The sequence below is a fragment of the Phascolarctos cinereus genome, unplaced genomic scaffold, assembly GCF_003287225.1.
Source record: "Phascolarctos cinereus isolate Bilbo 61053 unplaced genomic scaffold, phaCin_HiC Scaffold_726;HRSCAF=1367, whole genome shotgun sequence".
In the NCBI taxonomy this organism is placed as follows: Eukaryota; Metazoa; Chordata; class Mammalia; order Diprotodontia; family Phascolarctidae; genus Phascolarctos; species Phascolarctos cinereus.
In genome coordinates this window covers 380,289,606-380,577,963 of record NW_027556098.1, presented here as the reverse complement: position 1 = coordinate 380,577,963, position 288,358 = coordinate 380,289,606, and the positions used below count along the sequence as shown (strand labels likewise).

Sequence of the window (288,358 nt, the reverse complement as noted above, 5' to 3'; positions counted from 1 at the left end):
CTTTCTCCCAGTTTATCCCTCTTTCTCACCCCTTCATTTTTTTTGGAGGTTATCCCTACATAATCAACTCACATTCATGCCCTCTAACAATGTAGACTCCTTCTAACTGCCTTAATAATGATAAAGTTCTTGGGAGTTACATGTATCTTCTCCCAGTATAAAAATACGAATAGTTTGACTTTTTTGACTCTCTTATGAGTACTCTTTCATGTTTACCTTTTTATGCTTCTCTGGAGTCTCATGCTTGAATGTCAGATTTTCTATTCAGCTCTGGTATTTTCATCAGGAATTATTAAAAGTCCTCTATTTTATTAAATACCCATCTTTTTCTCTTGAAGAATTATACTCAGTTTTGCCAGTTAGGTTATTCTTGGTTGAAATCCTAGCTCCTTTGCCTTCTGGAATATCATATCCCAAGCCCTCTGCTCCTTTAACTTGAAAGCTGCTAAATCTTGTGTGTTTCTGACTGTGGCTTCACAATATCTGAATTATTTCTAGCTGCCTGGGAGTTTTCATTTTGGAATTTCTTTCAGGTTAGTGGTGGATTCTTTCAAGTTCTATTTTACCATCTGGATCTAAGATAGCAGGGCAGTTTTCCTTGATAAAGTCTTGAAAGATGATGTCTAGGCTCTTTTTTTTTAATCATGGTAGTTCAATAAGTCTTAAATTATCTCTTCTTGAGCTATTTTCCAGGTCAGTTGTTTTTCCAATGAAATATTTCACATTTTCTTCTATTTTTCATTTTTCTTTGTTTTATTGTTTCTTATTATTATGGTTTCTCTCATAGAGTCATTAGCTTCCATTTGATCAATTCTAATTTTTAAGGAATTTTTTATTCAGTGAGCTTTTGTACCTCTTTTTTTTTTTAAATTTGGCCAATTCTTCTTTTAAAGGAGTTATTTTCTTAAGTAAATTTTTGTGCCTCTTTTATCATTAGGCCAATTCTGTTTTTTTTTTTAAGGTGTTATATTCTTCAGTATTTTTTGTGCCTCTTTTACTAAGCTGTTAATTCTCTTTTCACAATTTTCTTGTATCACTCCTAATCCTTTCCCCAATTTTTCCTCTACACCACTCCTATTTCTTTCTTTAACACTTCTAGGAATTCTTGTTAGGCCTATGTTCAATTAACATTTTTATTTGAGGTTTTGTTTGTAGCTGTTTTCACACTGTTGTCTTCTTCTGAGTTTGTCTTGGTCTTCTCTGTTACTATAGTAGCTTTTTATGGTCAAGTTCTTTTTTTATTGTTGTTTGCTAATTTTTCAAATCTATTTCTTGACTTTGAACTTAATGTTAAAATTGGTCTCTGCTTACCTGGGGTGGGAAGGCACTAAGTCAGGTTTTTTCATGCTGTTCTTTTCAGAGCTAGTTCTGGGGTCTGCAAGTTTTCAGTCCTTCCAGGGTGTGGTGATCCAGGGAGAAGTGTGGTCACTGTTCTCCTAGTCTACTCTCTGCTCTTTACCCAGGAAGGGTCCCTGGTCTCCTGCAGCCATGAGTACTAGCACTCCTCTTGGCCCTGGAACTGTAACCAGCTTTTCTGTTTCCCTGCAGCTACAAGTGCTACTGAAAGTATGATCAGGGCCCCTGCTTCTTGTGACCGACCAGAAGTACTCTCTCCCCTGGAACTGCAACCCAGAACTGTGTATGAGCAATAGAATTGCCAATTAGTGCCAGCTGCACCTAGTGCCAGCAAAAGGTCCCCTATAATTTATTTCTGACCCATTGCCTGACCCCTTGCTATCTCTGGGCTGAGAGCTCCTGAAAGCCGCTGCTGCTGTATTCACTTTCACAGCCACTTCCAAGGCCCACTGCTACTACTGCTCCCTAGTGCCCTCTGCACGAGTTAGTACCTTGGTGTCAAAGACCTCTCTTGCTGACTTCCAGAATTGTCTTGGGCTGGACGATGTTTTTCTCTGATTTTTTTTATCAGCTCTACCACTCCAAAATTTAATTTGAGGAATTATTTTAAATTTGTTTGGAGGGGAGTCATTGGGAGAGTTCAGCTGGGTTGCTGCCTGTACTCAGTCATCTAAATTTTTTTTCCTAATCAGAATCATTTGTATTTATCTCATCAGGATTTAGTTCTTAAGAATATCCAATCTTTCTTATGCTAACTTCTCTGTAGAATCTTAGGCTATGAGATCTTATTTATTTCTTTCAGTTTCCTTTACTTTTTTTAAAAAAATATTGTATTTTTATTATTTGTTACATTCTTTCCCTCCCAACACCATGATAGAGAAGACCAAAATTTGACACATATGTAGAATACATAGTTCCATATATCTTTGCAGTTCTTTCTCTGGAGGTGGATAGTATCTTCCTTCATGGATCCTTTGTAATTGATTTAAATGTTCATATGACTCAGAATAGCTTAGACATTCACATTTAGTTGTCAAACAATATTGCATACAATATTTTCTTGATCCTACTCATTTCAGTTTTCACCATTTTATGCAAATCTTTCCATGTTTTCCTAAAATCAACCAGCTCATCATTTCTTACAGCATAGTAGTATTCCATCACAATCATATACCACAACTTATTCAGCCATTCTCCAATTGATGGGCATCCCCTCAATTTCAGTTCTCTGCCACCACAAACAGAGCTGATATCAATAATTGAGAAGATATAGGCTCTTTTAATTTTTCCCTGTAGTGGTACTGCTGTGTTGAAGGGTATTCACAACTTTATAACTCTTGAAGCATAATTCCAGATTGGTCTCCAAAATGGTTGGATCAGTTCACAGTTCCACTGACAATGTATTAGTGTCCCAATTTTTCCAAATCTCCCCTAACATTTGTCATTTTCTCCTTCTGTTTTTTTAGCCAATCTGAAGGTGAGAAATTGCATTTCTCTAATCAATCATAATTTAAATAAATATTCTTGCATGACTATATGGAGTCTGATTTCTTCTTCCAAAAACTGTCTTTGCATTTTTGACCATTCATCAATTGGGGAATGACTCATATTCTTAAAAATTTGATGAAGTTCATATCTAGGGCAGGCACTACCATCTTCACTATCACCTACCTTCACAATCTTGATGTCTTCCTCACCCCACATATCCAATCTGTTGCCAAATTAGTCATTTCTACATTCACAGCATCTCCCACCTTCTCTGCTCTTATATTACCCCCACACAAGTTCAGTCCCTAATCAGCTCAGGCCTGGACTATTGCAAGAGCCTGCTGGTTGGTGTCTCTCTGTCAGGTCTCCCCTGACTGCAATCCTTCTTCCACTCAGCTACCAAAGTGATTTTCTTAAAGTGCAGCTATAATCATGTCAAACTTCCCCCCACCCCTGCCCAGATACACACACACACACACACACACACACACACACACACACACACACACACACACAAACTCAATAAACTCCAGTGGCTCCCTAGTACCTCTAAGATCAAATATAAAATCCTTTTTTTTAGCATTTAAGCTCTTTACAATCTGGCTTCTTCCAACCTTCTAGTTTTCTTTTACTTTATCACCCTCCACACTTTCTAAAATACAGCTATACTGACCTATACTCCATCTCTCCACTCTGTACTCTCCCTCTTCACCTCTACACTGGCTCCCTGGCTTCCTTCAAGACTAAGTTCAAATCCCATCTTCTGAAGGAGACCTTTCCTGGTCCTCCTCTCCCCACTCTTCCACTCCCACCCACACCCCAACCACCTCCCCCTAAGACTACATTCCTTGACACTGTACGTATTTTGTATCAACCTAGTTATATAGATATTGCTTCCATCGTTGGAATGAGAGCTCCTTGAAAGCAGGGATCATGTTTTCTGACTTTATTTACACTCTGCACGATAATACCTGACAAATAGTAAGCTCTTACTAAATGTTTGCTAAATACTAAGTGACTTTAGTACATAGCCACTCAGGCTATGAGCTCCCACACCCAACCAGTCAGTCATCAAAAGTCAGTAGTATGCCCCTCAACTATGACTGTCTACTTTCTCCTCCATGTTATCTGGTGCACATTGAAATATCTGACTTCAGGGACAGCTAGATGGTATAGTGGCTAGAGCTCTGGACTTGGACTCAGGAGGACCTGAGTTCGAATCCAGCCTCAGACACAGAATACTAGCTTTGTGACCCTGGACAAGTCACCTAAACAAAAACAGAAACAAAACAAAACAAAAGAAATATATGCCCTCAGATCACTGTCTGACTTAGGGTTAGATTAAATTCCTTGTAACTCAGGTTTCATCTTTGATTGTTAACCTACATCTCCAAAACATGATCACCCAGTAGCTGTATGAAGACTAGAATAAGGAAACATCCTCATCATGATCCTCTTTTATTGGAATACAGATGAATTTAGAGTGAGAACAAGAGGGTCAGGTGAAGTACCTGGACTCTGCATGTTTACCAGAAACAAAGATGCAACAAGGATATAAAGATATACAAAAGTATATAAATGATCCTATAGATTTGGAGCTAAAAGGCTTTAGAGGTCATTGAATCTGTTCTCATGTTACAGATGAAGAAAGGCTCAAAGAAATTAAATAATTTGCCCAGGCTCATGCAGCAAGTAAGTTTCTGAAGCAGTTTTTGAACTCAGGTCTTCCAGCCTTCATGTCAAACACTTCATCTGCTGTGCCATTTAGTATAGCAAGTGGCATATTCTATGTCATATACTGCAGTCATATGTAGCTACCCCTCTCTCCCCCAATTTACACTTACAGACTGAGTCCCTAAGGAGCGACTATCCTCAGATTCAAGGTATTCTCTCTGTGGGTCCTCACTCCTCAGACTGTAGTTTGCAAGCCTCCACTAGTACGCCTACCTTTAGTAGTCAGCTGACCTGGAAAGCCAGCCTGTTCTCTTCATCCCCGACATCCACTTCTCCAACTTGCAATGGAATGGCGTGGTGAGGGTCAGACAGGGGGTCCAAGCAGCCCAGGGCCTGAGGCTTGGAACCAGAAAGACACATCTTCCTGAGTTCAAATCCGGCCTCAGACACTTCCTAGCTGTGTAACACTGGGCAAGTCACTTTGCCTCAGTTTCCTAATCTGTCAAGTGAGCTGGAGAAGGAAATGGTAAACCACCCCAGTATCTTTGCCAAGAAAACCCCAAATGGGGTCATGAAGAATTGGACATGGCTGAAAAACAACTGAACAACAATAGAAAGTAGGTTGTGGGGTGGGTGTGGAGGGCACAGATACATGCGTAGTGTCATGGTTTAGAAATGGTAGGAAGCAAGGTGAAGGCCTGGCTCTGGCCAAGATAAAGTGAAAGCTCATCCATCAGAGCCCAGGGTACCAAGTGATGTGGGTATATGATAACGAGGAGCCCAGGATGATACCAAGGGCTGTGAACCTAGGAGACTGGAAAGGTCTTGATGCTCTCAACAGGGCAATTCTGAAAGGAGGTAAGTTTGGGGGTAAAAAAAGCATGAATTCTGTTTTTTATTAATTCAGTTTGTGTTATATACAAAGTGAAAACAAGTCGCTTTTTCCCCGTGGGGATGGGAGAAGAGGCTTTTGATAACAAGAGCTGGGCATCAGAAAAGTCTTCGACAACATAGGAGATAGCACTTTAATTGAGCCTTGTAAAGAAGAAGGAATTCTAAGAAGAGATGAGTAGGGAGCTTATTTTAGGCATGGGGGATAGTCTTTTTGAGGACCCAGAGTCATATGTAGAGGACAAGTACAAGGTCATTCTAAACGTAGGGTACATGAAGGGCAGTAACGTGAACTTAGTCTGGAAAGATTGGTCAGAGCCAGACTGGGCATTAAATGCCAAACAGAGGAGTCTGTATTTTACACTGAAAGCAATTGGGAGCCAATGGAGCTTCTAGAGCAGGGGAGTGACATGGTTAGTCTTTGACTGAAATTAAATTAAGTAAAAATATGCAAAATAGTCACAATATGGGTAAAAGGGCTAGAAGGAGAAACTGATATTCCAAGCAACTGGATGCAGGGTCTTGGCTACTAGACTTTTCAGTAGGTCTTCCCCTTGCAGAGCCTCTAAATAAAATTGTGAACCTGGAGACCGAAAGGACTGTGATGTCCTCAGTGGTAGTAGGCAAATTCTGAAGAGGGGTGGGCTCAGGGGAAAGACCTGGGTTGTGGCAAAACAGGAACACTAAAGTCTATTTAAGGAGACAAGTCTGGAGGGTGGCGTGACCCTCTATGGACCATTTAGCATTTATAGTGAAGTCTCTTTTCTCTTGATATTTCTAGGAGCAAACACATGTCCTGGATAGATCACTATTGTTATCTTCACAATAATTCCGCCACGAATGCCCTTCATATCACACCACACTGTCTTTACAAGAAGTCTAGATTTGGAATGAGGAGACATGGTTTTAATCTCAGTTCTGCTACTTTCTTTCTACATGTGTGACCTTGAGCAAGTCCCTTCCATTCTCTGGGCCTCAGTGTCCTCCTCTGCAGAATGAAGGTGTGGGATCAGATGTTATCTAATTGTGCTTCTATGGCCCGACACTCACTGATGCTGCATCTTTGGCTGGTATCCAAACCAGTGTTGCTGACTTATGTTGGAAGTGCAGACTTCTAGGAGAAAAATCAATAAGCTACTTCCATCAGGCGTTGCTTCTAGCCTCTCTTTAAGAGGACTTGGCTCCTAGGGTTCAATGGCATATAGGGCAAGAAGGTTTCTTGCTTTACTTTCAGCACCTAAACCTTCCCTTCTATCCTTCTCAAGTATTGAAAGCACCATTCTTGGTGTTCTGCTTGTCGCTCAACATTGCCATCTGGTGGTTATTTTTTTATCTATTCTACAGCCAATATAACAGTGAGACAGTTGATGAGCATTATTTATTGTTTACTATGTGCCAGGCACTGTACTAAGTCCTGGGGATACAAAGAAAGGTTAAATATATATAATGTGTATATACATATACACATATACATATATACATACACATATACACATATATACATACATACACATATAAATATATGTTATCTGTGCCTTTAAGGAGCTCACATTCTAATGGAAGAGACAATAGGTATATATTGATAATATATGGTCACATATAGGTAATATACAACATATATAAAGTAGATGGGATTAATATATGGTCGTATTTAGGTAATATGTGACATATACAGAATAGAGGGGGAGATAGTATGTGGCCATAAGTGGGTAACATATTATATACATACAGAGCATATGGGAAGTAATATATGATTATATATGAGTAACACACATGCATATGTATACACACATATACATATATGTGTTTGTATCTAGAGAGAGTATATAGGGGGTAGTATATGTCCTTTTTAGGTAATATATGACATACAGAATACCTATATATGGTCATATACCAATAACATGTTATATATACAGAGTATACGGATGGTGATATATGGTCATATTTAGTTAATTTATGACTTACAGAGTAGATGAGAGTTAATATATGATCATATATAGGTAACATTAGGTATACAGAGTAGATGGGAGGTAATATATCTTTATATTTAAGTAATATATGACATATACAAAGTAGATGGGAGGTAACATATGGTCCAAAGGAAAAGAAGAGCAAGGAAACAAAATGGCTGTCTGATGAGACTTTACAAATAGCTGAGGAAAGAAGGAAAATTAAAAATTAAAGGAGAAAGAGAAAGATATACTCAAATGAATGCAGAACTCTAGAGAATAGCAAGGATGAGAAAGGTTTCTTAAAAGAGCAATGCCAAAAAAAAAAGAAGAAGAAAACAAGAGAATGGAAAAGATAAGAGATATCTTCAAGAAAATTCAAGGGAAAGTTTCATGCAAAAATGATAAAAGACATGATACAAAAAATATGGTAGGGATTTAACCAAAACAGAAGAGATTAAGAAGAGGTGGCAAGAATACATAAAATAACTATACAAGAAAGACCTTAACATCACCGATAACCACAATGGTGTGGTTACTGATCTAGAGCCAGACTTCCTGAGGAGTGAAGTCAAGTGGACCTTAGGAAATATTGCTAACAATAAGGCTGAAAGATGATGCTGTTAAAGTGCTGCACTCAATGTGCCAGCAAATTTGGAAAATCCAACATGACTACTGGATTCGAAAAGATCAGTTTACATCCCAATCCTAAAGAAGGACAATGCCAAGGAATGTTCAAATTACCAAACAATTGCACTTATTTCACATGCCAGCAAGGTTATGCTTAAGATTCTGCAAGCTAGGCTTCAGCAATATGTGAACTGAGAAATCACCAGAAGAGCAGGCTGATTTTTGAAGAGGCAGAGGAACTAGAGACCAAATTGCCAACATTTGCTGGATTCTGGAGAAAGCAAGGAAGTGCCAGAAAAACATCTACTTCTGCTTTACTGACTACACTAAAACCTCTGATTGTGTGGATCACAACAAACTGTGGCAAGTCTTCAAAGAAATGGAAGTGCCAGATCATCTTACTTGTCTTCTGAGGAACCTGTATGTGGGCCAAGAAACAACAGTTAGAATTGAACATGGAATAACTGATTGGCTTAGGATTGGAAGAGGAGTACAATAAATCTGTATATAGTCACTTTATTTAACTTATTATATACAGAGTATATCATGTGAAATGCCAGGCTGCATGAATCAAAAACCAGAATTAAGGTTGCTGGGAAAAATACCAACAATCTCAAATTTGCAGATGATATCATTCTGATGGCAGAAAGTGAAGAAGAATTAAGAGGCCTCTTGATGAGGGTAAAAGAAGGGAATATAAAAGCTGGCTTGAAGCTTAATGTTAAAAAAAACCCCTAAGATCTTGGCAACTCTTCTCATTACTTCCTGGCAAATAGAGGGAGAAGGAATGGAAGCAGTGTCAGAGTTTATATTGTTGGGCTCAAAGATCACTGTAAGTGGTGACTGCAGCCATGAAATTAAAAGACATTTGCACCTTGGAAGGACAGCTATGGCAAATCTGGACATCATACTAAAAAGCAGACACATTACCTTGCCAACAAAGATCTGTATCGTCAGAGCTTTGTTTATTCCAGTAGCAATGTATAGGTGGGAGAGTTGGATTGTAAGGAAAGCTGAGCAGCACAGAATCAACACTTTTGAATTGTGGTGCTGGAGAAGACTTTCGAAAGTCCCTTGGATAATAAATAGATCAAATAAGTCAATGCTTAAATAAATTAATTCAGACTGTTCACTGGAAGGTCAAATACTGAAGCTGAAGTTTAAATACTTTTGTCACATAATGAGAAGATGGTACTCAGTGGAAAAGATTCTGACATTAGGAAAGATTGAAAGCAAAAAGGAAAAGGGGATGACAGAGGATGAGATGGATAAATAGTATTATAGAAACGATAAACATAAACTTGGACAGACTTCAAGACATAGTGGAGAATGGAAGTGTCTGGTGTGCTGCAGTCCATGGGGTCACAAAGAGTCAGACATGACTGAGCAACTGAACAACAAAAGTCAATACATACTATATACAGAGGAGATGGGAGGTCATATACAGGCAATATACTATACATAGAGAGAGTAGATAGGAGGTAATATATGGTCACAGTTGGATAATAGATGACATATACAAAGTTGGTTGTTGTCTTTCCCAAAGAGGACCAATATGACATCACCATGTTGGAGTCAAGGTACATCGTGTCCAACTGTGGCTAATCAGACCAATATGAGCTTTGCAGGCTCTACCACAGGTTGGGCACAAATAGTCTAAGTGAACATTTGGAGTGGAGATGTCCCTAATTTTTCACATCTCATGTTTCTTTTTAGCTACTGCAAGTCTCTCTGCTCATAGAGCACAAAAACCTTCTTTTGATAAAGGCACACCATGCTGGGCTGTCCTGTGCCAGTGTCTCCCATGTCACACAATCAATTCCAAAGTTCTTAAACCTTGAGAGTGTCCTTGTATTGCTTTATCTGACTACCAGGTGAGTACTTGCCTTGTGAGTTCTCTGTAAAATAGTCTTTTAGGCAAATGTATGTTTGGTATTTGAACAACGTGGCCAGTGCATCAGAGATGTGCTCCCTGCAGTAGACTTTGAAATCTTGACAGTTCAGCTCAAGAAAGGACTTAATTGTCTGGTACCTTATCTTGCCAGGTGATCTTCACAATCTTCCTAAGGCACTTCAAATGGAAGCGATTCAGTTTCCTGGCATGGCTCTGGTAGACTGTCCAGGTTTCACAGGCATACAACAATGAGGTCAGCACAATGGCTCTGTAGACCTTCAGTTTGGGAAGCAACCTAATACCTCTTTTCTCCCACATTTTCCTTTGGAGCACACCAAATATTGAGCTACCTCTAGCAATTCATGGGTCAACCTCATCATCTATGTGTACATCCTTAGAAAGTATACTGCTAAAGTAAGTGAACTTATCTACAGTATTCAAACTTTCTCCATTGGCTATAACTGAAAGCTCTATATGGATGGTGTGGTGCTGGCTGGTAGAGAACCTCTGTTTTCTTAGCGTTAATTATCAGGCCAAAATTAGCACAAGCAGCAGAGAATTGATCCATACATTGTTGTATCTCAGCCTCAGAAGCTGCATTGAGTGCACAATCAATTGTGAACAGAAGATCACACACCACTCTCCCTTCACTTTAGTCTTGGCTTGTGTGATCTTTTAAGTAAAATAATTTATCATCTATGCAGTAGCTGCCCTTGAGGTCGGTTGTTGTCCTCATTGAAAGCATCTGAAAACATCATGTTAAAAAGCACTGGAGCAAGCAGCACAGCCCTCCACTGCACTGGTGATTGGGAAAGCCCAGGAGCATCATTCATTGTCCAGAACCTGGGCAAATGTGCCATCGTGGAACTGACATACAATACCAATGAACTTCTCTGGGCAACCAAGTTTTGCCATGGCCTTCCACAAGCTCTCACAACGTACAATAGCCAAGGCCTGGGTCAGATCGATGAACCTTGTATAAAGCCCTTTGTTCTGCCCTGGCATTTCTCCTGGAGTTGCTGAGCAGCAAACCCCATGTCAGCTCTACTTTAGCCCTTTCTGAAATACACTCCTGTGTACCTGACCATCTTCCAGGCGAAGGATCAATCTCGCCAGCAATGACTAAGAGAGAGGACCCTCCCCTCCTCCCTGTGATTGTCACAGGACAACTTATTTCTTTTTCCTTTATAGAGGTGGACAATGACTGACTGATTCTAACTCTTTATGGTTTACAAAGTGCTTTTCTTACAACAGTAGGCAGTACAAATACAATTATTTTCATTTTACAGTTGAAGAAACTGAGGCTCAGAGAAGCATTGTATTGCTCAAGGTCACACAGCTAGTAAGTATCAGAACTGAGACTAGGTCTATGCCATTCTCCCTTTCTAAGATTTATCAAATCACAGCACAGTGAGGAGAGTGCTGGACTTGGAATCAGGAGAGCCAAGTTTATATCTCAGCTCTGTTGCTTATTTGCAGAGTGAATGTGAGTCATAGCCTGTTTTTCATCTCTAAAATGGGGCAAGTAATACTTATACTACCTACCCACCTCACAGGTCTCTTTAGGGAAAGTGCAGTGTAATCAGGAATTGGCTACCCTTATTAGGACCTCTTCAGGGCCTCTTGAAGCTCACAGAGATATCAGGGGACCTGCTGTTCTTTGGAGAAAGCTCCAGGATATTTGACTCTTGAAGGGTTTTGCACCCGGATGTGGGGTTTGGGCTCAGGAGGCTCAAACTTCAAAAAGAGGAGAGAAGAAAACAAAAAGATGAGATGGGGAGCACCAGGGAGGGGCAGAATCCCAGAATGTCCCTGAGCGGCCAGGTGACAGAGAGACAAGTTATAGGCTGTGGTCCCGGTGGAGACATTGAAGAGGAAGTATGTACAGTGGGGCTGACATGCTGGTTCTAAACCTAGGAGTACTGGTGGAAGCCTGATGACCTGAGAGCCGAGTCAAAAGGTTTCAGCAGATTCCATTCTGCCTTGAGAGGGCACTTCCTTACTGGCCACTGAGAGGATTTGTAGAGGAGAGAGAAAACCAGTTGGCAGTTTCTTCATACCATCTGCCAATGCACTATGGGACAGTTTCTATACCTTTTTGTGAGTTTACAGTGGAAAGCTGCTAACACATGAAATGTTGGAGCTCATATCCCATTGGGTCTGGGGTGAGGGAACAAAGAAAAATAAGTCTACTAATTAATTTCCTGTAGTTTACATTTCTTTGTCTTAATTAAATGCTTTTGCTATTGGATTTAGAAGTCTTGCATGGTCAATTTTTCAAGAGAATGGTGCTGAATGGGGGCGCAGGCCATGTTATTTGAATAATTGGCTATCCCAATCACACTAATCCTGGGAAAAGCATCCAGGGACATAAGAATCAGGAGTTCTCAGAGAACTCATATCCATTTGTTACATGAGGAAAGTATCTCGTGCTTTTGTATTGAGACAGATTTCAGCTTGTTAAGAAAAAAAAAACTTCCAAAAGGATTGGAACTTTTCAAAAATGAAATTACTTGCTTCAGGAAGTGGTGGGTTACCCTTCACTGGATGGGATATTGGACAAAACAGTCTTGCTCAGCTACAAGTTAGCCTAGATGGCTTCTGAGTTCCCTCTGGGTTGGAGATTCTGAGGTTCTGTGATTGGGTAAATTTTTTTTTCTTTTTTTCCTCTTTTTCTAATTAATTTATTTTGATTCATCGACAATCACTTCCATAAGCTTTTGAGTTTTAAATTTTTCTCCCCCTCCCTCCCAACCTTCCTCCTTCCTCAAGATGGTGTGGAATCTGATGTAGGCTATGCATATACATTCCTATTAAACATGTTTTCACATTAGTCATGTTTTAAGGAAAGAGGACATAAAACACAACAGAAGGGAAAAAAAAGAGCAAATAGTATACTTCAATCTGCATTCAAACTCCATAATTCTTTCTTTGGATAAGGATAGTTTTGCTGTGATTTCACTTTGCTCATTTGCTTTTTCATTAATTTTATTTTCAGCCCTCTTTTTTTTTTAACGTGTAAACTTTAAAGCACTATGGAAATGTGAACTGTTATTACTGTCCTTAACATTTCCTTCTTTTCCTTTTACAATAATTATTTCTCTTGCAGTATCTAAAGTGAACACCAGCTTAAAGAAACAGAAGGCATAAGTGATAACAATTGGGAGAATATCAATTCCACCTTCCTCATGAAGCTCCCATATAGATTTTTTTTTTTACCTTTCTAATGCACTGATGTGTTTTTGTGGATTATAGTTAAGTGACTCTCTACCATGAGAAATGATCTGGTGAGGTGACTAGAGAGCTATTCTTGGAGTCAGGAAGACCTGGGTTCAATTCCTGCCCTTTTCAAATACTGGTTATGTGACTCTGTGTAAGTGACTTAAGCCTCTAAGTACCCCCAAGCAACTAAGTCTATAAATTGCTGAGAAAGTGCTACCCTACATGGGTATTACTCCTACATGAATGAAATCCCAAGTGTAGTTTGAAAAAACCCAAAACAAATAAACAGGGGCTTGGTTATCATTAGTCCCCTCCCAATTCATGGCTCCAGAAAACCTAGCTAATAACAATAAAGACTGATCAATCAGAGCCCAGTCTTTACAAGCCTGTACAGCCATCCCAGCCTGATAAATGCTTCTTGTGGACCTTGGAGCATGAGCATGTGTTCCATAGCTGCTTCTAGTCCACTTCGTAGCAAGGAAAGGCTTTTTCCATTGGCTTTGGAGCCAGAAATGAGTATGCATGCCAAAGGCACCAACAACTTGCCCTTGTTTGTTTTTTTTTTTCTAGCTGAACTTCTATAAGGTACCATAAGCCTCTCAGTGGGGAAGGTGCTAGTGGCCTACTTTCCTCACTTGGGTCAACATCAAGCCTTGGAGTTTTTTCACTCAATCACTGTATAAAATATCACACTGCTTAACTGGTATCTAATGTCTCTGACTCTTACTTCAGCTGATGATCTTTGCATCCAGGATAACTTCTTTCCTCACCACGTCTTCACAGGTCATGGAAAAGGAAAGCATCAGGCAATGTCAGTGGAGACTTCTGCAAAGCAAGATAAATCAACTTGCAAACGAGTCTTGAAGCAAGATGGAGGAGTGGGGAATTAGGGTGGCACCATAGTGTACAGAGCTCCAGGCCTGGAGTCTGAAAGACTCATCTTCCCAAGTTCAAATCTGACCTCAGGCACTTACTAGCTGTGTGGCCCTGGGCAAGTCACTTCACCCTGTTTACTTGAGTTTCCTCATCTGTCAAATTAGCCGGAGAAGGAAATAGCAAACCACTCTAGTATCTTTGCCAAGAAAACCCTAAATGGTGTCACAAAGAGTCAGATATGACTGAAAATGATGAGACAACGACAACAGCAAGAGAAGGTGGCAGAAAACACAGGCTTTCAGAGACCAACAAATCCCCTCTGTTCTTCTACCTGTAGGATCCACAGAAGGCAGGCAAATAGGGTGATTCCCCAGAGTGCTTTCCTTTTCCTAGGACTGAGGCCTTGAATGGAGGAGAAAGGGCAGTAGGGTTGGACTAGAGCTTGAATACAGAAGGACCCTAACATTTGTTGAATTGAACTGAGGCAGGTTGTCTTTTGTGCCCCTGGGACTTTATTCTCAGGCTGCATGTCATAGAGAAAATCCTCTCTTCCACTCTGTCCCTCTCTCCCCTTTCAAAACCTCATGTTTTGTCCATCAAACCACTCAGACTTTCCAAAATTATGGGGTAAATTGGTATCATATACATGAGTCATAGCTCTGTTTGAAGCTACACAGGAACAAACGAGGCTGTTTTTGTAAAGACTTCCTCCCGATTTCAGAAGGCTTCTCAGTCACTGCTCGAAGGTCATTGTTAGTGTCTTGACTTTGCAGATGATGAGCTGAATCCCAGACAGCCAAAGTGATATGGTAAATCCTCTGAACAAGGATTGTGACCAGTCTATTTTGCCACCCACCAACAGGCTATCTATAGGATTACCCCTTTTAGACACAGATGTTTCAGGTCTCCCCAAATCATTCTGTCTGTCAATGATGGCCAAGTGTCAGTAGCCTCACATCACAGTACTGTCCATTTCATCTGTCCATAAATGGAAACACACTCTCCTGCCTCAAGGAAGTGAGTTAATTAATACTTCAAGGACAGTCATTTGCTCTCGTGGGTCTTCTCTCCACTACTCTGTCAATTTCAACTCCTGGACACCTTCTCAGGCAACCTCCCGTTGTTGCTGTGGCCAAAAAATTCATCATCTTGGGGTCATTTTGGTGATGGGGGTATAAAGACAAAATGAAACACCCCTGTCATCAGGGAATTTATAATCTAGCCCCAAATAGCTGAGCTGGGCCAAGAACAATTGGTCACTGGGTCCATACCAAACATCTTCCAGTTGGCACTCTGCTGGTGTGGCCTTTGGGCACCATGGGTTACCTCTATGGCATGACAGGGCATCAAGGGAAGGCATTATGAAACCGACTGGAGGTGCTCTTGAGCAGTAAATGAGAAGCCTTAAATGAACTCATGAAGAGTAAAGGAAGTGGAGGCAGGAAAACAATATACATAGAGTGACAACAATGTGTCCTGGGGACCATACCCTGGAGGAACTTCTATTCTAGGGCCGTTGGTTCTGACTGATTATTGCTTCTGGAACATTATTTCAGGAAGGTCTCAGTTGTGCTTCCTGTTGCTTCCTACTCTCTGGCCACATCTCTACACCTTCCTTCTCCTAGATAACAGAGAACATATCCTTCCTTCCCATTCTTTCAGGTCTGGAACCATAAATCATGATCATATCAACTCTGCCATTGTTCCTGGATGGGGTGAGTCAACCTACTCCTCTAATACCCTACTCTCCAACCCTCTAAATTTCTGGAGCAGAGTGCTCCTCTCCAGTCACCAGTCCCTATATATGCTATTTCCTCCATTAGAATGAAAGCTGCTTGAAGGCAGAGACCATCTTTGTTTTTGTCCATATATTCTCTGTGCTTGGCACATAACAAGCACTGAATACATGCTTTTTCATTAATTCATTGTGCAGTGACCACAACAGTGTGAATGGTAAAAAAAAAAAACCCAAAAACAACAGAAACTTAATGTGGTGAAATTGTAATGACCAAGGCTGCCTCAAAGAAAAGCTATTAAGAAGGCACTCTCCCCCCTTCTTTGCACAGGTGGGGGACAGTGAGTGTGGAACACTGCATATAACATCAGACTTGTTCATTATGTTGGTCAGTATTGCTTAACTGTTTTTGTTTGTTTCTTCATTCAAAAAAAAATCTAAGGGATGACTCTCTGGGAAGGAGAAGCAATGAGAAATGTAGGTGACACCTACCATGCTTCATTGAAGTAGCCCCTCTCATACTGCTCTTGTGGGTCCCTTCTGTCCCTGGAGACAGAACTTCCCAGTATCTCTGTTTTGGGAAAGGGCCCCAGACCAGCCATCCCTGATTCTCCAGACTTGGCCGCCATACTCCTATTCAAGTATCTCTTCTCCTCTCTCCCTTACCCTCCACTTTTCAGCTCCCTTTTAATCTATTGTCTTCTCCCCTTAGAATATAAGCTCCTTGTGGGCAGAAACTTTCTCTCTGCTTTCATTTGCATTCCCAGTGCTTACTACAGTGTTTGGCGTATAGCAGGAGCTTAATAAATGCTTGTTGACTGACTATGACATAAAAACAAACAATAGTAACACAAGTTTCTCCACCTCTATTTTTAAACAAGGAAAAAAATACTAGGAGCTCAATAAATGTAGTGATGAGAAACATCTGTTTTTACCCACGCATTTCTTGGAAATGAGGAACAAGGAATAAGAGATAAAGATAGGTTAGTTTAGTAGGTTAGTACAATGGACTCAGAGTCCAGAAGACCTGGGTTCAAATGCTGCCTTAGACATTTACTAGCTATGTGACTGAGGGCAAGTCACTGCACCTCTGGGGGCTTCAGGTCTTCATACAATGACCTCTTGTTGGGACTCCTTTCATGTATGGATGGGTTGGCTCAGATGGTCTTGGAAGTCTCTGACAGCACCACAGCTATGATCCTTTCATTTAAGGAGATGTTTCTAAGATGGCAGGGACTGTTCTAATGCCAGGTGCACACAGCCCTGGTGGATTAGTCTTCTCATGACGCTCTGGGACTGTGACTCATGGTTGTGATTACTGTCCACAAAGAACTGAAATGGAGGCTGTCCCAGAGGGCAATGGAGAGGTCTTTAGGGTGGGTGTGAGCAGGCTCCAGGATGTTACGAGCAGAGAATTATGAAGAAGTAGCTGGAAGAATTGCATCAAGGAAATATAGTAGAGGGGGTGGGATGGGGGAAGAAGACAGATGTCCTGTGTAACAAGGTATAAAAAGGATAGCCTCTGTGCTTCACTGGTAGTAAGAGAACCCAAGGAAGGCCCCCCCAACGCAGCATGTGGGGTAGGCCCCCTGTAGTGGATTTGTGGGAGGATGGATAAGAGTGGGGCAGCTAGGTGGTGCAGTGGATAGAGTATTGGGCCTGAAGTCAGGAAGACCTGAACTCAAATCTGACCTCAGACACTCACTAGGTGTGTGATTCTGGGCAAGTCATTTAACTGTTTGCCTCATTTTCTTCATCTGTAAAAATGAGCTGGAGAAGGAAATGTCAAACCACTCCAGTATCTCTGCCAAGAAAACCGCAAATGGGTCATGAAGAATCAGACATGACTGAAAAACAAATGAACAACAGTATATAAGAGTCTCATAGCAGAGATGAGCACGAGTGGATTTGGGAGGAGTACCAGCAACAATGAGGTCCCAGATGCGTTGTTATACTGGAGTATTAGAGTTCTAGAGTCCAAATTAACTCCTAGAAGGGGGTAGCTATAAAGGATGCCACAATTAAAAGAGTGATGGACTTGGAGACTGGAAGACCTGAGTTCAAATCCTGCCTCAGATGCTTATTAGCCATGTGGTCTTGGGCAAGTCACTTAACCTGTCTCAGCCTCAGTTTCTTCATCTGTAAAATGAGAGGGGTTAGAATCAAAGGTCAGCTTCTAGCTCTAAATCCATGATCTGAGAAATCATTTGCTTCTCTAGTCTCCTTTTAAGGGTGAGGGAATTAGGACTTGGAGAAGGTAGCATTCAGTCAATTGCCATGTCTGGCTGATTCTATGGTGCTTCTACAATTTACCCTGAGTCCCTCCACTTCTCTCCTTCCTTAGGTCAGGCCCTCCCCATCTTTCAACTGGACTATTGCATCAGCTGCCAAATTGGCCTCCCTGCCTCAATCCCTCCCTGCTCCAATCCTTCTTCCATAAAGTAGCACAAGTCTGACGGCATCACTCCGTTGCTCAAGAAGCCACAATAGCTCCCTCTTGCCTCTAGGATCGAACGCAAACTTCTGTTTGACATGTAAAGCCCTTCATAGTCTGACTCCAACCTGCCTTTCTAGGACCATTACCCTTTGTTCCCGTGACATTTCATCTCTCCCATTTCTGTGTCTTCACAGAGGCTGATCTCCCCATGCCTCTCTCCTCATCCTCAACCTTGTAGAATTGCTAGCTTCCTTCAACACTCCAGCATCACCTCCTACAGCAAAGTGGGGTCTTTATCCTGATCCCCTTTCCGAACCCTTCCCTCCCTCACCCCAGTTATTAGGGTCCTTCTCTCAAAAACTACTCTGCATCTACGTTGTTTATAGTTTTGTCTCTCTGATTGTCCCCCATGCCTGGAATGTGCTCCCTTTTCTGCTCCAACTACTTACCTCCCTGGTATTGAGTCCCACCTAAAATCCTACCTTCTATAGTAAGCCTTTCTCAAGCTCTTTTAATTCCAGTGCCTTCCCTCTGTTAATTCTTTCCCATTTTTCCTGTCTCTAACTTATTCCTATACATCTGAAAGCAGAGAGAAAGTTCCTGCCCATGAGGAGCTTATATTCTAAAGGGAGAAGAAAACACATGAAAAGGAAGCTGAAAAGTGGGGGGCAGGGTAGGGGAAAGGGGAGAAGAGGTACTTGAATAGGAATATGGTGGCCGCTTCTGGAGGATCAGGGATGGCTTGTTGTCTCCCCTATTGGATTGTAAGTTTCTTGAGGGCAAGGATTGTCTTTTGCTTCTTTTTATGTATCCTCCGAGCTTAGCACAGTGCCTAACAGGTAGATGCTGAATAAGTACTTATTGATTGATTGATTGGTAATTCAGCCTATACTCCGTGAGTGATCTGAAGACCTCCGCTGAGTAGGAACTCTTGGCCTCCTGAGCTGACCCACTTTGGGACAGCTCTTATTGTGAGGAAGTTGTCCTTGAAATCCAGCCTCACTTTGCTTCTTCCCACTCCTACCTTTGCTCTTGGTTCTAGTCTCTGGGCCTAACAGAACAAGGCCATCCCTCTCTGGTGCTGGAAGACAACCGCTGTTTCTCCCCAGATCTTCTCTTTTCCAGGCTGAGCGTTTCTCGTCCCTTCATCAGATCTCTGCAAGCCATTAGCTCAAGGCCACCATCATCCCGCTCGTCCTCCTCTGTCTTTTCTCCAGCTCATCCATGCCCTTCTTAAACGGTGGTGCCCACAGCTGAACTTGCTAACTCCGTGACCCTCGGGCACATACATGATTTGGCCTTGCCCAGCCTCAGTTTCCACATCCATAAAATGAGCCTAATAATGGCACCTACACATAGTGTTGTTGTGAGGATCAAATGAAATCACACATGAAAAGTGTTTTCCAAGCCTTCAAGGGTTATAGAAGTGAAAGCTATTATTACTGGATGAGCAACACAATTTAGATTAAATACAGTTTGCCCTTGGAGAACTTATGAGCGAATAATAGGTGAATAAGACAAAAACAAGGATAACTACAGTACACAATATTATGTGACCAGAGCATTGGGGTGCTACAAAACAAAGTTATGAGTGAGGCCTGAGGGGCATGGTTATTAGACACAGTGGGAATCTGGGAAGGCTGCCTGGAAGAGGAGAGGTTTGTGTTAAGTTTTAAAGGATAGTTATGAATTTGTAGAAGGAAGGAGGACACTTCAGGCCTAGGGAAACAAATCAACAAAGGGGTATAGGACTTAGCATCAGGAAGTCTGCATTCAAATTCTGCCTCTGACACTTATTAGCTATGTGACCTTGGGCAAGTTACTTTTCTTTGTCACAGGGTTTCTCATCTGCAAAATGAAGGTGATAACTCATAACCCAACATCCCAGGACTTCTGTGAGATTGCAATAATGTGATATATGGAAAGCATCCAGTGTTCTAAGGTCCCACCCACCTCTGACATTCCATGTTCTAAGGACCCTCCCAGCTCTGACATTCTGTGTTCTAAGGGCCCTCTCAGCCCTGACATTCTGTGTTCTAAGGGCCCTCCCAGCTCTGACACTCTGTGTTCTAAGGTCCCTCTCAGTCCTGACATTCTGTGTTCTAAGGGCCTTTCCAGCTCTGACACTCTGTGTTCTAAGGTTCCCCCCAGCTTGGACATTCCATGTTCTGAGAACCCTTCCAACTCTGACATCCTGTGTTCTAAGGGGCCTCCTAGTTCTGACATTCTGTGCTCGAAGGCCTTTCCCTGCTCTGATATCTCGTGTACTAAGGGCCCTCCCAGCTCTGACATTCTGGGTTCTAAGGATCCTCCCAGCTCTGACATTCTAGGTTCTAAGGGCCCTCCCAGCTGTGACATCCTGTGCTCTTATCCTTTATGGGGTCCTCACTCCTTAGGGCTCTCACTTGAAGTCTTAGGTGTGTCACAACAGCACTTACCCACCTCTTGTATTCAAGCTGAAAACTCTGAAGAGCTAGTCTAAAGCACAAGGCATTAGGTTCCATAGGCCCCTTGTGGCTATAACAAGTCTTTGCTCCTAATTATAACCCACACTCAGAAGTGAGCCATTCCAGCTTCCAAGTACTGCTGCTAGAAACCATGGTCCTTGACCTCAGAGCTCTTGCGGCATGGATCCATTTTTGGCAATAGTTTCATAAAATAGTATGATACAGCAGAAAGTCTTGTGTCCACAATCAAAAGACATGGGTTCAAATCCTGGCTGGACACTAATGACTGGGGGAGGAGGGGCAGGCTTGGGCAAGTCTTTCTAAGCCTCAGTTTCTTCATCTGTAAATGGGTTGGTTAAATGACCTTTTGCGTTCCCTTCCAGCCCTAAATGTAGGATTCTATGACCCTGTGGTCTAAGAAGGGCACCACGGATGATGGAGGGCGTTATTCTAGAATGAGTCATTGAAAATGGAGACTTCCACCACCAATGGTGAGAATCACACCATGGCAAGGCCCCCTTACATCCACTGAGTTGGCAAAGAGGGAAAGTCAATAAAGGTCATTACTGACTGGGCTATTGGTGAGTCCCGGGCACTTAAAGATCAATCCAAAGAGACTGTAACTGCCCAAAGAGTTACAGAACACTGGGCCCACTCTTTAAGCCCCTCATGCCTTTGTGGGGACTATAGCCAGGGGAAGGGAAGGAACCCTGCATTTAGAGTCAGAGCACCACGCCTGCCATTCACTAGCTGGGTCATCTCTGAGCTTCGGCATCCTCGTCTTTAGAAGGAGGAGGTTGGACTAGATGACCTCTGTGACCCTTTCAAACTCTAAATCTATGACAGGCAGCTAAGCGGCGTAGTATATAGAGAGCTGGGCCTGGAGTCAGGAAGACCTGAGTTCAAATCTCAGATATTTATAAGCTGTGTGACTCTAAGAAGTCACTTAACCTCTGTCTGTCTCAGAACTGTAAAATGGGGATAATAATAGCACAACCTTCCCAGGGTTGTTGTGAGGATGAAATGTTATCATGTTTATAAGGTGCTTGGCACATAGTAGGAGCAGTTAAGTGGTATAGTTGATGGAGCGCCAGTGCTGGAGTGAGGAGGACCCGAGTTCAAATCTGGCCTCAGATACTTATGAGCTGTATGACTCTGGGCAAGTCACTTAACCTTGTTCACTTCAGTTTCCTCATGGGTAAAATGAGCTGGAGAAGGAAATGGCAAATCATTCCAGTATCTCTGCCAAGAAAACCCCAAATGGAGTCACAGAGGGTCAACACAATTGAACAACAGTAACAGAATCATACTGTAAGCTTTGCAGAATGCTTTATCCAAATTACGTAATTTGAATCTTACAACCCTGTGAGTTAAGTGCTAGGGGAATAATTATTCCCATCTTATAGATGAGGAAATTAAGGCTCAGAAAGACTAACATGCCTATCGGATGCAAACATGGGATTCAAACTCGAATCTCTTCTAAATCTAAATCTAAAAATTGAGCCCTCTTTCCAGCATACTGCCTCTAAATATTGGCCGGGACCTGGGATTTCCCTGGCATAAATTACACCTGACAAGAAAACTCCTGATGCAGATAAGCATTTGCTCTGAGAATTTGCACTCTGAGTAATGACAGGTGACTTGTCTAGGGTCCTACAGCCAGGATGGTGTGTCAGAGAAAGGCCGTAACCCCATACATCCCTGACTCTGAGGCTGACCTCTACCCATGATTCCACACTGCCTCTCCGTATTAGTGTTATATTACTAAAATGAGTACCATTCATTCATAATTAATGTTATTATTTTCCATTAACATTTAAATAGTTCAGATTTTAAGGTTTTGTTGGAAGATTTACTCCATTTTTTCATTGATTCGTGTTTGCTGAGTGGGCCATTGTGTTCCCAATAAACATTTTAGTAAAAAAAATTTAAAGTCATGTCCTCCGAAGGGAACCCAACTCTTACAAATCACCAGTGACCTGGTCCTAGTCCTCTGAATGAGGACTAGAAGACAGGGTTATTATATTCATAATATACATCTAACTTTAAAAAAAAAGTCATGTGTGCTAGGGAGCCCAACTCTTACAAATCACCAGGGATCTGCTCCCACTCCTCTGAATGGGGACCAGAAGGAGCCTCTCTCACGACTTCAACGGGAAGGTCAGGCCCATAAGAGAGCTTTTCTTGGGTGGAAGGTAGGCAAAGAAACCCAGGCCAAATAGCTCAGCGGCCTTTTGGACAAGGAGAGTTCCAGGACAAGCAGGTGGCCCTCAGTTCAAATATAAAAGAAAAACCTTTGCTGCAATTCTGCCTCCAGAAGGATACATTTGGCTCCTGTGTGGCCTGTCCCCTAGCTGAGAACTGACCTATATCTCTATCCCTGGTCCACACTGGTAATTGTCTACAGCAGGGGGCCCATTCTCTAGCCACTGTCCTATCCTTGGTTAATGGACTGTTAATTGGTTTCCAGGGACTCAGTTGATCCAACTGTGATTTCCTCCAGTGAATGAAGCTATCCACTGACTTCCTTAAGGGAAGAGATGCCCGTCATGATCCACCCTGACCCCAAAGGTACATTCCGTCTACAAGATCCTCTCTGAATAAAGGATTATTTAATTTAAAATTTTAAAGCACTATATAAATGTGAAATACTTCTATTAATACTTAGCTCTCTTTAATGCTATTTACTGGGACACCTATAAAAATAATTTGTAATGTGGTAGAAAGAATACTGAACTTGGGGGGTCACAGGACCTGAGATCAAATTCTGGTCCTGCCACTTACTACCTGTGGGGCACTGGGCATGTCATTTAACATCTCTAAGCCTCAGTTTCCTCATTTGTAAAATAAGGGAATTGGACTAGATGACCTCTAAGGGTCATTTGGGCAGGCAACAAGATGGCAAAGTGGATAGAGCTCTGGGACTAGAATCAGGAAGACCTAAATTCAAATCCAGCATTAGACACTTACTAGCTCTGTGACTCTGGACAAGTCACTTCACCTCTGCCTCAGTTTCCTTGTCTGTAAATTTGGATAATAATAGCACCTACTTCCAGGTTGTAAGTATTAAATACTATGTGTAAAATACTTAGTAAACCTTAAGCATTACATAAATGCTAACTATTTTTATCATATTTATGACCTTGAAATCATAGGAGCATAGATTCAGAGGTTTAGCAGGGAGTTTGGAGTTGATCTAATGAAAATAATAATAGCATCTCCCTCCCACGGCTGTAATAAAAATAAAATGAGATAATAATTGTAAAGTGCTTAGTACAGTACCTGGCACATAATAAGTGCTATATTATTATTATTACTATTATTATTATCACTTAGGTGGCATGGTGGATAGAGCACCAGGCTCAGAGTCAGGAAGACCTGAGTTCAAATCTGTCCTCAGACATTTAGTAGCTGTGTGATCTTAGCTAGGTGTCCCAGTGCTATAAAACATACCATCTGGGCTGGGAGGGGAGGGGACTTGGACAAGACATTATGGCCTTTACTGAATGAATATATTGTGCTGAAACCTGTACTCTAGTAAAAAAAAATAATCAAGAAAAAATTTAAGGAAAAAAAATGATGCCCAGAAATAAACACAATATACCTATACTAGTCTACCCCTGGTAGGACTAACAGTGGAAAGAATGCTGGCTCTGGAGGGGCAGGACTTGGGTTCAAATCCCATCCGTGATGCTTATTGCTTGTGTGACCCTGGATGAGTCACTTCACCTCTCTGGGCCTTCTGTAAAATGAGGGGTTTGGATATGATTTTCTCTAAGATTCTCTCCAGCTCTAGCTCTTTGGTTCTACAATCCCATCACCTTGTTCTAGGCATTAAGATGAAACTTCAGATCACATGAACTTTGGGCCTTTCGTTAATGAGGGACTGTTGAGGGTGATAGGGGATGTACATTTCCTGTGGCATCTTCCAACAGGGGACTAGAATTAAACACTCATAGAACTTCAGTCTTACAATCTCCCTCTCCTCCAGCTTGGGACGTTCAAGACAGCTTTTCTGCCTCTTGAATCTTCTCCATCTGCTTTGCTTGGGTTTGAGGAGAGTTAACTGTTCTACCACCCTCTTCCTCCTGAAGCAGCAACTGCTGGAGGGTTAAGACCAGTAGAACGGAAAGGATGCTGAAACTGGAGTCAGGGGGATCCCACCACTGACGTTTGTATGACTGTGGTCAAGTGTCTTCCCCTCTCTGGGCCTCAGAGTTTCCTCTTCTGTAAAATGAGGACAATATATTTACAACCTGCCCCAACAAGGAGTTGGGAAGAGAGTGCTTTGTAAAGCTATGTGGCCTACTAAAAAATACTGTATTTGAAGTCAGAAGACCTGAGTTCAAATACTGGCTCTCAGTCAAATTGCTTCATTTCACTCAGCTTTAGTTTCCTCATCTGTAAAATGAGGGAGATGACTCGGTGGCTTCTGCGGTGCCTTTCAGATCTAGAGCTTCTGAACCCACGTATCAGGATAGGGACTTAGGTCTTCCTGATTCCAAGTTTTACACTCTAGCAGCAAGGGGTGTGTGTGTGTGTGTGTGTGTGTGTGTGTGTGTGTGTGTGTATGTATCTATTTTCCAAGCCTGGAATGTACTTTTTCCATTACCTCCACCTTACAATCCTTATTGTCCTTCAAAACCAGCTCATGTCACCTCTGCATTAAGCCTTCCCTAATTTCCATAGCTTCTAATGTTTCCCGCCCCCATCGCTACCTTCTGCTTATTCTGCATATGCCTTACCTGTTCATGTTTCTTTTCCTGACAAACTGTAAGCTCCTTGAGGGCAAGGAAAATTTCTTTGTTGTCTGTGTATCCCTAGCACGCAGCAGAGGCCTCTAAACTTCTCAGTGGACAGTGTTGGGCTTGGAGTCAGGAAGGCCTGAGTTCAAATCTAGCCTCAGGTGCTTATTGTGTGACCCTGTGGCAAGTCACTTCACCTCTCACTGCCTCAGTTTCCTCAGTTGTGAAATGGCGATGATGACAGCATCTATCTTGAAAGATTGTTGTGAGTATCAAATGACATATTTGGAAAGCACTTAGTGCAGCCCTGGTGCATAGTAGGCATTTAATATATGCTTCTTTCCTTCCTTCCACATAGAGATAAGGGCAGGAAGTAGGTCTATAGTTTTAATGACTCCCTTTACTAGAGATACCAGCATTTCTTTACAACTAAGTCTTAGAAAGTTGCTTAGTGTGCTGAGAGGTGACTTGCCTAGGGTCACACAGTCAACGTGAAGGATGTTCTAATAAACCTTGTCTTTGGCTGGAAAAAAAAAAGACTTTCCTCCCATAAGAAAACATAAACAGCTTTCAATGCAGTTTCCAAGAATGCATGATGAGAGGGGCAGCTAGGTGGCACAGTAGATAGAGCACTGGCCCTGGAGTCAGGAGGGCCTGAGTTCAAATCCGGCCTCAGACAAGACACTTGACACTTACAAGCTGTGTGACCCTGGGCAAGTCACTTAACCCAATCGCCTAAAAAAAAATGCATTTTGAGAGATGAGTGATGACCATATCCACTTGTGACTTGTCTCAACTACCAATAGGAGAGTTTGGTTCAGGGTGAGGGACTGCATCTGTGATTTCACTCTGGGGAACTCCCAGAGAATGAAATTCCTTCTACCAGTGCAGGTAGACAGCTTCCAGTCTTAGGGAGTTGTTTGGAGTACTGAGAGGCTAAAGAGTTTGTACAGGGTCATATAGGTGATGATGATGAAGATGATGATGATGATGGTAACTGGCATTTAGATAGCACCTTCCAAGGTTCCAAAGTCAGGAAGACCTAAATCCAGCTCCTACCCCAGGTGCCCTCTAGCTATGTGACTCTGGACTTCTTGACCTTTCTCAGCCTCACTTTGCTCATCTGTGAAATGTGGCTAATAATTGTACCCACTTTGCAAACCTTAAAGTACCATCTAAATGTTAGTTGATTATTTTCTCACTCCATCCTCACAACAATCCTGAGAGACAAATATATCATCTCCATTTTACAGATGGGGAAACTGAGGCTGAGAAAGGTCAAGTGATTTGCCCAAAATCACGAAGCTAGTAAATATCTGGGGTAGGATTTGAACTCAGGTCTTGGCTCCGAGGCCGGGTCTTCCTCCACTACATTATGCTGCCTCCCATAGAGTTTACATGCTAAAATGTCTTTGCTCCTCTGATGGAGCCATGATCTCATTGGTGCAGTCCTTGTTATTCATCAGTGCACAGCCTCTTGCTCTGGGTGATTCTTGTCCTTTCCTTTCTCATAGTTCTCTGCAGAGGATCTGCTCTAAGTGTTGGAGGCCTCCTCTACTCACTGCAGCTTGGAGGTGAGCCTGTGTTCTCCAAGGCTATGCAAATAGAGAGCAAATACAGGAAGACCCCACCCAGCTACAAAGCTTTGGCCTTGTCGACTGTCCAAGCACTAGGTCACTTCAGTGCAGAGTCCATCCCCAGAAGGTCAGTCAACAGAAGTTAAGTTTTTGGACATACAGACCCAGGAAAACCTCTTCATACATTAATGAAGATTAATCACTCAATCAACCAATCTTTATGCAGGGCCTACTATGGGAGGCAAGGTTGGCAGAGAGACACCTTTCCTCATCAGGGAATTCTAAACCTGTATATGTGAAATCCCAGGTTCCATCCTTCTCCCTGGCTCTACAACAGGGCAATCGGTATGGCATACATATCACTAGGCCTAGGTTCGAGCTTTGCCTCTGACACATGCTGGCTGTGTGACCTCAGGCATGTTTAGCACTCCGGGCTCTTGGCAGCTCTGTAAGATTCTAAGTTCAAGCACAGACCTAGGTATGCATTGGTAGTGGGAGTTCCCAGATGGAAAGAGGAATAAAGAAAAGGAAGTGGGGAAAGGCCCTGACACCAGGGGTGACATCTTTGGAGCGGCTCTCTCTGGCCCAGGTGAAGGGGCAATGTAGAAAGCCATCAAAAGTTTTCTATTTGGTTTTTGTTTTTTTCCGATGTCCATGAGGATTTATTTTTAAGGAAGAATTACAACAGTGCTGCTTGAATTACAACAGATAACTCCAAAAACAAAAGGCCAGTAGAAAAGAAAAAATGAAAAACTTAACCCTTTCCATTGGCTATTTTTGTGCACTGGTTCTGCTAACTGCCAAATATTTAGTTCAGTCTCCATTATTGTCCTTTGGACTCTTCCCATACGTCCATTCCTAAATAAAATCTAAATAAAGAAGGGAAGGAAAGAAGGAAGAGATGTGGTAATAAATGGAAATAATGTACAAAATATGGTAAATTTTAAGAGAAGGGAGTTCACACTGGAATCTCATTGTTTGTTAATAAAATTCATGTCCATCCTTCCCATAATCCCCTAGAAAATGTGGTCTTCAGTATCATGCTGACAGTTTAATTTACTTTAGGGACTGGAGCCAGCTGGGAGAGAAGGAAGGTGGGGGCTGCCCTGTTCTTCACCCCCTCACACGGGCTGGTTTTGAAATCTCAAGAACACAGAGACAATTTAGATTCCTGGCACCTTTTACATAAAGCCTTTCCTGATTCCCTCATCCCTGTTTCTTCATGTTTCTCTCTGCACCCACCCCCCTCCATCACCTTGTGTCTATTTGTATCTATTTCTATATGTGCTGTCCTCCCCGCCCCCCAGCTCGACCCCATAAGCTCCTTGAGGGAAGGACTGTTTCATTGTTGTCTTTGAATCTTTGGTACTTAGCACAATGCCTGGCACACAGTGGAAGTTTAGAAAAAGGTGATTGATTGGTTGATTGATTGATTGATAGGGACAAGTCAAAGCTAGAAGACAATCCTGTTTTACTTAAGATCAAGTTCGAGGCTTTGTCAAGGGCATTTTGGATCATAAAGTCCCAGCATCAGCCTCCACACACTAGAGCTGCAAAGCTTTAAACCTCCCTTAGAGCCTGAGCACCATCAAGGAAAAAATAGAAATGGCTCGTGGTCCTCGGATCTCCTCCCACGAGCACTTAGAGCCACAGAGGATGCAAGGAGGCTTCAGTCCATGATAAAAGGGGCTCATCTGCTCCCAGGCAGTCGCTGAGAGGCACGAAGAACAGTGGGAAAGGCTGCTTTGAGGTTTCTGGATATCCATGGAGCCAGGAGCCTCTACCTTTCACTCCTCAGCCCTGCCACACGTACCTTTCAAGAACACTCTTTTTCTTGTACCCTGTTGTGGGCTTTGTATTGTTTTCTTGGGAATGTGGGGGTGGGAGGGGGCCTTAGTCAAGGGCTATTACCTTCTCCCATTACTTCTGAAACTAACGCTGAATAATAGGGAGTGTCAATTTCTTTCACACTCAGGTGGATTTAAGTGCCTGTCTTTGTATGTCCTGTCTTTTAGTAGCAGTAAATTATACCGAGGAAGTTTAAGTTCTGCAGGTTTGGGGGCCCTGGCTTGGGAAATGTGCCTGCATGGGCAAATAGTGGAAGGGAAAATATGATAGGACTGTTGGGTGATAGTAATAGTCTGCTTTAGGGAAACTGGCTCTGAATTTGGGTCAAAAATCTGGATTTGAATCCTGACATTGTTACCTGATAGCTGTGCTACTGCGGGAAACACACTTCTCTGATTGGGCCTCATTCTCCCCCACCCCATGTAAAATGGACTGAAGGCTATATCAGACTTAAAGCCCCTTCTATATGTAAACCCCATGACCTAGAGACAGCAATATAAAGAGTGTGGAACTTGGAGTAAGGATTTGAATCCTGACTCTGACACTTATTATCTGCATGACCCTGGGTGAGTCATTTCAATTCTCTGAACCTCAGTTTCCCCATCTGTAAAATAGGGCTAATAATAGCACCTACCTCACAAGTTTTTTGTGAGGATCAAATGAAGTAACATTTGCAAACCTTAAACATTTTACAAATGTCAGTTATGCCCCCTTAAAGTTGTCTGGTGAGGCTCAAATGAGGTAATGTGTGTCTAGCGCTTTGCAAACTTCCAAACAACCTATATCGGGTTTGTTTCTCTGATGCTTGCATCTGTGCGACCTTCAGGCTTGGGCTCAATGACCTCTGAGGCTCCCTTCAGTTCTTAATCTATGATCCTAGGATTGGTGAAATCACAGTCTTTGTGAGCCTCAGTTTCCTCATCTATAGAATGGGATTGACTAGATGACCTCCAAGAACCCTTCCAGCTGGAAAACGAGAATCCTACAATCCTAAATGCTTCTTTTCACATTTCAGCCCAGAGATATGCTCCAAACTCTGCCTGAGCAGGTGATGGAAATAACTACCAATGGAGAGGAGAGGTTTCCCAAGCTCCATCCCTCTCCATGGTCAGGATAGCAACAGAGACAGTGGCTCAGTGACCGCTAGGTGGCATTGCATCTCCAGCTGCAGCCTGGCTGTGGACCGAGTGTTGGGTATTTGGGGGCGTCTGGTTGTTTCTACTTGATTGGGCACAGTCCAGGTGAAAGGAACTGTCCTGGCCCTCCCAGGTGCGATCAGGCTCTGTGGGCTCGACTAAAACAGTGGGGGACCTGATGGGGCTTAAGTCTTTCTTTTTTAAAATCGATCTGCTTTTCAAATAGCAGAGCTTAAGTTAAAGGATGGCCATGAAAAGTTGTCTGACATTGGCAAATCTGGGGCCCTATGGACCCCATGGCTCAGCCACATTTCACTAGCTCATTCTGCTACCACAGGAGGTCCCAGAAATGGGAATTTTGCTGCAGAGTCTATGCAGGCAGCTACTTTGGGAGGATTTCTCTCCTCCATTTGTGACCCTTTTCCAGAAATGAAGTCTCCATCTTTGTTCTCCTTGCCCATTTTTATTTTGAACCAGCCCCATAGGCTTGGACAGACAGCTGTTTCCACTTGGGTAGTATTAATCTATTGTTTAGCTCACAGGGGCACAGCTCTGGGGCTGTGACCTTAAAGGCCATTGAGTCAAACCCCTCATTTTACAGATGAGCAAACTGAAGCTGAGTAACTTGCCCAGGGTCAAGTAACTAGTTAAATGTCTGGGGCTGGATTTGAACACCTGACTCCAAGGCCATCAATCCAGCCACTAAATAATGGCAGTAGTGAGGAGCTCAGGAGTTTAAATCTGGAAGGGACCTTAGAGATCATCTAGTCTCACCTTCTCATTCCTCATTGGGCCCCAGAGAAGGCCCAAGGTCTGAAGGAAGAAGAACCAAGGAGATTTGTGTTGGGACACTTGAAGGTAATGTGATCCTTGCAGCAAGTTGATTGACCTCTCCAAGTCTCAGTTTCCTCATTGAAAAATTATCAGCTGTTACTAAATAGCAGGCAGTTGGGTGGCACAGTGGATAGAGCACCAGGCCTAGACTCTGGAACTCTCATTTTCCTGAGTTCAAATCTGGCCTCAGACACTAGCTGTGTGACCCTGGGCAAGTCACTTCACCCTAGTTACTTCAGTTTCCTCATCTGCAAAATGAGCTGAAGGAGGAAATGGCAAACCACTCCAGTATCTCTACCAAGAAAACCCCAAATGGGGTCATGAAGAATTGAACACAACTGAAAAACGACTGAACAAAAACAACAGTGACAACAACATGAAATCGCACCTGTTAAATTGCTCCTATTATCTCAAATTGTCTTGAGACTTTAAGGACCTAGAAAATGCTTTGCAAAATTTAAGACACTATAGCTGTATTAGCTGTTATTAAATGCCAGCCAAGGCTGAAACACAAGTCCTCGGACTTTAGCTCCTGTGTTCTTTCCAGCAAACTAGAACAATTGTTTATAGCTTCATGACATTTTAAAGTTTATAAAATGCTTTCCTCATAATAAACTTGTGAGGTGGGTAGTACAAGGATCATTCATTTTACAGATGGGGAAATCGAGGCTCAGTTCAATTCCACAAACATTCATTGAGTGTCCACTATGTGCCAGGCACTGGAGAGACAAAGATGAGAATGAAAATTGTTCCTTCTCTCAAGGAGTTTCTGTCCCACTGGTGAGAAACAGCATGTGTGCACATGAGTAAATGCAAAATATATATATGAAGTAAATACTGAATACTTTAACAGTTAAAGAAGAACACTAACAGCTTCAAGAAACCAGGAAGGGCTTCTTGTAGGAGGAGGCATTGGAGCTGGGCCTTGAAGTAAGTTAGGTAGTTTTCCAACGGGGGAATGGAGGTGGGCAGCTAGGTGGTACAGTGGATAGGATGGAGGAATCTGGAGGACCTGAGTTCAAATCTGACCTCAGATACTTACTAGCTGTGTGACCCTGGACAAGTCACTTAATCCTGTTTGCCTCAGTTTCCTCATCAATAAAATGAGCTGGAGAAGGAAATGACAAACTGCTCCAGTATCTCTGCTAAGAAAACCCCAAATGGGGTCACAGAGAGTAAGACTAAAACAACTCAATACTAAATTCCAAGAGGCAGAGGGAAGGAAAGAAGGCATTCCAGGCATGAAATGCAGTTTGTCAAAAAGTGAGGAGGTAAGAGATGCAATGTTGCATGTGGGAAATAGCAAGTAACCTAGTTTGGCTAGATACCAAAGGCATAGGCAAAAATCTCCAGCCTTATTAATACCTGAAAAGGTAATAGAGAATGTCAAAAGCTGCTGACCCATCTGCCTATTTCTTTGTCTGTGCATGGTTTTTATGATTATATTTTATATACATGTCAAGGGCATCCCTGGTGAGTGCGTTAACAGGGAGAGGCAGGCTTTGGAAGGCAAGATGCAAGAATAGACCACATCTTTCAATGATATAATTGTAGCAAATAAGAGAATCCACTGTGTTTATTCTTTGTGGATGGCTTTAAAAAAAAAAGTTGATTCAGGAGAATGAAACGCCTGCTCCAAAATCATCCTCCAACAGGATGTTGCTTGTGCACATGCCAAAATTATACAAGATTCTTTGAAAAACCTAATATCGAAAACCTTGGCTGACAACCTTCTGATCATGACTATGAGGAAAGGCACAAAACAGGGACGTGTCTATTCTCAAAAGGGTATTTACCACAGTGCAAGGGGCAGAGATCCTCCAGGGGTGGGCCTGTTTGCAGATGGTTTTGTGGTCATGGTGCTGAGCCCCAGAATGCTGCAGATCAATGAAATCCAGAGGTCCAGCCTGACCAGAGTTGTGCTGGTAAATGTTTAACAATTAACTCTCCAAGGAAAAAATGTATGCAGGGCACGCTTTTAAATTTAATCTGCAGGATTAAAATTTCCCCCCATCACTTTCTTAAGTCTAGACCATCAACAAAGTAATAAAAAAAAAACCCCACCTTATAGCTAGTTTCTGAAAAGTAAATGCTTACGCTGATAATGCAACAATCAATTCATCAATAAACATCTATTAAGCACCTACTGTGTGCCAGGAAGTGTACTAAGCTCTGGGGATACTGAAAGAGGCAAAAGACAGTCCTTGCCCTCAAGAAGCTCATAATCTAATGACAGGCACACCATGTAAACAAACATATGCAAAGCAAACAAATGCAGAATAAAAAGGAAATAATGAACAGAAGGACAGCACTGGGATTAGGATGGGTTGGGGAAGGCTTCCTGTACAAGGTGAGATTTTAGTTGGGACTTAAAGGAAGCCATCAAGGTCAGTAGTCAGAGCAAAGAGAGGGGAGGTGTCCTCCTGAGACATGGGGGACAGCCAGAGAGAATGCCCAGAGCCAGAGATAGAGTATCTTGGTGGAGAGCAGCCAGGAAGCCAGGCTCACTGGATCAAAGAGAACGTTAGTCCTAAGCAAGCTGATTCAGCTGATTTCAGCCCACCCCTGCTCCTAACTAACTATCCGCATGGGACACAACAAATGGATTAAGAATGTCTGTAATCACTCTGTCAACAAACTTGTATCGAGTGTCTACTATGTGTCAAGCGCTATGCAAAGTCCTGGAGATAAATAAATAATAAAATGAAAAACAAGTTCCCTACACCACCTCCTCTTCTCATCCTCTTAGAATACTTACTTTGTTTCAAAGCTTGACTCAGATACCACCTCTTCCTAAATGAGGCCTTTGGTGATTCCCCCAGCAGCCTGCCCCAATTACCCTGTGTTTATTTTGTATCTGCTTTATAAGTACACACAAGGGAGCCCGCATGGTATAGGGCAGGAATGGGGAACCTGTAGCCTCGAGGCCACGTATGGTCCTCTAGGTCCTCAAGTGTGGCCCTTTGATTGAATCCTTGCATTGAGACCACAGATTCCCCAACCCTCGCATGCAGAATATAGAACTACCTTTGGAGTCAGGACAACCCCGTCTTAAGTCCTAGATCTGACCCATACGACTCCAGGCAAGTCACTTAACTTCCCAATGTTGCAGGCAATGTTCTAAGACCGGAAGTCAGAGAAACCAGCATTTATCAATTATGTGCTAGTCATAGTGCTAAGTGCTGAAGATATAAGGAAAAACAAACAAACATAAAAGGCAATCCCTGCCATTGTAAGCTGCAGAGAAGCTGCTAAGCAGCATTGTGAGAAGTCTCTTCATCCTGTTTATAATGCCAAGTCCAGTTGCCATCCCTATATTTTTTGTATCCTCATTCTGCATGTATGTGTACACATTATCTCCCTGGATAGAAGGTAAGCTTCTTGAGGGCAAAAGCTATTTTATTCTATCTTTAGATTCCCCCAGTGCCTAGCACAGTTCCTGGTATGGGAAACTTACTGATGATTAGCTGTTTACCTTCCAGGGTTATTATTAGGATTAAATGAGGCAATGGGTATAAAGAATTTTGTAAATCATAACATGTCCTATCAGTGTTGGAAATTCACATTTGTATATAACATATCTATAAACAGGAAGAAACACAGGACAGGTGTAAATAACTACAACAAATTACTAACCACAAGGTGGGTACACAAAGCAGTATGAAAGACTTCTTCAAAGAGAGTAGTAGTAAAAGTAAGTAAGTGTTCTGCATGGAAAGCAAAAGAAAACTGATGGAAAGCTTTGCTGATGGGAAATATGCATACTATGCAGGTACCACAAGGGAGCTAGAGGAAGGCTCCTGGCTGACAGAGTGGACTTTTGGCAGAAGATTCATAGAATCAGGCAGAGTTAGTTCATATAGAGTAGTAGACCCGGAGTCATGAAGATTTGGACTTGAACACTGTCTGTGAAATTAAATAACTGTGTGACCTTAGGCAAGTCATTTAACTAACCTCTCTGAACCTCTGCTTCCTCATTTATAAAATGAGAATGCTAATCACACCCATCTCACAGGGTGGTTTGAGACTCAAATGAAATAATGTATGCAAAATACTTTGCAAACCTGAAAGGGCATACAAATGGTTTTGTGACCCTGGGCAATCTGTCTGAGCCTCAGTTTCCTTCACCTGAAAAATGGGGATAATAATAGTGCCCAACTCCCGGGGTTGCTGTGAGGATCAAATGAAATAATTATGTAAATGCATTGAAACCTTAAGAGTTTCTTACCATAAATGGCAATTAGGGGTAGGGACTGGACCTGAGATTTCACTGGCATAGGAAAACTCCCAGGTGAGGAAACTTCCTCTACCAGTGCAGAGCAGTACCTTCTCTCAACAGAGCCTCAAGCACAGAGAGGGTAAGTCACCCAGTTAGTATGTTCAGAGGCAAGACTTGAGCTTGGGCCTTCCTGGCTTCAAAACAAGCTCTACTTTTGGCGCCAAGATGGTTGGAGTGAGGAAGTAACTCTCTGAAGCCCTCCCAAATTTCCCTCCAAACAGCTAGAAAACCACCTCAGAATTGGTCTAGGAGCAGGAAAGCAGCCTACCAACATGGTAGGAAAGGTTTCACTGAGGAGGGAGGCCCCAAGCTTAGGGAATTCCACCATCAAGGCCCCACCCTCCTGCAAACCAGCAGACCCGTAGGTAAGTGAGCAGTCTGTGCAGCAGAGGAAGGTCCCGCTCCAGCATCCCCTTCTCCCCCCCCCCGTTTTAAGCCACCAGGGAGGCCTTGATCCCATTGAAGCCCTGCCCTAGGGCTGGCTAACAATGAGACCCCACCCCTGGGACCTACCAGCAGAGAGACCCTGTTTCCATAGCAATCCAACAGCAAGCTCCCACCTCTGGAGTAGGCCATCACTAAACCCCACACCCAGGGGAGGCCAACAGAGAGGCTCCATCCCCCAGTACAAGCCAGAAGGGAGGCCTACTCTCCAGAAAAAGCAAGCAGCTACGCCTTGAAGCCCAGTGAAAGCCAGCAATAAGACCCAGAATCCCAGCACAAAAAGCTTGGGACAATGCAGGACCAGAGCCCAACTCTCACATAAAAACACCAGCACGCGCACACACACACACACACACACACACACACACACACACACACACAGAAAAAAAAAAAGCAAAAAACTATAAAAGAGCTTGACTATAGAACGTTACTATGGTGCTATGAAGGATCAAGGCATAGACTTAGAAGAGGACAATAGTGTCACAATGGCTACATGTGAAACCTCGAAGAAAACTGTAATTTGGTCTCAAGCCCAAAAAGAATTCCTGGAAGAGCTTAGAAAGGATTTTTAAAGTAAATTAGAGAAGTAGAAGAAAAATTGGGAAAAGAAATGAGAGTAATGCAAGAGAATCATGTAAAAAGAGTCAATAGCATAGGAGAAGATATACAAACATTTACCAAGGAAAATATCTCCCAAAAAATAGAATTGGCCAAATGGAAAAGAAAGTACAAAAGTTCACTGAAGAAAATAATTCCTTAAAAATTAGAATTGAACAAGTGGAAACTAATGACTCTATAAGACATAAAGATAAGATAAAATGAAACAAAAAAAAATAGAAGAAAATGGGAAATTTCTCACTGGAAAAACAATTGACATAGAAAATAGATCCAGGAGAGATAATATAAGAATTATTGGACTACCTGGAAGCCATGATCAAAAAAACAAAAACAAACTCCTGGACAACATATTTCAAGAAATTATCAAAGAAAACTGCCCTGATATATTAGAACCAGAGGGCAAAATAGAAATAGAAAGAATCCACCTATCACCACCTGAAAGAAATCCCAAAATGAAAACTCTCAGGAAAATCATAGCCAAATTCCATAGCTCACAGATCAAGGAGAAAGTATTGCAAGCAGCCAAAAAAAAAAATTCAAATATCATGGAACTACAGTCAGGATTACACAGAGTTTGACAGCTTCCACATTAAAGAAATAGAGGACTTGGAATATGATATACCAGAAGGCAAAGGAGTTAGGATTGCAAATAAGAATCACCTACCCAGTAAAATTGAATATAATCTCTCAGGGGGAAAAAATGTCATTTAGCAAAATAGATGGCTTTCAAGCATTTCTAATTAAAGACTAGAGCTAAGTAAAAAGTTTTACCTCTAAATACAAGACTCAAGGGAAACCTAAAAAGGTAAAAAAGAAACAAGAAAGAGAAAACATAAGAACTTCAATAAGGTCAAACTGTTTATACTTCTATATGGCAAGATAATATGTGTGACTCTTAACTTTATTACTTACTATAAGACCAATTAGGAGTATATGTAGACAGAAGGTGTGGATATAAGGTAACTTTGGTGGGATAATACCACCAAAAAAACCCCAAAACAAAACAAAATAAAAGGGTGAGAAAGAAGATTTCACTGGAAGAAGGAGGGGAGAGATTGAATGGGGTAAATTATCCCCCATAAAAGAGGCATGAAAAAGCTATTATGATGGAAGGGAAGATGGTGGAGGGGGTGGTGGGCAAAGCTTAAACCTTAATCTCATCAAAATTGTCTCAAAGAGGGAATAACATAAATACTCAGTTAGATATAGAAACCTATCTTACCCTATAAGGAAATAAAAAGGGACTGGGATAATAGAAGGGGGAGATGGGACTGGTAAAAGGGAGGTATATCGGGGAAGGTGGTGATCAGAAGTAAAACACTTGTGAGGAGGAAAAAGTTGGGGGGTAAGTTGGAGGATAAACAAGCAAAAAATCGCTTGGAGGGAAATACACAGTCATCATAACTATAAACATGAATGGCTTGAACTCACCTATAAAACAGAAGCAGATAGCAGAATGGATTAAAAAACCAGAATCCTACAATATGTTGTTTACAAGAAACATAGTTGAAACAAAGAGACACACACAGGGTAAGGGGCTGGAGCAGAATCTATCATGCTTTAGCTGAGGCAAAGAAAACAAAGGTAATAATCTTGATCTCAGACAAAAGAAAAGTGAAAATAGATCTAATTAAAAGATATAAAGAAGGAAACTATATTTTCCTGAAAGTTACCATGGACAATGAAGTCATATCAATACTAAATACATATGCACAAAGTGGTATAGCATCTAAATTTTTGAAGAAAAGTTGAATGAGTTACAGGAGAAATAAATAATGAAACTATACTAGTGGAGGCCTTCAACTTTTCCCTCTCAGAACCAGATAAATCTAACCAAAAAATAAACAAGAAAGAAATTAAAGAGGTGAATAAAATTCTGGAAAAATTAAATATGATAGCTCTCTGGAGAAAATTGAATGGGAATAGAAAGGAATATACTTTTTTCTCGTCAGTCCATGGCACTTACACAAGACTTGACCATGTATTAGGACATAAAATCTCACAACTAAATGCAGAAAAGCAGAAATAGTAAATGCATCCTTTTATGATCACAACAAAATAAAAATTATATTCAATAATGGACAATGGAAAGAGAGATTAAAATTATTTGAAAATTTAATAATTTATTTTTTTTAAAAAGTGGGTCAAGGACAAATCATAGAAACAATCGAAAATTTCATTAAAGAAAATTACAACAATGAGACAACATACCAAAATTTATGGGATGCAACCCAGCAGTACTTAGGGGAAATTTTATATCTTTAATTGCTTACATCAATAAAATAGAGAAAAAAACAGATCAATGAAATTGGGTATGCAACAAAAAAACTAGAAAAAAACAAATTAAAAATCCCCACTCAACACCACATTGGAAATCCTGAAAATCAAAGGAGAGATTAATAAAATTGAAAGTAAGAAAACCATTGAACTAATAAATTAAACTACAAGCTGGTTTTATGGGGAAACCCAATAAAATAAATAAACCATTGGTTAGTTTGAAAAAACCAAAGTATTAGTACCAAAAATGAAAGTGGTGAACTCACCACCAATGAAAAGGAAATCAAGACAATTGTTAGGAGCTATTTTGACTAATTGCCAATAAATTTGACAATCTAAATGAAACGGATGAATATCTACAAAAATATAAACTACCCAGATTAACAGAAGAAGAAATAAAATACTTAAATAACCCAATCTTAGAAAAAGAAATTGAACAAGCCATCAATGAACTTCCTAAGAAAAAATCCCCAGGGCCAGATGGATTCACAAGCAAATTCTACCAAACATTTAAAGAACAATTAATCCCAATACTATATAAACTATTTGGAAAAATAAGTGTAGTCCTACCAAATTCCTTTTATGACACAAATATGGTGCTGATACCCAAACCAGGAAGAGCCAAAAAGAGAAAGAAAAATGTAGACCAATTTCCCTAATGACTATTAATGCAAAAATTTTAAATAAAATACTAGCAAAGAGATTACAGCAATATATCACAACGATTATACACTACAACCAAGTGGGATTTATGCCAGGAATGCAGGGCTGGTTCAATATTAGGAAAACTATTAGCATAATTGACCATATCAATAACAAAACCAACAGAAATCATATGATTATCTCATAGATGCAGAAAAAGCCCTGATAAAATACAAGAGCACAGGAATAAATGGAGTTTACCTTAAAATGACAAGTAATATTTATCTAAAACCATCAGCAAGTATCATCTATAATGGGGAGAAGCTAAAGTGAAGCAAGGATGCCCATTATCGCCTCTGTTATTTAATATTGTACTAGAAATATTAGCTATAGCAATAAGAAAAGAAAAAGAAAGGAATAGGCAATGAGGAAACAAAACTATCACTCTTTGAAGATGATATGATGGTATACTTAGAAAATCCAATCCTAGAGAATCAACTAAAAACTACTTGAAATTATTAACAACTTTAGCAAAGTTGCAGGATACAAAATAGACACACATAAATCATCAGCATTTCTATATATCACCAACAAAGTCCAACAGCAAGAGATAGAAAGAGAAATTCCATTTAAAATAATTGTAGACAATATAAAACACTTGGGAGTCTACCTGCTAAGACAAACCCAAGAACTATATGAAAACAATTACAAAACACTTTTCACACAAATAAAGTTAGATCTAACAACTGGAAAATATTAATTGCTCAGGAGTAGGCCACACCAATATAATAAAAATGTCAATTTTATCTAAATTAATCTATTTATTCAGTGTCATACCAAACTATAAAAAAATATTTTATAGAGCTAGAAAAAATAACAAAATTCACCTGGAAGAACAAAAGCTTAAGGATATAAAGGAAATCAATGGGAAAAAATGTGAAAGAAGGTGGTCTAGTCATGCCAGATCTCAAATTGTATTGTAAAGTGGTAATTATCAAAACAATCTTGTACTACCTAAGAAATAGAGTGGTGGATATGTGGAATAGATTAGCTACAGGTTACATTATAGTGAAAAAAATATATATAGTAATCTAGTATATGATAAACTCAAAGATCCAAGCTTTTAGAACAAAAACTCATTATTTGACAAAAACTGCTGGGTAAACTGGAAACTAGGTATACATCTCACACTGTATACCAAGATAAGGTCAAAATAGGTACGTGATTTACACATAAAGGGTGATACCATAAGCAAATTAAGAAATCATGGAATAGTTCATCTGTCAGATTTATGGAAAAAAGAAGAATTTCGGCCTAAAGAAGATATAGAGAGCATTATAAAATGTAAAACAGATAATTCTGATAACATAAAATTAAAGTTTTTGTACAAACAAAACCAATGGAACCAAATTTATAAGGAAAGCAGAAAATGGGGAAAATTTTTATTGCGACAAGTATCTCTGATAAATGTCTCATTTCTCAAATGTATAGAGAACTGAGCCAAATTTATAAAAATACAGATCATTTCCCACCTGATAGATGGCCAAAGGATATGAACAGGCAGTTTTCAGATGAAAAAATCAAAGCTATCTATAGTCACATAAAAAAGTTCTAAATCACCATTGATCACAGAAATACAAATTAAAACAACTCTGAGGTACTATCTCATGCTTATCAGAGTGTCTACTATGACAAAAATAGTAGATGTTGGAGAGGTTATGGGAAAACTGAGACACTCATGCACTGTTGGTGGAATTGAGAACTGATCCAGCCATTCTGAAGAGCAATTTGGGACTATGCCCAAAGGGCTATAAAACTGTGCATATCCTTTGATCCAGCAATACCACTGCTAGATCTATATCCTAAAGACATCCAAAAAAAGAGAAAAAGACCTACTTGTACAAAAAGTATTTATAGCAGCTCTTTTTGTGGTGTCTAAGAACTGGAAATCAAAGGGATGTCCATCAATTGGGAAATGGCTAAATAAGCTATGGTATATGATTGTAGTGGAATATTATTGTGCTATAAGAAATGACAAACAGGATGATGCCAGAAAAAACTGGGAAGATTAACATGAACTGATGTATAGTGAAATGAACAGAACCAGGAGAGCGTTGTACATAGTAAGAGCAACACATTGTTCGATGAAGATTTGTGAATGACTTAGCTATTCTCAGCAATACAATGATCCAAGATAATCCCAAAAAACTAATGATGAAGCATACTATCTATTTCCAGAAAAAGAACTGATATTGATTGAATACAGATGGAATCATGCTATGTTTCACTTTCTTTATTTCATTGTTGTCTTTCAATCGAGTCTTCTTGTACAAAATGACTAATATGGAAATGTTTTACATAATTGCACATGTATAACCTATATCTGATTACTTACCCATCTCAGGGAAGGAGGAGGGTAAGAAGGGAGGGAGGGATATAATTTGGAACTGCAAACTTTAAATAAAAATGTTTAAAAATTTTAAAAAAAAGTTTTCTTTCCTCTAGGTCTCAGCTGCTGCCTCTCAGTGTTGTTATTCTAGGACATTGAACAGCCAAACAGCGTGGGAAAACACAGATATGTTGGGATCTATATTGTTGGAGCACGTTTAATCTCCATGGAAGTGATTATACATCCCCTTAAGTAAAGTACAAGTAAATGCTAAATACAGTCTATAGTCCTAATATCTATTCAGAGAGACACAGAGAGAGAAAGAAAGGGAGGAAGGGAGGGGGAGAGAAAGAAAGGGAGAGAGAGAGAGAGAGAGAGAGAGAGAGAGAGAGAGAGAGAGAGAGAGAGAGAGAGAGAGAAACACCCTAGTTCACACTGAGTAGGGGTAATTAGAAAGTCTTCTACAGTACTGTCATTCAACCCACTGTCATTTATCCAGTGAGGAGTGATGCCAAGGCCAGGGTCAAACATTTCTCTCCAAGTCATTGATTGCAGCATCTCCTCCCACACCCAATCATGCCCTTCACCAGCCTGTTCGAACAGAGAAGAAAATCAGCTTTTCCCTTTCTCCAAGCAATGCAACCTTTTCACCCTCCCATAAATCAGGTTGGCTCTGGATGTCGCATCTTCTCAGGAAAGCAGCAGGAGCAGATCAATTAACTCATAGCATAAAAGGGATCAGAGAGTCGCTTTGAGATCAACTATATTTCTAGCTACAGAGACATGATTTAGAAATTACTTTCTGGCAGGGTATTTTAGCTTTAGCTATTTCCAGAACTAGTGATAACTGGTATGATGCTTAATTAAGTCCAATAAGACAAAATAAATTCCTTTTGTAACCCTATATTCTTCTTAAAGCAGCCCTCCAGAGACCGGTAATAAGATAGATGAGTGGCAAAACATGCTAATTTTATTTCATCCTCTTCAACGAATGCACTTTTTTCATTATTTCAGTATATACAAGGTTCATAGGATTTAGTGCTGGAAGGGTTAGGGAGGGCCCTTTGGACACACAAGGTCAGAGCTGGGAGGGCCCTTAGAATACATCATGTCAGAACTAAAAAGGACCTTAGACCATATAAAGACAGAAAACACATAATAACAGAACACAGAACATAAGTTGGAAGGTCCCTTAGAACAAAGAATGTCAGAGCTGAGAGAATTCTTAGGATGTTAAAAGTCTGAGTTGTAAAGGCCTTGGAAAACCATCAAGTCCAACTCCCCTGCTTTACAGAGGAGAACTCTGAGCTTCAAAGAGGCTGGTGACTCTTCCAGGTAATATGGAGTCAGCACAGCAAGCTCAGTCTAGCAAGGCAAGGATGTTTAAGCACTTAATTACTAGATACTGCATTTCCAGGTCATGCCAAGTGTTTCAAGCAATAGCAGACACTTAGAATATGAGGAACCAACCATGTCATTTTATCTCTGTAAATTGCACCAGAAGTCAGAAGAATAAAGACAGTCCTATCCAAGAGCTCCAGGGATTTATTCTGCTTAGCCCTGAAGATACAGAAACCAAATGGAAAACAACTCCTTCCCCGAAGGGGCTTATATTCCACTAGGGGGATATAAGATCAATCAATCAACAATTATTTATTAAAGGCCTGCTATGTGCCAGGCCCTGTACTAGGCACTGCGTTTATTCATTTTCAGTTGTGTCTGACTCTCTGTGGCCCCATTTGGAGTTTTCTTGGCAAAGACACTGGAGTGGTTTACCATTTCTTTCTCTAGGAAACTGAGGCAAACAGGGTGAAGTGACTTGCCCAGGGTCATATAGCTAGTAAGTATCTGAGGCCAGATTTGAATTAAGGTATTCCTGACTCAAAGCCCAGCACTCTATTCACTGTGCCACCTAGCTGCCTTAAGTACTAGGCATTAGGGATGTATGTGCATGAGCTCGAGTGCACACACACACACACACACACACACACACACACACACACACACTCACTTCTTTCCTCAAGGAGTTCGCATTATTTTGGAGGGAAATAATGCATGTACAAGTAAATATACAAAAACATAGATATAAAAACATACAGGAGTCCTCAGAAAAGCTGAAGAAGAAATTGGGACACACCTTAGGGCCCATCTGTAAATTTTAAAGGTTGTTAGAGGTGGAATTATTCTGGGGAGTGGAGCAAGGACTTTCCAGTAAAACTCCTGAGGATGAACTGCCAGGAGTGGGGAGGAAAAGGCCTCAGCCTGGCCTTGGCCAAGGCTGGGACTCCTCTGCCCCTAGCCCTGCCTTGGCTGTGTTAGGATGCTGCAAGCTTTTAGAGGCCTGGAGGATATCGCCTTTCTCATCTTCCCATCAGTGTCCTAACCTCGTTCTCCAATCAGCTGATGGCAGTGTCTGCATTGGAAGCCAAGGACAGTCTGGACACAGATTTATAACTCCTTAAGAAGCTCAGTAAAGAACCTACATTATGCCTAAGGGGACTTCTTGAGTATTCCATGAATGGCAGGAAAGGGCTTTCAGCAGCTGGGAGCCATGACACGGCCCCTGGCCAGGAGAGTCCTCTGTAATTGAGACTGCTTTCCCTTGGCCTCTCTGCATGACTGATGGAAGAATGTGACATGGACTTTTGAGGAGATGTTTTGTACCAACTGTCCCTGGTGTACAGCCTTAGCAAATGCTCCTTTCTAAAAGCTACTTAAACCTGTCTGGCAAAGATCATCTTGGGAGAAGTGTACCCGTGGGAACTAGAGCCTCACTCCTAACTCCTTAGGGACATCCTTAGAATTCTTAACTAGAGATGTAGCCTTATTCTGGGACCACAGACTCCTCTTTAAAAGTAGAGTTGGGATAAGGATCATAAGAACTTACATATACAAGGTTATCTTAGGAGATGGAGGATTAGGAGGCATTAGCAGTTGGGGTGATTAGGGAAGGCCTTGTGTAGAGATGGCTCTTCAGCTGGGCTTTAAATGAAACTGGGGATTTTAGGATGAAGATGTGCATTCTAGGAATGGTGGACAGTCAAAGGCTCAGGATTGGGAGATAGGATATTTTGTGTGGAAAAAAAGCAAAAAGCCGATTGGATGTTACAGCACAAGAAGGGAGGGAAGGAAGAAAGGATTTAATAAGTGCCTACCATGTGCTAAGCCCTTTTTACAAACGTTATACCATTTTATCCTCACAACAGGAGGTAGGTGCTATTATTAGCCCTGTTTTACAGTTGAGGAAACTGAGGCAGACAGAGGAAAAGTGACTTGCCCAGGGTCACACAGCTAACACGTGTCTGTCTGAGGCTGGATTTGAACTCAGGTCTTCCTGACTCCAAGCCCAGGGCTCTATCCACTGTGTCACCAAGGTGAAGTAATAAATAATAATCTTAGAAAGGTAGGTTGCAATCAGGTCATGAAGGGCTAGTAAAATGTCAAGCAGAGGAGTTCGCAACTGACCTTAGAAGCAGTAGGAGCCACTGAAGTCTATTAAGCGAGGGAGTGACACAGTCTGATCTGTACTTTAGGAAAATCTATTTGGCAGCTAAGTGGAGGACAGGCTAGAGAAGCCAAGGATAGGCTTGGGTCTGAACACTACGATCAAGTCCCTCGCCTAGGTTCTAGTAGTGCTCAGAGGCTCTCCTGGTCTCACTGCATGGCCTGCAGACCTTGATCGTGGCCCAGTTTTGAGCCAGGGACTCATGCTTTCTCCTGACTCACTATGGCAGGTATCCCACAGGTGTAAATGTCACCATAAAATTCAATGAGCAGGAGGCAGGGGGTGGGCAGAGAAAAAAGGATGGAGAGGAAAGACAATGCTTTAGGGAACACCTCGCACTGAGAAACATGGAGCCAAAGAGCTACACGTGGCAGGTACTGTGAAGGTCAACTTGTACCCCGCCTTGGAGCTTGAAAACAAATAGCCCCTCAAAAGCCTCAGGTGCAGTTGATGACCATAGTCATTCTGAGCCTAATTTTTTTTTTAATCCAGAAAAATACTGCAATCCTCACAGCCTGCCCCACAGGGGTGTTATGAAAATGAACTCAATATTTATAAAACACCTGAAGAGCCTCAGATGAGAAGTTATAAAGTAATATAACATTAATGCTAAACACTCGCCAGTTGCTATGATGGAGAATTTGTAGATTGTAGCAAACGCTGCTCACCCGTCCCTCCACTTTTTGTCAGGAATGTCTCTACCTCTATTTCATTTGTCTAGGGAACTCCTAGTAAGGAAACTGCCTCTATCAGTGCAGATCCTGAGGGATTTGCCCTCCTACTCTTAACATCTTAGAGAATTACCCAGAGGCACTGAAAGGTTAAGGATCCCACATCCACTGGAAGCTGCTTCCAGTCTGAGGCAGTACACTCCCTACTATTCTTTCTCTCTCTCTTCCTCTCCTCACCTCTCCTCCCCCCTCCCCCTCTCCCCTCTCTCCTTCTCCTCTCTTTGACTCTCTCCTTCTCTATCTTCCCTTCTTTTTCTCTTCTCTCTTTCTTGATTTCTCTCTTCCTCTCTCCCTCTCTTCCTCTTCTCTCTCTTCCTCTCTCTTTTTATCCTTCTCTTTCCCTCCCCCCTCTCTCTTTCTCCGTCTCTATCTGCCCCCCCCAGTCTCCTTCTCTCTTGAACTGTCTGTCTTTTTGCTTTTTATCTATTTGTATTTACTTCTCTAAGTACGTAAGGTTTCCACACTATAGGACATACGCTCCTTAGGGTGGAGAACTGTTTTCCTTTTTGTCTCTCCATCATCAGCTTCTGGCATGGGGCCTGGTACATAACAAGTGTTCATAAAATAGTTGTTCAAGCTTGGCTCCAAATAATACCTGTGCAATGTGCCTCCCTCCCTCTTCTGCAAAGGTGGACGACTACGGGTGCAGAGCAGTGCGCTGTTGAATGCTGTTGATATGTTGGTTTGTTTTATTGAACTCCTCTCCCCACCCCTTTCTTGTTTATTTTTGTCAGAAGAGATAACTGCCTGAGCAGGGAAGGGGGAGGGATATATTGGGGAAATGAAGGTAATGCAAAAGCAAAGATAGCAAATTTTTTTTTTTTACAAATCAAAAGTAAATGTTGTAGAATCACCAAGTAGAATCACAGGGTCGCAGAGAAGAGACACCTGTCCTCCCCCTGTTTTACAGAAGTAGGGCTCCCATGGGTGTGGAACATTGCACATGTTTCCATTTTTTTCCAATGTACTGATTGGCTTTGCTCGTTGTAGTCTCTCTTTTCCCTCTTTTCATTACAAAAATATTCTTTGTTATAAGGCAGGGCTCTTTAGGAAAGGGCAGGAGAAGGGATAGTGGAGAGGAATTTAGGCAAATTAAAATGAAAGCCATCAATCAAAATTGTTTTTTTTTTTAAATTCAAATGTTTGTTGGATTGAACTGAGTTAAATTCGTTAAAGGAGGCAGTTTCCAGCCGGAGCTCAATAGTGGGAAAAGACAAGTGGATTTCAGGAATCTGCATATTATTCTTGACTTTGCTGGTGTCAAAGGGGCGAGTGGCTGAAGCCAGGTTGGGAAAGCCCCAGAATAGAAAGGCAACGCCTTGGAGGGTGAAACACCTAACGAGGAGCTGCCCCAGAGGCTGCTTTCTAGCAGGTTAAGATATTGCCCTCCGGCCTCTCTTTACCAGCAAGCTCTTTAACAAAGAAGGCACAAGCTGGTTAGAAAGTGTGATATTGCTATTCAAAGGGATTAATTCTGCCACCCACACCTTCCTCCACATTCAACAGGCTTCGATCCAAAGCACATACTGCCTGCAGACAGTTAGATCACAGACACAATGAGCTTTGAAAGGATAACCTTTCCATGTCCTCCGTTTGAGAGCCTGGTGTTACCAGGCTCTGCTCTCCCTGAACAGTTGCCAAGGATACCCAGCGCAGCTACAGATTCAAGACTCAATTAGTCCAAATGCCCCTATTGGTTAAAACACTTTCCCTTTCCTATTTTGACAGGCTAATTCATATCTTTCAAACACAAAACAGACAAACTGCATTAAACGACCTAGGTTTTCTTTCCTGCCTCCATTTGGTGGCAAAGAAGGATCCTTCTGAAAGGACCAGTCTATTCCTCCTGAATATGTCACTAAAGTTCACTTATGAGGGAGGAATGATCAGTACCAATCTTCCCAATGGGCAGAAAAGCAGCAAAGCAATTTAAAATCACATGACAGATGACAAATTCCTTGCAGGGGTGACTTAAGGGTCTTGGACTGAGGTCTAAGACAATACTGAAAAGGAAACTTCTCACTGCATCCAGGGCCATCTTCAGTCATTTTTGTCTTGCCACTGGACCCATGTGGTTCAGGAGGAGGAAAAGAGGCTGGTGACTTTGCACGGCCCTCCCTCACTTAAATCCAATTCACTTGCGTGTCATGACATCACCTTCCTGATGTCATGGTCCTCTTTGAGAACGAAGAACAAACAACAACAGAAAAAGAAGCTTAGAATAGGAAGAGGGCTGGTCCCAGGGTCAAGAAGACTCTGGGTTCAAATCCTACCTTGGCACTTGCTAAACTATGTAACTATTGGCACATTAATTATTTGTTTAATTTATCATTTATTTATTTTTAATGTTCTTAATTTTTCCTTTTTACTTTTGAATTCTCTCCTTCCTTTCCATCCCTCTCCCACCCATTGAGAAGGCAAGCAAAGTGATATTAATCATACATGATATCACTTAACTTTTGTGAGCTACAGTTTCCTCATCTGTAAACTGGGTGTAACAATACTTGTAGTGCCTACCTACCTCACAGTAGGTACAGCTCAAACATGGTAATGTCTATAAAAAGATTTGCAAACTTTAAAACCTATATAAAACTCAGTTATTAAGAACATTTGAATTCTAGTCCTAACTCACTGTAAATCCCTGAACAAGTAATTTTGCCTTTTGGGGTTCCAATTTATTAATCTGCCAAATGAGGGGGTTGGTTGTTAGTCAGGAGCCAAAAACCACTTCTACTGGCTAAAATGCTGGGCTGAATTTAACGAAATGACATTTAATTGGGGGGTAAATCTCATCCTTGGGGCCAAAAATCTACTTGTCAAGTAGAGGATAGGAGAAGTAGCTAGATAACAATTCATCTGAGAAAAAAAAAAAAAAAGAAAGATCTGGGGTTTTCAGAAGCCCAGCATCTCAGAGTTGGAAAGGATCCCAAGCTAACTAGTCTAAGGAAAAAGAATGATCTCTACATCACACTTGATGAATGATCATCCAGTTTTGGCTTTAAGATCTCCATGAAGGGAGAGCGTATCACTTCCTGTCTACTTTTGGATAGCTCTAATTATTAGTAACGTTTCCCCCTGCATTTGGCTGTCTGCAATTCCTACCTGTTGTTCCATATTCTTCCCCCTAAGCCAAGCAAAACCTAAATCTATTTCTACCTGAAAGCCCTTCACATAATTAATACTTGAAGATGGCTATCATACTGCCACTGAGTCATCTCTGCTGCACGCCACACATCCCCAGCACCTTCAGCTAATTCTCATACAATGTAATGTGATCTGGAGGCCCCTTCACTGTTCTGGTTACTCCCTCCAAGATACTTTCCAGCTTTTCAAAGGCCTCCCCACGATATGATGCCTGGAACTGAAGACAATCCTCCAAAAGGGGCTGATGGAAGAATAGTGTAGTGGGACTTCATCTCCCTAGTTTTGGATGCCAGACCAGTCTAAGATTATGTTAGCCTTCTTGGTTGCCATATCACCCTGCTAACATTTATTTAACTAGAGGTCCACTAACCTCCCCCTCCATTGCTGTCGAGTCATGTCTTCTTAATATTTTACTTAATGAGATTCTTTTGGACTCAAATGCAAGACTTAACATTCATCCCTACTCAATTTAATCATCTTTGATTCAACCCAATGCTCTGGCTGGTCACAACCCTTTGGAATGCAGACTTTGTCCTCCCTTCAGTGTGTTACCTTTCCCTCTTGGCTTTATGTCACCTGCAAATCGGATAAGCATATCTTCAGTGCCCTTATCCAATGGAATTTTTATCCATCTAATCAATACTTTAAAAACATGAAACAGCACAAGGTCAAACATAGATCCTTGGAGATGTCCTGGGTGTGTGCTGTGCTATGCCCATTCCTCTCCCCTATCACAAATTCTACAAGGAGTGGTCGCTTTCCTGCTATTTCCACCAGTTCTACTTTGTTCATGAGAATCAGACCCAAAATACAGTTTTCCATTATTGGGACCTTTATTTCTGGAAGGATGAGATGATTGTGAAGGTCAATCAAGATTGTGTCAGAGAGGGCTCCAGTAGAGATGTCTGGATAACTGGTTTACCATTACTATTATATTATACCTTCATGCAGTATTATGATCTTTCCCAAAAAATGAATCTATTTCTTCTTTCTGTTCTGGTGGTCTAATTTCAATGATGACATCGTCTGTTTCTGCTTCTGTTAAGTCTTCACTCCAGAATTCTCCACTATTCTTCTCTCCTCTTTTTCCTGAATTTCTTTACATGAATATGTCATACTATCTAATGCAACTCTTTGCCTTCCTCCCTTTTCACCTATCTTGTTACTTTTGAACAATGTATAGTTTTCTTGAGCCCTATGCCAACCTTGGGCCTCATCTCAGCTTTAGTGGACAAGAGATGTATGGATCAACAGTTTTAATATGGTAGCTTTCAAAAGCTATGCAACCCTGTTGTTTATCTTCCAGAGTAGGACTTCATAGATATTTTCTTCACACCTCCCAGTAGGTTCTAGAGGTCAAGGCAGACTCCAAATTTAGTCCTTGAGAGGTGATAGGGCTATATAGCCTCACTGTCCCATGGGATGGAAAAGGGGGAATGAGACATGGAGGTAGGTACCTTGCTGTGTCAGTTCTGTGGTAATGGACAGATCGTGGAGAAGGGAAAGGGGTTATGTTCAATTTTGGATGCCATATTTTAAGAGGGACATTGATAAGTTTTTGAAAGTCTTTCACATAATCACAAATTTGAGCCACCAGTTTTGAAGTTATCCAGTAGAATGCCCCTTGTGGTCAGGGAATATTTTGTGTTTGCCTCTGTATCCCCAGAACCCTAGTATAGCGCTTGGAACATAGTAGGTGTAATTGATTGATTAGCTGGAAACATCCAAAGTATCAGGCTGATGAATGGCCTCAAGGCCATGCCATAAGAAGAACAGTAGAAGAAATAGGGAATTTTAGCCTGAAAAAGAGAAGATTGGAGAGAAGGAGAGAGGGGAGGCAGGGCATGATATATCATGTGGTGGTCGTGGTGAAGATCAGACTTATGTTTGGATCCAGAGGGCAGAACGAGAACTAAATTACAGAGAGACCGGTTTGGGTTTGATGTTAGGGAAAACTTCCCACTTTTAGGCTATTCAAAGTTTGCTATGGGAGATGCTGTGGATGCTATGAGAGATGGAAGCTTCCTCTTTATTGGAGGTCTTTAAGCAGAGGCTGGATAACCACTTGTTGGAGAGATTGTCTAGAAGAGTCTTTTTCAGGAGGCTTTGAAATAGATGGCCTCTGGGATCAATTCAATTCAACTTGACAAGCATTTATTAAATCCTTGCTCAGTACTAGACAGCATAGCATCATGACTAGAAAGCCAGACTCAGACCCAACACATATATACATGTATAACCATGGGCAAGTCAATTAACCTCTCTGTGTCTCAGCTTCCTCATCTGCAAAATGAGTTTCCTAGCAGGCAACAACAGACAATGAGTATTTATCATTATTATTTTTAAATAATACTTTATTTTTCCCCAATTACATGTAAAGACAATTTTTAACATCGATTTTTTAAAAAATTTGAATTCCAGATTCTCACCCTCTCTTTTCCCCCTCCCCCTCTCTAACATGGTAAGCAAAACATGTGCAATCACGTAGAACATATTTCTTTTTTTTTTTTTAAGATTCTTTTTTTTTTTTTTGGCTAGGCAATGGGGTTAAGTGACTTGCCCAGGGTCACACAGCTAGTAAGTGTTATGTATCTGAGGCCGGATTTGAACTCAAGTCGTCCTGAATGCAGGGCCGGTGCTCTATCCACTGTGCCATCTAGCTGCCCCAAGAACATATTTCCATATTAGTCAGATTGTGAGAGACACAGACCAAAAAAAACCCCACAAAAAAATGAAGAAAGTGAAAATAGTATGCTTTGATCTGCATTCAGACTACATCTTTCTTTGGATGTGGGTAGCATTTTTCATCATGAGTCCTTTGGAATAGTCTTGGATCATTGTATTGCTAAGAATAGCTAAGTCATTCACAGCTGAGCATCATTACAGCAAGGCTGTTACTGTGCACAGTGATGTGGTTCTGCTCACTTCATTTTGCATCAGTTCCAAGTTTTTCTGAAATTATCTTGCTAGTCATTTCTTAGAGGACAATAGTATTCCAGTACAATCATATAGCACAACTTGCTTAGTTATTCCCCAATTAATGGTCATTCCCTTAATTTCTAATTCTTAGCCATCGCAAAAAGAGATGCTATAAATATTTCTGTACAAATAGGTTCTTTCCCCCCTTTTTTGGATGTCTTTGGGATACAGACCTAGTAGCGGTACTGCTTGATCAAAGGGTATGTACAGTTTGCTTACCCTTTGGGCAGGGCTCCAAATGGCTCTCTTGAATGGTTAGATTAGATTACAAGCTCCACCAACATTGCATTAGTGTTCCAATTTTCCCCACAATCCCTCCAACATCTAACGTTGTTCTTTTTTGTCATATCAGTCACTCTGATAGGTGTGAGGTGGTACCTCAGAGTTATTTTAATTTGCATTTCTCTAATAAGTAGTGATTTAAAGTATTTTTTTTCATATGACTATAGGCAGCTTTGATTTCTTCACCTGAAAACTTCCTGTTCATATCCTTTGACCGTTTGTCATTGGGAAATGACTTATATTCTTATAAATTTGACTCAGTTCTCTATATATTTGAGAAATTAGGCCTTCATTGGAGATACTTGCTAGAAAAATTGTTTCCTAGCTTTCTGTTTTCCTTCTAATCTCGCTTGCATTGGCTTTGTTTGTGTAAAAGCTTTTTAGTCTAATATAATCAGTTATTCATTTTACATCTTGTAATGCTCTCTGTCTCTTGTTTGGTCATAAATTCTTCCCTTTCTTCATAGTGCTGACAGGTAAACTATTCCTTGCTCTCCTAATTCGTTTATGGTATCACCCTTTCTGTTTAAATGATATACTCATTTTGACCTTATCTTGGTGTACAGTGTAAGATGTTGGTCTATGCCTAGTTTCTGCCATGCTATTTTACAGTTTTCCCAGCAGTTTTTGTCAAATAGTGAGATCTTGTCCCAAAAGCTTGGGTCTTTGGGTTTATCAAACACTAAGTGACTCTGGACATTTACTACTGTGTCTTGTGTACCTAATCCATTCCATTGATCCACCATTCTATTTCTTAGCCAGTACCAGATTGTTTTGATGATTACTGCTTTATAATACTGTTTGACAACTGGTACAGATAGGCCACCTCTTTTCACATTTTCTTCATTAATTCCCTTGACATTCTTGATCTTTTCTTCTTCCAGATGAATTATTATTTTTTTCTAGCTTCATAATTTTTAGTAGATTGATTGATATGAGTTAATAAGTAAATTAATTTAGATAGAATTGTCATTTTATAGTTTTTTCTTTTTAATTCTTATTTATTTATTTATTTATTTATTTTTAGGCAATTGGGGTTAAGTGACTTGCCCAGGGTCACACAGCTAGTAAGTGTCAAGTGTTTGGTCTGAGGCCAGATTTGAACTCAGGTACTCCTGACTTCAGGGCCGGTGCTTTTCCACTGCGCCACCTAGCTGCCCCATATACTTATTTTAAATGGAAGTTCTCTTTCTATCTCTTGCTTCTGGGTTTTATTTGTCATATAAAGAAATGCTGATGATTTATGTGGGTTTATTTTGTATCCTGCAACTTTGCTAAAGTTGTTATTATTTCAAGTAATTTTTCAGTTGATGCTCTAGGGTTCTCTATGTATACCATCATATCATCTGCAAAGTATGATAGTTTTGTTTCTTCATTGCCTATTTTAATTCCTTCAATTTCTTTTTCTTCTCTTATTGCTTATAACTGACATTTCTAGTACAATATTGAATAATAGTGGTAATAAAGAGCATCTTTGCTTCACCCCAATCTAATTGGGAAGGCTTCTAGCTTATCCCCATTACAGATAATGCTTGCAGATGGTTTTAAACACACACTACTTACTATTTTGGGGGGCACGTGGAGTATTCAGGAGTCCTAGAAACTTTGATGTGAGGGCTAATGAGGACATTTTCAGGGCTGCTTTCCACCTTTGGTGTCCACCTGTCTCACCCAACTCTCACTTGTGGCTCCCGGAAGTTGTAGTATGCTCAACAGTCACACCCTAGTAAACTGTCTTGGCAGATGGGCTAAACCAGGATGAGGGTAACCAACAGGTCTCAAATCCATTGTGATTTAGGGTGATGTCTACTCCAAGCATGTGAAGACTTCCCCTAGAAGAATGGGCAGATGAGAACAACTTTATTCCAATAGCCTTGAAGGCAGCTGAAGCAGGCACTGTGGAGTGCTTATGGCTTGGTCAGACATTGAAGACACTAAGGTCATCCACTTTTGGCTGAAATCTTAGCTGCTTTGCCTTCCAGCATTTCATATTCTAAGCCCTCCAATCCTGTCATGTAGCAGCTGCTAAATCCTGTGTAATCCTGACTGTGGCTCTATGATATTTCAATAATTTCTTTCTGACTGCTTAACAGTAGTTTTTCCTTGACCCGGGAGTCCCAGAATTTGGCTGTAATATCCGTGGGAGTTTTCATTTTGGGATCTCTTTCAGGAGGTGATCGGTGGGTTCTTTCCATTTCTATTTTACTTTCTGGTATCTTGGCAGTCTTCCTTGATAATTTATTGAATATGATGTCTAGGCTCTTTTTAAAAGTTATGGTTTCTCAGGTAGTTCAATAGTTCTTAAATTGTTTTTCTTGGGTCTATTTTCCAGGTCAGATGTTTGTCCAATGAGATATTTTACATTTTCTTCTATTTTTTCATTCTTTTGATTTTGCCTGATTTATTTTTAATTTCTCATGGAGTCATTAGCTTCCACTTGCCCAATTCTAATTTTTAAGGAATTATTTTCTTCAGTGAGCTTTTGCACCTCTTTTTTTTCCGTTTGCCCAATTTTACTTTATAAGAAGTCGTTTTCTTCAGTGAATTTTTGTACCTCCTTTTCCATTGTTCGGCTTCCTTTACCAAGCTGTTGACTTTTTTTTCATGACTCTCTTGCATCACTGTCATTTCTTTTCCACTGTTTCTTCTACCTCTCTTATTTGACTTTAAAAATACTTTTTGGGTTCTTCCAGGAGCTTTTTTGGGAACCTGAGATCAATTCACATTTTTCTTTGAGGCTTCACATGTGAGCGTTTTGACATTGTTTTCCTCTTCTGAGTTTATGTTTTGATCTTCCCTGTCACCAGAGCAGCTTTTTATGGTCACTTTCTTTTTTAATTTGTTTTTGCTCGTTTTTCCAGTCTATTTTGTGACTTTTGAAGTTGGACTCTGGTCCTGGGGTGGAGGGGGCACTGTCCCAAGCTTCTTGAACCAGGGGCCTAGGCCTGGCTGCTAGCCTGCTGCTCTTGGGTCTCGAGGCTTCACTGCTCTGCTGTTCTGCTGACCTGCACTGGGGCTCAGGACCTCCTACTGGCTTGCTGGGGCTAGGCCTGCTGCTGGTTTGCCCAGATGCCACCTGCACTGGATTGCCCTCCCCTTTTACCCGAGTGAGATAAACCTTTCCTGCTGTTGTCTTAGGCTGGAAAATGGTTTCACCCACCTTTTTCTTGGCTCTGCCACTCCAGAATTTATTTAAGGTGTTATTTTATAGTCATTTGGAAATGAATTTGGGAGAGTTCAGGGAGTTCCTGCCTTATTCTGACATCTTGGTTACAACAAGTATTTATTAAATGCCCACTCTGTGCCAGGCACTGTGCTAAGTGCTGGGAATACAAATACAAGCAAAAAGACAGTCCCTGCCCTCAGGAAGCTTACATTCTAATGGAGGAGCTTAAAGGGGCTGAGTGAGGGAGAAAGAGATCTGTAGAGTCAGAAGCAGGTCCAGGAAGGAGAAAAAAGGTGGCTGGCCAGTGCCCCTCCCCAAAATGGAGGTCCGAAGAAGAACTCTCACCTGAGAGAAAGAGGAGGCCATGGCAGAAGAGTTCTTCGAGGGTAAGGAGGCCACAGGTTCTGAGGGACAATCCAGAGTAAGATACAGCAGAGAGATGGCGGCAACATCCAGAAAGTCAACAGCAGCTCTAAATTCACAACCCTATGAAATGCTTAGTGCGTAGGCACTGAGAGAACTCTCTAAGACTGTGATTTGCAGAGAAGGCGCTGACTTGTACTGATAGAAGGCGTTCCCTAAAAAAAAAAATAAAATAATTTTTAAAAAAGTTCTGGGTGTTGTGCTTGGTGCTAGGGACTCAACCCACTCTTGACTAAAGACCCTTTCTATAATCACTCTAGTAAGTGGTAATCCAGACTTTGCTTGAAGACTTCCAGTAAGGGAGAACCCACTACTTTCCAAGGCAACCCATTGCACTTTGGGATAGGACTCCAAGTATTTCTTCTTATAGCAAGTCTAAATCCATCTCTATGCAACTCCCACCTTCTGCTCCTTGTCCTGCTCTTTAGGGCCAAGCAGAAAAAGCCTAATCCCTCAGAAAAATCCAACAGTCCTTATCTTCAAAAATCATACATTTTTCTGGTCCTTTCCAACTCTGAAATTCTATGATTCTGTGAGTATAAGTCCCTTCGACCTTTACTCCCTACAAATTTCAGCACAAGTGTGATTTCTCAGTAATAAATAATACCAGACATCTTTGGAAAGAACTGTTACTCTGAAATAAATGTCACAAACACAGGACAGGATGAGTGGACTAAATGAACAGTCATTTTCTGAGATCCTCCAGCCCATTCCTTAGGAGATGGAGAGTTCCTCTCTTGCTTTCTGTGTATTTGCTGCTTTTAAGCTCAAGGATAGCTTTTTACCTCCTCTCAAGCAATCTCTCAAGTAAGAACCTATTACTTGGTTTACAAAAAGAGGGCAATTGTGCCTTTCTGTCCTGAGTCACTTACTGAAAAAGCCTGCTTGGATTTACTCTATGATTGAAAGGAGACAGGGCAGGGAGCTCATAGGGAGTGAAAAGGAAATAAATAAATAAGTAAGCAAGTAAATAAATAAATGAATGAATGAATAAACAAACAAACAAACAAACAAATAAATAAATAAATAAATAAACAGATAGATAGATAGATGGATAGATAGATAGATAGATAGATAGATAGATAGATAGACAGATAGATAGATAGATAAAAGAGGCCCAAATAATAAGCCTCTGGATTGGACCTGCTCCTATAAGAGGGGATTAAGAGGCTACAAGCAAAACATTTTTTACCAGAAAATGCAAAAACTGGCCTTCATGGGGGGAAGGCAAGATTAACAGGAAGGAGTGAGTTGGGAAGGAGATAAAAATCTGACAAGTGGTGTGCAAGAGGCATTTACACTTCCAAGGCAGCTAAGATGAAGCTTTTGAAAGGCCCCAAAGAGCCCATAAGCAGCGGGTCTAATGTGGGCACAGTGGGGGACTGTGCGTCATCACCATTGAAATGGGCCCTGTCTGCCATCTATAAATCAGATGAATTCATCCTTCAGAATTTAGAAAAGATCAAAGGATGTCAGAGCAGGAAAGGACCATAGAGATCACCTAGTCATAGGATCATCTATTCAGAACTGGAAGGAGCCTTAGAGACAAATAATAATCACACACTGTATACAGCACTTTAAAGTCTGCAAAGAGAGAAAGGCTGTGTGACAATTTGTGATCTCAGAGTGAGGAAGACCTGGGCTTAGGTCCTGCCTCTCTCACACACTAGTTGTGTGACCCTACATGAGTCATTTAAGCACTTAAGGTCCCAGGTAACTCTCCCAGTTGAAGAGAAGGTGCTGATCTTCATTGGTAAATGGAGTTTTCCTCACTGGGTATTCCCTACACAAATTCTGGTCCATTCACTCTAAAGTTTGCAAAGAATTGTAGATAAATGATTTCATTTGTACTTCACAACAACCCTGTGGGGGTAAGTCTTAGGGGGTGTTATTGCGTTCATTTTATAGATAGGAGGATCAGAGAGGTAAAAAGCCACCTGCCTGTAGTCACATAGCTAGGAAATGTCAGAGAAGAGGTTGAACTCAGGTCTTCCTGGTCTGTCATGCTAGACTAGTTAATTTAGTCCTGGGGGGTCTTAACCCTTTCTTGGGTCCTAGCAATCTGGATGCCTATACACCTCTTTCCCAAAGAATGTTTTTAAAAACATGAAATCCATAGAATGATAAAGGAAACCAGTTTATTTAAATAAGGTATCGTTTTCCCCCTTATCCAAGTTTGTAGACCCCCTGAAACCTATCCACAGACACCAATTGTTCAAATCCTTTTTTTACAGATGAGGAGGGGAAATGACTTTCCCAAGGTCACCCAGTTGGCCAATGGCAGAATTAGGAGTCAAACTTAGATTCTTTTACTCCCAAGTCTTGCACCCATGTATTCTAAATGGCCTTTTCCAACTCCTAATTTTCAGAGTGACTGTTAAGTGAGAGATTTAAGAGACGACTTCATTTCTCCTGACTTCCAGTCATTCTACCTCACTGGGTTGTCTTCCTATGTAATCGAATGCTTGTGAGAGCTTTGAAGACTGCAAAGGTAAAAAAGGATTTTTTTTTTTTAGTATTACTCTACAACTTGGAGATAGGGGTGGATGAAAGTACCCATGGATAGAAGACATAGGCATAGAGAGACAAATGTGAAAGTGGAAGGGATAAGACATGGCAACAGATTGGATATGGTGGGGGTGAGAGTGAGGTGTTAAGGATGATACCTAGGTTTTAAGACTGGGTGAATGGGAAGATGGTGGTATCTTCAACTGTAATAGGGAGATTCAGAAGAGGCGAGGGCTTAGAAGGCAAAATAATGAGTTTGGTTTGGGACCTGTTGAGTTCAAGATCTGCACTAGATGTAGTCCTGTTCAAGAGCTTGGTTTAGAACAATGCAAAGCTTAGAAAGGCTTAGTGCCTATCACACATACATGATAGAGACAGGAACTTGGAGTAAAGGATTGAGGTGAATGAGCTGGAGGATATTGTCTTGAAGCAGCTCTATCTGAAGAGACTTTCATTTCTGTGCTTGTCCCTTTCTGTTTCTATTCTATGCTTTCATTTATGTAGGAGACCAAAAGAATCTTAGTTTTGAGAAAACTGGGGACAGAGGATGGAAAAAGAGAAGGGCCATAGATAGCCTTTGGAAGTTAGTTGGTAAGACAGTTCCTAAAATGTTGCTGAATGAAAACCTTTTGCTTAAGACACTGATGGGACAGCTAGGTGGTGCAGTGGATAGAGCACCAGCCCTGAAGTCTGGAGGACCTGAGTTCAAATCCAGCCTCAAACCAAACACTTGACACTTACTAGCTGTGTTGACCCTGGGCAAGTCATTTAACCCCAGCTGCCCAAAAAACAAAAACAAAAACAAAAAACACTGAGCAGTGATTTAACAATGACTTCCTAACCCTAAGTCAGATGAAAGCTTGGGACAGAGAATGCCCTTGATGAGTAGGAACTTGATAAAACTTCCACACACGCACATCTAAATTGTCCATCTGTCTGATGTTCCAATGAGGTAGGATTCTGAGATTAGGACTCTCTTTTGGGAGAGGATATAGAATAGAAAAGAATAGCAAGGTTTCTGAGGATTGGTGCTCTTCTTATGGAGGAGAAAAAAATAGCCAACAGTTTCTCCTTACTCTGATGACTGGGTATGAAAAGACCTGGCCTTCCTAAAAGAGCTGTGAATTAAGCCTCTAACCCATAAGGTAAGAGAAAGGTAGCAGAACCCATCTTTTTTTTATGGGTAAGAAGTAGCACCACGGCTAGAGACTCCAGTTAAAGGCAAAAGCTGGAAGCAGAGGAGCTCCACAACCTGGTACCTAGGAGAGCCACAAGTGGAAGCAACCAGAGGGATCAATTGGTCCGGTTGTGCAGGGGTGGACCACCTGTGGCCCTCTAGGTCCTCAGGTGCGGCCCTTTGACGGAATCCAAGCTTCACAGAACAAATCCCCTTCATAAAAGGATCTCCAATGGATTGCCATCCAGGAGGGAACTCAGAAAGCCACCAGGAATCCAGGTCTGATACAGACTACGTGTCATGCCTACACACTCAACAGATTTTTTTTTTTAAACCACATTAGGCCACTAAAGGGCAGACCTTGAGGCAATGGTGTCATGACATCACAAAAGATATCAGTGGCTGCAGTATCACAGGTGTGAGTTGCTTCTTCATCCACGTGCCCTGACTAGGCATGTTCCCCTTCTGTACGCTCATCCATGCATACTATACGTATTAAATGACTGGATACATATACTACATGATAGATTCATCTAGAAAACATGTACAGGAAGATACATGCCTGTATGTTTGTGTGTATGTATGTATTCATGCATGCATGTATAGTGTGAGTGAGAGAAATAGATACACATATACATACATGGGTATATCTTTGTTGCCGTTCAGTGTTCAGTCATGTGTGACTGTATATGATCTCATGGACTTTGTCCATGGAGTTTTCTTGGCAAAGATACTGGAGTGGTTTGCCATTTCTTTCGTGTGTGTCTCTGTGTGTGTACACACCTATATATTCACATGTATATGTATATATATATATATATATATCTATATATATGTACATATACACACATATAAATCTATGATCTTTAAACCTGAGATAGTTTATCTGAAATGAGACCATATAGGAAGTTGGGGGAGCCCCAAGACACTGCAACAATCCTCAGTCTCTGTAGAGTGACTGCAAAACAGGCTATAACAATCTTGTCCATAGCTAGTAATTACCATGTCCGGGACACACCCACTGTTGTTTTTGCAAAAAAAAAAAAAGTGGTAGTAGAAAATCCAGACATATAAGCACTTACCCAGGTGAGCAGAAAATTGTGGTATTTTAAAGATGCTGACATGCTGTAAGAGAAAACTCCCTGCTACTTTCTTTTGAAGTGAGATGTCCAAATGTATAACGTGGCAGGTGGCCAGGTGCTGATGAGCTCAGATTAGTCACCTGGCATTGCAGGCTATCTCAGAGAGTGTGTTGAGTGGGGCCGGGTGGGGGAAAGGAGAGACATTCCCTCTGAGGGGTGAAATTCTCTAGTCGTCCCCAGGAAAGAGAAAAAGGCCTATATCAGGAGGCCAAAACCTCCCCTCTCTGCTGCAGTGCAGGCTCTGAAAACGGCTGCCTGACCTGGGTAGAAGCCTTTGATTTGTTCCAGCAAAGCATGCTGGAGGAGCCATTAAGACCAGGAGAATGCTATCTCCATCATCAAAAACAAAAGACATCTTGGCATGCTGATGCTCTTGTTTATTTTTGCATAGATCTCGTCCGTCAACCACCCTGTTAGCAACCTGATTAGGGCATAGCTAGCTCCCTAATTACATGATTTTCAGGGGAAGTGGGGACCACGGCACGTTGGCTAGCCAAGGGATGAAAGTTGGGGGCCAGATGGACGCCATCCCAGGCAATAGTGCTGGCTCTGTAATTTCAAATGGTTTCCAATGGGGTGTCGGGGATAAAGCATTGGAACTACAGATGAGACTTGAATTCAAATTCCACCTGAGACCCTGTGTGATCCTGAGCAAGCTAATCAAGCTTCTCTGTGCCTCAGTTTCCTCATCTGTAAAATGAAGGAATTAGATTTGACGGACTCTAAGATCCTTTTCGGCTCTAAATTTATGATCTTATGGTTCTTTGGAGGAAAAGGATGACTGAATGAACCCACATTTATTAAGCACCTTTTGCGTGCCAGGCATTGTACTAAGTATAAGGGTCATAGATACAAAAAGCAAGGCCGTGCCCATCCTCGGGAAGCTTGCATTCTAACGAGGGTGACGACTCCTATAGAGGAGTACTGGCAAATCATTTTTTTTTTCATTAATAACAGTTATCTACATTGAGGGAAGGGATTATTGCTTTTTTGATTTTGTGTCCCCAGCGCCTAGCAGGCAGACATGCCAGCTCTGTCACCATAGATTTTCGGCTAAAAGACCTCAGAGGGCATCTAGCCTGACCCCATTTTACAGATGAGGAAACTGAGACCCAAAGCTAGACAAGGTAACACAAGTAGTAAGTGGCAGAGCCATGAGTCAAACTCAGGTCCTTTGACTCCAAGTGTGACACCCTTTCTAACGCACCATGACCCCTGCCTTCCTTGTCAGCCACTCTAATCTGCCCCTGACAACTCACTCCATTTACAGTTGGGGAAAGTGAGGTCCAGCAAAATGAATAAGTGTTAGCATTTATATAGCACTCTGAGGTTTGCAAAGCTCTTTACATGTGTTTTCTCGTTGGATTCTCTCAACAGCCCTGTGAGGTAGGTGCTATTGTCATTTCCATTTTACAGGTGAGGAAACTGAGGCTGGATGAGATTAAGTGACTTGTCAGGGGTCAGACAGCTAGTAAGTGATGCCAGATGTGAATGCAGCGTTTTCTCTACTTAGCCCCAGACTCAGCTTCCCTGCCGTCCCCTTCCTCTCTTCCTTCGACCTCATAAAACCCTTCAGCTCTCGCCAACCGAGTAACATCCTTGCAAACCCATCATATCCGACGACTGCGAACATCCTTCTTCGCCTCTTCCACAGTGATGTGTCAGTGTGGATTCTTAGAAACAATCTGGGACAGTACCTGCACACAGGTCTCTCCTTCAGTCTTCAAAGGAATTTGAGATTCGAGGTCACGATTTCCAGTCTCCTTGTCTCCCCTATTCTAGTCACCCACCAATGGGAGTGCTGAGCTCTGTGCCATGCTGGGGCACACAAGAGGCTGAGGCAGCTGCTGACACAAAAGGCTTCCCTGAGGTCTCGCCAGCAAACCTTAGGCAGTCTAAGGGGAAAGGGAAATAGCATTTATTACGTACCTTCTATGTGCCAGGCACTAGGCTAAGCACTTTACAAATATCAATTCATTTGATCCTCACCTAACTCTGGGAGGTAGTGCTATTATCACCCCCATTTTACAGTTGAGGAAACTGAGGCTGAGGTAGCTTTAAGGGACCTGTCTAGGGTCTGAGGCCAGATCTGAACTCAGGTCTTCCTGACACCAGGCCCAGGGCTCTATCCACTGAGCTACCTAGCTGCCTCTCTCAAACGAGGGACCCTGAATGTTCAGCATTTTCTTTGGGTGTCCAAGAATGAAAAACTAAGCAAAGAGAAAAAAGCCCTATTGTTTCTTCCCTGTGTTACCTCTCGGTAACATCTCAGAGTGGTGCAGTGGAAAGATCGCTGGCCTGGAGCAGGAGGACCTGATCACCATATAAAATGAGGGCTTTGGATTAGATCACCTCTGAGGCCTCTTCAGGATCCAGGATTTTGATCCTCTCACCTCCCCCCTCAGACCTCCCATAGATATGTTTCCAAAAGTCTCTAACAAACCCATCACTTCTAGGGAAAGAGACCAGACCTCCACCAAGGCAAGTAAGTACCATCTCTGCAACTTACAGCCTTAGGAGGCTGTCTTCTACAGTACTGCGATATAGTTATCTGCGTAGGATCACAAAGCCTGGATGTGTCAAAAGAGGGACTTGTACTCAGATCTCCCTGGTTTTGAGGCCTCCTCTCTATTCACTAGGGGGAAGCTCAGTGGAGCCATGGTACATAGAGCATTGGGCCTAGAGTCAAGAAGACTCATCTTCCTGAGTTCAAATCTAGCCTCAGACACTTACTAGCTGTGTGACCCTGGGCAAGTCACTTAGCCCTGTTTGCCTCAGTTTCCTCATCTGTCAAATGAGCTGGAGAAGGAAATGGCAAATCACTCTAGTATTTCTGCCAAGAAAACCCCAAATGGGGTCTCGAACAGTCAGACATGACTGAGACAACTGAACAACTTTGCTCACTATGCCAAGATGCCTCTCAGCCACATGAGGCGATATATTACAAATTTTTGCACTGTGGTCCTACTATTAAACTATAAGTCTTGTGAAGGCAGGGACTGTGTCTTCTCTAAACTCTGTAGGGTTTTGTTTTGTTTTGTATGTGAAGCTGTAAATCTCTGTTAAGTACAGAGTATTTTTTTAAAAATATGTACTATGTTTAATATGGTAGTAACAACATTGCCCTGCTTGTCTATATCCCTGTCTAGACTTCCTTCTTCCCTCTTCTGGTTTTTTTTTTAATGGTTCACTGATACTCTTTCTTATTTTTTTTTTTGAGGGGGAGGGGGCAGGTGGGACAGGTACTCTGACTATCACCCTCTGTCCTCTCAAATACCACCCCTTCCAGCAAATAAAAGCCTTCCCTCTGTAAGCTCTGAAAGAATGTCTATGGTACTGTGCCAGCCTTCTGCCCCAAATCTTTCCTCCTCACATGTCTTTGTGAAAACTTCAAAGCATCTACTGCCTGGAAATCAGGAAGATATTCAGTACTTGGGGCTCAGCAGAACTCTCTGGCTCAGCTACGGTGGACAGATTTCACTGGCTGGAAGGGGAAAGGGCCTCCGAGGGCTTCCACGCATTGCAACAATCCCCCACTAGATTCTGGAATTCTAAGTTCTGAAGGAAGGGGTCTGGCCACTGGCTTATTATGGCTTGGCTGAGGAAGGGGCTTGATGCTGTGTCTGAAACCCCACTTAGCAGAATAAAGTGATTTTAAAAACAAGCAAACCTGGACCTGTGTTTTTATTAATATGGAAACTCCTTCCAGTGACGCACGAACATTTAGGCAGCCGGGTGTTACAGTTCATAAAGCTCTACACCTGGAGTCAGAGCTCAAATCTAGCCTTAGGCACTTAATGTATGACCCTGGGCAAGTCATTTTAACCTCTTATTGCCTCAGTTTCCTCAAATATAAAATGGAGATAACAATAGTACCCATGTCCCCAGGTTATTGTGAGGATCGAATGAGATACTGTTTGAAACATGCTTGGCACAGTGCCTAGCACATAGCAGGGACAACATAAATGCTTAAAACCTTCCCTTCCCCTGATTTGTAATAGCCTTAGAATTGCCTGGAGGCACCGAAAAGTTAAACAACTTGCCCAAGGTGACAAAGCCAGGTCATTTGGCTCCTGTTACAGTGCTTTCCTCCCTATACAATAAGACCGACAAGTTAATTACATCATTATAACTTTCCTCCCTCCATCAATGCAGATGGGTAGCCTATACGGTCTTTGAGAGGTGTCCAGGGATGAGATGTTAAGTAATTTGCTCCTCCCTGGTTACCCGGCTGACATGTATCAGAAGTAGGCCTCAAGTCCTGGTCTTCCTGATCATAAGGTTGTCCCTCTGTCTACAAGGCCATACTGCCTTGTACGTGGATGCATAGTAAGGGGAATTTGGACTGCACAGTGCATGAAGTCTGCATTAGATGAGAGCTGTCTCAAAGTAGGGGAAGAGGCTGCTTTCAGATGTTATAGATTCCTCTGTATTTGGGGTGTTAGGCCATGTGCTACAATGCAGGGAGCTTCACTAACTCTGAAATGAGAGAATCTGGATTCAGATCCTCTCTGATGCTTACTACCTCTATGTATGACCTTGGGAAAGTCACTCGACTTCATCCACAAAATGAGGGGCCTGGACTCGAGGACAGCAAAGGTCCCTTCTAGCCCTAGGCCTACGACGCTATGGTGTCTTCCAGTGCAGGCTGCCTGGCCACTTTCTACGGATAGTGCAGAGGACATCCTCCATCTGGGATGGGTTGGACTAGACGGCAGTCGATGTCCCTTCTGAGTCTGAGGTTCTGTGTGACTGTCCATGTTATTTAGGATCTGGCTGATTTAACAAAGGCTGGGCAGTGGCATCCCCTGCAGGAAGGAAGCCAACGTGTAGATATGATGAATAGCTCCTTCAATCCATTATTAGGATCAGGATTAGGATTAGGGCTTATGGAGCACTTACTAGGGGCCAGCCACAAATAGAAAGGCGAGGCAGTTTCTGCCCTCAAAGAGTTAACATTCTAATGGGGGAGACCTAGAAGAGGGTTTAGGATCCATGGTCCCTTGGATGCAGCAGCAGAGCAAATGGGAATGCTCCTTCTCTAGCTTCACTTCCATTGATCAAATCACGTCCCTTTCTGCTAATGAATCGCTTGCCAGTGCCCAAGGCTTTTGTGGCAAGAGCAGCCTTTTCATGGTCTTCAGTGCCTGGCATTGCTGAGGAGTTGGAAGCTGTAGCGCCTGCAGAGGCAGTTCACAGGTCCCATCATCACGAGGAGAGTTTACCTGGAGGATGGCGGTGGGGACCTGGCTGGCAACGGGGTTTGGGGTCTCATTGCATTCTGAGGTGCTCTTCTGCCCCTTGGGAGCCATCGTTCAATGTTTGATGGTGGGTGGTGGTGGTGGTGGTGGTGGCAAAAATGGCAGCCCCCTTCTCCATGAGGGTTGCTTCACTTATCAGTGAGCTGGGCTGATGGTCTGGGGGACACTGTGATTTCTGTGCTCTTGGATTCTGGGTCCAGGACTGTCTCCATCAGGGTGGAGGGCAGATAGTCATTAAGGTAGAGGCAGTGGTTTGACACACCTGGAACAGGCTGCCTCCTGTCTCTTCCTTGGGGAGTCTCGCTGCTTCAACTACACCGGCTTACTTACCCTCTTAGTGACAGTTAATCAGCGACTGGTGGGGGTGGTGATGGGGATGGTAGGCCTCTTTTCCATGAGATTTACTCTTCTGCATCATGGTATTGAGGGACCAGGGTAAAAGCAGGTCCCAAAGAGACAAGCCAATGACCATCTATTTAATTATAAGATAGCCATTCAGTCAATAAACATTTATTAGGCACTTTACTATGCACCAGGCACTGTACTGAGCACTGGAGATACAAAAAGAGGCAAAAGCCCCAAGGAGCTCACAATCTAATGGGGGAAATCACAAGTAAACAAATATGTTCAAACAAGCTATATACGGGGGAGATAGTGAATAGTTAACAGAGAGAAGGCATTGACATTAAGAGGGGTTAGAGAAGACTTCCTGAGAAGGCTGGTTGTTGGAGCAGAAGAGAAAGAGTGTTCCAGGCATGAAGGTCCTAGCTGAAGTTGTAGCAACATAAATTGGGAGAAGACCTAGTCAGAATGGTGATGAATTACAATGGAAAGATGCCTGGTACCTTGACTAGCCTTGCGATTTTGGATTTTTTTTTCTTTTTTCTTGGTGAGGCAATTGGGGTTAAGTGAGTTGCCCAAGGTTATACAGCTAACAAGTATCATGTGTCTGAGGCTAGATTTGAACTCAGGTCCTCCTGACTCCAGGGCTGGTGCTCTATCCACTGCACCACCTAGCTGCCCCGCCATGTGGTTTTGGAGAAGTCACTTCTAGTCCTTCATTTCATCATCTGTAAAATGATGCAGTTGGACCATCTGATGATCTCCCAGGCACCTTCTACTTCTGTTCTTTGTTGATTCTATAAATCAATGTCATCCACACTACCATGGATTCTCTTTTCACTCATAATCTCTCATCTTCATCTTCCTGTTCCAAATCATCTCCCCACTGTCAACATCTCTTTGTCTATACCTCTTCTTCCACCATTCAGATTCAGGTCTTCACTTCCCCAAGCTCTTCACACACCCAAATCAGACTGATAACAGATTCTTTTTTGGATGGAAAAACCTGATCCCCTCCACGTTACTGGAGTCAAACCCTTTCGGCTTAGTGAAAGCTTGACCATTTTGAATAGATTAAGATGCAAACCATTACTGTCATTCAACAGATTTAGTCAACATTTATTAAGTGCTTAGTGTATGCAAGGCAAGAGGCAGTGTGCAGTAATAGATGAAGAGGTAGCTTTGAGACCAGGCATACTGAAGTGCCAATCTTGCCTCTAATACATCCTAGCTGGGTGACTAGGGCAGTCTTAACATCTTAGTGCCCCAGCAACTGAGAAGATGCTAAGATCATAAATTACAGATGAGTTGCTGATAAGCATCAGAGGAAGGGCAGTCCACACTGGGAATCTCATACATTGAAGAAATCGGAAGTCGGGACCTCCTCTCCATTCCTGACTTCTGATCACCCCTAATCACACACACCAATGTACAAGACTCTAGGTTATTAGGAATACCATCATTTTAAAGGATCTGCCTTCCCAGTGCTTTCATTCTTTCATTCAACAGCTTTTTATTACTGAATCTCTAATTATTACAGGTTTGGTGATAATAATGACAGCCTTCATTCATGCAGTGTTTTACAGATTTTTACAACTAATAGCTCTCTTCATCTATTTCTCAGGACTTCTTTTCGGAGACTTTGTTTTGCTAAGTAAATTAAATGTACATTGTTCCTGTGAGTTATAGGAAGAAAGAACACTGGTCTTGGGAGTCTTTATTTACCTGTGAAGTCAATAGTCTAAGTATTATTATTCCAATTTTATAGATGAGGAAACTGAGGCTCTGAGACATGGGATGATGTGCCCACAATCACTGAGAGAATCAAGACTCCAAGACCAGTACTCTTTCTGCAAGACTGAGCTTCCATTCCTTGAACACACATAAGAAAAATGCAGTCAGTAAATAAGTATTTTTAAGCACCTCCCATGTACTCTGCTAAGTGCTAAGGATACAAAGAAAGGTTCTCAATATAATGGAGACAAAATGCAAACAATTATTATGTACTAACAAGATACAGACAGGATGAATCAGAAGTAACTTCAGAGGGAAGGTACTAACATTAGTGGGGATTATGAAAGGCTTCCTGTAGAGGATGGAATTTTATCTGGACTTGAAAGAAGCCAAGGAAGCTGGGAAGCAGAGATGAGAGGGAGAGAATTCCAGGCATGGGGATAGCCAGAGAAAACATCCAGAATTGGAAGATGACATGTCCTGAAAGACGAACAGCAAAGAATTCAGTGCCACTGAATCTCAGAGTACATGGTAGTGAACAGCATATAAGAAGACTGGAGAGGGGTCCAGGCTATAAAGGGGAAGGACTTTGAACAACAAACAGAGGATGGATACATTGCATATATATGATGTATCCTCTGTTGTTCAAAGCCCTTATACACACACATACACATATAAACACATATACACATACGTATGTACATATATGCATATAAACACACACATATCTATATGATGTAATTTACTTATCAAAACAAATTTTTTTTAATATGGCGCTATGAGATGTGCTGATGCAAAGTGAGATGAGCAGAACCAGCAGAACATTGTACACAGTAAGAGCAACATTGTGCGATGATCAGCTATGACTTAGCTTTTCTCAACCCTACAATGATCCAAGATAATTCCTGAAGGACTTATGATGAAAAATGCTATCTACCTCCAAAGAAAGAACTGATGCAGTCTGAAAGCAGATTGAAACATACCCTTTTTTTTTTTACTTTCTTTATCTTTCTTGAAGGTTTTTTTGGCCTGTTTTCTTTTACAACATGACTAATATGGAAATGTTTTGCATGACTGCACATGTATAATCTATATCAAATTGCTTTCCTTCTCAATGAGAGGAGAGGGGAGGAAGGAATAAAATTTAAAATTCAAAAATTTAAAAAACAAATGTCAAAAATTGTCTTACATGTAATTGGGGAAAATAAAATAATAAATATTTAAATTTTTTTAAAGAAATATTGCATGTGTTCTTTCACACTGTGACTTTCATAGAATCCCTTCACTATGACTCTTGTCCTAGTGCATCTGTTAAAATTGGCATACTTTCCTCCTTTCCTTTCTCTTCCTCCTCCTCCTTTTTCTCTGTATGCTAGCATATCAGTTTTCATGACACCCCTGTTAATAAGCAATCTCCATCAACCAAATGCACATTCTATCAAAAATCATCCAAGACTGCTCAAATGTTGTGACTAGCTTGATTTTCAGAGACCAGAACAGATAGCTTCTCTGGTCAGTTTCATCTCCATGACCTCTCTCCTCATCTTTAAAATGAGGATTTGGGACAAGATGGCTTCTAAGGATCTTTCCAATTCTAGGACCATGATCCTAGCCCAGAATTACCTAGCCATCTGATGATACAGGTCAACGAGACCAGGCCCCTTTTGTCTAGAGGAAGAGGCACACACAGAGAGATAGTAAGAGTGATTGGGAGACAGCCATGAGTACTAGTCCCTGACTTCAAACAAATTCTTCAGCCCTGGTACTTAGTTTTACCTATTTGCTCCAAGACTGAACTATATGTAAAAACTTCAGCTCCCTTTTATTTATTTCAGTATAAAGCCCTACAAACCCTAACAGTAGGGATCCAGCCATTACTTGTTGGCTTCTGGGACAGAGACAGATTACTGGGTTTCAGTAACCTAGATGGGACTTCACTTATCCACATTAGGCCAAAAAGGCATGTAGGAGTGGCAGTGAGGTAGAGAGTATATAAATGTTTGGTACTTTTTGAATAAGTAACTGAATAAACTGACAAGCTGTGTCACCAGAGCTAGGCTGCTACATTTCCCTTCGGAGTCCAGAGGTAATTCTGAGGGGTTAGGGGATTGTCTTTCTAATGCTATAGCTGAAGAGCCCCCATTGGTGTGCTCCCTTCATTTATTATCAGTCAATATCAATTGGTCAGCCAGACAGTTGGCTTTTAGTAGGGGGATATTTACTCAGGTGGTATAAGAAGCAGTTGGTACAAAACATCCTCCCAAAAGTCTGCGACATACTCACCTATCAGCACATACAAAGTCCTAGAGAAAGTGACCTCAAGCTTAGAAATCACATATGGCAAAGGGTAATCTGTAGCTTCTATAAATCTTTTTTGTTGGTAAAACCCTCTGGATGTTCCCCTTAGGAACAGTATAACTTTTCTGCTGGGTTCTTTTCTCCTGAGTTTTTACTCTATTTTCTTCAGTTCATCTCATATGTCCGTGGCTCTTGATGCAGACACTGATATCAGCCCCATTCATTGCTGTTCCAGGATGCTGATGAAAAACTCTCCAAAGTCATGATATTCTCCTCTGGCCAAAGGGTGAGAAGAAGAGACTGAAACCTAGACTGATACCCTATCACTCTCTTCCCCAGCTGTCCGAAGTGATTCTTTCTTAAAGACTTGCATAGAAAGCTTCTACTCTAAGCTGCCTGTTACTTAAATCTCTCAGTCCCTGAACTGGATTGGTATTTTATAAAAGACCCATAAGGCATGACCAAGTGTTTTCAATCAATTGGAACAGACTTTCTCTTGGACCTAATTGAAACATCTGATTGGATTCAATAAAGATGCATTCTTCAGGGGGCAGAACCAAGATGGCTGAGTGAAAGCAGTGACTTGCTTGAGCTCTCTCCCAAACCCCTCCAAATACCTATAAAAATGGCTCTAAACAAATTCTGAAGCAGCAGAACCCACAAAAAGACAAAGTGAAACAAATTTCCAGCCCAAGACAACCTGGATGGTTGATTGGAAAGGTATATCACACCAGGCTGGGAGAGGGACGCAGTTTGGTGTGAATGCCCAGGCTGCAGCGAACCTGGAGCAGGCCTCAGAGGACTGAATCGCAGGCAGCTGTGGTGGTTTCCAGACTTCTCAACCCATAAAGGCCAAAGACAACTTAGAAGGTCAGTGGGAAAAATCTGTTTCTGTGGTGGTGAGAGGGAATAGCAGGGTCCCAGCCCCATTCCCCAAGCTCAGCCCACAGCAACTGCCTCCTGAGCTTCTGGTCCACAAACTGAGGGGGAATTGAGTGGCTGATCAGAGTGGGATTGCAAGGGTCTCTCTGCTGGTGCAGGATCCTCTTGCTTTGCCCATGCTTGGATCTGGGTCACAGTTCTGGGTGGTGGTCCTGAGGTGAGGAGGAGTGCTGGAGTGGTAGAGCTTGTAGTGGCTGTAGAGAAAATCCTCCTCACAGTTCCAAGACAGCAAAGAGTGCTCGTGGTCACTCACAGAGCAGAGCACAGGACAGGACAGGAGTAAACACCTCGCCCTCGATCATAGCACCTTGGAAGAACTGAAAATTTACAGATCCCTAGAAGTATCTCTGAAAACAGGTGCACAAAACCCCTGAAGCTTGGGACAATACATTCTCCACACTGGAAACAGACCCCTACCTTAACAAAGAGTTTATAACTCAAGTAATTGGCCAGGATCATGAGCAAGCAGTGCAAAAAGAGTCAGACTATATTATCTTACTTTGGTGACAAAGAAGATCAAAACATGCAACCAGAAGAAGCCCAACAAAGTCAAAGCTCCTATATCCAAAGCCTCCAAGAAAAATGTGAATTGGTCCCAGGCCATGGAAGAGCTCAAAAAGGATTTTGAGAAGCAAGTAAGAGAAGTAGAGGAAAAACTGAACATGATACTAAAGGAGACCCAAAAAATTACTGAAGAAAATAACACCTTAAAAAATAGCCTAACCCAAACGGCAAAAGATATCCAAAAAGCCAATGAGGAGAAGAATGCCCCAAAAAGCAAAATTGGCCAAATGGAAAAGGAAATCCAAAAGCTTACTGAAGAAAATGCTTACTTAAAAATTAGAATGGAGCAATTGGAAGCTAGGGACTATATGAGAAATCAAGGCACTGTAAAACTAATCCAAAAGAATGAAAAAATAGAAGAGAATGTGAAATATCTCATTGGAAAAACAACTGACCTAGAAAATAGATCCAGGAGAGAGAACTTAAAAATTATTGGACTATCTGAAAGCCATGATCAAAAAAAGAGTCTAGACATCATCTCTCAAGAAATTATCAAGGAAAACTCTCAAAAAATTATCAAGGAACCAGAGGGCAAAATAGAAATTGAAAGAATCTGCCAATTACCTCCTGAAAGAGATCCCCAAAGGAAAACTCCTAGGAATATTGGAGCCAAATTCCAGAGTTCCCAGGTCAAGGAGAAAATATTGCAGGCAGGATAACACAAGATTTACCAGCTTCTACATTAAGGGACTGGAGGGCATGGAGTATGATATTCTGGAAGGCAAAGGAGATAGGATTATAACCAAGAATCACCTACCTAGAAAAACTGAGTATAATGCTTCAGGGTAAAAAAATGGTCATTCAGTGAAATAGAGAACTTTCAAGCATTCCTGAGGAAAAGACCAGAGCTGAATATAAAATTTGATTTTCAAATACAAGACTCAAGTGGAACATGGAAGAGGTAAACAGGAAAGAGAAATCATAAGAGACTTATTAAGGTTGAACTGTTTACATTCCTGCAGAGAAAGATGATATTTGTAACTCATGAGACCTTTGTCAGTATTAGGGTAGTGGGAGGGGAAAAATTATATGTAGATAGATAGATAGATAGATAGATAGATAGATAGATAGATTGGTTGATTGATAGAGGGCACATGGTGAGTTGAAGATGAAGGGGTGATATCTGGAAAATAAAATTAAGGGGTGAGAAAGGATTATACTGGGAGAAGGAGACAGGGAGAAGTAGAATGAGGTAAATTATCTCACATGAAACAGACAAGAAAAGGCTTTTACAGTGGAGGGGAAATGGGGGAAGGTGAGAGGGAATGAGTGAATCTTATTCTCATAGGATTTGGCTTAAGGAGGGAATAACATACACAATGGAGTATGGAAATCTATCGTACCCTACAGGAAAATAAGGGGGGAAGAGGACAGGAGAGCAGGGGGTTGATAGAGGGGAGGACAGATTGGGGGAGGGGGTAATCAGAAGCAAACACTTCTGAGGAGGGACAGAGTCAAAAGAGAGAATAGAATAAATGGGGGTTAGGATAGGATGAAGGGAAATATACTTAGTTTTTCACAACATAACTACTATGGAAGTGTTTTGCATGACTACACATCTATAACCTGTATCTAGATGCTTGCCTTTTCAATTAGGGTGGGTGGGGAGGTAGGAAGGGAGAAAATTCATCATCCAAAGTTTTAAAAACACATGTTAAAAATTTTTTTAAAAATTAAAAATTTTTAAAAAGGTGCGCTCTTCATTGGTTATGGTATCATGGCTTAGCATCTTTCACTTCTCTAAGTGGGTTGAGATAATTTATCAATTTACTCGGTAAGCCCTTCTCTTACAATTATGTGCTTTTTTCCTAATGAGCCTTACAGTAGGATTAAGGTAAATGTAGCTACGTCTCTGTTCTTGAATCTCCAGATCTCAACTAGCTTGATACCCAAAGAGCAGCACTTATCCAATGACTCCTGAAGTACCCTCCAGCATTTTGGTTTTTTTTGGTTTTGTTGGGTCTGAACCTCTTTAGCTAAAGAGAACTCTCAGTTCTCTGGAAGTGGAAAAACTCTTCACTAAGGATGATGGTTCATTGATCAGTAACTTATAGTCTTAGAAAGTTGCTTAGGATCACTTAGAGGTTAAGTGATGCCCATGGCCACACATGTTGTCTATGTCAGGGGCAGAACTTGTACCTCTTTCTGATTCAGGCTGACCTCAGTTTCTTTATTTGTAAAATGAGGGAGTCAGTTGCATTAAATGATCTCTAAGATCTCTTCTAGCTCTAAATCTAAGACCTTCTTCAATGCACCATGGGGCTCTCCAATTTACCTGATTTAAGACAACAAACTCTTGGTTGATTGCCATACACATAATAATAACAAAAATAAGAATACTGGACATTTATACAGTACTTTGTAGTTTGCCAAACACTTTAGATTCATTACCTTAGTCAAACTTCCCAACAACCCTGTGAGGGAGGTACTATTGGTATTGTTATATACAATTTATAGATGAAGAAACTGAGTTTCACAGACATTAGGTGAATAGCAGTGGTCATGGATCCTGGAAGTCATCATGTCATAAGCTTAGAGATTTAGAACTGGATGGTATCTTAGAACTCCTATAAACAAACTAAACTGTCTCAGAGGGGTTAGGTGACTTGCCCAGGATCACAATGTTAGTAAACACAATGGTAGTAAACATCAAAAGAAGGATTCAAATTCAGTCCTTCCAAGCCTATGGTTCTATTTCTCATAAAATTGAGTTTGCTGCTCCCCAACCCTATTTCTGACATTTGCCAAATGTTCTACTAAATTAAAGTTTCACCCCCAGATGGCAGCTAAAAATTCTAAGCCAAACCATTCAGAATCCTTTTTTAAGCTGGTGTGTGGCTGCTAGCTACTCACCCTCAGCATCTGGTTTGGGGTTCTCTTCCTTTTTATTCAAGTTGCTTAGCTAAATGGGGAACAAGAGGAAGGAGGATTAGGCAAATCTCAAAGCCAAACTAAACCTTTTAACCAAAAGCATCCTCAGCAGAGCTGAAGCCAAGAGCAAGCCAATATCATGGTTTACCTAAATACTTTGGCATGGAGTAACCTCCTAATACAATGCTCTGTATGTAGTAGGTGCTTAATAGATGTTTACTGAAGGAATGTTTTATTAAATTAAATATACCTTAAATTAGAATATGATGAATGCATAAGAGTACAACACGAGATGAGAGACCAAATGAGTAGGGGAACCACAGAGGAGGCCATGGAAAAGATGGCATTTGAGATGGGCCCAGGCCTCCATGCCATTTCCCAGCCCTGAACTCGGACTATCACCACCACCTTCACCTCCTCTATACTAGGATGCTGGATTCTAACCCTGGGTCCCTCAGCCCAGTTGGTAAACTTTTGCTTTATCTTGCTAGGACTCAGGCCCACATGACAGTTCCCAGCCCTGTTCCGCATCACATTCCTAAGTGTATATCCTAATCACTTGCTTTCTTGCTCCCTTCAATGTGTTACCATCCTACATTAGAATGTAAGCTTCTCAAGGATAGGAACTGCCTTGATTTTTTTGTGTTTGCATTCCCTGCCCTTCTGGCTATTTATCTAGACATATTCCCCAAACCCAGGTGGTCCAGGAAAGACACAGTTTGGATATTTTGCATCATCCTCCCCCCCTACACACACACACACACACACACACACACACACTCCCCCCGAGTCATTCTTTCCCTAACTAGGAAAAAGAATAGAGGGAACACAGACCATCCCAAAGTGGTGTATACAGTACGTTCAACATGAAAACCTTGAGAACTCTGGATTTGTCTTGGTTCTTCCTCCCAATGTAGGACAAGGATTCAGGAAAACCATCAGGGTAGAGAAGAGTACTTCCAAACACCACTTTTCTACTCAGAGTCCCTGTTGCTGGAAGGGATTGCCTTGTACTTGTCACCACAGCTTACTCATTGCTGGTGGAACAGAGAGAGCAGACTCAAGGGTTGGCCCTAGCAAGGCAAGCCCACAGCAGAAACCTCTCTCTCTTGTCTCCAACCTTGAGAACTTGGGTTCCTCTTTCTGGTGGTGAAACTATCTGTTCCATGCCTTCTGTCCTTTTGGCTTTCCTCACCTTTATGGGCAGGGCCAATGTGAGGCTCAGAATATTGGTTGTCACATAGATAGTGGTTATTTAACCCTGATTCCATAAGTATCCAGAGCCCAGGATTTCAAAGACTAGAACTCAGGCCTTCTCATTATCATAACTTTATTTATAACATTATCATAACTCAAGGATCTTTTTAATAGGTCACTTTGGGCCAGCTAGGTGGTGCAGTGGATAGAGCTCCGGCCTTGAAGTCAGGAGGATCTGAGTTCAAATCCGAACTCAGACACACAACTCACAACATGTACTAGCTGTGTGACCCTGGGCAAGTCATTTAACCCCAATTGCCCAGCAAAAAGCAAAAAAAAAAATAGGTCACTTTGTTCTGAGATATTAGAGCCAGAAGATCTAGGCCAGGGGTGGGGAACCTGTGGCCTCAAGGCTGAATTCTAGGCTCTTGACTTCTGGCCCTGTCTGGCTATTTAGATAGTTACATAACCCTGACTAATATGGAAACATATTTTACATGATTGCACTTATATAAGCTTTATCAAATTGCTTACTGTCTTAGGGAGGAGGAAGGAGATGGGAGGAAGGAGGGAGAAAAATTTGGAACTCAGTCTTATAAAAAATGAATGTTAAAAATTGTTCTTACATGTAATTGGAAAAAAATAAAATGCTATTCAGACAGTCATGTAGTCTCAGGTAAATCATCCTTTTTTTGGGCCTTAGTTTTCTTGTTTGTAAAATGAGGGGGTTGGATTACATAATCTCAAAAGGACTTTAAAATATATGATTTGTATTTATGTAATTTACCTACTGCTTTTCTTTCCGATGTGTCATTGATGTCTAAATGTTGTGTAAATATAAATCCTCAGCAACTCCTGGTAAAGCACTTTAAGAGCCATAAGCAATGGGAAGTTTCGAAGCAATGTCCTGAGGAATAATAGGAGGGACAATTTCCTGACCATTAGAGTGAGTCTGATGGATTGGAACGGGCTCCCCCAGGAGTTAGTGAGTTCCCCGTTACTGGACATATTTAGATGACAGTTGTCCTCTCGGACCTCTCCTTCCTTGTTTCTGTTGAAGGGACCACCACCCTTCCTATTAACCCAGGTTCATAACCTTGGTGTCCTCCTCAACTCTTCCCTCTCCATCAACTCTTATATCCAATAAACTCTTGTTCATCCTAATTCCACATCTTTCATATCCATCCCCCTTCTTTCCCTGACTTGGCTGCCATCTTCAGGTCCCCATTACTTTTCACTTGAACTATTGCTGCAGCCTTCTAATTGCCCTCTTCATCTCTAGTGTCTCCTCTTGTTCAAATACTGCCTTTGATGCTTACTACCTGTATGATCTTGGACCTGTCAGCTTCCTGGACCTCAGTTTCCTCATTTCTAGAATGAAGGGCTGGACCAAATGGCCTTTGAGTTCTGTTTCAGCTATGACATTATGATCCCAGAATCCCACTCCAATACGTCCTCTACACAGCTGTCAAACTGATCTTCATAAAGCATAGATTTGATGATGCCATTTCCCTACTCAAAAATCTTTGATGGCTCTAGAATAAAAGACAAAATCTCCAAGCTGGTACTGAAAAGTCTTCACAATCTGGTTTTTATCTCCCTTTCTAATCATTTCCTATTGTTCCCTTTTACTTACTCTCCATTCCAACCAAATAGCTGGGATACATGAAACTCCATTTACCACCTCCACGAACTTGCACAAGTGGTCCCTCCTATCTGGAATAGACTTCCTCCTTATCTCCACCATGTAGACCCCTCTGTTCCTTAAAAGCATAGCTCAAATGCCATCTCCTACACAAGGCCGTTCATGATTCCCTTGCTTTTTTCATGCCCTCTCTTTATTGAAATTACATTATATTTATATACATACATATTCTACCCCTGGTAGAATGTAATCTCCTTGAAGGCAGGGACTATTTAATTTTTACCTTTTTTTAAAATCTCCAGAACCCAGCCCAGTGCCCAGCACAAAATAAGCTTGTTGAATTTAATTTAGTTGAATTGAGATTGTGGAGGGCATTCTTGTTCAGGTATCGGTGGGAATGTATGGCTCCTGAAGTTCAATGATTCTAAGAGTCTCTGATCTAGTAGAACTTTTTTCTGGGAAGATCTTAAAAAGGCTATCTGTGTACTATTTTATTTGAAATGCATTGGCATGCCATAAATTATTAAAATAGCCCTGCAGAAAATGTTGTTCCAAAGTAGGTCAGCCCATCTGATGACATTTTCCCTTTAAGATCATTCCATCTTGGAGAAGACCCAGTCCTCTTCTCACTCTCTTAGCCTAGCCTGTCATACCTGTCCACAAATATGCATTAAGTACCCATGAGGCTTTGTACAGGTTTCTGAGTTGGTAGAGCACACAGAATCCATTCTTGGGGAAGCAATAGACAGTAGGAAATAACAGTGAAAGGAACTGAGGAATTCCACTCCCCTGAATGAGCTGCTCACAAGGTGTCTTTGGCATAGTGGGTAGGGTGTTGGACTGCAGCCAGGAAGTCCTGAGTTCAAATCCTGCCTATGGCACTAGCTGTGTGGCCTTGGAAAAGTTCTAAGATCACAGCTTTTGAAATGGAAAGGTCCTAGAGGCCATCATCAATATATCCAACCCCTTCTTTTTTCAGCTAAGAAAACTTAGACATGAGAGAGGATAAATGACTTGCCCAAGGTTGTATTAAGTAAGTAGGTTGGTTGGTTAGTTGGTTAGTTGGTTGGTTGGTTAGTTAGTTGGTTAGTTGGTTGGTTGGTTAGTTGTTGGTTGGTTAGTTGGTTGGTTGGTTGGTTAGTTGATTGGTTAGTTGGTTGGTTGATTGGTTAGTTGATTGGTTGGTTAGTTGGTTGGTTAGTTGGTTGGTTGGTTGGTTGGTTAGTTGATTGGTTAGTTGGTTGGTTGATTGGTTAGTTGATTGGTTGATTAGTTGGTTGGTTGGTTAGTTGGTTAGTTGGTTGGTTGGTTGGTTGGTTGGCTGGTTGGTTAGTTGTTTGGTTAGTTAGTTGGTTGGTTGGTTAGTTGGTTGGTTGTTGTTCATGACTGGAGAGGAACAAAATGCCATCACTATGTTGGGGTCAAGGTACAGTATGTCCAACAATGGCTGCTAAAATCAATCCAAGCTCAGAAGGCTCTACCAGAGGTTGGACACAAGTAGTCCACATGAACATTTGGAGTGGAGATGTTTCTAAATTTGCACATCTCACATTTCAGATAAGTATATGTGTATGTAAGGAAGTATATGAGAAGGGATTAGCATGAGAATTTTCTTTCTTCTGAGTCTAATGGCTTAATTACATTCTACAACTTAGCTTCTCTTTAAGCCCCTGGTTTCCATGTCCATCAAACAGAGATAATATTATTTTACCTTACAAGGCTGTTGTGAGTTAATGTATACAGATCATTTCACAAATGGATGATGGGAATGAATGAAAAACATTTATTAAGGACTTTCTACATGTCAAATATTCCCTGGAGATTCCAATACAAAAGCACTGTCCCTGGCCTAAAGCCATTTGCATTATAAAAGGGAGGGGCAGTAACTAAAGGGTATGGTACCCTGGAAAGGGGGACCACTGGGGTCTGGCAAATTAAGAAGAGGTGAGTGGCACAATAGAGGTTTGGATTTCTCTCCATGGCATCCTTTAATCAGGCATTACTGGGGTTAATTTGAATGCAGTTCTAGGAACAAGAGTTAGAAAGGAGGGTAGGACAGCCAGGCAGATATCTGGAGCAAAAATGTGTGAAAAACCAATGTCCCTGGAAGGTCAGAGCCCAGTGGCTGTGGGCTTGTTTCAAGCAGTCGGGTTTGGAGATTGGAGCAGCAAGGCATAGGCAAACTTTAAAAAGCCAGGTAAATGTGAGTCATTATTATTACTGGACAGCCAGGAGGTGCAGTGGATAGAGCTCTGGGCCTGGAGTCAGGAAGACTCATCTTCCCTGAGTTCAAATCTGGTCTCAGACTTGGAGAACTAGATTCAGTCAAAGGGCTGCACTTGAGAACCTAGAAGGCCACATGTGGCCTCAAGGCTGCAAGTTCCCCACCCCTGCCCTGGACAAACCACTTCACCCAGTTTACCTCAGTTTCCTCATCTGTAAAATGAACTGGAGAAGGAAATGGCAAACTACTCCAGTATCTTTGCCAAGAGAACCACAAATGAGGTCAGAGAGTCAGACACAACTGAACATTATCATTATCATCACCATCATCGAAGCAGCAGTTCGTTCTTGTAATTCTTTGTTCTAGTGCCTACTTTCCCCACCTCTCCTTTCTGTGTCTGCCAGGACCAAATGGCACAGTAGACAGAGTGCTAGGCATGGAGTCAGGAATATCTGAGTTCAAATCCTGCCTCAGACACTTACCAGTTCTGTGATCCTGTACAAGTCACTCAAATACTCAGTTTCTTCATCAGTAAAATGGGGACAATAAATAGCACCTACCTCACAGGGTTTTTGTGAGGGTCAAACAAGATATCTGTAAAGCACTTTGTCCTGGAAAGACGTCAGCCCCAGAGCTCTACCCTACTGATGAATGGCTGCTTCTCTCACAACACTATTTCAGAAAAGTTTCAGCCATGCTTCACATCATCCCCTCCTCTCAGGCCTCCATTTACTGAGAAGAGTGACATAGTTATGCGCATTTTTGTAAATCTCTTTAATGTGTGGTTCAATAGAAGACAGCTGGATTCTCAGATCTGCTTCTACACTCAGTCTGTTGAGATACGTTGTTTTGGTTGAAGTGTATGAAGACAATCTGGCTTCACACAGATATATAGGTGGAAAAGGGAGTATAATAACAGTAGTAGCTAGCATTTATGTAATACCTACTATGTGCCAGGCACTATACTAAGCATTTTACAAATATTATCTCATTCAATCCTCCTAATAACCCTGGGAAGTATTATTATCCTTATTTTATAGTGGAAGAAACTGAGGCAAACAGAGATTAAATGACTTGTCCAGGGTCACACAGCTAGTAAGTGCCTAAGGCTGGATTTGAATGCAGGTCTTCCTGACTCCAAGTCTAGCCCTATTTCACCTAGCTGCCTCTAATGGGCAAGTATTATTTTCCATCTTAGTATTATTAGAAAACATCTTAGTATTGTTATAAAAGTGGTTTTTAACCTAGTGGACTCCTGAAAGCATCTTGGGAACCCCCAGGGGTCCACAGAACACACTTTGTGAACCGCATGCTACTTCAGTAGACTGAGAAGGGATAGACAGACAAGAAGAACTAAGAGAGATTAGTGTCTCAGCAGAAGAGAGAATCCAGGAAGGACTGGCCATGGTTTCAAAAAAGAGCAAGAGGACAGGGATTTATTAAAGGCCATCAAATTAAGTAATTAAGAGATCATGAGATTAGAGATTTAGAACTGGAAGAGCACTCAGAAACCACCTAATCCAACCTCTTCATTTTACAGATGAGGAAACTGAGGCACAGATCGATTGAGTGACTTGCCTGGGATAATATAGCTATTAAGTGTCTGAGGGAGGATTTGAACACAGATTTTCCTGACTCCTAGTCCTTCACTCCTTCTACTCCAACAGGCTGACCAGGAGAACAGATTTAGTCTGGTGGCAAGGTTGGAAGCCATATCATATAGGGGGAGATGGAGAAGTGTAGGCAGTGAGTTGAAGATAATTTTCTAGTTTTTTCCAGTGAAATAGAAGAAGGAGAAAGAAAGAGAGGACAACTGCTTGAGGATGTGATAGAGTCAAGGGAAGGATTTTTAGTGACGGGAAGATGAACTGTGGGTCAGGAAGCAATAGAGAGGGAGAAATGGCAGATGGGAGAGAGATAAAGATCAATGTGGAAAACTCCCAGAAGACATGGAGGGGGGAGGATTGGAGGTGCACATCTCAAGAGGTGCTAGTCTTGGCAAGGAGAAAAGCTATTTCATCTTGTGAGATTGGGACCAAGAAGTGGGCTCATGTGCTTCATTCATTCATTCATTCATTCATTCATTCATTCATTCCTGAGATGGAGTCAGGCAGCTTAGGTTTAAATGCAGACTCAAACTCTTCCTAACTGTTGTGTGACCAGGGATAAATCTTTTAACTCCTCTGTCTACCACTGTGTTAGCCATCCCTCCCCACTTGGTGTCCTCTGCCAGTCTAATGAACACGCCATCTATGCCTTGATCCAAATCATCATTCAAAATTTCAAATGCCATGAGGCCCAGCAGTGATTCCTGAGACATTCCACTGGAGACTTCTTGTATGTTGACATTGAGTCATGTATGACTGCTTTTTCAGTCTGGCCATTCAGCAAATTCCAAATCCCTTTAACTGCATTTTCTTTGAATCCACATCTCCTCATCTTTTTCTATTTACTCTTCTTTCTCTCTCCATCTGTGACTCAGAGTATTAGAGAGGTGCCTGAGGGCACTGAGACATTAAATGACTTATCCAGAGTAACACAGACAGCTTATGTCAGAGATTGGACTTGAAACCAGGTCTCCCTGACTCTAAGGCTAGTCATCTCTCTGCTACACCACGCTACCTCTGCTAGCATCCCCTACACCTCTACAATCTTATGATTCTACCTTTTAAAATTTACTCCCAATACTATTCCTTTATGTACTCTATATTCCTGCCAATCTAGACTAATCCAGAATTACTCAATCCCAAAACATCAGGATTGGAGGGGCCCTCAGCAGTCTAGTCATCTGGTCCAGACCATACCTGAGCAAGAGTCACCTCTACAAATACACCTGACAAATGGTCCTCTGGCCTGTGCTTCAAGATCCACCATGGTGAAGGGAACCCACCACCCTCTCCACAAGGCATCCCATTACAGCCTTATATCATCTCTTATACTCTTCCAACTTCTGGTGGTTTTTCTTGTCATCCTCTCAATGTCTGAAATACACCTTCCCTCTTGTGCTGAAATACTTCCCCTTTTCTAGAGTTTTATCCAGTGTGTTAGCTCCTAGTTTGGTGACATCTGCCAATCTGATGAGCATACCATTTACACCTTTCTCCAAGACATTGAAAAAAGTGTTAAACTACACAGGTCCAAGAATGTTCTGGGGCATTCAGCGGGAGACCTGCCAAATGGACACTGAACCTTTAACAACTATCCTCTGGGTCTAAATATTAAGCATTTCTTAATCCAAGTAGTTCATATTTTCTACTTTTACCACAAGAATAGTATCTCATACTATCCAAGACCATAGAATCATTTGCCAGATTAGTAACCCTATCCAAAAAGAAAATAAGGTTAGTCTGGCATGAGGCCCAGCAGGTTCTATGTGATCACTGCTTTCTTTTCTAGATATTCATTAATCACTTCTTTAAAAATCCACTCTGTAATTTTCTTGGGAATCAAAGTTGAGCTCCTTATTTTCAGATCCCATTCTATTTCTTTTTTTGAAAAGGGTGCATGATGTAGGGAGGTTTCTTGGTCAGGTAGAGATGGATTTTATTTCCTCCAAGCTCTGTTCCAACTCTGAGAATCTTTGATTCTTTCTGACCCTCAATGTCCTCATCTGCAAAGTGGAGATCACAATGAACTGCCTGCCTCAAAAGTTGTTGTGAGGAAAATACTTTGCTAACCTTAAGGGGCTGTAGAAATGCGAGTTACTGTTTTCACTGTAGGGATTGTGCATTTCTCTTCCTGGATCACAGCTTAGTGGTGGCAGAGGGGCTTAGGCGGCTCAATGAAACTATGTGCTGTGCCCACGCAGGATCACCCAAGATGGACAGGTCATAGTGAAGAGATGTTATATTCATCACAGGGGATTGGAATACTAAAACAGGAAATCAAAAGGTAATTGGAATAACAGCAAGTTTGGCCTTGAAGTGCAAAATGAAGCAGGGCAGAGACTCATAGAGTTTTGTCAAGGTGATTTCCTGGTCATAACAAATATTCTTTTTCAACAACCTAAAAAGTGGTTCTACACATGGACATCACCAGATAGTTAATATGAAAATCAGATTGATTTTATACTGTGCAACCAAAGATGGAGAAGCTCTATATAGTCAGTAAAAACAAGAACTGGAGCTGACTGTGGCTCAGATCATGGGCTTCTTATTGCAAAATTCAGACTTAAACTGAAGAAAGTAGGGAAAACCTCCAGACTGTATAGGTATGACCTAAATAGCATCCCTTATGAATATAAAGTGGAAGTAAAATTAGATTTAAGGAATTCGAACTAAGAGATGGAGTGCCTGAAGAACTATGGAACAGAGGTTTGCAATATTGTACAGGAGAAAGCAACAAAAATTATCCCACAGAAAAAAAAGAGCAAGAAAGTAAAATTGCTATCTGATGAGGCTTTACAAATAGCTGAGGAAAGAAGGAAAGTGAAAGGTAAATGAGAAACAGAAAGGTATACCTAACTGAATGCAGAATTCCAGAGAATAGCAAAGAGAGATAAAAAAGGGTTTCTTAGATGAGCAATGCAAAGAAATAGAAGAAAGCAGCAGAATGGGAAAGACAAGAGATCTCTTTAAGAAAATTAGAGATATCAAGGGAATGTTTCATGCAAAAAAATGGACATGATAAAATACAAAAATGGCAGAGATTTAACAGAAGTAGAAGAGATTAAGAAGAGGTAATGAGAATATACAGAAAGATATTTAAGACTATAAGAAATATCTGAACATCACCAATAACCACAATGGTATGGTTACTAATCTAGAGCCAGACATCCTGGAGAATGAAATCAAGTGGGCCTTAGGAATTACTGCTAACAATAAGGCTAGTGGAGGTGATGGAATTCCAGTTGAGCTATTTAAAATCCTAAAAGATGATGCTGTTGAAGTGCTGGACTCAGTATGCCAGCAAATTTGGAAAACTCAACAGTGACCACTGGATTGGAAAAGATCAGTTTACATCCCAATCCCTAAACAAGGGCGATGCTAAAGAATGTGCAAATTACTGAACAATTGTACTCATATCACATGCCAGCAAGGTCACCCTTAAGATTCTGCAAACTAGGCTTCAGCAGTATGTGAACTGAGAATTACCAGAAGAGCAGGCTGGTTTTAGAGGAGGCAGAAGAACTAGAGACCAACTTGCCAACATTTGCTGGATGATGAAGAAAGAAAAGGAGCCCCAGAAAAACATCTACTTCTGCTTCATTGACTACAGTAAAGCCTTTGACTGTGTGGATCACAACAAATGTGGTAAGTCCTCAAACAGATGGGAGTACCAGATCATCTTATGTGTCTTCTAAGGAACCTGTATGCAAGTCAAGAAGCAACAGTTAAACCAAATATGGAACAACTGATTGGTTTAAGATTGGAAAAGGGTTATGACAAGGCTGGATATTGTCACCTTATTTATTTAATTTATACACATAGTATATCCTGTGAAATACCAGGCTGGATGAATCAAAAGCCAGAATTAATGTTGTCAGGAGAAATACTAACAATCTCAGATATGCAGATGATGCAACTCTGATGGCAGAAAGTGAAGAGGAATTAAGAAGCCTCTTGATGAGGGTGAAAGGGGAGAGTGTAGAAGCTGTCTTGAAGCTTAACATTTAAAAAAAAAACAAGATCGTGGCAATTGGTCCCATTGCTTCCTGGAAAATAGAGGGAGAAGAAATGGAAGCAGTGTTAGATTTTATATTCTTGGACTCAAAAATCAGTGCAGATGGTGACTGCAGCCATGAAATTAAGACACTTGCTCCTTGGAAGGAAAGCTATGGTAAGTCTGGACAGCATGCTAAAATCAGAGACAACACCTTGCTGACAAAGATCTGTGTAGTCAAAGCTATGATTTTTCCAGGAGCAATGTGTGGCTATGAGAGTTGGACTCTAAGGAAATCTACAGAATCAATGCTACAGAATCAATGCTTTTGAATTGTGGCACTGGAGAAGACTTTGGAGAGTCCCTTGGACAGCAAGGAGATCAAATCAGTCAACACTTAAAGAAATTAATTCACACTGTTCATTGGAAGGTCAAATACTAAAGCTGAAGCTTAAATACTTTGGCCACATAATGAGAAGATGGGACTCATTGGAAAAAACCCTGATTTTGGGAAAGATTGAAGGCAAAAGGAGGAAAGGATGGCAGAGGATGAGAGGAATAAACAATGTCGTGAAAACAATGAACATGAGCTTGGACAGACCTTTGGCAGGTAGTGGTAGATAGAAGGGCTGGAATGCCCTGGACTGGTCCATGCGGTCACGAAGAGTTGGACATGACTGAATGACTGAACAACAACAGTTGTGTACATACTCGCATATATATTTCCATGTACATCTCTCTCTCTATCTATCTGTCTGTCTGTCTGTCTATCTACCTATCTACTTACAGAAGGCATGAGGATCACAGAGTGCGACAGAAAGACATATGGTGGGTGTGAGCAGGCTCTGACATACAACAAATGATGAACTTTGAACAGAAAGACATACAGCGGGTGTGAGCAGGCTCTGACATACAACAAATGATGAACTTTGAAAAAGAATCATAGGGAAGGACGTCATGAGAGAAACGTGTGAGCGGGAAAAAGGTGCTTTCATTTTGTCACACGCTTGTTTACTTGTTGACTCGAGTTGATTTGACATGGAGGGATCAGAGGATAACAGGTGAACACCCTGAGTGCTTGGTTGGTGTCTTCACAATGGCAGAAAAGGCTGGGAGCACTTTGGATAGACCCTCCAGGATGAATTTGTTGTAAGGCATGGACAAAGATCACATAGGATTGCAATCTGTATTGTTGGAGGGGCTCACAGTTCCTTTTGAGTATCTGAGTATAAAAGGCAACTCCGTATTTATAAAGACAGTATGGCATGGTGGTTAGAGTATGGAGCTTAGTGAGGAAGACTTGGATTCAAATCCTACGTCTGATATTAATTAGCTTTGAGATCCTGTGCCTTTGAGCCTCAAGCAATGGACCCCTCTGAGATCGGGGATATTCACACTAGTGGAGGGAGTTCCCATTCCAGATGTCCTTCACTCTGAGAAGTCACAGATCTGCCCTGCATGTAAGGATGGAAGAAAAAAAAAAGGCTAATAGAGCATTTTGGTCACAATACTGTTGTTTGTCACTCATAGCCTCATAGAGCTAAAGCTGGAAGGCATCTCAGAACCATCTGGGCCAATACCTTCATTTTACAGATAAGGAAACTGAGGGCCATGAACTGAGTTGCCCAAGGTCACATACATCCTAATCATCACAGGTGGGGTATGACCTCGGGCCCTCCAAACCAGTGCTTTTCCTACTGTTCTTCTCCCCACACCTTTTGGTTTTATAAGAAAACAGCCCAAACAAGCCGTGTTCTAGCACAGAGCTAGAAATGTGCAGGAGAGAGCTCTCCATAGACTCCAAGATATCATTTTAAATGTAGATGAGTATTTCAATATTATCTGAGCTCTCTAATCCTCTGTGCTATGGAGCAAACCTTAGGGGAATACTTTGATTTGCTCTGCTTTGTTTTACAGTCTTCTCTGTCGACAAAGTCGACAAAGTCAGCACATAGCTCTCATGGAGTATAGGATGGGGGGGGCTCTTGTCCCGAATTCCAGTCCTAAATGGATCTTCTGCCCATGAGGCAAATATACCTGTGTGCTAGGTTGGCAGGGAAATTAATGAACAAAAATAAAATCTCACATCTCCTAGAATGTTCAAGCTGGGCTGATGAGGGTGGGGCTACCAGAGAGCAGTCAAGCTCATTCAATTCAATTCCATACGATAAACATTTATCATGCACCTACTATGTGTTAGAGGATGGTAATACAAGGACAAAAGTTGCTATATGCCAGATGCTGTGTTAAGCACTGAGATACAAGGGCAAAAGGAACTCACAGTCTAAAGGGGGGGAAAACATGCAAACAACTATGTACATATACAATATATAGGGATATATTAGGCATATGTACAATAATTAAGAAATTATCAGCAGAGGGAATGCACTAGAATTAAGAGAGGTTGGGAAATGCTTCCTGTAGGAGGCAGAAGTCCAGAGAGCCAGTAGCCCAGCTGGGAGGGGAATGAAGCATGGTCAGTCTGGACCCAACACCAAAATGGAGACTTGAAAGCATTCATCTAGTGGGAGAAGGATCCTGACATGGCAGAGGGATGTTCCAAGGCCAGATAATGAGAGAAATTTCAGGGGGATGGGGAAGACAGCTGGATCATGGTGGCAAAGTCCAGAGGGTGAAAAGGATGGCTGGGAGGAAAGGTAGGGCAAAGCCACTTTGTGTGGACCCTTAAACAGAGATGTGCTGCCTTTGAGAGCCAATTGTTAAATTTTCATTGACAACTTGGAAATCAGCAAACAAATCTGGGTTTGATTGATTGTTTAGACTTAAGAAACTGTTAATAATGCAGATGAGACTTAAAAGTGAGTGGGAATTTATTTTATTTTCTTGACAGCCCAGTTGTTAAACATTTACCAGCACACCCTCGAATTGCTCCATAAACATTGCTGGAGCTCAGCTGGGGTATAGTGGGAGAATCAGGGAATGAAGTCATCACCAAACTAGGGGCCTGGTAACTGAAAGGTAATGATGCTGCTGCTGCTGCTGCTGCTGCTGCTGATGTGATGATGATGATGATGATGATGGTGATGGTGATGGTGATGGTGATGGTGATGGTGATGGTGGTGGTGTTGATATGAGGAGGAGGAGGAGGAGGAGGAGGAGGAGGATGATAACTGGCATTTGTAAGCGATGTAAGGTTTGCACAGTACTTCACTTCCATTATCTCATTTGAGCCCCACAACACCCCTGGCCTTAAATGTCAGCCTGAAGATCTGATACTTAATTTTACAATTAACAGAGAGCCACTGAAGATTTTTGAGTAAGGAAGTGACATGATTAGACCTGGGCTTTAGGAAGACTGTGGCAAATGTATTAACAATGACTCAGAAAGGGTAGAAGTTAGATAAGGATAGGATGGGGAAGCTCTTACAATAGTCCAGGAAGCAGGTGGTAGGGGTCTGAGTAGGGCGTTGCAATTGTGAGTAGACAGAAAGGGTCAGATGTGAGAAATATGGTGGAGGTAGATTCAACAGAGATTTAGCAACTAATTAGATATGGATGGAAATATGTTTCGCATGACTTCATGTGTATAATCAATAGATTGCTCGCCTTCTCAAAGGATGGGGGTGGGGTTGGATGGAGGGAGAGAATTTGGAACTCCAAATTTTAAAAAATGAATGTTGAAAAAATTTAAATGTAATTGGGAGATATTTAATGAAATAAAAATACATTTTACAGTAATTAGCTGTAGAGGGTGAGGGAGAAGAAGGAACTCAAGATGGCTCTGAGGTTTTGAACCTGGGTGACTGGAGGGATTTGGTACCAACAGAGAGATATGTGAAAGAGAGAGACTTACATGAAAGAAAATAAGTTTTACTCTGGACACATGTGATGGAACTTTGTAATGGAACATCCAGCTGGAGACATCCAACAAGAACTGGGAGATTTTGGACCAGAGTTTGGAGGAAAGATTAACGACTACTTCCATTTATATAGGACTTGAAGGCTTGCTGGACATTTCAAGAAAGGGATCTCACTGGATCCTCACAACAACCGCATAAGCAGATACCTCCAATTTATTCAATTATTTTATAGATTAGGAAACTGAGGCAGACTGAAATTAAGCCCGGGTCACACAGTTAACAAGTGTCTCAGGCTAGGTTTGGATATGTCATCCTTACTCTGGGTCCAGTGTTCTATCTACTAGATCATCTAGCTACCCCCATTAGATTAGGAATAGATATACAGACCTGAGAAGTATCAATCAACAAACATTTAAGTGCCTACTCTGTGTGTGTGTGTGTGTGTGTGTGTGTGTGTGTGTGTGTGTGTGTGCTGACTATTGCTAAGCTCTGGTGATACAAAAGACCTGAATGGAACCATCACAGCCCTCAAGAGCTTACATTCTATCAGGAGAGACAACATGTACACAAATATATATTAAAAATACAAGGAAAATTGTGGGGTGGGGAGATACTGGATGGACACCCAAGGGACATGAGGAAGGCTGAACTGAGCAGAGTTTTGGAGGAAATAAGGGATTCCAGGAGGCAGAGATGAATTCATTTTCCTGGCATCTGCATAGAGGTGATAATTGAACCCATGAAAGCAGATGAGATGACCAAGGGAGATGTTAAGGAAGCATTTATTAAGCACTTACTATATGCTAGTGACTGTCCTATAGAGCTGGGGATATGAAGAAAGATAAAAGCACAGGTTTGTTTTTGCTTTTTGTGAACTGAAAGAATTAGACTAGTTGACTTCAAAGGTCCCTTCCACATCTAGGACTCACAGGGTCTAGTAACCATGTCACTCCCCTGCCCAGTTAGTCCCAAGGGTTCCTTATCACCTCCAGAATCAAACATAAACTCCTCTGGCATTTAAAGCCCTTTCCATAGAACATGGCCTCTTCTTACCTTTCCAAGTCTTACACTTCCTTTTCCTCCACTTACCCTACAACCTGTGAACCATGTCCATCATCTGACTCTATGCCTTTGTACTCAATAGCTCCCATGCCTGCAATGCTCTATCTCCTCACCTTTCTGCCTCTTCATTTCACTGACTTCCTTAAAGACCCATCTCAAAACCTACCTATCCCAAGGGTCCTTTCCAGATCCTTCCAGATGTTCATGCTTTCCCTTAGAATGCCTCCCCATATACTCTGCATATATATTCTATCTACCAAGTCATTTAATGTCGTCTCCCATATTAGAACATAATCTCCTTGAAAGCGGGAACTGTGCTTTTGTCTTTCTTAATATCCCCAGCTCTTAGGATGGTGCCTGGCATACAGTGAGTGCTTAATAAATGCTTCTTACCTTGCCATAATAAATGCTTGTTTGCTTGACTTGTTTAGCAACCAACCCTGTGGGGGCGGTGTTACCATTCTCACCATTTTACAAATGATGCCACTGAAGTTCAGGGAGATTGTGACATGTCTAGGGACACATAGTCCCTAGGATCATAGGCTTAGAACCAGAAAGACCTCAAAGGCTACTGCTCCTCTCATTTCGTACGTGAGAAAACTGAGAACCAGCAAGGTCAGGTGACTTCCTCAACATTATATAAATAGTAAACATCTGAGATAGGATTTGAACCCAGGCCTCCCTGTATCCAAATCCAGAACTCTATCTTTGACATCAAGCTACTCCTCTACATCTCTAAGTGTCCTACTTGGAATTCCTACCGTCTGAGGTTGTGGGGAGGAAAATACCTTTTCCAGTCTACTCTTCTCCCTCCCCCAGGGACAGAGCCACATCTCCTGACTTGCAGACCAGTGTTCTTTCCACTAAACCAGCCTGTGCTCCCTTGGGATGCCAAAAGCCCGACAGCATTACTCACACTTTTTTCCCTTGGTATGGATGTCTCATCTTCTTCCAAGCAGAGACTTGCAGTGTCTGCAATGGGAAGAGTAATAATGATAATTAATAGCGTTATTCTGCCCTTGGAAATTTCCCCAGATAGCAACAGTAGCAGCAGTAGCTCAAAGACTTATTCCTCATTCATCCATCCTTGTGTCTTAGCTTTCTTACCTATATAATAGGAATAAGATTTTGCCCAGCCTCTATCATACAGTTGTTTCTGGAAAATATTCTGGAAAACCTAGAAGACTGGTGGCATTATTTTTTGGTCTAGACTTGTGATTTCATCAGTGTAGGCTGATTCCTCTCAGAAGCTCCATTTTCAGAAGGACATCTAGTCCAGTCATGCCTTCATTCCTTCCCAGTCCTCCCCCTTGACCCTCTTTAGACTTTCTCTACCCTTCAGTGCCCAGCATACAGTGAGCACTTAATAAATACTTGATTTGACTTGACTAGGGAGTTTCTAGTGAGAAAACTCCCTCTAACAATGTAAATCAGCACAGGCTTAAATGAGTTGCCTGGGGCACAGAGAAGTCAATAGACCTGCCCATGATCACACAGCCAATATGTATTAAGAGTTGAATTTGAACCCAGGTCTTCCTGGCTCAAGGACAAGTGCTGCATCTGCTTCCCCATGCTGTCACCATCCTCTTCCCCATCATCTTTACTATCCAAGGTGGCAGTGGAGCACCAGGCTTGTAGTCAGGAAACCTGGATTTGAGTTCCAGCCCCAAGAGTTACCAGTTACATAACCTTAAGTCCAGTGAGTATCTGAACCTCACTTTGTTCATCTGTTCAATGGAGATAAAAGCATCTACAATAGGACTATTGCAAATAAACCACATTGTAAGCCTTAAAGAAGTAGGAGTTATTATTTTATTACTATTGTTATTCTCATTAGAGAGAAGTTGTTTATGGTACTAGACTTGAAGTCAGGAAGACCTGGATTCTAATCCCTCCTCTGATCATTGCTAGGTAACTACTGACAAGTCATTTGACCTCTCAGCCTCAGGCAATTCTCTGATTAATCTACTGAGTATAATGGCTTGTGATCTGTGTTGGTGGAAGGAGTTCCCACACTGACAAAAACCACAGGTCTTTAGAGTATTATTATTTTTTTACTGTTATTACTATCATCATCATCATCCATTAGATTGTAAGCTCCTTAAGGGCAGGTACTGTCTTTTGCTTCTTTTTGTACTCCCCCCCCCTCAGCATAGTGCCTGGCAATTAGTAGGTACTTAATAAATGTTTGTTGATGATTGACTATTATTAATCAATGATCTTTCATTGAGCACCTGCTATGTGCTCAGCCCTTTGTTGAGCAAAGTGAAGACAATGAAGAAATTTGGGGAATGGTTCCAATTCTCCATGGGTTTCCCAGTTAAGCTAGAGAGACAAATTGTACACATCTGAGACACATCAAAGGCAATCTTAAGAGCAAACATGTAAGGATTAAGCTGTGGCTCTAATGATAGGCACTGTGGTTCAAGAGGAGAGGATGCACAATGAAGGATGAAATGCAATGGGAAGCAATGGGATTTGAAGTGAGCCTTGAATGATGAGTAGAATTCAGAAAAGCTCAAGGGAGGTCATTTTAAGTGAAGGGCCTAATCTGAGTGAGAACAGCATGCTGCAAACTGAGGGTCTTCAAGTTTTCAAGCTAGTAGGCAGTTTTGATATCATCTGGTCCAACTGACTCTTTTATAGATAGGTAAACTGAGGCCCTAAAAAGTGAACTACAACTCACACTTTCTAGTACTTCAGGGTTTATAAAGCTCATTCTTCCCAATACCCTTTTGATCTGGGTAGTTCAAGGATTATTGTTCCGATTTTAAGATGAGGAAACTGAGTCTCAGAAAGAGGAAGCAATCTGCCCAGGGTCATACAGCTAGTAACTAAGGCAGAATTTGAATCCAGTTCTTCCATATTTCAAATCCAGTGCCTAATCCAGCATGCCAATGTGACCAGTAGGCACTTGGAAATGGGCTGGAGAACACCTGTTAAATTTGGGGAAAATTGAGTGGGGGGAGGGATCAACATTCTTAGACAAAGCCGGTGAGGATCCCAGGGAAGAATGTCCCTGCTTCACTGCTCTCTTGCCTTGCTATAGAGTATAGACCTGCCTTTGGTCATGTCCTTCTCCACTCCTTAATTGTGGCATGGAGATGTTAAGGGGGCTGCACATTCACATAACATTTTACATCTTGCAAAATTCTTTATGTACACTGCCTCCTTTGAGTTTCACAATAACCTGGGGGCCAGGGGCTCTCACTATCTCCATTTTGCAAATGAGCAGTTGGAGACTTGGGGGTGGTTTAGTGACTAGTGCAAGGTCACACAGCTAATAAATATCTGAGGCTCACTTCAATCCCTGTTGTCTCTCAGCTGTACTTCACTGTCTCTACTGATGGTGTCTTAGATCCTTGAAGAATTCACACATCAATTAATCAATTGAGAAATTTTTATTAAGGTCCTCCGATACATGTAAGGCATTTTTCTAGGTGCTAAGGATATTAAGACAAATGCAAAATGATGCCTGCCCTCCAACAACTTACAGTCTGGTGGAAGACCCATATACAAAAAGTGGGATAACCAAACGAAATTAAAAGTAAACTTACATGATACCTTCAAGCTCTGGCATGCTATACACCAGAACACCTGAGCCAGATAAGTCACAGGCATGAAGCATAAAGATCTGATAGCTTAAAAATATCACAGAGCTGAGAGTCAAGAGACCTCCTTTACATGCTAGCCACGGGATCTTTGGCAAGTCTCTTCATTCTGCCCTGGCCATCTCCACACCTGCCCCCCCCATCACCCTCACCCTCACCCCTACCCCAATTCCACACACCTGAACCTTGGATTCCAACCCTGGGACACTAGCTCTGGTAGGCAAGTTTTCACCTTGTCTTGCCTGGAGCCAGGCTTTCCCAGCATGCTAGCTCTTTTCAGTTCCCCTTTGTGTGTTGTCTTTCCCCCATTAGAATGTAAGTTCCTTCAGGGCAAGGACTGTCTTGTTTACATTTATATGTGGCCCCTGCACTTTGCACAGTGTCTGGCACTGTACACATTTAATAAATTCTCAACCTATCTACTTATCTATCTGCCCTTCTATCTTCCTTATCTATCTATTTATCTTTCTGACTATTTACTATCTGTCTATCTATTTATCTACCATCTATCTGACTATTCATCTATCCATCTATTCATCTCTATCCATCCATCTCTCAGTTTCTTAATCTATCAATAGATAGTTTTTAAGGTCTCCCATGTCTAAGAGATGTGCTCCAGTTCTAACATTCTGTATTTTAAGGTTTCTGAGCATAGTCTGCTTTTCCGATTCAGCTGTCAACCCTTAGGTCTACCCCAAATGCTACACTGTCACTCTTGGAAACCCTCTCCAACTCTGTCTTTGTTTGTTTGTTTGTTTGCTTTGTTTTTGTTTTAGGCAACTGGGGTTAAGTGACTAGCCCAGGGTCACACAGCTAGTAAGTGTCAAGTGTTTGGTCTGAGGCTGGATTTGAACTCAGGTCCTCCTGACTTCAGGGCTGGCGCTCAATCCACTGTGCCACCTAGCTGCCCCTCTCCAACTCTGTCTTAAACTTTATATTTTCTTCTGAAGATTACAGTCTTCTTTGTCCTGGACATTTTGCTGGGAACAGCCTTTGGCCAAAAGCCTGAAAAATGTGAGACACTCAGAGTCTGAAGCAGGAAGGAGATGTGAAATCTTGGGGAAAGAGTTGAATTCCAACGGGAATACAAAGTATTTGCTTCAAAGTAGAACAACCAGCCATGCATCTCTGGGGAAGTCTTTAGAAAGTTCTTTGTTGCCACTGATACCTTTATGTCCCATGGAGGTCATTGATAAAAAGAAAGGTCTTATATGTATCAAAATATTTTTAGCATTTTTTACTTTTGCAAAATACTTTTAGCACTTTTGCGTAGTAAATAAGAACTGGTAACAAAGTAGATGGTCATCAACTGGGGTATGGCTAAACAAATCAGTGTGTGGAATGGAATGGAACATTAATGGACCATAAAATACGTAGAATATTATGAATACAAAGAAACACGGGAAAATTTGTATGAACTGATGAGAAGTGAAGCAAGCAGAACTAGGAAAACAATATAAACAATGAACACAACAATGCAAGTGGAAATATTGACAACAAAACATTTTAAATTGACTTTTGTGGAATTATAATGACCAAGCTTGGCCCCAAAGGAGGGCTATGAGAATTCATTTCCCTCTGTTCTTTGCATAGATGGGGGGAGGGGGGCATAGATGTAGAACATTGTGCTTAATGTCATTATCTTTTGATGGGTTGGTTAGTTTTGCTGAACTCTTTAGGGGGGGAGTTCTCTTTCTTTATTCTTTATTATAAGTGATAGCTCTTTGGGAGAGGGAGGGGAATGTATTGGGAAATGTAGATGATGTAAAAACAAAAAAAGGTAAATAAAACTATTTTTTAAAAGAAAATTTCCTGTTGCTAAGGACATTTCTCCAAGTTATAATCGTCTTCTCTTCAATTTCCCTGCCCATAGGTGAGCTGTGGCTTTTCTCTCCCCATTGGACTCATGCAGGGCTTTTGCTCCTCGGTCTTTTCTGTCCATTGACAAGGACACATCTTTCAACTTCTAGGGCTTCCACCAGCCACCCTTCTCCTTCTTTCTTGGCACAGAATCCTCATTCATGGTGACAATCAGTACTCAAAAGCCATTTCTTACATCTTGAGAAGTCACTTCTCCAGCCCAGGGCTTCTTGAACTTTTTCCACTTGTGACCCTCTGTTTGTTGGCATGTGCAGTGCAAGGTGAGTGTGCTGTTTGTTCAGAACCAAGGCTGCAAGTGAAGTGGAGATGCAACACGGGCAAGCCCTGCCAGAAACTCCTCAGATTCATTATACATTTGATTTTAATTAATTTTTGATTGTTGCATGTTCAGAAACCTTTTATTGTTGCCAAACTTTTCATGGGTCGTGACCCACAGTTTAAGAAGTGCAACTCTAGCCCATCTCCCAGTCATAAAATTTCTGAGCTGGAACACGTTAATGATTTTCTTAACCTTCACTTCCTTTGCTTTTGGTTTTGTTTTGTTTTATTTTTCTTTTGGAGTTAATGAGGGTTAAGTGACTTGTCTAGGGTCATGTAGCTAGTAAGTATCAAGGATCTGAGGCCAGATTTGAACTCAGCTTGGTCCTCCTGACTCCTGGGCCTGTGCTTTATCCACTGAACCACCTAGCTACCTCTCTTTCTTTTTTTTAAACTAACTGGCATAGTTACAGCTTTGGGAAACATACTACTAGAGTCTTCCGCTTGAGATTAACTCCAATTTATCATGTGTGTGTATGTATGTATGTGTGTGTATATATATATATATATATATGTCTGTATGTATATATATACACACACACGTGTGTGTATGTGTATGTATGTATATGTATACACACATATATACACACACATGTGTGTATGTATATGTATGCAGGTATGTTGATGTGTATATGTAGGTATGTAGATATACATGTAGACACACATATGTATATATACATATATATTGTTCACACACAATTGTTTGCATATTGTCTTCCCTATTAGACTGAATGCTTCTCAAGAGCACTGGCTGTCCTTTGCCTTTCTTTGTATCCCCAGCACTTAGCAGAATGCCTAGTACATAAGTAGCCTATTCTACCTTTCTACTGAAAGTAGGGAAAAGTGTTTCATTACGATCAGGACCACAACTGATCACCACAATTAACAAGTTCATCTGCCTTTTAGTGTTGTCTTCATTTATGTCATTGCAGTCAATGTACATATTGTCCTCCTCGTTCTGTTCCCTTCACACTGTATCCGTTCATTCAAGTTTTCCTACGTTTCCCTGAATCCCTTATATTCATCATTTTTGATTTCACAATACGTGCTACCTTTTGCTTGGCCACTCCCCAACTGATGGGCATTCGCTTTGTTTCTGGTTTTTTGCTACAACAAAAAGTGTTGCTATAAAAATTTTCATATGCATGGGACCTTTTGTTCTGTCTTTTTACCTCTTTAGGGCACATTCCCAATAGTGGGACTGCTGAGTCACAGGGTCTGAACAGTTTGTAGATCATTCTTGCATGATTCCAAATTGTTTCCCAGAATGAATGGACCAGTTATAATTCTGCTGTTAATTTAGTCATCAACTCCTTCGTGCTTCAACTCAGGTCCCTACCTCCTCCACAAGCCCTCTCAGTTTACTCCAGCTTATATTAGTCCTTTCTCTAAAATTCTAATTGTATCTAGTCTGTACCAACAAGTTACCACATTCAGAGAACAGTAGGCAGAGAATATAACTTATCCGCATACAGAGGAGTTGCGTCAACCTCTCCTTTTCTAGTTGTATTGGCTAGAAGAAGATCTGACTTATGGGAAAGGATGGAAATGATCCTTTCTTATAATGTCTTCCCAACAATAGCTATAGAGAAGATAGATATGACTTTTAGGGTGTGGCAACAATGGGTAATGCTAGCCAGAGGTGTGGGACTGAAGCAGCAGCTGCCAGGTAAGTAGGAAGGAATTCCCCAAGTGAGGAACTATGGAAGTTACAGTGACCTTGCAGTGCCACATAGATTTCTGGAGAATTACAGGACTGAGGGCTAAGAGATAGGATGTAGACCAGGAATCTGGACACTGGGCCAGGGGAGCAAGCAGAGACCCTAGAGAGAAAGAAAGAGGAGACCGTGACAGACACTTCTAGTCAACCAGGTCTTCAACCCAAATCATACTGCTGAGATTTTACCCATCAGGCTATGAAGTGTTTGTTTGTAGGGCCTGTCACTGACCCTCTAGGAGAACAGAGAGAGGAAACAGCACTTCCCTGAAAGTGGGATCTAATTATTGTTCAACAGGGCATTCACCAAAGAGGCAGTTAGTGGTGCAGTCAACAGAATGCTGAGCTTGGAATCAGGAAGACCTGAGTTCAAGTCCAACCTCAGACACTCATAAGTTGTGTGACCCTGGGTAAGTTACTTAACCCCTGTCTGCCTCAGTTTCCTCAAATGTAAATAGGGGTGATAATAATATCACCTACCTCTCAAAGTTGTTGTGAAGCTCAAATGAGATAATACATGTAAAGTGCTTAGCCCAGTGCCTGGTACATCGTGGGTACTTAGTATATATGTGTTTCCTTCCTGCTAGAGGGAAGCTCTCCAAACTGAATTCAGTGAGTGCTCTCTTCCATATGAGCAGAGGTTTAGTAATAGGTGAGAGGTTACAATGGGATCATAAGATTTAGGTATAGAAGGAAGCTTAAAGATCCTTTCCTCCAACCTTATTTTACAGATGAAGAAACTGAGGCCCCCAAAGATAAAGTGACCTGGCCGAGGTCATCCAGAACCAAGATTAAAACCAATTTCTCTAACATCTTCACCTGCCTTCTTCGGTATGTTAGAACAGTAGTGTCACACTCAAATAAAAATGGATCCCTGAAAGTAATACATTGACTTAGAAAACCACAGGTAAACATTATCTAGGTTGCATGGTATTTTTTATCTATTTTGTTAAATATTTCTCAATTACATTTTAAGTTGATTCAGCTGCATTGGGAGTTTTATGGGCAGTGAATTGGACATCTCTGCTTTAGGAACCTGAACTTCTATCATTGTGAGCCTTCCTTCTATTGAGACAGCTCTCTGGGATGGCCCAAATAGATGCGTTCAGCCTCAATACATATATACATGCATATGTACATACATACATATGCATGTATATGTATGTGTGTATGTATATATGTATGTATGTATACACACACACACACACACATATATATATATATATGGTACAAGGTAATATGTGTATTCTTTAATCTACCTCACTTTCATCTGATGGTTCTCCATCCTTGCTCTGGGGAAATGAAACTTTCCCTATAACTGATCTGAGGAGGCCAGCTCTACCCAGATAGTAATAGCCTGACCACCAGATGGTCCACCTTAGGTAGGGGCTGTAAGATTTTATATTAAGTTAAAGGAAACCAATGCCTCTTACATATGCTCCAGTCTAGCATATTGGTTATAAGGGTTTTCCCGCTCCCCCCCACCCCACTCCCTGCCATGAGGGGGATAGAGTGAAAGGTGGGAGGAAGAAAACAAAGCATTTTTTTTGTTTGTTGAATAAAAATAAATTATATTTTCTAAAGTACACTAATCTAGAGTAAACAGATAAGGCAGAAAGGTAGTACAATGGATGGTATGGTGACTTGGAGTTAGAAACACCCAAGTTCAAATCTGGCCTCTGGCGCTTACTGGCTGCGTGACTCTGAGCAGGTCACTTAACCTCTACCTCAGTTTCCTCAACTTTAATATTGAGATAATAATAGTGTCTGTCTTTGCAAGGTTGTTGTGAGGATCAAATGAGATAATACTCATTAAGTGCTTAACATAGTGCCCAGCACATAGCAGGCGCTTATTAAATGGATTTTTTCCTTCCTTCCTTCCTTCCTTCCTTCCTTCCTTCCTTCCTTCCTTCCTTCCTTCCTTCCTTCCTTCCTTCCTTCCTTCCTTCCTTCCTTCCTTCCTTCCTTCCTTAACAAATTACTAGAATTCCTTCGGAGTCAGTGGATGCATTCATAAGCTCAGGCCCATAGGGTAAAAGTGATCTGGGAAATAAAAGACCTGCTGCAGTTAGTTTCCTGCGGCCTCCTCCTTAATGCAGCATAACTTCTAGGCCCCTGTGTCACATTAAAAGCAGACCTATGATCACATAGACTGAAGGTGCTGGTTCATTCCTAATTCGCTGTGGCACTTGGCAGGAGCAGGGGTCATTTGTTTTGAAGACTGGACTTGTTACATAAGTGTAGCCACCTTGATCTCCCAGTCACGTCTACAACCCATCCAAGTCAACTTGACAAAGACTTATTGAGCATCTAGCACGTCAGGGGCCAGGTGACTCTCCAAGATGATGAGGTATAAAGCATTTAGGGGCCAATCCTGCCTCCTCACTGGGAGTTCCCAACACCTATGAAATTGTAGGTCTGCTCCAGACAATATAGTGAATACTAGGCTAGGCACTGGGAATAAAAAGACCCAAAACAAGATATTGCCTGTCCTCCAGGGATGAATAGAGTCGCATTCTGCCTCTCCACTCTGTTCTCTGCCATCCTCAGTTATCTGAACATCCATTTGGACCTCAGAACCAAGATTTAGAGCTGGGCGGGACCTAAGAGATTATCTACTACAACTTCCTTGTTTTACAGATAAGGAAACTGAGGCCCTAAGAGGTTGAATGACTTAGCCAAGGTCACAAGGCAATAAATTGTAGAACCAAGATTCAAACCCTGGTCTTCTGGTTTTCTAAATCTAGTACCTTAGAGGCAGTTGGAACAATGGATAGAGAGCTGGTCTTAAGAGTCAAGATAGACCTGAGTACAAATCCATCTCAGACACTTAATAGCTGTGTGACCCTGGGTAAGTCACTTAACCTCAGCTTCCTCAAATATAAAATGGGGATAATAATAGTTCCTACCTCCCAGGGTTATTGTGAAGATTGAACAAGATAATATTTATAAAGTGCTTAGCACAGTGCCTGGCACATAGTAGGCATTCTGTAAATGCTGGCTTTTATCATCATCATCATTGCCTCCCCCCCAGGTTGTATTGAATCCTCTCCTTGCCCTAGACTTCAAGATCCCTGGTTCCAATGCAGTCTTTTTCTAGCCCCAGGGACTAAGCAGTCCTATTGGCCCATATGTGGCAAATTCATGCCATTTAATTCCACATTGGTTCTCAGTGTGGCTCAATAATCTTCTCATTTGCCCACTTTCTCCCTTATACTCTTACCATGGCAGTTGTTCCAACAACCATTAGCATTTATGAAGGGCTCACTATATGCCAGGCACAGTACTAAATACGAAGAAAGTCACAAACATGTTCTATGCCCCCAAGTACAATCGAATGGAGGAGACAGCATGCAAACAAATATATACATATATGCATGCTTATATGTGTTTGTATATGTGCATATAAACAGGTATACATATGAATGTCTATATACCCAATGATATAAAAAAAGGTCCAAAATGTGTTTTCTGCCCTCAAGAAGTTTACATTCTAAGAGGGGAGACAACACGCAAACAACTATGTGTGTATATGCATATATATGCATATATACATATATATTTAGCTATAAGCCTATATATGCAATATAGATGTTTGTATTTATACATGCACATATATGTACATTATATCTATACGTAGGAGTGTTTGTATATATACATACATTTATATTTCTCTTTAAAGCTAATCTCTTGACACTTACTAGGTGTGTGAGCCTGGGCAAGTCACTTAACCCCATTGCCTAGCCGATAAAAAAAAAAAAAAAGATAGAACTAATCTCACTGGGAAGGCTCCAGGTGGGGAAGAAAGACATGGGATTTGAGCTGACTCTTGAAGGAATCCAGAGACACCAAGAAGTGGTGGTGGACAGGCAGAGCATTCCAGACAGAGCGAACAGCGGAGAAAAGGGGTGGAGTGCAGAGATGGAGGTCGGTCGTGTGTGCGTGAGGAACAACAGAAAAGCCAATGTGACTAGATTTTAGAATACACGGAAGAGACTAAAATGGGAGAACACCAGTGTAACATGCCTGGCTCACTCCCTCTGAGCTAGTAAGGCTCCATCTGCCTCAGGGTTCCAGAGGGTAAACCTGAGGGTTTCGGAGTGTTTCTCCTCTATGGCCATCAGCTTGAGCCCCCATGGGATGTTTCCCTCTTTATTAAGGGCCCATATCCATTTCACACTAAGTTGCTTTCGAAAAGTGATATTTACTTCAAAGATACATCAAGCACCAGAGCATAAGTAGTTCCCCCAGTGCCTCCAGGATCTAGCCTCCTCTCGGCCCTTTTGGTCTCTGGGGAAGTATGCTGAAAACTCAGCTCACTTCCCACGTGGCATTGGTCCCACCAAGTTCATGTCCCAGATTTGGCACAAATGCCACATAAATTCACAGATTGTTCTCCCAGTGTCTGCTGGCTTGGGACCAGAAATTGTTTCTCATTCCTTGGAGATTTCATGGTGGCTTAGCTACAAAAATACCTGATGCCGATGTCCCCTCCAGACCCCTGGAAGGAAGGGAGGGAGGGAGGGACGAGGGGAAGGAGGGAGGGAGGAGGGAAAGGAAGAAAAGAAGAAGGGGGGGAGAGGGAGAGAGGGAGGAAGGAAGGAAAGGAGGGAGCAGGGCAAGGAGGGAGGGAGGAGGGAAAGGAAGAAAAGAAGAAGGGGAGGGGGGGAGAGGGAGAGAGGGAGGAAGGAAGGAAAGGAGGGAGCAGGGCAAGGAGGGAGGGAGGAGGGAAGGAAGAAAAGAAGAAGGGGAGGGAGGGAGAGGGAGAGAGGGAGGAAGGAAGGAAGGGAGGGAGCAGGGCAAGGAGGGAGGGAGGAAGGGAAGGAAGAAAAGAAGAAGGGGAGGGAGGGAGAGGGAGGGAGGAAGGAAGGGAGGAAGGGAGGGAGGGAGGGAGAGAATATGTATAAATTAAGCACTTGTTATGTGCCAGACACTGTGCTAAGTGCTGGGAATATAAATACAAGCAAAAAGAAAGACAATACCTGTCCAGAAGGAGTTTATCCTCTGATGGGAGAAGACAACATCCAAAGGGGAGATGAAAAGTAGAGGGAGGGGAGGGGAGGGAGAGATGAAGATACTTGACATAAGCATGCTTTTGAACTCCAAAAAGTTAAGACCTGGATTGGGAGAGAAATGGAGGCAGACCAGGGTCAGAATCTCCATAAAATAGAGGCTCCATGAGGAATTCACCAATGAGAGAAGGGCAGTGGGTCTTGCCCAGGGATATTCCAGGTGAGCAGGCCCCAGGGATGGTAGGCTATTCCAGAGAGAGGAGGCCTTAGACACTGAGAGAAATTCCAGGATGAGGCAGCAGTAGAGGGGACATGGTTTTGAAAATCAGGAACAAGGCTAGGAGGGGATTCCAAAGGTTAAGAAGCTCGTTCCTTTTACAAACAAGGACCGAGGCCCACCTTTGGCCAAGTGGCCTCAGAATGGTCAATGACCTCAAGGCCTTCCTCTTTATAGGATGGTGGACACCACGAATGAGGGCAAAAAGATGTGGGTGAAGTAAACAGATGTGTGTGTGTGTGTGTGTGTGTGTGTGTGTGTTGAGCCTCCCAAACTGGAAGGCCAGCGACCACCCATGGACTCTGTCCCACTGCTGATTTGTCCAAAAGATTTGACCAGCTCCATTCCTGACCTGGCTGGTTAGCCCCTCCTTAGGCAGTCTGGTGGCACTCCTCCTGGGGCCTCCTTATATTGGCAGCAGACAGTATAGACACCAGATCTGTTTTAGCCCTACTGAGGCTCAGCACTCCTGAGCTAGAGGTATCTATTGGCCCGCCTCCCCTGCTTGGAAGGGGATTTCAGGCATGTGCTGCCTTGCCCAAACTCTGCAGACTTTTTGAATGCCTCTAAATCCCAAGAGTCTCCCTTTAACCAGCCAGTCAGCCAGCTAGATACAGTTACAAAGTATCTACACATGCTCTACCATCTCCCCAAGGCATTTCCCTTTCCTATCAACTCAATTCTGTCAGAAGCAACCCCCCAGCATCCTCCATGCAGACAGATTGCAACGGTGAAACAAGCTGAGGGGACCTGGCCATTGTGCAGAATCCTATCGCACTAGAAATATAGGAAAGGGGCAGGCTGGGAAAGGTTCTAAAACAAAACAGAATGTTTTCTATTTAATCCTGAGGTAGTCACCAGAGTTGATTGAGAAGAGGGAAGGTTGGGCAGCTAGGTGGCGAGGTGGATAGAACACAGGCCCTGGAGTCAGGAGGAGCTGAGTTCTAATCTGGCTTCAGACACTTGACACTTACTAGCAGTGTGACCCTGGGCAAGTCACTTAACCCCACTGCCTAACCAAAAAAGACAGAGAGAGAGAGAGAGAGAGAGAGAGAGAGAGAGAGAGAGAGAGAGAGAGAGAGAGAGAGAAAGAGAGAGAGATGGGGGAGTGATGTGGTCAAGCCTGGGTTTTAGGATGATGACTTAGGCAGCTGATCGGAGGCTGGACTGCAGAGTGCAGAAGCTTGAGAGAGGGGAGACCAACCACAGGGTGTTCTGATGGTCTAGATGGGAGGCGATGCGGGCAGGCAGCAGAATGGCTGAGTGGTTAGGAGAAATGTTGGAAAGGTAGAAAAGACTAAATATTTCCTTTTCCTTAAACCCAAACCCCTACTTTTTCACAGTTCTCAATGGATAACCTCATCTTCTTTTGTATGGAGGAGACTGAAACCATCTATTCGGCTTCATGCTGGTTCCTTCACCTTTGCTCCAAGACTGTTTCTATTTCCTGCCCCTAACTGAGGGAGGAAAGAGGCATTTTAAGTGCCTACTATGAACCAGGCATCGTGCTCAGTGCTTTACAAATATCTAATTCGAGCTTCACAACAACCCTAGGAGGTAGGTACTATTATCATCCCCATTTCACAGTTGAGGAAACTGAGGCAAATAGGGTCAAGTGACTTGCTCATGGTTTCACAGCTAGTACGTGTTTGAGATCAGATTTGAACTCAGATCTTCCTGACTCCAGGCCCAGGACACTATCCATTGTACTACCGGTTCTGCTTGTGAGGTGGAGGGACTAGGGGTGGGAGAAAGGAACCAAAGGACCTGAGTTTCGTGGCGAGCCTCTGAGGTCCAGTCACAGACATTCATTAGGGGAACAAGGATTCCCCGCCTTGGGACATGGGGCTCCCATTTTAAGCCCTTGCTCTCTAAGCATGCTAAGAAGAATCTCAGAAGTCAACTTTTAAGGGTTTCAGACCCCTTTTGTCCAGGATTTATAAAAAGTGCCAAGACTCATTGCCAAAGGTTGGGCATGTGGAATTCTCAGGAGATCCTCAGGCAGCTGCAAAGACTGCAAAGGTGGGAAGCAGGTAAAAAGTATGCAGATTTAATCAGCACATACTCATTACCAGAAACAACTTCAGCAGAAGGGACTCCAATGGGATGGGTCATCTTCAGGCAGAGAGTGGTGCCAGAGATTTGGGGGATTTCTATAGTGACTAAAACAGGGTCAGGATTAGGATCTTTTCCTGAACCTAGTGAAGGAGGTTGTACCTGCTACCAAATCAGCTCCGTGGAGGCAGAGGTAGAGCTACCTTTGGTTGACAAATAAGGAGGTGCTGGGGTTGGGTCCTGATGTGTGAATTAGGCCACCCTAGGGTAATGGGCAAAAGGTCCTGATCGTGAAGGGGCTGAGCCCTTGTGACTGCCACAGTGGACACCTGGAGTAGTAGGTGGGCCAAAGGTCGCTTCAGTCTAGATCTAGTTTCTCGTTCTTCCCTTTACTCTCAATAGGACTGTTTTTGTTTATTTGTTTGTTTGTTTGATGAGGCAGTTGGGGTAAGTGACTTGCCCAGGGTCACACAGCTAGTGAGTGTTATGTGTCTGAAGCTGGATTTGAACTCAGATCCTCCTGACTCCAGGGCCAGTGCTGTATCCACTGTGCCACCTAGCTGCCCCCGTGGGGCTTTCTAAAAACCACTTTGCAGTTCTGTCCTTCCAGCCTTCTCCCAGAACCTCCATTTTGATGAAGTTTACACTTAGATGGCATAGTAAGAAAATTGGTATAAAATACTCTCCCCGAAGGCCTAGAGCCCACTTACGATTATATAAAGGTCCATAGGAAGAGTGGGCCAAAACTTAGGGGTACAATGGTAGTGAAGCACACATGTAGAATCTGTGTAAGATAAACACATGACTTAAAACTCTTGATGCCTCGTGGCCTGGAATCCTTTCTTGAACTATAATCAGCATGCTTCTCTGTTGCAAGAGGTCACACTCCTTGAAGATTCCTCCCTCTCTGAGTGACTCTTCTGCATCTGTTTTACCTCAGAGTAGCGCTCTGCCTCTGACTGGAATGTCTCCTAGTGCTTCAGCCTTTCTAGTGACCTGGCCAATGCTGATGAGAGGAGGAAGGGTTGGGAGGGGGGGTTGCATACTGCCGAGGTGGAGAAGAGAAATAAAGAGAAACTTTCTTCTCCCCTCAAGAATAATTACCTTTGGCTCCAACTCTCACCTGGTAAACTTGGAGTACTCCACCACTGGATTAGCCTAGGATCACATTAGATTCTTCCCACCAGTCACAAGGTATTTCCTATGTAGCATCATCTGCCTTTATGCAATGGTCCAAAGCCCTACAATACTTTCAAATTGACTACGGGTTTACTCATACGTTGTGAAGTGGTTGTAGTGAAATCCTCTGGTACAGTTGATTGAGTAATTGATTCATTTGAGGTGTTTTAGCCTACTGTGATTTTATTAATTGGGATGGGGCAGAACCCCTCCTCCTCAAGCCCTTGCAGAGGCATACATGACATATTTGGAGATGACACAAAGCTGGGAGGAGCAGTTCATGAGTTGGGTGACAGAGAGAGGAGCCAAAAAATCTTAAACAGGCTAGAGCGTTGTGCTGGATCTAATAAGGTGACATTCAATAGAGGAAAATACAAAGTGTTATTCATGGGTACAAGAAAAATTGTGAGTATAAGATACAGGAGGTATAGGTAGACAGGAATTCAGAAAAATATCTGGGGTTTTAGTGAAGCTCCACTAGGCTCTGGTACCTCACTTACTGGGACCCTAACAGATATGCCGAGTGATTGGCTGACAGGCCATCCAGCCCAAGATTGCAATAGCTAGGTAGAGTTGGCTCATCAGTGGCCAACTCTCCAAACTGGGGGCTCAGGGTTATCTGGCAATTACATTGACTACGACCAATTCACCTAAGACCCCAACACCTTGGAAGTCTTGTTAGGAAGTTTTTCCTTATTTCAAGCTGAAATCGACCACATCACAACTTCTACCCATGGTGCCCAGTTCTGCCAACTGAGGCTAAGAATAATAAGCCTAATCCCACAGTCATATGACACTCCTTTAAATATTGGAGGGCAGTGATCATATTTCACATATATCCAGTATCTTTCGCTCAAGGATCTCAAAGCACTTGCCTCATAATAAATTGCACCTATACCTATCAGGTCATAGATCTTTTCAAATATGTGGAAAGACTTTTTCAAACCCAGAACTAGCCTAGCCCAAAGTCTGACTAAAGGAAACAGGGAAAGAGATAGCAAAATTGCTACTTCTGGAGTCCCATCTCTAGTACTGGATCCCTGTGTAACCTTGGGCAAGACCCCACAAGGCCTCAGTTTCCTCAACCATAAAATGGGCTCAATCAGTAGATTGAATTAGATTGCTCCTGGGATTCCTTCTAACTCTGTATCTCAGATCCTGTGATCTGTCCTTCAGTCTTTAAACAGCAGCCCATTCCTCTCAGGGTCAGCGGCTGCTTGGTTACTGCTGGTACAAACAAACAACATGCTAGCTGTAGCTACTTGCCTGACAGGATGGAGTGGATGCAGAGCGATGCCAAGGATCCTACCCTCCACCCCCTTAATAAAGAAAGAATTGAGAATGACCGCCATCCGTTCTCTGTCTCCCAAGTTAGGATGGCCTTTGACTCCTCCCTTCCCCTCATCTACCAATCAGTCGCAATCCTATGGATTCCAATCAAGTATAAGCCCCTTGAGGGCAAGAACTATGAGATTTGGCCAGCACTTAGCACAGTAGGCATTTAATAAATGCTTGCTGGTTGGCTGACCTCCACAACACCTTCCCTATCCATCCTCTAGTGCCTATTCCCATGGCCACTACTCTGGTATATTCAATTCAACAAATAGGTATTCAGTGTCTATATGTCCAAAGCACTGTGCTTGGTGCTGGGGTTGAAAAGGCAAAAATGAAATAATCCCTACCTTCAAGGAGTTTCTAGTCATCACTCCCTGGAGGTTCTGCTTTAATATCAATCAACAAGCATTTATTAAGTGCCTATTATGTACCAGGTGTGGAATTAGGTGCTTGGCACGCAAAGTGAAAATGAAACCTTCCTGCCTTAGGGAGCTTACAGTCTATTGAGGAAACAACATGCATACACACAAGTATATGCAGAATGTATACAAGTCTTCCACATCCACCTTCTCTTCACTCTGATCCATCTGAAATACCACTGTCAGATGATATATGGGGTCATGTCAGTCAAAAGTATTCAGTAGCTCATTGTTGCTTGAATGTAAAATTCATACTTGTTTGCTTGGGCCTGAAGGCCCTCCACAATCAGCCACCACTCTATCTTTTCAGTCTTATTTCTTATTACTGCATTGTACACTCAGTCCAAACTGATTTACTTCCTGCACTCTGACCTCCATGCTTTGCTCATGGCATCCCCTATTCCTGGACTCTACCCTCTCTCCCTTTGCCTGCTGAGTGTCTACCCATCTAACTCAACTCAAATACCTCCTACTGTAGGAAGCGCCCCCCCCCCGCCATGACTCCTAGTCAATAACAATCCTTTTTCAGATCTCACACATCTGTATGCAACTTTGGGACCTCTCACTACTTCTCAGGTTTGGTATATTGTTTGGAATAATCAGCTAATTCAAAACCTTGTCCTGAGCCCCCACCAGTGCCTTATCTTTGACATATCATAAAAAAGAGACATTAAGCCAAGAAGCAAAAGGCATTAAGACAGAAGAGCAAGGTAAACAACAAGGAATTGAGCAAATGTTCTCTGCATCCATACACAAAATAGATGCCATTTCCCATCGCTCCATGGAAGTGACATGAATATTCCTCTTTATCCCCCCTGCTTCTCTTACCATAGAAGGAGAAGGATACCATTAGTTCAGCCTCAGTTGCACCGTGGTAAAGCTGAGGATCTAATGCTGACTCTTAAAATTTCTTTCCTTCCAGGTTTAGGTAATTAGGCTCATAGCAACAGTGATGCCCTGGAATCAGGTTCCCTCTCAATGCGGCTCTGGAATCATCCTGCCATAACCTAGCTACCACTCCCATGCTGCTCCTCCTGTGTTTTCCCGTGCTCTTTAAATCCCGTGACAGCTTCTCCGGCCCACAACTGCCCACAGTTCTCATGCCGTTCAACTCTGGGTCTTTCTTCTCTCTTGATATGCCTTCTCTCACTCAAGTTTGAATTAAGGGCAGGGGGCATCTCTGCCTAGGTTACATAATATTGGATATTTCTATGTTTTCTGTATTTGTATCTGATAACCCCTCCCAGATGATTAACTCTCTGAAACTATTTGTAGCACAGTGGAGAGAGCACAGGATTCCAGGTCAGAGAATTTTGTTTTGGCTCTGCCATCAGGGTAACTTTGGGTAAGTCACCTGACTTCTTTGAGCCTCTGTTTTGTCTTTTGTAAAATGGAGATGAGTGGAAGTGAGTGCTGAAGGCCCTTTATATCTTGAGCTATGAACTAGAAAGAGCAGAGACCCTTATAAACCTGGGACTCTTTCTTTCCCAACACACAGTGCTCTGTACATAGTAATATCTGTTGAATGAACGAATTAATGCATGCACGCATGATGGAGGCACTTCATTGGTGCAAAGGTGAGAGGAATAGAGAGGTGAGCTGAGAATTACAAGTGGGCAAATCCAACACACATAGACTGGCATGATGCCTCATTTCTTACAGCTCTGCCTTGGCAGCACAGTTCATTTCAGGGTCTTCTAACTTTAGGGCTATTGAGTGACATCATAGCTGGTACCATGGCAACACCAGCTATGCCTTTGGGCAAGCCAAAGTCTCCTCCCCGCTTCTTCCTCCCTCTCCTCCATCCATCTCCACTAGCTAAAAGGTCAAAGAAACAGACAGGAAGGAAGTGTTCAGAAAGGAGGAGAGCACTTGTCCTGAATTTGTGCTCAAGACAGAGCCAGGTGAGGCTGCTGCTGTTACTGTGGGTATGATAAGGAGATCTGTCCTCATCTGCTGAGGTCATGCCTTCTCTCCCCTGTCCATCATCCCAGGATAATTCCCCTCAAGCAAGAAATGAAACAGGTAAAGGTCACTTTCAATACATGTAGATGGCCACATAGCTATGTACAGAAAGGTATTAAGGAATGCAGCCTCTGACCCCAGATCCTGTTAAAGGGGGCAAATTAAGGACTGTGATTGTGATTGGCTTTGAGAGGTATCTTCTCTTGCACATTAATGCAGGGAGCCTCTTAAGTCGGCTCTAGAGAGGATCACAGAAGTCATTTACTTCAGGCATAGTGAAAAGAGCCCTCAAATCCTGCCTTAAGTCCTGTTGTTTGACCAACAAGGAATCAGCTAATCCCCAATGGCCTCGGTTTCCTCATCTGCAAAGTAAAGGTCCAGATGGTCTCTGAAGTCCCTTCCAGGACTAGACCTAGTCCCAGGGAGGACGACTTGCCTCATGTCACACACAGCAAAGTCATACCAGGCCACACTTTGCTCTCCTGGGTCCCTAACTTTGTTTTCTTTCTTCTTTGCCTTGGTGCCCTTATGAAATTATAAAAATAAATCTTTTATGCAAATGTAGAGAGAGTCGCCTTCTGTGATTCAGGTGTGGGAAATGATTTCTCCTGTGCAAATGTAGGCAGGTGTCTTTTCTTATGCAAATGTAGGCAGGTTTCTTCCCTTATGCAAATGTAGGGAGGAGTCTTTGATAATCACAACTTTGACTTTCTCCACCACAACCCCGTGGGGTAGATAATAATAGGAACAATAGCTGACTTTTACATAGCGATTTAAAGGTGGCTAAGCACCGTATACATTATCTCATTTGATCTTGGCTGCAGCCACACGTAGGAAGTGCCATGCCCACCTTACAGATAAGGGGGCTACAGGGCTCTGAGGGAAGAAGTAACTGTGTAAGGTTGTTGGTCGGTTGGATGGCGCCCTTTGTTCTAGATGAGGACCGAAATGACTTCACAATGGTAGAGTCAAGGTACAATGTGTCCAACTGTGGCTGATCAGACCAATACGGGCTCGGAATGTTCTACCACTGGTCTGGCACAAAGAGTCCATGTGAACATTTGGGGTGAATTTTCTAAATTTATGCATCCTCCATTTCTTTTGAGTTGTTTCAGTTCTGCTTTGCTCATAGAGCACAGCACCTTCTCCGATGAGGGCATGCCATGCTGAGCGGTCCTGTGCCATCTCCCATGTCACACAATCAGTTCTAAAGTTCTTAAGAGAGACCTTGAGAGTGGCCTCGTATCACTTCTTTTGAACCTTGCCTTGTGTGAGTTCTCCATAAAATAGTCTTGTAGGCAAGAGTAGGGTTTGGCATTCCGACAATGTGGCCAGCCCATTGGAGTTGCTCTCTACAACAGAATTTGAATGCTTAGCAGTTTAGCCAAGAAAGGACCTCAGTGTCTGGTACCTTATCCTGCCAGGTGATCTTCAGAATCTCCCTAAGATAATTCAAATGGAAGCTATTCAGTTTCCTGGCATGGCGCTGGTATCCTGTCCAGGTTTCACAGGCATACAACAATGAGGTCAGCACAATAGCTCTGTAGACCTTCAGTTTGGTAATCAGCCTAATACCATTTCTCTCTCGAACTTTCCTCCAGAGCTAGCTGGCATAGTGAATAGAGCACCAGACCTGAAGTCAGGAGGCCCTGAGTTCAAATGTGGCCTCAGACACTTACTAGCTGTGTGACTCTGGGTGTGTCACTTAACCCCAAAATGCATATATAGAAAGTGTGCAAATGTGGTGCTGCCAATGCAAAAGACTTATCTCCAGTCCAATTAACTAATCAATTAGCAAGCCTTTATTAAGGTCTAAGTTCAAGACCTAGAGAAATAGGCTTCAGAGCTCAGGCAGACTTGGGTTGGACTCCCTTCTCTGCCAAATACTGGCTATAACCCTGGGCAAGTCCCTCAGTGACCCATGTTATTCTCAGACTGTAAACCGCAGACAGAGAGGTACTGATCTGCATCAATAAAGTGGGTTTTTTCATCCTATAGAAATGAAATCAGAGGTATGGCTTTTAAAAATATGCTAGGAGCTGAAAATGAAAAGACAAAAATGAAATATCCCTTTGCAGGCTTCAAGGAGCCAACATTCTATTCTGAGACAAATGTAAGGATATCATTTCTTAGGTAAATGCATGGAAATGAGAATGTAGTGTGCTAATAAAGCATCAGTATTGCTTGGGGGTTGGTGTTCAGTGGTGTGTGATTCTCCATGATCCTGTGACCCACAGCGTGCCAGTACTGCCCATGGGGTTTTCTTAGCAAAGATACTGGCCTGGTTTGTCATTTCTTTCTCCATTGGATTTTAGACAAATGAAAGTTAGGTAACTTGCCCAGGGTCACACAGCTAGTAAGTGTCTGAGGACAGATTTGAATTCAGGTCTTCCTGACTCCAGGCCTAGCATTCTATCCACTGAGCCACCTACCTGCCTCCAACTGGGCCTCCACTATTTAAGTCAACAGGCATTTATTAAACACCTACTATGTGAATCCCTGGGTATGCAAAGAAAGGCAGAAATATGCCCCTGCACTCAAGGAGCTCACAGTATAATGGTGGAGTCAACTTGCAAACAGCTCTGTACAAATAAGACAAAATATGATAAATTGGAAAGAATCTTAGAGAGAAGGCATTAAAGGGGGCCAGGAAAGGTGGGATTTCATCTGGGAACTGAAGGAAGTCAGGGAAGCCAGGAAACAGATATGGATATTTTCCAGGCATGTGAGAATGGAGAAAACTAGAGTTTAGGTGGGGGGAGGGGAGGAATTACATGATCAGAAAATTAATAGAGTCAAAAGACAGTGGCTTGTGCAGCTGAATGGAGGATGGGCCAAAGTGGGGAGTGACTTGAAGCAAGGAGAGCAAACAGAAGTGAGGTGGTGATGGTCTACACCGGGGTAGGGCCGATACCAGAGAAGAGAAAAGGGCTGAGAGAAGTTTATGAAGGTAGAAACAAGGGGGCTTGAAAACTGATAGGACAAGGTGGGCGAGAGATAGTGAGGATTGCTACAGACATTGTATTTCTGGCATATCTTTGTTTATGTGGGCTTTGGCGGGCTAGTCTGGGAACCAAGTAGATGAAGAATGTCTAGGCTACGATATACATGGACAATCTTGAACTGGTACTCCAAATGGAGGAGGAGGAGAAGGAGGAGGAGGGTGGGCTGGATTGCTTTCAAGACATTGCAAAGTTGGGGCAGCTAGGTGGTGGAGTGGATAGAACACTGGCCCTGGATTCAGGAGGACCTGAGTTCAAATTCGGCCTCAAAACCCATAACACTTACTAGCTGTATGACCCTGAGCAAGTCATTTAACCCCATTGCCTAGGTCCCCCCCCAAAAAAAAAATACATGAAATAAAATTTAAAGGATTACACAGGAAACCAATTATGTCAAAATGAAGACGCAATTTTTTCCCAAGTTCATGGAGAGCCTGAAGTCAATTCAAGCATAAGAACCACTGCTTTAGCCTTTTCAGATCCTCAGAAAATTAAATTCTGGTCTCACCTTCCCCTCCCTTGATTTGTCTGGCTATCCCATTAACTCTTTATAATTATCTTAGAAGTTCAGCCCTGGGTCACTCAGTCTCTTTCCTTGATTTCAGGAGTCATGGACCCTCATGCTAAGGCCTTGGCTACTTGGGGATTTACATGTATCCTCAAAACTGACCAATAGGGGCAGCTAGGTGGCACAGTGGGTAGAGCACTGGCCCTGAAGTCAAGAGGACCTGAGTTCAAATCTGGCCTCAGACCAAACACTTGACACTTACTAGCTGTGTGACCCTGGGCAAGTCACTTAACCCCAATTGCCTTACCAAAAACAAAACAAAAAAAAAAACCTGACCAATAATTAAAAATGAGTATCATGCAGCAGCTAATAGAGAGGCACATTGTAGAAGGAAGCAGGCTGTCATACAGAGAAAATAAGGAACTGAGAAGAACTAGAGTAAAGAATGCCATTAATAGAAAAATGTATGAGGGAAAGAGATGTTGGGTTGGTTACGTGTCAAGAGTGATGATGGCAACGAACAGTCCATGGGCTCCATGATTGCCTTCTTGATAAAAAGAGAAATAAAGGAAGGCCCTCAGCATATTGGGTACCACCTCCATTCCTCCCAGCCCTTGATGGAGAAATTATATAGGACAGGGAAGGAGGGCTAAATCACCATCTGATCACTGCAGGTGATCATAAGAAGGTCTTGCAGGTTCTGTTACCCCCATTTCCTTGATGAGGAAATTGAGGCTCTGAGACAAGTAACTTCTTCCATCATACAACTATTAAGTGTCAGAGGCAGGGTCTCCTTTACCAGAACTCTAGCACTCTTTCTGCCACATTGCCTTCTAGGTCCTTGAAGGGGCAACCAGTGCCCTCAGGGAACATATGTCGTAGCCATCCCTTACCCTCCTCCCCACTCCATCCCACTGAAAGCCAAGGCCTTGGCTACTTGGGAATTTGGGGACCAACCCATCCTGGCTAAGCTGAAGACCAAATGAATCAGAAACCCAGGCACAAGGGGCAGCCTCCATCCTCTGTTCCTATTACCCGGGCATGAGCTGAGGATTACCCAGCCAGTCTCTGAAAGACCCAGGCTGTGGTGAAGAGAAATGATGAGTGCCATGGCAACGAGCCTTTCTCAGGAGGAGCCATACAATTTGGCATTTCGTAGGCTCTTGGGACTTAGCTCAGAGTCCAGTCTCAGAAAGGCAGACGTACCTGACAACGAGCAGCCGTGTTCAACTTTCCCAAGCCCCCTCTGGGTGCTCTTCCTTCTGATCACTAGCCTTGCCTTGACTCTGTGATAGCCATAGACCTTCTGATCTATGGACATGCCACCAATGGCACAAACACAGGATTGGAAGACTCCCCAATCTGTTCCATTCTCTCCACTGATGAAGCCACCATGCTATTTCAGTCCTCCATTACCTCTGACCTGGACTATGGAAATAGCTGCCTGTTTGGTGTTTCTGCCTCTAGTTTCTCACTTCTCTAATTCATCCTCTCCACAGCTGCCAAATTGATACTCCTAAAGTACAGGTGTGATCGCATCACTTCCCATTCCCCCTGAAAATGATTCAGTGTCTCTCTACTAAGGTTAAGATAAAAGTAAGAGGACCTGGGTTCAAATCCTGCCTCTGATGATCCACTCTGTGCCCTTGGGAAAGTCATTTTCCCTTTCTGAACCCCAGTTCCTCATCTATGTAATGATGGGGTTGGACTAGATGGCCTCGGAGGGTCCTTCCAGCTCTAAATCTGGGATTCCACAGCCCGTCTTCCTCAGCTGTGTTCACATTCTTCTTCCTCACCCTTTCTTGTTCCTGCCAAACTGGCTTATTTGCTGTTCTCTGTACTCAGCTATCTGCCACCTCTCACTGCCACGCTCTTGCACAGGCTGTGTGCCATGCCCGGAAGGCTCTCTCTTTTAGAAACCATTGCTTAGTTCAAAGCTCAGCTCAGCTCAGTTTCCACTGCTTGGAAGAAGCCTTTCCTGACCCCCCCCACCCCGGCCCCCAGTGTCTGTTTCTCCTAAATTACTTGTATTTACTTCTCTGGGGATACTTCAGCAGAATGTAAGCACTTTGAGGGCCAGGACTATTTCTACTTCTGTTCTTGTATCTACTAGTCCCATACACAGTAGGTACTTTTCACAGTGAATTGGGAACATCGTGTGTGGGAAGGCACTCTGAACTAGAGGCCACTCCATAGACCTGGGGTCTGTACTTCTTTTCAAAAGGGTGGGAACAAAATGACAAAACCTGGTTTTCAGGTAGTGTCTAGGCACTTAGTAGGAGTTTGATAAACAATTGTTGACTGATTGCTAAGGTATAATAAGCATCCTGAGAGACAGGAGCCTGGGGCAGATGGTGTCAACTCTTGTGAACTAGGGGAGAGTAGGAACCTTTCACATTGGAGCAGTGGATATAGGATTTAGTACTAGAAGATTAAAGATTATCTTCTCCTTCATCTTACAGATAAGGAAACTGAGGCCCAGAGATGGGGAAAGGACTTAAGATCAGATAGTCAATTACTGACAGGTCCTGCATTTAGACCTGGATCCTGTCACAGCAGAATCATAAGGCAGGAATTCAGGTCCTAGAGTTCACACAACCAAGCCATCAGGTAGGAAAGAGCCAGAGAGATGACAGCTTTTGTGTTCAGCCGAGGCAGCAAGCATTTTATTCGACACCTGCAATGAACTGGTCACTGAGAATACAAAGACAAAAACTAAATCCAATCTCTGCCCTCAATAAGCTTATATTCTACTGGGCAGAGGAGATATAACATATGCCATTCTTATAAGTAAATGTAGTATATGTATAAGTAAAGTATAAGTAAATATATAATAAGTAAAGATAAGTAAATATATAATAATTCAAGGAGAGAGAATGTTAATAACTAGGGGGATGAGGGACAACCCCATAGATGGTGGCACCCAAGGAAGCTGAGAACTCTTAAGACAGATGTATCAAACACCTAGGCCACACACAGGTCACAGCAGTCTGGAGGGAGCCCAAACCAGAGTAAAACATAATAGGGAAACGGTTAACAAAATAAATAAAAATGTAGTAAAATAGAGATAATATTACATTTTAACACAAGGCCAATAGATAGCCCACAGAATCCTTGTGTACTTTAGGGGCCTTCTTTTCTGTTTTCTGTTGACACCATTGCTAAGAGGTAGCTAGATAGTGCAACCGATAGAGCACTGGGTTTAGAATAAAAAAGATCCAAGTTTAAATCATGCCTCAGGCACTCAGTCACCTTGACTCTGGGCAAATCAATTAAGCTGTGGGTCTCACTTCCTTCCTCTGTAAAACAGGGATAATAATAGCACCAACCTCCCAGGGATGTTATAAGGAGCGAATGAATATATGTAAAAGCTCTTTGACAAACTTAAAGCACCATATAAATTCAAGGAATTCATTCCAGGAATTAGAGACAGCCAGTGCAAATGCATGGAGGTGGGTATAGTAGGCCATTTCCCCCAAAACTTAGAATATGTGAGGGAGAAAAATATGAACTTGGTCTGGAAAGAAAAGCTGGAGCCACATTATAAAGATCTTTGATGCCAAATTGTGGAGTTTGCATTTTATCTTAGAGGCAATAGGGAGCCACTGAATATTCTTGAGTAGGAGAGAGACGTGGTCAGATTTGTGCTGTAAAACTCTTTGCCAAAATAAAATTATTTTGGCTGCTGGGTAGAGAATTGGTTGGAGAGAATAGATACCAGAATCAGGGAAGCCGACTGGAAGGAGGCTAATTTGGTAGTAGAGGCAAGAGGCCATGGATGAAGGCCTGAATTAGAGTGGTAACCATCTGAGGGAAGAAGAAGAGCAGATACAAAAGATATTGTGGAGCAATGAGCAGCAAGACTGGGCAATGGACTGACAAGGGGGTGGGAGGGAGGGGGAAGGGAGAGAGAAGAGCTAAGAACAACTCCAAGGTTGCCAACCTTGAAGACAAGAAAGATGGTGGTGCCCTAAAAAATAGGGAAGTTTGGAGGAGGGATAGATTAAGATACCTAAGGAATATCCAGGTGGTATTAACTTTCCCATAATGCACACTGGTCCTTCTTGCCAAGCACACTTGAGATGAGCCCCCAAATCTCCTCAGCATAGTGGGCTAGGCCAGAATTCTCATTAGGCTAAGATAAGTAAATGTTCACCACCAATGCGGAGGACTTCAACTGCTCTGGGTACAATAGGGAAAAAGGATACCTTGAATTGTTCTATTCTATACTGAACAAGGACAGGCATCTTCAGCTAGCCTTCCTAACAAACTGAGCCTGAGCTTCAAGGAGCAGAGACACCCCCTGAACTTAGCCCTTCTCCATTTCTGGACAAGTTAAATTATGGAAGATTGCTCTGTGACCTTGGGCAAGTCACTCCCCATCTGGGGACTCTGGTTCTCTTGTCTTTTAAATAATAGGAACTTGACCAATGATTTCCCCTCCCAGCTCTGACATCCTGTGTTCTAAGAGCCCTCCCAGCTCAGACAACCTGTGCTCTGAGGGCTCTCCCAGCTGACATTTTGTATTCTGAGGGTCCTCCCAGCTCTGATATCCTGTATGCTAAGGCCCTTCCCAGCTCTGACATTCTATGTCATCAAGGAATTGTGGTATAGTAGACAGGGCACTGAACTTGCAATCAGGAAATCTGGTTTCAAATACTGATAAATTACCTGTATGATCCTGAGTAAATCACTTACCCTCTGTATGCACCAGTTTCCTCACTTGTAAAATGAGAAGGTAAGCTCGATGGTCCCTAAGGACTCTTCCAGATCTAAAACTATGATCCCTCCCAGCTCTAAAGTTCCAGGTTCTCAGACCCCTTCCAGCTCTAATATTCTATCTTCTAATATCCCCTTCAGTGTTGATATTCTGTGGTCTAAGATCCCTTCCAGTTCAGACAGTCTGTGTTCTAATGCTCCTTCCAGTTTTGACATCATATGCTCTAAGACCTTTTCCATTGCTGATGCTCTGTGATCTAAGGTCCCTCCCAGCTTTGACGTTCTGTGTTCTAATATAACATTCCACATACTAATAAGCATTATAGGAGTCTGTTACCTACAGTGAGGAGAGACACAAAAGGAATTACCTTAGAAAGAATTTGAATAGTTACCTTTATTCATCTTTTTTTTTCTTTTCTTTTTGATGTATCTATTTTTAAAGCCTTGGAGGAGAATCAGGTGCAAAAGGGACGACTCCAGTGCCTGGGACTTTCTTTGCCCCTGGAGCAGCCCCCTTCTTCAAATTGCTGCTGAAAAGCCACGTGTTTCTGGTCCCAGCACCTGCCCTGAGCCCCCCGCCCCCTCCCCCTCCTGGCTGGGCTGGGGGCTTGGGAGGCCCTTTAGTGAGAATTCTGAAGGATGTGCTCCTGAGCTCAGATTTATGAAGTGGAGATGTCGCCTTTGTCTGTTGATCTGTATGGAAGGTGTGAGCTTGGCAGACCTTGCAAATAGCCTCCTGTTATCTGCCTCAGCCCTGCCAAAGACCTGCTATTCAGATTAGGTGACATCATCAGATATAGAGCTGGGAGGGACCTTAGAGATGACCCAGCATAACGCCTTCATTTTACAGAGAAGGAAACTAGGGGCAGTGGGGTGCCACAGAAAAGGATTTTCAGGAGTCAGAAGACCCTTGGCTTCCAGGTCCAGTTCTGATACTCTGGAGCTCATTCTTAGATGCAAACATATGTGTTTACATATACGTACACACATATACATATATATGCATAGCATGTATATATACACGCACATACATGTATGTGCATATCTGCTATGCAGCAAAGCAGTGCAGTGGATAGAGCGCCAGGCCTGGAGTCAGGAGGACCCGAGTTTAAATCCAGCCTCACTTACTAGCTGTGTGACCCTGGGTAAGTTACTTAACCCTATTTGCCTCAATTCCTCAACTGTAAAATGATCTGGAGAAGGAAATGACAAACCACTCCAGTCTTTACCAAGAACGCCCCTAATGGGGTCATAGAGAGTCGGATGCTACTGAAACTCAACTCAGTAACAAAGCTTATGTATTATATGTAATAAGGATATACATACATATGTGTGTGCATTTGTGGACTGGTTTAATCCTCATAAAAGCCCCCTTCCCCTCAGCTGGTCTTTTAAATAACCCCCTCCCCCTCTCCTCTTCCTTCACACACAATTGTGCTGTGTTCACAGAATTCTGAAGGACAAAGAAACTAGCAATCATTCAGTTCAATTCAATACAAATCAATTTTTAAAAATTGGAGAAAACCCAAATAATCAGTTGCCACTTGATTTACCCGTTCAGTGCAGCAAATATTTATTAAGATGATACTATGGACCGGGCACCAGGGATACAAAGCCAAAAATGAGCCTTCAAAGAGCTTGTTAAGGGGGAAAAAGAGCAGCAAGAGAGGGCGTGGCAGGTGATGGGAGACATTCCTCTAATCAATCTGATGAGCTCATAGAGCATGAGCCTTTGTGTGGAAGAGCGGGCAGGGCAACAGATCTTGGTTCAAGTCCTACCCTGTGTGACCCTGGGCAAGCCACTAAACGTCCTTGGGCCTCAGTTTCCTCATCTATAGAAAGAGTCAGCGGCTTCTAAGTTTCTTTCCAGCTCTAGTGCAATGGTCCCATGAGTATCCATGCTCCTCCTTTGGAGCCAGGGCCACAGTCATTGGCACTTTGCTAAAAGGACAAAAGAAATCTTCTAATTAAGTCTCAAGGCAGCTCAGATGAAGTGATGGGATTGGAGCCACTCATCTGGCATTTCCCAGGGAATAGATTTCTATGATCAAGGTTGCCTACAAGACGGTTTGTTTGGCTCAGACTTTTAAGGGGAAGAAATCTTGGGAGAGGCATCCCCTACTTGCCTTGGGTTGTTCTATAAAAGAGAGAGCAATAGATGCGCTTGGTCCTATTGGCTTCTTTCCCCATTTTGCTTAAGGAGAGATCCTTAAAGCACAGCAGAGCTAAGAGCACCCATAGGTTCTGGCAGAGGTTGGAGGTGGGGAAGGGAATCCCTTCAAGGAGCCACTAACAGCTGCCTTGGGGCAGAAGCACATAGGAGCTCTGTGTGCTCAATCACGAAACCAGAGAGAAGGGCTCGTGTCTGAGTTTTGACTTTCTCTCTTTTTAAGCATAGATCAGAGACCCAAAGACCAGAGAGTTGACTTCCTGGACCAACAGATGACAACAGCTGGGGCCATGGTAGAACATCTTGAAGAAGCACAGAGGAACCCTATGTGCCCACCCACCTGGCCCCAGAGGGGCATCCATGCGTGAGGTCATCTCTGAACCAAAACTACCTAGTTAAAGGAAAGGGATTTCTTAGGCTGACATCTTGGAAATTTAGTTTTCTAGCAAGACAAGAAAGAGCTTTTGTACAGAACTAGCCTCCACGATCATCTTGAGAAATGTTCAAGAGTTTGATCTGATCTCCTATGTAGCATTCCTCTTAGATATAGAAAAGGAACACTCATGCTCTGATGCTGGAGGTACAAAAAGGGACTAAAGCCATGACATGGGGAAATAGAGGACCTGGATATTATCCTCTATTACCAGGAGTTATTTAGACAATGTAAGTAAAAGGGTTGCTTGTACATTAGCCCCAAAGGTTGTTTGCTTTCTGGGAGAAAGCCAAACTGAGGAGTCTTGGAGGGAGTGGGCAGGATCTAGGGATACACCAAAGGTTGGATTGTTATCCCATTGGCAACCCAAGTTTAGTTCCCTTCTGAGGAAAGTATGAACCACGGGGATGGTGCTAAACCAGGACTTTAGGACCTTGGAAGAGAAATGGGCTTGCTGGGGTGGGGGAATTGTGTTGATTGTTTATGGGTTATTGTGAATCCTTTACAGGTTATCTGTGGTTTTTTTATGGGCTCCTGTGGTCCTTTGTATCTTCTGCTTTTGCTGTAGAGTGAAATAAAAGCTGCCCTGTATTTAACATACATTTTTAAACTTTGAGTGTTTTTATGGGAATGGGGGACCCTGTTACATTTGTGGAAAACTAGATATAAACTATGCATAAGTTACATTTGGGGGCAATAAATTGGAATGATTCTAGGTGAGCCAGGATCTTGGCAAGCCCTGAGTCAATGGTTATACAGTCTAATGGGAGGTATATATAATATGTACAAAGATAAGTAAATAGGAAAAAATGGGAAGAGGAAGAGTTTGGGAACCAGGGAGGCTTCACAGAAGAAATGACATCTAAACTAAGTCATGAATGAAGATGAGGATTCTGAGAAGAAAGATGAGACCAAATAACATTTTAGGAATGGGGGAATGGCTTATGACAGTTCATCCCCTACACTCTCACTGATCATTAATGTCCTGCTTCGTTCCACACCCTTACCATGCTAATATCTAAGACATCATTTTTGCCTAAGGGGGCAGTCCTAGGTTATCAATAACCAACCTGCATTTATTAAGCACCTACTGTGTGCTAAGCACCATACCAAGATAAAGACAACTTCTCAATTTCATTATAGTTCAGCAAACATTTAAATGCAACAACTAAGCTCCCTGGTCCCTGTCCAGCTGGCCATGGGGGGAAGGCAGTAATCTTGTACTCAGTAAAATTTGCTGAATATGAGGCACAAACTCATTGTCAAGTGATTTCTTAATGGTGCTATATGTGCCTGAGACTCAGGATAGCTAGACAGGCATGACAAAATTTGCTAAGGATCCATGCATGGGACATGCTCTGCTAGTTGTCTATCCAAAGAAACATATGGGAGGCCCTAAGCCAGAGCTCTCTTGCTTTCCTACAATGACAGGTATGTCTGGTTCTTTTCTTCTCTCTGCTCAAACTCAGTTGTACCATGTCCACAGAACTCTGAGGACTGATTTAACAGTACCAGCACTCATTTAAATTAATTCAAGTCAATGCAACACACATTTATTAAGCACCTGCTGTATGCAGAGCACCATGCAAGGCTGAAGGGGGACACAAAATTCAGAACAGCCCACGTGCAAAAGCTCTAACCCTCTTCCAGCAGAATGACTGCACAGATTGTTTCTTTTTCCTATGATTCAGCTCTGTAGCTGTCCCTGTTGTGTTGATTACTGCTCTGTGACAAACCCTCAGAAAATAGATACCGTGCTTACTTTCCTTAGATTTCCTTCCAAAGTCTCTCCTCTTCCTAACTTCCCTATTTCTGTCAAGGGCATCACCAGTTCCAGTTACTCAAGTTCACAACCTCAGTCATCCCTGACTCCCTCACCCCCCATAGCTAGTCAGTTGCAAATCTTGTCACTTTTACCTCTACAGCACCCCTCTAATCTGTCCCCTTTTCTCCACTCATGCAGTCACCAGTCTAGCTCAGCTCCCCCTTTACTTCTCTCCTGGATAATTGCAAAAGCCTCCTAATGGCTCTCCCTGATTCTAGCCTCACTTGTCTCCAAGCCATCCTCCACAGATGTGCCAAAATCATCTTCCTAAGACATAGCTAACTACCCTACTCAAGAATCTTCAGTGGAGGGGCAGGTAGGTGGTATAGTGGATAGAGCCCAGCCCTGAAGTCAGGAGGTCCTGAGTTCAAATACGGCCTCAGATCAAACACCTGACACTTACCAGCTGTGTGACCCTGGGCAAGTCACTTAACCCCAACTGCCCCCCCAAAAAAAATCTACAGTGGCTTCCTATCATCTCTAGGCAGAAGCACATAAGCTCCTCAGCTTGACATTTCAATAGGCCCTTCAGACTCAGGACTGATTTCACATAAGTTCCTTCTCACAGCCCTTACATTTCAGTCAAACTTGTCTGCTTTCTTTCCCCCATACTCAACATTCCATTTCCCACCTCCACAGACTTTCCTCCCCTCCTCCTCCAAGAATCCTCACTTCCTTTAATGTTCAGCTCAGGTATCACCTCCTCCAGGAAGCCTTCCCTGATGTCCCTCAGTTGTTGGTATTCTTCCCCTTCTGGAAATAGGATCCTGAAATTCTAGAAATAACAATGAGTCCAACACCCTCACTTTACATATGAGAAACATGAGTCCCAGAGAGGTGAAGTGACTTTTATACTATTTATATTTTTCATCTCCTTATCTGTGTCCATGTTACAACGTCCAAACAAAATGTAATCTCCTTAGCTAAAGGGTAGAGGCTGTTTATTTTTTGGCCTTTATGTTCCAGCACCCAGCCTGGTCCCTCACACAAAGTTGATGGTGCATTGGACAGAGTGTGGAGCCTGCAGTCAGAAAGACTCAACTTCTTGAGTTCAAATGTGGCCTCAGACACTTACTAGCTGTGTAACCCTGGGCAAGTCACTTAACTCTATTTGCTTCAGTCTCCTCATCTGTAAAATGGATTGGAGAAGGATATGGCAAATGACTCCAGTATCTTTGCCAAGAAAACCCCAAATGGGGTAATGAAGAATAGGATATGACTGAAACAACTGAACAACAACTACGTGTGTGTGTGTCTGTGTGAAATCAATGAGTTAAGAAAATAAATCTTCCGTTCTACTTCTCTCTGAGGACAGAAGTCTCTAATTGCTCTCTGCCCAATAAAAACCCCAAAACAAAACAAAACAAGACAAACAAACAAAAAACAAAAACAGAGTCAGTAAGAACAAGAATTCTCAATAAAATCCCACATAAAGCTTTCAGGTTTGCAAAGTGCTTTCCTCAGAACAAGCCCGTGAAGTTAAGTCAAGCAAATGCTATCATTCTTATTTTACAGAAGAGGAAGAGAAGGCTTGCTGGACAGGTTAAGTGACTTGCCCATGATTCCCACAACTCCTGAGTGTATTTTGTGGCTCCCAACTTAGCTCTCCTGGGTGCCTAGCCACCACTCAAGGCCCCTACTATGTGCTAGGTCCTCTTAAATGGTCTGCTACCCACCAACCTCAAGTCTTCAGTATCACTCAAGGCAGCCATTCTTGATTGGGAAAAAAGAAAAAGTATCGACTTCACACTCGGAATTTCCTTAGAGGGATGAAATCATAGATCTAAAACAAAGAAAGGGGAAAGGAGGAGGGGAACCAGCCTTAGAGGTAATGTCTGATCCATTCATTCTATAGATACAGGATCTTGGGACCCTGATAGAGGGAGTGACTTACCCAAGGTCACACAGGTACTAGTGAGGCCGAAATGGCACTAGATTCCTGGTATCCTGACTCCAAATTTAGTGTTCTTTGACTCTGGACAAAACCATTAGAGGCTTCTTTCCTTCATCCTCCTGGTTCTCTGTCCAACTGTAACTTTGAACCATGCCTTTGGGAATAATCATTCCCCCCATGGAGAGCTTGCACATAACCCGTAATAAGGGGCTAACTGAAAGCAGGATGTGACTGCTCCCCCAACCCTTGAGATTACTTCCTTCCTAACCAGAGGGCCTGGAGGAGGCACGAGGTAGAAGACATACTCGGTTGAGCATCCCAAGTGGGTTCTTGCTCTCAAGTATGATGTTTCATGGCTGGAAGGAGACTGAGTTAGAAGTCCTTGTATCCTAGGCTATCCAGCTTGGAAGGGACCACAGAAGCCAGCCAGCCTAACTCCCTTATTTCACAAATGAAGACACTCAGGACTGGGCAGGGGAAGGTGGGGTTTGAAGTGACTTGTCTAGTATCACACAAGGTAGTAAGTGTCCCAGCTAGGATTCAAACCCAGATTCTCTGACTTTAGAGTCAGGTTCTTTCAGAGAACTGTGCTCAGCACCCTTCCAAGATAAAAGACAACTTCTCAATTTCATTATATTTTAACAAACACTTAACTGTATAACTAGGCTCCCCTATCCCTGTCCATTCGGACTTGGTGAGAAGACATTACCTTGTAGTCAGTACATTTCAGTACAGATCTATTATTCCATGTGTAATCTTGGGCAAGATGCCATATGCTCTGGGTCTCAGTTTCCTTATCTGCAAAATGAAAATGATGGAGTAGTTGATCTCCCAAGGCCCTTTCAGCTTTCTGTCTTCCGCTCTTTTTCTCCTCCCTGTCCTTCTGCACTCCTGGGCTGTACCCACTTTGCCATCTGGGATTTGGTTACTACCAGGTACCCCCACCACCACCATTATCACACTATTCTCTCTTCCCTCCTCCCCATCTCCTCCAAGCTCCTGGATTCTAGGCCTTCCTTGGATTTCTGAACATGATGACAAGGCCATGCCTTGCTTCCTTGGCTCCTGGCCCTTCACCTGGTATCAAGCTTGCCCTCGGGCTGGTTCACCCTCCTTCTGGTACCCTCCCTAATACAAGCCTCTGTCCAAGGGCTCCCCAGCTGCCTGTGTCACACTCCAAGCCAAGCCAGCTTGAGGCTTGAGGAGGGCAAGACAAGGTTTGTGAAACTCTCCAATCAGGCAAATGGGTTCGTCTGCAGTGGCCCACCAATGATTTCACAGAGGACCCTCCAATGACAGCAATTGCTGTAGCATCCTGGATTCTACAGGGAGGTGGCAGGGCAGTTTGTGACACTTTAGAATCATAGGAGGAAGAGATCATGAGGGAAGGGGAGGGGAGAGGGAGGAAGCAGAGGATAAGGAGGAAGGAGCTAGTGGATTCTAGACAGGACTCTGGGAGATGGACCCAACCAGGCCTGGGCCACAGGGCAGGGGGTAGGGGAGCTACGCTGCTGGATGGGTATGTCCACTCTTGTGAACAGCTAACATGTGGGTGAGAGTGCACACGTGCCTTGGAGGTGCCCAGAGGCAGCATTACAGGTGAGGGACTCCCACGGGGCCTGCGTGACAAGGTTCCTCCAGTGTTCTCCTCCCACACTGATGGCGCCTGATGTCTTTCAGTCAGAGCCAGGGGGAAATAGAAGAGCAGAAAGCCCTCTTCAAGTGCCTAACAGAGGGAGAGGGGGGAAGGGAAGCAGGGTGGGGGTTGGGGGAGAGGGACGGAGAGGGTGATTGTCATGGTTACATCTCTGACAAAACAAATGGCCCTGCTCCACAGCGGTCACCTAAACAGCTACCGAAATGCGTGCATTCATCGGGGTGCTAGCTGCCAGTGGGACAGGGGCTGGGCAGGCTCCGGGGGGCTGGGCACTGGCAGAGACCTTGCAGCAGGCGTGGCTTCCTCACAGCTGCAGGGAGTTGGGGGGGAAGGGGGCGGGACAGAGGCACAGCCACCACCAAGAACACTCCAGCAGGGACACATGTTGCTGCTGCTCGGGCCAAGGTAAGGCAAACTCCCTCCTGGCCCCAGTGGCCCCAGGCAGTGGCAGCGTCTGGGAGAGGGGAGCCAGCCAGCCTTGCTGGCGTTGCTGCTGAGAGCTGGGGCCACGGGGGGCTGCCCCTCTGCCCCTCTGCATCTCTCTGTCTCTGTCTCTGTCTCTCTGTCTCTGTCTCTTTCTACCTCCTCTCTTCCTCTCTCTCTCTCTCTCTCTCTCTCTCTCTCTCTCTCTCTCTCTCTCTCTCTCTCCCTGAATCTTTCTCTTCCTCTTTCTGTCTTGTTCTCTTTCTCTATGTTGTTTTCTACCTCTCTCTGATTCTCCCTGTTATCTCATGCTGTTTCTTTGACTCCCTCTTTGTCTCTTTCTTACTCCCTGCATCTTCTATGTCCCTTTGTTTCTCTATCTCTGATTCTCTCCTTTCCTGAACACTGTCTCTGTCTATTTGTTTCTGTCTCCCCCCCCCCCACGTCTCGCTGTTTCTAACTCCTGTACCATCCTGGGTATCTGTTTCTCTGTATCTGTCTCTTTATCTCTTTATGTCTCTGTCTCTATCTCTCCATCTCACTCCTTTTTCATCACTCCTCTCTCCACCCCACCTCTCTCTCTCCATTCCTTCTTTCTGTCTCCTTCATCCCTCTTTCCCATCTTTCCCCCTCCCCTCTATCTGTCCCTTCAAGGCCCAAGGCAATTGGCAGCTCAGAAAACTCCCCTCCCCTGGATTGACAGTTAGCTCAGTCCTGCTTGCCCGGGCACTGTGGCTGGATTTTGACGCTTTCTGAAGCTAGCCAGCCGGGTGCCATTGACAGGATCCCGCCTGACCCCTCCTCTTCAAGGTAAGCTGAGAGGCTCTTGAACAGCAAGATATGGGGGGGAAGCATGAAGGAGTGAACATGTGTGTGTGTGTGTGTGTGTGTGTGTGTGTGTGTGTGTAAGGGGGAGGGGGGACATGCTGGGACTTGGCTTCTCAATCTGTATGCAGTGTGTCTCATTGCCACACAAAACCCCACCGAGTGTTACAATCCCGTCATAATATTTTTGTATCTACCAGCCCCAACTGTTCAGTACAGACAAGTCTCCTCCTCACTCTAAAGCAGACAAGTGGTTTTTCAAGGCAGGAAAATCAGAGAACAGAGAGAATGTCAGAGCTGGAAGGGAAAGCTTAGACTATACAATGTCAGAGCTGGGAGGGACTTTAGAACGCAGAATATCAGAATTGCAAGGACTTTGGAGTATAGGATGAGCAAAATGGGATAGAATTTAGGACATCAAATGTCAAAGCTGGAAACAACCTTAGAAAACAGAATGTTAGAAGAGAGTATCTAAGCTAGAAGGAATCATAGCTGATAGAATGTTTTCGACATAGAACACCAGAGCTAGAAGGGAGTTTAGAACATAGAAAGTCAGAACTGGAGACATCATTAACCTAATCTTATCTTTTGACAGATAAGGAAACTGAGGTGCAGAAAAGTTGTGACTAATCCAAGGTCACAAGTCTAATAGACAAGTCAGTCTCCTAATTCTCTTCTTCTCCCACCACCAACAGAGAGGTATTCCTTGCAGTCTCTGAAAATAAAATGAAAAAAAATTGAGGAAAACACCACTAACTTACTGAATGATTTTAAATTAAGTCTACCTTTCTTCTCTGGGCCTCAGTTTCCTTGTCTGAATCAGGGAAACTGGATCTTTGAGGTTTCTTCTAGGTGTCAATAGTCTATGATTCTATGATACTATCTATGGTCACAGTATAAGCCTTCGCTGCGAAGACTTTGGAGTTCCTTCTCCCCCTCCCCTTTCTGCTCCCACTACACCCCCCACCCCAGGTCGGGCTCTCCATGTTAAGATCTCCATTCTGGAAATCTTGAAAAACTTAAAGATTGTGGTGAATGCCTTCGGGAGAATAAAAATTGGGAGCAACTTCTTAGCCTTTTTTTTTTAAATTTTATGCTAGGCTATATTGCTAGCTGATCCCACTTCCTGACTCCCCCAAACACACATGCACACTTGATCCACATGAGAGCCATTGAGGAGTTATGGAAATAGTCCTGGATTGGAGGCCTGGCTCTGACACTTACTAGCTCTGGGATCCCGGTCAAATAACTTAACCTCTGGACCAGTTTCCTCATCTATAAAATGGGACTACTTGTGCTACCTACCTCACCAGGTGACTGGGAGAAAGTGCTAGAGAAATGTGAGCTCTTATTCTAATGATCCCCCTTGGGAGGTCTGTATTTAGTCTCTTGCTGACAAACCCTGTTAATAACCCCTCCCTCCCCAGCTGCTACTGCTAATAATAATGATAATAACTGCTAGAATTTTATTAGGTTCCTACTGTGTGCCAGGCACTATACTAAGCACTCTACAACTATTATTGCATTTATCCTCACAACAATTCTAGGAAATAGGTTCTTTTATTCTCCCTTTTTTTATAGTTAAGAAAACAGAAGCAAAGGTTAAGTGACTTGCCCAAAGTCACACAACTACTAAGTGAGGAAGGATGGATTTGAACTTGGGTCTTCCAGCTGAGCCACCTAGCCACTTCAATGCCTTCCTCTTTTAGCTTCATTATCTTTTGTTTGAACCTGGATATTTACATGCTATCTTCCCCATTAGAATGTAAGCTCCTTAAGGGCAAGAGCCATATCTGCTTGGTCTTTTCCCCCTCTTTCTTTGTATATCCAGTGTTAAGCAGCGTGCCTGGCACACAGTAGTCATTTGAGAAATGCTATTTGACTGACTGACTAATTGACTCTGGGCCTGGGATTGTGGTCAGGTTGGGGATGAAGCTATTGGCTGGTTTGTTATATGTTATCACCTTGGTATAACTTCTGTCAGTGCAGGGCTGGTAGTTTGACACCCCATGCCTAGCTCTGCAGAGCAAACAGTCTTTTGAGGGGCTTAGCTCAGGAGGACAATGGCAGAGAATGTAGGAAAGGGCTTATCTCTGTTCATGTCATATCACCCAGTTAGACTGTAAGTCCCATGAGGTCAGAGACCAGGTTTTATCTAAACTTTGCATCTCCCCAAATGCCCAGTGCCCTGCACACCAATGACAATAATATAATCAATGGATAGAACACTAGATCTGGGAGACTGAACCTAGAGTTCAAATCCAGCATCAGACACATTAATTCAGTGACCCTGGATAAGTCACTTAACCTCTGTCTGCCTCAGTTTCCTTAACTTTAAAATGGGTATAATACTAGTACCTACCTCCCAAGATTGTTTTGAGGATGTAATGAGACAAGATTTGTAAAGCAATTTGCAAATCTCAAAGTGCTATGCAAATGCTAGCAGTTATTATAAATACTTAGATTTAATTAAAAGTCAAACCAATATCCAGCTATGACTAAGATCTCGAGAGGAAACCCAGTTATTAATTCATCCTCCCATGAAGTAGGCCTTTAAGTTGATATATGATCTTAGATATTACCACAGAAGGGAGAAATGACTGTCCCACTGTCCTTTGCCCTGGCAGATCACTTCTGGAATAATGGACTCAATTCTGGGTACCACATTTTAAGAAGGGCATTGATAAAATGAATCGCACCCAAAAGAATATCAGGATGTGAGGGGAATGGAGAAAGTAGGCCACAAGAGAACAATTGGTTAAAAGAACCAAGGATATTTAGCTTGGAGAGAAGATAAGATAGAGAGGAGATGGGATAGCCATCTTCATGTATTTAAGGGGCCGTCTTGGGAAAGGGGATTTCACAGCTCTGCTTGGCACTAGATGAAGAGGTAGATTTCAGTGATGGGGAAACTTCCCAACAATTGTAGGTATCCCAAAGAGGAATGAGTTGACTTAGGAGGACCCCACCCCTACCCTGCCAAATGGAGTCCTTCAAGCAAAGACCAAATGACTATTTATGGTCATTGTGAATACTGATTAAGAAATGGAGGACATATGCTTTCCAACTTTGCTTTTCTGTGATTCCTCTCCGGACCTCAGTTTCCTCTTCTATAAAATAAAGAGGGTGGAATCCATGGGCCTCAATACAAATCCAGCTCCTGAAGCATTTGATTTGGGTAACTTTTGGCAAGGCAGTTAACCTCCCCGGGCCTCAGTTTCCTCATCTGTTAAATGAGACGGTTGGATCATCTGGCCTTCCTTCCCACTTCCAATGAGTGAGATGGACTAGATGACCTCTGAGACCCTCGTGGCTCAAATTTTATCTTAAGATTCTACATGATTTCCAAGGTCCATTCCAGTTCTAGGTCCTGTGATCCCGTGGCATCTACCATTGGCAGCAAAGTCCATCAAAGGAGAGGAAGTTTGATCCCCACCTCCCTTACCTTCCTGAGCACAGGAGTGTTGTGGCAGCCTGGGCATCAGAGAGCTCTCTCTCCCTTGTCTCTCCAGCTGTCTGCTGGGAGTTCCCACTGGTTGTCTCTTTGCTTCCTTACTGCTTAGGGATTGGCTTCTGACCTTCTGCTGATCTATCAGCAGACGTCTTTATTGCTCAGTTGGCCTTTCATTAGAGACAGCCGGACTAATTGCAGATCCTGAGGAGGGAAGAGAGAAACAGAGAGCCTAGTCTGTAGCTGGGGGAAGGGAAAGGTTTGCTGTCAGATTGTCTCCATAGGACTACATCTACAGGCTAGGTGGGGGTATTAGCTGCTGGGAAATGATTGGGTTCGGGGTCACTGGTCTTGCTGGGTGAGTCATTTGCTCTTTGGAAATTGAGTTTTCCTACAAGGCTCAGTCTCCTAAAAAGCATAGCATAAGGTTGTGGGAGACAGTTTGGGGCATCATGGACCATGGTGTAGTATCTGAAACACTGGATTTTGAGTCAGGTCAGTCCTCTCAACTGAGTTAAAATCCTAGCTCTGTCACCTGCTAGCTATGCGACTTTGGACCAGGCATCTAATACTTCTGGGCCTCAGCTAAGGCATTTGGCCTAGATGATCTCTAAAATATGTTCTCAGTCTAAATCCTAAAATCCTTGGAATCAAGAGACCTGGGTTTTAGCCGTATGAGTTTGGACAGGTCCATTTCGTCTTCGGCTGGGTGAGTGACCTTTCTGGCAACATCTCTTTCGGATGGCCCAAGCTGCTGCTTGGCTCCAGTCCTTGACTCCCAAATGGAGTCAAAAAGCCAGGAATGAATGAATTTTTAAAATGCTTTGGTAAACACTCAATTTACTGTGGGCTTCGTGTCAGGGATACAAACAGAAAAGTGAATCAATCCCTGCTTTCAGAAAGCTCACATTCTAAAACGGAGAGACAACATCAATGTGAGGGCTCAGCTACAGGGTGGACCACAATGCCCAGGGACATGGAGGGCATATCTATGGGGATGCCTCTTTTCTAGCTCATCCTGAAATCATTAATGACTAATTTGTTTACGTAGTCTTTTCCCTTTGCCTTCTGGTAGAATGAAGCCTCCTTCAGGGAAGAACTGTTTTTCTCTGTCTTAATGTCCTCATCACTGAACATGGAGTCCTGTCCATAGCAGGTTTTAAAACCAATGTTTGTTGGACTAGATTGAACTGGATTGGATCAGGGTACTCAATCAGTTCTGATTCAAGGGCCCAACTCATATACAGCCCAAATTTTGCCCTCTTCTCAACAAGAAAAGCATGAAAACCTTTGTCATATGTTTGGTGAAAATATTGGTAAACTATACTTATAGCTATATCCTACTAGATGGGCCCAGGAATCTTGTTGAAAAAGAAAATATATTTAATGTAGAATAACCTGTTCTTGCTGAAGCTATGTAGCTTTTTGTGATCATTGCCTCTCTTTACGGATTCACAAATCATCCCTCTAATAATATACTCAAGGATTTTCCCCGGATTTCAATTCAGTTCAACAAACTTCTCTTGAGTCTACTCCTTGCTAGATATTGTGCTGGATTCTGAAGCTCCAAAAGCAAAAGGGAAATAGTCCCTGCCCTTAGGGAGCTTACATTCTCTTGTAAGACATAATATGTACATGATGAGCAAATACAAGGTTATTTGAGGACAAAGGGGATCAGGAAAGATTTCACAGAGGAAGTGGCATCTGAGCCGAATCCTGAAAGAGAAACTTAATGTTCTAAGAGGCAAAGGTGATGAGGGAGTGAATTCTAAAATTGGAACCTGTTCCATGATAAGGTACAAAGGTGAGATCAGGGAACACCAAAGTAGGCCATTTTGACTGGAACGTAGAGTTTTAACTAAGTTAATAAATAATTAATTTAATTTAATTAATTTAATAAAGGATTAATGTGGAATAAATCCAAAAAATAGGTTGGAGTCTGACTGTGAGGGGCTTGAAACTTGTTGGTGAGAAGTTTGAATTTTATCCTAGAAGTAACAATGAGCCAAGCCCAAAAGACCTATTCTGTTTCCTTTTTTGTAAATTGGGGCATTTGTCCTTCTCCAGGCCTCTGGCATCTCTCCCATTATCCATGAGCTTGGACTGCTGACAACAGTTCAGTTATATCATATTCATCAATGTGTTTAGTTCTTCTGGGCCTGGTCACTTGAATTTATCCAGAGCAGTCAGGTGCTCTCTTACTAGCTCCCTACTTAACTAGCCACTATACCTACCACTATAGTGGATAGACCACTGGGCCTGTAATTAGGAAGACCTGAGTTCAAATCCAACCTCAAACACTTACTAGCTATCTGTCCTTGGGCAAGTCAATTCACTTCTGTCTGCCTCGGTTTCCTCAACTGTAAAATGGGGGATAATAACAACGCCTACCTCACAGGGGTTGTTGTCAGTATCAAATGAGTTAATATTTGTAGAGTGCTTAGCACAATGCCTGGCACATAATAGGTGATTTAGAAATAATTATTCGCTTGCCCCTTTCTTCCCTACTTCTTCAGAATTAAATTTCTGAGAGCTACCCATCTCTCCCAGCCTGACTTATCTTCTAAAATTTGAGTTTATGGAATCCTCTCTATCCTCCCTATCCTTAGCAATCTGCGCTCCCTAAATCTAGGTGAATATCAGACCATGGTCAATTTTCCTCTTCATCACAGATTTAATTTTTTTAAATTTTATTAATTTATTTTGATTTATCAACAATCACTTCCATATGCTTTTGAGTTTAAAATTTTTCTCCCCCTTCCTCCCCAAGATGGTGTGCAATCTGATATGGGCTATACATTTACATTCCTATTAAGCATATTTTCACACTAGTGGTGTTGTAAGTAAAAATTAAAACCAATAGGAGGAACCATCAGAAAGAGGAAACAAAACTCAACAGAAGAGAAAAAAAATGATAGCGATTCAACTTTCATAGTTCTTTCTTTGGATACGGATAGCATTCTCTGTCACTAGGCTTCTGGAGATATATTAGATCCTTGTATTGCTAAGAAGGGTTAAGTTTATCAGTATTAGTCATCGCACAATGTGGCTGTTATTGTGTACAACGTTCTCCTGGTTCTGCTCACTTCACTCAGCATCAGACCAAACAAGTCTTTCCAGGTTTTTCTGGAGTCAGCCTGTTCATCATTTCTTATAGCACAATAGTATTCCATTATATTCATATACCACAACTTGCTCAGCCATTCCCCCAATTGATGGTCATCCTCTCAATTTCCAATTCTTTGCCACCATAAAAAGAGCTGCTATGAATATTTTTGTACATGTGGGTCCTTTTCCCATTTGTTTGATCTCTTTGGGATATAGCCCTAGAAGTGTTGTTGTTGGGTCAAAGGGTATGCACATTTTTATAGCCCTTTGGGCATAGTTCCAAATTGTTCTCCAGAATGGTTGGATCATTTCACAACTTCACCAACAATGCATGAGTGTTCCAATTTTTCCACATCTTCTCCAACATTTATCATTTTCCTGTTTTGTCATGTTGGCCAATCTGATAGGTGTTTCATCACAAATTTTAAGATGGAGTATTCAGCTCCACCAAACAAAACTTCCCATCATTTTCACAGCAGTGATGGGAGAATCAGGTTTAGAATAGAAATTTTCTTCATTGCTTCCATTATTTTGAAGGATGAAATTATTCCTGAGGGAAATAAAAAAAAAATTAGCAATTCCACTTTCAGCACAGAGCTCCAGGGATGGCTGGACAATAGAAACTCCCCCCTCCATCACTAATATATCACAACTCTGGTCAAGTTTGTGTTCTCCCAAACTTTTTATCTATTCTTCTTCCTGTCCAAAAAACTCTGCAGACATCCCAGTGACAGGATGGCTTCCATTTCTGCCTTTGTTGATCACCCAAATGCTCTCCACCAAGCTTATCCCTTTAGTTTCTGGAGTTACTTTTTTTTTTCTCACATGATAGAATATTTTCTTAATACACAATGCCACTCTGCTCTTCACCCTCACCCTTTTAACTGTCTTCATTTTTAGACAAGGTACATACGTTCAGAGCCAAGAGTTCTATCATAGGTTTTATCCTGCCAAGTCTCAGTTAATACCTATGAGGTCAAATTTACTCCATTTAATGAGGAGCTCTCTTTTACTGGAATTTTTACCTATGCTTTGTGCATTTGCATACAGGGTGTCCTCAATGTGTTAGTGCAATGGATTGAAGATTAAAACTGCACTTTTGGGACTTCCTGTATAGCCCATAAGAAACGGTGGGTTTTATTCCTTTCTTAGATTTTGTTTCCTGTGAATTTCTGGGCATCCTGACTACTATTCTTCCTATATGGTAATTACTCTTACTTAACACGGTGAACGCATGTTATATAACATGGCAATTTTCAATTCCCTCCTTCATTTTTTTGGTAAAGCCCTATTGTTTAGATTTGCAGGCAAATAATTGTTGTTTTTAATCAGTCCTTATTAGGTAATATTTAGGTATATTCCATCCCTGCCTAGGGTCCCATATTTTGAGAAATCCAAAACCCTTTTAAAGATATTTTTAAACCAGATCACTTGGTCTAACCCCCTTATTTTAGAGATGAGTCTGAAACATATCCAGAGTCATTGCCTCCATGCCCTGCCCTTTTTCTTCTTTCTCAACTACTGTCAATCTGGTTTCTAACCATATCACTGAACCAAAATTACTTTCACCAAGGTTATCAAAGCCCCATTGGAAATTGGCACTCTAGTGGGTTTTTTTTTGTCCTTATCCTTCTAACCCTAATCTGTAACATTTGACACTGTTGACCACCCTACCTACCCTCATTAATGCCTTCTCCTGGAGGTTTCATGAATCTGTTCTTTCAGGTCTCTTACCAGCCAGGTGGTAATGTGTTATAATGTGTTATAACATTATAATAATGTGTTATAACACATTGAGTGCTAGACTGGAGTCAAAAAGATTGGAGTTAAAATCTAGTCTCAGATTCTAGCTAGCTATGTGACCCCAGGCAAGTCACTTTCTGTCTGCCTTAGTTTTCCTCATTTGTAAAATGGGAACAATAATAACACCCACCTCCCAGGATTATTGTCAGGATCAAATGAGATAATATTTGTAAATTTACTTTGCAAATGTTAAACTACTCTAAATGCTAGCCAATAGTGTTATTATTACCTGTCTGACTACTACTTCTAAGACTCTTTTGCTGGATCACCATGCATGTTCAATTCCTTGAGTGTAGGTATTCTTCAAAGCTCTTCTGGGTCCTTTTTCCCTCTTTCTATGCTCTTTCTAGGTGATCTCTGCAGCTCCCATGGGTTCATCCATCATCTCTAAGCAGATGACTTCCAAACCTGTATATCTTATGAGCTCAGTCCCTGCAGTCCCTACTGACTGCCTACTAGACATTTCCAACTGAATGTTAGGAGTCTAGAACTCAACTTATCCAAAACAGAACTCTTCACCTTTTATTCCAAACCCACTCCTCTACTTAACTTCCCCATTTCTGTTGAGGCCACCTCCACCCTTATAATCACCCTGATTCACATCCTCAAGAGTCAACATTCATCTCTCATTTCCAATGACTTGTGAAATCTTAATTGAGGCAATCCATTCTACCTGAAGACAATTCTCCTTGTTAGGAAATTTTTTCCTGACCTCAACACTCTTTGGAATATCTACTCACTGCTCTCTGTTCTGCCTTCTAAACAGAACCAATCTAAATTCTAAACAGAATAAATCTAATCCTTCTTCCATGTGACAGTGCTTTAGATGCCTGAAAAGGGCCAATCTGCTTCTCTTGAGATTCCTTCAGGATGGTGTTAGCCATCATCTCCCTCTTAAAGCTTCTGTTCTCCAGGCTAAACATCCCTGGTTCATTGGACCAATTCTCTTAAGATGCTGACTCCAGGTCTTTATGATCCTTCTCTAGTCACTCTCCTATTTATCAACATTCTTCCTGTACAGTGGTACCCAGAACTGAGCGGTTAGTCAACAAGAATTTATTAAGTCCTCACTATGGGCCATCACTGAGCCCAGTACAAAGGATACAAAAAAGGGCAAAAATGTGGTCCTTGCAAATAAATACATACCCACAAGATATTCTACAGTGTAAATGGAAGGTAAGCTCAGAGAGAAGGTACTAGGCCCAGAGGAGATGATGAGAAGGACTTCTTATAGAAGGTGAGGCTAGAGCTAAGACTTGAAAGAGTCCAGGGGAGCCAGTAGGCAGAAGGGAGGAGGGAGGGCATTGTAGGCTTGGGGAATGGCCAGTAACAAAGGTTGAGATGGAATCCTCAGATGGAATCCTCAGATGGAGCATTGTGACCAGGAAAGGCCAGTAATGGTGGATTACAGAATACATGAAGGGGAGTAGAAGACAAGAGGACTGGAAGGTAGGAAGAGGCCCTGGCCATGAAGGGTTTGAAAAGTCAAGCAAAGGATTTTATATTTGATCCTAGAGGTCATGGGGTACTCCTGGAGCTTAGGAAGTATGGAGGAGACATGGTTAAACCTGCTTTTTAAGCAAATTGCCTTGGCAGCTAGCTGAGTGAAGGATGGACTGAAGAGGTTTGACATAGAGGTGATAAGGGCCTGCACTAGGGTGCAGGCTGTGTAAGGGAAGAGGGGGAGACATATACGAGATGTAACAAAGACAAACAAAAAGACAACAGCATTTTGGATATGTGGGGTGTGAGTGGTGGGGTCAAAGATAATGCTTAGATTCAAGCTTGGGTGACTGAGGGGAATAAAAGCTTCCTCAACAGTAATGATAAGGAAATATGGAAGACAGAAAGGTCTGGGGGTGAGGAAGGCAGGAAAGGGAAGAAAATGAGTTTTGTTTTGGGTATGTTGAGCTTGAGATGCCAATAAGGCAGTTGGGGATACAAGATAAGAACACAGAAGAGACTATGGTTGGATACATAGATTTGGGAATCTTTTGCCTGGAGACCATAAATGAAAGAATGAAAGCTGATGAGATTACCAGTGGAGAATATGGAGGGAGAAGAGAAAAGGGACCAGTATAGACCCATGGGGAGATACCCATGGTTAATAGGTGTGACCTACAGGATGATCCAGCAAAGGAAATGGAAAGAGCCTAGACAGGTTAGGAAGAGAGCCAGGAGAGAGCAGTATCACAAAAACCTAGAAGAGAGTTTTCAGAAGGAGGCATATGCTTGAGGGTGTCAAAACCTGCAGAGAGCTCAAGAAGGATGAAGATTGAGGGCATTGGATTTGTCAGTCATGAGATCATTGGCAACTTTGGAGAGAGAAATTTCAAGGGAATCATGAGGTTGGGAACCAGATTTCAGAGTGTTTAGAAGCAAGTGAGAGGAGAGAAAGTTGAGACACCTAGAACAGAAAGCTTTCTCTAGGAAGTTTAGCAGAAAACAAGAGGAGAGTGATAGGAAGAGTAACTGGCAGGATTGGTAGGATCCAGTGAGAGTTCTTAAAGATGGGAGAAGCATGAGGATAGAATACATTATTCTTTTTTTCTGTTGTTCTTTTTTTGAATATTTATTTTCCCCCAATTACATGTTAAAATAACTTCCTTGCCTTTTTTAAAAAAGTTTTGAGTTCCAAATTTTATCCCTCCCCCCAATTCCTGCCCCCGTCCTGAGATGCTGAGCAATCTCACATAGGTTATACATGGAACACGTTAGTCTTGATGTAGTTGGACCAAGGCAGAATTCAGAGGGACCATCAACTCCTGATTCCTGAAATCTACACCTCTCTCAATGCAACTCAAGACCATATCAGTTTCCATGGCTGCCACATCGCACTGCTGACTCCTATTAAGCATGCAATCCACTCAGACCCCCAGATAGTTTTCAGACACACTGCTGTCTAGCCATATTTCTACCATCTTTACTTGTGAAGTTGATTTTTTTGAACCCAAGTACGAGATTATACTTGAGAGTATGTCCTGTGTATACATTTGTTTTTGTTTTTCTGGAAAGACAGTTGTTAGATGCATTTACTAGCACACCACAGCTTTTTTACTTACGATGGCTCAGCTGTCATATCTACCAGTTCTTTCAGGACCCAAGCTGTAGTTTACCTGAGCCAGGTGAACTCATTAAGAGCAATTAGGTGTTCTCTTATACACTATCCCAATATATTTTTGAGCAGAATACTGACAAAGCCAGATTTGGACTCCAGGAATATCAGTTTGGCAGCTATATGAGTCTAGATCGGAGGGGGGAGATAACAGTAGGCAGGGAGACCAATTTGAAAGGTGTTGTAGTAGTCCAGGTGAGAAATGTTGAGAGCCCGAGATAGAGGCTGTGTGAGGAGATAAGGGGGTGAAGCTGAGCAATGTTATTGAAGTAGGAACTGCAAGATTTTGCAACTGATTAGATGTGTCTATATAATGGAGAAGGAAGAATAGAGGTTGATTCCAAGGCTGCAAACCTAGATGATTGGAAGGAGAGTGTTTCCCTCAATATAGAAATATGTAAGTATGAATCATAGATTTAGAGCTAGAAGGGACCTTAGAGGCCAATGAGTCCAATGGATTTCCTCATTTACAGATGAGGAAACTGAGGCCCAGAGAGATTCAGGGACTTGCCTAGGATCATGTAGCTACTGAATATCTGAACTGGGATTTGAACCAGGTCTTCCTGACTCAAAGTTCATTTCCTGTAACACATGTCCTCTAGGGAGAAGGGTGGATTGGGGAGGAAATATAGTAAGATCTTTTTTGTTTGCATTTATCTTGAGATGCTTATGAGTCATCCAGGTAGAGATATACAGCCAGCCAATTGATAATTCAAGCCTGGATCTCATAAAACATATTAAGACTAGACATAGAGATTTTTCTTTTATCTGCAAAGAAATAACAATTGAGCTCATAGTTGCTGATGAGGTTACCAAAAGACAGAGAAATGGGCCCAGGGCAGAACTTTGGAAGGATGCTCATAATTAGCAGACTGGAGAAGGACAGTTGATGATCTAGCAGAAAAGATTGAGAAGGAGTCGCTAGGAAGGACTAAGAGAACAGAGTCATGGGAGGCAAGGGAAGATTATGCAGAACATGAAGGTGGACTAGAGCATCAAAAGCTGTGGAGAAGACAAACAGAACAAAAACTGAGAAAAGGCCATGGGATTTAGCCCTCAATAAATCATATGCAACTTTGGAAGTAAACAAACATTAATTAAGCACCTACTGTGTGCCAGATACTGTGCCAAGTGCTTTACAAATATTATCTCATTTGATCCTCACAACTACTCTAGAAAGCAGGTGCTATTATTATCCCCATTTTACAGCAGAGGAAACTGAGGCAGACAAATGTTAAGTGATTTGCCCAGGAGCATACAACAATTAAGAATCTGAGGTTGACTCCAGCAGACCATCCACTGGACCACCTAACTTCTACTTTAATGAAGCCAGGGAGCTCTTTCTGAGAGCGATCATGGCAGTGTGCATAGAGAGCTTGCCTCAGAGTCAGACCTGGGTTTGGATTCTGCCTCTGACACATCCTGGCTATGCAACCCTGGGCAAATGATTTAACCTTACCCTTCAGTACCCCACCATGTAACTCTCGAAGACTATAAATTGCACATAGCAAGCACTGATCTGCTTTGGTAGAGGGAAGTTCCTCAATATGAATGATATCACAGACATAGTGAAAATGAAACAAAACTTTGGAGAGAGCCATTTCGTTCCAGTGGCAGAGTCAGACTCCACATTCCAAGGGATGGAGAAGGGAGTGGGAGCTAAGGTGATAGAAGCGACAAGTGTAGACAGCCTTTTCTAGACAATTGGCTGTAAAGGAATAGAGGGAAAGCTTGAGAAGCATGGCAGGGCCAAGCAGATTTATTGTTTGTTGGTTTTTTTAAAGGATGCAGAAGACGTAGGTCTATTTGTAGGTAGTGGGAAAGAAATCAGTTGCCAACGAGTGATGGTAAATGAGAGAAAGAGAAGGAAGAATTTAGAGGAAAGGTTCCTGGAGGTCATGAGGAAAGAGTAAGTTAGTCAACGAGGATTTATTAAGCCTTACTTTGTACCAGGTGCTGTGCTAAGTGCTGGCTATTCAAAGAAAAGTCAAAACTGACCTGCCCTTTGTAAGCTCATATTCTAATAGGAGAGGCAACATGTAAGTAATGAGGTACATACAAGATATATATAGAGAAGACAAAAGGTAATCTCAAAGGGAAAGGGACCAACTAGGAGGAGGGGAGGCCAGGTGCAGCGGAATGCAGTGGGAGAGAGGTCAGGAAAAGCCTCCTGCAGAAAGTAGCATTTGAGCTGAATCTTGGTGGAAGCCAGAGATGCTAAGAGGAAGAGGCCTGGGAAAGCCAGAGCAAACCCCTGAGTCTGGAGTTTCTTGCAAGAGAAACAGCAAGGAGGCTAGTATCATTGGATCTCAGTGTACATGGAGATTATGGTGTAAGAAGACTGGAAAGGGATGAGATGGGGAGAAAATTTGGAACTCAAAATCATGTGGAAGTGAATGTTGAAAACTAAAAATAAATTAATTAATTAAAAAAAGAAATGAGGCCTTTGTCAGAGAAATTTGCTGTAAAAATTTCCCCTGGTTTCTTATTTTCCTTTTAATTTTGGCTGAATTAGTTTTATTTGTGCAAAAGCTTTTTAATTTCATGTAATCAAAATTATCCATTTCACTTCCTGTAATCCTTTCTATCTCTTGTTTGGTCATAAATTCTTCCCTTATCCATAGATCTGATAGGTACATTTTTCAATCCTTCCCTAATTTACTTATGATATCACCCTGTATGTCTAAATCATTTATTCATTTTGACCTTATTTTGGTATACAGTATGAGATATTGGTCTATACTTAGTTTCTTCCAAACTGCTTTAAAGTTTTTCCAGTTGTTCTTGTCAAATGGTGAATTCTTACCTCCAAAGCTCGGATCTTTGGGTTTATCAAACACCAGATTATTATGGTCATTTACTACTGTGTATTATGTACCTAATCTATTCCACTGATCCGCCTCTGTATTTCTTAGCCAATACCAGATTGTTTTGATTATTACTGCTTTGTAATACAGTTTGAAACCTAGTACTGCAAGGCCACCAGGAAGGTAATTGCATTGTATAGAAATTACATTTTATTTTTCATTGATTCCCTTGATATTCATGACATTTTGTCCTTCCAGATGAATTTTTTTACTATTTCTTTTCTAGCTCTATAAAGTAATTCTTTGGTAGTTTGATTGGTATGGCACTGAATAAGTAACTTAGGTAGAATTGTTATTTCAATTATATTGGCTCTGCCTACCCATGTGCAATCAATATTTCTCCAATTGTTTATATCTGTCTTTATTTGTGTGAAAAGTGTTTTGTAATAGTGTTCATATAGTCCCTGGGTTTGTCTTGGCAGGTAGACTCTCAAGTATTTTATATTGTCTGTAGTTATTTTAAATGGAATTTATCTTTCTATCTCTTTCTGCTGAGTTTGTTGGTAGTATTTGGAAATGATGATTTACATGGATTTATTTTATATACTGCAACTATGCTAAAGTTGTTAATTATTTTCACTAGTTTTTTAGTTGATTCTCTAAGGTTTTCTAAGTATATTATCATATCATCTGCAAAGAGTGAATGTTTTGTTTCCTCATTGCCTATTTTTATTCAATTTCTTTTTCTTGTTTTATTGCTATAACTAGCTTTTTTTTTTTTGAGGCAATAGGGGTTGAGTGATTTGCCCAGGGTCATATAGTTATTAAGCGTCTGAGACCAGATTTGAGCTCAAGTCTTCTTAACTCCAAGGCCTGTGTATATCTACTGTGCCATCTAGCTGCCTCCCATAGCTAGCATTTCTAATACAATACTGAATAATAGTGTTGATAATGAACATCTTTGCTTCACTCTTGATGTTATTGAGAAGGCTTCTAGTTTATCCCCATTACAGATAATGCTTGTTCTCGGTTTTAGATAGATTAATCCTATGTTTTCCAGTGTTTTAATAGGAATGGGTGTCACATTTTGTCAAAAACCTCTTTTTATCTATTGGTATAACATATATATTTTTTTGGTTTTGTTTTTGATATGGTCAATTATGCTTATAGTTTTCTAGTATTAAACCAACCCTGCATTCCTGGTATAAATTCCACCTAGTTGTAATGTGTGATCTTTGTGGTGTATTATTACAGTCTTTTTGCTAGTATTTTTAAAAAATGTTTTGTATTGATATTCATTAGGGGAATTGGTCTATAGTTTTCTTTGTCTATTTTTGCTCCCCTGGTTCTTTAGTTAGCTTTTGTATTTCTTTTTATATTTGACCAATTCTGCTTTTTAAGGAGTTATTTTCATCACTGAAGTTTTGTACCTCTTTTGCTCTTTGATAAATTCTATTTTTAAGGTGTTATTTTCTTCAGCATTTTTGTGCCTCTTTTTAAAAACCAAGCTGTTAATTATCTTTGCATAATTTTCTTCCCTCACTCTCATGGTCTCACCCAATTTTTCTTCTGCCACTCTTATTTGATTTGGATAATAAGTTTTAGCTCTTCCAGGAATTCTTGTTGGATTTGTGAACAATTCCTTTTTCTTTTCTTTGAGGCTTTGCTTATTGCTGTGTTGACATTATGTTATCTGAGTTTGTGTCTAGATCTTCCTGCCACCATAGTAGCTTTTTAAGGTTCTTTTTTGTTGCTTGTGCATTTTTCTGGCCTATTTCTTGACTTTGAATTTTAGGTTAAAGTTGGTCTCTTTTCCTGGTTGGGGTGATAGTGGTGGTGGTGGTGAGTGGGCATTGTCCCAAGCTTCAGGATTTTTTGCGCTGCTGTTTTCTGAGCTAGTTCTGGGGTTTGGGAAGTTTTCAATCCTTCCAAGGTGGTATGATCCAGGGAGAGGTGCTCTCCTGGTCTGGGCTCTGGTGCTGACCCAGGAAGTCTCTGATCCCTTGCAGTCTCCAGCAGCACTGCTTCTCAGGGCCCCTGCTCCTTTGTGATCCAAAGTGTTCCACTCTACCCTTGAACTATGGCCCAGAAGAGGGTATAGACAATGGAGCTGCCAAATAGCATCTAGTCCTGCATCCAGTGCTAGCACAAGAATCTCCTATATTCTCTTTCTGAAAGTTGCCCAATTTCCCTTTACTGTCTCTCATTTAAGAGCTCCTAAAGCTGTTGGGGCTGCTGGTGTCACTACTATTGGTCCTGCATCCATGTGGGCTCTGGCCCAGCCTCCACCCGAGTCATAGATCTCTCCTAATCTCTTAAGTTGCCTTGTGCTGGAAGAATGTCTAACCTTGACCTTTTATTGGCTTTGCCCTCCGGAATTTGATTTGAGGCATTATTTTGAAGTTGTTTGGAGGAGAACATGGGGACCTCACAAGTAGCACTTTTTCTACTCTGCCGTCTTGGCTCTGCCCCCTGGAAGTCTTCCAGACTTAGATTTTAGAAAAGATCACTTTGGCAGCTTATTGGAGAATGGATTGGAATGGAGAGAGACTTGAGGCAAAGAGACCAATTAGGAAGCTTATTGCTAGCTAAGAGATGATGGAGGCCTGAGCTAGGATTGTGGCTGTGTGAGTAGATAGATTGAGTCCAAAACAAGATATGCTGTAAAAGTAGAAATCACAAGATTTGACAATGGATTAAAAATCTTGAGAGAAAGGGAGGAGTCAAAGATGATGCCCAGGAGGATGGTGGTACCCTGGATAGACACAGGGAAATAGGAAGATAGGAAGGTTGGGGCAAGATGGGGGGAGTTGATTACGCATTCTGTTTTGGACAAGTTGAACTTGAAGTACTTACAGGAATCCAGTTTGAAATGTCTAGAAGGCAATTGGTGATATGTGACTGCAGCTCAGGAGGGATATGAATATAAATGTGGAGTCTGGTCTTGGCAAGTAAAAGGGTCATCCTTTCGTAAGAGACATTGAGCCAAGGAGGAGAAAGAAGAGGGGATGATGAAGATGACTTTTGAGTATAGACGACAGGAGAAGTATGAGCTTATTCTCTAAAACAGAAGGTGAGGTCTTTCACTGAGGAGGAAGGGGAAAGGCTTTTGTAAGAGACTTTAGGAGAGAAGAAAATGTTTGGAGCTGGAGGATTTAGGGTTAGGGTTAGGGTTAAGGTTAGGGTTAGGGTTAGGGTTAGGGTTAGGGTTAGGGTTAGGGTTAGGGTTAAGGTTAGGGTTATAACCTTAGTGGGAAATGTGAGAATCAATCCTAGAAGACTAAAAAGACTGTTTTGCAGCAGTGAGGACCTACCTGAGATTAAATAACATAAATTTGTAGTGAACCCAATTGTTCCTACAGTTGTATAATTTTCTCTAGCAACTTTCTTTTTTAAAAAATGATATTTTAATTTTTCCCCAATTACATGTACAATTTTTAACATTTATTTTTAAGTTTTGAGTTCCAAATTATATTCCCTTCTTCCTGCCCCCTCCCTGAGATGGCAAGCTATACATGTGCAATCATGTAAAATATTTCAATGTTAGTCATTTTGTGCAAGAAAACTTAAACCAAAAAAAGAAAGTGAAAGTAGTATGCATTGTTCTGTATTCAGATGACATCAGTTCTTTCTCTGGAGGCAGATAGAAGTTTTTCATCATGAGTCCTTTGGGATTGTCTTGGATCATCATATTGCTGACAATAGTTATTTCATTGTACAATATTGTTATTGTGTACAACGTTCTTCTGGTTCTGTTCATTTCACTTTGTATTAGTTCATGTAAGTCTCTGCAGGTTTTTCTGAATTCATTCTGGTTGTCATTCCTTACAGCACAATAACATTCCATCACAATAATATATCACAATTTGCTCAGCTATTCCCTGATTGATAGACATCCCCTCAATTTCCAGTCTTTGCCGCTATAAAAAAAAGAGCTTCTATAAATATTTTTGTACAGATAGATCCTTTTCCCTTTAAAAAATCTCTTTGGGATGTAGACCTAGTAATGGTGTTATTAGATCAAAGGGTATGCACAGTTTTATAACTATTTAGACATAGTTCCAAATTGTTCTCTAGAATGGTTGGATCAGTTCACAACTCCACCAACAATGTGTTAGTGTTCTAATTTTCCCTCATTGAGGCAGCAAGGTGGTGCAGTGAATACAGCACCAGCCCTGAAGTCAGGAGGACCTGAGTTCAAATCTGGCCTCAGACCAGACACTTGACACTAGCTGTGTGACCCTGGGCAAGTCACTTAACCCCAATTGTCTGGAAAAAAAAGGCAAAAAAACCCAAACAAACCAATTTTCCTTCAGCTTTTCCAACATTTATCAGTTTCCTTTTCTGTCATATTAACCAATATAATAGGTGTGACTTGGTACCTCAGTATTATTTTAATTTTCATTTCTCTAATTAATAGTGAATTAGAGTATTTTTTTATATGATTATATATAGTCTAGCAACTTTCAGTAGCGTATGAGTAGGACTGAATATGATGGATGGTAGGGGTTGGAAGTCTCACAAAGTACAACAGGTGATAGGGCAAGAGGACAAAAAATTCACAGATAGTTGAACACTTTTAAATTTAATCTGTATTATTAACATTTTCTCCATCACTTTCTTAAGTCTAGCTTTCTAATATGTGAAAACCATTCTTAGCTCCCAGGCTGTATGAAGAAAGGCAGCATGCTAGATTTGACTCATAGGACCAAATACAAAACTCCAGATGTAGTCTGACCAGAGCAAAATGCAGAGGGAGTATCACCTCCTTATTCCTGGAATCTATGCCTCTCAGTTCAGCCCAATATAAAATTAGCTACTTTGGCTGCTACATAACACTCCTCATTCATACTGAGCTTGCAGTCCACTAAACCCCCTAGGTCAAATTGCTGTCCAACTCTCCCTCCTCCATCTTGTACTTGTGAAACTAATTGTTTGAACCCAAGTGGAAGACTTTACATTTGTCCTTATTGAATTTCATCTTATTAGATTCAGCCCAATACAATACCCTGTTGATAACTTTTTGGATCCTGATAGTTGATTAACATGTTGGCTATTCTCCCACCTCCAGCTTTGTGTCATCTGCCAATCTGATGAATGTGTCATCTATGTCTTTATCCAAGTCATTGATAAAAATGTTAAACAGCACAGAGCCAAGCACAGATCCCTGAAATTCTCCAATGGATATTTCCTGCCTATTTACCATTAAATCACTAATGACTGGTCTCTGAGTCTCATATTCAACCAGTTCTAAATCCATTTTGTGGCTTTAAGAAGCTTTAGCATGTTCAGCAATCACACCTCAGCAAAACTGTCTCCACAGACAGGCTAAACTAGCTTGAGGATAATCAACAGGGTTCAAACCCATCAATGAGTATGGGGAATGTCTACTTTAAGCATATGAAAACTTCCCCTGGTGGAATAGGCAAATGAGAACAATATGTTCCAGTGGCCATGAAGGCAGATGAAGCAAGTGCTGTGGAGTCCTAAGAGCTTGATCAAATGTTGAAGATACCAAGGTCATCTATTACAACCCTAACCATAGCCAATCATCTTTTATCTTGCCACTGGACTTTGATGACTCTGGAAGAGAGCATGAGGCTGATTGACTTTGTGCAACTCTGCCTCACTTAAATCCATTTCAATTGCAAGTCAAAGTATCACCCCTCGATGTCATTGGTCCACTTCAAAAATCAAAGAACAAACAATAACAACAAATTTATTTAATTTTATGATCATCTAGTCTTCACTTGCTCCATCTTTTCCATAAGAATAGTATGAGATACTTTACCTAAAGTTTTGCTAAGCAAAATTTATCTATAACATGTCCTGCTAGTTTATTAAAAAAGGAAATAAGGTCAACTTGTCAATGACCTGCCCTGGAAGCCTTGTTGGCTCTTTGCAGTCACAACTCCCTTCCACACCCCCACCATTTCCTTTTCTAGTGGCTAGACATTCAAAAACTGTTTCTTTAATGATTCATCCTATAATTTTCTCCAGAAATCAAAGTCAAGCTCATTGACTTTTATGTAATCTGTGGATTGCAGACTTTTTCTTCTCTTATCTCTCTCTCCCCTTCTCTCTGCCTCTCTGTCTCTGTCCCTCTGTTTTTCTCTCTCTCTCTGAAAATCAGCACAACATCTGTGCTTAGCCAATCCTACATCTGTACTTAGCCTCTTGTCCTCTTGTCCTCCGTGATCTTTCAAATACCATTGGCAATGGCTCAGCAACCACGTTTATTATCTCTTTCAGGACCTGCTAGGCAAGGAGACTAGTATAGATCAAAGGTAAAATTAATTAGGTTTACTCTTAACTCTACTCTTGTTTACTTTGGCATCAACTCCTTGTTCATTTTTGTCACCAAGCATAAGGTATCAGAGAGGAAGATTGTGAGCCAGGTTGAAGGCTTCGAGAAAGGAGGAAAAGTGGCTTGGAAGCCTGTAATTGACTGGGCTCCTTGGTACAGGTCGAAGGGATTGAACCACAAAGGACCAGAGGTTGTTGGAAGTAAGATTGAGGAGGAAGGAGGGCATCTATTCAATGCTCCTGATCCAGTGAGTTGGCGGGGTGTGCGATGAAAGCACTCTCACTAGAAATCAGGACACTTGAGTTAAAATCCTGAGTCCTAGTTGCCTGTCGCTGCTCTCTCAGGCAAATCTAGCTCATCTTTCACTGTGTCTCAGCCCATAAGCTGCTAAATGTTCTTGTTCACACCTTGTAGTTGGGCCTTAATTAATCCAATTAAGGAGAAGGGCCCATCTATCTAGTAAACACTCACTTAGTTGGTTGCTAATTAAGGGGTTTTCTCCTAGAATAACTACGAGAGAAGATTCCAGAATTTTGCTCTTTAAAAATAACAACAGATATTTATATAGTGTTTTGTATATATTATCTCTTTGGAGTCTCTCAAAGACAGGTACCCCATTTTATAGATGAAAGCTGTAACCATTCCAAACAACGTGGCTGGACCATCTACATGGGAATAGTCAAGGGAAGAAAGGATACCGATATTCCAGACTAGGATACGAAGTTAGAATGGGCTCATCAATCATCATATATGTCTTGGCCATTATTGTCTGTCCTTCGTACTTGAAGAGGACCATGACATCAGGAAGGTGATGCCAGGGTCCAGTGGCAAAATATAGATCAGAAAGACTGGAGATAGCCCCCATATATGTCTTGGAAAGACTCCACAAATGGACAGTGATTGGGGCCCAGAATTAAATAGGAGGATGAGAGACCAGATTGCTTTTTGGAAAATTCAAAGTTCTTTTCCTTTTAAATAAAATTGTACTGACATATTTTTATCATCACTTAAAATTTCCTAATATGTCCCTCTCCATTCTGTCTCCCAGAAAGCCATCAAAAGATTTTAAAAGGAGTACGGGGTAGGGTCAGCTAGGTGGTGCAGTGGATAGAGCACTGGCCCTGGATTCAGGAGAACCTGAGTTCAAATCGGGCCTCAGACACATACTAGCTGTGTGACCCTGGGCAAGTCACTTAATCCCATTGCCTAGCCAAAAAAAAAGGGGAGGGTGGCTAGGGAAGTTCAGCAAAACTAATCAACAAAACAAAAATGTCTGACACTATATACAGTGTTCCATAAGTAAATCTATCACCTCTGCAAAGGAACAGGAGGAAACGCCTTCTCGTATCTCTTGTTTGAGGCCAAGCTTGGTCATTATAATTCTGCATTATTCAGTTTTGATTGTTTTGTGGTAGTGGGTGTCTTTCCATTTATATCGTTGTAGTCCTTGTGTATGTTTTTTTCCCGGTTCTTCTGACTTTACCCTGCATCTGTTCATATGCATCTTCCCATATTTTTCTGTAACATGTTCATGGTTTCTTGAAGCATAGGAAAATTCCATTACATTCATATACCTCAACTCGTGGAGGCATTCACCCTATAGATAACTATTTACACAAAGTTAGTTTAATAACCTTGAAATAAAGCCTCATCTTTTTAATCTCAGCATGCTCTTGATGGTGCCGTATGACTCCTGTTACTACTACTGTCACTAAAGAATTGAATTTTTTTTTAAATAAAAAAAAAAGAATTGAAAATATGTGTTTCCCAGATATCTTCAAGGATAATAAAGGAATATAATTACAAAGAATAAAGGATATGAACAAGGTGCCCAGAAGTTTAGGTACCCACCCTACCATAGCTAACATATGAGAAGTCATGAACAAGACCTAAACAAGATAGGCAGATAGGCAGGCATGATGACCTACATCTTTGAAGGGAAGGCCTTGCCACAATGAGTTCACAGATCTGATTTAATAAAGGGTGTCTCAAAAGCGCTAGAACTTAAAATTGCACTAAGACTTTTGGGACAACCCTGTATCTGAGCATTACAGATCTTAGGAGAATGGTGGAGTGACTGTCCAGGGATAGGAGTCCTCTCTTTCCCTTTGCTGGGTTTACATTCCAGTTAAAACCTACAAGTGGAGGGGCTATGGTAGCAGAGTCTTGAAGTCAGGACCTGAGGTCAAAACCTACCTTAGATATGAGCTGTGTGACCAGGGGCAAATCATGTCTCTCAGCTTCATTTTTCCCAAGTCCCCAGCTTCTTTCCTAGTACTGTTAAGAAAGGAACATCTGAAAAGCTTCACAACTTCCTACCTAATAAGCTTTCCTGAGTCATGTATTTGGTGGTCTCTATTACATCAGTTGTCCCTAGCATCCCCTTTGGGAGGCCTCCCTTATTACCTCCATTAGTGCTCAAGAATAAAATTCAATTTACCAAATACATTGTAATCCCCCATTATGTGTTAGGGACTATATTTGGTGCTATAAAGACAAAACATGATCAGTCCCTACCCTCAGGGAGCTTACACTCCTATACCTTCCAGGATAAAATACAAACTTTCCCGTTAGATTGTTGAAGTCCTTCACAGCCTGACTCCAGCCTGCGTTTCTTTTTTAATATTCTTTTTTTTTTGGGGGGGGAATATGAATATTTATTCTTTCATGATAAATTTTGCAATCATTCACAAACACAAATATTTCAAAAAACAAAGAAAAACAGAGAAGATTCTCTATGAAATCATAAACTTCTGTTATATAAAGTTTTAAATATATATGACATTTAACAAGGGAGTTAATAAAATTGCCCTGTTTTTTTTTCCTGTCTTCTCCTTTTGGACTTGTTCCAACCTATCTCTCTAGACTGATTACACATGAGTCCCCCTCCTATACACCTTCACACCACTCAAAGCCAAGCCCTCAGCTTCTGGCCATAGATGCTACCTCCTTGTCTGGAATGCCCTCCTGTCACACCTTTCCTTCTCCATTCCTGACTTCCCTTAAGTCCCATGTCAGGGACCATCTCCTACACAAGGAGATACATAATACATTTTGTATTATGGCAGCTTGAGATCAGGAAAACCTGGGTTTGTGTCACCCCCAATGAGTTAGTCAATCTCTTTTAGCCTCAATTTCTTCATCTATAAATATACAATAATGTTAATACTTATTAATTAATTAAATTATTATTTAAATGATTTAAAATAATAACTGTAGACTTACCCAACAGAGCTGTTGTGAAGTTCAAATGAAACAATATACATGAAGCACTTTGCAAACCTTAAAGCTTATTATTATTATTACTATTATTATTTCTGCAGAAGTATATAAGCCTCTTGGACAGCTAGGTGGCTCCATAGTGCACAGATCACCAAGCTTGGAGTCAAGAAGATTCATCACCCTGAATTCAAATTCAGCCTCCAACACTTACTAGCTGTGTGATCCTGGCAAGTCACTTAACCCTATTTGCCTCAGTTTCCTCATCTGTAAAATGAGCTGGAGAAGGAAAGTATCTGTGCCAAGAAAACCCCAAAAAGCGGGCACAAAAAATCAGATATGACTGAATGACGTGTGTGTGTGTGTGTGTGTGTGTGTGTGTGTGTGTGTGTGTGTATGCCCTTAAGGACAAGGGATGTTCCATTTTTGTCTTTGTATGCCCAGTGCACAGCACATTTCCTGGCATAATGGGTTTGTTGTCATAACAAATACTTGTTGAATTGGATTAACTATTTGGGGAATGTGTCTAGACAGAAATGTAAACTCAAGGTAATTTGAGAAGGAGGGGGAAACACTAAGTCAACAAACATTTACTGAGTGCTTATTGTGTGACAGGCACTCTGCTAAGTGCTGAGGATGCAAAGAAAGGAAAAAATGAAAGAAGAGTGGTCTACTGAAAAGATCATGGCCCCTGGAGCCGAAGGACCTAGGTTCAAATCCCATCTACAATGCTCATCTCTGTGTACCTTGAGAAAATCACTTACCAGTTTGGGCCTCAGTTTTCACATTTGTAAAATGAGTATATTGGATAAGGTTTTTCCATTCCTTGCTCTGATAAGCCTATAAATCAGGAATGGAAATCAGGAAAGGCTTCATAAAGGAGGCAGTACCACAGATAAAGAAAGATGAGGATTGTGAGAGGCAGAAATGAGGAGGTTTCCCTTTTAAACAATGAAGATCATGATTCTGAGCCCCTTCAGGTAGATGAAGAATAGTCTAATGGAATATGAAGGAATGCTGAGTTCAGAGAACAGCTGGTAGTCCAGCATAGCTGGAATTTAAGTTTTTGAGGGGAGTAATGGGAAAGTAGACTAGAAAGGTAGTTTGGAGACAGATTGTGATGGAGGGCTAAGGAGTTTTCTTCTACATGAAGAAGAGAGCCCCTGGAGGATTTGGAGCAGGGCAGTAACATGGCCCTGTGCTCTAGGAAGATGATTTTGACAGCTGGGAGAAGCAAGGATTGGAGAAGAGAGAGTCTAGAGGCAGGGCACCGAAGGAGGCAGTCCACTTGATAAGAGAACTTCCATTTTTTTCAGTGAGAAAGAGACAGAATTATTTGCTGAGACAGAGAATGAGATGATGCCCTAGAGGGTCAATCAGAAAAGTTAACAGTTGGAGTTGGATTAATTTGAAGAAACCTTAGAAAGTAGAATACTAGAGCTAAGTGTGAAATTAGAATATATAATCACAAAGCTGTGAAGGACCTTAGAACGTACAATAGAGGTGTAAAAGCTGGGAGGGACCTTAGAACCAGAATGTTGGAGCTGGGAGGGACCTTAGAACACAGAATGTCAGAGCTGGGAGGGTCCTTAGAACACAATATGTTAGAGCTAGGAGGGATCTTAGAACACAGAATGTCAGAGCTGGGAGGGTCCTTAGAACACAATATGTTAGAGCTAGGAGGGATCTTAGAACACAGAATGTCAGAGCTGGGAGGGACCTTAGAACACAGGATGTCAGAGCTAGATGACTTTAAAACCTAGAATGTTAGAGCTGAGAGAAACTTAGAGCACAGAATGTCAGAGCTGAGAGGGCCTTTAGAACCCAGAATGTTAGAGCTGGGAGGGACTTTGAAATATAGGATGGCAGGTCCCGATCTGGGACTCCATTTAGCTCATGACTCCTTCATTTTACAGATGAGAAAATTTCCCATGGCAGAGGGAACAAACATTTATTAAGCAATTACAAGCACTTTACACATATTATCTCCTTGTGATCCTCACAACAACCCTGAAAGATAGATGATATTATTGTCCCCATTTTACAAAAGAGGGAATAGGCAAACAGAAGTTAAATGATTTGCCAAGGATCTCACAGCTAGTACGTGTCTGAGACTGGATTTGAACTCAGGACTTCCTTGAGCTCGTTGTTCCATCTACTGGGCCACTGATCTGCCTTTGGGAATTAAGTTACCTATTCTGGAGGTTTCCTCATCTGTTAAGCAGGAGAGTTGGCCTACAGGATTTTTCAGATCCTATCAAACTCCAATAGTCACAAAACAGCAGAGATATATAACAGAAATAGCCCCAGGATCAGAAGAACTGGGTTTTAATCCAAGCTCCCGGCACTTGCTATCTGTGTTACCATGGAAAAGTCAACTTACCTCTCTGGGCCTCAGTTTGTCCATCTGTAAATGGGGGTGATGAGGCTTGCCTCTTTGGAATGGGTCTTTGTTAATCTTAAAGCATCAGAAAGATGAGAGCTAGGTCCAAGTGAGAGCTGGCAGAGTCCTGAGGGGCAGGCTCCAAAGAGAGGAGGAAAGAGAGGTTTTCTTCTCTTAAGAATTCCTCTTAAAATTAGCCAGCTGGCAGCTTCCCCTGTCTTAGTAGCCAATTGAAACTTAAGTCATTAAAGGACAAATCAGAATGGATTTGTATAGATCGTGTCCTGTATCAGGAGGCTAATTCACAGGCCCATCCCCTTGGAGGTAGATTATGGAATCCATCAATCGATCAACATGCATTTATTTAGTGCCTACTATATACCAAACCACGTGCTAGGTTCTGAGGAGACAAAGACAAAAACGAAATAGGCCCTGCCCTCAAGGAGCTTACATTCCCTCTGTTATACTAGCAGTGCACCCAGCTGCCGTCTCAGGCTCTGACATCCAGGCAAAGAGCCTGTTAGTGACCCCAGCAGATCACGGTATTTAAAACTGGAAGGGACTTTCATCTAACCCCCTCATTTTGACAGTGGTAGAAACTGAGGCCCAGGGAGTTTTGGTGGCTCACCAGGTAGTAAGTGGCATAACCCAGTTTGGAATCCAAATCTTCTGACTCCAAATCTGTAGGGCCTTTTCTCTTACAACCACTCTGCCTCTCTTGAGGACTGACTCAATGGAACCTGTAAAGCAATGGAGTGGGAAGGTGCCATCATCTAGTACGACTACATCATATTATGACAGAGGAAACTGAGGCCACGAAGGGAGAAAGGAATTAGTGGTAGAACCAAGATCCCAGCCCAGCTCTCCTGATGTGTGTTTCAAAGTTTGAGTGGGATGGGAGAGCTCTCTATGAGTCAACATTGTGATATGTGACCCAGAAAGCTAATGTAAGCTTAGGCTACATTAAGATTCAGAGTCTAAAGGAGGTGACAGACCTGCTACATGTGCCCTGCTCTGGCCAGGCATCTGGAATATTAGTTTTATTTTTGTGCACCACATTTGAGAAAAGACAGAGATTGAGAAAAGGCCATTAGATATGACAATGAAGAGACCACTGGTAACTTTGGAGAAAGTCATTTCAATTGAATGGTCAGAAGTCAGATTGTAGAGGATTGAGTGAGAAGAAAGTGAAGGAACTCATTGCAGATGGCCTTTTCTTCCGCCACAAAAGGGAGGAGAGGTATAAGATGACAGCTACCAGGGATGGTCAGATCAAGTTAAGAATTTTTAAAGATGGGAAAAGTGTAGGTTTGTTTGGAGGTAGAAGGGAAACAGCCAGCAGATAGAGAGTGAATATTAGTGGAAAAGTGGAGATGATAAAGGGGGCAATATGCTGCAGAACATAAGATGGATTAGGATCCCAGGTGCATGGAGAATAGCCTTGGCAAGGAGAAGGGCCAGCTCTTTACGTGAGACAAAGGTGGAGGAGATGGTAGTAGAAAGCATAGGGGTGATGTGAAATGAAGAAGGGAGAAGAGAGAGCTCCTAGCAAATGGCCTCAAATTTTTTCAATAAGCAATGAGGTAAGATTCTCAGTAAGGGAAACCATAGGAGGTGTGAGGAGGAAATAAAAGGTTTGTAAAGGCTGCTGTGGCGAGTAGGGTTGTGAATCTATTAAGAAGGTATGAAAGGACTGCCTTGCTGCAGTGAGAGCCCATTTAAGATTACATGGCTTATACTTATAGTGGACCCAATCAACATGGTTTTTGTGATTCTCTTCCACTCCATTTAACAGTATGTAAATAGGAGCGATGGCAGGAGATGGTGGGAGTGATCCAAGGCAAGGGATAAGGGAGCCGAGGTGAACTGTTTCACTTAAGGGATCGAGATGGGGAGGACAGTGTAACTGGTATATGGGTTGAGGGATGTAGAGATTGGGGATTATGGGGATACAAAAACAGGGTTACGGGGTCATAAGTAAGAGGGAAAGATGAATTAATAAAAAAGTCTGATCAGATAAGGGAATTTCAGGTATGTGGTAATGGGGATTCCTTGGGGAGGGGGAGGGGATAAATTAAAGCAGATGGCCTCTGAGGTCCTTTCCAGCTCTAAAATTCTGTGATTATGTGATTCCTATGCACTGCTTTTTTCAAACTCTCTTCCTATTGCTGCTCCCCTAGGCCTGTTCTTTAGCCTAGAACCTTACTTGTGAATAGCTAGACTGTGTGTCCGAGATCCCTGCCCTTTTGTTCCATGATCATGAGTTCCTGATCTCTGCCTTAGCCACTATTCCTGAATTTTACCTTTTTCTTTCTAGCACGTTTGGTTTTTACCAATCCCTCTGTGCTCCCCACCCCATCTCTCCACCTTCCCTCCCTGCACAGCTGAGTTCACTGGTTGTGATCTCACCATGGTCTTTTTAATCCTGTTGCCATCCCAGCCCCCTGGTATTACCTTGGTTCCCTTTCCATCTTCAAATTCTGTTTCTGCTCCTTACTGCTCACATGGCCTTGGGAAAATCACTTCTTTCTTGCTGGACCTCAGTTTCTTTTTCTGTAAAATGAAGAGGTTGGACTAGATGGTATCTGAGGTCCCTGTAATATATAGGATTTAGAGCCAAGAGGGACCCTAAAAGCCATCAACTGCAACCCTCTCCTTCATCAACAAGGAAACTGAGGCCCAGGGAAGTTATGACTTCCTCAGAGATCACACAGCTAGTAAGTATCTGATGCAGAATCTGAACTCAAGTTTCTTTGACTCCAAAGCTCTATCCGCTGTGCCACCTAGCTCACTCTCCTGTCTTTCCATCCCTGGGCTTTTCCTATGACCCTCTCGGGTAATAACATGAGCTTAAGTCCCATTTCTTCCACTTACTCACTGTGTGACAGTGGGATGGCTCCCTCTCTCTACAGTGTCTCCTAACCTGTTTTTTGAGAGGTGTGGATGTTCTAATCTCTTAGGACTCCTCTGTCTCTAGGTACAGTGCTGTAAGCTGACCTTCAAGGCTATCACTCCCTCTTTTTCTGCCTCTTTCCCTATCTCCCCCTCACTGCCCTATTTCCATTTACTCACAGAATCATAGAATTTTAGAAGTGGGAGGGACCTCAGCAGCACCACCTGCCCCAGCCCATAACTGAAAAAGAAACTGCTCTACAAGACACCAAAGCAGGAGTGAGGGAGAACCCACTACTTCCCAAGGTAGCCCATTCCACTGGTCAGGTAGCTCTAATTGGTAGGAAGGTTGTCCTTACTTCAGGCTGAAATTCACCTCTTTCTAGATGGGAGACGAAGGGTATAGAACATTGCATATACTGTCAGACTCGGCTGCAGGGTTCATTCATTTTGTTGAATTGGTTTTTCTCCTCTTTTTTATTCTTTGTTAAAAGGGATCATTTGATAGGATGGTAAAGGAGGGAAGGATATATTTTGGAAATTAGGGTAATATGAAAACAAGAGAGTAACATAATTTTAAAAGAATAAAATGTGCACATAAAGAAACATGACCTTTTTTGCAGCATTCACTTCGCTGCCCCTAGCTCTTCCCTCTCGGGTCGAGAACAATAGTCTAATGTCTTTTCTAAGTCAAATCTTTCCAGTCCTGTATCTAAAACCACCAAAGACACATTTGGAGCTGGCAGTCTCAGGGGCTTCTCAAACTCAACATAAAATAAAATTTATTATATTTCCCCTTAAGCCTGCTCCTCTTCCAAAGCTCTAGGGCATGGCCATCACAATCTTAGTGTCCTCCTAAACCTCTTACTCACTCCTCGTATGCAGCTAATTGCCATCTCTTGCTTCTTCTGCCTCCACAATACTTCTCACATCAGATCCCTTCCCTCTGCCCACACAGCCACCACTTTAGTCCAGGTCTTCATCCCCCCTCACCTGGACTATTGAAATAGCCTCCTAATTGGATCGTGCCTCCTCAGGTCTCTATCCTATTTCATCCTCCAGACAGCCTCCAAACTGACTTTGTTGAAGTATAAGTTTGATGATAGCACTCTCTTATTTAAAAAACTCCAATAGCTCTCTATGACCTCCCGAATCTAATCTAAACTTCTCTCCTTGTCCATTAAAGTCCTTCACAACTTTGTCACTCCTACTTTTCTAGTCTTATCAGTCAATTGACATTTATTAAGTACCTACTATGTGCCAGGCACAGTGCTGAGAGCTAGTGGTACAAAAAGAGGCAAAAAACAAGGAGCTTACAATTTAATTGGGGATGCAATATGCAAACAAATATATATAAGGCAAGCTATATATACAATAATGAGGAAATAATGAACAGAGGAAAGGTACTGGAATTAAAGAGGGGTTGGGGAAGGCTTCCTGTAGAAGGTGGGGTTTTAGTTGGGATTTAAAGAAAGCCAGGGAGGTCAGTAGTCAGAACAGAGGAGGGAAAGCATTCTAGGCATAGTGAACAGCCAGAGAAAAAAGCCTAGAACCAAGAGATGGAATTTCTTGTTTGTGGAACAGGCAAGAGACCAGTGTCACTGCATTGAAGAGTATGTGGGAGGAGTAAAGTATAAGAAGACTGGAAAGACTGGAGGAGGCTAAGTTATGAAGGGCTCTGAATGCCAAACAGAACATTTTTTTTTTGAGCCAAAGACAGGGTTCATTAGAACATCCTTCATATTGGACAGGCTCTTAAGGAGTCTGAACATTAGTAAGCTATTGGATAGATTATAAGAATCTGACCAGTGTCTAGATTTTAAGAATCAGAGCCCCAAACAAAGCATTTTGTATTTGATCCTGGAAGCCATAGGGAGCCACTGGAGTTTATTGAATAAGGGGGTGACATGTTTGGTCCTGTGCTTTAAGAAAATCATGACTGAATGGATAGGGTGGACTGCAGTGGGGAGAGACAAGGCAGGCAGGCCTGTAACAGCTACTGCAATAATCCACATGTGAGAGGACAAGGGTTTGTACCAGGAGTGGTGGCAGTGTCAAGGCAGAGAAGGGGGCATATTTGAGAGATGTTGCAGAGATGAAATCAATAGGCCTTGGTAACATATTGAATATGGAGATGGGAGTAGGGGGAGATATGAGGAGTCCAGGATGTGAGTCTGGGGTTGTAAGCCTGAAGGACTGAGAAGATGGTGTTGCCCTCTACAGGAATAAAGAATGTAGGAACAGAAGAGAGTTTAGGGTGGAATGAGGAGCTCTGTATTGGACATATTGAGTTTAAGATGTCTAGTGGGCATTCACTTCCAGGTGCCTGAAAATTAGTTGGAGATGCAAGACTGGAAATCAGCAGAAAGTTTGGAGCAGGATAGGTTGATTGGAGTATCGTTAGCATGGAGATGGTCATTAAATCCGTGGGAACTGATGAGATCACCCAGTGAAACAGTATAGAGGGAGAAGAGAAGAGGGCCCAGGACAGAGCTCTGAGGGACACCTATGATTAGAGGGCATGATCTGGAGGGGGACCCAGCAAAGGAGACTGAGAAGGAGCAGTCAGAGAGGTAGGAGGGGAACCAGGAGTGAGAGGTGTCCTGAAAACCTAGAAAGAAGGGAGTGTCAAGAAGGCTACAGGGAGGTTAAAGAGGAGGATTGAGAAATGGCCATTGGATTTGGCAAATAAGGAATCATTGGTAACTTTGGAGAGAGCAGGGTGGGTGGAATGATAAGGTTGGAAGCCAGATTGTGAGGGGTTAAGAAGAGAGTGAGAGAAGAGAAAAGGTGTGTGTGTCTATGTAGTTGTAGACGGCCTTTTCGAGAGGGCAGAAGGTATGTAGGATGACAGCAGGGAATAGAAGGATCAAGTGAGAGCTTTTTCAGTATGGGAGAGACATGGGCATGTTTGTAGACAGAAGGACATGAGTCTCAGTGAACAGGGACAGATTGCAAATAAGGGAGAAGTGGGGATGACAGAGAGGGCAAGCTGTTGGAAGAGGTGGGGTAGAATGAGATCAAGCAGAGGGGCTAGTCTTAATAAGGAGTAAAGTCACTTCATCGTGTGAGACAAGGGTGAAGGAGGAGAAAGTGGCAGAAGGCCCTTTGATGAGAGAGGAGAAGAAGGAGCTCACAGCAAATGGCCTCATTTTTTTCCTGTAAAATGTGAGGTAAAGATCTCAGCTGACAGAGTGAGGGGAGCCATGGGAAGCTTAAGGGGGGGATGAAAAGGTTTGGAAGATAGGGATAGTGAGTTGATGAAGAAGGTGTTGGAGGATTGCCTAGCAGCAGTAAGGGGCCAGTTGAGGTTATGTATCATAAATTTGTAGTAGACCCAATCAGAATGGTTGTGTGATTTTCTCCACCTTCATTTAACAGTGCCACTGTAACAGTGAACACATTAAATGAGGGGAGTGAGGTTTGAATGGGTGTAATTGGCAATATAAGAGAGGGGGACAGTGTAGAGTTTAATTGGTTCACCAAGGAGTCAAAACGGGGAGAAGAGGAGAAAATGGCAAGTGCAGGGGAGGTGGTCTGTGAGAGAACTGGAGATCAAAGATTGGAGATCACAGTGCACATGAAGTGTAGGGTTGTGTAGGAGAAGGCAGAGGGAAAGGTGAAAAGACAATAGATGTTTGTTGGATAAAGAGATTTCAGAATTCTTAAACACGGAGGGTAGTACATTTGTGGATGATGGCAAGATCTAGGGTGCATGGCTGGAGTAGGGTGGAGGAGGTTAAGTGGTTTGGGTATTTGAGGGAAAGTCAATGTGTATATTGAGGTCCTCTAGTATGAGGGCAGGAGATGAATAGGAGGGAAAATTTGGTATCCTTAGGTACTGAGCTCACTGGAGAAGGAAGGAGAGTGACCTGGGGGTCTGTACAATGGTTACAACAGCTTCCAGAATTTTGATAGGGTGATAGATAAGAACAGCATGAACTTCAAAGGAAGAGAAGCTACAGAGTGATGGAGGAAGGGGGAGAACCTGGAAGTGACAATGGGGAGCAAGGAGTATTGTAATTCCCCTGCCTCTACAATACTCCTCTTTACACACACTACAATCCAGCCACACTGACTTTCTTACTGTTTCTCAAAAGTGAAACTCAATTTACCACCTCTGTGCCTTTGCACTGTTTGTCCATTATGCCTAGAAAGGTTCTCCTCATTCCTGATTCTGAGAATTCCTGGCTTCCTTCAAGGCTCAGTTCATTTTTGTTCTTGTATCCCCAGAAGGCACAATACCTAGAACATAGTAGGTGTTAAAAATGCTTTCTACATGAAGCCATTTTCTACATGAAGCCCTTCCTGATCCTTTCAAGTGCTAATGTCTCCCCAATTAGATTTCATATGCTCTATCTATCTATCTACTATCTATCTATCTATCTATCTATCTACTTATCTACCTATCTATCTACCTACCTCTTTACCTACCCACCTATCAACGACATCATCTATCTATTTATCTTGGAGAAGGAAATGGACAACCACCCCAATATCTTTGCCAAGAAAACCTCAAATGTGGTCACAGTTGGACACTATTGAAATGACTGAACAACAACAACAAAAATCTATCTGTCTATCTATCTATCTATCTATCTATCTATCTATCTATCTTTCTTCTTCCTTCCTTCCTTCTTTCTTTCTTTCTTTCTTTCTTTCTTTCTTTCTTTCTTTCTTTCTTTCTTTCTTTCTTTCTTTCTTTCTTTCTTTCTTTCTTTCTTTCTTCCTTTCTTTCTTTCTCTCTATCCATCTCTACCTATTGTCTATTTATCATCTGTCTGTCTTCCCTCGCTGCTCCTTGAGGGCAGGGGCTGATTTTGTCTTTGTGTCCCTGGTGCCTAGCACAATGTTTAGAACATAGTAAGTACTTAATAAAAGCTTATTAATTAGTTGATTGATTGATTTAAAGATTTTGTCACTTCTTAATTCTGTGCTTTAGTCTTTCTTTTCACAGGAAAAAATTGACTTTACAAACTTTTTCACAAGAAGATATTTAGGTCCCAGTGTATTGATATGTGAGGCTACTGACCCTGGGTGAGCCACTCAACCACTCTAGAAAACTCTAAAACTAGAAATCGCAGAGCAGGTACCACTTTGCCACCTCTCTCACCCTCCACCCCCTGCCAGTATACATTGGTTGAGAGACTTTTCTCACTAAGAATTCCTTAAAACAATGAAATCATAGATCTGATTTAAAAATACTAATGCTTTTTCACCCTTCCCGGGGTACCAACATGTTAAAAGGATTGGATCCATCTAGGCTGCCTTGCTACTGGAAACTCAGCTCCTACCTAAGATCAGGAAGGAAAAGCTTGGAAAGATTTGCAACACAGGTGGACCAGTATAAATAATCAATAGATATTTGTTGAATGAATACGTAAAGCCCAGTAGGAGTCTTCGGGCAATGTGGATATGGTGGGGAGAGAGGAGGGAGAAGGATTGGAGGAAGCACACTGGCCACAGTTCATGTGAAAAAGATCTAGGCATCTCAGTGGCCCAAAAGCTCAGTATGAATCTATCATGTCACACTACAGCCAAGAAAGCTAGCATGATCTTTAGCTGAATCAAGGAAAGCATCATATCCAGGGCTAGGGATGACCACACTAGTTTCACTGTCCTCTGCTATGGTCAAACCAGACCACATCAGTAATATAGTATTCAGTTCTGGGTACTACATTTTAGAGAAGACATTGACAACCTGGGGAGTATCCAAAAGGAGGAGACTAACCAGGACAGTGGGAAGAGGCCATTGCATATTAAAATTAGTTGAAGCACTTGGGACTCAATTCTGGAGAAGACTGGGATGAGAGAGAAAGGAAACAGGTTAGCTATCTATAAGTATTTGAAGGTTGTCATATAAAAGAGGGAATAGATTTGTTCCATTAGGCCCCAGAGAACAGAACCAGGATCCATGGGTGTAAATTTCAGAGAAGCAAATGTTAACTTCCTGACAGTTACAGTCTCAGGAAAGCAGAATGAGTTGCCCCATAAGATGGTCAATTCCCCACAACTAGATTCTTCAAACAGAAGGCGGATGACTGCTTGTCAGGCAGAGGATCATAGACTGACAGCAGGAAAGGACCTCAGAAGCCATTTCGTCCAATGTCACTCCCATTTTAGAGATGAAGAAACTGAGGCCCAGAGAAATTATATAATTTGACCAAGGTCATCCAGTTAGTAAGATTTGGAGCTGGAGCTTGAACCCAGGTCCTCTGACTAGGCAGCTAGGTGTCACAGTGGATAGAGTGCTGGCTCCAAAGTAAGGAAGACTCATCTTCCTTTCAAATCTGGCCCCAGACACTTACTAGCTGTGTGATTCTGAACAAGTTACTTCACCCTGTTTGCCTCAGTTTCCTCATCTCTAAAATGAACGAGAGAAGGAAATGGCAAAATATTCCAGTATCTTTGCCAAGAAAACCCCAAATGGGGTCATGGAGAGTGGCACATGACTGAAATGACAGCAAAACAACAAAGCCTGTGACTACGGAGTCAGTGCTCCTTCCACTGTGATTCAATATGCAGACTGAGTTAGGTGGCCTCAGCATTTTCTCCAACTCAGATTCCAAAAAGATGTCCTCTTTGGGTCGCAACTGAAGCTTAGCTAACAGTGTAGCCAACATAGACTTGTTTCTCCAGCTGAAAGATGAGAGCAGAGCTCTGTTTCATATTCCAAGCAAGAATGAGCCAGGTTGCGGTGAGGGATGAGGAAGAAGGGGACAAAGGGAAGGTGTGCCAGGAAATTAATAGCTCCTTCTTGTTCTGTCTAGGATGGCCAGCCTGTGGGCCACAGCGGGGAGAAATCTAGCCAGGAAAGCAGCTGTGAATGCAGCCAGTCTCCTTATCTGCCTTCCCACTGTCCATCAGCCTGACAGGAGATAAGCTGGAGTTGAGATAAGGCAGAGAGAATTGCTGCAAAGAAAAACATAATTAAAGAGTCTCCAATGGCAGGGCACCAAGGTGTGGGGGGGGCAGGGCAGGAGAGAGTCCTAGCCAAGCTGGCAAAGGACACCTGACTGGGAGACTTACTGAGTGGCTAGATGGGGGTGGACTCCCCTCCCTCTTCCACCACCAACCTTAGGACACCCATGAAAATAAGAGGCAGCAGGCTGCCAGCCCACAGTGTCTAATTCACCTACGCCACAGGGTGAAACCCACATGTCAATGTTCAACCAAGGACTCAGCTGGACTAAGTTTCTGTCTGCCCATAAAATGGCTCTTGGTTAGGTTATGCCTGGCACATAGCAGGTGCTTAATAAATGTCTATTGATTGACTGATTGTAGTAAAAGAGAGGCTGTCCTTTGTGAGCTTTGCAATTCAACCGCTGTTGAGTTCATCTGATTTTTGAGTAACAAGAATCCTGTCTTTGCTGGATGCAGATGCATGATTGAAGGGAGGGAAATATAACTGGTCAGCCAAGGATCATTAAATCATAAATCCAGAAATGGGATCTTAGAAGTCATCTGGGCCAACACGTTCATTTTACAGAAGAGGAAATTGAGTCCCAGAGAGGTTAAGTCACTTACCCAAGGTCAATGGATAGGTGGCACAGTGGATAGAATGCTGGGCCTGGAGTCAGGAAGACTCGTCTTCCTATGTTCAAATCTGGCCTCAGACACTTGCTAGCCATGTGACCCTGGGCAAGTCGCTTCACTGTGTTTGCCTCTGTTTCCTCATCTGTAAAATGAGCTGGAGGAGGAAGTGGTAAACCACTCCAGTTTCTTTGCCAACAAAAACCCAAATGGGGTCAACAGAGTCAGAAATGACTGAAAATGACTGAACACCAACAGAGCAATATCAAGAGAGCCTTCCAAACCTAGCACTCGATCATGAAGTTCCCTGATCGGCTGGGAATTCTCTTGGGACGGTAGAACGGTCGTGTCGAGGGGGCTGAATCTCCAAATTAGAAGAGACAAGTGCCATTCTCCTCAGGGGTCACGAGAGCACTGGATGATTGAGGATTGGGGCTCACGGTCCATGCCAGGTCTGTGGAACTTAAAGATCTAAGGATGGGTAGATGTCTAACTACTGAAATCCTGGCATATTATTTGTGCATTTGTATATACTGTTTTTTTCTCTTAAATAAATCCAAGTCAAATGCATTCTTATGGCCTGGAGTACATGGAGACAAGGAAATAAATGAAAAGAGGACTGGTACAGCTGCCACACTCCAAAGCATCCAGTCACAATGGCAGTGACTCAAGAAGAAGGTAAAGGCAATTTAGACATTGGAAGTAGCAGCTGTCTGAAGCCAAGAAGCCAATGAGAGTCAGACATTTTACACACTTTTAAGTGCTATACAGATACTAACTGTTAATCTTCTGTACTAGTATTCTCTGCTCTAAGTATTCTCCTACTAGCCTATAAGATTCAGGAAGGCAAAGACTAAATCTTACCTAATTTTATCTATTCCCCAGAATCAAGAATAATGCTCTGAACACTGTAGGTATGTAATCAAAGGTATGTTAAATGAATAAATAAGTAAATAAATCTTCCTTTTAAGTAATGACACCTTACATTACAGGTGAGCATCAGAGAGGAGGTGACTCAACACCCCCTCCCCCTACCATGAGAGCACTTTCAAAAAGGAAGTCTTGATTTGTCTATGGAATATAGAATCCTAGAACGTTGGAACTGAAAGAGATCATAGCTCGTAGAATGTTTGAGGACAAAGGGACCTTAGAAACCAATTGAGGTTCATTCCAGCAAAGGCTGAATGACTATTTGCTAGGTATGTTGTAGAAGACATTCATACTTCAGGTAAGGAAGTGACCTTGAACATCTTTTTCAATTTTTCCATTAATTCATTTCATTCATTCAACTCTAAGATCTGTGTACTCCTATAATTTAATGGTTTTGCCCAAGTTCCTCATTTTACAGATGAGGCAACCTAGGACCAGTGGGTAAGTGACTCATCCATATGGCCCCTCATGGAGAAAGTGAAACCCATCGATGAAAATATAGGTTGTTTGACCTTTTTTCCCATTAAAATGTATCCTTGATACCTTTAAAAAAAAAAAAAGAAAAGAAAAAAGAAAATGAAGCCCAAAGAGATTGAATGACCTACTTTCCAAGGAAGGAGATAGAAGTAGGACTAGAATAGCTTAACTTGGCCAAAAGTCAGGAGATGTGGATTCTAGTCCCAACTCTGACCCTTAGGTTGCTGGGTGACATTGGGCAAGTCAGTTAACTTCTCTATATCTGTGACAAGAAGAGGAAAATTGGTGCCCTCCATCCCTGGCTGGTATGCCAAAGAGATCATACAAATGGGAAAAGGACCCACACGTACAAAAATATTCGTAGTAGCTCTTTTTGTGGTGGCAAAGAATTGGAAATTGAGAGGATGACCATCAATTGGGGAATGGCTGAGCAAGTTGTGGTATATGAGTGTAATGGAATACTATTGTGCTATAAGAAATGATGAACAGGCTGACTTCAGAAAAACCTGGAAAGACTTGTATAGTCTGATGCTGAGTGAAATGAGCAGAACAAAGAGAACATTGTACACAATAACAGCCACGTTGTGTGATGACTAATACTGATAAACTTAACCTTTCCCAGCAATACAAAGATCTAATACATCTCCAGAGGCCTTGTGATGGAAAATGCTGTCCACATCCAAAGAAAGAACTATGAAAATTGAACTGCTATTTTTTTTCTCTTCTGTTGAGTTTTGTTTCCTCTTTCTGATGGTTCTTCCTATTGGTTTTAGTTTTTACTTACAACACCACTAATGTGAAAATATGTTTAATAGGAATGTAAATGTATAGCCTATATCAGATTGTATGCTGTCTTGAGGAGGGTGGTGGGGAGGAAGGGGAGAGAAAAATTTTAAATTCAAAAGCATATGGAAGTGATTATTGATAAATCAAAATAAATGAATAAAATTTAAAAAAGAAAAAGAAAAAAATGTGAAGTAAGGTGACCTAGCAGTACCAGATTTCAAACTATATTACAAAGTGGCAATCATCAAAACAATCTGGTACTAGCTAAGAAATAGAATGGTTGATTGGTGAAATAGATTAAGTACACAGTATATAAAGGCAAATGACCATGGTAATCTGGTGTTTGATAAACCCAAAGATCCAAGCTTTGGGGACAAGAAATCACTGTTTGACAAAAACTGCTGAGAAAACCAGAAAGCAGTTTCTCAGAAACTAGGTAAGGACTAACATCTCATACCATATACTGAGATAAGATCAAAATGGGTATATGATTTAGACATAAAGGGTTATCTCATAAGCAAATTGGAGGAGCATAGAATATTTTACCTGTCTAGTTTGTGGATAAAGGAAGAATTTATGATGAGAGATAGAGAATATTACGGGATATAAAATGGATAATTTTGATTACATCAAATTAAATAGTATTTGTACAAACAAAACCAATGTAGCCAAGATTAGAAGGAAGCAGAAAACTGGGGTGAGGGTGGGGATTTACAGCAAGTTTCTCTGATTAAAACCTTATTTCTCAAATATATAGAAACAGAATCAAGTTTATAAGAATATGAATCATTTCCCAATGGTCAAAAGATACGAACAGACAGTTTTCAAACAAAGAAATCAAAGCTACCTATAGTCATATGAAAAAATGCTCTAAATCACTATCAATTAGACAAATGCACATTAAAACAATTCTGAAGTAACACCTAACACCTATCAGATTGGCTAACATGATAAAAAAGGAAAATGACAAACATTGGAGGGGATGTAGGAAAATTCAAACACTAATGTACTATTGGTGAAGTCGTACACTGATTCAACCATTCTGGAGAGCAATTTGGAACTATGCCCAAAGGGTTATACAACCATGCATACCCTTTGACCCAGCAATACCACTAATAAAAGGTTTGTATCCCAAAGAGTTGGGGGGGGGAAGGGAAAAGGGTCTATTTGTACAAAAAATATTTATAGCAGCTCTTTTTGTGTTGGCAAAGAATTGGAAATTGAAGAGATGTTCATCAGTTGGGGAATGGCTGAACAAGTTGTGATATATGATTTTGATGGAATACTATCGGGCTATCAGAAATGACAAGCAGGATACTTTCAGAAAAACCTGGAAAGACTTATATGAATTGATGCAAAATGAAGTGGACAGAACCAAGATAGCATTGTACACAGTAACAGCGGTATGGTACAATGATCAGCTATTCTCAGCAGTGCAATGATCCAAGACAGTCCCAAAGGATTTATGATGAAGCATACCATCCACCTCCAGAGAAAGAACTGATGGAACCTAAGTATAGATCGAAGCATAGTTGTTGTTTTTTTACTTTATTATTTGTGATTCTTTTTTGTCTGTGTTTTCTTTCTCAACATGACTAACATAGAAATATGTTTTGCATGACTGCATAGTATAATCTATATTAAATTGCTTGCCTTCTCAAGAAGCGGGGAGGGAAAGGGAAGGAGGAAAAGAATATGGAATTTATATTTCCAAAAACTGAATGTTAAATTTTTTCATGTAATTGAGAAAAAATAAAATAAAAAATTTCAAAATGAGTACATGATTCAGACATAACGGGTGATATAAGCAAATTAGGGGATCTATATTTGGGTGAAGAGTGTTTTATAACTGTGTCAAACTCTTTTGAATTTAATATCATTCTCTTTCTATTTATTCAGTATGTACACATATGTATACCATATACATATATGTATATGTATGTATATATACATATATGTGTATATATGTGTGTATGTTACATATATTCTGTCATCTTCCTCATTCAAATATAAGCTCCTTAAGATTAGAGATTTTTTTCCTTTATTATATTTGCATCCTCAGCACTGAACATAGCATACAGGAAAATGTGCCTGTCAGATCTATGGATAAAGAAAGAGTTCATGACCAAACAAGAAATGCAGAGGATCACAGGACACAAAAAGGATAATTTTGATTATATGAAATTTAAAAGGGTTTGTCCAAACAAAACCAAATGCAACAAAAATTAGAAGAAAAACAAGAAACTGGGGGAAAATTTTACAGGAAGTTTCTTCAATAAAGGTCTTATTTCTCAACTGTATAGGGAAATGAGTCAAATTTATAAAAATGGGTCATTCTCTAATTGATAAATGGTCAAGGGATATAGGAATAGACAGTTTTCAGAAGAAGAAATCAAAATTATTAATAGTCACATAAAAATGCTCTAAATCTTTAATAATTGGAGAAATGCAAATTAAAACAACTCTGAGGTACTACCTCACACCCATCAGCCTGGCTAACATGACAGAAAAGGAAAATAACAAAGCTGGAGGGGGTGTGAAAAATAAGTTCACGAATGCACTGTTGGTGGAGTTGTGAACTCCAACAATTCTGAAGAATAATTTGATATTATGCCCAAAGGGCTAAAAACTGAACATACCCTTAGACCCAGCAATACTATTACTGGGTCTGTATTTCAAAAAGATAAAAGGGGGCAGGGAAGAACCTATTTGTACAAAATATTTATAGCAGCTTTTTGTGGTGGCAAAAAATTGGAAATTGAAAGGTTGTCCATCAATTGGGGAGTGGCTGAACACCTTGTGATACCTGGTTATGATGGAATATGATTGTGCTATAAGAAATGACAAACAGAATGCTTTCAGAAAAACCTGGAAAAACTTAAATGAACTAATGCAAAATGAAGTTAGTAGAACCAGAAGAACATTATACACAGTAATTACAGTATTATAAAAGATGATCAACTGTGAATGACTTAGCTACTCTGATCAGTACAATAATTGATGACAATTCCAATGGACTCATTACAAAAAATTCTGTCCACTTCCAGAGAAAGAACTAATGAACTCTGTGTGCAGATCGAAGCTGTTTTCTCAAAAAGAATTCGAAGGAATTTGAGAAGGAGGGAACTACTGGGGGAGAAGGCTTCATGGAGGGGGTGCTTGTAGCGTTGAGGAAGGAATGCATTCTAGGCCTTGGAGACAAGAAGTACAGAAGCACAGAGATGGGAGATTGAGTATCTCAACAGAGAAAAAGCCTGTTTAGCTGGACCCTAACCAGAAGATGTGGGAGGAGAAGGGGAATGGGAAAAGGAACAAGATTTTATTAAGCACCTGCTATGTGCCAAGCACTTTGCTAAGCGCTACAAATATTATCTCATTTGATGAGAGGAGGAACGATGTCCAAGGAAGCTGGAAAGATAGTTTGGGGTCAGGTTGTGAAAGGCTTTAAAAACAAAACAGGAGTTTGTATTTGCTTCTAGAGGAAATAGAAGGTCTTTGTTGCTTACTGATTATGGGAGTCACATTGTTAGATCTATGCTTGGCAGCTATGTGGAAGATGGGTTGGAGTGGGCAGAGACTTGAAGCAAGGAGACACATTAGGAGAGTGTTCCAAAAATCTAGTAAAGAGGGGATGAGGTTTTGCACTAGTGTATAATTAGAGAGAAGGGCCTGGATGAAATTTTGGAGGGAGAAACAGCAGGATTTGGGGCTATTTATTGGATATGTGGGATGAAAAAGAGAAGTGGAATTGAGATTAACATCAAGGTTTTGATCCTGGAAGACTAAAAGAATGATGGTGCCTTCAACAGGTTGGAAGTTTGAAAGAGGAGTTAATTCGGCAGGGGAGACAATGAGTTCTGCTTTTAACATGTTGAATTTCAGATGTCTACAATGTCCGGTTTGAAATGTCCAAAAGGCAATTGGTGATGTAAGGGAGAGACAGGGCTGGCTATATAGGTGTGTGAGTCATTAGAATAGAGATGATCATTAAATCCATGGCTTCTGATGAAGACACCAAGAGAAATCAACCAACAAGCACTTATTATGCACTTTCTCTGTCTCTCTTGCAAGCTCTTACTCCAAGTCATGCACACTAACTGTGGGTATCCTCTGTCCTGGGTCCCCTTTGTTTCTCCATCTATATTATTTTACTTGGTGATCTCATCAGCTCCCATTCTCAGATCTATTTATCAGGCTCTAACCTCTCTCCTGACCTCCAGTCCTTCACGACCAACTGCCTTTGGGACATCTTGAACTGGATTTCCCATAGGCACCTCTAACTCAGCATGTCCAAAACAGACTCGTTATCTTTCCCCCCAAAACCCTCCTCTCTCCCCAATTTCCCTCTTAGTGCCAAAGCCATCACTATCCTCCCAGCTACCTAGGTTTCAATCTAAGTGATTCCTCACTCACTCACCCCATCTATTCAACTCATTACCAAATCCTATCACTTCTGCCTTCACAGTATTAATCCCCTCCTCTCCATTCACAAAACCTCAACCCTAGTTGAGACTAATCACCTGGCTCTTTCCCATCCTTCCAATCTTCCTACACTTCACTCTTCTTTATATGCTCTTAAGATCTAGAGACGCTGGCCTGCTTGGACACAGCATTTCATCTCTCCTCTCCTTGCTTTTACATAAGCTGTCCCGCATGCGCCCTCCCTTCTGCCTTGCGGTTTTCCCCAACTTCTTTCAATACTCAATTCAAATTCTGACCTTATTCGGGAGGCCTTTCCCACTCCCCCCAGCTGCTATTGCCTTCCTCTCTTAAAGTGACTTTTAGTTCCTCTGTATAGATGATATCGTATATGTTCACAGTTGTTTACATATTGTATCCCTCATTAGAATGTGAGCTCCTTGAGGGCAGGGCCTGTGTTTTTGCCTTTCTTTGTATCCCCAGTGTTTAGGGTGCAGTAAGCGCTTAATAAATATTTGTTGACATGACTTGATTTAACCTACTGTGCACTCAGTACTGTGCTAGGTACTTCAGGAATACAAAGTCAGGAATGAAATAGTCCATGCCCTCAGGAACCTTATATTCTGTGGAGGGATGAGACACATTTGTGTATGCGCTGTATCCTCAGTAGTTGATTATAAGCAACTTGAGGGCAAAGACAATCACTTTTCATCTTTCTGTCACCAAACAGTAGGAAGATAATAAATGTTTACTCAATCATATTGAATTAAACTGGAAAATCCTATAGCAACAAAGGGTTTAGCACTTGCTAGCTGTGATCTTGAACTTTTCCCTTCTGAAACTCAATTTCCTCATCTGCCAAATGGAGACAATCATATTTGCACTCTCCCCCTTACAGGGTTGCTATGAGAAAAGCCCCACAGAAATGGGAGTTATGGGGGTGGGACCTGGGGGATGGGAATGATGGTGAGGAGACGGGAATCAAGAGAGAGCTTTCCCTACTGCCACATCTCCTGCAGATCAAAGAGGCCCAGACCAGAAACAGTGGCACTGAAGGCAGCAGCAGCAGCAAGATGCCTGGCCTGCTCAACTCTAGCACCTGGGAGCCGCTTCCACTCACGTCCTCTGACATCACCTCCTGTGTCCAGGGCTATGCTTTTGGCCTCATGGCCTCTCTCACCTATGGCAATGTGGAAGTCCAGCCTTTCCAAGGTAAAGATCCCCCTTGCTGAACACTTTGCCCCTCCTCTCTCTGCATGGTCCCTTCAGCCCAGCTTGGATGCTGTATGTCCAAGGCAGGTGAACAGTTTCGGTCTCAGTTTCAGCCCTGGGCTGTCACCCACTATATAGTTGGTCGGATCAGGATAAGAAGGTGGGAGGGAGGGGAGTGAATCCATTCAGATAGGGTGAGTCCCAACTAGAAAGTCTCATGTCCCTTATATAACACAGTCCCATCTCAAGGACCCCTTATCTTATGTGAAGCATCCCCCACTGTTCTATGATGGACCAAGCCCTGGATTTGAAGTCCGAGGACCTGGACTTAACGCCCCCCCAACATTGCCACCAATCCTCTCTTTGTCACTCATTTTGTTATGAGTTTCTCTGAAGCTCCGCCAGTAAAAGCGAAGGTTCCCTCAAATGGAAGCAGCTGTGCTGAACAGGAAAGACCACTGACTTCTGTAATCTCAGGGCCCCGGTTTGACCCCCCCTCTGCTACCATGTCTATGACCCTGAGCAATTGCTTCTCTTCTCTTGACCTCAGCTGCAAAAGAGGAATAATAATCATTGTCCTACATGCCTCAAAGAGGGAATGCTAGGATCATCAAATGAGATGACATATGCAAAATGGTCTGGAAATGCCATCTGGACTGGCCTCACTCTAAGATTTGTACAGGATCCTAGGACAGAGAACTAGTAGAGATCTTATGCAATCTGGCCCAACTCCCTCATTCTTTATATGAGTCTCAGAGAGCACACAAGCGACTTGCCTAAGGTCATGGTCTAGGACGGTGGCGTCAAACAAATAGAAACAATCCCTCCTTTCGATACTGATTTGAAAAATCAGAAATTAACATTGTCTATGTTTTATTGTATTTTTATTCATTTTGTTCAACATTTCCCAATTACATTTTAATCCGGTTCAGGTAGCGCTCAGGGGTGTTGCAAAGTTGCATGAGGCCACAAGTTTGACACCTCTGGCTGGTGGCAACATGCTGCAGTGGAAGAGCCTTCACCACTGCGCTCTGAACAATCAACCAAGTAAGAAAGTATTTAAGGGGTCTGAAGGGATGGTGGCAGGCCCACATTCTGCCTCTGACGCTGCCTGTGTGATTTTAGGCAGGTCACTTGACTTCCCTGGACCTCAGTTTCCTCATCTGTAAAAATGATTGTACTAGACTACAAGGCCTCTGGGGTTCCTGCCAACTCTGGACCTGCGATCACATGATAAGATACTGGACTTGGGTTCCAGAAGACCTCAGTCCCCATCTTCAACTCTTCCCCACTCTGGGACCCTGGGCAGAGCAGCTTGTTTTCATATCCAGAGTTTCATCATCTGGAAAATGGTGATAATGACACCTGAGAATTGTTGTGTAGATCAAAAGAGATACTGTGTGGATGAAAAAAAGGCTTTGCAAATTTTAAGGGGCTCATACATAGCACCAGACATTTATATGTCAAGTGTCATGAGGGAGGAGTTCATGGAATCATAGTGATAGAAGGGATATTGGAGGCCATCAAGCCCAATTCCTCATGCTACAGATGAGGCCCAGAGGAGGGAAACCCAAGGTCATACAGCTGGTACATAGAATCCTGGTCCTCTGACTTCAAACACAGCTTCTAATGTCTATATCCTGATGCTTTGTATGGGATAGTACCTATGGGATGTAGGGGTGAGGGGAAGCTCAGGTAGATGCCATTCACTCATTCAATGTCCATGGTGGGGGCGGGTGCCTTCCCTGGCAGGCCTCTTCGTGTATCCCCTGGATGAGTACACCACAGTGGTCGGATTCGAAGCCATCATCTCTGACAGATCCGTGACAGTACAGATCAAGGACAAAGCCAAACTGAACAGTGGCTACTTTGACATGAATCGACCTCATAATGGTACGGGTAAGATGGCTAGGATAGAGGAGGAGGAAGTTTTATCTGGGGTGTGGACTGGGCCCAGGGCAAGGACCTAGACTGGGGCTGTGGGTAGAGTTGGGGCTTTTACTGAGCCTGGGGTTGGGACTAGGCCATAACGAGGGTGGAGTGACTAGAGCTTTGTCCCAGGGTGCCAGGTTTAGAAGGTACTAATCGTACTTGCAATCCTTAATTAACTAGAAATAGCAGAGCTTAGGACTTAGTTCTTGAGAATAATTAGTTAAAATAGGCAAGTTGGGGTGAGTTCTGTAGTGTCTTGCCTTGCCCAGCCCTGCTATCTCTACCTTCTTAGGTCTCTGTCCCCCTCCCACCTTCCCCTCAACCTAAGGTTTATTTTGAGATGCTTGCCCAAGGAACAGTCTGGTGTTACTTGGACCAGACACACAAATTTTAGTTATGGCTCTGCCAGGAACCTCATAAGTAAGTTTATTTCTTTTTTTGTAATTTATTATTTATTTATTTTTAACATTCTTTTTCAATTTTGAGTAACTAATTCTCTCCCTCTTTCCCACTCCCACCCCCCCATCCACTGAGAAGGCAAGCAATATGAGATCATTTATACATGTGAAATCATGCAGAACATGTTTCCGTATTAGCCATATTACTAAAATAAATAAATGAATGAATTAATGAAGCGAGGGGGAAAAGTGAGAAAAATATATTTCAATTTGCACTTGGAGTTCATCAGTTCTCTCTCTGGGGGTGGACGGCATTTTTTTTTCACCATAAGTCCTTTGGAACTGTCTTGGATCATTGTATTGATCAAAGTAGCCAAGTCATTCATAGCTGGTCATTACTACAACATGGCTGTTCCTATGTATAATGATCTCTGGGTTCTGCTCACTTCACTTTACATCAGTTCATATACATCTTGCCAGATTTTTCTGAAACCACCCCGCTAGTCATTTCTTATAGCACAATAGCACTCCATCACAATCATAAGTCTCACTTGATGAGCATCCCCTCAGTTTCCCAATCTTTGCACCACAGAAAGGGCTGCTACAAGTACTTTTTGTATATATCGGTCCTTTTCCTTTTCCTTTGATATCTTTAGGATATAGACCTACTAATGGTATTGCTAAATCAAAAGGTACGCCCAGTTTTATAGCCCTTTGGGCATAGTTCCAAGTTGTTCTCCAGAATGGTTGGACCAGTTCACTACTCCCCCATAGTTCATTGTGTACCTATTTTCCCTCATCCCCTCCAGTATATGTCATTTCTGATAAGTGGTACCTCAGAGTTGTTTTAATTTACATTTCTCTAATCAATAGTAATTTAGAGCATTTTTTTCAAATGAATATAGATAATTTTGATTTCTTTTTCTGAACACTGCCCACTCTAATCAATAGTAATTTAGAGCATTTTTTTCAAATGAATATAGATAATTTTGATTTCTTTTTCTGAACACTGCCCATTTATATCCATGACCATTTATCAATTAAGGAATGGCTCTTATTTTATATATTTGACTCCATTATCTACACATTTGAAGCCTTTATCAAAGAAACTTGGTAGAAATATTTTTTATACTATTTCATTGTCTATGGTACCCATTAGTAAAATGTAGTTTCCCTGATTATCTCTTTTAATTAGGTCTATTTTCACTTTTGCTTTGTTTGGGATTATGATTTCTACTCCCTCCTTTTTTACTTCGGCTGAAGTGTGTTAGATTCTGCTTCTGCTCTTTATTTTCACTCTCTGTGTGTCTTTCGTTTCAAGTGTGTCTCTTATAAATAACATATCTATGGATTTTGAATTCTAATCCATTCTGCTATCTACTTCCTTTTTACAAGTGAGCTCATCCCATTCACATTCACAATTATCATTACTGTGTATTTCCCAATTCCTTCTGCTTATTCTTTTCTCTGTTTTTATCCTATCCTTCATCAGAAATCTATTTTGCTTCTAACTGCTGCCTCCCTTAATTTGCCTTCCCTGTTATTATCTCCCACCATTTCTTTTATCCCCTTCCCTTCCTATTTCTCTATTTGGTAAGATAGATTTTTATATACAACTCTGTGTGTGTGTGTGTGTGTGTGTGTGTGTGTGTGTATTCTTCTTTGTGAACCAATTTCAATGAGAGTGAGGTTCAAGCATTGCCCTACACCACTCCCCATTTTCCCTTCCACTATGAAAGCTCTTCCTTGAGTGAGTGCCTCTTTTATGTGAGAAGAGCTCCCCCTTCTACCTCTCCCTTCCCCTTTCTCACCCTCTCATTTTTTCTTTTTGCTGATCAATATAATTGACACACACCCATGCCCTCTGTCTATATAGACACCTTCTAACTGCAATAATAATGATACAGTTCTTAGGAGTAACATGAATCATCTTCCCATAAGAATGTAAACAGCTTAACCATATTAATTTCTTTATGATTTCTCTCTCATGTTTACCTTTTTACGCTTTTCTTGAATCGCATGTTTGAATGTCAAATTTTCTATTCAGCTCTGGTCTTTTCATCAAGAGTGCTTGAAAGTTCTCTGTGTTATTAAATATCCATTTTCCCCCTGAAGGATTATACTCAGTTTTGCTGGGTGGGCTATAATCCTAACTTCTTTGCCTTGTAGAATATCATATTCCAAGCCCTCTGCTTCTTTAATGTGGAAGCCACCAAATCTTCCATGATCCTTGATATTGTTCCATGATAATTGAATTGTTTCTTTCTGGCCGCTTGAAACATTTTCTCCTTGACCCGGGAGTTCTGGAATTTGACTATAATATTCTTGGGAATTTTCATTCTGGCATTTCTTTAAGGAGGCGATTGGCAGATTCTTTCAATGCTTATTTTACCCTCTGGTTCTAGAATATCAGGGCAGTTTTTTTGACAATCTCTTGAAAGATGATGTCTAGACTCTTTTTTTTTTTACCATGGATCTCTGGTAGTTTAATAATTCTTAAACTATTTCTCCTCAATTTATTTTCCAGGTCAGTTGTTCTTTTTCTGATGAAATATTTCACTTTTTCTCCTATTTTTTCATTCTTTTGGCTTTGTTTTATTGCTTCTTGATGTCTCATGGAGTCATTAGGTTCCACGTTCACAATTCTAATTTTTAAGGAATTATGTTCTTCAGTGAGCTTTTGTACCTCTTTTTCTATTTGTCCGATTCTGCTTTTTTAGGAGTTCTTTAATTCAGTGAATTTTTGTGCCTCTTTTACCATAGGCCAATTCTGTTTTTAAAGTGGTTTTTTTTCCAATATTTTTTGTGCCTCTTTACCAAGCTGTTAATTATCTTTTCATAATTTCCTTGCAACACTCTCATTTCTTCTCCCAATTTTTCCTGTACGACTCTTGTCTCTTTAATTCTTCCAAGAATTCTTGTTGGGTGTGTGAAGCTTTGCTTGTAGTTATTTTCACAGTATTGTCCTCTTCTGAGTTTGTGTCTTGGTCTTCTCTGCCACCATAGTAGCTTTTTATGGTCAAGTTCTTTTTTTGTCATTTGCTCTTTTTTCTAGTCTATTTCTTGACTTTGAACTTTATGTTAAAGTTGGGCTCTTGCTCACCTAGAGGTGGGGAGGCACTATGCCAAGCTTCAAGGTTTCTATGCTGCTGTTTTCAGGGCTAGTTCTGGGGGTCCACAAGTTTTCAGTGCTTCCTAAGTAGTACGATCCAGGGAGAGGTGTGGTCACTGTTCTCCTGGTCTAGACTCCAGTCTTTACCCAGGAAGGGCCCCTACTCCTTGGCAGATACAAGCACTAGCACTCCCCTTGGCTCTGGAACTGTGACCAGAGCCTCTACCCCCTCGTGACCAACCAGAATCACTCTTCTCCACCCTGGAACTGCAAACCCAGAACAGTGTATGGGCAATAGAATTGCCAATAAGCAGCAACTGTATCAGTGCCAGAAGTAGATCCCCTGTAATCTCTTTCTCATCAGTTATCTAACTTCCTTACATTCTCTGGGCTGAGAGCTCCCAAAGCTGTTGTTGCCGCTGCAGCCACTGTTGCAGGTGCCCTGTGGACAGGCCCCCACCCCAATGTGACAGATCTCTCCACTACATCTCCCAAGTTTTCTTAGGCCAGAAAAATCTCTCACCTCGAACTTTTGTTGTCTCTGCCACTCCAAAATTTTATTTGCGGCATTATTTTAAAGTTGTCTGGAGGGGAATGTTAACAGAGTTCAGCTAGGTTGCTACCTCTAATTCAACATCTTGGCTCCACCTAAATCAGTTTCTCGGGTAGTGACACGATGTAATAGAAAAAGCACCGGATTTGGGGTCAGAGAAATTAGGTTCAAGCATAGCCTCTGCCATTTTACTACCTAGCTGTGTGACCTTGGGTAAGTGAACTAAGTTTTCTAGACCTCAGCGTTCTCATCTTCAAGTAAAAAGGTTAGGTCCCTTTGAACTCTAAATACGTGATCTGGTGATGCCTGGGTTCTAGTCCCAGCCCTGTTACTGCTTAGCTGCATGACCCTGGGCAAGTCTCCTTACTTCTCTGACACTCCGTTTCCTCATTTGTCAATACTAGACTATTTGGATGGATATTGGATGTCGGTCCTCTTTCCACAGGTACAGAATCCAAACCATCCATATGTTGCTATCCTTGCCAGTGAATCCCTGCCCCTTCTCTAGTAATGAATTCTCTGTTTCTCACTTTCCTCGTCTGTAAAATGAGGCTCAGGTGTCCTACACCAGCTTCCTTCAGGCCGTCTCTGTGTAGAGTGTCAAGTGCTTGAAATGCCTTTTCAATCATTCATTTACTCATTGAATCATTCCTCTACACTTTGGATGATCCTTCAGCATCTCAAACTCAACATACCCAAATGGAACCCAATGGCTTTCCTCCAAATGCCATCCCATCCCTAATCTCCCTATTACCACCATCCTTTCAGTCACCTTAGCCTTGTGTCATCTTCAACTCTTGCCTCTCCCTCACCCCACCATCGCCCCCTGATTGATTAGTTACCACATATGATGGATTCTGTGTCCACGTCTCTGGTCTCTGTCCCCCTCTCTTCTTACAGAGAGAGCACACCAATTCAGTCCTTTATCACCTCTCCTCTGGGCTATTGAACCAGTCTCTCTACTTCTGTCCTCTCCAATCCTTCCTCCACATAGTGCCCAAATTGTTCTTCCTAATACGCCAGAATGACCTCGTCACTCCTCTCCTACAACAACTTCAGTAGCTCTCTTTTGCCTTGAGGATAAAATCAAAACTCCTTGACCTGGCATTTAAATCCCCATAGGGTCTGTCTCCAACCTATCTTTCTGGGTTGTTTTCACATTTCCCTAGCCAAATTAGTCAACTTGCAGCTTCCTATATTTGACAGTTCATCCCCCATCACCACACCTTTGTACAGACTCTTTCCCATGACTGAAATTCTCACTCCTCCACTCCAATGACTTCACAGAGGAGGGTAGTACCTTTACCTAGGCTTTCAAAGATGGACAGAATGTCCACAAATGGGGATGGAGATGGGGGGTGGCATCCAAGGCATGGGGAAACAGTTAGAACAAAAACATGGGGAAATAGCAACTGGTCCAGTTTGACTGGAATGTAGTAAACATGAAGTAGGGTGAGATAAAGCTAGACAGGTCATTTGGAACAAGATTGTGGAGGGCTTTCGATGGCAGAAGATTTTTTTTATTTTTATTTAGTGAAAAGTGGTAGTTACTGAAGACATTACAATCTACAATTCTTTCTCTCTTCTTTTTCTCTTTTCTCTCTTCTTTTTTCTCTCTTCCTCTTTCCTTTTGTCTCTTTTCTGTTTCTTTCTCTCCCTTCTTTCATTCCTTCCTTCCTTCTTTCCTTTCTTCTTCCCTCCTTTCCTTCTCATTCAAAAAGATTTTGTTGATATCTTTTGTTTTTATATCACCTTTATTTCCCAATAGAGAACCTCCCTTAAAACAGAGGGGGGAAAAAAGAAAAAGTAGCCAGTTCGGCAAAACTAGCCAACATCCTGACCAAGTCCAACATTGTATGAAGGGAATACTTTTCTTATAATCTTCCTCCCTCATCCCCCAACCATCCTAGATACGTAGTAGGCACTCAGTAAAAACTAATTAATTGAATTGATACAGACTAGACTGAATTGAATTCAATTAAATTGCTTTGAATAAATTAATAATTGACCTGAATTGAACTGAATTTTACTACTTGTACTGAAATAAATGGAATTCAATTCAATTCAGTTTATTTCACTTCACTTCAATTCAATTGAACTCTTTTGAGTCCAATCTCCAGGGAAGCTGATGTTTCCTGGATTACTCTTTCCACCCCATGTCATCCTCCTCAGGCAAGATCACTCTGGATGAAGATCTGGAACGGACTGTGTTTGTGGCCAACCTGGGTATGATTGGCCCCCTGGAAAGTGTGTCCATCTTTATCAGCACCTCCTCGGAGCTCCAGACTCTACCCAGTGGAGCCGTGAGGGTCCTGCTGCCAACTGTGTGTGTCCCACCAGTCCCTCACTCAGATAACAGCATCTCTGGTCAACAGCCCCGAGGGTGAGAGACCCCCTTGTCCTAATGCTAGGAGGCAGACTTCACAGTTTGGAGAAGAGCAATAGTAGGATCTGCCTCATTGCTTTCATAGTGTGAGTGTTGTGAGGATGGGGAGGGTAGTCCCTTCAGACCCCTTTCTGAGAGACAGAAGGTCCACGAAAGCAGCTAATACCCTCTGGAGGCCAGCTGAAGGCAGGCCACTTGGGAAAGGGAAGTGATCCCTCTGGACCAATTCTGGGACTTGCACACCTGAAGATGCTTATGAGACTTCTGGGTCCAAAAAAGCTATGAGTAGGAAGTAGGGGGACCCCTTTTTATCCTGTGCTGAGGTTCTGTCCCATTTGTATCTGCCTTGCCTGGTGGCAAGTTTGGGGCTAACCATTCCATGTGGGATAGGAGGTTCTACTGGACTCTGACTGTCAGAGCAGACAGGCTCTCAAAAGTGGAAGTGGGGGTATCTGCTTTAACATCAATAAATACTAGCCTTCTCTGATGCCTGGTGTGGAGCACTGATGAGGCTGGACACTAGAGCACGTAGGTTTTTCACTGTAGTTTGTAAGAGACCAGCCAAGGCATCCTGGCCTTCTGCCTTCCACTCCCATCTCATCACTGAGGCACGGATTTGGATTTTCAGAAACAATGGTCTTGAGTTATCAAAAGGATGGGGCAGGTGATTCATTATCAGAAATGGAGGAAAGAACATTTAGGGTGTTATAAGAGAAATAATCTCCTCTCTGACTTTATGTGGTAGGCAACTCTGTCAAATCCCTTCCACATGTGACTTTCCCCATCACGGTTTCGACATGTCATGGGTCGGCATAAGAAATGAAAAGGGAAATTTGGGGAGTTTTCCAGAAGCCTCAGACAACTTGTGAAAGCAGCAGACAACATAGAAAAAGTTTAGAAACTCAGAAATGCGTAAAATAAATATAGAATATTATAGAATAGCTACATATTTTATCTTTTAATACCGTAATAATTCAGATTTCTTCTCTGGTACAAAGGGAGGGCCAAAAAATTTTACACAGATTTTCTAGATCATGGGGGTGCCATGTCCCTAGCTCCCCTAATGTGGAAGGGGTAACTGTATAGATTTACCATAATGCAGGAATAATGAAGGCAAAAACCTAGGTTTTATTAGTATGCTCAAGCATAGACTCAGGCCTCAGAGAAAATCTAAACATTATGAGGATTCTGACAAAGCTTGTTATAGGCAAAATTACATCAGAGTTGACAGAGAAATAGTTCATTTACATATTGTGAACTTATACATTTCTCTTGGGCCATACAAGTCAAGAAAGTAGATTTATGACCCCATATGTCTTTTGATGCCATGAACCTTGAACACTTAAACAGTCATGATCTCATACATCTTTTAAGGACACAAACTTCATCAAACAAACTCTATAGGTAAACTAAGTCCATATTTAGAGGGTTCACAAACAGACTGAGAAGGAGGATTTACATGTTGCCAAGGAGTTGGGGACATTTAAGATTCTTCCTCTGGCTTCCTATCTAAGGAATGTTTAAGGCTGTAAGTCAATTTTCACATCCTATGGGATAGCTTACAGTCAAGTGAGGTTAATATTAACTGAAATTTGTAGGAGCAATGAATGGCCTTGAGTCCTGAATAATAAAAGGAAATTTAAAATTCCCATATAAGGGAAAATAAGATCAAAGATTTTTGAGTTGGAAGGAACCTCAGAGATCAATTAATTTCAACCCCATCATTTTACAAGTGAGAAATAAGTGGCCCAAAGAGATGGCAATTATGAGAATCATCTACAATCATAGGGGCTAGAGATTGGACCCTGTGATTTTATTAATAGAAGGAAGTCCCAGATGAGGAAATTACTTCTGCCAATGCAGAACAACACCTTCTCTGCAATTTATAGTCTTAAAGACTTGCCTAGGCACTCACTGAGAGGTTAAATGACTTGTCCTGGGTCACACAGCCAGTATGGAGAACATGAGCCCAGGTCTTCCAAGGCCTTAAGGCCATTTCCCTATTATTCTTGATCCTTCAGCACCTCTCTCTGCCTAAGATCATTGCAATAGTAATTGGAAGGGATAAGATTGGAACCTGGATTCCAAATCCAGCATTCTTTGCAGCAGACTGATTTTTGGTATAGATAGCACATCAGTCAATGGCATCATTGGCAAATCTCAAAGCCCAATACATTGGCAACTATCATGGATATAAAAGGTGAAAGGGCCCTGAGAATACAGAATATCAGAGATGGGAGGGCCCTTAGCACACAGAATGTCAGAGCTGGAAGGGGCCTTAGAGACCTTCTGGTCCCACCCCTTGCTTTGCAGAGTACGACCCTAAGACCCAGAGACAGGAAGTGCCCTGCCCAAAATGACACTGTTTATCAGCAGTAGGAGCTCAGGTCACCTGACTCCCAGTCCAGGACTTTTCCTGTTGCATCCCAGTGCATCTCATGGTCATGGACCACCCCATGTTGCTCCGAGCCTCCCTACCTTTAAGTGAAGACTGTCGGGGACGATAGAACCATCTCCATAGCCTCCTCCTGAATCCCATCCATTCCTGCCCCAAGTCTGGTTTCTGACTTTTTAGTTCCACTCCAGTGCAGGGCCTCTTATCCATTCTTGGTAACCAACGCTTCTGGAGAACACTGAGCCAAGTCTCCCCCCATCCCAGAGCTGCATCAGGGCTAGAACTTGGAGTGGGAGGCAAGAAGAATCATGGAGCCCCCTGCTAGCCCTTTAATTGGCTCCCTGTGCCTCTAATCCACTGGCTCAGTCCCCTGGCCTACAACTGGCCTTTCCCCTGCCCTATTGCTACCACCTCCCCACCCCAAAAGCCCCTGAATTCTGCCCAAACTATTTGCCCTTTCCTTACAGAAGCAAACATATCTATGTGCCCAAGAACTTTGAGTACTCCAGCAAGTCCCTGTGTATAGCCCAGCTGTTAGACTATGAAATCACCAACCCCATGGAGTATGACTTTAGCTTCCAACTGGAGATCCGTGGACCTTGCCTCCTTGCAGGTGAGTGGCCACCTGGCTTTTCTTGGCTCCAACTACCCTTATCCAGGGACCTTCATAAACAATCTGTTGGAGGTAAGGGTTGAGGGAGGAAGGGATTTGAACTCATACATGAAGTCTCATAAGGAAGAAGGAAAGAAGGAAGAAGTGTTTGTTAAGTCTCATGCCATGAGGCACTGTTCTCAATGCTTTACAAATATTATCTCATTCAACACTTACAACAAGTTTGGGAGGTAGGTGCTATTATTATCCTCCTTTTACAGTTGAGGAAACTGAGGGAGATAGAGGTTAAGTGACTTGCCCAGGGTCACACAGCTAGTTTGTGTTGGAGGCTGGATTTGAACTCAAGTCTTCCCAAACCCAGCATGCCATCCACTTTGCCACCTAGCTAGTGGTCTCTATAAGGCACATTGTTTCTTGTCCTCAACTTTAAAGGCTGCTATGGCTACCAGTCTGGCAGGCTCCCAAATGGGCAATTAGTGAAGGTAGAACATTAGTCAGTTGCTTCCACTGGAAAATCTCAAGTCTCCATACCATGATGGCAATCACAGAATGTTAATGTAAGAAGGAAACTTAGAACACATATTGTTAGAACATGGCCTGTCAGAGCTGTAACAGACCATAGAGCATAGAATGTCAGAACCCAAAAGGGCATTAGAGGTCATCTGGCTCAATCCCTTCATTTTACAAAGGGCAACACCAAGGGCCAGAGAACTGAAGGGATTTGCCCATGGTCATACAACAGGTTAATGTCACAACAAAGACCTGAACTCAGGTCACTAAGTTCCCAGCCCAGACCTCTTCCCATTCCATCATGGAATCTCTCCTCTGGCTGTGGATTGCCATATGTCCTTATCTCTCTGCTTCCTTCCCTCCCTCCTTTCTGAACCCACCCCACTCCACCATGTGTCTCACTGTCTGTCTTCCTTTCTGTCCCATTCAGGAGTTGAAAGTCCCACCCATGAGATCCGAGCAGATGCTGCCCCGTCTGCCTGCTCTGCCAAGAGTATCATCATCACGTTGGCCAACAAGCATACCTTTGACAGGCCTGTGGAGATCCTTATCCACCCCACCGGTAGGGCAGCCTTGAATCCCCCAAGTCTTGTCTCATGGCTTTGGTATATCCCTGAAGTGGGCCATTTGCCAAAGTTGAGGGCCCTCATATTGAATGGCTGTTGACAACACCCACACTCTCACAGTATAAAAACAGCCAAACTTAGTGCCACATTGGTGAGTGTCATCAATTGAATAAAAAGCTAAGAGGAGGCACAGTCTTTCCTCCAAGCTGTTACACTCCAAATGAACTCCTCCCTGACCCATCTTTAGACATCTTTAGAAACAAAACACCATAGATTTTGAGCTAGGAAAATTACAAGCTATTTAGTCCAATCTACTCATTTTATATATGAGGAAACTGAGGCAGATGAAGGTTAAATGACTTGCCCAGGATCACACAGCCAATAAATGTCTGAGGCTGGATTTGAATCTAGGTCTTCCTGAATCCAGGTGGAGCACTCTATCCATTGTGCAACCTTTCTGTTGCTTTGATCATTGGCTCCAGGGCTGAAAGGCCCCTCAGAGCATCTAGAACAGCAGTTCTCCTTTCACACTCTTAAAAATTACTGAGGACCCCAAAGAGTTTTTATTTATGTAGGTTATATCTAGTAATATTTACTATACTAAAAATTAAAACTGATAAAAATTTTAGAACATTTATTAACTCATTTTAAAATAACAGTACTAAACCTGTTACATGTTAACATAAATAATATATTTTAAAGAAAACTGTATTTTCTGAAACAAAAACTTGAAAATTGTGGTGTTGTTTTGCATATTCTCGCAAATCTCTTTAATGTCTGGCTTAATAGAAGACATATATTTTCCTGTCTGCTCCTGCATTTAATCTCTTGTAATAAGGTTTTCATTTTGTTGTTGTTGTTGTTTTTTCAGTTTAAGTGTATGAGGAAAATTTGACCTCTCACAGATATGTAGTTGGAAAAGAGAGGAGTATTTTAGTAGGCAAATAACATCTTAGTATGATTGTGAAAATAGTTTTGCCCTCACAAACCCTCTGAAAAGGTCTCAGGGATCCCTAAGGGTCTTCAGACCACACTTAAAGAACCTCTGATCTAGACCAACCCTCTTGTTTTCAGAGGAGGAAACTGAGGCCCTAAGTGATTTAGTCATGGTAACATAATTCAGAAGTGACAAAATCTGGATTTGAACCCCAGGCCTTCTGACTCCCAATCATTGAGCCATACTGCTCTTGTCTGTGACTCTTGTCTGGCTCATCATCAGGCCCTCCAGGCCGGAGTGGGCAAAGAATGATCTCCATCTTTTCAGAAATACTTAATTCTCTGCCCTAACTTCTGTTCCCTGAGCTTCCTCCCAGTCTCCCTCAGCTCCAGAATTCAGCATAGCTGTGTTTCTTCTCCTGACACTTTTCTTCCTCCTACCCTCCTCCTCACCTAGAGCCTCACATACCACACATCCTGATGGAACAGGGGGACATGACCCAAGGACAGTTTGAGCAGCATTTGAAGGGCAGAAGTGACTTCACCAAAGGCACCAAGAAAATTATCAGTGCTCAGAGAAAGGTAAGTCAGGTGACTGGCTTGGGCTTGTAGAAACCTAAGGAGGGGAGGAAGGGGGAACACCATCCTTGTCTTTAGGAAATGAGGTACAGAATTATAGAACTACTCAAATTGGGGGTCAAGAGGGTCCTCAGAGATCAGCTATGCCAACCTTCTTATTTTTCAGAAAAGGAAACTGAGGCCCAGAGCACAGTATAACAGAAAATCATTCATTCGTTCAACATTCATGATGTGCTAGGCACTGTCCAAGGTGCTGGAGATATAAGGACAAAAATTAAAGTCCCTTCCTGCAAGATGTTTACATTCTACTAGAAAAACATGTGCCTAAAAAAGTAAATAAACACACACACAATGTATTTTTTCAGGCAGGACACTAGCGATTGGGGATGGTGGAGGAGGTCAGGATGGGCTTCCTATAGGAGATGGCACTTGAGCTGAACATAGAAAGAAGCTAGGGATTCTATTAGGCAGAGAGGAGCAGGGACTGCACACCAGGCATGAGCCATAGGCTGTGCAAAAGCCCAGAGGCAAGAGATGGGATATTATGCACAGGAAACAGCAAGCACAGGCTAGTTTACCTGGGATGGAGAATAAAGGTCAAGACCCAAAGTTTGGCTGGAGCCATACCGGAGAGGGCTGGAAATGCCAGTCTGAGGATTTTGTATTTTAACCTCAAAGCAAGAGGGAGCCAATGCATCTTCTTGAGCAGGAAAGTAACGACGTCAGGTACACCTTTTAGGAAAAATCAGTTTGGCAGCTATGCGGAAGATGGATTGGAACAGGGAGAGATTGGAGACAGAGAGTCCATATAAGGGGTCCTCATAGTAGTCCAAGAAGGAGATGGTGAGAACCTGTGAGAAGGTTGGATGAGATGATCTCTACAATCCTTTCCAGCTCTAACATTCATTTGCTGAGTCTAAGAGTAGAGAGGTGATGGGATTTGCCCAAGATCACACACTGAGAAGGTGGAAGAGAAACAACTGTAGCCCAGGGTTCGTACGCTTTTCCCTGCACCACATGAGCTTGCTACATAACAAGGTCTAGGCAGATGGGATATAGAGCAAGGGAGACCACATTAGTCCCACCTCCAATTTCCTGCCTTGCCCCCTTTTGCTCTGGATCCTAAACAAATTACCAAACATCCTCAGATCTCCATTGAGAGCAAGGGTCTCAAGGCAGGAAGGCCTTCTCAGGGCTTTCCCTTAATAGGAGAACAGCGGACAAGAAGAACCCGGGCATTCATGTCTAATGGACTCTGGGTTACATTTTTTTTTTTTAGCCATAGACCTCATTTTCAAAATGTGGTCATAGTTCTTGCTCACTAGCTTCCTCACTGACTGGGGAAAAGTATTGTGTCTGCAGTTGGAGGACCTGGGTTCAAATTTCGTCTTTGCTCTTCTCTATGTAGCCTAGATGTCAATTGACTCATCTATAAAATGAGAAGGTTGGTCTCTGAGGTTCCATCTAGCTATAGATACGTAATATTACGATCATTCTAATAGCAAATCTTTGGGGACCAGATTTGTAACTGTTTTAGAGCACGGAACTCCCAGTGAAGTGGTAAGTACCTCTACCAACTCAGAGCGGCCACTACTTTGTAAACTTGTCAGAGATTTGCCACAGGTGTAATGAGGTTCAATGACTTGCCAGTCAATGTCAGACACAGTCTTACGTTGTCCTGACTCTGACACTGGTTCTTTATTCAACACACTATACTGCCTCTCTATATAATGATAACAAGAGTAACAAACTGAAAGTAATACTTGTAATATCTAAGGGGCCCAGTGGATTGAGTGCTAGACCCAGATTTAGGAAGACCTGAATTCACATCTGGCCTCAGACAGTTACTCACTGTGGGATCCTGGGCAAGTCACTTAACCCTCTGTCTGCCTCAGTTACCTCATCTGTTCAATGGGAATAATGACAGCACTTACCTCCTGGAGTTGTTGTGAGGATCAAACAAGATAATATTTGTAAAGTACTTTGTAAACTTTAAAACACTATATAAAGAATAGCTGGGTTGGTTTTTTTTTTGCAAGGCAATGGAGTGAAGTGACTTGCCCAGGGACACACAGCTAGTAAGTGTCAAGTGTCTTGTCTGAGACTGGATTTGAACTCAGGTCTTCCTGATTCCAGGGCCAGTGCTCTATCCACTGCACCACCTAGCTGCCCCAAGACTAACTGTTTTTAGTATTAGAACCTGTCATAGGGTTGTCATGACGATCAAATGGGACCAAGTCTGGCCATCACATTTAAGACTTTGCAGTGCAAAAGAGAGACAGACAGAGACAGAGGAGAGACAGACAGACAGAGACAGAGAGGAGAGAGAGAGACAGACAGAGACAGACTATTTTTATGAATGGGCTTATATGCATAAATATGCATATATATGTATAGCACATACACATATACAGATAGTATGTGTGTATGTATGTATATATATGTATGTATGTATGTATACACACACACACATTGAATGAACTAAATAGTTGTGGGGATTACAGCCAAGCATTGAGGAAGTCAAGGTCAGGGGTTCAGTTCCCCCTACCGGCCCAGTTATTGGGCCCAGGCATCAACCATGACCACCACCCCACCCCACCCTCACCATCTTGCAAACTCCCACTGTGGGGATAACAGGCCAGTGGCTTCAAATGACTTTAATAGATCTCATCCCTGCTGTGGGAGCCACACTTCAGAGTGTTCTTCCAGAGTGAGGCCAAATCTTATCTGTGCACTATCTGGCTCAGCTGGAAAAGCCCCAGGCTAGATTCCCTTGGAGAAGTGGATGGGCAGAGCCAGGCCTCCCAAGCCTCCCCACATCAAAACTCCAACCCCCGGGTACAAGCAGAGTTGTCTGGGTCATCAGAAGATTCCTGGCCCACGGGTAGGGGAAGCACCCCCTGGGTCTCCTGAACTGCTATTTGAATGAGTTAGCTCAGGAAATTCAGCCTCAAAAGTGAATTAATTTGTCACCTTTGGTTGGTTATGCAAATGTATTGAATTCTCATTAGCTCCAGGGCTGGCAGAGATCAACCAGCTCCGGGGTGAGGATGGGATGAGTTTATTGTAATTGGATAATGGCAGAGGGATGGCAGGGAGACACTAAGAATCTTCCCCAGTATATGCCCTGCCAGGCCTGCCTCAAAAGCCACATTTACCTTCCTTGCTTCAGAAAATCTTCCCTGGGACAGTACGGGCTGCCACCAGATGTGACTGTGACTATGGAGGACTCTTATTGGAGTCATAGAGTGTTAGAGCTGGAATGCTAAAACATGCAATGTTAGAGCTGGCAAGGCCCTTGGAAGGTCAAATGTTCAAGCTTGGAGAAGCCTTAGAATAGAGAATGTCAGAGCAGGGAGGGCCCTTAGAGCACAGGATGTTGGAGTTGAGAGGGACCTCAGAAAGAATACAAAAGCTGAAAGGACCCTTAGACCATAAAATGGCCAAATTGGAAGAGGTCTAAAAACATAGAATGTCAGAACAGCAGAACTTTGAGGTGTGCTTAGAACATTCAACAGCCATGAGAGGCCCAGTGGATAGGAGACAGGAAGGTCTGGTTCCAGAGCCCGCCTGAGACACTCACTGGCTGTGTGACCCTGGGCAGTTTGGGGAACCGCTTTCAGCCTCATTTTTTCTATCTGTAAATCTGTGGATAGAAATAGCACCTGATCCTCAGAATTGTCAGCATCAAATGAAATAATATAGGTAAAAACACTGGGGAGAAATACAGTATTGCAATGGCAGTACTGGTGGGAATGAACAAAGAGTATCATAAAATGACCGAGCCAAAAAGAACTGGAGGGAGGATCTCACCCAATGCTATCGTTTTATGGAAGAGGCTGTATAGAGCCAGACAGGGGAATTGACTTTTCCCTAGATCCTCCAGGCAGTGAATGGCAGAATAAGGATTCAAACCCTGGTCCTCTGACTCCAAACCCAGTGTTCTTTTCACTGTACCTCCCTGTATCATGACCCCGCAGAAATACAGCTCTCAATCAGCTGTTCTCCTGGCACGGATTGGGTGGGGGGGGGGGTTGCAAGAGGGCAGAGATTATCAGGCCCAGAGAATTCAGAATCTTCAAGGTTATCAATCCATAGGGTGATTTAACAATTCCCAGCTGGGCAAACCATTTCACTTCTCTGACCCTTAATGTCTTCAACTATAAAAAGATGATAATTAAATGTGCATTACCTTCTTTCCTGATGAGATGGTTATAAGAATCTAATGAGATAATTATGTAAAGTACAAAAAGTATTGTGTAAATATGAGTCTTTTTTTTAAAATCTGGACCTATGATTTCACCAGTGTGGGAAACTGCAGGTTTGGAAACTCTCTCCCCTAATGAAAACTGAAAATCTTGTAACTTAGAATCTTACTGAATTGCTTGTCAGCACTATGAGATTAAATGCCTTGCTCATGGTCACACAAGCCAATGTGTGTCAAAGACCAGGTTTCCTGTCTCCAAAGCCAGTCCTCAACTGAACACGTCATACTCTCTCTTATTACTATTTAATAAGCCTCATTCTTTAGTAAGGGACTTTCTAATGATGGCCCAGCATAACATGGAGTTGACCCTTAATTCTCAAAATCATAGAGTCTCAGAATTCAAAAGAAGCTCAGAAGCCATCTGAGCAGGGATCACTGCTAAGTGGTCACCTTTTACTTGTTGGTTTCCAGAGCGATCTTCAACACTGGACCAAATTGATAAGATGAAATTTAATAGGAATCAATGTAAAATCCCATCCTTAGGTTCAAAAAAATCAATGTCTCAATTATACAATGGGGTAAGGCATGACTAGACATCAGAGGGCTATAGTGGACTGAAAGTTCAAAAGATGAGTTAATAATGTGACATGGTAGCTGGGAAACAATTACAACCTCAGGCTGTATTAAGAGAGATGGAATGCCCAGAATTAGGAAAATGACAGTCCTGCCATCAGACCATATCGAGAATACCAGGTTCATTTCTGGGCTTAGGCTCGATTTTATAAATGACACTAAGAAGCTGGAGAGTATCCAGAAAAAGGACAACCAACATGGCAAAGAAAAACTCAAGTTCATGCCATGAGGATCATAGTTAGCCTAGAGAAGACTTGAGGAGTGGGGCAAGAATTGATACATGTATTCAGGTATTTAAATGAAAGTCCAGTGGAATGGAGATTAGTCTGGTTCTGCTTGGCCCCAGTGGGAAGAATAGGAGGCAACAGACAGAAGTTTCAGAGGCCAGTTCAAGCTTGACATCAGGGAAACCCTCCTAACTATGAGAGCTAGAATGATGACTGGATGTCATCAAGCAAAAAGCTGCATGTCCACTCACTGCACACATTATAGAGGAGATTACTGTTCAAGTATTGATTGGTCTAGGCTTTGATAGCCCCTGCAGTCCTCCCACCTCTGAGATGTTGTGATTCTGCCCAGAAACTCTGGCTTTTGGACAGCTCTAACTTTTCTCAAAGGCTCTATTAGCAGAGCACAAGAGGTAAGATGTCTGGCAGGTCTCACCAAGGTGGGAAGGCTTCAGTCATGGGCCCAATGACAGTAGGGGTATCTGCCACCTACCCCAGCATAGGAAGACATCTCCAGAGGGATGGACACCAAGTGATGGTATTTTTTCAGTCACAGTAACTCATAAAAAAAAAAACTTCTCATAAGACATGGAGGAGGGGATCTCCCGGGCAATAGAAATGATTAGTAAAACCCCATATCTAGCATTTAGTAGGCACTTAATATATGCTTGTTGATTGATTGACTTTTGAAGGGTGGATGTGTGATCATAATGACAATGGAGGACGCTCATTATAGGGCTTTCAGATTCTGATGGATTTTCTCGTTTGATTTTTCTAACAACCCAGTGAAACAGGTCTTCTAAGAATTAATATCCCCTTTCACAGATGAGGACAAGGCGGATGGTGAGTGTCAGAACCGGGATCTAAACCCAGGTTTCTCCTGACTTCAAGTGCAGCATTCTTTTCATTATATCACACTGCTTTTCACAAGACCATCTGCTTTGTGGCCAACCCCGTGCTAGGAACTGACAGTCAAGAAAAGGGGAAGGTACAAAGACACAGGAGGGATATGGTCCTTGTACTTAAGGAGCTCACGAAGGACAGATCATATACCCATATACGAAACAACCAGGGATCGCTCACAGAAAAAAAACAGACACAAAATGACTACAGAGATACAAAGACAGACAGCAAGCAAGGAAGTTAAGTGGAGTCAATCCTGAAAGACTTCTTGGAGGAGGCAGGTGGTGGGTTGGTGGGCAAGTGGTGGCAGGTGCCATGGGTTAGGTGTCTTCTTCCTTCATGGTACTTTCTGGTAGGCATGCTACACTCCAAACTGGGGTCTGATCAGAGCACGGACTGGTCTATTCTGTTCTCCCCAAATGCTGTTTTTTTCCTCCTCTGGGCTTTTGCTCACAGTTTCCTACACCTGACATGCCTTCCTCCCCCTCCCTCCTCCCCTGTCTTCACCTGTTGAATTCTATGACCCATCCTTTATTTAATTTTTTTTATTTTAATTTTTTGAGGTTTTTTTTACCCATCCTTTAAAGCTCAAATTGAATACTAACTTCTCCAGGAACCCTTCCCTCATCCCACCTTCTAGTAATTAGTAATTAGTTAGTAATTAGTGATGCACCCACCCAAACCTCACACGACATTTTACCTTGCACCTCTCTGATCCTCCAATCAGGTAATACTGTGTATGGCGGTCATCATCATATTCCCCAGCTAAACTGGGAGCTCCATGAAGGCGAGACTGCACTGTATCAAAATTCTCTATCTCCTCCAGCACTAAGCACTGTGAGCTCTTGATCAGTGTTTGCTGACTGACTTGTAACTGACAGGCAGAAGGCTGGTATAAAGCTCCAGAGGGTTTGCCCCAGCCCTCAGCTAGCTTCACCAAACCAGCTATTCTCTTTGTCCTCCAGATGGAAATAATCCGGAAACGGCTCCACAAGGATATTCCTCATCACTCAGTGCTCATGCTCAACTTCTGCCCTGACCTCCAGCCAACCCAGTCAAGCCTTCGGAAGACCCATGGAGAGTTCATTTTCCTCATTGACAGAAGTGGAAGCATGAGTGGAAGCAACATCAACAGAGTCAAGGTATCAGTGAACTTGGGGGTGGATTTGACAGGATATCAAATCCACGGTATTGTTCAATTACATGAACATATCAGGATTTATTTTCCTGCTTTGTTATAAATTTTCAGGTTCTTTGCTATTATAAATAAAACTTATAGATGTTTTTTTTAAATCACCTAACTAATTAAATCACCTAAGCTCATAGCACTTTACAAAGGAGAATCACAGGAATTAACAGACAAATAACAAATGTTTGATTACAAATATTTTCTCATTAAAGGCGATATACATCCAGTCATTATCTTGCTGATCTCTTTGAATAATAACCCTTCATGTCTTGTCACATTTTCTATTATGCTTCATTTTATATAATTGTATACTTACAGTATTATTCAATTACGTGAACATAATCATTTCTTATACTTTGTTAGAAATTTTGGGGGTTTTTTGCTATTGTAAATAAAACAACTATTGATATTAAAAAAAACACACACACAATGAGACTAGAACCTTTAAACCCCAACAGGATTTTGTGATAAGTAGCAGCTTTGTTTCCATTTCCAAACACAATAATGATAGAATGACCACCTCACTGATGGGTAGAAACGTAGCTGTCATAACATTCTAAAGCTGAAAGGGACCTCAAATGGCATCTAGTCAGGTCATTTCATGAAATAGGACCCCCCCCCTTCTATAATCTCCCTTACAAGTGATCATCTAATCCATGCTTGAACACTTCCAGGGATGAGGGCTCCCATCCTTTGAGACATTCCATTGTCAGTCAACAAGCATTTATTAAATGCTTAGTGTATGCCAGGAACTGTGCTAAGCACTGGAAATACAAAGGAAGGCCAAAACATGGTCCCTCCCCTCAAAGACTTGTCAATAAATAGATACATATAAGATGTGTAATAATAAGATACATGTGACACGTAATAATAATATTTGCATTGTGCTTTAAGGCTTGCAAAGACTTTACATGTAAATTCATTTGATCCTCACAACAGTCCTGTAATTACTATAGCTATCCCCATTTTACAGAATAGGAAACTGAGGCATAAAAGAAGTTAAGTGACCTGTCCAGGATCACATAGCTAGGATTTGAGGCAAGATTCAAACTCAGATCATCTGGACTCCAAGTCTTGTGCTCTCTCCACTGTGCCACATAGCCTCTACTGAATAGATAGATGACAGCTTTGGAGGGGAAGGCTATGGTGCCATTTAGGATGAATCTTGAAGAAGGCCAGAGACATTTTAGGAGAAAGGGAGAGCATTACAGGCATGAGAAACAGCCAATGCAGTTCTGATTTAGGGAAAAATACTCCTTCTCCTGAGCTGAAAGTTCCCTCCTTGTTAAATACCTCCTATCAAGCCTGGTTCTACCTGACTTTATTCTTCAAGCATAGGATTTAGAGGTGGAATAATTAAAATAGCATTTGTATAGTACTTTAAGACCTGCAAAGTGTTTTACAAATATTACCTCATTTGATTTTGACAACAATGCTGGGAGGTAGGTGCTATTATTACCCCATTTAACAGGATAGGAAACTGAAACAAATAGAGTTTAAGTGACTCACCCACCTTTGCACAGTTAAATAATTTGAACTCAAGTATTCCTGAGCTGAAGTCCAGTGCTATGTCCACTGTCCTACCTAGCTGGGAGACACATTAGAGATTTGGTCCAACCTTCACATTTTTGTAGATGAAGAAACCAAAGCCCAATGAATATATGTGACTTGTTCAAGTTCACACAATTAGCCTGGATTCAAATCCATCTCTTTTGAGAAAGGCATTATAGTATAATGAAAAAAGCATTGAATTTGAAGTCGGAGGACCTCTGCTTAAGTCATAACTCAACTACTTATTATATGGGTGACTTTACTTCTCTAAGTAGCAATTTACTCACCTCTAAAATGGGGGAGAGGGAGATTTGAGGGTTCAAGATATGCTCTCTAATGTTTTTTCAATTTTGACTATCATAAAATCCTATTGCTTGAAATCCATTTCTTTTTTGACTACAGCACACTGGACTGTTACAGAGTGACTTACTGTGGATTTACTGCAGAGTCCTACAATCAAAAGAATCTTGATTTAGAGAGGAGAGAGGGAGGGAGAGAGAGAGAGAAAGAGTTGGCTATTCTGGGACCAGCTACTTCCTCCAAAGGATTCAAAGTTGACAGTTCTTGCTTTGGAAAGCCCTGCCCCACCCATCAAAGTCCTGGGTAGCTGTCCATGGTACAAAATTTGCCCCTGCACTCCCTCAGAAAACTTCCAACCATGCTAGAAGTGGACAGCATGTTCTAAATAGTCCCTCAGATCATGTAGGGAAATTCATCCTAGAAAGAGAATGGAAGAAGGTAGAGATAATATTCTATTTCACAGATAATAGTCCTCCATCTTGGCCAAATCACTATGTTCAGGAAACATGATTCCCAAATTATTTTGGTGTGGTGGTATAATGAAGTGATTCTCAAATTTGGTCCCTTTCAAGGAGTCCATGAGGTCAAATCTATTTTTACAGTAATATTAAAATGTTTTAATTCCTAATACAGTCAATACTGTTAGCTATAAATAGAAGTGCTTTGAGCAGAGTCCTCAATAATTTTCAAGAGTACAAAGGCATCCTAACCATTTGAGAACCATGGATGTAGTTAGTGGAGAGAACATTGGATTGGGAGACGAGATCTGAGTTAAAATCTCTCCATTCTGCTATTTCCTAATTACGTAACCTTGGACAATCACTTCCTTTCTTGGGATGTCAGTTTTCTCACATGCAAAATAAGTGGACAAACTGATCTCAAAGGTCCCTTCCACGACATTCTATGTTCTAATGTCCCTCAACATCTAAAATTCTACATTCCAAGTTATCTTCCAGGTCCATTATCTGATTTGATGACAATATCTTTATTCTTTCTATTTAATTTCACTGAAGTTAAAATGATTTATTCAATGAAGAACATTGAATACCCAGGCTGAACGCGACATTTTTAGAAAGTGTCACAGAAGTCATGGCCAAATGTCAGTAGGACCAGTATCCTACTCACTACATCTGTAAATTGCTGAGGACCCCTGGAAAGCTTGGTGGTCCCTCCTGGCAGGACTTCCAGGTTGGAGTGAATGGGAATAGGGAAAGGAGGAAAGCCTATACAGCCTTTCAGCCAATTTGATTTCCAACAGTTTGTCCTATTCTTCAGATACTGTTTCCCCCCCCAAAAAAAAAAACATTCTTGGGTGGGAGGGGAAAGCTCTAATAGGTGTGAGCAGAAGCAATATGTATGAATCAGCAGAGGCTGCTGTTAAATTAGTGTCTAATGGAAAAATGTGCTGATATTGACTTATTTGGTGGAGAAATAGAATATATTGACCCAAGCAAAGAAGAAAAATGGAGAGAAAACTTAGGTTAATATTGACAGTGGGGAATAGGGGTAGAGAGATCTGCTGGTCCCTGAAACCAGGGAAACCGTGATCTGAATATCGTCCTGATGCTTCATTACTGACTCTTAGTCTCTAGATTGCTATGTGTAACTCTAAGACCATTGATGGCCCATTTCTGCTTTGAAGCAAGATAGAAGATTGAGTTAGTATTTGGATGGCTACAAGGTTCCATTGTAGGAAACAGGCATTTATCCTTGCCTCTGGTATTCACAGTTTAAACTACGTAGGGAAACTTCTCCCTCAATTTCACCCCAAATATAGGATCATAGAGTATTAGGGAACTTAGAATTCAGAAGGTTGGAACTGTAATGGAATTTAGACTATGGTTAAAATAGAATGTTAGAGCTTTGAGGATGTTAGAATATAGAATATTAGAGCTGGAAGAGATCACAGATCATGGAATACTAGATTTGTAAAGGACCTTAGAGATTATCTAGTCCAATTCCCCCATTTTATAGATTTCAAAATTGAGGCTCAATGAAATAAAGTGACTTGCCCAAGGTAATGCAATATATCGATTGCAGGGACTAAACTCAGGTTTCCTTATTTCCAGACTAGTGTTTTCTTTTGTTTTAACCATACCATATTGCTGATATAAAATTAGCAAAGTAGTCATTCCCTCCACCCAAATATCACACATCCCAGCTAAGGGCTAAAAAGGCTAAAAGGATTATGTTTCTAGTGGGTAATGAAAGGGAGAGTGGTGATCTCATTACAAGCCATTTAATGGCTATTATTATTGTTTGTCCTTCATTTTTGAAGTGGACCAATGACATCATAGCTCGATGTCTTGACTAGTACATGAATTGGATTTAAGTGAGGCAGAGTTGTTCAAAGTCATCAGCCTCACTCTTCTTGAATCATCAAAGTTAGCAGCAGGACAAAAGTCAAGATGACAGTCGTCTGGGATGACTTTGATGTCTATCCTAGCTCTAAGTGTACCACAGCACCTGCTTTAGATGCCTTCATGGCTATTGGAACAGATTGTTCTCATCCACCCATTCCATCAGGGAAAGTCTTCGCATGCTTGGGGTAGACATCCCCCTAACTCACCAATGGATTTGAGGCCCATTGGTTATGGTCAACATGGTTTAGCCCAACTGCCTAGATGGTTTCCCCAGGATATGGCTCCTGTGCATGCTACAGCTTCTTGGAACCAAAGATGAGAGTTGGGCGAAGGTGGACATCAAAGGTGAATGAGCAATCCTGAAAAGGGCTTGGCAAGCCCTCACAGCAGAAGTGCTAGTCCTCCTGATGACTACTATACACTTGTGGTGATTCAGGTAGGCATAAACAACGCAACTAGAAGGAATCGAGGAAGCATTACTGAAAACCATGAAGTCTTGGGCAAGAAGCTTAAGATGTTAATGGCACTGGTGATGCTTCCACCATTCCCGTGGATTGAAGATGCAGACTTCAGAAGGGAAGGATGGATATGAGAAGTGGACATGTGGTTGAGAAGGTGGTGCTTGAGATTAGCATTTTGGTTTCTGGATAATAGTCTAAAATATAATTATGGTAAGCTCCGGGAATGGAGTACATTACTGAAGGCTGGTAAAATGTATTTGTTTGGAACTTTGGAGATCTAATTAAAAAGACTTCAAATTGAAAAGGAAGTTGGGGAGAGAACTGCCTATGTACATCCACCAAATTTGCTACACTAGAGAACAGCTATAATTTATTTATTTATAACAATGGGGCTAAGTGACTTGCCCAGGGTCATACAGCTAGTAAGTGTTATGTGCCTGAGGCTGGATTTGAACTCAGGTCCCCCAGACTCCAGTGCCCATGCTCTATCCACTGCACCACCTAGCTACCCTAGAGAACAGCTCTGATTTAAAAAGAATAACAGCAGGCAGGCACACCCACAGGAGACAACATCTAAGGAAGGACACAGCCCCCAAAACCACTGGCCTTAGATGTCTACATACAAATACACAAAGTAGAGATAATTAACAAAGATGGACTAGAGATTCTAGAGCAAAGGGACAGATCTGCCCTCATTGGTATCACTGAGACTTTGTGAGATGAGACCTATGCCTGAAACATGGTACTACAGGATATATGTAATTCAAAAGAAACAAGAGAAAGGTAGGGAGGGGGCAGAGTAATGTTGTACATTAAACGATAATGTGCTCATGTGCAGAAAACCAGGAACCAGAGAGGAGAAGCACAGTGAAGAGTATCTGGTGGCAGCTAGGTGGTGCAGTGGATACAGCACCAACCCTGGAGTCGGGAGGACCTGAGTTCAAATCCGGCCTCACTAGCTGTGTGACCCTGGGCAAGTCACTTAACCTTGATTGCCTCCAAAGCAGGAGGGGAAAAGAGTGTTTGGGTAGAGACAAAGAGAAAAAAGGAATGTTCATCATCGACAAAATACGTGACAGTCTTGCTTTTGTATTTGTATCCCCAGCAGTTAACACAGTGTGTGGTACAGTAAGTGCCATTCACTCATTCATCTACTCATTCATTCATTCATAGATGCCACCTGAATAGAAAGAGGAAATAAAGGGGTAATTTAGGAAACATCACAAGCTTGACACAGCAGCATCTTATAATAGTACTCGAGGCTTTCAGTTTTCCACATATATTCCAGCATTCTCTCTCTGCCAAAAGTAGGCCTGCGAATCACTTTTTAGCTTATGTTAATGATAATTTCATCCTTTAAAAGGCAGAAGAACCAAGGAAGGGAATTTCAATTCACGATCTGATTCTGACCAGCAGGGACTGGAAAAAGCAGAACAGAAACAGCTAATAAGACATTGAAATTAAAGATAAATCGGGAGGGAAGTGGTAAGAGATCTTCTAGCTGTACTTTATGAGTCCCAGTGTCCAGGCCAAGGGGAACCATATTACAGAGATTTGAAAGAACTGATTATTGTAAACAGGTCCTACAGAACTCACCTTATTTAAGGAGACAGTCTGGTGTAACAGATAGAGCACTGGACCTGGAATCAGTAAGACCTAGGTCTAAATCCTGATTTAAAGTAGGTTTGGATATTAGATGTTCTAACAACTCACAATTTCTCTGGTCCTCAGTTTCCTCAACTGTAAAATGGGGATAATAATAACACCTCCCTCACAGATTGTTGTGAGGATCAAATGAGATCGCATTTGTAAAGTATTTTGCAAACTTCAAAGCTCTAGTTAAATTACTATTTTAGTTATGATTGTTTACTTTTTTGACAGGGTTATTAGACTTATTGATCAGGGAAGGCTGTAATTATAGTTCATCTAGATTTTAGTAAGGCATTGAATAAAGTGTCATGTGCTATTCTGTAAAGAAGAGATGCAGGCTTGATGCAGTTTAGTGAAAATGGAACTGGCTAAATGGCTGTACCCAAAGTCTTGCCAGAAAGGTTTAGATGTCACCTTGGAAGGAGGTCCCTGCACTGGATCATGTGTTCCTTACCATTTCTATCAATGACTTAAGTAAATGAATAGATGGCTTGCTTACCAAATTTGCAAATCACACAATGCTAGGAGACATAGCCAACACTTTGAATGACACAGTCGAGATTCAAAAAATGCCTCACTAGGCTAAAACGTTGGTTCAAATTACGTATATATGTATGTATATGTACATGCACACATATGTGTGTAAAACAACGTGAACTTTAATAAGGATGAACAGAAAGTCTTACACGTATAAGTTCACAAAATCAAACATAATCTTCTCAGCAATGCAAGGATCTAAGACAACTCCAAAGGACTCATGATGGAAAATGCTATCCACATCCAGAAAAAGAGCTACAGAATCTGAATGCAGATGGAAGCATACTATTTGCTCTGTTTTTTTTGTTGTTGTTTTGTTTTGTTTCTTCTTTCTCATGGTTCTTCCCATTGGTTCTAATTCTTTTCAAAGAAATATGTTTAATGTGAATGTATATGTAGAGCCTATATTAGATTGCATGCTGTCTTGGGAAATGGGGAGAGAAGGGAGGGAAATAAAATTGAAAACCCAGAATCTTGTGGAAGTGAATGTCAAAAAATAAAAATAAATTAATTAATTTAAAAAAAGAAAAAATCAAGCATAAGATTCAGGGAGACCTGGCTAAGCAGCAGTTTATCTGAAAAAGATCCTAGAGTTTTAGGGGACTCCAAACTCAATCTGAGTCAATGAAATTGACATGATGTGGCGGGTAAAAGACCTAATGCATTTAGTATTAAGAGAAGCATATTGTCCAGGAAGGAAGAGGAAGTGATAGTCCTATTATATTCTGTCCTCGGCAGATCACATGTGAAGAATTGTGTTCAAAATGATAAATGATAAATTGGAAAGCATTCAGAGGAGGGTGACCAAGATGGCGGAGAGCTGTGGGATCATACCAGATGAGCATCCATCGAAGGAACTGGAGTGTTTTGTCTAAAGAAAGTGCAAGAGGGACACAATAGCTATGTTCAAGTATTTGAAGAACTAGATAGGAGTCATTAACATCTCAGATTCTTTGAACCTTATCATCTCAGAACCAGAGGCTCTTAGAGCCTGACAATCACAGTGTCCTGGACATTAGAATTATAGAATATTCTACCATTAAAATCATAGACTCCTAGAACCATGGAATCTTGGAACACTAGCACTTTAGAGCCTTAAACTATTAGATTTGGAAGGGACTGAAGATGACTTTTTGTCTAGCTTTTCCCCAAATTCTGCAATCCTATTCCCTGCTTGACTATATTGAGTGGCAAGGTACTCACTAGCATGCCAAGGCAAGAGTACTCCATTCCATTGTTGGACAGTTGGCATTGTCAGTAACTGTTTCCTCTATTGAACTGAGGGAGGGAAACAAACTGTTGGGAATGAAAGGACAGAAGGATGGCTATTCTGTGTCCAAACTATGTCAGCCAGACACTGACCCTCAAAGTTCTTTTTTTTAATAATTAATTTATTTATTTTTAGTTTTCAATGTTCACTTCCATAAGATTCTGAGTTTTAAATTTTCTCCCCCTTTCTCTCCTCCCCTCTCCCCAAGACAGAGTGCAATCTGATATAGGCTCTACTTATACATTTATGTTAAGCATATTTTCACATTAGTCATGATATAAAGAAAAATTAAGACTAATGGGAGGAACCATGAGAAAGAAGAAGCAAAACAAAATAACAAAAGAAAAGGAGAGCAAATAGTATGCTTCCATATACATTCAGACTCTATAGTTCTTTCTTTGGACGTGGATAACATTTTTCATCATGAGTCTTTTGGAGTTGTCTTAGATCCTTGCATTGCTAAGAAAAGCTAAGTCTATCAAGTCAGTCATCACACAATGTGGCTGTTTACAGTGTTCTCCTGGTTCTGCTCATTTCACTCAGCATCAGTTCATACAAGTCTTTCCAGGTTTTTCTGAAGTCTGCCTGCTCATCATTTCTTATAGCACAATAATATTCCATTACATTCATATACCACAACTTGTTCAGCCATTCCCCAATTGATGGGCATCCCCTCAATTTTCAATTCTTGCCCACCACAAAAAGAGTTGCTATAAACATTTTTGTACATGTGAGTCCTTTTCCTATTTGTATGATCTCTCTGGGATGGAACTGCTATTGCTGGGTCAAAGGGCATACACATTTTTATAGTCCTTTGGTCATAGTTCCAAATTGCTCCTCAGAATGGTTGGATCAGTTCACAACTCCACCAACAATGCATTGGTGTTCCAATTTTCCCACATATTCTCCAACATTTATCATTTTCCTGTTTTGTCATGTTAGCCAATCTGATAGATGTGACATGGTACCTCAGAGTTGTTTGGATTTGCATTTCTCTAACCAAGTGATTCAGAGCATTTTTTCACATGACTATAGATAACCTTGATGTCTTCCACTGAAAACTGCCTATTCATATCCTTCAACCATTTCTCTGTTGGGGAATGATTTGTATTCTTACAAATTCAACTCTGTTCTCTGTATATTCTAGAAATGAGGCCTTTATCAAAGACACTGGCTGTGAAAAAAAAATGGAAGCTTTCTGCTTCCCTTCTAATCTGGGTTGCATTGGTTTTGTTTGTGCAAAACTTTTCAATTTAATGTCGTCAAAGTCATCCATTTTGCATTTCACAACGTTCTCTATCTCTTGTTCTAACAGCCCTTTTTTCCCTACCCAGGATGCCTTGGTACTCATTCTCAAGAGTCTCATGCCAACGTGTCTGTTCAACATCATTGGGTTTGGCTCCACCTTTAAGACCTTATTCCCTTCCAGTCAGGTCTACAGCGAGGTAAGAGACAATGCGACTGACCCCCACCAGACTGAACAGTAAGGAAGAGAGGAGAAGACCTGAATGTTAAGGACTTTGTAAGCTCCTTGAGAGCAAGGGCAATTTTTCATGCTTTTTTTGGGCATCTCCAGTGCTTAGCACAGTATCTGACACATAGTAGGCACTTAATACATGCTTCTTGACTTGACTTGGTCTGAGCTATTTTAGCTAAGTAACACAATAAATAGACATAGAGTCAAAAAGAGCTGAGTCCAAATCTTGCCTTAGACACCAGCTGTGTGACCCCGGGCAAGTAGATTAAGTTTTCTGAAATTTAGTTTCCTCATCTGAAAAATGAGGTGACTAGACCTGATGGTCTTTAAAGTTGCCTCCCACTCTAAATCTGTGATCACAAGTCAAGTGCTGGGGTTGAGTTTTTGAGGGAACTGTTGAAAGTTGTATAGTCCTCAAATTCATGGCCCTACTGGCTCTGTCCGTTTTAAATGAGGTTGTTCTCATTCTTACATACATGAAGTTCCATCACAAGTTCTAGGCCAAGTGAGGCAACTGGGATGTCATGGACCAAAAATGGGGCCTGGACCTCAGTTTCAGTGCCAGCTCTGCCACCAACTCACTGTGAGACCTTAGGAAAGTCACTGAACTCTGTACCTGAGCTTCCTCACCTGTATGACAAAGACATTAATACTTGCCTGCCAAACTCATGGGGGTTATTTGGTGAGCATATAATGAGATAAGATAATCTGTATAAAATGCTTTGTCAGCTACAAAGCAATGCACAAATGTGAGCCACGTGGGGCCTGACACGTGATAACTGGGGGGAGGTGGGGTGGACAATCAGTGTAGCTGCATCAAGGCACAGCATGGAAGGGTCGTGGGGCCGAAGGACCACAGGATGCTGATCTGTAAGGAACACAGAATGGTTGAGACAGGAATGGTCTTGCAATAGACTTTGGAGCTGGCAAGGACTTAGAAATCACCCAGTCCAACTGCCTCATTTTACAGATGAGGAAAATGCAACTGAGAGAGTTAAAGTGACTTGCTCAATGTCACCCAGCTTATAAGAGCCACAAGTATTAAGAATAGTGTGGAGAGGAAGGCAGATGGGGGGGGGTCTTTGGAGAGGAGGGAATACTGGCCTCCACACCCAGAAACATGCCTCACAGGGTCTTAAAGGTCCCAGATAAGTCCAAGAGATTTTGATGATAGCTGTTGGGACAACTTCTCTATCTCTCTCTTACTCTATACAGCTCAGAGACCTGATCCTCTTGACCCTGGTCTGGATCAGATCTTGGCTTCCAAGCTCTTCTGGAGGAGAAGCCTTGGAAGAAAGAGGAAACTTAGCTGATGTTTCCCATCCCCCAAGTTTTCTGAGTCAGCTTGTCAACCTGGCCACTGGGGGCACATGATAGCTTGAGAGCGTGAAGCAGTAGAGTTCCTGATTGAAAGAGGTGGGATTTTCTAGGCTTCTCTCAGGAGAAGAATTGGTTGGTAAAGGAAGGTGCTTTATTCCTGGCAAGAATCTGCTTTGTCTTTGTCCTTGCCTCACAGCTGAGGTCTGACCACTCCCCACAAGAAAGGAACACTGGCCTGAGAATCAGGGGACATGGGTTTGATTACTGATTCTGTCTCTACCAAGACCATTCACTTCTCATGGCTTCAGTTTCATCTACAAAATGAAGTTGTTGGGCTATGCCTTTCTTAAGGTGTCTTTCTTGTGGGACAATCTGTGTTCTAACATTCTTTGTACTAATGTACCATATTAATATTCTAACATAAGAGAGGTGGCATAGTATGGTGAAAAGGACATGGTACTTCAGGTCAGAGAATCTGGTTTCAAATCCCATCTCTCCTACAAATTATCTGAGTGACCTTGGACAAAGCACTTAATTTCTCTGGGCCTCAGTTTCTACATCTGTAAATTGTGAGGGAGGCTAGATTATCTCTGAGCTCCTTTCATGGTGTAAATCTATGATCCAATGATTCAATGAATCTGCTTATGGAAAAGGTAGACTTTGGTCCCAAAGACCAGAAAAGTCTTGGAAGCCAGGGAGAATCTATATGTCAGTCTCCAAGAGTCTTAGGAAATGATCAACCTTTGGTTGACTGCTAAGGTCTTTCTGCCTTTGCCTCTGTCTCTTTCTCTGTGTCTGTGTCTGTGTCTGTGTCTGTCTCTGTGTCTGTCTCTGTGTCTGTCTGTCTCTCTCTCTCTCTCTCTCTCTCTCTCTCTCTCTCTCTCTCTCTCTGTCTCTGTCTCCCTCTATAGAGAATCTCTCTCTTCTTCCTGCCTTTCAGGAGAGTTTGACTGCTGCATGTGAAAACATCCAGCATCTTCGGGCTGACATGGGTGGCACCAACATCCTGTCCCCACTCAAGTGGGTCACCCGGCAGCCCATACATGTAGGCCACCCACGCCTACTCTTCCTTCTCACAGACGGCTCAGTCAGCAACACAGGGAAAGTACTGGAGTTGATACGAAGCCATGCTTTCACCACCAGGTTAGTTGGGAGGAGGGGGTGGGGGAGTGGGATCCAGGCTTGTTTAGAAAGACAAGTTCTGGGAAGCCCAGGCAGAGAAGTCCTGAAAATGCACAGGGAAGATCTAGATTTTGATGGTATTCTGCTCATTCAGTAAATTCAATGTATATTAAATTGTGGGATGTAAGCTCCTTGGGATCAGGGACTGTTTTGCTCTTGCATTTCTACATAGGGGGTGCTAGATGAATGAATGAATGAATGATTTTATTAACTTAAAAGTATTGACTAAGGACTTACTATATACCAAGCATTGTACTAAGAACTGAGGATACAAACACAAAATTGAAAGACAGCCCCTGCCCTTAAAGAGCTTACATTCGAATCTGAGAGATAGTATACCAAGGAATGAGGAGCAGATATTTTGGTTTGGAAAATTAGAGAGATGTGTATCTGGTGCTGAGAAATTTTGTTTTAATCTTACACATGATTTAGTGCTAAAGTAAAAATTTTTGCAGTCAAAGTCTGCCTAAGGTTCTCTTCCAGGGAGGTTTTTGCTTGATTCTCCCTAAGTGGTAGGGAGAAAAGGGAGGAAGTAGGAATTACAGCTTCACTCCTCCCTTTCTATCTCCAACAGGTGCTATAGCTTTGGGATTGGTCCAAAAGCCTGTCCAAGGCTGGTGCAGGGGCTGGCAGCTGTGTCTAAAGGCAGTGCAGAGTTCCTGGTACAAGGAGAAAGACTCCAGCCCAAGGTAAGTTGGAGGGCCACCATGACCCCGAGCTCCATTACCTCCCTCATCTCTCTTATCCTCTCCACTCTATCCTTTCCACTCTCTCCTTCTCTCCTCTCAGGCCATTCTGTCAGACCAATTGCCTATTGTTACCAGGCAGCCTACCTTCTTAGATGAAGGGGGTGTCAACTCCTTCAGAGGAGCTCAGAGGATGGGGCAGATATCTCTCCTCTCTGAAGGGAAGGTCCTGGGGCAGCCTTTGGTGATTCTCATTCCCATTTTTCAAGTGAAGATACTGAGGGTCAGTGTGCACGTGAGACTGGCTCAGCCATCTGAGTGACAATAACAACCCCAATTTTCACTCTTCCAAATACTATTGCATTTAGCCTCTAATCAAATGCTTAGCTCCCTCCTAAACTCTCCAAGAGGTCAGTAGAACAAGGATTATTCTCCCTGTTTTGGTATGAAGTTGCTGAGAATGTTCTAACGTCTATGTTCTAAGGCCCCTCTCAATGGATCCCTGAAACTAGGCTATGTATTCAATAATGAAAGTCCTAGGTAGAGAATCTCTTCAGCTGGTCCTTACAAATGCAGAGGAGCCAGACTCATCCCTAATGAGCTCTCACATGGAGTATCCCCTCTGCCCTCACTTTCTCAGTTCACACTGGCAGGTTGGATCTGCAAAAGGGAGATGACCACTGCTCCCCTCCACGCTCTAAGGAGAACCTTGAGTAGTGACTCTTAAATGCCGTCATTCACGAGCCCCTATCATGTGTTCTCCACCAGTGTCAGTCAGTCAGTTGACATGTTATGAAACATTCCCCCAAACTAAGGCTGTACTCTCTCCTGTGCACAATCTCAATCCCTAGGGAGAATGGGCTCAAACCTAAGGCACAAATGTAGACCACATATTGGGTCAAAGGTCATTTAGCAACATCTAAGCCTAGGAGTCCTTTTCCCTCATTGAAGAGTACCCACCAAGTTCACTGAAGGCAGTGATCCCCAGTGGATGATTTGTTTCTTTGGTCAATCGGTCTGAAACTTTATAGAACACAGATACTCTGAAAGTCCTTACTACTGAGTCCGGATGGACCTCACCACACCAGGTCAAAATCTGGTCAATTCTATCTTCTCACTCACTTATCTAAGATGAGAAAGGAATAAATACAAGAGAAACAAAAAGAACAGAGGTGCCATGCATTCACAGACACGTGGTAGCCAGGTGGGAGAATGCAGCTCACTGCTGTCCCATCCTCAATCCAACAGCCTGCCCCTTCCCTCCAAGAAAAAGAGGGCTAGGGGCTAAGATTTCCCCTTATTACCTCCAGGTAGTTCTGCCTCAGTAGCTACATAAAAGACTTCATCACAATGCAGTGGGAACCTCTGAGTCATCCTGACCAAGAAGAAGTCATTTGAGAATGCCCATGCCTGGTCTGAAGTGGGGATAAGGGCCTCTCTAACACCCAAGACTGGAGAAGGCCTGCCCCAAGCTTCCATGTACTTGCCTGTAATTCCAATGAGAATGCCCCAAGGTGGGGGGGTCAAGAGATTACTACACATGCAATTAGTTGATGGATAGGTACCATTCTGGATAAATTTCCACGGTAACAGATAAGCAGGTGAAAGCTTTCCAGATTTTGGTGACATCCTCAGAGCTAAAGTCTGTGTGATGTCATGGAAAGAACCTAAGAGACCAGTAGTCCCAATGTCTCAGTTCTGATTCTAACACCGCCACTAACTAGCTGATTTTAAACAAATCATTTCACTTTTCTTGGCCTCAATATCTTCCTCATTAAAATGAAGGCTTTGGGTTAGATGATTTCTAATATCCCTACCTGTTCTAATATTCGATATTCCAAGGCCCATTTTAGCTCTAATGTTCTAAGGTCTCCCCCACCTCTGGCGTTCTATCTTCTAAGGTCTACTACTACTTAGATGTTCTGTGTTAAGGATCTTTCCCACTTCTGACATCCTATGTTCTACAATCTCCCCCAGTGCTGACATTCTGTGCCTCAAGGCCCATTGCTGCTCTGATAGTTAAAGTTCTAAGGTCCTTTCCTATTCTTACATACTCTGTTCTCGCTCTAAGAAAGATATATCCACACATAAAGATCCTTGCTGCCACTTCCATCATCACACCCCCATATTTTGTGTATTCTGTTCCCAAAATGATGCCTTCTTTTTTCCTGTGCATATCCCTTGCCAGTTTCTATGCCCATGCATGCCCTTGAATATGGCTTCTGCTCCTTCCCTCCTACAGATGATCAAGTCTCTGAAGAAGGCCATGGCCCCTGTTCTCAGTGATGTCAGTGTGGAATGGAATTTTCCAGAGAGCATGGAAGTCCTAATCTCACCTATCAACTCCAGCTCCCTCTTCCCTGGAGATCGGTTGGTGGGCTATGGCATCATGTGTAACTGTACTTACCATCCCGGCTCCAGAGTTGTAAGTAGCCAGAGGTACAGATGGGAAAATGTTATGATTTGACAACTCTTCTTTGACCTGGATGTAGTACTCCTTCTGCCCTAGTCCTCAGTACAACTGTTTACATTCAACACAAAACTGAGGGTGGAGAAGTCAGACCAATTCAAATCCTTAGGAGAGCTATGGATGCCAATGGAAGATATGAAGAGAAAGAAGGACTAGGAATTGGGTGAATGGGGTTTGAATCTTTGCTCTATGCTGCAATCTTGGGTAATTCACCTATTATTTCTGGGTCTGGATTTCTTGATCTTTGAAAAGATAGAGTTGGACTAGATTATCACTAAGATTCTTCTAGCTCTGATACGACGCTTGGAAACCCCCCATCATTCCTGGCTCCCTGCATTTTCCCAAATCAATATTTGTCTTCAAAATTTTAATTATGGAATTTTAGAGTTAGGACCTCAGAGTCCTTCTAGTAAAACCCAGCCATGAACAAGAATTCCCCCTACATCTAATGAGTATCTAGCCTTCGCTTAAAAACCTTCAGAGTTGGGAAACCCATTTCCTCCTTACCTTCTAAGACCTTCTATTCCACTTTTGAATGGCTAGGATAGTTAGAAATTTTTTCTTATTCCAAGTCTAAATATGCTATTTTGCAACTTCTACCATTTGCTTCTAGCTCTGGGGCCAAAAAACCCCAAAATTAATCCCTCTTGCATATGACCGTCCTTCAAATACTTGGTAGCTCCATGTCTCCTCTAAGTCTTCTCTGCTACAGGATGAACATCCCCAGCTCTTTCACATCGTTATCATATGATATGATCCTAATTGCGGCTTTGCATCCTCTTAACTGACCTCTCTGGATACTCTCCAAGTAGGTCTTGCCTTGACTCTGGCACCCAAAACTGAACACAGTATACCACATGTAGTCTTACCAAATCAGACATGAGTGAGAGGATCACTTCCTTTGAACCCTGTTCTACTAAAATTCAGGATGCATGGCAACCTATGTACAGCTTTCTTCTCCTCTTTCTCAAATAGTTAACTTTGTTTCAAGGTTCCCATTGCATTGATTCCAGCAACCAGTTCATCCTTTTCAGTACAGATCAACCTTCGATTAGACGTTCTCACCCTTGGTTCTTCCACCTTTCGAAGGATGAAATTATGAATTGGTCAATAAAACATTAACTGTTCTACTTAAACCAGACAGAAAACTCCAGAAGCTAGGTGTCCAGCTCATTGATGCTCCTTATCACCACTGTATCACGCTACTTTGGCAGGCTTATGATCTGTTTCCCAGACTCCTCGTCTATTTCTTTTTTCCCATCTCAATGATCTTGTTGTATACCCCAGTAACAGTATTTTTGTTTATCCAGTCGATCATTACCTGATTGTTTTCCACCATGTGCCCCACCTCTAGTTCCTGTATTTCCTCACAGAAAATTTCTTCTTAATATTCAATGTCTTCCCCCTTTTATCTACCCTGTTCCTTTTGAATAAGGTATGTCCTTCCATCCATAATTCACTCAGAGATCACGTCCCACCAAGATATCTTAGTGATGGCAATGAAGTCTGTTTTTCCTCAATGCATTAGCATCTCTCATTTCTTTTGCTTGTTACTCACACTTCATGTACTTTTGTGAAGTCATCTGAGACCATGGACTATACCGTTGGTTTATTCCTTGGATTTTGTCCTTTGTGAATTTGTGAATACCTCTACTACTATTCTTTTTTCTTCCTACCCTGTAGAGCCTATTTTGATGCAGGTTCCTCTCCATCATGTTCAATGAAAAGCTCTTTTGGTTGTAATTGCAAGACCATAGACAAACACATTTTTACCAACCTTTTTTAGTTATGCTCCATCCTTAGTCAAGAGCATGTCATTCCTATATTTTATGCTGTGGTTCAGAAATCCAAATCCCCTTCCCAGTCACCACTTTTGTGACCAATTATTCACTTCCCAAATCTGCTTTTCTCTTTTAAAACCCATGCCTTAAATAGTCAGCAGTGAAGAAACTACAATTTATATCCCTAAAGTGTCCAGCTACGTGCCCAAGACTTTATAATCCTCAGAAATTCTTTCTAGATTTCTTTATCATTATCATTTTCCCCACATGAATCACTAGAATTTGTTACTATTTATTTTTCTTGTCTAGTCTTGGGAGGTTCTCTGTCATACTTTGGATGCATAGCCCAAGAAGATGGCAGACCTCTCTACCTCTGGATTGCTCATGAGAGGATTATCAGCCCCCACTTATTGTCCCTTCTTCCTCTGCCCTTTCCTGGGTCTCCCATCTGATAGTGCTTGTAGATCCATGGCATCATTGCTTAGAGAAGAGACAGCTTGTTTCTGTTTGTTAATCTCAGATGTTCCAGCATCCCTCTTGAGTCTCTCCTCTGCATCATGTTCTTCTGCCCTCCAAACTCCTGACATACATCAGGATTTCCTTTTTTCCTTTTCAGCAACTTCTTTCTTTGCTTTTGAATTGAAGCCCTTCCAGTTTTGTTTCATCTTATTCTGTTTAGTTGGTTGGTTTTTAAGGAACATTCCTTCTCTTCTAGGAGGGAGTCTTGCCTGCCCTTTGATCATGGATAGAGGTCACTTAGCCATGACAGAAACACAAGCATTACCTGGTCTTGCAGTACATCACTGCAAGAGAGGCTGTCCCAGAGAGGAAGAGGAGCTAGAGTCATTGTGGAGTACTAGGAAGATCACTGGTCTAGGGATCATACGGACCCAGGTTCCAATCCATGCTCTGTCCCTTACTAGCTTTACAACTATGGGTCAACTAAGTGGTACAGCAGATAGAGAAAAGGCCTATACTCAGGAAGACCTGAGTTCAAATCCAGCCTCAGACACTTACTAGCTGTGTGACACTGGGCAAGTCACTTAACCTCTGTTTGCCTCAGTTTTCTAATCTGTAAAATGGGGACAATAATAGCAACTGCCTCCCAAGGTCATTGTGAGGATCAAATGATTAAAATCAAATCAGTTGGGGCAGGAGGACCTGAGTTCAAATCCAGCCTCAGACACATAACACTTACTAGCTGTGTGACCCTGGGCAAGTCACTTAACCCCATTGCCTAGCCAAAAGAAAAAAGAAAAGAAAAGAAAAGAAAATCAATCATCCAATATTTATTGAGTATCTACTATGTGCCAGGCCCAGTAGTATGCTCTGAGGATACAAATATAAAGGATGAGACAATGTTTGCTAGCAATGAGTAACAGGGATTATAACAAATATATGCACAAATATAAAGTTCATATATATATATATACATATGTATGTGTGTATATATATATATATATATATATGTGTGTGTGTGTGTGTATATACACACACTTATATACACACAAAGTAGTTCAATTTAAGGTTCTTTGGCAGTGAGGGCTACAATCTGAGATCAGGAAAGTCTTCATGCAGAAGGTGGTGCCTGAGCTTCATCTTAAGAAAGAGTGAGACTCTATGAGGTGAAGGCAAGGAAAGAGGATGGCATCCCAGGCGTGGGGCATGGCCAGTACAAAGACGTGGAACCTGGAGATGGAATGTCATGAATCAGGAACAAAGAGAAGGCCAGTTTGTCTGAGTCACTGAGAACAGACAAAGAAATAAAGACCAATAAGGATAAAAAAGTTTGAGGATCAGATTTTTTTTAGGGTTTTGAAAGTTAAACTGAGGATTTTATATTTTTATTCTAGAGACAATAGAAAGCCTCTGGAGTGGGTTAAGTAGAGAAGGCATATGGTCAGGTTTGCACTTAAGGAAAATTCTTTTGGCAGAAGAGATGTATGTACAGACTAGAATAGAAAGGGAATCTAGGGGGCAGCTAGGTGGAGCAGTGGATAGAATACCAGCCCTGAAGTCAGGAGGACCTGAGTTCAAATTCGGCCTCAAACACTTGTCACTTACTAGCTGTGTGACCCTGGGCAAGTCACTTACCCCCAATTGCCTAAAAAAAAAGAAAGAAATATGAAAGGGAATCTAGTCAAGAGATACTGAGGACCTGACCTGAGGTGGTAGTAGGGAAATGGGGAAGGTGACTATGTAAACCTTTATATCTGTGAGCATTATGTATGTATACTATGGATGTACAGTGGATGGGGTGTTCTAAGAGTCCTCCTAAGAGGAGTAACACCTCTTCTGTGACAGATGCTTTTCAGGCCTGCTCACCCATCTTTGGTGGCCGCCCCACCAACCAACTTTCTCACTTGTAGCTCCAAGAAGCTACAGCATCACAGCGGCCACAACCCAATACTACCTCTTTGCAAACAGGCTAAGTCAGGTGGAGGGTAGCCAACAAGTCTCAGACTTTTGGGTAAGTCAGCGGGGTGTCTACCCCAAGCACTTGAAGACTTCCCCTGGTGGAAAGATGAGAACAACATGAAGGCAGCTGAAGCAGGTGCTGTGGAGAGCTTAGAGCTCGGTCAGACATTGAAGGTGCTAAGGTAATCCCACAGCAGCCCAGGCCACGGCCCGTTGTCTTGACTTCTGTCCTACCACTGGACTTCTATGACTCGGGAAGAGAGAGTGTGGCTGACGACTTTGTGCAACTCTGTCTCACTTAAATCCGGTTCATGTACCAGTCAATATATTGTCCCAGGTTGTCATAAGTGCTCTTTGAAAACAAAGGGCAAACAACAGCAACGCTTTAAAGAGTTTGTAGATATATCAGTTATTACTAGGCTTCTTTCCCTGCCCCCAGAAAGGATTGTGGACAGAGGGTGGAAGTTGTAGAATCAAATTTAGGCTTGTTGTAAAGAAATACTTTCTAACAATTTACTGTGCCACAGCAGAATGAGCTACCTTGGGAACTCATGAGTTCCTCATCATTGGAACTCTCCAAAGCAGAAATGGGAAGATCACTTGTTGGGAATCTGAAATCTAGCACTGGAAGGTGTTTCAGAGATTCAGCCTGTCCAACCATTCCCTCAGTTCTATAGACTAGAAAACTTGGGTCCTAAGAAGTTTTAACTTGCCTACATTCACACAGGTAGCAGTGCTGCAGGTTTCAAACTCTGTTCCTCTAATTATAAATCCTGTGTTCTTGACATTATAACACATTGCCCTGCTAGATGTGATTGAGGGGATTCCTGCTGAAATATACAATGACATAAATAGGAAAGTCAATCAGAGGTTCAGACTAGATAAGGAGGAGCCATGGCAGAGTAGGAAGAGAGCCCTGGATTTAAAGTCAGAAGACCTGAGCTCTAATCCCACCTCTGTCCCTACACGACCTTACTATATGAATCACTTCAACTCTTGGGTCTCAATGTCCTCCTATGTAAAATGATGGAGTTAGAATGGATAGCTTCTGAGGACCCTTCTGGTTCTAAGTACATGCTTCAGTGAATCAGAAGGAAAAAAACTGAGCTCAACAACTCAGGGTGATAGACCTGAGAGCATCAATTGTTTGAGGGACGTACTCCATTTGACAAGAACTGATGGGAAAACTGGAATGCAGGTTGGCAGAAATTTAGTTTAGTCCTACATCTTACACCATGTACTGCAATAAACTCAAAATGGACATGTGACCTAAATATTAGTGATCACATCATAAGAAAGAAATCAGAAGGGAGCCCAATAAGGTACTTCTCAAGCTATGGCTAGGGGGAAATTCTGTCGCTAAACAAGGTGATCACAAAAGATAAAAGATCATTTTAATAGTATTTTATTTTTCCAATTATGTGTCAAGATAGTTTTCAAATTCATTTTCATAAGATTTTGAGTTTCAAATTTTTCTCCTTGCCTCTCCTCCTCTCTCCCCAAGACAGTAAGCAATCTGATGTAGGTGATACATGTACAATCATGTTGAACACATTTCCATATTAGTCATTTTGTGAAAGAAGAAGCTGAACAAAAGGGAAAAAAACCCAAAAAGTGAAAATAGTTCATACATACATACGTCAGTTCTTTCTGTGGGTGTGGATAGCATTTTCCATCATGAGTCTTTCGGAATTGTCTAGGATCATAATATTGCTGAGAAGAGCTAAGTCAATCATAGTTGATCATCATACAATGTTACTGTTACTACGTACAGTGTTTTCCTGGTTCTACTCACTTCCCTCAGCATCAGTTCATGTAAATCTTTCCAGGTTTTTCTGAAGTTTGCCTACTCATCCTTTCTTATACCACAATTGTATTCCGTTACATTCATATGCCACAACTTGTTCAGCCACTCCCCAATCGATGGGCATCCCCTCAATTTTTAATTCTTTGCTACCATAAAAAGAGCTGCAGAAAATATTTTTGTACACATGGCTCCTTTCCTCCTTTTTTATGATCTCTTTGAGATACAGATCCACTAGTGGTATTGCTGGACCAAAGGGTATGCACAGTTTGATTGCCCTTTGGGCATAGTTCCAAATTGCTCTCCAGAATGGAATGGATCAGTTCACAACTCCACCAACAATGCATTAGTGTCCTGATTTTCCCACATCTTCTCCAACGTTTATCATTTTTCTTTTCTGTCATATTAGCCAATCTCGTAAGTGTGAGGTGGTACCTCAGAGGTGTTTTAATTTGCATTTCTCTAATCAATAGTGATTTGTAGCATTTTTCATATGACTATAGATAGTTTTAATTTCTTCATCTGAAAACTGCCTGTTCATAAACTTTGTTTATCCATTGGGGAATTGATCACGTGATTACATGGAATTGGAAAGGTTTTTGCATAATGCAGAAGACAAGGAAGGAATGCAGACAAGTATGGGTCGGACTAGATAATGTCTGAAGTTCCTTTCAGCTCCAAGATTCTAGGAGTCCAATTTGCAAGTCAAGGTTGAAGACCTGCCCAAGGAGACTATCCACTCCATTCCATCCTGTATGTACAGTTATGTACAATATTCCACACTTGTCACAGTGTTAGGGAACCATAAACACATTTCTGGGTGAGGTCTAAAAAAAAAGTCATAACCAACACCTGGGATTAGGGAAAGTTTCACGGAGGACATGGAATTTAAGCTGGGTTTTACAGGGGTGGATTCAGTAGAAGGGAAGAAAAAAGGCATAAGAAATGGAAGAAGCAAAAGCATGTAGAAGAGAAAGTACAAGGTGTCCCGGGGTGGGGTGGGACAGATTGTTGCCCCATTTAATTGGGGTGTTGAATGAGTTAAGAGGTGATAGTGATGATACAGTAACAAAGTTGGCACCAGATTCACTGTGCAGATACTTTCCTGGGTCTAAGCTCCTTGGCCAAGATGAAGCCCCAAGACATGACCCACTAGGGCTGAAAGGGGACAAGGAAGCTAATCTAGTCTTGCCCTTAGGCAGGATTTTAGCTAAAGCATTGTAGCCTGAGCAGGGCGCCTGATGACTTGAAATTCCTCCTTGATTCTCTCCCAATCCCTGGACCTTTGTTTTCTCTCCTGCTATTCCCTATGGCCAGAGTCATCATCACAGTGCACCAGGTTCCCAGAGCTCTGTGTTCTACTATTCCCAGGACAAGGGATCTGCTCCAGAGAGTGGGGACTGCAGCGAAGAGGCCCTGGCATTCAGTGCATCCCAAAAGGGCCAGTATACACCAGTCTTCATCAGAGATGCCAGCCTGGTTCAAGGTCAGTGCTATAGACACATCCTTTTCCTAGGCAGCTTGACCCTGAGCAAGAGGGATGGGATGGGCAGGGTTGACCCAAGTGTATCTTTAGTTGGGGAGGAGGGTAAGAGGTCTTAGAACCTGGGAGTATCTTTGGGAAAACACCAGGAGGCAGTCAGTAGAAAAACCCCTTCCAGCTGTGCCACTAACTTGTAGTGTAAACTTCGGTGACGTGTTTTCCTTCTTTGGACCCCATTGTTCTCATCTATACATTGACAGGTCTGGACTAGATAATCTTTCAGGTGCTTTTGAGTTCTAATATTCTGTGTCTTCCAGCTCAAATATGACATTCTATGTCAGGGGTAGCGAACCTGTAGCCTCGAGGCCATGTGTGGCCTAGGTCCTTGGGTGTGGCCTTTTGACTGAGCCCAAGTTTTACTGAACAAATCCTTTATTAAGGGGATTTGTTCTGTGAAGTTTGGATTCAGTCAGAGGGCCACACTTGAGGACCTAGAGGGTCACATGTGGCCTTGAGGTCACAGGTTCCCCACCCTTGCCTAAGGTCCCTGCTATCTCTTAGTGATCTTTGTACTAATGTTTTATGTTCTAAAGGACTTTCCAGTTCTGACATTCTATGTTCTAAGCACTCCTTCCAGCGTTACCATTCCACATTCTAAGTTCCCTTCCAGATATTCTAAGGTTTAAGGTCCTTTCTGTCTATACTATTCTATATCCTGAGATCCCTTCCAGCATTAACATTCCATGTTCTAAGTTCCCTTCCGTGTCTGACGTCCTAAGGTCCCTTCCATCTCTAACATTCTATGTTCTAAGATCTCTTCCAGCTCTAATATTTTATATTCTAAGGGCCCTGCTGTCTCTGATAGTCTGTGTTTTGAAATCCAGCAACTTACCCAGTGTCTGGCACATAGCAGGTCCTTAATCAATGCTAGCTTACAGACTGAAGCCTCTCCCAGCCACAGCCTTGCCCACTTCATTCCAGACCTGGAGAGGGTGTTCTTATAATAATCACTGGTCTGTTGGATGATCTGCTGTGCTGGGGCTGCCCCAAGCACTGAAGGCACTCAACCCATTCATTTTGTAACCAGAGATGACTACATCAACTACAACAACCTGGGATGTTATTGTAATTTATTACCTTTCATTTGATTGGCACATTCAACTTGGTTGGAGGGCTTTAACAGCCACTATCTCTTTGAGTCCTCGCAACAATGCCATGAGATAGTCAGGGCCAGGATGATTATTCCCATATGACAGATGAGCAAACTGAGGCCCAGAGAGTTAGTGAAATGATTTTCCCAAGGTCACACAGCAAGTTAGTTTGCAAACAATCAGGACCAACATCCAGATCTTGGAAGTCACCATATTCTCTCAGTAGACCTACTATGATATCTCTCAATTGCTATCAGCAAAAATAGCCCAGGGAAGCAGCTCTATGAGATAAGAAATGAAAGTTAGTGGACCTCAGGGCCTAATACTTCTCAATAATCATGGTCCACGTTTCTGTAGTGTTTTGAGATTTATAAAGCACTTTCTTCATTGTCCCTTGGAATATATGTAGGCGTTTCTTATGGATAGGGGAAACTGAAGTTCAGACTTGCCTATGGTAAAACCAGGAGAAATTCTTTGAGCCAGGATTCAAATCCAGGTCTCCTGACCCTATAGCCAGTACTCTTGCCAACATCTTCTCTGAGGCTCTGTTTTCTCATGTGTAAAATGTGGGGGAGGGGAGGGGCATGGACCTAGATGATCTCTGATCATCTCCAAATCCTCTGGTTCTAATATGTTTGCAGACTCTAACTTTACATCCTATAGCTTGGCTCCAGGATGGACTCATCCCTCTGATTTCACCTTCCCTATTCCCTGGGTCTCTAACACCAACCCACCTCCTCTCCATGAATAGATCACTCTGTGCGCCGTCGAGCATACAGCACCAACCAGATTCCTGAACTCAAATCGTGCCTCAGGACCCCAACCACCAGTGATTCCGCCATCATAGCAGGGAACTACCTCCTTCGGAAAACCCAAGGGCAGGACCTGTTAGACCATCTCGCTCCAGAGCCCTGCCTGTGGCAGGCTGAGTCCCAGGTACCGGGGAAACAACTTCCAAAAAAATTACTCATTAAGAAGGCAACATCACAAGAGATTAGAACCAGAGGAGCTAGGTTCAAATGCTATATCTGACAATCACTACTCTGTGACTATGAACAGGGAAGTCACTCAACCTGGTACTCAATGTCCTCATCTGTAAAATGGGGGGGATTGGTTGAGGTGACTTCTAAGGTCCCTTCTTGCTCTAAATCTATCATCTCTGATGATCCTGTGATCTCTGAGGCCCCACCCACCTCTGAGAGGATCAAACGAAGTACTATGAGCTATTCAGTGACAGAGAAAGATGACTTCCAGTGGCAGGCGAGAAGGGGGCAGGGTATCGAGGAAGGCTTCATGGAGGAAGTGGTACCTGAGCTGGGACCTGGACAAAGAAAGATTAAGAGATAGAAAGGGCCAGTGGGGAATCCATTTCAGAGGACATGATGAGCAAAGACCCAGAGGGGAGAAACAGCTAATGGCAGCATCCCAATCTGACTGAAACAACAAGCTTGTGAAAGGAGAGCAGTGTGGGAGGAAAACCCAAGAGGTTTCCTGTCATCTCCCAGCCCTGAGTACAAAGCTATTAAAGATAGCATTGAGGACATCCTAGGGAGAAACTCTGTGTGTCTCAGGCACTCTCCTCCACTCTTGAGCTCTCTCTTCTCTATCCCTCATTTCTCCTCCTCTCTCCATCCCTCTTTCTCATTCCCCTCCCCAAACTCCCTCTTCATCCTTCCCTTACCCCCAGCCATCATCAGGCAACCACTGGCAGAGAACTGGACTAAATTCTGGGATGGTGCCTCCTTTCTCAACTTCCTCATGAAGGCATATTTGGCATACTTTTGTGTCAGGTCTGTCACAAAGCTGAGAGGTATAACTTCTGAAGAACTGGACTGAGTGAAGAGACAAAGAGATATTGACAGGCTACACTGGGCCAAATTTAATAGCTTGACATTTCAGAGGAATTAAATGTATTATAGTCTTACCCATTGGATGAAAAAAAATCAACTTTCCAAGTAAAAGATAGAGTAAACGTTGTTAGCAATTCCTTTAAAAGATCTGGAGGTTTTAGTGGACCACAGGCTCAAAAGTCAGCAGTGTGATGTTCAAGGGAATGGAGCTATTAGTCTGGAGAAGAGAAAACTTGAGGGGAAATGACAGGCATCGGCAAGAATTTCAAGGGTTAAAACATGGGGAAAGGAATAAAACTTATTGTTTGGGAGCAGAATTTGGCACAGTGGGTGGGAGTTGGGAAATGTATGCCTGATGTCAGGAAAAACTTGTTAATAATTAGCGTTCTCAGAGAGTGGGATGGGTTGCCTTGAGAGTCGATGAGTTCCCCCTTCTTGGAGGTGTTCAAGCAGAGGCTGAGGGACCCTTTGTCGGGAATGTTATAGTGAGGAGAGGGCTCCTTTCTGTTAGGGGGTGGACCAGATGGCTGCTGAGAGCTTTTCAGCCTTTGGACTCTGGGATGCTCTGGCTGACAATACTCCAGTCTATTAGCCCACAATATGTGAAATCAAGTCAATAACCCGTGATTATTCAGAAGAGGTATTACAATTTATTTTAATATTAGTCTCAGCCCAACAGAGTATGGAAGACAAATTTGCTGAGGTACTCTGTAGCCAAGTAGATTGCTTTATGGATCTTCCCTAGTTTTAGGTTATATGTGGCACTATTTCTTCCAGGGTTGGCAAGGGGCGCCTGAGAGTTGAGGAGGAGCAGGGCATGCTGGGGCACGGGAATGGGGCTGGGGAGGGAGGTGATGATTAGCATTAGAGAGTCCCTCCACATCGGCTCCTCCCATCTGGACTGACATTCTCACTCTCCTGCCCCCGTTGCAGCACTCGAGATGTACCAGCCCAGAACTTCAACCACCCAGGGTCGTGGGGAGTCCTCGGAAGTCCTCGTCACGCCCAGGCTACCTGTCCTTCCCTCGCTGGTCTGAGGGCCAGTCACGGGGCCCGGTGAAAGACCAGAACCAGTGGGACACAGTGCTCTCCTTGAAATCCTCCTCCTCCGACAGCCACAGCCTCGGGGACCAGGGTGAGAAGGGCGAGGTGGTGGGAAGAAGACCGGTAGGGGAAGCTGTGTGTGAAAGCGCTAGGGTGGAACTAGGGCTATCCAAGACTGGGCGGGTCCCAGCTAGGGAGAGGGGGTAGGGCCACAGGGCCAATGGGTGTGGTCAACCAAGGGGCACCAATCAGGGAGAGCAGATGGAAGCAAACACAAAATCCCACCCTTCCCTTACACCCCAACACACGTGGTGCGATGGATAGAGTGCAGGACTGGGTCAAGAAGATTCATCTGGCCTCAGACACTGGCTAGCTGTGTGACCCTGAGCAAGTCACTTAACCCTGTTTGCCTCAATTTCCTCTTCTGTAAAATGAGCTGGAGTAGGAAATGGCAAACCTGTCCAGTATCTTTGCCAAGAAAACCCCAAATGGGGTCACGAAGAGTCAGACACGACTTAAAAAAAAAAAAACCCTGAACATTCCTCTGTGAATGTCTGTCTGTCTGTTTGGGTTCCACCCTTCACCTGAATTCTGTCTATTCCCCATCAATAGCGCCGGCTCAGGACCCTTCCTGTCCCTTTGAGTCAGAGCTGGAGCTGGAACAGGAGTCCCCCTCAAAGGGGGATGCATCACCTCAGCCCATGCAGAAGGTGAGGCTTGGCTGCCCCCTGGCCTCCCGACCTATCTGCAAGGCTGTAGTCAAAGGCATAACGAATAACAAGCCTGTGCAGTGGGAGGTAGTCTTTGACCTGGGGGCCCTGAACCAGGAGCTGCAGATCCCTGACAGCATCGACAATGACAGCGAGTATGACTGTGACCTCTGGAGAAGGACCATCCACCACTTGGCTGCCAAGGCCATCATCAGAGACTTTGAGCAGTTGGCTGACAAGGAGTGTGAGATCGAACCCGGTGAGCACCCTACCCTGCACATTCTCTCCCCTTCCTCACCTATGTTGCCTTCCTACCCCTTTCCTCCACTAGTTCTCCATCCTTCGAGGCACCATCTCCATCTTCCCTCACCCATCCCTTCTCCTTCCTCAGGCACCTCCTCCTCTTCCCCTAACTTCTCACCCTCTCCCATCATTCCATATTTTCTGGGGCTCCTCTTTCTTATCCCTCATTCCCTTCCTCCCACTCCAAGTACTTCTCCATGGATCTCCTATCCCCAGTGGTTCCTCTTCCTCCAAAGCTTCTCCTCCTACATCATTGCCTCCACTATCCTGCCTTTTCTGTCTTCTGGCCTTGTCTCCCTATGGTGCTGGTACAGTGGAAGGAGCACTAAAGGATCTGAGTCTAAATCTCACCTTTGGCCCTTACTCAATATGATAATCGTTTATTTTACTTCCTTGGGACACAATTTCAATCGATCAACCAATCAATCAATAAATATTTAAGTGACTGCTATGTACCAGAAACTGTACCTATGGGTACAAAAAGAGGCAAAAAAATACCAGCCCCTGTTCTCGAGGAGCTTGCAATCTAACGGGAGAGACAACATGCAAGCAAATTTATACAAAGCAAGCTATATAAAGTATAAATAGGAAATTATATATATATATATATATATATAATGTATAATGTATTATATTACATAATAATAATAATTAAAAATAAGTAAGACACTGGAATTTAAGAGGGGCTGGGGAAGGCTTCCTGTAGAAGGTGGGATTTCAGTTGGGACTTAAAGGAAGCCAAGGAGGTCAGTAGTCAGAGTGGAGGAGGGGAGTATCCCAGGCATGGGGAATGATCAGAGAAAATGCCCAGACCAGAGAGATGGAATGTCTTGCTGTTGGAACAGCCGGGAGGCAAATGCCACTGGATTGAAGAGCACCTGTCAGGACACAAAGTGTAAGAAGACTGGGAAGGTAGGAGGGGACTAAGTTATGGAGGTCTTTGAATGCCAAACAGAGCATTTTGTATTTGAACCTGAAAGCCATAGGGAGCCAGTGAAGTTTATTGAATGGGGCATTGACATGATCAGACCTTCACTTTAGGAAAATCACTTTAGTGGCTGAATAGAGGGTGGGTTGAAGCCGGGAGAGATGAGAAGAAAGGCAGACACTGCAGTAAATTATTGCAATAGCCCAGGCAAAGATGATGAGGGTCTTTACTAGGGTCATAGCAGTGTCAGAGGAGAGAAGGGGCATGTTTGGGAGATATTGCAAAGGTGAAGTCAATAGGCCTTGGCAACAGCTTGGATATGGAGGGAGGAGGTGAGAGGAGTGAGGAATCCAGGATGACATTTAGGTTGTGAGACTGAGGGACTGGGAGGATGGTATTGCCTCTAGATTAATAGGGAAGGTAGGAAAAGGGGAGGGTTTAGGGGGAGAGATAAGGAGTTCTGTTTTCGACATACTGAGTTTAAGATGTCTCCTGGACATCCAGTTCTAAATGTCTGAATGGCAGTTAGATGTGTGAGATTGGAGGTCGGCAGAGAGCAGCGTGGGTAGATTTGAGACTCATCAACATAGAAATGGTCATTAAGTCCATGGGAGCTGATGAGATCTCCAAGTGAAGTGGTATAGAAGAAGAGAAGAGGACCCAGGACAGAGCCCTGAGGGACACCTGCGGTTAGAGGGCATGATCTGGAAGAGGATCTAGCAAAGGACACTGAGAAGGAATTGTCAGAGGGGTAGGAAGAAAACCAGGGGAGAGAAGTGCCCTGAAAACCTCGAGATAAGACACTATCAAGGAGGAGAGTGATCAACACTGTCAGAAAAAGCCAAAGGATTTGGCAACTACGAGATGACTAGTAACTTTGGAGAGAGCGGTTTGGGTGGAATGATAAGGTCAGAAACAAGCTTGCAAGGAGTTTAGAGAGTGAGAGAAGAGAAAGTGGAGACTCCTATTGTAAACGCCCTCTTTCAGGAGTTTAGCTACAAGGAGAAGATATATAGGATGATGGTGGGGATGGAAGGATCAAGTGAGGGCTTTTTCAGGATAGGGGAGACATGGACAAGTTTGTGGGTGGTAGGAAATGAGTCAGTCTAAGGGAAGAGATTGACAATAAGTAGACGTGTGGGGATGACAGAGGGGACAATCTGTGGGAGGAGATGGGATAGAATGAGCAGAGGGTTTAGCCTAAGAAAGGAGTGAGACTACTTCATCATGTGAGACAAGAAGGAAGGAGAAAGCAGCATAAGGCACTTAAGATATAGGAAATGGGGAAGAGGAAAGAAGAGGGAGTTTGTGGAGAATGGCCTCAAGTTTTTTTTCGTAAAATATAAGGCAAGGTTCTCAGATAAGAAAGTGGGAGGGGGAGCCATGGAAGGTTTGAGGAAGGATGAAAAGCTGCAGAGAGGGGGATAGTGAGTTGATAAGGGAGATATAGAGCAGGTAGGTGGTGAAGTGAATAGAATGCCAAGAAGACTGGAGTTCAAATCCAGGCTCAGACACTAGCTAGCTGTGTTGACCCTGGGCAAGTCATTTAACCCTGCTTGCCTTAGTTTCCTCATTCTAAAATGAGCTGGAGGAGGAAATGACAAACCACACCAGTATGTTTGCCAAGAAAACCCCACATGGAGTCATGAAGAATCAGACACAACTGAAACGGCTGAATGACGACAATAATGAGAGAGATGTAGTAGGATTGCCTAGCTCTAACATTCTGTGTTCTAAGGGCCCTCCCAGCTCTGACAGTCTGTGTTCTAAGGATCCTCCCAGCTCTAACATTCCATGTTCTAAGGGCCCTCCCAGCTCTGACATTCCATGTTCTAAGGGCCCTCCCAGCTCTGACATCCTATGTTCTAAGGGCCCTCCCAGCTCTGACATCCTATGTTCTAAGGGCCCTCCCAGCTCTGACATCCTATGTTCTAAGGGCCCTCCCAGCTCTGACATTCTGGGTTCTAAGGCCTCTCCCAGCTCTGACATTCTACTTCTAATGACTCTTCCAGGGTCAATATTCTCCATTCCAACATTCAACATTTTCTGTGTCCTAAGGTCCCTTCCAGTTCTAAAGTTCTATGAGTCTATAATTATGAATCCAGCTGCTCTGGAAGTTCAGAGGAGGGAGTAATCACTATGGACCCAGGTAGTAAAGGAAGGCTTCCTGGAGGGAGCATCCATTGAGCTGGGCCTTGGAAGACAGGTAGGATCTGAATAGACAGAGAGGAGTGAATTGGGTGTTAGTAGCCCAAGAAAAGGCTCAGAGAGAGGACAAGTAAAGAATATGTTTTCAAAGCAACCAATCACTTGGCATATTATGAATCTAAGAATACTAGAGTTGTGAGGGGACCCAGAGAGAGGGAGTGAATGAAGTTGGAAAGGTGGAGGGTATAACATGCAGAGCTTCCAATTGGGGAAACTGTGATCAGAGCTTCTCCTGCCCTCAATCTCCAACTCCTACACTTTGCCAGGTTCTGGCCATCGATACCAGGCAAATGCCGTGCACACCAGCAGAGCCTGCAATGTCATTAGCAAATACACAGCCTTTGTGCCCATGGACCTCAAGAGCCGGGCCTACCTGCCCACCATGGTGGAATACACCAATACAGGTAAGGGGACTGGCAAGGGGCTGCCTACACCCAGGGGTGGGCCATGGGGCTGAGGTTGGGGACCCAGAGAAGGAACACAATATACGAGGAGGGCCGTGGAGACTTTGACTCACCCCAGTCCAACCCATGGTGTCATTCGAAGGGCACTAGATTTCAAATCACAAGACCTAGGTTCAAGTCCCACTTTCTAACTATATGGCCCTGGACAAATCATTCCCCTTTTTGAACCTCCACTTCTCTATCTTCATAATAATCCTCACCTTCACCATAAAACTGTTGGGAGGAACACCTTTGAAAATAGTAAAATGTGGATAATAATAAACACTTGTACTACCTACCAAACAAGGTTGTTGCAATATAAGAAAAGTGCTCTGTAAACTACAAATCACTCTACAAATGTGATCTGTTATTATCAGTCCAAGCTCTGCCATTGCCACATAGCTGGGTGACCTTGCCTAAATCCCTTCCCTTCTCTGGGTTTCATTTTTCTCTGATGTAAAATGAAGGAGCTGGGCTAAGTGATCTCTAAAGACCCATTCCAGTGCTAATGTTCTCTGTTCTAAGTCTCCTAACTCTAACACTAATGTTCTGTGTTCCGAGTCATCTAACACTAACGTTCTGTGTCCTGAGTCTTCCAACTCTAACAGTAACATTCTGTGTTCTATGTTTTAACATTTTCTTTTCTAAAGTTCCTTTTGGCTCTGACTTTCTATATTCTAACAGGCACTGTTCTATGGTCATCTTCATGTCTGGTATTTTACCTTCTAATGGCCCTCCCTTCCCAGCTCTGACATTCTATATTCTCAAACTCTCCCACGCTCCCTTCTAACGTCACTTTTAGCTCTGATGTCCCATGTTCTAAAGTCCTTTCCATCTTTGCCACTCTCCCTTCTAAGGTCCCTTCCAACTTGACATTCTGTGTTATAAAGGTTCTTCCATCTCTGATGTGTTCTCTTCTGAGGTTCCTTCTAGCTCTGATTCTCTGTTTTAAGGTGTCTGCCAGCTCTGGTATTCCGTATTCTACGGTCCTTTTCAGCTTTGATATTCTATGTTCCAAAGCCCCTCCAAGCTCTGACATTCTGTGTTTTAAAGCCCCCTCTAAGCGCTGATATTCTGTGTTCTAAGGCCCCTCCCAGCTCTGATATTCTGTGTTCTAAGGTCCTTTTTAGCCCTAACGTTCTAGATACTAACATCCTGTTCTACACTCTTCCTCCCCCCAACACGCATGCAAGGCTCTAGAAGTCTATGATTCTTTGAAGTAAGAAGATAGGATGCCGGGTGGGTACCTTTGTGCCTCGCTCTCCCTTTGACCTCTTTTCTCCCCACTCTGGAGACACTGGGATGGACACTAACCATCTCCGTTGATCTTGTCAAGGCAGTTTATCCAGATCAAGCAGCTTGAGTACCTCAGTCATGGGGAAAGAGAAACAGAAGGGGTTAGCCATCAATCTCAAGCAAGCACAGTTCATCTTCAGGCAGGACCTAGTGACGGACGGTGGACTCTACAGCCTAAGTAAGACCTTGGCCTTATCTCTTCTTGATTTCCTGGGCAACCTGCTTGGGAGGGCTCAGAGCACTCTGGCTGAGCTCATTCAGGAAGGGGGGTGGGGCAGGGGCTTCTCTTCCTTTCATGCCCTGAGCTTTAACCTGAGAGCCAGCCTAGTTCAGGAGCTTCCTCCAGCAACAAAGGAGAAGCCTCCAGGGCTACCTGCCTCTAATGGAAATGAAGAATCTGTAGCATAAAGAACTCTAGACTTGGAGACCTGAGGTCTGCATTTGAATTCTGCCTCCTGTCATTGCCAGCTGTGTGACAGTAGGTTGTTTTACTAGTGCCTCAGTTTCCTCCTCTGTAAAATAGGAATCATAATCCTTACCTATCTCATTGGGGGCTTTTTGTGGGAAAAGTGCTTTGTATATCTTATAGTGTAATTATTAGGGGCAGGGGCAGATATTGGAACAGTGATTTCATGGTGAGTTTATTTATTGTAATGTGAAAAAGGCCTGGGATGGAGAGAGAGGGACCTAGTGTGTCCAGGTTTGATCTCAGCAGGGCCCGCCCTCCTCTCCCTCTCTCGGCCCTCATTTCCTGGCCCTCAGTCTCCAGGAGTGAAAACTTAGATGAAAGGAAAATCCAGACCTTGTGGTTAACCAATACAACTAAACGTCATCCTCTACAGACAGAATCCCTTGTTCTCTTGTCCTATCATCACTCATGCCTTATCAAATCCCAGCTCTGGGTGACCTCCACCATCTGCTTTCTCCACTTCTTCAAGCCCAGCTAAGTATCACTGGGGGAAGTCACACAATCCTGCTGAATGGGGCCAGTGAGAATTGATGTTATCAAATATCAGCTTGCCCTCTCTTCCCTGATTGATTCACCATTATTCTCCCTAAAATGGCTGTTCTAAACCTCCTCTTCTTTGGTCAAGCCTCCTATACCTTCCTTCCTCTCAGCAAAGGATTTTGCCTCCTACTTAATGATAGAGTCCAACCATCTTCTCTCCTCTTCTATACCTCAAAATTCTTCTGCATCATTTTCTATTCTCTTCTCCTTTGCTCTGGTCTCCAATGAAGAGTGGGTCCCCATCCCTTCTCTTTTCTCCCAGAGCTTCCTCCTTCTAACATTCCCCACCATCTCTCTTTATTCTTCAATCTCTTTATCTATTGGTTTTCTCCCTGCTTCCTACAAATATGCCCAGGTCTCCCCCAACCTTAAAAAAACCATCTTAAGTAAAAACTCACATTCCCCTAAACTGTCCTTCTATACCACTTTTCTCTTTCAAAGTTAAATTTAAATCTGTGAGCCTTGGAATGACTAGTCTCCCACACACTTCAGCACCTGGTAATCTAGTTTGGGTTGAGGATACCACCATCTTTTCAGGTGTCCAGACTTGACTCTGAAGAGTCATCCTTACACCTTCCTGTCTTTATCCTCCCCTGGCCCCCCATCCGACAGAGAGGAATCTATCAAAGGTAAAGGGGGAAAAAACTCAGACCCTGGTAATACTCAAAAAAGTGACAGAAACTATCAATAACCTCTGGCCTACATGCCTGTTTTCTTATCTGTGCCAAAGCTTTACAAAGAGCATTTATACAGGAATTGAGGACGTCCTCAGTGCGATGCTAGTAGGGAGCAAGCAGGCTTTTGAAATCAGCAGTCCACAATGGACCACACCTTTACCGCCTCACAACTTACTGAAAGATGAAGAGAATATAAGATCCCACCAGGCTTGTCGTTTGTTGATTACATGATTCCATGTTAATCAAATCAGATAATGTGTATATTGTTTGGCAAACTTTAAAGAGATATATAAATGTACCTAGTATTTGTTGTTGTTGTTACAAAAAAAGCATTGAACTCAGCAGAACAAAATGCCACCTCCCAGGCTCTTTCCCAACAAACTGTCTTTCACCCATATATCAAGATATCCCAGGATTCCTTGGAAGATGTAACAAAAATGACCCTGTTTTAATAACCCTCTGATGATAGACATCAAACAAGGCATAAAATAGGGAGACATATCCATTTAATACTGTGGTGGGAGAGATCGGTGTAGCAGTCTGGGTCAAGGACAGAACCCTGTGGATGGTGAGGTCGCCCAGATACTCCTGTTTGTGGATAACCTTGTGTTAGGTACCTCAAGTCCCAAGAGCCTGGGAGAATGCAGAACCTCCTTGAAGAAACCTGTAATCACTCAGGGGAATTTGGCCCAAACATCCACACAGGAAAGACCAAGTGGATGCATAATGTTTGTTGCACAGAGTTCAACATGTGTCTGCATGAATACCCTCTAGAGCTTGTCCCACAGTGGGTGTTGTCAGGGACGAGTATCAGGGTGTGTCAGGGACAGGGTGTATCAGGGATGGTACAAACATACAATGAACCGGGCCCAGAGTTGACAAGGAAAGTGGCGCGAATCGCTTTCAGGAAAATGCAGAGCTTGTTAATGGACTCCAAGTTTCCCATAACAGCAAATGCCCCTCTTTTCAATAGAAACATTTTACCAGTGTTAACAGCATAGGAACAAGACCTAGAATATCACTGCTTCTAAAAAATTAGAGACAAACATCATCCAGAGAGCAAAGGAAAGATGCAATGGTGGGTATTAGCAGGCTGCAATGTATAAACAATGAGGAACTCCCAAGAAGAATAGGAATAAAGCATGTCATCAGAGAATTGTGTGATAGAGAGAGTGGATAGATGGGCTGGACGTTTGGCAAGAGCGGACAGCCCAATGGCAGGCGGACAAGATGAAGCGTGGACAACCACAGTGCGCCTACTGGTACCCCGTGGTGTTGGGGGAAACAATTTAAATTCTGTTTTGTTTTCCCAGTATGTTGGTCAGACCCTCATGAGAAGTTTTAGGGAAGATGTGGATGAGAATAAGATGGGATGGGTGGGGATGGAGGGTTTTGATCTGCAGAGTTCAAAGGAACTTTCAAATCACTGAGATCACAAACAGCCTACATCACAGGCTTTTTGTGAACATTAAATAAGTGCCTTGTGTCAGGTGCTTGGTATAGCTTAAAGTTCTAGATTAATGTCAGATATAAGGAAGGGGAAGAGAAAGAGGTGGGAAAGAAGGAGGGGGGAAAGCAAAAGAAAGAAAGAAGGAAGAGAAGGAGAACGAAGGAAGAAGAGGAGGGAGAAGAGAGGAGGAAGAGGAGAAAAAGGAGAAGGAAGAAAAGAAGAAGGAGGTGAAAGGAGAAGGAAGAAAAGAAGAAGAAGAAGAAGGAGGAGGAGGAGGAGGAGGAAAAAAAATGGACTTGGAGCCAGAAGACACAGGTTTAGATACTTAGATACTGCCTTAGATATTTAGTTCCTGTGTAACCTTGGGGAACTACACTCTTTGAGCCTCAGTCTTCTTACATATAAAGGAGGATGATGATATTTATACTTCACAAGGGTTTTGTGAGGAAATTACTATGGCAATCTTGAAGAGTTATAGAAATAGGATTTGTAAATATTACACTGAAAGGGGTCATTCTTTATCTGAGTTGGGGCAAGGGGCAAAACGAGAACCCTCCTGGAGAAGAGGAATAGGTTCCAAAGAAGCCAGGGAAGAGTAAGTTGCTGGGTTGGTAACAGAGTTTCTTCAGAGGCTGAAATCTTAAGGGGATGAGATAACAGGATGACTGGTTGCAAGTGAAAAAACGACCAGGAAAACAACAAATGAATAATACCCAAGTTAAGCACAAAAATAGAAATTTGATGGGAAAAAAGTTAAAAAAAAGAAAACAGAACAAAAATAGCTATCAATGTGGTAAACAAAATTTACAAACTGTTATCTAATTTTATTTGTTTTTAAGAGGGGGGGAGGGAAGGAGGGAGGGAGAGAGAGAGAAGGGAGAGGGAGAAAAGGGGAGAGAGAAATTGGCTTCAGGAGCAGAGACTCTGGCAGACGTGAGGTCAATGCTGGATCAGCCAGCAAGATATAGGGTGTATTTGAGGAGATGACCAATACTTTGTTTGATTCATTTTATCTACCAAAGTTTGGCTTTTTTTGCAACTGTGGGCTGTGATCCTGGGGCCATGTCCACAGACTAAACTATTCCAGCAAGAATGTGAGGATGGGCTCTAAGTAAGGATATAGGTCAGGGGTTACCCAGTGGGTGCAGGGACAGAAAAAGCCAGACAATGGTCATTGGTCAGAGAAGGCAGAAGATCAAGAATCCAGGAAGGTGGGGTGAAGGTTAGGAATCTGAAGTAATCTGGCTGAAAAGAGGACTGATGTGAGGTATCAGCATTGATAATACCCTGAGATGAACCAAGAACTTAGCCAGAGACAGAATCATGGGATCATAGAATTTGGAGCTAGAGTGGACCTTAGCAACCATCAGGCCAAATTCCCCATTTTATTGATAAGAAAACTGAAGCCTAACTTCTTGTATACACTTTGGAAGGCAGCATGATAGAAAAGAAAAAAATATAAGCTTGGATTCAGAAAGACCTTGATTCAAGTTTCAACTCCAAAACTTACTGGCCCTGTGACCTTGGACAAATCAATTCTACCCTAAGTCTCAGATAACCCAACTATAAAAACCATCATATATATACTTATATACTTGTAGAACTCAAGAGGAAGGTATATCATAAACCATAAATTTTTATAGAAATATAAGATTATGATCATTTCTTCCAGGGTACAGTCATTGAACAAGATACGAGGAGGTGTTGATAATAACAAGTACACCCAGAGTAGAGATCCTGGCTTTGTCCAACTTTGTAGAGAGGCACTAATGATGTTATGTTCATATTCATAGGCTCCTAGCTCTAGGCCTGGAAAAGACCTCGTTGGCCTTGGGGTTCAACCTTCCATTTTACAGATGAAGAAACTGGAGCCCAGGTTTAAGTATAATGACTCACCTCGGGGTCACACAGATAGTGGGCATCAAAGGTGGGATTTGAACCCAGGTCCTCTGACTCCAGAGACAGTGTTCTTTCCACTATACCACACTACCTAAATTCAATCATTGGAGTCCAACCATTAGAGCAAACTAAGTGGCACAGTGGACAGGTCTAGGTCTGGAGTCAGAAGACTCATCTTCATGAGTTCAAATTCAGCTTCAGACACTTACTAGCCATGTGACTCTGGGCAAGTTACTTAACTCTGCTTGCCTCAGTTTCTTATGTATAAAATGAGCTGGAGAAGGAAATGGCAAACCACTCCAGGATCTCTGCCAAGAAAACCTCAAATGGCACAAAGAGTCAGGCATGACCGAAACAACCCCACAGCAACAACAGAAATCCTTCTCTCCTTGGCTCCCTGTGCTTCCTCCTATTTCTTTGTGCCTATACCCAAGGACCCGGAAGAAACAATAGCTCTACCTGTATCTCCAGTTATTTGTAGCCTAGGCCCCCGAACCAAGTATACACAGGATTTCTGTACTGAAAGAACCAGTTTTGAAAACATTGATGAATCAGTTCTGAAGGGATGCGAAAGAGAGGAAAATACCAGTTATGCAAAAAAAAAAAATCTTAGGCTGTATCATCACAAAAAATAAAGGAGGTAACCAAGAGAATACCAGTACCTACAGACCACTAATACATCTATTGACCTATCTATACAAAGTTCTTATATTAAAAAGTTATATACACAAGAAGAGCATCCTTAACAGATGGCGTAGGAGAGTAACAGACTCCCACAGAAGATATTCCATGGACATCTTTACAATCACACTGAAGTTGGCTAAATAATGTAGAGAATAAAGGATCCTACTGTATTAAGTGTTTGTTGGCTGTTTTAAAAAGTTGATTTAGTGAAACAAAACCCCACCTTAAAGGTTCTACTCCAACAAAAGTACCTTCAATACATGTTTCAAAAAAATTTTTTTGAAAGATTTAATAGCAGAGTCAACTTTCTTTGATGAACATCTAATTATTAATATCAAACAAGGCATGAATCAGGAAAACATATGCTCACCAAAAGTGTCACTGTCACGGAGAAGTCTGATGTAGAGTCCAGTTTCAAGAGAAGTTCCCTCTCCATGGTGAGGTCTTCCAAACACTCCTATTTATGGACAGCACTGTGTTGATTATATCAAGCCTCAGAACTCTGCAGAATTTTATAAATGACATCCATAATCCATCTAAAGAGTTCAATCTACCTGTCCACACAGGAAATACCAAGTCAATGAAGAATGCTTAATACATAGCTGGATATATAATCCATCAGCACTTTCATCTTGGACAGACACTACTATGATCCAGGCTCTAGTCAAAAAGAGGAAGAAAGTGGTCTGGATTGTGTTTGGAAAGTGACACAGTGCCTTACTTTAATTACCTCAGTCTTAAGATAAAGGGCCATCTTTTTAGACTGGTATTCTCCCAGTGATGTGATGTGCCTTCAAGTCAAAGAATGACACAGTGACTCCAGAGTTAGGTGAGATGGTCACTCAAAGGGCAATGGAAAAGTGCATGATGGGCATGAGCAGGCTATCATACATTTTACCAATCATGGATCATACCTGAGAATTGCTGTAGAAAACTGTGTGACTGGAAAAAAAAAGGTAGGCTTATTATCAGGTGGAAGGGGATGTATGGAAGTATGGATTCTAATCCTAACTCTACAAATTGTTTGAACATGGCCATGAGCAAGTCATTCTAATATCTCTGAGCTTCAGTTTCTCAAACTGTACAATGAAGGCATTAGGGTAGATGGTTTCTAAAGAAAGAGAGAGGAAGGACCACAGGACAGCCCATGTGCTCCTCTGGTTATCTATACAATATCCAGAGAACTTGCTGGAGGCCCTCAGCACCTTGGATGGACTCTCTGTGGTCCATTTACAGGAGGTTGTAGACTCTGGGCTACTAGCATGCATGAATTGTGATTGGCATCATTGGAGGAGGAATGCCCACAATGGGACATGTTTAAAGCACAGACCCATCAAAGCATCAAAGCAATGCACAGTCTACCCCACAAGCTTGTTGTCAAGAAAGTGTTTCATCAGCCTTGATTCACCTTAAAAATGTTTTTGTTTTTATGGTTGCAGGCCTGGAAGCAAAGAATTAGGTCTTTTGATTACTGAGTCGGCCACTAGATGGCAGGACTGCCATCAAGTGAGTTCGTGGTGACCTGTATGTTGGTGTAAACACATTTAATTTTTCATTTGATTCCACTAGAAGCAGCCAATGGAATCTTGCCTTCTTCTCCCCGGCCCTCTTTTGCCAGATGGACAAATAGGGAGGATAGGACATACTGATAGCTTCAGGCTTTCCAAGTAATGTTTCTCTAAAAATGAATGACCCTACAATTCCAAGGGCTGACTCTCTACACATAGAGCTGGACAACTTCTTTTCAGAAGGTTGAGAAAATTCTCAGGATGCCTATCTGGGGAGTGGCTAGGAAATGCAGTTCTAGGGATTACCAGGGAGGTACAGGGGATGTGGGTAGTAGTAAGTTTGGAAAATGGAAAAGGGCTTACTACATCAAGAAATCATAGAACTGGAAAGGGCCTTAAAAAAAGAATGTTAGAACATGTGACAGTAGAACCTAGAATGTTAGAACTAGAAGGAACCATGAAACAGGATGTTGGAACTTGAAGGGACTTTGAAACTCATGAATGTCCAAAGCGGTAGGACCCTTGGGGGGGGGGGAGAGATATCAGAGCTGGCAGGCATCTTAGAACAGAGAACGTCCAAGCTGGAAAGGGCCTGAGAACACAGAATGTCATAGCAGGGAGAATCATAGATTTAGGGCTGAAAGGAGGCTCGGGGTCATCAAATCCAATCTCTTCATTTTACTAATGAGGAAGCCGAGGCCCAGATAAGTGGTGTCACTTGCCTCCCACGAGTACTAAGTGGCACACCTGATATTCGAACTGAGACTTTGTAACTCCACTTTCAACCTTCCCCCCGTGCACTGCTCTTTCCACTGGACCTTAGGAGCCCAGAAGGTGAGGGCCAGAAGGGACGTAAAATGTTTGCACAGAGGCTGAGGGAGAGTGGCAGATCATGTAACCTGACTTCTCCTCTTACATTTGGGAAATCGGGGGAGGGTGAATAGACTTGCTAAAATTCTCTGTCTAGCTAGTGGCAGAGCTGGTTCTAGAACCCAGGCCTCCTGATTTCTGGCTAATGCACTTGTCAGTGAAGCAGACAAGTAGCAGGAGGGAGCAACCTTCAGCCTCCTTTACCCAGTGGAAAGCCCCATCACTCCAGGGCCCATCTCATCCACCCAGTCTTTGCCAACCTCCTTCTCACACTCCCACCCTGGGCTCTTAACCCCCCCACACACACACACAGGGCCTGAGAGACAGACACAAAGACAGGCTGCCAGCTGATTGGGACTAAATGCAGAGGGAAGGCCAAGCCAGACCCTGGGATGCTGGAGGCTCTCCAACTCTCAGGACCTTCCCTGGAAGTCTTCCATTGTTAGGGACACCTGGCCACTGCTTGTCACCTTCCAGTTGGCAGCCAGCAGATAGGGAGAGGAGACGGGGCCCAGCTGGCCCATCAGTAAGCCATCAAGGGATGTTTGGCACCACTGTGCTCACTTCCTTTGTCTCCTCTCTCTCTCTCTCTCTCTCTCTCTCTCTCTCTCTCTCTCTCTCTCTCTCTCTCTCTCTCTCTCTTCTTTCTCTCTGTCTCTCCCTGTCTCTGTCTCTGTCTCTGTCTCTCTCTCTCTCTCTCTCTCTCTCTCTCTCTCTCTCTCTCTCTCTCTCTCACACACACACACACACACACACACACACACACACACACTGCTCCTTCTTAGTCACCATATCAGCTGCTTCTGAATTTGAAACCAGCTTCCTTCCACAGTCACCTTAGAGCCAAGTGTCATTGTGCTGGAGGGAAAATTTTAACACCTTTCTTGGCTTTTGCCAAACCTAAAGGTCAGTAGCTTACTTCAGGACCCTCAAGGTGACTGGCTGGCTGGGGTGAAGAGGTCAGTCAGGAAAGAGGTTCTGGTTCCTGGTAAGTCTCAGGGTGATGCCCTACAGAAAGTCAGGATTCCCAAAAGTGCCAAGGACATAGGTCTGGGTCTCCTGGCAGGGAGAAGTATGGCTCAGGCAGCCTGGGAGAAGGGACTGAGCCCATCTTTGAGGTCCTTCTCTACATTCCAGGAGGCTATAAAATGGGTCTGACCATGCCCATGGAGGGAAGGCCCAGGGCTTTTCAATGGGCTTCCAGGCTTTCTGCTTAGCCTTCAAGCAAGCAGTTCAAGGACCCCAGTGCTTGGCATTAGCCAGCTGTGCAGGTGAATTTCCAGGGGATTAGGGAGGTAGATTTAGAAGTAGTTAGACATCTCCACCTCAGTTCCTCTCATCATGGGAGAAATACTTCCTCCCACATCCTGCCCCACTCTGCTTTGCTGAGTCTCATTTCCAAAACACATTTCTTTGCAGTATACTTCCTGTGGTTTTTGGCTTCTCCTGAGTTTAACATCATTAATGTCAGGCCCTGGGGGTACACATGAGGTTTATAAATTATACAAGGTTTTGTTTGTGGTAATGCCACACTAGACACCACTGAGATTTGACACTTAGATATCACCTTCCAAATAACAGCTCACAGAACATTTCCCAAACACAGATCATAGAATGTTAGGACTGGGAGGGGCCCTAGAACACAAAATGTCAGAACTGGGAGGGCCTTTAGAATACAGGATGTCAGAGCTGAGAAGGGGCTCAGAAAAGAGACCATCAGAATGGGAAGGAATCTTAGAACATGGAATGTTATATACCTTAGAGATTATCTAGCCCAACTCCATCTCACTGTAAAAACCTCGAAGGAAAAGGCCAAGGGGGAAGGGGGATGACATTATATTTGGATGTTTTGAAATCTCTAGGAATGTAATCAATATCCTTCATCTCCAGAGAAACATTGCTTCTAATCCACCATCACTGGAACATGAGCTCTGAGTTCTTTTGTCTTCAGTAGTGGAAATAGGCAGTACAGTTATCCATGTTTCCTGTTGTCCAGAGGTCAGTCAACAATATTAATTGTGTTTACTCTGTGTGCCAGGCACTGAGTTAAGTCCTGGGAATACAGATACAAGCAGAAAGAGAGACAGTCCCTCAAGGAGCTTATACTGTAATGGGAAAAGACAACCCATAAAATGAAGCTAAAAAGGGGAGCCAAGGGTGGAGAAGGTAGAGGAGTTGAGCCCATCAGGGGCCTAGTAGAGAAAATACTGTAGAGATGAGTCAACCAGATTGGCCTGGAGAGGGACGAAGGCATCTGTGGCCTGGGCCGCCTCCTTAAAATGGAGGCTCTGGGAGGAAGCAGCCAATCAGAGGCAGAGGTCACAGGGATGGAGAAGACTTCAATGTCAGAAGGGCCGGAGTGAGCTTCCAGGGGGAAGAGGTTTCTCTGGCGCAGCAGAGAAAGTCCTGTGGAGATCAGACTACAGGGAAGCCAGACCATCCCCAGCTACGCATCCGTGGCTCAAACACCCATGCATGAGACAGCAGACCCGACCTGGCATCCAGTCTATCTCCAGTGAACGAGGATCCCTTCACCTAATGCTGACAGGTCCTCGGCACCTTTCAGCTGGGCTAAGGCTAGAGCTACCCAATGGGTCTCTCGCCTCTTTCATCCATCCTCAGCTGCCCAAGGCACTTTCTTTAAGCATGATCCACACCATGTCAAGTTCTCTTCAGCAAACTCTAGTGACTCATTCTCTATCAGCTCTAGGACTAAACCTTCACTCTCTTTTTGGCATTTAAAACCTTTCATAATCTATCCCCAACCTACCTTTTCAGCTTTGATATATATGTATATGTGTGTGTATACATATATGTGTGTGTATGTGTATATGTATGTATGTGTGTATGCATGTATATGTGTGTGTATATGATGTATATGTATATGTATATGTATATGTATATGTATATGTATATGTATATGTATATGTATATGTATATGTATATGTATATGTATATGTATATGTATATGTATATATTTCTTCCCTTCACCACTCTACCCTACAACCAAAATGGCCTTCCAGCTTTTCCTTACGCACAACTGCCTCTGTCTCCCATGCTGTAGAATAATTATCATCGTCATTATAGTTAGCATTTATGTAACTCTTTTAAGATTTGCAAAATATTTTACAAATGCTATCTCATTTGATCCTCACAGCAGCCCAGGTAGGTACATACTATTATCCCCATTTTATAGTTGAGGAAACTGAGGCAAGCAGAGATTTAGTGACTTGCCCAGCATCACACAGCTAGCGAGTCTGAGGCTAAATTTGAACTCGTCTTCCAGGTCTAGCGCTCTCTGAGCTCTGGCACCACCTAGCTGCCTATGACACATTCCCTCCTTACCTCTGCCTCTTAAAATCCCTTGTTTGCTTCAAAATTCAACTCGGGCATCATCTTCTATTTGAAACCTTTCATGATCCCCCTCAGCTACTTACGCCTCAGCTAGGTGGTACTACAGTGGGGAGAGTACTGGGCCTGGGGTCAGGAGAACCTGAATTCAAATTTGACTTATGAGCTGCATGACCCAGGGTATGTCACTTAACCTCTGCCTCAGTTACCCCAACTATGAAATGGGGATAATAGCACCCGCCTCCGAGGTTTGTTACGAAGATCAAATGAGATGAGATTTGTGAAGCGCTTAGCACAGTGCCTGACACACAGTAGGCACTTACATGCTTCTTCTGTTCTACTAATTACCTCGTATTTATTGGGTACGTGTGTAGAATGTAAGCTCCTTGAGGGCAGGGGTTGTCCTTTTTTTTGTATATTTGTATCTCTAGTGCCTTAGTAGACACTTAAATGTTTGTTGACTGACTGACTGACTTTATACTTGCTTGTCGACTTCTTGATGAAATGGCTCCAGTGGAGGTGGTACCTTTGGCCTTGGCCTTGGCCCAACGAGCCCCATGAGCTCCAGCCTGGGGGATTTTGTGTGGGTAGTGATCTCTTGCATTCTTACCTACTAAGATGCGAAGAATAAATATTGTTTGAACTGAATTGGAATAAATGACTCGAAGCAGCAGTAGAGTTCAACTTGGAATTAAATTTAATTGAAAGGGCGGGGAGGGGCAGCTAGGTGGCACAGTAGATAGAGCACCAACCCTGGAGTCAGGAGGACCTGAGTTCAAATCCAGCCTCAGACACTTACTAGCTGTGTGACCCTGGGAAAGTCACTTAACCCCAATTGCCTCCCCAAAAAAACAAAGTGAGGGAAGAGGGAGGGGTGAACCTGGGAGAGTGAGATGTAGGGGTTCACTGGGCCTTCTCTCTTGCAGATCTGGATGAGACCAATGTTTCTGGCAGCCCACCTCCAAACGTCAGAACTGAGAGGACCAGCCTTCAGGACCGTGAGTGCATGGCCACCTCCATCTATTTGTTTCCCCTTCCATTACCCTATGGCCCCCTCTGACCAGGTCACGGGGGTGCGCACTTGAGGACCTAGAGGCTGCAGGTTCCCCACCCCTGGACTTCCAGACCCCACTTCCCCTGCCTGGGGTCCAAGTCTGAGACCAGAGTCCAGGGTTCCTTCTGCTCTCCTCCTGCCACCCCCAGAGGATGGCAGAATGCTTAGGCTACCCTATTCACTCCCGACATTAGAAGGCTTGACTTCTCCTCTCACCGATTTGCTCTGTGACCTTAGATAAGTCATTCCTTTCTCTGAACCCCATTTTCTGGAAGGCAGCCTCATCTGGCAGACCTAGAGAACTTGGATTTGAACACTGGCCTTGCCATTCACTAGCTAAATGTCCTTGGGCAAATCCTCCAACCTCAATGGCCTCAGTTTCCTCATCTGTAAAATAAAGGAGCTGGGCTACATGATCCCTACCAGCTCAGAATCTATAACCCTAAGTGTGACCAATTTCAGGGCCCTTAAGTGTCAGAGGAAGGGGAGGGAGTGGCATGAGGGCCCAGGAGGATGGGCTCCCAGGTTCGAGTGCTTAACATTGGGCCGCAGTGCTGGTTTTATCATACAGGGCCTAGGTGGGCAGCTGAAGGTGTCCAGACGGCCTGCATAAGGGGCAGTGTGTCCTGCCCCACCATGGGCCACTGGCCTCAAAGTTTCCTTTAGACAATGAAAAACCACAGCGTGAGTTGGGTCAAAGATTGTAACAAATAGCTTTCCCTACACCTATCCCTGACCTGGAGGCTTTCAGAGCCCTTGGAGGAAGAAGAGGACAAGGAGGAAAGGTTAAAATGGGACCTTTCCCTCTCGTCAACACTCACCCTGAAAAAGCTGAAGTAGGAATTTAGGAAGATTGTAGTATAACAAGGAAAGCCCTGTGCTATACGTGGAAGGCATCTTAAAGCTGCTCTCCCATAGGTTCTGCCACCTACTCACAGTGACTAGATAGGTTGCTTTCCCTTCCTGGGGCTCAGTTTACTCATCTGGAAAATGGAAAGAATACCAGACCTATGGACCCAAGGGGAATTTACTTAGAAAAGGGGCATGATGTGTAACCTTGGGCGAGTCACTTAACCCCAATTGCCTCACAAAAAAAAAAAGAAAGAAAGAAAAAAGAAAAGGGGTAAGAAAGTGATGGACAAGTTGGAAGACTTGTTCAGTTGTTTCAGTCGTGTCCGACTCTGCTTGATTCTGTTTGGGGTTTTCTTGGCAGAGATACTGGAGTGGTTTGCCATTTCCTTCTTCATTTCATTTTACAGATGAGGAAACTGAGGCAAACAGGGTTAAGTGACCTGCCCAGGGTGACAGAGCTGGTAAGGATCTGAAGCTAGATTTGAACTCAGTAAGATGAGTCTTCCTGACTCCTGGCCTGGCACTCTGTGCGCTATGGCGCCACCTAGCTGCCCAGATTTATTACTATGGGAATGAGTAGAATTGTCTCTGCCCACACCTATACCATAAAGTCCTTCCCAGTTCTAACATGTCAGGATTCTGCATTCTTCTTCAGGTCCTCTGTACAAGTCATTGTTCAATCCTGGCCCCAGCATTAAGGCCTCAGAGACCCTCTTTGGTACCAGGTAAGAGACCACTGCCTGGCATTCCTGCCATCCACTGAGCTGGAGAGGGGCAGAGTTCAGAGCAGTCGGCCTAGTTGAAATAGACAGCAGCCTACCACACCTGTGAATGAAGGGTCCTGAGGCATCCGTATGCACTTGCCACCGTGCCTGGAATGCTACCTTTAGGAATTATTTCTTTGGATTGAGAGTCTCCCTCTCTGGGCTTCTCTTTTAAAATACAAGCCTCCAAATGCACCTTCTTACTTCCCTTGAAGAGGTGGGGGACTCTGTGTCCCATACACTATCAGATCTAATAGCTGCATCAGTGGACATGGGGGGGGTGGTATCCATTTTTTCTTTGTAACAAGAAAGAATCACTGGGGAGGGGGAGAGGGAGGAAGGGAAGAAGAGGGGGCGTATATCTGAGAATAACTGAGATTAAAACCCACAGTCATCAATAAAACATTCTTTTTAAAAAAGGAAGAAAAAGAAGCAACAAATTCTTGGTTGAAAGAATGAATATAATGCACTCCTCTATCCCCTTGGATACTGAGTTCATTGGGTCCCTACTAGCTCCATGTGGATGAGTTTTTCAGATCCTTTCTTTCTGACAGGAGGAGCTAAGCAAGTGGAACATGGGGATTCTGGGGATGGGGATGGGGTTGCAGAGGGGAAGGGGGGACAAACTTGGTCTCTTTCTACCTCCCGTCGTTGGCCAGACCCACAGCCTAATCCTGCTAAGGAGCAGGGTTTGCTGCAGGGGTGGACAGGGGGGGTTTAGGCAGGGCTCTCTCTAAGACAGGGATCACCCAGGACAGAAGGTTAGATCTGGGGTTTCACTATCAGCATGTGAAAAGGAAAAGGTCTTTGATGCTTATTCAAAAGGCTTTAGTTTTCAGATACTCACTGTGTCCTCTTGGACCCATCCCTTCCCTCCTCTAGGAGTCCTTTTCTTTATAAAGTGAAGATTAAGCCATCACCAATATTCTGTATCTGAAGAACCTCCCAGTTCTGACATCCCGTGTTCTAAGGCCCTTCCCAGCTCTGACATCCTGTGTTCTAAGGCCCCTCCTAGCTTTAATATAATATGTTGTAGGGTTCCTCCCAACTCTAACATTCTGTGTTCTACGGGCTCTCTCAGCTCTGACATTCTGTCTTCTAAGGGCCCTCCCAGTTCTGACATTGTATGTTCTAAGGCCCCTCCCAGCTTTGATATAATGTGTTCTAAGGGCCCTCCCAGTGCTAACACTCTCTGTTCTAAGCTTCTTCCCAACTCTGATGTTCTCTGTTCTAAGGGTCCTCCCAGCTCTGACATTTTCTGTTCTAGGGCCTTCTTAGCTCTGACAGTCTCTGTTCTAAAGCTTCTCTCAGCTCTGACATTGTCTGTTCTAAGGACTCTCCTAGTTCTGACATTCTGTGTCCTAAGAGCCCTCCCAACTCTTACATTCTGTGTTCTACAAAACCTTCCAGCTCTGACTTTCTCTGTTCTAAGGCTCTTGCCAGTTCTGACATTCTAAGCCCCAAGGTCCCTCCCAGCTCTGACATTCCCTGTTCTAAAGTCCCTCCCACGTCTGAACTTCTATGTTCTAAGGCCCTTCCCAACTGTAACATTCTGTGTTCTAAGAACTCTCCCAGTTCTGACATTATATGTACTAAGGCCCTTTTCAGTTCTCACCTTTTGTGTTCCAAGATTATCTCCCAATTTTGACATTCATGTTCTAAGGGCCCTCCTAGCTCTGACATTCTATGTTCTAAAGTCCCTGTCAGTTTTGACATTCTATGTTCTAAGAACCTTCCCAGCTCTGACATTCGAAGTTCTAAGGTTGTCTCCCAGTTCTGACATTCTGTATTCTAAGGTCTCTTCCTAGCTCTAACATTCCATATTCTAAGGTCCTTCCAACTATAGCACTCTGAGCCCTCTATTGATACCTTGTCCCTAACTTAGAAAGAACAGGGGGTTGAGGATTACCTTGGATCAGAGGCCAGAGATTGGAAAGGAGTGGCGGCTGGGGAGTGGAGAAGGATGGAGATAGCAGGGCATGATGGTGGGTTGGGAATGATAGGGCCTGGCCTCCTCGTAAGTGGCTTCTGGGAGAGTCAGGGAGGCCCCAGGGGAGGTTCTTGGAACATGGGGGTGGGGGAGAGGCTTGCAGGAGGGAGGGCTAGCCATACCAACCTTGCCCCTCGCCCTGGTGTGTTTGGACAGGCTGAACCTGAATACGAACAGATTCTTGACTCGAGCAACCAGGGGGTTAGTGTCTAAACCCCCAGCACCAACCTCCCAGGTGCAGGAGCTTCCCCTTGATACCGAGAACATGGATTATTTACCTCTGGTGAGTTCCCTGACACATGTGCATGTTGCTACCTGCCCTGGGCAGCTGGGGTGTATCTGAAGGGTGGCGGGGGAGAGGCATCATTGGACAAGGGCATTGCCCATTGTCTCCAGTCCATAACAAGGCTTGACTGAAAACCATCAATGAGTCCCTCCCCCGTCCTCCCCCCAAAAAAATGAAACTCTTGCAGCAGCATGAGATGGAAAGATCTGCATTTCAGAACCTTGAGAAATCTGAGTTCAAATCTCAGCTCTGATAATTCCAACCTAAGTGACCTTGAGCAGGTTACTTCCCCTCTAGAGGGCCTCAGTTTCTTCATCTGTAAAATGAGTTGGACTAGAAGATCTGTAAAGCCTCTTCCAACCCTAAGGTCTCTTCCATATCCAAATCAACACTAAACCATTCAGAGATCATAGAATAGTAAATAATTAGTATAGAATAGTAGTAGAGCGTGGCCAGTCTAGAATTAAGAGCTAAAAGCTCTATTTGGAGTGAAAAGGGTGCTGGATTTGGCAGGAGAGTAGTACCCCAGCTACGTCACCCACTCCCTGGGTGCTTAGGGCCAATCACTCCCCTTTCTCTCATCTGTAAAATGAGGGGGTTGAGATGGTCTTAGGTCCTTTCCAGATCTAACTCTATCCCCCCATGGTCCCTTTCAGCACTGGATCTCTGACCTTAACTTCCTTTTGTTACCCAAATCATGGACCTGAGCTGCCCACAAGGAATCCAATTGGCTGGTTTGAGTACCCACTTCTCTCTTTGCCTCTGTTTATCCTCTGATATATCATTCTGTGAAAGGACTTTAGAAAGCATGAAGCCCCAATATCTGATATTGTCATCATCAACAAAACACTGACATGCACCAAAGGAGGAGAAAGGATGCATCATTTCTTCAGTTTATAACTACATCTCTTACCTCTCCATTCAGGGAGACTTGTCTTCCCTCCCCTCCTCTCTCCTGCCCTCCTCCTTTCACAACTTCCTCTCTCGGCCACTTTTCTCTCCCATTTCCTTCCCCTCCTCACCACTTCACTTCTCTCGCCTCTCCTCCTTTCTTCCCCTTCTCTTTCATCTTCTCCCTTTCTCTCCTCTCCTCTCCATCTTTCTCATCCCTCCGAAGCCAACCCTCTCCCCACTTCCCCCAGTTAGTAGGGCTGCCTCTTCCTTCCCACACCAGCCAGCACAGCAGGCACTTTGAAAAAAGATTGGTCTCCCAAGATTGAGAAATGCCTCTATGGTTCAGTGGTTCTCTGAATATTATCTAAGAGCCTCTAGACATCTAAAGGCTGGCTCCAAAGGAAGAGGAGGAGTGAAAAGGAAGGGGCAGTAAGTGCTGATTTCTGGGCAAATCAACTGGCAGAGAGAAGGAACATTGAAAAGTTGCTGAGTGTGAAAAAAGGGTGACTAGGCACTAAGTGAACGGAATTGTCCTCCCTTGTCCTACTTACTCAGTGTGGTTCAACAGAAAGAGTATTAAAGTAGACTTCAGGAGACCCGAGTTCTAATCTTTGCCAACTACTTTTTTGTGTGACCTTGGACAAGTCATTTGTGTCTATGAACCTCATTTTACTCATTTCTTTTTTTTACTTTTTAAAAAAATTTTATTAATTTATTTTGATTTATCAACAATCACTTCCATATGCTTTTCATTTTACTCATTTCTAAAATGAACAGATTGAATTGTTTGATTTCCAAGTTCCCTTTCAACTCTTCTAGTTTGTACATTCTATGGTCTATGGTCCCTCCTTAGTGCCAACGTTCTACATTCTAACATTCCATATTCTAAGATCCTTTACAGCTCTGATTTTATGCTTCCTAACATTGCAAGTTCTAAGGTCCCCTGAGAAGTCCCCAGATCTCTTTCAGACAAACCACCACCTCCATCCTGAACCCACATTATTCCAATTAACTTTTTTAAAGTTTATCTTGGGGCAGCTAGGTGGGGCAGTAGATAGAGCACCGGTCCTGGATTCAGGAGGACCTGAGTTTAAATCAGACACATAACACTTACTAGCTGTGTGACCCTGGGCAAGTCACTTAACCCCATTGCCTAGCCAAAATAAATAAAGTTTATCTCAATTAAATCTCATCATCTTAGATTCAATCCAAAATTCTGACCTGTTGAGATCATTCTAGATCTTGATTCATGTCTCTAACATCTTTACCAGTTATGTGTTATCTTTGAATTTAATAAGCATGGCATCTATGCCTTTATCCTAATCATTGATTTAAAAAAAAAAACATTCAACAGCACAGGGCCCAGGGCATTCCACTGGAGACCTTCTTCCCTGTTGGTATTGAACCATTAATGATGACTCTTTGGGTCTGATCATTCAACCAGTGCTGAAACTGTACTATCCTCTAGCCCATTTTATCTTTTCTACAAGAAAAGTATGAAAAATTTTGTCCAATGTTTTGTTAAAATCTGGACAATCTCAACTACCCCTGATCTACCAGTCTACTAACTCAGTCAGCAAAGGAAATGAAGCCGGTCTGGCCTGGCTTATTCTCAATGAAGCCGTGCCAGCTCTGTGATCACTGTGGTCATTTCCAGATGTGCCGCAACCATCTTTTTAATAATACATCTAAAAATCTTGCCAAAAAATGAACCAAAAATCCCTGGTCTGTCATTGACAATTTCTATTCTCTTCCCTTTAAAAAAAATCAGGATATTTGCCACCCTCCAACCCTTTGGTAATCATTCTGCTCTCCATGGTATTTCACAGATCACCAGCCATGAATCTTATTTGCTGGGTCTTTCAGTATCCAAATATGCAATCTGAGCTAGTGACTTGAATTCATCAAGGGAAAATAGGTGATCTTTTACAATCTATCCCTCTATCTACCTTGGCTATCAACTACCTGTTAGAGATTTTTGTTCTGTCCTTTACAATCCACAGATCCTTGGCCAAGAAATAAGAGTTGAATAGCCTTGTGGTCCCAAGCATCCAATGTCATTATCTCACCCAACCAAAGCAGCAGTCTTCCCCTTTCTTTGATTTATTTTACCCAACATAGTTTTTAAAAAAAGAACCCTCCTTCCTTTTATTGTTCTTAGCTCTCCTCACCAACCTCAGTTCCTTCTGAGCCTTAGCATCTCTAACACTATACTTACAGGACTAGGCCATGCTTTCATAATCATACTCTCTTACCTACCTTCACTTCCATAGATGTCTTTTAAAAATATAAATTGTTTGATGCACATACATTGATCTCTTTACACAATTCCTTCTTTTCGCTTCTTCAAATAATAAAGCCTATGCTCCAGTGTCTTTACAAGAATTCACCAAGAATACCTAAGAAGGTAGCACTGAGATCTGGTGAATTGAAACCATGACTGGGATATGTCTCTGGAAGAGGCTAGACCTTAATTAAAAGAAACAGAATAGGCAAAAGTGGAGATGAGGGTAGGTAAGAAAGAAGTAGCATTGAGTACATTTAGAAGATAAGTTCATATAAAAAAATCCAGAAAGCAGAGGGACAGAATGGTGGAGAGAACTTGGGTTAATAAGATCAGAGACAGAAACAAAAGCAATGTTTTCATTGGAGCATACTACGGAGCACTTATCCAGAAAGAGGAAATGCACAAGAAGCTTAGGGCAGAGATCAGAAGCCTGGAACAGAGGCTTGATTTAGGTGGGAACAAGGAATATTATTGTCCAGACATCTGCTAGAACTCTTTCCCTGTCCAAAGCAGAGAGCTAATAATATCTTGACTTGCCTAGATTATCATTTCATCCTTCAAAAAGTGATTGTTGTGTCCAAAGTTGGGGTTTTCTTGGCAAAGATGTTGGAGTGGTTTGCCATTTCTTTCTCCATCTCATTTTACAGATGAGGAAATTGAGGCCAACAGGGTTAAGTGACTTGCCCAGGGTCACATAGCTAGTAAGTGTCTGAGGCCAGATTTGAACTTAAGAAGATGGGTCTTCCTCACTCCAGGCCTGGTGTTCTATCCACTGACCCACCTAGCTGCCCCTTCAAAAGGTAGAGAAGCCTACAAGTAGAATCTATTCTTGATCTGATCTCACCAACATGGAAAAAGTGGTTGCTGAGGACAGAAATGATGGGAATTTTCAGGAAGATCAACTATTCCATAGTAGAATTTATGACAGAGGAGAAGAAAAACAGGAAGGGTTTAACATGTACCCCAGATTTAGGTTGATCAAATTCCAAAGGTTTCAGAGAAAAGATCTTAAGAATTAAAATTCAACCAGGAAAGTTATCCCAGACAGGATGGGAAGTTCCCAAGAACTAAAATCTGAAGACACAAAGGGAAAGCATTCTAATGAGGAAGAAAAGGTCTAGGGAACAGCCAGTGAAAATAGCTGGACTTGGGAGAACAAAGTGTCATGTCACTGACCTTTTGAGAATGTGTGGAGAGTAAGGTGAGAAGACTTGGAAAGGTTGGAAGGAGCCAGGTTATGAAAGACTTTGAAAGCCAAACAAAGGATTTTATATTTGATCCCAGAAAAAAATAGGGAACCCCTGGAGTTTATTGAGTGGGGCGGTACCATCATTTACCTGTGCTTAAAGAATATCAATTTGGCTACAGAGTGGAGGATGGCCTAGCTATTTCAATAGTCCAGCTGACAAGGGACTGAACCAGAATAATGACAGGGATGGAAGAGTGGTGGAAGAGAGAAGGGAACATATTCTAGAGATGTCACACAGGTAAAATTCATAGGCCCTGGCAAGAGACTGGATATGAGAGAGAGGATGTATGAGAGAGAGAGAGTGAGAATTTTAGGATAACACCTAGATTTTGAGCCTAGGTGATTGGCAGGATAATGGTACTCTTAACAGTAATAGAGAAGTTAAACAAGGGGAGGGTTTGAGGGAAAAGACAATGAGTTCTGGACATACTGAGTTTTAGATGTCTATAAGACATTGGGGATTTCCAATAGATAGTTGGAGTCTGTAAGACATTCAGTTGGAAATTTCCAATATATAGTTGAAGTCTATGAGACCTTCAGTTGGAGATTTCCGATAGATAGTTGGGGTCTATAGGACATTCAGTAAGAGATTTCCAATAGATAGTTAGTCTGTAAGACATTCAGCTGGAGATTTCCAATAGATAGTCAGAGATATGAGATGAGTTCAGAAAAGAGTTTAGGACTGGACAATTAAATCTGAGAATCAACATAGACATGATAGTCAGATCCATAGGAGTTGATGAAATTACCAAGTGAAAGAGTATAGAGAAAGAAGAGAAGAGGGTTCATAGCAGAGCCCTGTGGGACACCCACAGTTAGTGGACATGATCTGGGTAAAGGTAAAGTAAAGAATAATGAAACGGAATGCTCATGCAGGTAGACAGAAAACCAGGAGAGAGGAATATCATGGAAACCTAGAGAAAAGAGAGAGAGAGAGGAGAAGAAACATCAATAGTATTGACAGCTACAGAGAAAACAGGAAGAAAAAGGAATGAGGAAAGGTCATTAGATTTGGTCATTAAAAGATCAGTGGTAACTTTGACAACAATGCTTCAGTTGGATGATGAGGCCAGAAGACAGACTACAGAGAGTTAAGAGAGTGAGAGGAAAGGGGAAGGGGGCACCCGTTATAGGCAGCCTTCTCAATGAGTCAGGAAAGGGAGGACAGAAAATAAATTTTGGCTATCCAGAATGGACAGATCAAGTGAGGGTTTTCTGAGGATGGGTAAAATATGGACATGTTTGTAGCAGTAAAGAAACAGTCAGTATACAGGAAGAGATTGAAGATTGATGACAGACTAGGGACGACAGAGGGGGCACCCTTCTGGAGAGGACAGGATGGAGTAGGACCTCTTCATGTAAAATGAGTGAGGAAGAAATAGTAGCAGAAGGCATCTGAGTGATGAGAGATGAGGAGGAGAGAAGAAAGGGGAGCTCTTTGCTAATGGCCTCAAATATTTTTAGTGACCAATTAGCCAAAATCCTCAGCTAAGAGAGTTGGGGGAGGGAGAGCTATGGGAGGCTTAAGGAGGAATAAAAAGGTTTGGAAGAACCATAGTGGCTAACAGGACAGTAAGCTAATTAGGGAGGCCTTGCTGCAGTGAGGACCCAACTGCAATCATGGAACATAAATCTGTAGTGGACTCAACAATTTTGTGATTCCCTCCATCTTTGTTCAGTGGCATGCAAACGGGAGCATGGGTGGATGGTAGAAGTAATCCAAGGCTAAGGTTGGGCAGGACAAGACCTTCGATAGGACACAGAGTCAAGGGGTCAAACCCAGGTGCTAAACACCGCAGGATGTACATTAGCTGTGAGACTCTGGGCCCATAGCATTTTCCTAATCTGTAACAGGAAGGATTGGATTTGATGGCCCTGAAGGTCTCATCCATCCTCAATCTAGAACTCTATGAATAAACACTCTTTTACCTCTGCCTTTTAGAATCTTCAGCTTCCTTCATGTCAGATGCCTCCTCCTACAGGAAGCCTTTCCTGATTCCCTCCAGTTGTTAGTACCACTCCCCTGTCCCTTTTTCTTATATTTACTTGTCCACAAAGATGTTGTTTTCCCAAATAGAATATAAGCTCCTTGAGGGCAGAGATTGGGGTTTGTTTGTTATTTGTCTTTGTGTTCCCAGGATCTAGCACTGTGCTAAGCACTTGATAACTGTTGAATCTAATTTAACTGAGTAAGCAAATTGAGATTTGAAGAGACTTGTCCAGGGTCACACAGATGGTAAATGTCCGGTACTGGATTCTAAGCCAGGTCTTCCTGACCCCAAGTCCAGCTTACTTTTCACAATGGGATGCTGCTTTCATGAACTTTAAGAACGTGTGACCTGAAACCCTTCTCTTTCTCTTTGGCCCCCCAGGTCTCTCTACAGATGGCCTCAGGTGCCTTCCTGCTCAGCCAGGCCTTCTGCAGGGCCACAGGCATCCCCATGGAAAAGCTTAAGTGGACCTCACCATTCACCTGCCACCGTGTGACACTAACCTCCTGCTCCCACAGTTCCTCCCAAAACCAAGACATCCTGCCTCCAGAGCCCAAGAGTCCAGGCCTCCAAAGGCCCAATGGCGCCTTCCAGATTTCAGCCCAGAGCCAGCTCATCTCAAACAGCTCAGAGACCTTCTGCCGAATACCCTGTGCTGAGCCCCTCCTGTCCACAGCCGAAAACTCCCTGAGCCATTCTCCTGATCCATCCCATGGGGCTGATAGCAAGCAGGCCCTGGAGATCGATGGATCTGAACAAGCCGGCAAGGTGTGGGCCACAGCAGTGGCCTTGGGATGGCTGGAAAACAGCTCAGCCTCCTACTTTGTGGAGTGGGAATTGGTGGCAGCTAAAGCCAGCTCCTGGCTAGAAGAGCAGGAAGTCCCTGAGGGCCGTCCCCTGGCCTCCGTGAAGACAGCCGCCCAGCAGCTCTTTGTCCTGCTTCGGCACTGGGACGAGAACCTTGAGTTCAACCTGCTTTGCTACAACCCCAATAGTGTGTAGGATTTTTGGGTGGGTGGGAAATTTGGGATGAGGGAAGGTAAAGGAGCAACAGAGGCCTGGGAGAAACCCTTGAGGCTGCGGCCGATATATTTGAAAAAAAAATCATTAAGAGGACTGAACTGGGAGTCAGAAGGCCTGGGTTCTAACTTACTGTATGACCTTAGGCAAGTCCCCTTCCCTCTCTGGGTCTCAGTTTCCTCCTCTGTAAAATGGGGGAGATTGGACTCTCTGAGGTCTGGTCCCTTACAGGTCTAAGGTCTCTATGATCTCCTAAGATCTGGTATCTTCAGGGTCAGATATTCTGGTAGGTACTTTATCCTACCTGTCAACCACCAGTGCTGTTGTCCTGAAAGAGTGTTGCCCCATCCCAGAGGATAAAAGGATCCTCATTTCCCCAACTCTGCTGCTTACCCTACAGCCTCCAGCCCCAGGGCTGTGGGGACCCACTGCAGCATCTCTGGAGTGCAGCAACTTGGCTCTGCTCTGGGGCCATCCCAGACATACATGAGCAATGAAGGGAGGGAGGGGCCACCAGCCCCCAAGGGAACTGAGACAGCTCAGCCTTATCTGGACACTTGACATTTTGGAACAGAAGGAGGGAGATACAGGTAGGGAGACAGCTTTGCCTCTAATGATTCTGAGAGGAAATGTCAGAGGTTTCTCTTCCCCAGCCCCGAGGTGCTAACCCTCTGCTCCCTGATTCCCACCAACACCTGGAACCTTAGTGGCCACTTGGCTCCCAGTCATTGGTCCCCATAGATCTTAGTCCAAGAGTTGTTTCTCTGACCAGATGCACCTCCCACCCCAAGAGCTGAGCTTCCTTGAGCTTCGCTGAGCTTGATCAGCCCCCTCATCTGATACAAGACATTTGCCTTCTCTGGGCTTCAGCTGCCTCATCTACAATGAGAGTCAGACTAGGTGACCTCCAAGGTCCTTCCATTCTGTGTTCCCCCATCTTCTCCTCTAAGTTTCCTTGCCAGAGAAATGATTTGAGGAGCTCTGCCTTATCTCTAATATTCTTTGTCCTAAGGTCTTTCAACTCTAACATTCAATATTCTAAGATACCTTACAGCTCTGGCATTCCATGTTCTAGGACCCTGCCCGCTCTGACATTCTGGGTTCTAAGGGTCCTCCCAGCTCTGACATTCTGTTATGAGCCCTCCAGTTCTGATATTCTGGGTTCTAAGGGTCCTCCCAGGTCTGACATTCTGTGCTCTAAGGGTCCTCCCAGCTCTGACATTCTCTGTTCCAAGAGCCCTTCCAGCTCTGCTGTTCCCTGTCTTTAGGTCTCTTCCACTTCTAAATTCCAAGTCCTGAATCACAAATAAGCAGTGCCCTTGGAGGGTTGCCCTCCTGGGGCTGTCATCATACAGACCACAGCTATTCCAGCTCCTGCCCAAGGACATGAACTCTTCTCAGAGGAGAAGCAAGCCCTCCCCAGAAGGCAGCACTCACAGGGAAGAGCTTTTTTTCTCCTTTGAAAAGCTTGCTTGTGGATCAAGAAACCAGTTGTTCTGGGGTCCAGACTTCACAGAATCTGACCAGCGACTATCCACTGTGGATTCTGAGGGCAGCAGCATCCAGGAATAAGACAAATATTCCAGCAGGTTAAAGGAGGCTAACATTTTCTTCTCTGCTACCTAACTATCCATGAGGAGACCTTGGCATGTCACTTTCTATCCCTAGACCCCAGTGTATTGTTCTTTAAAAAGGGATCATTGGATAAGGTACCTTCTAGCTCAAAATTCCATGAAGTTGCCACACAAGGACAAGTTAAAGGAACTTTGAGATGTTTTTCATGGAAAAAAAGAAGACTTCTCTGGGACATAATGGCAGCCTTCGTATTTGAAGAGCTGTCAAGTTAAAAAAAAAAAAGCATTAGTCTTATTCTGCCCAAGTGGACTGGGCTGTTCTCTATCCCTGAAGGTCTTTGAGCAGGGGGTAGGTGGTTGTCAGGGTTGCTGAAAAGGGATTCTAACTCAGGATGGGTTGGACTAGATGTCCTAGGAGATCCCTTCTACCTCTGAGATTCTGTGATTCTATGATTCCCTTACACCCTCCAGAGATATAGCAAGGGATGCAGCTTTTATGGACACTGAAAGGATTCACCTTGGTGGAAGGGGAGAAAAAGGAGAAAAAGAGGTAGGGAAAAGAGAGGAGAGGGAGAAGGAGGAGAAGAGAGAGAGAGACAGAGAAAGAGAGGAGAGACAGAGGAGGGGGGACAGAGAAAGGAATGAGAGAGAGAAGGAGGTGAGAGAAGAAAAAGAGAGGAGAGAGAGGAGAAAGGGGAGAGAGAGAAAGGGGAGAGATAGAGGAGAGAGGAGGTAGAAAGAGAGAATGGGAGAGAGGCAGAGGAGGGGGGACAGAGAAAGGGAAGAGAGAGAGAAGGGGAGAGAGGAGAGAGAGAAGAGAGAGAAAAAGGGGAGAGAGAGAAGGGGGAGAGAGAGAGAGGAGAGAAGAGGTAGAAAGAGAACAGGGGAAGAGAGAGAGACAGAGAGAAAGAAGAGGAGGAGGAGGAAGGAGAAAGAAGGAGGGAGACAGAAATGGAGACAGAGAGACAGAGATCAGGCCTAAGGAGACAGAGAGGTATCATGGAGACACGGTCTCTGGAGGAAAACCTGGGTTTAAATCCAGCCTCTGCTCCTCAGTGCTTGTGTGATCTAGATTAAGTTTCTTAACCTCCCAAGACCGTGGCTTTCCCATCTAGAAAACTGGCCTTTGAGATTTGGATCTGTCAGCCTAGGACTCTTAGTCATTTCAGCCGTGTTGACCTCGGGGTTCTTCTCTGCCAAGTTAGGAAAGCAGCCAAAATCAGTTCCTCAGGTTCCTTCCGGCTCCAACCCTACTGTCCTTTTGTGTCCTCCTTGAAACATGATAACCAACATAAAACACTTTAAAGTTTGCAGAGCATTTTACATATGATTTCTCCTTTGGGCCCCCCAACATCCCTGTGAGGTTCCAGAGAGAATCATGGAATCATAGAATTTAAGAGCTTGAAGGAACCTCAGCAGCCGTCTCATCCAACCTGGACTGTCGTGGAATGTCATCTGTCAATCAGACATTTATTAATCACCTACTATGTGCCACAGATTGTTTTTGTTCAGTTGTTTCTCAGTCATGCCCAAGTCTTCATGACCCCATTTGGGGTTTTCTCAGCAAAGACACTATAATGGTTTGCCATTTCCTTCTCCAGCTCATTTTACAGATGAGGAAACTGAGGCAAACAGGGTGAAGTGTCACATAGCTAGTAAGTAGTATCTAAGGCTGGATTTGAACTCAGGTCTTTCTGACTCCAGGCTTAGTGCTCTATCTACTTTACCACCTAGCTGCCCAGGCATTGAAGGTGCAAAGACCAAAACAATCCCTCAATGAGCTTATATTCTATTGATTGAGACAAGTACATACATGAGTACATACATGATAAATATAAAAAATAAATGCAAAAATCACAACTCAAAGACAAGGTAACTTGAGGAGGGGAGAGGAAAGGACACTAGAAGCTGAGATCTAGAATGAATTCATGTACAAGATGAATCTGAGTTTTTAAGGAAGAGAGATTGTATGAGGCAGAGGTAAGGAGAGATGGAGTGTCATGAGTGAGGAACAGCAAGGCTACCAGGTTGGTTGGGTCCAGCTGGAAGAAGAGACTGGGTCTATGTTGGGGAAAGGCTTTAAAAGAAAAAAGTGAGTATTTTCTCCTAGAATAGATAGGGAGCGACTCAATTGATTAGGGGAGTAACATGGTCAGATGGGCACTTAAGGAAAATTACCTTGGCAAGAGTGTGGAGGACAGCCTGGAGTGGGGAGTTTGTTGAGATAGGCAGACCATTTAGGAGGGTGTTGCAATGATCCAGGTGAGAGGTGAAGAGGGCCTGAACGAATCTTCTGGTTGTGTGAGTGGAGAGAAAGGGATGGATGTGAAGGATGTCATAGAAGTAGAAATGACTGAGATTTGGCAACTGATTGGATGCATAGGATGAAGATAATGGTGAGGTTATATAGACCTGAGAGACTGAAATCACGGACTTTAAAAGAAATAGGGAAGTTTGGCAAAGGGGTCAGTTTGGGGTGGGGGAGAAGGTGAGTTCTGTTGAAACATTCTACGTTTGAGATGCTCTCAGGACACCAAGTTTGGAAGGTCCAATTGATAATGATTGATGCTGTGGACCTGAAGCTCGGGGGAGAGTCTGGAACGGATATAGAGATCTGTGAGTCATCTACACAGAGAAGAGGAATAAATCCATTCAAGTCAATGAGGTCACAGAGAATGTGAAGAGAAGAGGGTCTAGGGCAGCACTTTGGGGGCATATTCATAGCGTGCCTAGTGCCTGACCTTGAAGACCTCCCATAAGGAGAGACCCTCATCGTTCCAGACACCTCATTATTCAACTATGGGACAGTTCTAACCATTAGGCTATTTCTCTTGAAATTTGCTTCTTCGCATCTTCCATTCTTAATTCTGCCCTTTGGGGCCGTGAAGAACAGTTGTCCCTCCTTCTCCACCAGACAGTCCTTCAGGCACTTGAAGACAGCTTAGATTGCCTGCTGACATTCCCGCACCCCCAAGTCTTCTCTGGGCTAACCATCCCAGGTCTTCCAACTGCTCCTCATCTGCCATGGGCTCTAGGCCCTTCGTCACTCTGGTTGCCCTCCTCTGGCATATGCTTTCCAGCTTATCAGTGTCCTTCAACAGTGATTCCCAGAACTGAATACAACACTCTAGATGGGATCTGACATGGAGAGAGGACAGAGGGACTTGGGGACTCTACATCTTGCATGAGGAAACTGAAACTGAGATTGTTACTTGCCCATAATTAAAAAGCTAGTGAGTTGTTAAGAGGCGGGATTTGAACCCAGATCTTCCTGTTTCCAAATCCGACTCTATTCTCTATCCTGTGATGCCTCTCAACTAAATATGCCTTTATTCTACCCCTTCCACTTGTGTGCCCCAACTCAGCAGAAAAATTGAGGGAGTCATTGTTCCCAACCAAATGAGTTTCTTGATGATGTCTGAGGCCACTGATGGTTCTTGCAGGATCTTATACAAGGCCTAGGCTCTCCCAAGGCCTCAGGGAACATCTTGTTCACATAGGATGCAGAGGGAGCAGGGAAAGCAATGCAAGAGGAGACCATGAGAGGAGAGGAAGGCTCAATTTCCTCATTTACAAAATGGGGAAGTTGAATTATATTTGAAGTCCTTTTCACTTCTAAAATCCCACAGTCCCATGAGAGGAGGCAGCCATAGTCAAGCCCCAATCCAGCAAACATGGATTAAACACCTCCTATGTGCTATAGGAAGACTAAAACAAAAAGATCCCAGTGAAAAGCTGATCTGAAGTAGTATTGTGCTATTCCCACCCCTGCCCTGCCCTGCCCTGCCCTGCCTGGTCAGCCTTCTGTGCTTTCCTGTATCCCAGGGGTCCTCTCAGGTAACACCCCAGGCACTCTGGGCGAGTCCTGAGAGGAAGTTCCATGACAGCCGCTCACTGCAGGATAGTGATCAGCCTCAGATGCTGTCCCAAGCTATCCACTCAGCTGAGAATCTAGCATCAGGTTTAACTCAGTGAGGGAGCTGAAGGTCAGGGAAATGCCTCTGGTTTGGTTGACTCAGGGTCAATGTTGTTGAATGGAGTGAAGGTTCCGGGCTCACTGGCTTGGTTTTCCCTTTAGCAAGGGAGTGGGGGAGGGTACAAATGTAAACATTTGCCACACATGCATGTATGTGCACACATGTGCCTATGCAGTCACACACACACACACACACACACACACACCTACAACTTTTTCCTGTAGCCAGTGGTTCTGAGACCTGCTTAGGGAAGATTGAAATGAACATTAGCACTATCGCATTGGAAAGAGGATGACAATAGAGTCTTAGATTTGGAGTCAGAGAACCTGAGTTCAAATCCAGCCCTACTGCTTAGGATCTTGACCAAATCTCTTCCTCTGGACCTTGTTTTCCTCATCTATAAAATATGGGGATCAAACTGGTTGGTCTCTATGGGCCCTTCCAAGTCTGGGGCTATGATCCCACCAGCTCTGAGGTAGATTCCTCCAGCTTTGTGATCATGAGTCACTCAAGGATCCAGGGATGCAGGGGCAGAGCGAACTCCCCATGTTGCTCTGCCCATCCCCCTGTGAACCTACAGAGAGCTGCCTTCCAAAAGACCTACCTGGTCTTTGGACTCCCTTTGGATTCCTTTGGACTCAGCTAATGCTCAGTGTGGAAGAAAGTGGCCACTTTCCCTTTTGGCTTAAGAAATGGCCTACTTGGCCACCTATCTCCCTTTGCTCTACAGTCAAGGAATATAGCGGGTCCATAAAAAGAGGAAACATTTAAGGGTCAGGTCCCCCACCAAAGACCCAGGGCCAAGACAGGAAGCATTCCAGTGGGATGCCTGCTTTCTCCCAAGATCCTTAGATCTCAGCCATCATCCTTGGCCCAGCCCAGTCAGGCGACTAACCTGGGAGAGCAACTGGGCCACCTACAGAAAAGAACCACCCAGACCTGGGATTCATAAAAACCATTGACATTGGCCTTGTAAATAAACTTGGCGACTTGCCAGCCTGCACCTATTTCTCCAGCCTTCAAATTCCTAAAGTGCAGGGACAGCCAAATGACAGGCATCAGCTCTCTCCAGGTGGCATCAACTGGGTCTTAACCCTGAGAAAGAAGGACCAGAGATAGTTCCTGGGGCCAGACTAACGTGTTCTCTAAGCTCTCTGACAAAGGACACAGTGGAGCCCCTTTCAAGAAGACAAGACCCCTTCCCCTCCATGGGCCTTGCCTCCTTGCATTCTTGTGCTCCCTGGCTGATGCTTCCCAGGGCTCTGCTACGCCTTTAGGCTGGTCACAGCAGGCATTTTCCAAGAAAACATTCTGTGTCTCAATTCCAGCCCTGGAGGGATCCTGCAGGAATCCCAGGAACCTGGCCCTAGGGATATTAACACTGCATTCTGGAACTGGAAGCATCCTACCCACACTCCAGGACAGGACAACTGAGGCCATTTCTACCCTGACATTGAGGCTCATACTCTTCATTGCCTGATGGAGCCCACATTGTTCTTTCCACAGGCTCGGAGGGTTGTCTAGGGGGTCCCGTGTCACTGGGTCTTTGGGAGCACACTAGTGGAGAAATCGACAGGTCTTCCAGTTGTAGTCACTGACCTGAGGTGAAGGAGACCTCTGGTGTAGACGGCCACAATGGCTCCCCTACCCTGATTCTTGGTTAATGATGGACAGCCCCCAGCAGGGCTCCATGCCCCCTGTAACTGGGCTCCCCCACCCTGGCCTCTCAACAGCACTGCCTCACCCCTTTTCCCACCAAGCATGGTGGACCTTGTCCTGTCCAGACTGCAGCTGACTTTGGGCCTCCAGGGTGCCAAGCTCACGCTGGGGCCCCCATGTGGCATTCTTGGTTGTGGTACCCATAATATCATTTCACCGTCCTGCCAGTGGCTTTGGTTTAAGTGACCTGGTGTCATTTCCTCCCGTGCCTCAAGTGCCTAGGGATGTGTACCCCTGCTCCAAGCCTGCTCTCCCTGCTCACTTTTCCCACCGCTGCCGCATCTGTAAAGCTTCCTTTCTCCTTTAAAACCTGTTGGTGTCAGCCAACGACCAGCCAATTCATCTGCCCCCTGAGTAGAAGCTTCTGTTCACAGACTAATGGTTTGTTTATTTAACTGGTGGTCTCTGCCCTGCCTAGAGCAGCCAAAACAGTTTGTTCACTGAGTCTGGCAAAACGACAGATTGTACTTAATAACAACAACTCCTGTTTCTCTAGGGTTTTGAAAGGCACAAAGTGCTTTTCTCACCATAACCCGATGACAGAAGGCCCCCCCACTCCCACTCATGCCATCATTCCCATTTTACAAATGAGTAAACTGAGTCCCAGGGAGGTTAAGTCATTTGCCGAAGGTCACCTAGCCAGTAAATATTGATCAGAGCTTGAAGCATGCTCTCCCAGCTCCAAGAAACCCACTCTTTCTACTGCCCCCACCTCCACATTGACTTCTGTTTGTCCCTTAGTCTCCCCATTCCACCCCCAATAAAGTGGGCTTCTTTCTTACACCAGTGGTTTATTCTCTTTAGATCAACCTCACTGTAATCCCATCCCTTTGCCACTGGCGATCAGAGGCTCAGTGGCGCCAGGATCCGTAACACATCACAGGGATTTTGCCCATTTGGACATTTTTATTAGTCATCGTTTCATTTCAAGATGGTAGACCAAATCACAACCTGAATTTTGATTGTCTTGATGCTACTCTCTGGCTGTGTGACCTGGGGCTAGTCACTTAACTTCTTTCATGGGATGATTATAACAAAAGCACACTGGGTAAGAAGAAAAAAAACCAATGTCATTATAAGCCAGGGAAAAGATCACCAGGCTAGGAGTCGAGATCTGCATCAGTCACAGTCCTAGCCCTTCCACTACCCAGTCCTAGAACCTTTGGACTTCAGTTTTCTCATCTATAAAATGGGACGAGGTGATGAAGCTCCATTTGGAGTAGAGGATGTGGATTCACAACCTGGCTGGTCTGCTTACTGCCTGTATGACCTTAGGCAAATCTCTTCTCCTCCTACCCGTGCCCCAAGCCAGAGTTTCCTCTTCTGTAAAAGGAATGGACTGGACTAAAAGATGATCTCTAGCTCTGACATTCTGTGATCTGAAACATCCCCAATTCCACATAATTAGGAGCCCTGGTTAGGACCATACCCTTCAGGTGAACTATATTTCATCAATAACAGGTACTCTATAGAAAGCCATTAAGAAACAGAAAAGGAATGCAAAATCTGGAGTGAGTTATAGCAGGAACAGCTGTAGAGGTCAGAGGTCCTGGGTTCAAATCCCAGCTCTGCCATTTCTAGAGGAAGTAAGGGGCTAAATACAGAAAGAATGCTAGATGCAGCTAGGTGGTGCCATAGTGCACAGAGCACCATCCCTGGAGTCAGGGGGACCTGAATTCAAATCCGACCTCAAACACTACCTATGTGACCCTGGGCAAGTCATTTAACCAAGAAAGACAGACAGACAGACAGAGAAAGAAGAGAAGAAAGAAAAGAAAGAAAGAAAAAGAAAGAAAGAAAAGAAGAAAGAAAGAAAGAAAGAAAGAAAGAAAGAGAGAAAGAAAGAGAGAAGAGAGAGAGAAAAGAAGAAAAGAAAGAAAGAAAGAAAGAGAGAGAGAAAGAGAGAAAAGAGAAAGAGAGAGGAGAAGAGAGAGAGAAAGAGAGAGAGAGAAAGAGAAAGAGAGAAAGAGAGAGAGAAAGAGAGAGAGAAAGAGAGAAAGAGAGAAAGAGAGAGAAGAAGAAAGAAGAAAGAAAGAAAGAGAAAGAAAGAAAGAAAAGAAAGAAGAGAAAGAAAGAAAGAAAGAAGAAAAGAAAGAAAGAAAGAAAGAAAGAAAGAAAGAAAGAAAGAAAGAAGAAAAGAATGCTAGATAGTAGTTAGAGGACCTGGGTTTAGCTTTCAGCACTGCTGCCTCCTCCCTGTATATTGAATCCCAAGATTTAGGGGTAGGAGGGACCCAAGGAGTCCCAATGCCAACAGAGGGGGAAGCTAAGGCCAAGGCCCAGAGAAGGGACACTGTTTGCCCAAGGTCACATATCAATTAACAAGAATTTTTAAAGCACCTACTATGTGCCAAATATAATAAAGTACCAGCCAAGATTTTAACCCAGATCCTCTCACCCTCATTCCAATGCTCTTTCCACCTAAAACCTTGAGCAAACACTTCGTTTCATCTTCTCCATCTTTAAAGATCCCTTCTAGCTTTAAATCCCATGGTCCTACGAATGAAAGCAGGAATATTGATTGATTTGGAAACCACCTTTTCATGTACTAAGAGTCCCTTAATAGGAAAAGCTAATTAAATAAACCCTCAGGTTGAGCTGAGAGGTCCTTGGGCGAATCCATGGGTCCACCCTTGGCCAGCTTTTGCTGTGACCAGACATCCTTCGTCTGATATGTAGGGCCTTGAGCCAGCTCTCTTCGCTGAGGGAAGGAGAGGGGATCCACCATCCTTAGCAACTCATCCCATGTCTCTTTGTGAGCCCCAAGCACTTGTTGGTATACCATCATCCTTTACCCCAACCTCTGTCATGGCTGCTAATTCCTCAATAAAAGTGAACTGTGTGTGAACCTCTTCTCTTTGAGGTTTATTTTTCCCAGGGGTAGAAGGGAAAAAAAGCGTGGCCCTGTGGTACGGGGAGGAGCAAGGTGGAAACACCTGATACCCCTACACATACTGTGCAGGGATTTGAAAGGAGGTTGCTCAGGACTCTCTTTGTCTCTCCAGAAGGTGAGTGAGGGGAGGTTGCTTTGGGTGCAAGGGTTTTGCAGCCAAGACTCTCAAGGCTATTTGGGGTACAATCAAAAGAGAGAACAGTAGCTCTGAAATTTAAGATTGAGATTTCAAATTCCTACTTTCCTACTTTATATCTGGATGACCTTTGGTAAGTCACTTTTTCTTCACTAGACCTCAGTTTTCCCATCTGCAAAATGGAGAGATTGGATTAAATGTTCTCTTTCTTTACAGTTCTGACCCTGAAAGTTCATGTAAAAAGAGGAAGGTGCCAAGCAAGGTCAGGTCTATGTAAAAGGACCATTAATTTAGCAGCTGGGCACAGCCCATCTCAACAGTGCTCAAAATGACTGCTTCGTGATTCCTATTAGCATCACTGAAAAGCTTCAGTTCAATTCAATAAGCATTTATGAAGCAGTTACTATGTGCCAGGTACTATGCTAAGCACTGAGGATACAAAAAGAGGCAAAAGACAGTCCTTGCCCTCTTAGATCTTACAGTCTAATGGGGAAGACAACATACAAACAAAGTTATACAAAGCAATCTATAGCCAGGAGAAATAGGAAATCTTAACAGAGGGAAGGCACTGGAATTGATGGGTTGGGGAAGGAAAGGTGATATTTTAGTTGGGACTTAAAGGAAGCCAGGGGAGGTCAGTAGTCAGAATGGAGAAGGGAGAACATTCTAGGCATGGGAAGAATGCCCAGGGCCAAAAGATGGAGGGTCTTATTTGTGGAACAGCCAAGAGGCCAGTGTCACTGGAATGAAGAGTATATAGTGGAAAGTAAGGTGTAAGAAGACTGGAAAGGTAGGAAGGGGCTAGATCAGGAAGGGCTTTGAACGCTAAACAGAGCTCCTAGAGACAATAGGAAGCCACTAATGTTTATCGAGTAGGGGGGTGACAGAACAGATTCACCTTTTAGGAAAATCACTTTAATGCCCTTGGGTCATTGGCTCACCTCTGCACCCAGACCAGGCTGCTGGACAGCTAATGGGTATTCAAAGTCAAGAGACCTGCCCTTTAAAATCTCAAAACACTCTCTCCCCTGCCCCCAGCCAAGAAACCTTTCCTGACTTTTTCTGACCTCACTGAGCACTTACATTTGTGGTAAGGAGGTAAGACATATTCAGCTGCTTCCAGGACTGCCCTGCTCTATTCCCCAGTGAGATCAGGAGAGGGCAATGTGCTATAAATGTCACCACCATCTTCAGAAGGGGCAGAGGGATGGAGATGGAGAAGTAGCCTGCACAACAAAGATTCAAATGATGACACCCTGAAATGAGCATAGTGAAAAGAGCACTAGACCTGAGCTGGGAAAAAAACAGATCTAACTAGCTATGTGACCCTGGCCAAGTCACCTAACCTGTAGTTTTCCTATTTATAAAATGTAGATTTGGACTAGATGAACTCTTATGTACTTTTAATTCATCTTCTACACATTTGCTTACCATTTCCTGTTCATGAAATTAACATCTCTGTGCATTTCCACTGATTTCCCCAGTCTTGGAATGCACTCCTTCCTCACTTTTGCCTGCCTCATACACCTAGCTATCTTCAAAACCCAGCTAATGAAGCCTTCAAGCTCCCCCACAGAAAATCCATTTGGATTCCCCCAGTTGCTAGAGCCTTTCCTCCAAGTACTTTGTATCTATTTAGTACTTATTTTTGAACATGTAATCTGCTCCTCCTCTCTTCTCCCCCCCCCCACCATTTAAATATAAGCTAATTGCAGGCAGGGACGGGTTTGGGTTCTGTTTGGTTTTTTTGTCTTTGTACCTCCCAGCACCTAAATCTAACTTCCCCTCTCCCCTCACATTCTATCCCCACCCCACAAAACTCATTCAACTTGCTCTGGGAACCCTTTCAGTCTCCCCTTTCTCTGACCAGGTTGGGTCTGTTACTGGATGGTTCGGTTTTCTTTCCCCGACTAGGGAAAGAGAATCTCTGCTCAATTTTGTTCACTGGGTTCTATAGCTGCTACCTCTATTCAGCAACTAAGGAAGTAAATGGAGTTCCTCTTGCTGCACATAGCATTGGGGGCAAGGCAGCTGTATGGGTGCAGGGAGATTATTGATGAGGTTGGAAGAGAATTCATTACCAAGTTGGGGTTTTTAAGTTTGTTTTTTTCTTTGTTGTTTGGGTTTTTTTGCTGTCTCACTACTATCCCATGTCTTTCATTTTGAGGCATAATTAAAAAACTTTGCCTTTTTTTCCTCTCCTCTGTCATCTTCTCACCCTTCCAATGCACCACACAGGAGAAGAGGAAGGAATAGTAGGCATAGATAGGGTAGGGTGGGGAATAAGGGAAGGCATGGGAAGAGGGAAGAAAGGGACACTCGGCGTTCCAAGATCCCTTCCAGCTCCAATTTTCCTTTCTTTTTTAACATACTTTGTTCAAGGTTCCTTCCACTTCTAAAATTCTACTCTCTAAACCAAGGGTTCTTAGATTTTTTCATATCATGGAACATTTTGGGTGGTCTGCTGAAGCCTATGATCCCTTTTCAGAAAAATGTCTTTAAATGCATAAAATAAAATTCATAGAATTACAAAGGAAACCAAAGGTAAGTCAAAATAAGGATATTTTTTCCACTCAAGTTCAGGGATCTCCTGCAATCTAGCCCCTATTCTAAAATTCCATGTTCTTAGACCTCTTTCAGCTCTCACATTCTCAAGTCTCTCCAAGCTTTCACACATTCTGTTTTAAAACCCCTTTCCAAGAAGTCAGAGAGCCCCAGGCACAAACCTAGTTCCCTTCTCAGTTTAGCCTTGAGCCCTCAAGGATAATGACACAGTTAGATGGCTCAGTGTGCCCAGCCTCAGTTAGGAGGATTTATCTTCCTAAATTCAAATATGGGTGGCTTCCTAAGTTTAAATCTAGAGGACTGAACTCGGAATCAGGAAGGCTCATATTCTTGAGTTCAAATCCAGCCTCAGATAGTTATTAGCTGTGTGACTCTGAGCAAGTCACTTCATCCTGTCTGCCTCAGTTTCCTCATCTATAAAATTAGCTGGAGAAGAAAATGGCAAACCGCTCTATTACCTTTGCCTGGAAAACCCCAAAATGGGGTCACAATGAGTCAGAAATGATTGAAATGACTCAACAGAAACAGCTCGAGTATAACCTCAGTCTTTAAAGAAAAAGCACAAATCTGACTGATGACTCTATAATAGGAGAAGAGACACCATGGGGGAGAGAGGGAGAAAGCAAATGAGTCTTGGGGTAGAAGGAAAGTGTTTACCCCTATATATATCCTCGGGATCTTTAAATCACAATCTCAAAATTGAACAAAACCTGAGACCATAAAATGTTAGGTAGTATAGAAAGAAGCTTTAGAATCAAGAATGCCAATCCCACGTTCCAAACTGCTGGATATGTCCAGCAGTGCCCACAGGACATCTCAAACTCAGTAGGTCTCAAATAGAATCAATTTTCCCCCAAACCCATCACTCCTTCAGACTTCCCTATTTCTGCTGAGGGTACCAGTGACCCAAGTTCACCATCTTGATGTCATCCTTGACTTTTCACTCATCTATTTCTATCTCACTCACCTTCACCCCTATCAGTTGCCAAGTCTTGCTGATCCAACCACCACACATCATTTCTCCCCTCAAGCATACACACACTTAGTCCCCTCCCTCTGTACTCACAGTAGCTACACGAGTTCAGAATGAAATTAAGGTTAAGAAACTGGGTTACTAGAAGGAGGTGTGCTCAGGAGGGGTAGGAAAGTTTGGAAGAAGGGTAGATTGAGGGGGAAAAATGTTGAGTCCTGTCTTAGATATGTTGAGTTTGAGGTGCTTACTGGACATCCACTTAAAAATGTCAAATAGGTAATTCATGATTCGTTACTGAAGCTCAGGAGACTAGGGATGAATATGTAGTCTTGGGAGAATATATTGGGGAGATAGATAATTAAACCCAGGGGAGCCGATGAGATCAGTAAGTGAGAGTGTAGAGAGAAAAGAGAAGAGAACTCAGGACAGAGCCTTGGGCAACACCCACGGTTAGTAGGCATGGCATGAATAGTGATTCCAAAAAGAACACTGAGGAGTAAACAGTTCGACAGTGAGGAGGAGAACCAAGAGAGAGTAGTGTCATTAAAAACTCAAAGACCAGAGAGTATTCCAGAGGAAAATAAATCAATCAATAAAAATGTATTAAGCACCTACTAAGAGCTAGGGATGCAAAAAGAGGCAAAAGACATTCTCTGCCCTCAAAGAGATTACAATCTAATGGGGGAGACAACATGCAAACAAATGTACCCAAAGCAATCTATATACTGAATAAATAGGAAATAATTAACAGAGGGAAGGCATTGGAATTAAGAGGGGTTGGGGAAGGCTTCCAATAAAAGATGAGATTTTATTTTGAATTTAAAGGAATCCTGGGAGGTCAGTGATTGGAGCAGAGGAGAGGCAGGATTCCAGGCATGGGGGGGCAGCCAGAGAAAATGCCCAGGGTGTCTTGTTCATGGAACAGCGAGGAGGCCAGTGTAACAGGATCAAAAGTACATGTCAGAGAGTAAGGCATAAGAAGGCTGGAAAGGTAGGAGGGGACTAGGTAATTAATAGCTTTGAATGCCAAACTGAGCATTTTGTATTTGATGTTGGAGGCAATAGGGAGCCACTGAGATTTATTGAGTGAGGCAGTGTCACAACTGGACCTGTGAAAAAGTCATCTCATCAAATGCTGCAGAGAGATCGAGAAGGATTAGAAATGAAAATACGTCATTAAATCCAACAATTAAAAAACTTTGGCAACTTTAGGAAGTGAATTTTCAGTAAAGTGATGAAGTCAGAAGGCTGATTGCAGAGGAATTGAAAAAGAGTGAGAGAAGAGCAGAAATGTCAACCATAAGCAGCATCTCCCAAGAGTTTAGCAGAGAAGGGGAGGATAGACAGATGACTTAGTAAGGATGGTAAGATATTCTCTTTCCAGAACAACATTAAGTATGATAGCATTGATTTGATTACAGAGCTCAGAGTGAGAGGGAATGGGGGTGAGTAGGGGGTGTTGCCAGTGAGATGACTGGTACAAGACAGCTGGGGTAAATGAAGCATGGTCTGGTGATGAGCTCATTTTGCAGATGAAGAAACTGAGGCAAACAGGGTTAAGTGACTTGCCCAGGGTCAGGTAAATGTCTGAGTCCGGATTTGAACTCATGAAGATGAGCCTTCCTGACTCCAGGCCTGCTGTTCTATCTGTTATGGCACCACCTAGCTGCCCAAGAGGTCTATAATGAACTATTTAAGTTTGCATTCTTAATCACTGATCAAGACAGCTGAGTTTGGAGTTCTAAAGCTGGCATAGGTTCTTAGAGGTCAACTTAGTCCAATTTCTAATCTCTCACCCTCCTATATATATATTTGATATTTCCTAATCTGAATGTGTGTTGTTTCCCCCACAGTAGAAAGTAAGTCATCTTCCTTGAGGGCAGAGACTGTCACTTGTCTTTGTATTTTCCCAACACTGAATATTGAGCCTGGCACACAGTAAGCAGCTAATGCTTGCTTGGATTAGATTGGATGGTCAGTTCTACTTTCCATTGGAAAGTAATTCCAGCAACACCTATGCAGAAACTTGAAACATATGGAGTCCCCGTTTTATAAAAGTAACTGAAAGGCAGAAGACTTGGAGGGGGACCCTCCAGCCTGGACCATAATCCTCAAACGCCCCAATTCAGCTGCAGCTCTGCTTTGCACTTTCTCCCTTGGAGGCAACTGAGCCTAGCTCTTCTGCCAGCCTGTGCCAAGGACAGGAAATTAGCTTTGGGACTGTGGGCAATGGGCAGAGCAAATATCACCCTGTATAATCAACTTACCCAGCACCCCTCCCTCTCCTATTCTCCTAGTCTTCCCCAGCCACCAATCCAGAGACTGCTGGGGACATTCAAGAGAAGGCCATACAAGCAACTGACCCTCTCCCTGCCTAACGGAGGCAGTAGAATTGCCATCTATCCATCTCCATCCCTTAGGCTTTATTAAATTTGGGTGTGTGTGGGAGACCCTGAGCTGGGCCCTCTCTATTCAGTTATGGTCTGTCAGACACAGCAGCAATCCCTCCCCTATGGGAACTGACAGTCTGAGACAGATGATGATGCCACAGGCAAAAAAAACAGAATCAACAAAGACATAAAATGAATGAATGAATGAATGAATGAATGAATGAATGAATGAATGAATGAATAGTGTATTAACTCTTTCTATAAACCAAGGTGTTTGGTGGAAGGGTGGGATGTGAGAGAAATATCAGGTCAGAACAGTGTCAGTAATGGAAAACTTTCAATGCCCTCTCTTAGGGTGGCCAAAGCTGTTAGCAGCTCTCATCTACAATGGCATTTAAGAGATTTCACCTCGAAAAAAGAAATTCTCAGCCCCTTTCTCTCCTTTCTCTGTGTCTCTTTTTCTGTCTCTCATCTCTATCTCTCTCTTCTCACTTCTTTCTATCATTCTGCTTTTCCCCCCATCTCTGTCTCTTCTTTTCTGTAGACCCAATTGCCTCCCTTTTCTCTGTCTCTCCTTCTCTATCCTCTGTCTTCCCCCTCCCTCCCTGTTTCTCAGTCTGTATCAGTGTTTCTCTCTCCCTCATCACTATCTCCCCCTGTCCCTTCTTCCTGGTGTGTCTCTTCCCTATTGGGCTGTTGTGAGAAAATTGTTTTGTTAACCTAAAAGTACTTATAAATGTGAGCTATTGTTTGTTTCTCTAGCCCAGCTCCTGAGTCTCTCTCTGACTTCTTCTATCTCTATGGTCTCTATCTGTCCTTCTCCTCTTTCCCTGCTCTTTCTCCCTTCCTCTCTCCCCCTGTCTCTCTTCTATCTCACCCTTCTTCCCTCCCTCTATTTCTCTTCTTTCTGTATCTGTCATTCTGTCAATCTCCTCTGTTCCTCACCCTTCTGTCTCAATGCCTCTCTCTCTCTCTCTCTCTCTCTCTCTCTCTCTCTCTCTCTCTCTCTCTCTCTCTCTCTCTTCCCCCCCTCCTGTCGAAGACCTTTGTTCCTGTCTGTCCCAGAGGGACTGCGTTTCTGTTTCTGTCAGTCTCTCTTCCTCTCTTCTTCCCTCTCCTTTGTCTCTCTGTCTCTCTGTCGCTCCCCCTCCCCATCTCTCATTGGTCTCTTTTTCTTTCTTCTCCTCTAAGACTCCATTTCCCCCTGTCAATCTGTCCATTCTGTCTGTCTGCTTTGTCTCCCGATCCTCCAGGGATTTCTTGGTCCCTCTCTCCCTCTCAGTCGATCTGTGTGCTCTCTCTCCCCCAATTCCTCTCCCCTACTCCATTTCCCTCTCCCTCCTCTCACATGAGCACATCCTCCACCATACTCAGTCCAACATCTGTCCTTAACCCAAATCTTGCCAATTAAACTTTTCCCTCCAGCTCCCCTCCCCCGCCGCCCCCGCCGCGCCCCGCATTGTGACGTCCGAGAAACTCGTAGATGCGCACAGAGCTGTAAGACTGAGAGGAGGGGGACCAAGGCTTCCGGCGGGGCGAGACCGGGGGAGGACTCCCCCACCCTTAACCCCCTCCGCCTCCACCGGATCTGAGGCAGGAAGGGGGGACCGAAGGAGGTGGAGAGGCAGGGGATAATTTGTTTTCATATGTAAAATGACATTAATGCCGCAGTCACAAAAGCGTTGCCATAGACACCAGGAGGGGCTTATTGGGGGCAATTAGGCTGCATAGATACCTTAGTAAATAATTCCCTTAAAGGGATGTAAATAACTATTACAGCGCATTGTGGAGAACTTTGGGAAGTAGGGTTGGGGTGTTGATGCTGCCCCGATAGTTAGACGGACGGAGGGACAGACAGATGGGTGATCAAACGGACAGTCGCAGGGACGGAGGGAAAGACAAAAGGCAGGCCAGGCAGACAGAGAGACAGACGGAAGGACAGAAGGCAGACAGAGACGGCAGATAGAGACAGAGGGAAAGACAGGCAGACAAGCAGAAGTATATCGATGAGCAGACGAAAGAAAGGGAAACAAACAGACATTGGGAAGGAAAAGGTCTAGATGCATATTGGGAAAAGCAGGGTTAGTGTTAGGAAGGAGAAGGGAAGGAGGGAGAAGGGAAAGGGGAGAGAAAATAGACTGAAGGAAAGGAGGGAGCAAGAGAGGAGGGAAGAAGGGGGGAAAAGCAGAGAAAAACAGACTGAAAGAAAGGGTGAGAGGAGGAAATCAGACACAGAGACAGGGAGCCAAACATAAAGACTGAGAAAAGCTGAGAGAGGGGGACAGAGGCAGACAAAAAGACCTGGTGACAGAGAGACAAAGGAGACAGACACAAAGAAAGTGGAGAAGAAACTGAGACAGATGGTGGAAGCTTGTGAAGATCCGAATTTTTGTGAATTCAGTCATTTGAAATGTACCAAGGGAGCTGAGTATTCAAAAGAATTTTGAGAATTCCTTTGTTAAGTAAACAAGCCTTTTGGTTAAGTGAATGGATGAAAAAGCAGTTATTAAGTACTGGGGATACTGGGTAGTCCCTGTCGCCAGGGAGCTTACTTTCTATTTTCTTTCTTTTTTCCTTGTTTCTTTCTCTCTCTCCACATAGGCTGTCACACTCTTACCTGCCAGCGCTCTGCCCAAAGGGAATGCAAATTTTAATCTCTGAATTTTTTTCTTTTTTCTTATTTTGGTTTTTTTCTCTTAAAGATCAGCCTTAACCCCAAATCACTCTCTGGTCCCAGGCAACTTGCCACTCCTTGATCCCATCCAGATCTTCCCACAGTCCTTCTGTATAAGAATATCAATTTTACCACCATTAAACTGCGCAGATTCTTAAAATCTGGCCCACGTGTATTGGCGTCACAAATACAGCAGACTCACTAGGAATCTTGCCCACCCAACTGGTGTCTTAATAAACTCACTGCTTGGACTGAAAGAAAGCTTGAGTGGTCTAATTCTTTCGATGTAGACACCTGCCCTGTACCCTTGCATTTCAGGGTTCCTGGCACCTCGAGACAGCAACACTATTTGGTCACTGATTGGGCCCCGATTGGCTCAGAACAAATGTAAATAATAATTGTTCCTGTTTTCACTGGAAACCCTTAGGGTCTTCCCCTAGCCAGATCTATCTTTTTTTTTAAAGAGGCCATTCTTTGCCTCATTTTTTATCAAGCCTCAATCACTGAATGGGCTCTGCCTCAATCAGACTGAGACCTGTTAAAGACCTTAGCTTGAAGAGGCCAAGGTCCCCCACTGCATCTGGGGCCATGTCCAGTTGTCCTGATTTATATCTGGCCACTGGACCCACATAGCTCCGGAGGAGAAAGTGAGGAGGAGAAAGTGAGGCTGGTGACTTTGCACAACCCTCCCTCACTTAAATCCAATTCATTTTCACGTCATGGCATCACCTCCTTGTTGTCATGGTCCTCTTCAAGAACAATGGACACACAGAAACTTCCTGCTAGAGGAAAACACTTAGGGAGAAAGGAGGCAGTACTAAGGTGGATGGGATATGACTTGAAAGCAACTTAAAGCTTAGTCTGGTGTCTAACAGGTAGATACAGTGGGCTAAAAGGATAGTTTGCACAGTACCCAATCATTATTAGCCCAATGGGCTGGGCCCTAAGCCCTCGTCCATAATTGACTGTTATGAAGAGGAAGGAGCCTTTGAGGGCTAAGCATTGGAATTGTAGTTTTTGTTGTTGTTATTGTTCAGTCATGCCCGACCTTTCTTGACCCCATTTGGGGTTTTCTTGGCAGAGATACTGGAGCAGGTTGCCATTTCCTTCTCCAGTTCATTTTACAGATGAGGAAACTGAGGCAAACAGGGTGAAATGACTTGCCCAGGGTCACACAGCTAGGAAGTTTCTGAGGCCAAATTTTAATTCAGATCTTCCTGGCTCCAGCACTCTATCCACTGTACCATCTAGAGTTGCCTAAGAGAGCACAGAGACTTATAGCCATTATAGGTCCCCGAACCTAGTGTTCCTGGCTATGTAGACTCTCTACCCACTATGGCTTGAAGCTCGTTGGTGCTTTAGCTTTGCTAGAACTTAACGATGACCTGAGACATTCAAAGGAACTAACATATCCTTATTCCTTTTCCAGTTCTGACGTTCTATGCTTCAAGGCTCCTGCCAGCTCTTATTGAATGAACCTAGGCAAGTTGCATAATCCTTCAATGCTAAAAGCAGCTCTCTAAGACTGTACATTATAAAGAAGGTGCCAACCTGCATGGGTAGGGGAAGTTTCCTCCCCTGAGAGTTTACTTTACCAATGACATTACAAGTCTAGTCCTCATCCTCTCCCCCTAAAAATCCCTCCAGGTCCCTTCTAATTCTAATATCCTGTGATTCTGTGACTTCCAGGAGTGGTGACTGTAGGGCCTTGGGCTCTAGAACTATCCCAGACCCATTATGGGAACCCTAACCAGAGCAAGCCCACTTGGCACTATCCAGCTTCCAAGAAAGTTGTCAGTGGGCTAGACAATAGGAGTCCCTGTCAAAATACAAGCACCCCAGTAAGGAAGTCTACCAAAATACCACTAAACCAGGCCAATGCCTGAGGATAAAAGGGGTGGGAGGCAGAATTAGTGAATACAGCATTTGCCCTAGAATCTGGAAGGCCTAAGCTCAAACTCTTCCTCAGACACTTACCAGCTGTGTAACTGGGCAAATCTCAGTGCCCCTTGTGTAAAATGTTGGACTTGATGCCTCAAAGATCAATCTTCCAGTTTCAAATCCATAATCCTAGGTCTATGCAACTTGAAAAGGGGGAATTTTAACAGGAAAGGAATTGTTTTTCCCCTCCCGCATGTTCAAAAGAATTTGAACAGAGGAGAGACTGAGCACCCCAGTGGGAATCCCTGGGCATGAGCCAGGATTGCTACAGAAAGGATTGAGAATTAGAAGGGATCTTAGGCACACAATATTGGGAATGGAAGAAACCTTTAACCTAATATGTCAAAGCCGGGACTTTAGAACCTATCTAGTCCAACAACCCCCCCCCCACCTCTGGACAGCTAGGTGGCACACTGAGCTTAGAATCAGCAAGGCTCATCTTCATGAGTTGAAATCCAGCCTCAGACACTTACTGTCTGTGTGACCTTGGGGAAGTCATTTAACCCTATTTGCCTCAGTTTCCTCATCTGTAAAATGAGCTGGAGAATGAAATGACAAACTAGTATCTTTGCCAAGAAAACCCCAAAAGGGGTCATGAAGAGTTTGGTGTGACTGAAACAACTAAACAATAAACTTTGACTCAAGAGATTAAATGACTTGCCCAAGGTCACAACAGGTAGGAAATAGCAGAATCTAGACTAAAACTTAGGTCCTTTGACTCCACATCTCAGTGTACTTGCCCCTATACTCCAATGCCTTTCCATGATGTTATGTGGAGTAAGAGCCCGGTAACCGCCACAGTAATTACTGGTTGTATCTTGCTATGTGATAATTAGGCTTAATAAGTCCAAAAGTAATTACCAGGCAGATTGCTCCCTACTTTGGAAAACACCCAGCCATCAGTAATCAGGCAGGAGTCTGATAACAGGAGGGGTGGGGTTGGGGAAGAGTGAGTACAAGACTGGGGATAATAATTTTTGACTTTAGGATCACCCCAGGCATGGGTGCAGACCGATTCCCAAAGTATATGGGGGGAAGGGCACAAGACAGAGGCAAAAAATGGCCTGGGTTCTTCTCTGGCCTTGGGTAGGTCCTATCTCTATTCTGTGCCTCATTTGTAAAAGGAGGGAGTTGAGGCAGGTCTCAGAGAGGGTTGAGGGCTGGACATGGAGTTTAGAAGACTTGACTGTTGTTTAATGTCTCCAAGCCTCAGTTTCCTCGTCTGTAAAATGGAGATAATTCCCTTAGTAATCTATCAAAGCCATTATGAGGATTAAATGAGATCATGGCTAGAAAGCACTTTACAAACTTTTAAACTCTACATAAGTATCAGTTATTAAATATTACCTTAGTCTTCTCATTTTTAATGGCATTCAGATAGAAATAATCCCAGGACGATTTATTAGATCATATATTTAAAGCTAATAGCTCACCAAGTCCAGCTTCCACATTTCAGAGAAGATGGAAGAGACAGGGTCATACAGCTAAGTAAGTGGGACATGAGCCCAGTCCTTCCGGAATTCACCCACACCTCTGTCTACCGGATCCGCCTCCAAGTCAATATCCTACAATTACAAAAACAAATTTTATGTCCTCTAGACAGTTTTCTTTCCTTTTTATCCCCAGAATTTACTGTGGTGCCTGGCACATAGTAAGCGCTTAAAGTCTTGTTTATTATATAAAATGAACTGCTTTTTGGTCTTTGAATAAAAGTATCGGAAAGAAGGAAACAAGCATTTATTAAGTGCCTACTATGTGCCAGGCCCTATGCTAAGCACTCTACAAATACTATCTCTTTTGAGCCTCACAATAATCCTTCAAGGTAGGTACTATTAAAACAACAACAAAAACAACAGCTAACATTTATATAGCCCTACCATGTGCCACACACTGTGCTAAGTACTTTATGATTATCATCTCATTTGATTCTCACAACAGCCCTGGCAGATAGGTGCTATTATTATCCCTATTTTACAGATGAGGAAATTGAGGCAAACAGGCTAAGTGACTTGCCATGGGTCACACAGCCAGTAAATATCTCAGGCTGGATTTGAAATCAGGTCTTCCTGACTCCAGACCCAGCACTCAGCTGCCTCTTTGTGAATGTGAGCTCATCTTCTGGGTATTGTATAAGCCATTTAATTTTTCTATGCATCAGTCCCTCATCTGTAAAATGAGGGTGCTTTACTCAATGGCCTTTGAGGTTTCTTCCAAATAATAATTACCATTATTATTTGGTTCAGACATTATGTTTGAAGGCACTCCCTTACACCTCCACCCTAGCCCCACATCAATTCTAACTTCCTTCAAGTCACTTGGCCAAGTGTATATGGACAGAGCCTGAGTAAGTTGTGTTCTGAGACACTCTCCCAGCCCCACAAATTCCTACAAGAGAGCAGCCTCCCAAAGGTACCCTCATGAAGACCCAACCAAGGATCCTGAGGAGGGACTCAGTAAAAAAAAAAAAATGTCTTCCACCCCTAGACAGTATTAGCCCTCTCTTCCTCTGAATGGTGATGCCACCAAGAAAGCGCCATGAAGGAATGGGAGCCATTATGAGGTTGGCCAGGCTCCCCCTCAGCAGAATGGAGGCAAGAGGTGCCAAGCCTTTGCCTGGGGAAGGTAGAAGATGATTGGCAAGACCTGGCAGAAGGCTTCTTCCTAATAACTCTTAATTACTACATCTTTTGTTATGGAAAGATTGGTTTCTTGTATCTTTTTTTTTAACAAAAGGTATTTCATACACACACACACACACTCATACACATACCCTTTCTTTTCTCTGGGTGGTTCTCAAAGGAACAATGGCAGAATTCCACCTCCTAGGCATAGCTTCCTGGCCAGTGTCAAGGGAGCTCTCTGACCACACAAATCACCAATGGGGTGGTGCTGGGGAAGGAGATATATGGCCTCTTTATTTTAGCTGAGAATCTGACCAGCCCAATGTGCCTCCAAGCCTGACAGCCCCATTCTTCAATCAATTCAATCAACAATTATTTTGGAAAAGTGCCTACCATTCACTCCAGCTGACTGTCCAACATAGGAAAGCTTCCTGGATTTGGAGTCAATCCCTCTTCCGGCATTTACTAGCTATGTGATGTTGGGAAAGCCATTTAGTTCACCTCTCTGATCATCAGTCCCTCATCTGTAAAATGAGGGAGCTTGACTCAATGCCTCTGTGCTCTCTTCCAGCCCTAAAGCATTGGTTCTTTGAGTCAGGTACTGTGCTAGGTAACAGGGGTACTAACCCAGCTTGCTCATAGACAGTAAATACAGGACATATGAAAAATAAATACAGAGTGATTTCTGGGGTGGGAAAAGAGACTAGCAACTGAGGGAACTGGGGGGCCTCTTGAAGGAGACGGTGCTTGAGCTGTGTCTTGAAGGGGGCCAAGAGTTCGACGAGGTAGAGGTGAGAAGGGGGGGCATTCCAAGCAAGGGAGACAGCCTGTGCAAAGGCTGGATGGATGGAAAATGGCAATTAGGCCAGTCTGATGGAGTGAAGAGTGTAGAGGGCTTTAAATGTGAACTAACATCCCAGGGTACCAGATTGCTAGCTAGATCTTTCACATTGAAGGTTCAGGATGGGTCCCAGAAGTCAGCTTTCCATCTGTCTCCTTTTCTGCACACCGGACTAGATTTCAGGCCATGGAATATTTGTCAGAATCCTCACTGGACTGGATAGTGCTGTTAACAGGCTAGCCATGTGGCTTCAGGTACATCCTTTCCTCTCTCTGGGCATTAGTTTCTTCATCTGTAAAATGAGGGGGTTGAACTCTACAACCCACCCCCCTTGGACATTCTGAGAATCTGTAAAATAAAACTGATTTCAGGAAGGAGCAGGCAGTGAAGGTGTTTTCTGGAGTCCCTGGTTGTAAAAAGCCCAGGGAGAGGAGTCATTTTATCTGGAGCCACACAGCACACTGGTGGCAGAGATGAGAAGCCCATGGACACCCTGTTCAGGCAGAAGGATACTGCTGTATAGCCAACTAAAGATGAGAAAGGGACCTAAGAGCATTTGGGGGATGCAGATCAACCCTGTAAAAGTGGGGACAATCCCTGGGGCTGCAAGCCGGGGACGGGGGCAGGGATAGAACTCTCTGCCCTACTTCTAGCTTGCATTCAGTGCTGGATTTTTTTTTTTTTGCCTAGGTTTTTCCTCCAGGCTGGGGAAAATGTGTCTGCAATAGCAATTACCAAACTGCAGGCTTTGCAGCCCACTAGGAGCAGTACAAGGCAGGAGACAGCAAGCAAATTAAAATAATTAAACCAGCCAGCTCCCTCTAAATCATTGGCCAGGTGGGGGAGGATGGAGCAATGATCACTTGGGGAAGGGGAGGGGGAGGAGAGGGAGAAGGGGAAGGCTGTCCTACCGGCTTCCTCTCAGAGCCCAAGAAAGGCATTAAAGAGTGGCACAGTGGAAAGAGGCCAGGATTTGGAACCAGAGGACCTGGGTGTGAATCCTACCTAGCTCTGTCACTTGCTGCTTGTGGGACCTTAGGTGGGCCCCTGAATTTCCCCAACCTCAGTTTTCTTCATATGTAAGAAGGAGGCTGGACCAGATGTTCTCTGAATTGGTCAAGGTCAGTTCCTGGTTTACCCCTGTGTCTCTTCTTATTCACCTTCCTCTCAGTAGGGATCAGGAGGAACTTTCCCAGGAGGCTGGAAGGAGACCAGGGGCTTTGAACCAGTCCCATGGCCTGCCAACCTCCCCATGGTAAGAAGAGCCAGTAAAACATGGCACTATAATGTCATTTCCTAAAACTGCAGGATTTAGAGCCACAGGGGTCCTGAGAGATCGTCTAACCAAAAACTCCCATTTTAGTTCCTTTGAGGAAGGAGCTAAGGGCTGGAGAGATGTGACTTCCTCAAGACGGGAAGGCAGGAGGGGCTAAGCATTTATGAGGTGCCTACTGTGTGCCAGGCACTATGCTAAGTACTTTACAAATATTATCTCAGTTGATGATAACAACCACCCTGAGAGGTACATGAGGTTACTAATTCCCATTTCACAGTTGAGTAAACTGAGGCTGGCACAGGTTAAGTGATTTGCCCATCATCATAAGTGTCTGAGGCCAGATTTGAACCCAGTTCTCAAAAACTCCAGACCTAGTGCTCTATCCACTGTACCCCCCAGCTGCCTCAAGATCACATAGCTGGCTAGTTAACCTCAGAGCAGGGATTTGAACCCAGGTGCCCCGACTCCCAGCTGAACCCCTTCATGCTGCGCTCTGCATTCATTCTCTTCTCTGAGCCTCATTAAACCCCACTGTGAAGAGGACAGGGAAGGGATCATTCTCTCCATTTCACAGATGAGAATAGTGAGGCCCAGAAAAGTAAAGCGATTTAAACAATGTGGCATAGCCAGCCTGTGGATCCAGGGCCCTGACTCTTAGGCCAGAATGGTTTTTTTTTTTTCCCCTTCTGATGCCAAAGCTGCTTCCCCAAGATGTTGGATAATCAAAACCTTATTTCTGTTTGGCTTTTTAATTATTATTATTTTTTTAAACAGCAGCAGATTTTCCTTCTTAATTATGTTTGGTTTAGACTAATGGTTACATTCCCAGAGCAGTCACAACGGGCTGCAGGAGAGGGAGGGGGAAGGAGGAGAAAAGGGGGGGCACCCTAGAGAGAAATGAGACAGGAAGGTAGAAAGAACCCAGCCGGGGTGGGGGAGGGGGGAGAATGCAGAGGCAGAGAAGTAGACAATTATACTTCCAACCAGCTAAGGAAATGAGGATGCAGAGGAGGGAATGCCCCCCAACCATCCCTACTTTGGGGCACATTCCACTCACACCTTCTCCTTCCTCCTCTCTCAGGAGGATAAAAGGCATTTCTTCATTAGTGAAATGGGCGGGGCAGCTCCCCTCAGGCTCCTCCAAGTGCTGACATTCTGTTCTAAGGGCCCTCCCAGCTCTGACATCCTGTGTTCTGAGAGCCCTCCCAGCTTTGACATTCTGTGTTCTAAGGGCCCTCCCAGCTCTGACATTCTGGTTCTAAGGGCCCTCCCAGCTCTAACACTGTGTTCTAATGGCCCTCCTAGCTCTGACCTTTTTTGTCCCAAGGATCTTTCCAGTTTGGACATTTTCTGCCCTCTGGACTCTCAGAGCTCTGACATCCCACCGCCATGCCCCCTAGGCTGAGATGGTTCAGCTCTCCCTTCTTCTCTCCCTTCCTGCCCCCCTTGTTTACATGGTCTGGGGAAAGGTGCAGTGGACTCATAGGCTAGGGGGTGGGATGGGGAGTTAGAGATGAGCCCTTTCCCTCTCCTTTCTCCTCCTCCTCACTACCCCTTAGTCTCTCCATGTCCCCTGACTCAGGGCCTCCTCTTCTCTTGGCCCACCTTTCTCAGAACTTTATTCCCAGGGAACTCTCTGAACCATTTCCCTGAACAGGCGGCTGCGGCTGTCACTATAGCTCCGGAAGCCTGCACTCCTTTTGTTCCCTCTCAGGCTTTTCAAAGAGGTTTGACATGATTTCTCTCCAGCTGTTCCACCCTCATTAGGCTGCTCACCCGCTCTCCATCTCATCAATGTCTCTAATCTTCCTGCCCTAAAAATGTTCATGCCAGAGTCTCTACGAGCTGCTGCTCAGCCCAAATGGGGCATAACCAGAGCCTGGCTACAGCTGAGGCCTGAGGCTGGAGGGCCTTGGGCCTTGGAATGTCATAGGCAGCAATGCTCTGAAGTGGAAAGTGCCTAGGGCTTGGAATCTGGGTCGAATTCCAGGTTTTCTATGTACTACATGTGTGACCTTAGAGGAATCATTTAACTTCTCAATCAGTCGATAAGCATTTATTAAGAGCTTGCTGTGTGCCAGATGTTGTGCTAAGGGGAAAAAACGAAAAATAGCCCCTGCCTTCAAGAAGCATTTTAATGGGAAGACAGCATGTAAATATATGGGTGCATACAAAACACAGAGAAAGTATATGAAAGATAATCTCAGAGGGAAGGTTCTAGCATTTGGGAGGGGTCCATGAATGGCCTTCTGTAGAAGGTGGAAATTGAGCTCAGTCTTGATAAAAACCAAGGATTCTAAGAGGTGGATATCAAAAGAAAGGGCATTCCAGGGATAAGGGAAAGCCAGTGCAAAGGCATGGAGAGGGAGGGTCATGTTAGGGGAACAATATTTCTGGGCCTTTGGGGTCCTGTCTCTAAAAGGAGGAAGTTGGACTGGATTGATTGATTTACTCATTCAACAAATTTTTATTCAGTTAAGCAAGCCTGCATTCATCAAGCACCTGCTATGTTCTGAGTTCTGTCCAAGGTGCTAGAGATGCAAAGACAAAAATGAAACAGTGCCTGCCCTCAAAGAGCTTACATTCTACGGGGGGGGGGGGGGGGGGCAGGAAGAAAGGCAACACGTACAAATCTGCCCGGCACTGTGCTAGATTTTAGGTATAAAAAAAATGAAACAGTTCTCCCTCTTGGGGGGGGGTTACATTCTATTATTAGTGGACAGGAACAACAGATACACAGATAGAAAGGTCAATATAAAATACACAGTAATTTCTAGGCAGTGGGCACTAGCAACTAATGGAAATTAGACGTGCTAAGAAATAAGAAGAAGGAATACATTCCAGGCAAAGGCAAAATGGAATGCCTTGTATTGGCACCGTAAGCAAACCAGTTTAGTTACAATGTAGTTGGTTTGAAGTCAATCGATCAGCCAGAGGAGTGTGATATGTAACCAGGGAAAGGTAGTTAGGCTGAGGCAAGATTGAGCAGGCTGTCTCAGGCCTCGTCCAGCTTTAAATCTATGATTCCATATCCGCTGGGGTGTCATGATTCTCTGGCAAGCACAGAGAAGATGGCAGCAAAGCCAATGTGGCAGATAAGGAATGTCATCAATTCTAAGTCCAAGTAAACACAACCCTAAGCATGACATAGAAAAGGCCAGCAAAGTGGGACACAGATGAAAAGGAAAACAGGAGACCAGGGTAGCCAGAGACAGAACCACAAATAAGCTTGTGGCTAAAATGAGCTGAGAGGTGTTGGAGATTGCCTGTGGTCCTTCCTGCTCCAGAATCTTTAAGAGCCTAAGGCTCCCTGTGTGGGGCCTCTGACACATTCATGGTAAAAGGCAGTTTGATGCATGAAAAGAGAATTGGAATAAATGGGCATGTGTGCTAGTCACCATAGCATGGTGGAAAGAAAGCTGAATTAGGAGCCAGAGGCCCTGGGTTTGAATCCTAGCTTGGTCATGTACTACTTCTGTGATTTTGGGCAGGAACTTCTCTGGACTCTCTCTCTGTAAAATGGGGGATAGGGTCAGACTGGGTGACCTGCAAAGCTCTTCAAGACTTCTCTAATGCTCTGTGATTCTGACCTGAAGCAGGAATCCCCTCTGAGATATCCCTGGCAAATGGTTGTCTAACTTGATGACCTCCAAAACTAGGAAACCCATTACCTATTGGGGCAGCCTGTTTCACTTTGTGATAGCCTTGATTTTAGATCAAGGCCCCATGAATTGGTGTCAGGGGTTCTGTGATTTTGGATGGAAGAAAAAAATACATCTTTATTTTCACTCATCTCTAACTGGAATTTAGCATTTTCTTCAATTGTTTAAAAATATGATTCTAAGAAGGGACTCATGGAGTTTGCCAGACTGCCCAAAAGAGCATATGGCACAAAAAAGCTAAGAATCCTCATTCCAGGGGAAAGAGAAATGTCACTGCCCTACCACCCTCCCACTCCTGATTCCAACCCCTTCCCCAGGGGATTTGGGTAGGAGTTGCCATAGTAACCACAGTCCAAGGCTCTCTGTTTATCATGAAAAGGGTATACACTTGATGGAGGTTGGTACAGGGCTCCGGCTATACTCCTAGACCCACGGTCATCAGATGTAAAGATTAAGGGAAAAAAACACAATGTGGGTGTGTGGTAGAGAAAATATTGAACTAGAAAGAAAGAGAGCTGGCCTCCTTCTTTCTTCACTATTTGGAGTAGCGGGATTTGAGTTGGAATATCAACTTTGCAACTTACTTCCTGTGTGACCTTGGCCAAGTCCCTTCATCTCTCTTCGGGCCTCATTTTGCCCATCTGTAAAATATGTAGATTAGACCAAGGGACCTCTAGAGCTCCTTCCAGTTAAAAATCTATGATAATGGGCTCTTACGGATTTGCCACATGGATTTTGACTGTGCCCTTGTCGTTTATATGCCCCATCTTCTTCATCTGTCAAACGATCATCATGAGGGAAGCCAGAAGGTCTGGGCTCAAGGTCTTGCTTTGAAACATGTTTTCTACCTTCTTCCCCTCTATGGACCTCAGTTTCTCAACTGCACAATGAGGATGTTGGCCTGGATGATCTCTAAAGACCCTCCTTGCTATGACATTCTACTTCTAAAATTCTTTCCAGCTCTAATCATTTATTCTTTAAGGTCTCTTCAATCTCTGACAATCTGTGTTCTAAGGTCCTTTGCAGTTCTCATATTCTGCATTCTAAGGGCCCTCCAGCTCTTTTACTCTATGTTCTAAGGGCCCTCCAAGCTCTGACATTCCGTGTTCTAAGGTACCTCCCAGCTCTGACATTCCATGTTCTAAGGCACCTCTCAGCTCTCATATTCCATGTTCTAAGGCCTCCAAGCTCTAATGTTCTATGTTCTAAGCTCCCTCCCAGCTCTAACATTCTGCATTTAAAATCTCCCTCTCAGCTCTGACAGTCTATGTTCTAAGGCCCCACTACTCTGTAATAGTCTGTACTTTCCCTCACTCACTCACGGTATTGCTGTGAGGACCCATGGAAAAGCTGTGTGAAGTGTAAAACCTCAAACCCTAGTGAGCTGCTTTTATTTGGAAGGTGACAAAGGGGCTGATTCTAGCATCTGGTGCTCTAGCCTTGACCTCCATTGACTTTTTCCTTCAGCTGCCCATGACGGGTCACCAAGAGCTCCCTCAGCCTGCCCTGGGCCCTCTCATTCAGGCTCCCACCTCCCATGCTCTAGAATTTTTCATTGGTTTCCCATAGGCCTGTTTGGTCTTCCCAGTAAGACCATAAGCTCCATGGGCAGACCTAAGTCTGAGGATATAGCAAACATGGCAACTAGGAATCCTAGACTCACAAAATCAGTCAGTCAGTCAACAAAATTTATGTGCCAAGCACACTGATAAATGCTGGTGGTACAAAGAAAGGGGGGAAAGCCCTGGTAAACAAATACATATAAACAAGATACATAGAGGGTAAATAGGAAATAATCAACATATGTAAGACATTAGTATTAATGGGGGAGCAGGAAATACTTCCTGTAGAAGATGGGATTTAAGCTGGGACTTAAAGGAAATCCAGGAATCCAGGAGGCAGAGACGAAGAGGGAGAGACTTCCAGGCATGGGGGACAGCCAGAGAAAATGCACAGTGGGGAGATGGAGTGTCTTCTGTAAGGAACAACAGGGAGTACAGTGTCACTTGACTGCAGAGTATCTGGAGGAGAGGAAGAGACTCAGGTATAACAAGAATGGAAAGGTAGGAACAGGCCAGATTCAATAGGACTTTGAAGGGCAAACCGATAGGAACTTTGATCCTGCAGGTCAAAGGGAGTTTATTGAATAGAAAGGGTGATATGGTCAGACCTGCCCTTCAGCAAGATCGATTTGACAGCTGAGTGTAGGATAGACTGGACTGCAGAGACAATTGAGGTAGAGAGACCACCCAGCAGGACTGCAAGGGTAAAATTGGCAGGACTTGCCAACACACTGAATATGAGGGGAAGGTGAGAAAGGAAGGACTCAAGGATGACACCTAAGTTTCCAGTAAAAGGAAAATTAAGAAGAGAGGACTTAAAAAAATAAAAAAGAAGAGAAGACTTGAAGGCAGGGGGGAGTGAAGGCAATGAATTCAGTTTTGGGTGTGTCAAGTTTAAAATGTTTATGGAACATCCGGTTTGAGATGTCTTGGAATCAGGAGGACTTGAGTTCAAATCCAGCCTCAGACATTTGACTTACTAGCTGTGTGACCCTAGGCAAGTCACTTAACCCCGATTGCCTCACCAAAAAAAAAAAATAAAGACGTCTAATAGGGAGCTGGAGATGCAGCTTGGGAGGCTAGGAGAAAGTGGATCTGCAAATTATCAGCATAGTGATAAATGAATCCCTGGGAGCTGACAAGATCACCAAGTGAAGTAGTATAGAGGGAGAAGAGCAGAGGGTCCAAGACAGATCCCTGTGGGACACCTGTGGTTAGAAGGTGGGATCTGGAGGAAGATCCAGCAAAGGAGACTGAGGAGTGGTCAGGAAGGTGGAAGGGGAACCAGGAGAGAGGGAGAAAACCTAGAGAGAAGAGAGCATTGAGGAGGAGAGAGTGATCAACAGTGTCAAAGGCCGAAGAGAAGTCAAAAAGGATGAAGATGAAAAAAGCCATTAGATCCAACAATGAAGAGATCTAGTGACTTTGGAGATGAACAATAAGGTCAAAAGCCAGACTAAAGAGAGTTGAAAAGAGAGTGAGAAGGAAGGAAGGAGAGGCACCAATTATACTGAAATCTCAAGGAAGATCAGGGCAAGAGGCCAAGATAAGGCTCTGCCCTAGAAAGAATTAGAGGGTGCACAGCCATACAAATAACTGGGTGACTCAGCAGTGTGATGTCAGGGGCAGCTAGGTGGACCAGTGAGAGAGTGCTGGTCAAGGAGCAGAAAGACCTGAGTTCAAATTCTGCCTCAGATGCTTGCTAGCTGTGTGACTCTGGGATAGTCATTTAACATTTCTCAGCTTCAGTTTTCTCATCTGTTAAAAAAAAAGGGGGGGATAATTTTTTTTTGGATAATATAATTGTGAGGATCAAATGAGCTCATATAGGTAAAATGCTTTGCAAACCTTAAAGCGCCATATTAATACTAATTCTTCTTCTTCTTAAGGAAGTTCAGCCAACAAGGACAGAGGACTGTACTGGGTTGGTGGGAGGATCAGGTGAGTCATTTTACCCTAAGTTATCTGTATTCTGAAAGTCACCATTTCATATGTTGTAGGGACTGGACAAATATTTGTTAAATTAAATTTCTTTTCTAGATTCCCTCCTTGTCCTAAATCCCAAATAATTCCAACAAGAGACTGGAAAGTTTTCTGGGGCTCAGGTTCATTTAAAAAACTCCACATTCACCTCAAATTCTGGAATTCCTTTCATTACAATTTGCTTGATAATTTTTAGATTCTCTCTGGGACATGGTCAGGTTTCCTTGACTCATTGCAACATAATTCTTGTGAATATCTTTGTGCAATGTCATTCAAAATTCAAAGTCCAGGGATAACTAGATGGTGCAGTGGATAGAGCACTGGCACTGGAGGACCTGAGTTCAAATCCAGCCTCAGATCAAACACCTGACACTTACTAGCTGTGTGACCCTGGGCAAGTCACTTAACCCCAATTGCCTAAAAAAAAAATTCAAAGTCCTTTTCGCCCTTGGTCCAAGTTTTTGATCGATTGATTAAATTGTGTCCTCATGTAGTTAAGGTATCAGAGATGAAATGGGGTCAAACGGTTTCAACCCCAACCCCTTACACTTCTCTAACATTTGATGTTCTAATATTCTATGTGTTAAGGATTCTCCCAGTTCTTATTTTCTGTGTTCTAAGGTCCATTTTAGTTTTAAAATAGATCTATATCTGCAGTTCTAGACTTTCTTCTCAGTTTTAGTATTGCAGAAGTACTGAATCTGAGAAGAGGGATCAACTGCCTATTAGACACTGGGAACCAGATGGGCCACAGGTATCTCAAACTTAGTATGTCCAAAACAGAACTTATTTTCTTTCCCTCCAGATCTACCCACCCTTCTTCTAAACTTTTCCACCATCCTGCCTGTCACCCAGGTTGGCAACCTCGGCATCATCCTCAACTCCTCACTCCCTCATCCCCTATGTCCACTGAGTGGACAGATCTTGTCATTTCAGTCTACAAAACAACTCTCATATGTGTTCCCTTCAGTCCATTCATACAACTGCCATTTATGTCTCCTACCTAGTCTGTCTCTCTTCTCTCCAATCTAGCCTTCACATAGCTTCCAAATTCATTTTCCTAATGCACAAATCTGACCGTGTTACTCCTCTACTCAATAAACTCCAGTGGTTCCCTATTACTTTCAGGGTCAAATATGAAATTTTCTGTTTGGCATTTAAATACCTTTGCAACCTGGCCCCAATCTACCTTTCCAGTCTTATGACACATTACTCCCTTGCGTGTGCACTACAGACTCAGCAAACTGACCTTCTTGCTGTTCCTCATACATGGCACTCCATCTCCCAAATCTATGACTTTGCACAGGCTGCCCCTAAGGTTGGAATGAACTCCTTCTTCATCTGTCTCAGAATCAATAGTTTCCTTCAGGGCTCATCTCAAGTGCCACCTTCTACATGCATCTTTTCCTTGTCCCTCCCCCATCCAACTTCTATCTATTTTGTGCATACCTCTCTATGCATGCCCTGTCTCCCCAGGCTAAACTGTAAACTTTTTGAGATCAAGAGCTATTTTCACTTTCGTCTTTGGATCCCCACTCTTGTATTCCCCTAGCACAATGCCTGGTATCTAGTTGGTGCTTAATAAATGCTTGTTGATTAAATAACTGGTCGAATTCTATAATCCCAAGACCTCAGCTCTCATGTACTTGGAACTAGCTCACACCCATTGGCCACAAGGGGGAACCCAAAGAGAAAGTGTGGATTGCTGAGTGCAAACCTGTCCAGGCTTATGTAAAAACATAACAAAGCTCATGTTCTATTGACCGGGGGGGGGGGGGGGTCCTTTCCAATCTAACAAAATTTTATTTGCATATTTAATCCATGGTCATCCAAGGCAAAATCTGATTTCCAGCCTGCAGAATCCAAACGAAGTCAAACAGACTTCAGATCCATGCCTCCTACCATGGTAAATTAACAAATTCCAGCAAACAGATGTCAGAGTGCCCCGAAACACTGTCCAAAGGATTTCTTCTTCCCTGCATGGTTTTCCCATAACATCTCTGGAAGGGCTTTACAATGCCCCTAAATGGCAGAACTCAGACACTGAGCAGCTCTGTTGCCATCAAGCTGTCAGTTAAAATAGTTCAGGCACAGATATTTTCAACCTTGTTGACCATCTCCTCATCCTAGTTACTCCTCCCTGGGTTTACTGAATACTGTTTGCACCAGTTTATCCTTCTGCCTCTCCAACCGCTCTTTCTCAATGCCCTTATCTGGATTATCATCCAGATTCTGCTCTCTAATATGAGTGTCCCCCAAGTCTCTGTCCTAGCTCCTCTCTCTTCCTAAGTGTTCTTCTCTTTTACTTTTTTCTTCTCTCTCTACATACTCTCATCAGGTTCTATGAGTTCAGTTATCATGTCTTTGAGGTGATTTCCAGATTACATCTATATGTACATATGGAATATGTGGGGTGTTCAGGAGGAGCACCTCTTGTGTGAGGGCTTGCCAAGCCCTTTTCAGGGCTGCTCATCCATCTTTGGTGTTAACCTAACAAGTCAACTCTCACTTGTGGCTCCAAGAAGTATATATAGCAGCCCTATCCCAGCAAAACTGTCTCAGCAGAGGTGCTAAACCAGGTCAAAGGTAACTGAGAGGCCTCAAACCCATTAATGAGTTGGGGGAGGGGAGGAGGTATCCACCCCGAGCATGTAAAGATTCCCCCCTGCACAATGGGCAGAGGAGAACAATTTGTTCCACGGCCATGAAGGCAGCTGTGGCTGAAGTAGGCACTATGGAGGGTTTAAAGCTTGGTCAGACATTGAAAACACCAAGATCAGCCACTGCGTCCAGGCCATCACCACCCATCTTGACTTTTGTCTTGCCATTGGACTTCGATGGTTCTGAAAGACTGAGGCTGATGACTTTGTGCAATTGTCATTGGTGCTCTTCAAAAATGAAGGACAAACAACAGCAAATGTGTATATACACGTACATGTGTGTATATATGTCTATATGTGCATTGTGTGTATATATGCATATGTTTCCTTGATCTTCCTCCTGCATCACCAACTGCCTGTTGTACATCTGAATCCGGATGTCCCATAGGCATCTCAAACTCAATATGTCGAAATCAGAATTCATTCTTTCTCCACCCAAAACCACCCTTCCTCCAAGCTACCCTCTTTCTATTGAAGGATTCACCATCATTACCTCACTCCCCCAAGTCCATCACCCTTCACATCCAATTAAGTTGTCAGGTCTTCTCAATCCTACTTCCATGATTCATCTCTCTAAGTTCCACTCTCATCACTCACGTGAGTACTACCACAACACACAACCTCATTACCTTTCTCCTTGATTGTGGCAATGGCTTCCTAATTGGTATCCTTGTCCTTCATCTCACTCTTTCCTCTCTGATCCTACCTTTGCCCAGCTGTCAAAACAATCTTCCTAAAGTGCCCCTGTCTAACCACGTAACAACTTTCCTGTGCAAGAATCTTTAAAAGATCCCAATTGCCTCTAGGATAAATTATAAACTCCCCAACTTGGCATTTAAAGTCCTTCACAGTCTGACTACAGCCTACCTTCTCAGACTTATTTAGCACCATTTCCCTTTACCCACTCTACATTCTAGTCACACTGGACTATAAATTAGTGTTCTGTCTTCTACATTTATGATTAAACACATTCAGGGAGGGCGAGGTAAGGAGGAGGGAGTCTACCCAATGTGCTACAGGCCTTTCTCGCTTTGTCCTGGCATCATGAAAATATCAATGGAGTACTTCAGCTGTGCACCTGTCGTCCCTCCCCCTCCCCATCTTTCCTTCCTTCCTTTTTTTTCTATTTTTTGACATTTTTATTTTATTTTTAATTCATGGAATAAAACAAGCATTTCTATATTCCTTGATAATATCTTTTACTTCTATTCTTCTTCAAATCCCCACATTAATTCTCTGTTATAGCCTGTTCTCACCCATCAGGTCTTCTGTCTGATATTCATTTTCAGTTTTCAAAACTGTTATATTCCCTGTCTCAACTTCCCAGCTGCTAGCTCCAAGCCAGCCGTTGTCCTTCCTTTCTTCACGGCCAGAAACTTGCACTCCACCCCAGGAAGCAATACCAATGGAACATTTCAGCTGTGCACCTAGGCTACAATATTGAAACAAGCAATGACTAAATCAACTGTGATATAAGCGTATAATAGAACATTACTGTAGTGTACGAAATGTGATAGAGAAAAGCATAGAAAGAGCTACGTGAACTGATGCAGAGTGAAGTAAGCAAAGCCAGGAATACAATATACACAACAACTACAACAAGGTAAATGGAAAGGACAACTCCCTTCCCCAAATAAAAAGTTAATGTTACAAAATTACAGGGAACAAGAATGGTTCAAAAGACAAAAGGTACTCCAACCACATTCCTTTGAGGAGGTCTACAAGTGTTCACTTTGCACATATTTTAAGACATTTTCAATGTATTAGTCAGATATACTGATTTGTTTCCTCTTCTATTTTTTTTTGTCTTGAAAATATTATTTGTTACATAAGATAGCTCTTTTGGAGGTGATGAGATATAGATACTGGGGAAAACTATGGTGACATAAAGAAGACATCAATAAAAACATATTTTTTAAAAAGTCAGGTAGTCAGTAAGCATTTATTAAGTGCTTACTATGTGCCAGGCACTATACATATTGTTAAGGTCATAGATAAGCATTCTACTATCTTGTCCAGAGCCAAGTCTCCACCTCATCTCCAAAGAATGTTGCTTCACATGTAGAGTTCATTTCTAGCTCTTCTTTATGTATTATCTTCACCGAGTTCATTGAGGCAAGGGAATATCTTGCTTGTTTATATTTGTATACTGAAAACAGCACAATGCCTGGCACATAGTTTAATAAATAGCTTAATAAATGCTCTATGTATGTGTCTATCATCTATTTATCATTTATGTATCTACATATATCTTATTTCCATACAATATCAATAGAATATTGATATTAAAATGATGGATTTTTGTTGTCATGGGAAGCATGAGGTCATTAAGTGGGCTTTGCAATCTAGACTCTTTTCCTCTTCATAGTCAACTCTGGACCCAAATCATTGTCCAATTACGACGTCTGTCAACAACATGTATATTGATGAACAAGTTCTATAGATGATCCATCCATATGCATCTCACAATTTGGGTAAGAAACATTTTTCATTGACTTGGTCTTTCTTGCAAGGATGGAAAAGCCAAACTCTTTTGAGTGAATCCAAATCTTTTCCAGGAGACCCTACAGTGTTCCAGGGCTTAGTGCACCCAACACAATGTCATGTGCAAAAGGAGCATCTGGACAACCTCACCATCCATAGGGAAGCTCTCTTCAATTTGGACTATGTACTGGGTCTCCTCTATTGTACTGATGAGCACCTAGTTTGTATCTTGCCTAGTGTTTGTGGTCATAATATCATTGAACATGTTTATTTCTGTTGTCAAATCTTTTAAAGAACCTTGAGTGATTGTGATGTATGCATATCAAAGCCCACTTCTTTCCTGATACTCTGGTTGTTAATGCTCTTTTCCTCTTGAAATTACTTTGCATTGCTATGTACATACTTTGCGTCTGCTTGCTGTTTATGGGTGATACTGTCCCCTTCCCCCCTGCCTAGTCCCCTACCAGTAGTTATGTTGTCACTGAGGTCAAAGAAAGTTTACACTTTGATTTTCTTATCTGCAGTACCTTGGACAGTGCCTCGTACAAGAATGGTGCTTAATTGTTGAATTATAATAGCTAATGTTTATATAGCACTTTAAAGTCTCCATAAAGATTAATACGATATGATGGAATATATAGATATACAATATTATATTATATAAATAATGTAATATATAAGTATATAAATCTCTGCAAACTTTAAAGTGCTATAGGAATATTAGCAACCCTATATTATAAATATATTATATATGTTATATTGTATATGTATTATAGTATATATAATTATATGTGTAATTTTAAAGTCTATATATGCTATATCTATATGATAATAACTGCACATGTACAAAGTACCTCTGGCAGCATCTCCCTCTGTGGAAAGAGTTGTGATACATAATGGAAGTCCTTGGGAAGAAGATGGACCACGTATACATGGTCTGGAACTGGTTTCCCATCTGCTAACCACAAAGCAGCCTCTTTGATTGGCTGAAGTTATGGAACCGGAACTGAGAATGCCTTCAAATGGCCTTGTTCAACCTAGACCATGCTTGTCAGCTCCTCTCTCTTGGCTTGACTTTTTTGCTGACACCACC

At 42.8% G+C, this 288,358-nt stretch overlaps 1 protein-coding gene across 3 annotated transcripts; it reads left to right on the top strand.

The window, feature by feature from the left end:
- The first annotated feature begins 126,319 nt into the window (after positions 1–126,319).
- VWA5B1 (von Willebrand factor A domain containing 5B1) lies at positions 126,320–257,385 on the top strand. 3 transcript variants are annotated; one of them, XM_020973183.2, is made up of 23 exons: positions 126,320–126,389; positions 127,062–127,217; positions 171,482–171,674; positions 173,427–173,567; positions 179,842–180,052; positions 182,918–183,063; positions 184,004–184,135; positions 185,533–185,657; positions 192,590–192,766; positions 202,280–202,390; positions 204,683–204,885; positions 205,499–205,613; positions 207,853–208,035; positions 215,401–215,569; positions 217,469–217,653; positions 219,501–219,702; positions 220,224–220,580; positions 224,027–224,164; positions 225,540–225,677; positions 237,874–237,945; positions 239,509–239,578; positions 241,764–241,890; positions 248,696–257,385. In XM_020973183.2, exons 3-23 carry the CDS (start codon positions 171,536–171,538, stop codon positions 249,314–249,316), a joined length of 3,762 nt encoding a protein of 1,253 aa, XP_020828842.1. In that variant the 5' UTR covers positions 126,320–126,389; positions 127,062–127,217; positions 171,482–171,535; the 3' UTR covers positions 249,317–257,385. The 3 variants fall into 3 exon arrangements, with proteins under 3 accessions (XP_020828842.1, XP_078001766.1, XP_078001767.1); XM_078145640.1 differs by lacking the exon at positions 126,320–126,389 and having other exon boundaries at positions 126,396–127,217; positions 215,455–215,569; XM_078145641.1 differs by lacking the exons at positions 126,320–126,389; positions 225,540–225,677 and having other exon boundaries at positions 126,396–127,217.
- Positions 257,386–288,358: the final 30,973 nt, after the last annotated feature.

Bases quoted from the DNA above. Each gene is read 5' to 3' on its own strand.
- VWA5B1 (XM_020973183.2), top strand. From the start codon at position 171,536: ATGCCTGGCCTGCTCAACTCTAGCACCTGGGAGCCGCTTCCACTCACG. The intron at 224,165-225,539 runs GTAAGGGGACTG...GATCTTGTCAAG, and splicing joins GGTGGAATACACCAATACAG to GCAGTTTATCCAGATCAAGC. The intron at 241,891-248,695 runs GTGAGTTCCCTG...TTGGCCCCCCAG, and splicing joins ACATGGATTATTTACCTCTG to GTCTCTCTACAGATGGCCTC.